A 288,358-nucleotide genomic window follows, 5' to 3' on the forward strand; every position below is an offset into this window, starting at 1 on the left:
ACTTATTCAACATGGATTGTCTAAAAATAAAATGTCATCAGAATTAAATTGTTCTCTGTTAGTTGCAGTTTCCTGCCATAGTAATGACAAAAGAAACATTTTTGCCAAAAAGAGTAGCAGCTGTGTAATCAGGAAGACATAAAACTGCATTAAATCATAGAGTGCACACAAACACACATGCACACATAGTAAAAGATGAAGTAGACAAAAACTTTTAGAGGGAAAAAAATTCACAGCTTTGCCCTAAAATAATTATCACAGTCAGGAAAATATTAGCATCTTCTGACCTTGCTCTCAAACTTTTTCCAGGATGTGCAATTTAAGGAAACATTGTATGAGCCCCAGAAATTGTGTTTAGAACAAATAAATTGAAATGCCTTAATATTCAGTGCATTTGTGTGCATGCTTAGTTCATGGTAACTTTGTGTAATATTAATTGGGAAATATATTGAGAGAGGCTTGGAACTGACTGAACACTTTTCTGTAACTTTGGGCAAGTCACTTAAATCTTTCAGGGCCTCAAAATTTACAATATGACCTTTCTCTAATGTTTTGCTCTTTGGTGTATGCTCTGTAGGACAGGGGTAGTCTCTTGCTATGTGTACAGCATCTAGCACAATGAAGCCCAGTCTCTTTTCCTATCACAATAACATATATATAATAAATCAGTGCAGTACTGAGGTTATGTATTTACACAGGAGGGAGAGGAAATACAAAGTATAGAACTTTCATAGTAGCATTAGCTTTCATGGGACACTGGACCTACTGAATCTTTTTTTAAATCACTTTTACATAACCTCATAGTAACTGGTGTGCTCCACATGGGATGGTGCACCTCTGCTTTGCCACAATTTAGGACTGTACCTACAAAGTTTAGTCTAGACTAAAGTAAATTAGGACTATTTTATTTTTAATCTGCCTTTAACTTTTCAAAATAATTGCTAATAGTTTCTTGTCTCTCAATTTAGATTTTTGTCACTACCTGTGAATACTCATTTAATTCCCACTCTATTTCCTACTTTAGGAATTAATATATTCTACCTTCCCCTGTTCCCATGCAAATAGTACTATGTAAATTCAAATGGATAATTCTATTTTATAATGGTAAGGGGGCACACCAGGCAGTGCATTTCTAGAATACTACTGCACTTCTGGAGTGGTTAATGTCATTGGCATTTAGCTATTAACACTACTTTAAGCATGCAGTTATCTAGAAAAGCTCTACTTGCTGTCTCTTCTATTTTCACTTTACATCTCCTGGTCTCACAGATACCTATCTGCAAGTGCATCTTAACTCACCAAATTTTTAAACAAGTGTCTTTCACCAACCACTGAAAACAGCATAACCAACTTTCAGCTCTAACTTCTGCTATCATGCTGCCTAGCAACGTTCATATTGCCCTCAATCAAGTTGCTATAGTGACACTTGTAGTGCAAGTGTCCCAGGAAAGATGATAAGAAACAATTCAAAAAAGAGCTAGATAGATTCATGGAGGTTAGGTCCATTAATGGCTATTAGCCAGGATGGGTAGGAATGGTGTCCCTAGTCTCTGTTTGTCTGGAAATGGATGACAGGAGATGGATTACATGATGATACCTGCTGTGGTCCATGAGGACCTAGGACACCTGGCATTGGCCACTGTTGACAGTCAGGATACTGAGCTAGATGGACCTTTGGTCTGACCATTCTTATGTTCTTACATTTTTAATTTTGTCTTGAGAAATAAGTACTGGCAATTTTGATCTAATGAAATAAATGTGATTACTGCTGCCACCCGTTGACTATATTTAACAACAACAACAACAACAACAGAAAAGACGAAAAAATCATTGCTGGTTACATGTTCAAAATCAAAATGAGATTTGCACTTCTCCATACTTCACATGATAGAAGACTGCACAAATATTCTGTTCACTATTCTGCTCAGTCAGTACCCTCTTCTCTATTTCGTAAGCTTAGTGACTGATCGTATAGATCCATGGTCCCCAACCCGGTGCCTGTGGGCACCATGGCACCTGCCGGGCCCTTTACATGCGCCCGCGGAGCAATCTGGGCAGGCCCCGCCCCCAGGCGTGCGGCAGGTGCCAGCCCCGAGCGCATGGCCGGCCCCTGCCCCAGGTGCACCGCGTGTGCCGGTGCTGACCCTGACCCCCGCCCCTGAGTGCGTGCCCTTGCCGGCTCTGGCCCTGGCCTTGGCCCCGGCCCCGGGGGCGCCGCACGTGCCCGCGCTGGCCCCGGCCGCGCAGAACCTGGGCAGCCAGTGCCGACCTTGGGCGTGTGGCACATGTTTGGCCCCGCCCCCAGTCACGTGGCCTGTGAGCGGGCCCCGCCCCATATGCGCAGCACATGAGCGGCCCCACTCCCACGCGCCCGGCAGCCCCAAAATGTTGGGGACCACTGCTATAGATGTTCAGTGCTTAGAACTTGGATGGTTCCAGTGTTGACTAATATGTTCTGGCTCTTCAGTTATCCTCAGAATACAGGTTGAACCTCTCTAGTCCAGCACCAATGGGACCTGACCGGTGCCAAACCAGAGAATTTGCTGAACCATAGGAAGTCAATATTGTCTAGCAGCATTAACAACACTTCCACTGCTTACTGGGATTTTAGAAGACATTTGGGGTAAATTAGAGCTAAATAACAACACAGAGCACTGAAAGCCAGAACTGGTGGCTATAAATAAACTTTATGGGACTGCAGAAAACTTGGCCACACTCATAATAAGTGGTATCCAGCTAACTAAAATTATGCCATACCACAAATCTGACCGGACCAGAGAGTGCTGGATTAGTGAGATTCAACCTGTATTACCTATAATAATTTTATATTAACAAAGTAGACTCAGAATATTAGTCAATCTTGGAACATATTAATGCAAGATTATAATATATGTTATTTATATATAAAATCTCTAATCATAACCTAACATATTTATTTTGTTGTGTTCCCTCCCGTAGGGAGTGGAAACTCTGATTTAACCCTGACTCTTACTAACAGGCAAAGCCACTATGGTTCCACTGAGCAAATTAGGGTATGATCTAGTGATAACCATGCCTCCACAGTACAGCATAAATGGCACAGCAGTCAAAATGCTATTAGCCTGTTATGGTACTGTTCCATTCCACTGGCAGCAATGGCGGAAAAGTCTATGATTGTGGACTAAGTCAAACTATTAGTTGAGAATAAGATCTGACAATCAGCTTTGCTCTTGGGAGCAATTATGGGAGAACCTCTTTCATGTATCTTCACTAAAATTCCCAGTGCTACTTTGAGGAACTAAAGAATAAAAGCTAGCAAAAAGAGTAAAATTCATGCAGAAGTCTGAGGGGTGAGTGAGGTAACTAGACGGAATTCTATTGACTTCAGCGTTGTTACACATACTTATGCCATTGCTGATTTTGGCCTTGCCTGTGTTTGCTTAAAGATATGTTACCAAAGCTGAAATTGGGATTTGTTGCTTTCTTTAATGAACAGATACAAAGTTTGGGAACTGGTATGAAACTAGGATTGGTCCTGACAGATGAGCTTGCTTCAGCATTCTATTATTGACAAACTAGATCTACAATTCATAACAAATCAGGTTGCCGATATTTTGTAGGAAAGCATTCACAGTTTGAGTGGAATACTGTCAAGGCTTGGCCTTCTGTTTTCATGAACTGGAGAGCCTTTTCTATCCTGTTTTTTATTAATATTTGCTTCAAATCTTGGTTTGTGTTCAAATACCTCACTCCTACATTTCATTCCTATAGAATATATTTTTGTACCATTTTAGAACAGTGCTATAAACTGAATATGGCACCTCAGAGAGAAAGTCTTAGGAATACACATCTCTTTTTCTTTCTCTTTACAGTGTACTTTCTTGCTTTTTATGACCCCATTCATCATAGTTTGCTCCTGAATTTCAAAGCAACCTACTTTGCTTAAAAAACTGAAATAATTTCCATTTTGAGCCTAAAAGTTTTTACTGCACCTTGAAGTTATCTGTTGTCTGAAGATAGTTTCACAGTCTATACAGTCTCTTTTTAATTCCATATCCTTGCTAATATTTTTTCATCAAGTTATTTTCTTTTAGTTGAGATAGAAGATGATCTTTTTTGGTTGTGTTTCTGGTCGCATGAACCCAGTGGAATATGAAGAAATCTTGGAGCACATTTATGCTTAGCATAATAACAAAATACTGAATGCTTCCATAGCAGTTTACATTTTCACAATTGTTTACATCTTCACACTCTTGTATACAGAGATTCACCAATTAGTAATTTTGATTGCTTATTTTTCTTTTAGTGTTCTACCCGTTAATTTGTTTAGTAGCTTGGTAATTTGCATGCATGCTTTTAAGGATAATGAGTCTAGCTAAGAGTTGACAGAAATTTAAAGCAAATGATTTCTCCATAAAGGGATTTCAGGGATTTTTTTTTTTACTATATCTTTTTCTCTTATAAGAAATTAGAAGACACCAAATACTGGAGTTGCTTCTAATCTAAGGTTAACATTGACTATTTCATGATTGGGGACCCAACTTTTAGCCTTTGTGTCTGGTTTCCAAATTGCTGTTTGATTCTTCTCTGGGGTTGCTGCTGGTGTAGGAGCTCATATAGTTCCTGACGGCTGATCTAACCATTCAGTGTGTCAGTATAAAATTCAGTCATTTTCTGTGATTGAAGTAGATGGGCACTAGTACATTAGAGTATTTCTACATGCTTCTTCTTTGATGTTCCACTCCCCAGTCCTGTGCTTCAAGAAAAGTGCCAGTGACAGAGTCAACCATTGGATTGACTCGCCAAATATGTGAGCTACATTAACAATGCTCCTACCCCAGAAAAGGAAGGATAAGAAAAGAAGGAATGAGAAGAGGGAAGCAGAGAGGACACGGAAGGTGCTGGAAAGAGAATCATGTAGCTGAAGATGAGAATGGAGAGCAAGGACAGGATGGATTGAAGATGGCAATAAGAATGGACAAAATGGACAGACAGAGCAGGAGGCCAGAGAGTAGCAAAGAAAAATGGGAGAAAGATATGGAGGTTAAGATCACAGACTGGCTTCAGAAAAATGGGGACAAACAGCAGGAAATTAGAGGAATACATAGGAGGGGAAGAGAAGAGGTAGATATAGAAGGAAAATGAGACACTAAGACAGAAAGCACAACCACAGAAAGAAGAGAATCTTCTTAGTGAACTGCTGAACTTATTCTTGATTCCATCTTGACAAAATCTTGGCTTATTTTAAGTGTTCCTTGGAAAAATGGGGTAAGAGGTCAGCTTAGTGTAATTTTTGCTTAAATGGAAAATGACAGTTCTTGTCCACCAGCCTTCAGGTCAAATCTATTGTATATGTAGCATTGCTACAAGGGCATGTCTCTTCTGGGGAGTTATTTCAAAACAACTCCCCTTATTTTGAAATAACAAGGTGAGTGTCCACATAGCAAGACCGTTATTTCGAAATTATTTTGAAAAAATTGGCTTGTTATTTCAAAATAATAACCCTCACTCCTCATGAGGAGTAACGCCTATTTTGAAATTGTTATTTCGGGAGTTATTATTTCGAAATAAATTATTTAAAAAAAATCTTGTAATGTAGACATAGGCAAGAGAAATGCTGGATTACAGTTGGTTAAAAAACAACATACAATGTTGCCATTAGAGAGTGTATACTGAAGCTTGGAAGAAATTAACCACTCCTGTTGCATAATCCTCTGCTTCCTAAATAGTTTAATCTGAGGTGTTTTTTTCTTCTAGTCCATTAACATCATTTCCCATTTAGAACGTCAACTAAAAAGAAAAGCTTTTGAACTTCATGGTTAGTAGTGAAAAATTTCAATATAATTCTAGTATATGTATATGTAACAATACTGAAGCATGTCACCCATCATTTTCAAATGTCTATGCCTAAAGATAAAATGACGAGAAGTCCTGTGGCACCTCTCGTCATTTTTGCAAATTCAGACTAACACGGCTACCACTCTGATACTAAGGATAGACCCTTAAATTGTTCAGAGATGCCAAACATCAGCTTCTCTAAGTCATTGGAAACTGTGGAGTCCTCATTCTTTTAAAAATCTAGCTGCTTATTTAGGTACCTAGATACGGATTAAGGTGGTTTATACTAGGAAGTCATGTTTAGACATTTCAAATCAATCTTCAACTTTCAGTAGATATTAAAATGTATTATTTTGAAGGTAAACACTGATCTCTGCTTCCACTTCAGCCAATATTTTACATTGTGGTGTTAACCACAAAAGAAACTGCGTAATGTTACATGTCTATGATAATTAATCAAGTCTTGCTGATGTGTTTCATCTAAGGAATTATTATATGCTTTTCATTCTGTGACATCAGGATAAACCAAGTGTGGAATGACTGGGTTTGGCTGAATATAAAATTAAACCACAGAATGGAAACTTACTGAACCTGGAAACTGACAATGGTATACAGAGCTTTTTATCTCTGTCACTTGGTTGAATCCAGGTAATATAAACAACCCCTCAAAGATATTACTGGCTGATAGCCATTGATGCGAACATGAAATGAATGTGGTAATCTCTAGTCTAGTTCTCAATATGCAGCTCTCCTTGGCTATCTATATGCTCTTATATTCTGCACATTATTATGATTTTTGACTGATGTACAAAATTCTAAAGTGCACGGATAAATGTCCACGCCAACATTTTTTCTCACCATACATGGCATTTTTTTGGTAACTTTACCAGCAGAACAGTAAAAAGACCAATAATTGAATAAGAGAGAAGGCTCAAGATGGCCACTTCCAGGACAGGATACAGACACACTGGTGATGTATCATGGGGAGGTTTGAACTCAGCTATCCATGCTGAACCTGTTGTGGAACCAGAGGTTGAAATGGAAAGAAAAATGCAATGAAACTTTCCCGCACTTAGCCCATTCAAGGCAGTGCTCTCAGCACTTTGTGCAGATGTCAGTGAGCTGCACCCAGAATTTCAGCCCATACAACAGATTAACGTCCTGTAAATTTAAAGACTTTATTTAAATAAACTCTCCACGGTGTCTCACCTATAAAAGATTGAAAATGTTTGTCTTAAGCACTTCACCTTGGAAATTGATTATAATCCTCTTGGAAAAGGATTGAGTGGTGGCTGCTGAGTCACTGGCAACTTGATATCACATCTAGACATAAGAGGCTAGAACCACTATAGGTCTTGGGCATCACAGTGACTAACTTGTGAGTGTCTAGAAATATCACAGGAGCAACGCTGTGATACACAAAGCTGAGTTAGGCACCTAAGCTGTCTATACAATGAACAAGGAGAGAGAGGTACTTTAACACATGTAGCACAAAAGTCAGCAGGCCAGCTAGAACAGTGTTTCTCAACCTTTTTTTATAAAGTACCCCAGTACTTACATTTTTCAGATACAATTTTTTTCTACCATTGCAATACATTTGTTTAAACAACTTAATCGTACCCAGACAGGCAATGAAATTTTTGGGTATAAAAAGTACAAAAATAATAAAGTGCTATAAAACTTAAAACAAAAATTCAGTTTTCTCGAAATTTCAGTTGTGTTGACGTACTCTCCATACTTCTCTCAAGTACTCCTAAGGGTAATAGTACCACTGATTGAGAAACACTGAGGATGTGTCTACACTGCAGGTTTTTTGTGGAAGAGGAAATGAAAGTGGAGCGCTCATTTGCATAGCTCGTGCTCTCATTTGCATATCTTCTTCCAATCCTTTTTGCGGAAGAGGATTTTGCGATAAAAAGCCCTGTGTAGGCGGGGCCATTTGTCAGAAAAAAAGCCTTTTGTGCAAGAGCCTTTATTCCTTCAAAAAATGAGGTTTACAGGATCTTGTGCAAAAGAGTTTTTTTTCCGTCAAGTAGCCCTTTTTACACAGGGCTTTTTATCGCAAAAACCTCTTCCGCAAAAAGGATCAGAAGAAGGTATGCAAACGAGAGTGTGAGATATGTAAATGAGTGCTCAATTTGCATTTCCTCTTGTGCAAAAAACACACAGTGTAGACGCAGCCTGAGCTAGATAACGGGTGATGTCTACTGTCTGTGAGAAGGCTGGGTGCAAAGTTGCTCCCCTCCCCTCACCTGGAGGTAGGTGCCTAGGTCTGTGATGAAAGAAGGCACCTATTTCTTCTTAGTGAACTGTGAATGGAAAGTAATAACGGCTAATTTACCCCCACCTCACTATCATTTTGCTTGTATAGCTGGGGTCATTTTTTCAATGTACACTACTTTGCACTTATTGAATTTCATCTTCATTTTGTTGCCAATTACCCACTTTTGTGAAATCCCTTTGTAACTCTTTACACTCAGCTTTGGACTTAACTAACTTAAGTCATTTCATATTGTCTGGAAAGTTTGCCACCTCACTGTTCACCACTCTTCTCAGATTATTTATTCAGCAGCCAGGTGATCCACAGGGGAAACTTTTCACCCTTAACTTCACAAATATAGCATGTTTATTTAGCAGGCTGCTATGGCTTTGGGAATATTTTCCTCATTTAGGTCTAGCCTGCATAAAGGCAGTACCAGTGCACTTTTAATCTGCCAAAGGCACATTCTACAGTCATTCTGCACCTGCTCCCCCTCTAATTGAAATGCTACTTGCTACTATCCCAGTTTCCCTGTAAGGCTTGATGAGCCACGGGAGCAAAGAGTATGCTGGATCTCCCAGAATCTATGGGCAGTTCAACATCCCTCACTGGAATTTTCTTGTCTGGAAAGAAAGTCCATGCTTGGAACTTTCTGAACAAGCTAGTATTCCATCATACACCTTCCTGGAGCACCTGGAGTTGATGTTGATCAAATGCCCATGATGATCCACAGATAATGACAATACCATAAAGTACCCCATTCTGTTGGTGTACAAAATGGTCTAGGGCGCCAATTCCACAAGCCAAATACACAGTGAAGGATTGGAACTTAACTTTATTTACAGGTTTAATTGTATGCAAATGGTATGAACAGAGACATCGGCTGGCTACCACACTACCTTCCACATCATAATGACGTAACTAACCAAACAAACAATGGAGGTGCTAATTGTTCTTATCAGCCTCTTATAACTACTTGAACCATCTACTCACTGTCTCTCTTCTTTTCTCCCCTCCTTTCTCCCTCACTTCCCTTATTTATTCTTGGATCTGGACTTCTAATACTCCAGTCATCTGAAGAAGTGGGTTGCGCCCATGAAAGCTCATGATACCATCTACATGTTTTGTTAGCCTTTAAGGTGCTATTAGACTATTTGTTGTTTTTTAAGTTTTTCCTGAAATTTATCATTTAGGGAATCCCATTGCTGAAAAGCCATCCAATATTTCATGTGCATTGCCAAGAGTCACAATCCTTTATAGCCAGGATGAATTTAATGTCCCTGTACACTCTCATTACTGCAGCTCCAATGGTTGACTTCCCAACTTCAAATTTATTCATGACCAACTGGTAGCAGCCTGGAGTCACTAGTTTTCACACAGTGATTGCCACATGCTTCTCCACTGAGAGGGCAGCACTCATTTTGGTGTCCTTGCACCACAGTGCTAGAGTGAGTTACACGAAGAATTTCAGGAAAATGACTTTATGCATCTGAAAGTTCTGCAGCTGCTGCTTATCATCCCAGACCTGCATCATAATGCGACTCCGCCACTCTGGGCTTATTTCCTGAGCCCAGAAGCAATGGTGCACTATGTTCAGCTGCTCTGTGAATTTCAAAAATAATCTGGTGTTGTTACTTTCCATGGCGCACACAGCAGGTCAGGCCACTCTGATTTCTGTTCAGATTGAGCACTCATGAAATACTGCATGACCATCTGAAATGTGTTCATAACAATGACCACAATAGAAGAGAGCAGCTCAGGATCCATCCTTTCAGACAGAGATGGCAAGTGTACAATAAACAGGGGCCTTTGAAAAAATGTTATAGAATGCAGTCAGAAGCCCATGGAATGCTGAAACAGAAAGAATTGCATTATGGGATGTTGAGCCTGAACCCATGAAGCACTGTGATCCACTTTTCCTTTCCCCAACTTCTAGTTGCAGAAGGTGGTGAATAGCACAATGGGATAGCTACCCACAGTGTACTTTTCTCTCTGTCAGGCTGGAGAACCAACTGTGGATGCACTTTTATGACTGAAGGAGTGTTGTATGAACATGCACAAATGATGCAATTATTCCAGTTTTTGATGGTTAACTTAACTTGCATCATCAAAACTCTAGTATGGACAGCCCCTTAGTCATACCCCCGAATTATCTCCATTAAGCCTCCAATGATGTTTTCATTGCTGAGTGCTTATATTACCTATGTTCCTTTCTATGGTTGGCTTGTATACCAACACTTGTGAGCTGGAAGACGCTGCTATGCTCTGTATCTCATTCTGTAAGGTAAATTGCTTTCAACACTACTCTAGAAAGTATGATAATAAAAGACTTGAATTGGTCATTCTGGAACTCATCTGGTAATCTTTACCCAAGGGGCTAATCCGACTGAGTTCAACAGGATTACTTACATGAATTAGTGTTGCTAATTACTTACAGGCATCAGGTGCTCTTGTTAGCAACAATTCCTCTGACTAGACTTCCCCTTCCCCATCACTCCTGTAGTCTACAGGATTTATCTGAGCCTCTAAGCAAACACCGAGAATAATTTTATGTGTTAGGTTTGCCTTCCCACGTTCAGATGCCTCCAGCCACCAATCAGTTTTGAAACTCCTTCCTCAAGGTAATATTTTCAGCCCAGTTATATCACCCTCATAAGGTCAGCACACCCTTGTGTACTTTTATACCTTCCTACCTTGATAATGCCATGCATTTTCAAAATATTTATTCTGACCTTCACTAGCTATAAATGTCACATTGTCCCTTAAACATCCACACACTAAGCCAGCTCTCCCTTTCTCTAGCATACTTGGTTGATGACTGCACAGAACTATCCATTATATTGACATGTTAATAAGCCAAAACAAATAAGTTACATTACCTTATGTATTTCTTATGCATATTCATCTTCTCCCACTGCTGACGGTGAGTTAACTGTTGAACTTATAAATGATTTTTCTACAACAGGCATGTCAAACAGGCCTCTGGAGGGCCATATGCAGCCTGATCGAATTTTTTTGCAGCTTGCCACTACATTTTTATAAAAAAATAAAGTGTGGCCTGCTGACTGCTCGGAGCACGTGGCTGAAGGCAGATCACAGCCAGCTGACCAGCACTGCAGTGACTGCTCACGGCCAGCAGGGCCTCTCTGAGCATGGTGCTGCAGCAACTGCTCATGGCTGGCCAAGCCGCTCTGCACAAGCATCAAGTGCCTGCTCACTGTTGGCCACTGTGCTCATGCTGCCCCAGCGCTTAAGGAAGAAATGTGTGGCAGCAGTGGCAGCTCCGGGATCCAGGCATTAGGTTAGGGGAGGCTGGGAGTGCCTGGCTCTGAGGGAGAGGGGAGGCATTAGGTTAGAGCAGGGCGGGGGGGAAGCTCTGATTGGGTTAGGATGGGGGTATGCACGGGGGTTAGTGCCTGGCTCGGGGGCAGAGGAAGGCATTTAGTTTTTAATTTATTTGTTCCCAAATAAAATCACAGAGTATATTCATTTTCTATCAATAAATATGTCAATTTTTTACAATTGCATGAATATGATATGTTTATGCAAAATCTCAATCTTACAAAGGATCTGAAATTTTCACAGAAGCCTATTCTATTTGATTGACCACGGTCTATACTTCTTTTTATTTCAACAAAACAAGTTATGTATCATATAAAAAATTAAAAAGTACCTTAAATTTATATTTAAATTAAAATTATTTTATATGGGCAAATAACAATTTTACACATCAAATTATTGTATTATATTAAAACAAGACCTGAAAAATTATAAAATATACCTAAAACATAATCTATAAAAATAAATAATTATGACTTTCCGATAGAAGTACATTTTCTTTGGTGGCCCTGAAAGCTATCAGTTTTCATTTGTGCAGCCCTCAGTAGGCTTAGAGTTTGACATGCCTGCTCTACAAGACCTTTCAAGAAAGTGGAACCAACCTCAGAAGCATCAAACCTTAGGGTACTTTGCATAAGTGCTTGGAAACTGCAGATCATGCCTGAACCTCTGACGTCTTCAGAGGCGTTGTGAGGAGAATATAACTGTTCATACTGTGTTGCAAGTGCATATGATTTTCATTGATTCGATATTTGGGTGAGGAGAAAAATACTGTGAGAAGAGTCTGACTGTTGTTATTATTTATTAAACATTATGGGCTCGTCTAGACTATGCTAGAGTGTTGAAAGAGGATATGCAAATTCCATGAGAATTTGCATATCTTCTTCCGATCTCACTTTTGAAAGCAGAGTTTAGTTTTTGAGGAAGAGCAGCTTTTTGACAAAGGAGACGGGGTGGGGGAGGGGGAAGACGGGTGTTGCTGAAAAAGCCACATCTAAACTACTTTCACTTTTGACACTCTAGCATGGTTTAGATGAGCCCTAACAGTTTTCTTGCAGCACTACAAGATACAGATTTCAAACAAGTCTCTGTCCCAAAACTGTACAAGCTAAAATAGAAATAGGGAGAAGACAGAACCTATGACTGAGCTGGGACATGTGTGACTGCGTATATGTAATGCCAACAGGCAGAACCGAACCTAGGACCTCTGGTGCTTCATGCATGAGCTAAAAGTTGGCTGGCGCTCAGCTAAGGCTGTAGAGAAAACTCAGTCTGTCTCTCTCTCTCTAAGTGGTCTAAGTGCTGCAACATTAACAGTGAACCACACCTAGTACATGTGTGAGTTACAGATGCATAAATGGCATGCCTTTCCTGCTCCTAACACCCTCTACACCAGTGGTCTCCAACCATTTTATCCACAAGTTCACTTTTTCAATTTAAGTGCAATGTAAGATCTACCTTAAACTCAAATACCCTTGCCCCACTTTCTTCCCACCCCTTCTTTGAGACCCAGCCCCTGCTCCACCTCTGCTCCGAGGCCTCACTCTATCCCCTTTCCTCCACCAACCTCACTCACTTTCAACAGGCTGGGGTAGTGGTTGGGGTGCAGGCTCTGGTCTTGGGCCAAAGGGTTTGGAGTGTGGGAGGGGCTCTAGGCTTAGCCCAAGGTGGGGGATTGGGGTCCGGGAGCAGTTTCCAGGTGAAAACCCTGAGATGGTGTTTGGGTGCAGGTGGACTCATGTCTGAGGCAGGAGGTTGGGAGTAAGAGGATATTCAAGGCTGAGATAAGGGTTCAAGAAGCAGGTTCTGGCTGGGCACTGTTTAACTGAGCTGTGGAGCAGTGGAGTTAAGACAGGCTTACTCCTGCCCTGGCCCTGCACCACTCCTGAAAGCAGCTGGCATGTGCAGCAATGGCTCCATGAAGCCATGTGCTGCCCCTTATCTACAGGCACTGGGCCCACAACTTCTACTGACCACTGTTCCCTGTTATTAATCAATGGGAGCTGCAGCAGTGGTGTCTGCAGGCCAGGACAGCATGTGAAGACCCCCTGCTCTGCCTTTCTCAGGTGGTCTTTTTTTGAAAAAACTTCCCCTGCATCTAGACTGATGCCACATTCTTTCAAAAATAAATTAAAAGAATGCAGCAGTTTTTTTGACCATGGAAAACCTCGTTTTATGAGGAATAATGGCTTTTTTTGAAAGTGCTCTTTCAAAAAAAGGCACTATGTAATGCAAAACTGTGCTTTTTCGAAAGAGAGCATCCAGACTGCCTGGGTGCTCTCTTTCGAAAAAGCAGCTTGCTTTTTCAAAAGTACTGGTTGTAATCTAGATGCTCTTTTTCAAAAGAGGCTTGCAGTCTAGACAGCCACACGCAGTATCTACATCTATACTTTAGCCTTATTGTGCAAAAACATATGCAAATGAGGCTAAGCGTGGAATATCGCCATGCCTCATTTGCATAATTATGAGTGCCCGTTTTTGTGCAAGGGGCTTTTGCAAAAAAAGGAGTCATCTACACAGCTCCTTTTTGCGCAAAACCCCCCTCTTGGTCAAGAGCCGTTCTTCCACGTTTTTTTCCGGAAGAATGGCTCTTGTGCAAGAGGGGGGGGTTTGCGCAAAAACCTCTTGCACAAAAACGGATGCTCATTAATTATGCAAATGAGGCACAGTGATTTTCCACACTGCCTCATTTGCATATGTTTTTGCACAAAAAGGCTACAGTATAGACATCGCCAATGTGTGAGAGTGACAGATTTGGAATGCCAAGCTCCCTCCATCCTCTCTCTCTGTGTGGAGATAGAGTACAAACGTGAGGGGAGGAGGGTCACCCTGACATCAGCACTCCCCCTTCTCCCTCCCAGACCCTGCCCAGAAAGCAGGAGGCTCCCAGGGGGGCAGAGGGCAGGAGCAGCATGAGAATGAGTGGAGGGGCAACTAAAGTGCCAGCACATGATAGCCTCCTGGCCAAACCAGTCAGAGGAACCAAGATCTACTGGTAGATCCTGATCTACTGGTTGGTGACCTCTGCTCTACGCACTCTTCTCTCCTCTCTTAAGTTTTCTTTGTCAATTTAAGCAGCATACAAACTTTATTTCAATATTTTCTTTAGAGAACAGGATACAATGTGTAACCCTATAAACAGAGTCCCTCGGAATCCTGGAAGTTTATTTGAACAACTTGGCCAGGCTGTCAGTTTCAGCAGAGCAGCACAACCTCTTTGTGAATGGACCGGGAATCTTTACTAGGTCCTATGTCCCTTCTAGTACCAGACACTGTGGTACAGTATACACCCTTGGATTACAGTTACATGAGGTCACACTCAGTCCCAGAGTGCTTTTAAATTGCTGCTGGCATTGAAATATATAATCGTGGTTATGCTGTGCCATAGTTCATTGGCTTTCTGTTGTGAAAACAAAAACAATTCCTGTTTGAAAATCATGGAGCTGAGGCATCGCAAATTCTTTACTGTATAGAACTGATGTGAAGAATTATCTGGGGAGAAATTATGCATGTAGAAACTCATCATTATGTTGACTTGTGGAACTAGAAACCAGTCAGAATCATTTGGATGCATCGGGTGCAGGAAGAAGTAATTTCAAACTTTGCTGTGCGGGTAACTAATGCTGCAGAGCAGTTTTTCAAAACTGTGAGATAGCTGGCTCATGTTATGAATGCTCATTCTCCTCCAGGGGAGGCTGAAAGCATGTCTAAAGTGAGAGAAAATGGATATAATATTCCCTTGTTGGCCCAGTTTCATGGAATAGTCTGTAAACACCAGTGCAAGTCCAATGTTTACTGAATTCTGAGATAGAGCGAAACAAGATTACCCAGCTGTGTTTTAAAAAGATACTCAGTATTCAAACACTGCACCTTAAGGCTTGTCTCCATTTCTCCAAGGATTGATGCTTTAGTGATCAATCCACTGGCTGTCAATTTATTGTGTCTACTTGAATGCAATAAATCGATCTCCAAGCCCTCTCCCGTTAATCCTGGTATTCCACCAGGATGAGAAGAGTAACTACTATCAGCAGGAGAGCAGCCCCCACCAACGTTACCATACACAAGATGCTGTAGTAAGTCCACTTCAGCTACACTATTTGCATAGCTGAAGTAACATAGAGTAGATCGACAGCAGGGATTAGTACAGATCTGCCCTTAGAAAGGCACAAATTAGAGAAAGAGATTGACTAGAAATTATGGACATAGTAATAATGTAATATAATGACTCAAACTGATAGGGAAAAGTTGTACCGTCAAATTAACTCTATTTTACCAGCTGTAGAAAAATCTTGGACCCACATCATAGAGTGCACTGAAGATAAAGCCCAAAACCTTGAACTTGTTTTGAAATTCTATGGGAAATTAACACAGAGGGTCAGGGACAGGACTGAAATGTTCATGGTAGGTTGAGTTGCTCAAGATACACACTGCAGTGTTCTATACTAGCTGGAGTTTTCTAATCACATGTCTTCACTACAGGCTGGATCAATGGCAAGCAATCAATCCAGTGGAAGTTGATTTATCAAGTCAATAAAGAGGCCATCAAGTGCTGTCCCATCAACTCTGGTACTCTACCAAAATGAGAAGAGTAAACAGAGTTGACAAGAGAGCACCAGCTATTGAATTACCACTATGAAGATACTGCGGTAAGTAGACCTATGTACATTGACTTCAGCTACGTTATATTCTTAGATAAAGTTGTGTAACTCAGGTCAACACTTCTCTCCCTCCCGCCCGGTAGTGTAGACAAGGCCTAAGTGAAGTATACCTCATGTCCAGCTATACTGCATTGCTGTAGTCCACCCAAAAGATAATGAAGATGTGAATAACTTTGGCAGATCTGGGTCTGCAATGATGGGATGGTGTCTTCTAGTCAAGCAGAGACGGTGGAAAAACATTTCTTGTGGTGATTGCTAGATGTGTGAAACCTGTTTGTAGAAGATCCTTAGTAAATACTGTGGAATGTATAGAGTGAAGCTAGAATTAAAAGGAGGTTTCATTTTTAAGGCATATTTAAATATTGTAATATAATTAAGTAGGCTGAAGGCCGTGGAAAAGCTGGTGTATTAAACCAGGCAGTGGAAGAGATTGTGTCAAATTGATTTAGAATGATTTTAATATCAGCACTATGTAGTTTTCAAAGCACTTTACAAAAGTTATTAAATCCTACAGTAGTTAGTGAATGTACTATTATAAAGGAAACGTATCACTAATGTAGGCCCAAACCTGCTAGCCCTCTGCATGCTCAAATTCTGCTCTAATGAAGGACAGTTTTTCACCAGAGGGCTCCCAGGATCATGGGCTTTATATTGTTTTATTAACAAAGAGCATTTAACATGCTTGGATACATTTGTGGCAAAGCAGAGTTTTGTTGATTATAACTATAAACATGCAATGAAAATTACAACATATTCAAAATGTCTCCATTTGTTAGACATTAAATGCTTATAATTTATCAAGTGTAAGATATTACTGCACAGGAGTGCAAAGATAAATCTAGAGTAACAATGACACTACTCTCAAAATCACAGATTACGTTACTGCCAAAAATAACAAACACTAACTATACACAGTTCATCTAAATAGAAGGGCCAGTCACATTTTAGGCTTTTGGGTCATTTATTTAAACACACCCAAAAAAGTACTTTAAACACTGCTCCATAAACAGTTCATTTACAGCCTAGACTGTATTAGAAGCAGGACAGATTAGGGTTGTAGATAAATCCAATATTATCAACCTTCCCTCCCATTAATTTGTGAAGCTGGGCTGTTCACAAAACCTTCGTCCCAGTGTAATGCTGATATGTTCACTTGCTCTGTATTCATAGAATCATAGAATAATAGGACTGGAAGGGACCTCGAGAGGTCATCGAGTCCAGCCCCCCGCCCTCAAGGCAGGACCAAGCTCCGTCTACACCATCCCTGACAGATGTCTATCTAACCTGTTCTTAAATATCTCCAGAGAGGGAGATTCCACCACCTCCTTGGCAATTTATTCCAATATTTGACCACCCTGACAGTTAAGAATTTTTTCCTAATGTCCAATCTAAACCTCCCCTGCTGCACTTTAAGCCCATTACTCCTTGTCCTGTCCTCAGTAACCAAGAGGAACAAATTTTCTCCTTCCTCCTTGTGACACCCTATTAGATATTTGAAAACCGCTATCATGTCCCCCCTTAATCTTCTTTTTTCCAAACTAAACAAGCCCAGTTCATGAAGCCTGGCTTCATAGGTCATGTTCTCTAAACCTTTACTCATTCTTCTCGCTCTTCTCTGTACCCTTTCCAATTTCTCCACATCTTTCTTGAAATGTGGCGCCCAGAACTGGACACAGTACTCCAGCTGAGGCCTAACAAGTGCAGAGTAGAGCGGCAGAATGACTTCACGAGTTTTGCTTACAACACACCTGTTGATACAACCTAGAATCATATTTGCTTTTTTTGCAACAGCATCACACTGTTGACTCATATTCAACTTGTGGTCCACTATGACCCCTAGATCCCTTTCCGCCATGCTCCTTCCTAGACAGTCGCTTCCCATCTTGTATGTATGGAACAGATTGTTCCTTCCTAAGTGGAGCACTTTGCATTTCTCTTTATTAAACCTCATCCTGTTTACCTCTGACCATTTCTCCAACTTGCTAAGGTCATTTTGAATTATGTCCCTATCCTCCAAAGAAGTTGCAACCCCACCCAGTTTGGTATCACCTGCAAACTTAATAAGTGTACTCTCTATCCCAATATCTACATCATTGATGAAGATATTGAACAGTATGGGTCCCAAAACAGACCCTTGAGGAACTCCACTTGTTATCCCTTTCCAGCAGGATTTAGCACCATTAACAAGTCTCTGACTACGGTTATCCAGCCAATTATGCACCCACCTTATTGTGGCCCTATCTAAGTTATATTTGCCTACTTTATCAATAAGAATATCATGCGAGACTGTATCAAATGCCTTACTAAAGTCTAGGTATATGACATCCACCGCTTCTCCCTTATCCACAAGGCTCGTTATCCTATCAAAGAAAGCTATCAGATTAGTTTGGCATGACTTGTTCTTCACAAACCCATGCTGGCTATTCCCTATCACTTTATTACCTTCCAAGTGTTTGCATATGATTTCCTTAATTACCTGCTCCATTATCTTCCCTGGGACAGACGTTAAACTGACCGGTCTGTAGTTTCCTGGGTTGTTCTTATTCCCCTTTTTATAGATGGGCACAATATTTGCCCTTTTCCACTCTTCTGGAATCTCCCCTGTCTGCCATGATTTTTCAAAGATCATAGCTAAAGGCTCAGATACCTCCTCTATCAGCTCCTTGAGTATCCTGGGATGCATTTCATCAGGACCTGGTGACTTGCTGACATCTAACTTTCCTAAGTGATTTTTAACTTGTTCTTTGTGTATCCTATCTTCTAAACTTACCCTCTCTCTGCTTGTATTCACTACGTTAGGCATACCTCCAGACTTCTTGGTGAAGACCGAAACAAAGAAGTCATTGAGCATCTCTGCCATTTCCAAGTTTCTGTTACTGCTTCTCCCTCCTCACTAAGCAGTGGGCCTACCCTGTCCTTGGTCTTCCTCTTGCTTTTAATGTATTTATAAAAGGTCTTCTTGTTTCCCTTTATGCCTGTAGCTAGTTTGATCTCATTTTGTGCCTTTGCCTTTCTAATCTTGCCCCTGCATTCCCGTGTTGCTTGCCTATATTCATCCTTTGTTATTTGTCCTAGTTTCCATTTTTTATATGACTCCTTTTTTATTTTGAGATCATGCAAGATCTCCTTGTTAAGCCAAGCTGGTCTTTTGCCATATTTTCTATCTTTCCTACACAGCGGAATTGTTTGCTTTTGGGCCCTTAACAACGTCGCTTTGAAATACTTCCAACTCTCCTCAGTTGTTTTTCCTTCAGTCTTGCTTCCCATGGGACCTTACCTACAAGTTCTCTGAGCTTATCAAAATCTGCCTTCCTGAAATCCATAACCTCAATTGTGCTGGTCTCCCTTCTACCTTTCCTTAAGATCATGAACTCTATTATTTCATGATCACTGTCCCCTATACTGTCTACCACTTTCAAGTTCTCAACTAGTTCCTCCCTATTTGTTAAAACCAAATCCAGAACAGCTTCTCTGGTAGCTTTTTCAACCTTCTGAAACAGAAAGTTGTCTCCAATGCAGTCCAGAAACTTATTGGATAGCCTGTGCCCCGCTGTGTTAGTTTCCCAACATATGTCTAGATAGTTGAAGTCCCCCATCACCACCAAATCTTGGGCTTTGGATAGTTTTGTTAATTGTTTAAAAAAGGCCTCATCCACCTCTTCCACCTGGCTAGGTGGCCTGTAGTAGACTCCTAGCATGACATCACCCTCATTTTTTACCCCTTTTAGCTTAACCCAGAGACTCTCTACACAGCTATCTCCTACGTTCATCTCCACTTCAGTCCAAGTGTGTACATTTTTAATATACAAGGCAACCCCTCCTCCCTTTTTTCCCTGTCTGTCCTTCCTGAGCAAGCCGTACCCTTCCATACCAACATTCCAATCGTGCGTCCCATCCCACCAGGTTTCTGTAATGCCAATGATATCATAGTTGTATTTATTGGTTAGCAATTCCAGTTCTTCCTGCTTATTACCCATACTTCTTGCATTTGTATATAGGCATCTAAAATACTGATTTGATCTTGCCTCCCTGTTGTGCCCTGACCCTTCTTTCTCCTTGCCATTATAGGCTGTAGTCCCCCCCATTTCCAACCCGTCTCCCAGTCCCGCACATTCCGCACTTACCTGTGGGCTTTGCTCACCTGTCCCCGTCGAACCTAGTTTAAAGCCCTCCTCACAAGGTTAGCCAGTCTGTGTCCAAACAAGGCCTTCCCGCTCTTGGAAAGGTGAACTCCATCTCTGCCAAGCAGTCCTTCCTGGAAGAGCACCCCGTGATCAAGGAAGCCAAATCCCTCCTGGCGACACCATCTTTGCAACCAGGCATTCACCTCTAGGATGCACCTCTCTCTGCCCGGGCCCCTACCTTTGACAGGAAGGATCGAAGAGAATACCACCTGCACTCCAAACTCCTTCACCCGTACTCCCAAAGCCCTGTAGTCACGCTTGATCCGCTCAGTGTCACACCTGGCAGTATCATTTGTGCCCACGTGGATGAGTAGCATGGGGTAGTAGTCAGAGGGCCGGATAATCCTCGACAATGCCTCCGTAACATCTCAGATATGGGCCCCTGGCAGACAGCATACCTCTCAAGATGAACTGTCAGGGCAACAGATGGGTGCCTCCGTTCCCCTCAGAAGAGAGTCTCCAACCACCACTACCCTACGTTTCTTCCTCGCAGTGGTGGCAGGAGACTGCTCAACCTTGGTGGTGCAACGCCTGGTCTCCTCCACTGTGGGGGGTGACTCCTTGTCTCCTGCAGAAATTAAAGTGTAATGGTTATGTAACAACACAGTGGGAGGGTTAGGAGCAGGGGTGGAACACTGCCTGCTTCCGGAAGTAACCAGCTGCCAGTGCTCACCCTGCACCACCGCCTCCTCCATAAGTGGCTGGTCAACAGTCCCACATCCTAGGACTTGACCTCAGTGGACTCCACAGGAATACTGTCCAGGAATTCCTTATGGCCTCGAATGCTCCTCAGCCTGGCCACCTCCTCCTGTAGCTCTCCCACCTGCTGCCTGAGAGATTCTACCAGCAGGCACCTTTCACAATGGTTGTCTCCCCCAGCCTGGAGATCACTCAGTGGGAATTGCAAGCCACAAATACTGCAAGACCACACCAGGACCTGGGTAGAGGCATCCATGCTCAGGTTCTCTGTCTGGATACAGGCACAGGTGGAGGAGACAGGAGAAGTACTGGCACAAGCGCTTCGGGTCTTCATCACCATCAGTCACTCCCTCTGCTCAACTCCCTCTTTAACTCCCCTGTCTGCAGTCCCCTGTCCACTTCACTCCCTGGTCGCACTGCTCTGGCTTTTTAAGCCTGCTTGCCTAGGTCAGGCCTGCCCCCTTCTGAGTCACACAGGGGAAGGCTGCGCCTGAGGCTAATCAGAGGCAATCAAGGGAACAATGGCAGGCTCTCAGTCCCAACTGCCACAGAAGCTGAAACTGAAACTGCTAGCACTCACCTGGAATCAGACTCTCAATTCACACTTCAACCTGTAAAATTCAAACAATCAGGCACACTGTAGCCAGACAGACTAACCCCCCATATGATCCATTTTATTTGCCTCTCTGAAGCATACAGGGCAGATTAAGAGCAGTAAAATCAGCATAGTCTATGCTGGCTCATCTGATCCTGAGAAGCTGAAAACACAGATATGTGGAGAGAGAGCGATTAAGTCAATAAGCTGGCCTCGAGGCTGTGAGAACTGCCCCCGGCTGGCACCCATGTTGATTCGAACACACACACAGTCCCTGGGAGAGGAATTTCCCACTGAGAAAAGAATCCCCAGTAATTCCAATTTAGTTATCTCTCTTACAAGTGTAAATTAAGTTCACAACTCCCTTGTAAGAACTGGTCTCACAAAAGACAGACCAGCCCCATTTGGCATGACAGACAAGAAAGAGAAATACGTGACCCCATGGGTATAAAAGATGGGTCCAGCACACACTCACTTTGAGTGTCATTCTACCCTCTACCTGCTGGTCGGGTTAGGTGTTTGACCTCCCGAGGTTCTATGGGGACGCCCACCTCTTATTTTCGTCTTTCCTAGGAATTGAGGGACCGGCCCTGGCCTGACATGCTGGAGTCGAGAGGCACAGAAGGGGGTAAAAATTGTACCAGGATGTGGTCCTCTGTCTTAAGTGTACACATAGAAAGAGTAAGCTGTTACTTGGTACCATTATTTCTATTTTTCTATCTTTATCTTCTTTGTAACCATTTTTAAGATCTATATTTTGCTAGTAGTTAAGAAATAGAGCAATAGCCATTGTAACCATATGATTTATAAGCTTCCTCAATAAACCTGTAACTGTTTAAGCTTTAACCTGACTCCTTCAGTTGCTGTAATAGAACCAAGCACAATTTAAAAGAACTTCAGCCGGTCATAAAGGGACAGTTATAGGAAGAGCTTGGACGTTTGGATTTGCGTCACACCCAGGTGGCACAATCCACTGGGGCACCTTTCAGTCTTTCCCCAAGGCTGCCCGCTGTGAAGGAATTACGAATTCTAGCAGCTGAAATCTAAGGTGTAATAAGCTCTTCCTGTACACACTGGGGCGTCTGTTAGCCTGTTTGGCTACCCTCTGCGACGGGACCTCGGTCCTAGCAGTAAAGTCACGGACGTTAAACTATTTTTCGGGGCGCCCTCCAGCCTCCTAGGCTGCCCGCTGCAATGAGACTTTGTGTCTCAGCAGTTGAAGACTTGGGTGTAACACACACGCACACACTGCCCTGACCGTCGGCTGACACACACTCTCACTGGGTAGCCTCTTCGGCGGTGGGGTCGCTTTGCTCTCCCTCTTCAACTCCCCTGTCTGCAGTCCCCTGTCTATTAAGTTACTAGAACTATGCTCTGTACAATACTCTGGACGAGGCACTCAGATCAGGGCGAGGAAGAGGCAGGGACAGTTGGCTGCAGTGTTGAGATGGCAACAAGCATGGCTTGACCTCTCTTAATGACAAGAAGTCAGAGTAATATTTTAAATTCCTGCTCTGTGACACCTGTATGACTAGGGGACTCCTTAGAGGACCCAGGACCCTCCCCCACTCCACCTGTTCCCACCCCTGCTCTGCCCCTGCCCTCTTGCATCTAGGACCAAAGAGTGCAGGATCTTCTTACAGGGATGCTAGCTTTCTAATTACACAAAGCTAAACATCATTGCTTGCCCCCTACCTCAGGCCTGGCCCTACCCTGCCCCTTTTCTGAGGCCCTGTCCTCTGCTTATTCCATACCCCTTATCTCTGACACTTACCTTACCTCACTTTCATTGGGCTGAGACAGAGGTTTGGAATGCACAATGAGGAGAGAAGGATTCCAGTTGGGATGTAAGTTCAGGGTGGAATCAGAAATGAGTGGTTCATGGTGCCGATGAGGGCTCTGAGCTGGGGCAGAGGCTGAAGTGCAAGGGGAGGATGAGGGTTCTGGCTGGGTGGAGATGAAGGTGTTGCACTGCAGACTTTGGGGTGGGGTCAAGGAGGAGGGTTTTAAAGTACAGGAGGGGTGCAAGACTGGTTCAGGGAGTCAGGGTTTGGAGTCTTGGCAGTTTTGGATCCAGGAGGGAGTTTGGGTGTGGGAAAGGACTCTGGGATGGGGCAGAGGGTTGGATATCCAAAGAGGATCTGTCCATGCACTGCCTTTGTACCTGAAGGATCCTCTCTGATTGGTTGTGGTTCCTGGCCAATAGGAGCTGCAGAGACAGCACTCAGGGCAGAGGCACCAAGTGGAACCTCCCTGCCCCTAGGGGCTGTAGAGACCTGACAGCTGCTTCTGGAAGCTAGATGGAGCCAGGGTAGATATGAAGCCTGCCTTAGCCCTGGACCTGCACCACACTGCTGACTAGTTTTAAACAAATGCCAAGGTCCCTTTTCAAATAGGCAAGGACTGGACACCTAACAACTCTAAGGATGAGGGTCTGTCTCCTGGAAAACAGTGATTTTGAAAAAGATATGGAGGAAATGGTGGGTAATCAGCTGAACATGAGCTTCCATGCAATCCTGGATATTTAAACAGGGGATCTCAAGCAGGATTAGAGACATTATTTTACCTCTATATTTGACCCTGGAGTGATGGCTGCTGGAATATTCGGTCCAGTTCTAGTGTTCACTGTCAAGCTGCCTGTGGTGATTGAAGAGCATGAGTACCAACCTCTGGGCTGTTAAGAAGCTGAACTCAAACCCCAAATGGGTTATAAGTTTTATACTTAGATTTCACCAACCAATTATCAAATGTAAACTCCTCAGGCTTACTAACAACCATAACGTGGAGTCACGGACAGTCCCTTTGGATACTCTGATTTTTCTTGCCACTCAGTTAATTGTGCCTTTGTAATTGATGGTGTCTTTCATGAAGATTCACAGTAATACTCAGGTTATTCCAAGTGTCAGATGATGAGTCATTTACCTCATGTCATTTGCATCTTAGATTTCACACCAAAAACAGCACTTGCAGCCAATTTTGTTATAAACTGTAGAAAGATTTATGAAGTAGGAAAAGAAAACAAGAGCGTTATTTACAAGGATAAAGCAGGCAAACATACACACAAAAGAGTTAGAATTTTAAGCTTAAAAAAGTAATAGAAGCATCTACAATAAGCAAGAACTATTTGTCTTTTAGGATCAACCCAGGTTAAGCATAGGGGATCTCTCATTCATACTATTAAACTTTGTCCCACGGAGTCCAAGCAGCCTAGAGATCCAATTCCGTCTTGTTATGGGGGTTTATCCTTCTTCTTCCTTGTGCTCTGAGCTGCAAACTTAGCTGATGGGAAGAATCCACTTCCATGACTCATCCTTCAGGGTTGGGGGAAGGGAAGGGCAAAACAACAAATGTTTTTTATCCACTTTATTTGCCCACAGTAATCTGTTGGGTAGGATGCAACACCTTTTGTGGGCAATGAACACTTTACACTAGTTAACGTCTCTCTCTTGGAGATGGAGATGTACATAGTGACACAGGTGTACAATACTATCCACTCAAATACTGCCTCGAAATAGGAGATACAGATGTTAGAAGTGAGATTCATCCATGCAGCAACTCACAAGCATTCAATAAAGTCTAAACACTAATTAATTCCTATAATTCGAATCCCTCTTTTAACAGCACTAACAAGCAGATGAGCCAGATCAATTTCAGCTATTTGTTAATATTCAGTTGATGCCTGTGGATCTTGGCATGAGCTGGTCTGCCAGTGTCATATCCACAATACAAGAAAAAAGATGAAAACCTGGAGTGGGTTCAGAGAAGGGCCATGCGAATGACAAAAGCATTAGAAATCCTGCCTTGTAGTCATAAACTCAAGGAGCTCAGTCTATTTATCTTAACAAAGAGAAAGTAAGGGTTGGTTTGTACTTATGAGGGAAGCAAATATTTAATGATGGCCCCTTCAATCTATCAAGGAAATGTATAATATGATCCAATGGCTAGATGCTGAAGCTAGATGACTTTAGACTAGAAATAAAGCATAAATTTTGAAAAGCATAGGAAAGGCCATACTGGGTCAGACCAAAGATCCATCAAGCCCAGTCTCCTGTCTTCCAATAACAGCCGATGCCAGGTGCCCCAGAGGGAATGAACAGGACAGGTCATCATCAAGTGATCTTTTAACATATTGTTTGGAATTCTGCGCACTCATTCCCAGCTTCTGACAAACAGAGGACACCATTTCTACCTTTCCTGGCTAATTGCCATTGGTGGATCTATTGTCCATGAATTTATCTAGCTCTTTTTTGACATAATTGTTCCAGTGGTAAATTGTGCACCTGTCTTGGACTTGGTGAACATAATTAACCATTGGAACAATTTACTAAGAGTCATGATGGAGTCTTCATCACTGATCATTTTTAAATGAAGACTGGAGGTTTTTAAATGTTCTGCTCTAGAGATTATTTTGGGTATATTGTAGGGCCCCCTGCTATGTAAGGGTAAGTCTACACAGCAGTATTATTTTGGAACAACTGACATTCCAAAATAACATAGTGTGTGTCTACCCTATAAGCAATTATTTTGACATAATATCAAAATAATGTTAAGTGGGAGGACTTCTTACTTTGACTCCTGTAACCCTCAGTTTACAAGGAATAAAGGAAGCTGAAGGAAAAGTGCTCTGTCAGCCTTCCTGCTGCATAGCTAGCACCAAAAGCTGAAATACGATATTTTGACTTAAGCTATGCAACTATGTAGCTCCAATTGAGTAGCTTATTTTGGCTTTAGCCCTGCTGTGTAGACATACCCTGGGTCAGACTGGGTGACCCCAGTGACCCCTTCTGCCCTCAGAATCTACGATCTATGAATTCACAATGACATCAGGGTGAGTTGGTGTTGTAGGAAAGCTCAGCACCTTGCAGTATCAAATCCTACATGCAAAAAAGTATGAAACCGCTTTTGGCAGCTCTCCCCTCTTCCTGTGAAGAGAGGCATGTAGGGCTAAAAATTATGCAGAGAATGGGTGTGTCTGCAAATGCAAAATTAGACATATGACCTTGAGAATGTAAAATGAAACTATGCTATTTATTATGAATTAGTATCATTAGTCATAATAATAGCAGCCAAGTAGGTTGGGGACCTATTGCTCTAGGCACTGTACAAAAATATAGTAAATTATAATCCCCACACTTAAAGAACTTAGACAATCTAAATCACTTCTCTCTTTAGTGCTACTCTTGCTCCTTAGCAGGAGTAACATTGCAGCCATATTGAACATAGTCTCCTCCTCTTCATTGATTTGTATCATGCACAGTACCTGCAGGGTCAAATCCAAACTGATAGGGTAAACTATTTGTAATACGCGATTATAGACAAGTGATGTCAAAGAGTCTAATGAAGCTATGGGAAAGTAAAATAGCATGGAAAGGTATTAGTATAAATCACAGATATGATTAATTAATGAATTTATACCTATGTAGAAGTACAACATAATGAGAAATTTACAAAATAATAGCATTTAAAAATAAGTAAAAGGCTGACTTTTGTCTTTTTATAGACCATGAAAGTTGCAGAGGAAAAGGAGAGGAGAGAGAGGATGGGAGTTACCTACCCCGAATAAGTTCACAAGATCATAATTTACTAGCCTGCAAATGGCCTTCCTCCCACAAGACAGAATACACTGCTTAACTATTTAAAGATGTGTGACTCAAGATCTGTTAATCTTACAATCCCTTATAGCCATAGAATTCCAAACAATATGTTAAAAGGATGAATAACAACCATGCTTCATTTTTTACAGGCCATATAAATTAATTTCTTCTTCATCTTTCTGTGACCTTGCTTCTGTAAGTAGGTAGGCTGACTGGGATTGAATTTGACATTTAATCTTTGCCAAATTTGCTTCCTGATCATTCCAGTTAGTCAGTTTAATACTTCAGGGTTGGAGTGTGATTTGTAGCCTTACCTTTGTAGGGCAGGAGGAGGATTAAGAGTCCACCTCTCGGAGCTCTGCAGGCTTCCAGCCCACAGGAGCAGAACTGAGTGGGTGAGTGTGTGTGGAGGTGGGAGTGGGGGAGGGGAGTGTGTGGGCATGGGCAGTCATGACTCCAGAGGAACACACTGGTCAGCACAGCTGAGCCCAGACAAGTGGTAGTGTAATGTTCAACAGCAAATCTCCTCACTCCTGGCACCAGTGGAAGGGAAGAACAGTATCTACTCACTGCTCAGGGCTTTCCCTGCCCTCAGAACAAACTGTACCTTTTGTTCCCAGGCATATGCCTGGGAACAAAAGGAGAGGCAATAGCAAGGTTTAATGCAGTACAATAGAAATTGCCAGCAGAGACCACATGGAAACTGTTTAAACCTTTGCAATAATGTGAATGAAAAAGAATGATTTGCATCATTTGAAAGAGAAGCTAACAAGATGTAACTTGTTATTACTAACTCAGGGGAATCCTGCAGCCACTCTTACCTGATGTGTTGCCATGAGGCTGTGTTAGCTGCTAATGCAGGCCTTTTAGGTCACTCTGTTGCTTAAATGATTTTATAAAATCATAATTCTAAGGGCTTGTAAATGAAGAGTCAGAGCTCAACCAGAGCAAGTTTTGTGGTAACATGGGAGACAAGCTGCGCACAAGGATGAAATGGGAGTCATTTCTAATGCTTTGGATAACAGAGTTGAAAAGGAAACAGAGAGGTTCAGACAAAAATAGTACCAAACTGGGGCTAGCCCAGGGCAGTGCACAGGCATTGGGACGTGGATCAAGGAGACTTTCCCACTTTTACCCAATTTGGGGCCTCGTCAGTCAGCACACTCCCACTCCTTGAGAACAGGACAGGCCCTGACGGCGGCACCAGCTTCCTCGCAGGGGGATGAGAAATGAAGCAACGGCTAGCAGACCCCCCTCAAGAAACATCTGTAATCCCCCTCAAGGCATCCTGAGGCTGTGCCCCCCTCCTATCCTGAGCTTGTGTGTCTTTCCCTACTCTCTACTTCTCATGCTCCCCCATACTACATCCCTCCCAACGTCCCCAGGACTTCTTGTGCCCTCCGCCACGTGTCTCCCAGCGCCTTCTACCCTAACCCCAACCTCTTAGCTTCCTTCACTGCTGGGGAAGGGCACTAGAGATGGACTGAGCATGGACCTATTTCCTCTTGGAGCCAGCTCAGCCCCTGCATGCCCAGCTGGGCTCCCACAGCTCTGCATTCTCAGACCTTGGGTGGGACTCCAGAGAGCCACTTATCCCCTCAGGAGGGGCACAAAACAGCCCCTACCTCCAGCATGCTGCAACACAGCTTTCTTCTCCTTGCCCAGCTGACATGTAGGGAGGGTGTCCTGAATGACACTGCGTGGTAGCCTTGGACTGTTCTTTTTTCCACTGCCAAATAGGGGGCTGAAATTTTAGGGAGACAGATGTGTGTGTCCCCACCTCTCCCAGTAAAATTACATTTATAGGAGAAGTGGAAGTAAGGAGAGGGATCCTCCAAGTACTGGGGAGCACTGGGAGCCACTCTGCAACCCTACAAAGGACATAATGGGTACGTTCTGATCCTGCTGCTTCAGGACACATTGCCGGTGACACACAAAGCCTCCAGGACTTCCTGCCAGGGCAACGTTGTGCCTGCCGACTGCTGCTTGGCTGTGGTTCTACAATCCCAGCCTGGCCCCTGGATGCAACAGATACAGGAGTTTCCCAACAGATAGATTTCATCACAGATGCAGAATGCAAAAATAAAAGGATTTGTGCACCGTGAAATGTTTTAAAACATGTCTGACTCCATGTGCACATGTTCTGTTCTGAAATTAAATAAATCAGGATACATTATGTTAGAAGCAGAAGGAGTGAGACCGAATATTGCTTTTTGCCATGGCTCTGCAATACATTTCAAGTACATAAACTAGCCTAAATATAGTTCTGACAAAAAGTCAGCAAAATGTTCCTGCACAAATAATCCCCATTTTGGATTCAGATTCATTATCTTCAGGGTCTTCAGATATATGAGGACATTCAATGATTTTGCAGAAAGAAAAGGCCTGTTTCCTGTAATGTATCTTTATGTGTTTCACATCCAGTCAGAAATAGAATAGTTTTCTGTTTGTTTAGCAATTTAAACTCAAAATCAAGGCAAGCCAGGTTTCTTGTTTTGTTATTAGTTCAAATTCAGAGAAGGCTCATAAATTATAAAAGCAGAAAGGATGATTGTGGCCAATTAATCTGACCTCCTGAGTATCACAGACCACAGAATTTCCCTGATTTCATTTCTGTTTGAACAATATGTATCTTTTTTAAAAATATCCAATCTTGAAAAAGGCACATACAAACCTGACTGGGTCAAACTCATAAACTTCTGATCTGTAGTCAGATGTATTAACTGCCATGCCACTGGTGCCAAAAAACCCCTTTTGATACTAGAAACCCATTCCCCAGTGCCACTTCAGGACCACTTTCCTCAAATCACCACGCAGCCTGGGTACAGTGTCAAACAAACCCAGGCTAATGTACAATTTAGAGTTGAAATAACGCAAAATGTGCAGCTTAAACTGCTCTAAACAAAATGACATGAATCATGGGAATTTCAATATTTTGACTTTCTTTGAACTAATATCTCAAAACAAATTTTGACAAAGGGGAACACTGTAAATGCCTTTGGGGCAATACAGAAGAAAATGCTCCTCCCTGTTTCAGTATGGGTGGTGGTGTTGGAACTCGGTAAGACCCTCAGAAGGATGGTCAGCTCTTGGGAGGATGCAGGGAGAGCTCATGAACAGGGGTCTAGCCACTCCTCATACCTCAAAGTGCACATAGGAGTATTCCTGGGACAAAAGGAGTGGTGTTTCTACCTCTCATTGGCCAATGGGGGAGGGAGGAAATAGGGGACCTAACTCAGTTTCATGCCCCCCATTTCCCAATTTTAGTCTTCCTGGGTATCTGGGGCATATCACAGCTCAGGCAACTACAGAAATGTCTGGAAGAGCTGTGGTTGCACTGCAGTAGCTGGGACCACACACATAGCCAGGAAACACACACACAACCAGGAGAAGCAGAGATGGAGCAGGAAGAACAGCAATGAACAGAACTGCACCTACCTGCCACCACCTTGTGAGAGTTAGGTGACAGACAGAACTGACAGCAGCTAGAAAGAGACTAGCTCTGAAGCAAGAAGTAGGAGAAAAGCAGTATCTGAGGAAAAAGGAAGCTTCCCTGAAAGGGGTCAGGCTACTGACCATCCTGACTCATAAAAGATCTGGAAAAAAGCCCAATCTCCAATTAAATTACACCCTGTCACGGTCTTATCCTAACAAGATAGATGAGTCTTATATTTAGAAGGAAGTGCTGGTACGTTTTCAAAACCCAAATTAGGGATACAGATTGCATGATCATAGAATCGTAGTGTGGGAAGATACTTTAGTAGGTCATCGAGTCCAACCCCCTGCCCAAAGCAGGACTGATCCCAACTAAATCATCCCAGCCAGGGCTTTGTCAAGCCAGGACTTAAAAACCTCTAGGGATGGAGATTCTTCCACCTTGCCATATAACCCATTCCAGTGCTTCACCACCCTCCTAGTGAAATAGTTTTTCCTAATATCCAACCTGGACCTCTCCCATCACAACTTGAGACCATTGCTCCTTGTTCTGCCATCTGTCACTACTGAGAACAGCCTCTCTCCAGCCTCTTTGGAACCTCCCTTCAGGAAGTTGAAGGCTGCTATCAAATCCCCCCTCACTCTTCTCTTCTGCAGACTAAATAAACCCAATTCTATTTCATCTCATAGCTGAAGTATTAAACTCTTTGCTGTTATGACACACTGCTTGTGGCACCATTTAGAAGGGATTTATCTAGGTAGAAGTACAGCATTACCCCCCCCCCCCTCCAGTAGCCCACCAGTATGGTAATAGGGCAGCTTAGAGACAACCTATGACATAACTGTAAAAGGAGAGTTTTGAAATATTGACCTTGAAGCTCTCTCAGAAAGCTAGCTGGATGTACTAGTTTGAGGACTAAGTAGTACATGTGGCTGTGCCAAATTGTTGTCAAATCATTTGTTCTTACAGTGACAGTTTGTCTGGCTTGCCTATGAGACTGAATTTCTGGAATGGCTGGGCTATTGCCTGTGCCCTGAGAGCCAGGTGGAAATGGATACCTCAAGCCAGACATATGGGGAGTATGCAAAAATGTAATCTGTGGAGTTAGACATCCTGTTAAACTTTCCATTGCATGCAACTGATTTGTTCTGCTCGATGTCTGCCATATGATATTATTTACAATTTACTCTGGTTGGTCGAAGTGTTCAGTTATACCCAGGTAAGTTGCCTTTTGAAAGCTATTACACCCCAGAGACAGCATTCTCAGAAGATATATTTTTCTTGTGTCAAATGCAGTTTTCAAGAAAATTCTACGAATTCCCGAAGGGAGGAGGCTATGCTTTAGTATATAGTCACTCTTGCCTCTACTGGGCCACATCCTTAGCAGGTGTACATCAGCACAGCTCAAGTGACTTAGTGGAGCTATGTTAATATACACCAGCAGAGGATCTGGCAGACTGTATTCATGCATGTGCATATAAAGAAAAAGAGGTGAAGGGCTATTTAACAAAATAGAAAAATGTCATTGTTGGCAATTTTCTCAGTATTTTGTTGAAAGGAAAGTTATTTTTGGCTGCAACCTGTAAAGATTATTTGAAGATTTAGGTACTTGGGAGAATGATTCAGATCACCAACAGGTTACATTGGTTATTGAAATCACATTCTGTTCTCTTCCAATCCTTTATCTTACAGAAACTCATGGGTCTCATTCATATAGTACAAGACGTGATGCTTACTACCTGCCTATTGTCACTCTGATTTTGTTGTTTAACTTTGCACCCTCTCTCCATTTACAGAACAAGGCACAGAATGAACTTTCCTAACTAGTCCTGGTCTGTCCTCTTCAGAGGAGCATGGCAACTTGACAGACTTTTGCTTCTGAATAATTTATAATGGGTGAAAATAAGGCAAGGAGTACTGACTGCTAGCCGTGTAATCTTTCAAATGCTGATCTGCATTCCTGTGGTCTGTTCTGTGTCTGGCCAGCATTCTTAAAAATGTTTCATTTCTGTACCCAAGCTGGGTTTTTTGGTCTGTTTTACAGATTGCTGAAAATGCAACTTTAATTTTCTTAGATCCTTACACTGACCAGTGTCTTGCTTCGGTGGGACTCTTTGGGGGGTTAGCTATTGTTTAACATGAGGAAGCATGGCAGAATCCATCCTGTAGATGTTAAAGCTACATTAGACATATTGGGTCATGGTATCAATCACCTTTACCAACTAACACAGGTCTATTTCCCTCTTCCAACTTAGAATATCAACTCCTCCCTGACAAATGTCCGTTTTGTAAGTTTGCAGATTGTTAAGCAGTTCCACTAGTCAATTAGAGGATATTGAAATGTTCTTGTAATTTAGATGACTGAAAATATGTGCTGCTTTTATAAACTAGACCTGAACTGGCTGAACTTTGCTAGAGGTTACAGATCACATGGCATTGGCTCTCAAGGAGGAAGTCTAGTGATTCAGGCACTAGTCTGGGAATCAGAAACCTCTGTTGCCCTCTCACCCTGCCCCCATTTAATTCCCTGATCTACCACAGATTTCTTGGGTGAACTTGTGTGAGTTTCTTGGTGCCTTCATTTCCCATGAAGATAATAACCCTCCTCTACATTATGGTGTGTGTGTGTGTGTAAATACATTAAAGATTGTGAGGTGCTATTGTAATAGGGATGATAAAGGGTAGGTCTCCACAGCAGTTGGAGACATTTTCCAGTTTGTGTAGATGTAGAGGTGGTAGCTCTGATGAACTAGTGTGCCAAATATGCCAGTCAAGCGTGGCAGCATAGTTATCTGCACAAGTAGGTACTTAGGGTTACAGATGGGACTGTACTTGTACATCTACCTGAGCTGCAAATTACACTTCCATCTCCAGTGCAGACATACTCATAGACAGGCTGCCTTGGCATAGTCCATGCATCGAAGAGGGTTAGCAGAAGCCATTCTGACTCCCCTTCTCCGAGAGGAGCTGTTTTCCATGGAACATGGGAAGGAGGGAGGGGGACAGTGCCAGCTGCCTGGCCAGCTTTATGGATGAGCGATGCAAGCGACTGCCTCGGTGCCATGGTTAGGGGGCTCCAGGGTCAAGAGGCAAGGAGCAGTGAGGCCATGATAGGGCGCGTGGGTCAATGTTGGGGAGGGCAGTGGGAGCTTGCCTTTCTGAGTAACAGAAGTTGGTCCCATACAAGATATTATCTCACTTACCTTGTCTCTAGTATCCGAGAAGCAGTTGACTACAACACACTGTGTACAAAATCATCACTAGATAGTGAAGAGCATGTGTCTCTTTCACAACAGAAGATGAGGGCAAGGGTCAGTGCAAGTTGAGTAGAGTGTAACATTTTGGGTGTGCAGGGATGATGTTGATCTCCCGTTGCAATACAGTTAGGAAATAATGAGCAAATTCGTTCTCTCATCCTGAAAAAAGACCTGAAATATAAGAGGAGCATATTGTGCCACTGTGGCGGGCCCCTCCTGCCTGCCCTCTTAAGTCCAAGTCTGCAACACAGTTTAAAGCTGGCCCTTTGAGACAAAGCCAAGACCCTCCGGCCTGAGTCCATAACATTGTTCAGCGTTGTAGCGGGGACGCACCCCAGGTAGGGGGACCCAGGCCAACCCTCCTCTATCGGGTCCCGGCCCAGGGCCCTGTGAGCAACCAGGTAGCGGGTCACTCCCTCGGCAGGGCAATCCGGCCAAAACGCGCCAAGGTTCTCTGGGCAGGAATGGCGGCTCCCGCTCCTGCCCTGGGCCACTTCCTACCTGATTCCCTGGGGTTCCTCCCCCTGTCCTCACCCAGCTTGCAGCGACCTCCGGGCCGGTGTCTCCTCGGCAGGCAGTCCCTGGGTCGCACCAGCTCGCCTCCGTGTCCCCTCTGGCCTCTCCTGGAGTCCCTGGCAGCAGCTGTGCAGGAGCCCCCTTCGCAGGTCCTTCTCCTCCAGCTGTCTCTCCAGACTGAGTCCTTCCCCAGCCTTTTATAGTGGAGCTACAGCCCAGGTATGCTTAGTAGGGTTGTGGGGGAGGGGCCTCTGCAGGCAGGTAACTCTGGCTGGGCCCTGCAGGTTCAGTACAGGGCTGCCTCACCCCGTCACACACCGTCCCCCTTAAGAGGGTTGGCGACGGAGTTTCAGCTGACCCCTCTTACTTGTCCTTGAAAAAAAGTCTGCGTTAGTATGGGCTTTTCCCGGCCAATGCACTACTTGAAAAGCAAATGGGTGTAATGACAAGTACCAGCACGTGACCCGCTGGTCATGAGTCTTTCATGGCATGGAGCTATCTCGGGGGCATGGTCAGTTACTAAAGTGAACGGACTCCGTAGTAGATAATGTCTTAGGGACTCTATGGCCCATTTCGCCACGAGGGCCTCCTGTTCTATAGTAGAGTATCTGGTCTCTCACGGGAAAAGCTTGCTGCTAAGGTACAGGATGGATTGCTCCTCCCCCTCTATCACCTGGGATAATACTGCTCCTAGTCCTACTCGGGAGGCATCTGTCTGCAAAATTAATGGCTTGTCAAAATCTGTCTGAACAAGCACCGGCCCCTGAGCTAGCTGCTTCTTCAAGGTCTGGAAGGCAGCTTTGCACTCCAAGGTCCACTCTATGCGATGCTCTCGGGGATTCTTAGTTAGGTCTGTAAGGGGTGCTGTGATGGTCACAAAGTTGGGTATAAAGCAGCGGTAGTACCCTGCCAGCCCCAGGAACTGCAGTACTTGCCTCTTCGTGGTAGGCGTAGGGCTCTCCTGTCGAGCCTGGACTTTGTCTACCAAGGCTCAGAGCTGCTCCTTCCCCACTGTATAGCCTAGATAGCTCACCTCAGGATATCCCCAGTGGCACTTGGCCGGGTTGGCAGTGAGGCCAGCCTCAGCTAGCGCCTACAGCACTTGGGTCAGATGTCGGAGATGTTCTGTCCAGCTCTGGCTGTATATCAGAGCTGCGTAGTCATTATGTGGACTTAGTACTTTATTCATGAGCCTCTAGAAAGTGACTGCCGCCCCGTGAAGGCCAAAAGGCATTGTTGTAAATTGAAAGAGTCCAAAAGGGGTTGGGAAGGCCGTTTTTTCTTGAGATGCTGGTGTCAGGGGAATTTGCCAGTAGCCCTTAGTTAAGTCAAGAGTGGATATGACTCTGGTGCACCCCAACCATTCCAACAGCTCATCCACCCGTGGCATCGGGTAGGCATAGAAACGGGAGATGGCGCTTACCTTCCTGAAGTCCACACAAAACCAGACCAATCATCTGCTTTTGGCACCAGTACTATGGGGCTCCTCCAGTTACTTCAGGACTCTTTTACCACACCCAGAGCTAGCATTTGGTCCAATTCTCTTTGCACCGTGTCCCACAACTTCCTGGGCAGCAGGCGATGATGGTCGTGCACCTTCTGCCCCGGGGGGGTGGCTATGTGGTGGCTCGCCAGGCTCGTCTGGCCAGGTTGCAATGACAGGACATGGGGAAAGCTGCTCAGCAGCCGGCAGAGATGTTCCTCCTGTCCTGTCTCGAGGTCAGGACTGATGTCCAGGCGTGCGGATGTGGAGTCCTCTGCGGATGGCCCCAACTCCGGTTCCATAGGGTACGGGGTGATCATCAGGGCCTCTCACTCCTTCCATCCCTTGAACAGGTTTACATGATATATCTGCACCTCCTTCCTCCGCCCTGGCAGCTGTACTGCATAGTCCACCAGACCCACCCATCTCACCACCTCAAATGGGCCTTGCCATTTTGCTAGCAGCTTGGATTCTGAGGAAGGGAGCAACAGTAGTACCTGGTCTCCTTGGTGGAAGGTCCGGATCCTGGATCCCCAGTTGTAATGAGCGGTCTGGGTCTCCTGGGCTCGGCGTAGATTCTCTTGGGCCAAACACCCTAGTTCCCGGAGCTGATCCTGCAAGCACAGGATGTAGTGTACGGAGCCTCGAGCTGGGGTCTCTTGTTCTTCCCAGGTCTCTCGGACGAGGTCTAGAATCCCTCTGGATTGTCGTCCATAGAGGAGCTCGAAGAGCGAGAAACCCTGTAGAGGCTTGAGGCACCTCTCGCACCGCAAACATCTTATCCCAGTGACGGGCATCTTCCTCCACAAATTTGCACAGCATTGTCTTCAAGGTGTGGTTGAAGTGCTCTACCAACCCATCTGTCTGTTGGTGGTAGACCGAGGTCCGGAGCTCACAGATATTCAGTAACCGACACAGCTCCGCCATGAGTCACGATGTCAAGTTCGTCCCCTGGTCTGTGAGGCTGTCCTGGGGCAGACCCACCCGGGAGAATATTTCTAGCAACTCCCCAGCAATGACGCGGGCGGTAGTTGTCCTCAATGGGACGGCCTCTGGGTACCGCGTAGCATAGTCCACTACGACTAGGATATATTTACGCCCTGTCTGGCTCCTTTCCAGCGGGCCCACCAAGTCCAGACCAATGCACTCGAAGGGCATTCCCACTATTGGTAGCATCACCGAGGGGCCCAGAGAATGCTGGTGGAGTTAGCCTTCTGGCACTTGGGGCACAAGGCACAGTATTCTTGCACTTTGTTGTGGATTCCTGGCCAGAAGAACTGTCGTGCCACTCGCTGCAGGGTCTTCTCTTGGCCCATATGACCCGCCCAGGGGGTTCCATGGGCCAACTGTAACAGGCCCTGGCGGAAACGACGTAGGACTAACAGCTGGTGCATCTCATCCTGGGTCTGAGGGTTCCATACTAGGCGGTAGAGAAGGTCCTGCCATACCTCAAAGCAGGTCCTTTGGGGCTGACCTGAAGACGGCTCCTCCCCTTCCAGGTGCATAACCACTTGCTCCCAGGCCCGGATTAGTGTGGGGTCATTCCGTTGCTCTTCCAGGAAGTCCCCATCTAGCTCTAGGTCGATAAATGGGGAACCCGTAGGGGCACCGCCCATGCTTGCTGCCGGTGCTCTGGGCGTAGAGTGCTGTGAGGCCCCTTCCCTCACCGCTACCTCAAGGGGCTGGCTTAGCGGGGCCCAGCAAGCTTAGTCGCACCCGAACAATATTTGCCATTAGACCACTCCCTTCGTGTAGTAGTTCATTAAACCCCAGCCAGTCCCGCCCCAGGATCACCGGGTAGGGTGACTTCGGAGCCACCACCACTAACCTGCGTGCCACACGCTGCCCGTCTTCCAACCTCACCCAGGCTGTGTCGTAGGACCGTACATCTCCATGAACACACAGCATTTGTACAGGGGGTCCCAGCTGGTCCATCCCTATGGCCACCCCCATCCGGACAATGGTTTGACTACAGCCAGAGTCCACCAGGGCAGTGGTGGGGGTTCCGTTCACCTGCACGGGCACTATAATTTTGGCCTCGTCCCACCTCTGGGCCTTCTGGCCAGCCATCAACACCTGCCCATAGTTACAGCTCTGGGGGTGATTCCTCTTTCTAAACCGCCCCATCTCTTATCTCTTTTTTTCTCCCCTCCCCAAGTGGGTCTCCCTATGTTCCCCTTGTCGCAGGAAAAGAAAGTGCCCACATTCTCCAACACATGTGGCGGGCCCCTCCCGCCTGCCCTCTTAAGCCCAAGGCCCTCTGGCCTGAGTCTGCAACACAGTTTGAAGCTGGCCCTTTCAGACAAGGCCAAGGCCCTCCGACCTGAGTCCATAACACTGTTCAGCGTTGTAGCGGGGAAGCACCCTAGGTAGGGGGACCCAGGCCCACCCTGCTCCACCAGGTCCCAGCCCAGGGCCCTGTGAGTGACCCGGTAGTGGGTCACTCCCTCGGCGGGGCAATCCAGCCAAAACGCACCAAGGTTCTCTGGGTGGGAGAGGCGGCTCCCGCTCCTGCCCTGGGCCACTTCTTACCTGGTTCCCTGAGGTTCCTTCCCCTGTCTTCACTCAGCTTGCAGCGACCTCCGGGCCGGTGTCTCCTCGGCAGGCAGTCCCTGGGTCGCACCAGCTCGCCTCCGTGTCCCCCCTGGCCTCTCCTGGAGTCTCTGGCAGCAGCTGTGCAGGAGCCCCCTTCGCAGGTCCTTCTCCTCCTGTTGTCTCTCCAGACTGAGTCCTTCCCCAGCCTTTTATAGTGGAGCTACAGCCCGGGTAGGCTCAGTGGGGTTGTGGGGGAAGGGCCTCTGTAGCCAGATAACGCTGGCTGGGCCCTGCAGGTTCAGTGCAGGGCTGCCTCGCCCTGTCACAGCCACCAATACTTTAGCAAAACTTTCTCGTTTTAAAAAGGGAGAGTTTTGCTTTATTTTTCAGATCCCACATCCTCCATGGCTACTGATATCCAAATGACATGGGATCTAATTCAGTAAGCGGTGTACCTGGAATAATGCGACAGATAAAGGATACTGTTTCTGAACACATATTCATGTGTAACCAGTACATAACAAGCCCCCTCTATTGTTTTATTTTAACTCTTTTGAATTAGTCCTCTGTGTATCATCTATTTCTAGATGTAAATCAGCAGAAATAGCCAATTGTGCATTTAGTATTAAGTTTAAAGCTTCTCACATCTATAACTGGGAAGCTGATGGCCCTGACAAAGGTAATGCTTCATAGTCCATGCCTGTTGTTGTGAGTACAATAGTACTGTCTTTGTCAGTGTAAGTTTCTTTTAATATCTTTGTAGTGTCTTTTATTGTAGCTTACTTGTTCTTATTCTCTTCTAGCTTCTGAAAACCATGGCAAGCTGACCTAATCATATATGAAACTGAAAGTTTTGCAGTAGCAATCCTTCTGCTAAGAGCATGCTCTACATTTTTCAACAAATATGTCCTCAACCTCCCCTGCCATCAAGTAAATTAAAATGTTTCTTAACACATAACCAGTGCACATGCAAGGGAACTATCTGCATGTGTCCTTCCAACTGTCTATTTTTATCTCTATTACCACTGTACCAGAGTATCTCACAAGCATTAAAGAATATACTGTCCATCAGAACACTTTGTAGGTATGTTTACATTGCAGTTGGAAGCAAGACTCCTAGCCCAGCTAGACAGACATTTACCACTCCTGGGCAAGCTAACATGCGAAAAGAAGCAGGGGAGATGTTACAGCATGGCTGGTCACCAGAGTACAAGCCTGCCCAACCCCGGATCTGTACTCAGTGGTTAGCCAGTACCGTCATCTATATTGAAAAATAACAAATGGTCTGGTAGCACTGTATAGACTAACAGAACATGTAGATGGTATCTTGAGCTTTTGTGGGCACAGCCCACTTCTTCAGATGACTGGAATTTTGAGTTTAGGATGTGTGCTAACTGAAACAGAGCTAGCACACATCTGTGAACTTGGGCTAGGAGGTTAGCTCCCAGCTGCAGTGTAGACATATACCCTGTGAGGCTTGGAAGTAGTGTCTTTATTTAATCTATAGGAAGTGAGATACAGAATGATTAGTGACTCACTCAAAGACCACAGAGACAGTCTATAGCAGAGCCAACAACAGTTCATGGATCTCCAACAACTTAATATAGTGACTTACCCACAGGACCATCCTCCAGTTCATCAACAGCAGAACCACTGAAAGGGTCAAACAAATCACTAGGCACCAGACAGCATGAAAGGAGAATCAGAACCAAGGCACAGATCACCTTTGAGCTTGGAAAACATTTACATTCTTGCATATGGTGGGTTTAGGGCAACATGATGGGCTGTTGGATGTGTCTTGGTAGCATAGTTTGGTCCATTTCAGAAGCTCAGATTAAGACACGCCCAGGATAGCCATTTTCCTTGAAGGTTTCACCTCCTGGCCGTTATGATGGGTGCTGGCCCAGATTCCTAAGGATTCCAAGTCTTTCAGAGTTTCTCAACAGATTTTAGGCTCTCAAGATGAGTAGGAGAGGAAATATAGCTATAACAACAAGGGCTGTGTACTGGAAGAATACTTCCCAGTCAGAACTGAAATTGGACTTTTTAATTATAGATAATCTCCTACCATGAGAGATATGATAGCACACATGAAGATATTATCAAACCAAAAGCACATCAGATAAACATTGGCCCTCTCGGTCTGCTTTGCTAACATATTCCATCTGTTAGAATGGAAGACAATTAGTTTAGTTAACCCTTTTTTCATCTAAATGAAAGAGATGGGAGTAGAGCTGGGCAAGTTTGTTTGGGTTCTTTTCTACAAATAGTGGTAATTCGTGATAATAAATAGTCACTGTGCCAGAGCTAGTGTTGAAACAACTCTACAACCTTGTCATTAGGAGGCTCAGCTATGACATGGGAGATCCAAGTTCAAGTCTCTGCTCTAACAGCTGTTTAATTATTTGTAAAAAATAGAAGAGCTTCAACAGGACAGACAAATACCCATGAGAATATCAGACAGCACCCCCTCTTAGAGCAATGAGAAAGAGCCAAGTTCAAATTTCTTCTCCATATCAGCCCACCCGAGTGCACTAACTGAAGTTATAAGGAGCTGATTCATTTTGTGACTGTAGCTCCTAAAACATGTTCAGGTTGAATTGTTTGAGCGAAAATAGATTTTTTTAATTGCCAAATTTTTTCATGTTTTGGATTCGGTTCAATTTGAACTGATTTTCATTATTATTATTTTGATTTTTCAGGACTTCCAGGACCCCCAAAATAATTCTTCAAGGTCCAGATGTTGCATAGTGACTAAAGCACAGGACTAGGGCTCAGCAAACAGGGATTCTATTCCCAGCTCTGCCATTGGCCTGCTGGGTGACTTTGGGGAAGTGATGTCACCACTCTGTCCCTCCGCTCCCCTGTTGTGAAAGGGAGATAAAGTATGTACTTTGGAAAGTGCTTTGAAATCTAATGACAATAGCACTTAAAAAGGCCAGTTATTATTAGCAAACTGCAAACCATTGCTAGGACTGACCAGCTTTTGAATTATTTCCCTTCCTGGCTAAAAAGGACAATGCCCCAAGAAGAGCCCATCAGTGCCAAGAAAGGTAGGTGGGGAAATATTCCAGAACACTAAAATCAAAGATCTCACAAAATACCTGAATCTAGATTCTGGGGAGTGACCAGCCTGAAACGGTCCAGCTATAGGGATCTAAGCAGAGCAGGGAACTGGAAACCATGTGATAAAATAGACAAATGAAAGCACCAGAGGGATATTCTCTTGCCTCACATTTTCACAACATACTAGATAATGATGTGCTTGCAGCTAGAAATGTTCTCTTAGCAACACTATACACTTTAATACAGACCCTTTGTGAAGATGAGTTTTTGGTCGACCTGGCATAACAATTTAACTGGGAAGTCAGAGCCGAGTCTGGGTGTGAATTTGGAGGGGTAGTTTAGAACAGTGGTTCCCAACCATCAGTCCACGGATCAGTGCCGGTCCACGAACCACTAGCTGCTGGGCCACAGAGGTTCTGGAGGCCAGGGGTGGAGTACGCTGCCCAGCCAATGTTCCCTCGAAGGCCCTCCCACCTCCTCAGCAGAGCCACACAGTGGCTGTTCTGGGGTGGGGTCACGTGGCAAGTGGCTGCCCCACCCAAGGAGCAGCAGGGCAGTCACCATGTGGCCCTGGGCCTACCTTCAACCCTTCCCCAGGGCCAGAGCTGTGGGCTGCATGGTGGCTGGTGGTGATTCGGCTGGGGCCAGAGCATGAGCTGCATGGAGGGTGGCTTAAGCTCCTCTATTGGCTGGGGCCAGAGCCACGTGGCTGTGGCAGCTGCTCCTCCTTAAGTCACTGGGACCCACAATCAACTTAATGGGAGCTGGGAGATGACCCAAAACTATATTTATGGATTCTAGCATCAATAAAGACTAGAATGCATCCATTATGCACAATGGTGTATTGTTTCACCTGTGAGTTGTTGCACTAATATGCCATTGCCCCCCATGGCAGTGGGGCTCTGGAAACAGGAGGTCTGGTGGTGGGTGGCTCTAAGGGATGGGAGGGGGGACTGATGGGGCTGAAGCCAGCTGTTTGCAGAGGCTCTGAAGGCCAGGGTTTTGGCGTTACTCCTCATTGCAGGAGGAGTAACGGTAGTTTAAATTAGGAGCTTTAATTCGAATTACCTAGTCTGTGCTGTGTGTAGCCACGGGCAGGTAGTTCGAACGACCAGGCATTTAAAAAATGGTGGTGCCCGGGAACATGCAAATGAAGCCTGGGATATTTAAATCCTGGGCTTCATTTGCAAGTTCAAATGACTACATTAGCCACCCTAGTTGGAACTAGGGGGGCAGTGTAGACATACCCACAGTCTATAAAGTGCCACAGGACGCCTCGCCGTTTTTTTTAATTAGACATCTTATAGTTGGCTTTAACAGGATCATTCTTTAACAGTTCTAGCTAGCTGGCATGTTTCTTGGATAAGTAATCTACTGTGACCTCTGCATTGGGAGGGTAGTTATGACTGGAGGAACTGAGAATGAAAGCCCTTAACACAGCTGGTTATTATTTGACAGGAAATACTTGACTCAGAAGTCATCACTGTTATTATTAACTCAAATGTTTACTAGTGAACACATCTGAATGTTTAATCACAAGATTTTTTAAGCCAGTTAAAAGCTGAATTGCATGAAATTTGAAACCCCCAGATATTAAAAATAAATAGGAAGAAAAATGTAGAACATGTGTAGTTAACATTAGTTAGATCAAATTGCATTTTTGTTGTTCCCCTTTTGTTAGTCCCTAATCTGTATAGGCTCAATTAGATTGTAGACTCATTCAAGATATGCATTCATGTATCTAGGGAGTGCTAAGAGTACAGAGGGTTCTAGATAAATAAGCAACATACAAATTAGTGTATAGAGTCCTCTCAGATAGCATATTATTTCTTTCCTCTGTAAAGCACTAGGGAACCAAATCAAAATGTAAACACAAGTCTCCCTATATAGCATTCCTCCCAGGCTTCAACACCATTGACTTTTTGAGCAGCAGAGCAAACAGCTCCATCAGAAGCTAGAAGATATTCAAAACACTGGACAACCCTCACCTCACAATTAAAGTATGAGTCATTGGAGGAACAGAGTCAAAACATCAAGCTGGAGTGCCAAAGGGCCCAGTGCAGAACCTTCAAACAGGACAGCTACATCTCACCACAATGAAAATTGTAAAACTAAAGCAGACTCTCACTCTGTACAGATATCAGAGACAATAAGCCACAGCTCGAAATGGGAACAGACATTAAAATAACACCAGGGAGGAACCCGCGTGCACCCAGAACTGAAAAGGAAACGCTGAAATAGAAGATGATTTCTTAATCCAAATCCAAAACGTGAGGGAATGTGAGAAAAATATTTCTTCCTATGTTCAGAAAAGATAAAAGGCATTCCATTAAAACGAGGAAAATTTGTACATAACCCTGGGAGAAAGGAAAGAGATAGCAGAGACAGTGCTAAGTTATGTAGCAACCTTCTCCCAAATCAGGAATGATCAATGGCAAGTGGCTACAGGTGATTGAACTCCAAATGCATTGCCGGGCACTATCCAAGGCAAACAACTGAAATACTGTATTTATCTCTACTAGAGCCCTCATGGCTCTACTCCCCTCTTTCAACTTTGGCGGTGCTTGTATGGTTTTCCTGCCAATAAAATAATTTGAATAAGACAGAAACAAATCGATCAATCAGAGAGATAATACTTAACACATTTTGTGCAGAGCCTCCAACATGCAGAAGCAACTTATACAACTGATGTAAAGGGAAAGGAAAGAAAGGGGGAAAAGCAAGTTGAGATTTAACAGCAGCTGCTAGTACTACTGAATACAAGCTGCAGTGAAGGCAGAGTGAAATGGTGCAAAAGGTGCTGGAAGAAAGGGAGCCAAGTTTAGTGTCAGTGACTGACAATGAAGAGGATGATTTTTAAATGGATTTGAAGTAAGGCAGTGACTCAGTTGCTTGGTAGGGTGACTAGATAGCAAGTGTGAAAAATCAGGACAGGGGTGGTGTAATAGGTACTTATATATGACAAAGATGCAAATATCAAGATCGTCCCTATAAATTGGGACATCTGGTCACACAAGTTGTTTGGTCACAGACATGGAGATGATACTGCACACATGAAATACTGTCTTTCCCCCAGTTGAGAATTACCCAGGAGGTCAGATTAGGTGAGGGGGAAAGTGGCAGGGTGTATGTCACGGGAGTAGGTAGATACTAGGTCAAAAATGCAATAATTCTGAAGTAGATTCCATAGTGAACAGCAAATGATCAGTGAGGGTAATGAAGGATAAGATAAGAGGAAGCTACATAGTAACCAGTTAACTATCAGAACTTTGCCAAGAGCGGGATTAAGTAAACAATTCCTGGCAGGGGAAATGCTACCCTTATCACGGCTATTACTGAAATGGCCTCTTTTATATCACAACAGATTTTAATGTTGTTGCATGTCATACTATAGCACATTCCTCTGCTAGCCAAAGCAGCACATTATTCAACAACTTGCTGTGCAAAAAAGGGCAGCTTATTATTTTAGTTGCCTCAGCTGTTTCTCCTCTACTTGCCTGACTTAATGTACATTCAGTTCCAAGTTGCCTGAATTTGAGGCATCTCCAGCAGCATCTGTCCTGGTTTAGTTATTTAACCACATGAAGTGGTTTCTACTCTTGATTAAAAAGAAAAAGAAAAAAAAGAGCAATGCACCAGAAATCATGAAACCCTTGAAAACTTTGAGAGCATTTTTGATGAAAAGCTTTTCCTTTTTTATTTTTGTCAACAAAATTTCAAAATTCAAAGTATTGTGACTAGCTGCATTTCTCTGTTCCCTGCCTCCTGTTTGCCCAGGTGTATCTGAAAATAAAATTTGGTCCATTGTCATAAGAGGGTTAATGGGTGGCTTATCCTCCCACTCTCTTTTCCTGCAAGACACTTTCTCAATAAAGTTGGTAATAGGAAACTTTGCATATGAAACTCTGCAAATTTATAAGACTCCTCTTAACACAAAACCAGGCATTTTTAGAAATTGATGGATGTGGATAAAGCCTGAATAGAATTCTCAGTGTTTTTCTCCCCTCTGCTTACTAGTGACAACTATGACTTGTAGAACTGAGCTATGAGAGAAAAGTTCCCTTTTTCTTTCCAGTTTGTTTTCTCGCTGTATTTGGGAGCATTTTCAGCCACTTACTAATGAGCACAGTTATTCACATACTACTGTACCTTAAATTGGGATCACTCATGTAAATAACTACACATCAATGGGAGTAAGGGTTTCAGAATCTAGTCACTGGCGTGTGTGGGTCTTTGGCAGAGCAACAAGGGAGGGAATATTTGTTTACAAATAGAAAAATGTTGTTATAAAACCACAAGTATCCAGGGGAGTCATGGGAAATTGCAGCATCTGAGACTACTTTAATTTTCCATCAAATATTTTATTCATCTCTAATGCTGAAATAAGAGTGTGGCCATCTCCAAATAGTTTGAACCATAGTGGCTTGTCCAACCTTCTAAGGGAAAAGAGAGGTTCCTATGAAACTGAATGGGTGAGTTACACTAGAGTGTCACAGCCCTCTTGTGTGGCGTAGATTACTTCATTCAGTGAATATAAATTGACAACAACCAGACTGAGCTGAATATAAAAGACCAGAAGCCTCCTTTCATATGAGAATTTGAAATAGTGGAATTATTTAAATATGAGATACTCTACTACTTTTCTGGTGACTTGGGGTATGTCTACACTGCATGAAATAGCTACCTCACATTTACACAAGCAGCCCATTATTTCAAAATATTTTTTGAAATAATGGATGCTCTATTTCGCCATCCCAGTAAATCTCGTTGCATGAGAGCTAAGGGATGGATTGAAATGCATATTATTTCGAAATTTGGTGCTGTGCAGTCATGAGCCACATGACTGCATTGATTTTAGTGAGACTCTATGGTTAAAGTGCAGCACCTGGAGCTTTGAGAATTTACAGGTTTAGGTCTTGAGGGTGGTGGAAAACATTTTCCAGGACCCTTTGTGCTAGTTTTTCCTATTGTGATGTATTGCAGCTCTAAAATCCCCTAAAGGCGACACTACGTTTATTTTTGACTCCTTCAGATGGCTTTACAAGCATCAGAAGCAACCACCTCACACAAGAAACTTGATTCTACATCATGCCCACTTCATCTGCACAAAGTATTACTCTTTCCTATGCATAAAGGAGCTTTACTTAAAGTCCTGTATTTCAACCCAGTGAAGGAGGAGATAACAATGGCAAATGGTAAATGATGGCACACAGGCCAGGTATTCCCTTCTAGGCACAGAAGATTTCAACTACTATTTACACACTGAAGTAGCTGCATTTTAAAAAGTGATCTGTACCTATTGCTCTCAGTGGGAGTCACTGAGCACTGTACTTCCAGCAGGATAACTCAACAGTTAATGAAATAGGATTATGCTTTTTAAGAGAGCTTAGAAAGGATTTACTGAACTCTAAGTTACCCTGCTTGGTACAGCATGCATGTAAAGCTGTGATTTTCAGTAAGTTGTATCCACCGTGTACCATATGCCTACACAAGCTAAGCAAATCAAACGATCTGCTTCCTGTTATCTGACAGCTAGTTTGCAGTAGTGCCAAACTCAAGAGATCTAAAATCAGGAGTCAGATCCCTACAAATCAAGAGATTTTTAAAATACCAAGATGTGTTTTTAGTCCATCTTTTGACTTTTTAACTCTCCTCATCACTTGTGACTGGGTGTCAGAGAGGATTTAAGGGTGAAAGGTCAACCATTAATGCATAAAACAGCATGCCTCTTTTTCGCTGCTTAGAGACAACTCTATTAGCCTCACCTTCTCCTGAAGAGAGGGGAACTGCAATCCATTTCCTATTACTAACCTGATTTGCTCCTGCCTCTCTCTGCCCCCGGGCACCTCCCCTTTTTGGGACCCAGCAGCACCTCCTCCCCAAATCACCCCCACTTCCTGCCCCCTTGAGTTCTCCTCTTCCCCCAGACCCAGCACTACCTCATTGCCCCCTGAAGATCTTCTTTTCCCAAAACCTGGCAGCATCTCCTTCCCAAACCACCCCTACCTCACAGGAGACAAATACATTTTGCTTCTGAGTCCAGGATCTCAGAAATGACAGGCAGGGCTCAGAGACAGGGTAGACATATATCCTTAGCCTTCAGGCTCTCACACAGAGCTCTGCCCAGTCCTGAAAATCATGGAAACCTCTCCCTGTCGTGTACACCTTTTACTCTGCAGATTGTATGGCTGCTACCAGCTGGATAGTTTTCGGTACCAGATATGGTCTGGCTAAAAAGCTTCCTACACAGAGAGATACTCTAGAGATATGTTCACCTTAAGACAGGGCTACTCAACTTTGGAAGCCCTGGGGGCCACAATGATACCTACAGCACATGCTGAGGGCTGCAATTTAAGTGTGGTTGCATTGACATGCAAATATATATGCCAATATAGGCAAATAGCTTCTTTCACACTGACGGGCATGAATACACAGATTAAGGCAAGACTGCACAACATGCAGGCCCCATTTAAGTTAGTACTGCTGATATTAATACCATGCAATATTTACATGATTTCCACCCATAGGACTGCACTTTTAGCGAGCAATGAAAGTCCAGGAATTTAACTGCTAAAACACATATCAACAAAAGACCATTCTAGTGACTGCTTTTTTATTTTGGCGCCCACCTGCGGGCTGCGTGTTGAGCCCCGCGTAAATCCAAACTGAACTGCAGGCTGCAAACAAACGGGCTGCGGGCCACATTCGGCCTAGGGGCTGCGTGTTGAGAAGTCCTGCCTTAAGACATTATATACAGCCAGGAATTCCTATTGCGAGCTAAGGTATGTTGCACACAGTGCCACTTATTGGCTGAACATTCACATTAATATTACAGTGGTTATAATGTTAATTACAGGTTAATATTATATCTCCACCTTCCCACCCTTTACAAAATGTATATTATCATTTTTGAAGTTCACTGCAGAGCTCTGAATCATACTGGTTTTCTGACTGCAAAACCTGAATGCCTAAAAACTCAATCTTCTGGCTGTCCATTAGCTGTAATTGAAGAATCATAGGGTTGCAAGAGACCTCAGCAGGTCATCGAATCTAAACCCCTGCTAAAAGCAGGACCAATCCCAACTAATAGAAATGACTGGCTCTGGTTGAGTTGCATTCTTTGCACCCCTGTAGCCACCATCTGCTGAATTTGCTCTGGTGAATGTTCTTGGAACAAAATGGAATATTTTGATAGTTTCTGTTGAACTCTCCTCTGTGGATCTCAATCACAAATCATTTGGGCAATGAATTATTTATTTTGATAACAGCTGGATTTCTCCATCTTTTACTCCATCATATTTGACAAACATTGTTACTATCTAAACCTGGCAGCTCTCTGAGGGTATGTCTAGACTACAGGCTTTTGTTGACAAAGCCTCTGTCAACAAAGAGTGTCTGGACTACAGCCAGTTCTATCGACAAAGCAAGCCGCATTTTCGACAGAGAGTCTAGATGCTCTCTTTCGAAAAAGCACAGTGTGGATGCAATAGCACCTTTTGTCGACAGAACTCTGTTGACAAAAGGCGTTATTCCTCCTAGAATGAGGTTTACCGCCATCAACAAAACTGCCACATTCTGTTGACAGAACTCGGTGGTAGTGTAGACACAGGTATAGTTTTGTTGACAAAACCCTGTAGTCTAGACACACCTGAGAGCCATCTGCTATAAGAATGTTTGTGAACTCCTTTTGCCTTTTTATTCAGTTTGGATACTCTTCATGTCTGAGCATTATGGACAGAGAACTACTGGTCAGAGTACCTAAACTGTCTTCCCATCAGGAGTAAGGGGGACTATAGTCAGTAGAAGCTACTGGTATTGTTCTTCAGAGTTACAGATCAAGGAGTGGATCTTGCTGCCTTAAGATTTTCTTGATGGTATGTACATCTCTCAGCTTCTCTGTTTGCTTGTGGGTAATGTGGGCTGCTAGTAATATGATCAAAATCATATTTAGCTTGGAATTATTTATATTCTTGTGTGGTGAATTCTGGTCCATTGTCCATCACTAGTTGCTCAGGAATACCAAAATGACCAAAAGTGCATTTCAATTTCTCTATAACAGTCTTTCAAGTGCCTTATTTCTATTATTACAGGGTCAGGCCAGGGGGCTAGATTAGAAGGGGAATGTCTGTCTACTAGAGGTGTTTTATTCAGTATGGTTCACAATTATCTCATCAGGTAATCTGTACTGGATCTCCTTTCAGAAGTCCAGTTTAATCAAATAGTTTATTGAGTTCCTCCAGCTTTCTCTCTAAGCCCATAATGGCAGTTGAGAAGACTCTTGCTGTGTGATTCTTTGATCATGTACAAAGACAAAAGCTTTGCATTTGTAAATTAGATGTAAGTTGTTCTATGGTGAACTGGCCCTTGTAGTTCATATAACATCCCAAGTTAGTCAGGTTTGTGTCAGGTGACTTCATCTCCGGAAGACCTTGAAGGCTATTGCAAGTCCATTCTGAAATGATTGTGATACCTGCTCCTGAGAGTCCATTTTAAAGTCAGCAATCTTTCCATGAATATTCAGTTTCATTCTCCAATCAGGCTCTGCTTCATTACACATTATAGATCCCAATAACAATTGCTTTTGGTTGACTGTAATAATAGTAAACTTCCTGACTGCTTTGGTATATCAGTCAGCTGCAAAAATGTCCATATTTTGTATATTTATTATACCTTGCATCTTTGGCAAAAATGCATCTGTTTGGCTATGAATTTTCCATAGCTCTTATATTTATAGTGAAAGACTGCGGTGTTTGACTGGAATTTCTCCCCTTTAGCCTGGGCATTTTCTCTTTTTGCCTCAGAGGTTTTATGATAATCATTTTTAATGCTCATGCAGTTTACATCTCCCAAACTAATTTTGGGGTTTTCAAGTTGCTCTACCTTTTGTTCTGCTATGTGATTACTGCAGATTGCTTTACTATTTGTATAGCTGTGGACAGGGCTGTGGATAAGGTTAAGTTTGTTTTTAATTGTAGCTGCCAGGAAATATTTTATCTATTAAACCCAAAACCAGCCTGTCTCAGATGTTTTCAGGGTTGTCAGTCCCATAATCAGAGTTCTTAGACAATTCTTGCAGAGTTCTTAGAGAAGATTCAGAATTTATTTTGCAGAGCTCTTAGAAAAGATTCAGAAGAGAGGTTAAAGCGACTGGGACTTTTTAGTTTAGAAAGGAGGAGATTAAGGGGGTATATAAAATCATGAGAGGTATATAAAATCATGAGTGGTATGGAGAGGGTGAATAAAGAAAATTTATTTATTAGTTCCCATAATAGAAGGACTAGAGGACACCAAATGAAGTTAATGGGTAGCAGGTTTAAAACTAATAAAAGAAAGTTCTTGTTCACACAGCGCATAGTCAACCTGTGGAACTCCTTACCAGAGGAGGCTGTGAAGGCTAGGACTATAACAGAGTTTAAAGAGAACCTAGATAATTTCATGGATGTTAGGTCCATAAAAAGCTATTAGTCAGGGGATAGAAATGGTGTCCCTGGCCTCTGTTTGTCAGAGGCTGGAGAGGGATGGCAGGAGACAAATCACTTGATCATTGTCACATGATCTTTTGCTGTGTGATTCTTTGATCATGTACTAAGACAAGAGCTTTGCATTTGTAAATTGGATGTAAATTGTTCTATGGTGAACTGGCCCTTGTAGTTCATAAAACCTCCCAGGTTAGTCAGGTTTGTGTCAGGTGACTTCATCTCCGGAAGATGTTTATGGAGGTTAGGTCCATAAAAGGCTATTAGCCAGGGGATAGTAACGGTGTTCCTGGCCTCTGTTTGTCAGAGGCTGGAGAAGGATGGCAGCCTGGTGCTGGCCACTGTCGGCAGACAGGCTACTGGGCTAGACGGACCTTTGGTCTGACCCAGTACGGCCGTTCTTATGTTCTTATGTTCCTGAATTCTCTGATGAAAACATGCTTTTTCATAAATCTCTTTCCTCAGGGGTATAAAGTATGCATCAAACAAAGACAATACTCTTTCATATGACCATTGTGGATGTCTTTAGTAAAACTGAAAGATTTAAATATATATGCAGCTTGCTTCTCCATAGAGATACTAAATTAAAGAAGATACCTGAATATCTCCAGTATCCTCAAAGTGTTTGATTGCAAAGTGACATCTTGCAAAATGCTGCTTCTAAGTGGTTGATTCTGAAGATTTGTCAAAACTCAAGTTCTCCGGGGCATTGGAGGGTATTTCTGATACCATGTCATATATTCTTTATATACGGGACCTTGCTACTAGTGGGTCAGGCGTCTGTAGCAGCCATGGACTGGCTACAGAACTTCCCTCCCAGGGAAATAGACTGGAGATGTGTTCTTTTTAAGCCATTTTAATGTACAGTCAGAAATGCCTGTTAGAGAGACTAAGGGTGTGTCTAGACTCCATGCCTCCGTCGACGGAGGCATGTAGATTAGCCAGATCGGAAGAGGGAAATGAAGCCGCGATTAAAATAATCGCGGCTTCATTTAAATTTAAATGGCTGCCCCGATCTGCCGATCAGCTGTTTGTCGGCAGATCGGGAGAGTCTGGACGCGATGCCCCGACAAAGAAGACTTTCTTCATCGACACAGGTAAGCCTCGTGAAACCAGGTTTACCTGTGTCGATGAAGAAAGGCTTCTTTGTCGGGGCATCGCGTCCAGACTCTCCCGATCTGCCGACAAACAGCTGATCGGTAGATCGGGGCAGCCATTTAAATTTAAATGAAGCCGCGATTATTTTAATCGCGGCTTCATTTCCCTCTTCCGATCTGGCTAATCTACATGCCTCCGTCGAAGGAGGCATGTAGTCTAGACACACCCCATGGGATGAGGTAATATCTTTTTATTGGACTAACTCCTGTTGGAGAGAGAGACTGCTTTTGGGCATGCACACATCTCTACTTCAGGAATAACTATTGTGAGCTAAGCTATATTACATCTGGTGCCACCTAGTGGCTGAATTTTAAAATACAATTTAGCATTATTACATGAACATCATCATGAAGTATTTGAACCCTAGTCACCTGACCATGTAAACTAATATCAAGTTAGAGTCTTCTGGAATAAAAATAAAATGGTTGTGGTTTGTGGTAACTAGAATAAAAGAAAGGGGTGTGTGTGAGGGTGGAGGATCTATCTTGTTTGTTGACATCCCTTTTAATTTCCTTGGGTATTTGTCAAGTATGTTGTGTGTGTGTGAACTGCATCTTCCTACCTGCCTTTTTGGATACATTTCTTGAGAAAAAAGAGCACTAAAATATGTTGTTCACAATGCTTGTGTCATGGATGACCACACAATAGGCAGGAGTCAACTACATTTTAGAAGAGTATGAATGAAAATTTATGTGGACTCAATCCAAAGTTCTGAGGTCACATCCGCAAAGTATGAGCACTGGGACCAAATGTAGCCCTTTTAATTCTGGAATGTGGCTAACAGCTGTCCTCATCTTTAACACAGCATGCCCTGATGAGACTATTGGTCACAGCATGTATCTCCATTTTCATTTGGAGAAACATGGATCAGATCAAGATGCAAAATTACATGCTGGAACTTGTTTCTAGTAGCTGAAATCTCAGGATTTACTCATTGTTTGTCCTTTTTGATCATCGACAATGAACAAAGCATGAGACATAATTCATGCCCTGTTGTGTATGAATTTTATAAAATGCATAGAAAATGGAAGCCTCGTGGAAACCTTTACTGCAGGAGTGGAGAACCTAAGGCCCAGGGGCTGGATGTGGCCCCTGATTTGCCTGGATCTGGCCCTCAAGGCTTAGGACCTCTTCCAGCATTGAGGAGCCTGAACTGGTACTCCCCTCCCGCACCTTGCTGCCTTTGCACAGCCCCTGGCTTCTGACTGATTTTTCTGTGCGCGAACTGTGCCAATTGATAGTGCCAACTGATTTGTTAGAAAGATAGAATATCATCGTTAACAGTTAAAATCTCTCTGCTCTTACATTGGATTTATTAATTGGTGTTTGGCATTTTTCATTAGAGATTTTTTTATCATTATTATTGCCAGACTGAGGACACAAGGACAGCAAAGCTTGATTCCTGTGCGTCATTATGAGCTTTTCAGCTTGTGCTCTCCAAAGAAGGACACCTTCTCTAGCTCTGACTGGAATGACGTTAATTTGATCGTATTACCCGCGGTTTTAAGTTTCTCCTTTGGATGCCACTGCAATACTGGATGGATTTCAAGACTACTCATGCTTGTTTAAAAGCGCTTAACAACCTTAGCCCAGACTATGCATCTTTCTTAATCCTCGACTATCATCAGTTTCTGACTCTGGAGATTTGGTGATTTGTCCAAAATATAAAACTTGGAAATATAAAACTTGCAGTAATTTGGGAATTAGTTTTTAGTCAAACAGAATCAGCTTTCTTGCCGATTGGTTTCTAAAATCAAAACTGAAAGGGTTTAGGCTGCTGCATTTCCTTATAATTGAATAGTGAGCGTTATGCACTGTTGGGTTTTGTTAAAGGAGGTTATATTTCATTATTATAGTTCTTTGCTTAGCTTTCTCATTCCCAGGAGTTTTGCTTCTGAGTTATGTATATTTGTATTCCAAATATTGCTCGGTGAGATCAGATGCAAAGAATACAAAGGCAACATGTAAGGAAGTATGCTGAGGATTAAACAAGAGTGGGAAATTACTGCCCCATTGTGGTGCACTCAGTTCTTGCATGTTTCTTTAAAATGGCAAGAGTTTAATTCACCTCATTTTCCAGTTGCATTTCTTTCTTTTGGAAGCTTTTCATATCAGTGCAGTCACAAGCAGCACCAAGCTTCGGCTTTATTTGTGTTGTGTCACTTACCTAACACTCTGGGGGTATGTCTACACTACCCCGCTAGTTCGAACTAGGAGGGTAATGAAGGCATACCGCACTTGCTAATGAAGCCCAGGATTTGAATTTCCCGGGCTTCATTAGCATAAGCGGGGAGCCGCCATTTTTAAATCCCCGCTGCTTCGAACCCCGTGCAGCGCGGCTACACGGGGCTCGAACTAGGTAGTTCGGACTAGGGTGCCTATTCCGAACTACCGTTACTCCTCATGAAATGAGGTGTACCGGTAGTTCGGAATAGGCACCCTAGTCCGAACTACCTAGTTCGAGCCCCGTGTAGCCGCGCTGCACGGGGTTCGAAGCAGCGGGGATTTAAAAATGGCGGCTCCCCGCTTATGCTAATGAAGCCCGGGAAATTCAAATCCCGGGCTTCATTAGCAAGTGCGGTATGCCTTCATTACCCTCCTAGTTCGAACTAGCGGGGTAGTGTAGACATACCCTGGATCTGTTAACCAGACGCTAGTAAGCAGCTAATAGTAGAGCCGCTGATGTGGGGGCGGAGTGCTGTTGTCCCAGGGTCTGGCTATTTAAAAGGGACCAGGATTCTGGGCTACCAGTGCTGTTAGTGTGGAACAGCGGGGTGGCCAGAGCCCCAAGCTCTTTAAATTGTCCCTGGAGCCCGCACTGTAGTCTGGGTAGCACTACAGGCTGGGTAGGGGAGGCTTGGCATGACGAAATCTAGGTGGTGCTAAGGGCTGGCTGCACTAGTACCACCCCTTCTACTCAAAGCCCTGCTCCTTCGGGGGGGGGGGGGAGCCTGATGCTGAGCCTTCAACCCCCCCCCCACACACACACACATTCCCCAAGGCTCTGAGAAGTCTGTTGCTAGCTCTAGCTTCTACAAAGCCAATGTTTCTGGTTTTTTTTTTTAAATGAACACTATGTAGCTAGAGTGCTGTTTAAATGCATGCACTTCCCCACAGCAAGACTGCGAGATGGTGTGCTGTCTGGCAACTGAAATAAGAACCAGCCATGTTACATTAACACGCCTGGACAAATGTTTTATTAGATGTCACTTTTCAAGAAACCATGGTTCTGTGTGAAATTTCCCACAGGTTTGGTCACTAAAATTTGTTTTCATGGCTGTGAATCCTCAAGAAATAACTCAGTTCACCACTTCATTACATCACAGAGCGCAATGCCACTGATTTCTAGTGGATACGAGTACTTTTTGAAGCTCAATAGCTATTAAAATGATGATTGTCAGAACATGGGCCTGAGATCACACACTTGTATGATCTGCTTACAGAGGAGACCTTGTGTTTCCTTGTATGACCATCTCTCTGTGTGGCTATGTATTGTGTCTTGCATTACTTAGACCGGGGTGGGCAAAAGAGCCTCCACGGGTTAACCCAGCCTGCGGAAGTCCTGCCACTCTCCCACCTCCAAGCCAATTAGGGTGGTTGACTCTAAGCGCCACACGCCAGAGGGCAGGGAGCAAGAGACTTCGCGCTCCCCCTACCCCCAGGCCAATCATGGCCTGGAGCGCAGCACTTAGAATCACCGCATGCTCCTTGCAGGATGGGGGCAGGGCGGGAGGAGACTTTGTGTGCTCCCCTCACCCTCAAGCCCTGATTGGCCTGGGGGCAGGGGATGTGCGTGAATTCTCCTCCCACCCTGCAAGAGGCTTGGCACTTAAAGTCAATTCCGGCTGCTGCTCAGCTGATGGGTGACTCAGTGTGGCACTCCCTTGGCAGGGAGTGAGAGACTTTGTGTGCTCCTCCCACTCCCAGGCTCTGATTGAATTGGGGTGGGGGGAGCTTGTGAAGTCTCCTCCCGCCGCCAGGGGTATGGGCACCTAGAGGTGTTTGAACAGCTGACGGTTCTCTCTGGGGGGGCAAAAATGTCATGCCCTCCCTCACCCACAGACCAATCAGGGTCTGTGGGTGGGGAAGCAGGGAAGTGTTGTGGCCCTGCCCTTTCTGCCTGAGGCTCCACACCATCTGGGGTAGCCCGGGGCCACTTCAAAAATTTCTGAAGTGGCCCCCCAGTCAAAAATTATTGCCCACCCCTGTCTTAGACTGTGTCTAAACTGCCAGTGGAACAACAGAAATTTGTCATTCACAGGTGCTTAAAAAACCCTGATAAACAAAAGTTTTGCCACAGCAAGTGGCAGTGTAAATGGCTCAGTATAGGCAGGCGTGCTCTCCTATTGATAACACAAGCCCTGCTCATGGGGGTGGAAGCGTTCTGTTGGCAAATGTGCTGACAAACAGTTAACAGTGCCAAACTTTTAGCAACACAGCCAGTTGACACGGCCATGTTGCTAAAAGCCATGCAACGCAGACAAAGCCTTCAACAGTAAGTTTTTTGGGACTGGAACTATTTCTATGCTGTGTTTGCACAGCACCTAACACAATGGGGTTCTGGCCCGTGACAGCATCAGGTAATATGTTCTATTAGAAGTTTTTTATTTTTTTTTAGAAATAATATTTCTCAAAAACCTAGGTACTAGGGCGATACAAACAACAAATTCACTCCTTTCTCTCCCCTGTTGCTCAGCCTAGATCACCCCAGGAATGCACTACAGACTCTGGTCAGGATACCCCTTTCATTTAGTGCTGTGATAGCTACCAGTAGCGGAACCTCATGTAGTCTGGGATCCTGGATCTGTGTAGATTCTAGAGGATCTGTGATTCAGCCATATGACCCATTCTGCAGGGCTGATATTCCCCTCACCCACAGGAATGACGCAGGCAGAGTTCTTCAGAGATTTTTAATGTTTCTGCTGCCCCTTCTCCTTCAAAACCCCATGGCAAAGCAACTGTTTCAATGCCTTAGGCTATGCCTACACTACAGTTTATGTTGGCATAACTAATGTCACGCAGGGAGAGTTTCTCCTTCTAATCTAGCTTCTGCCACTCATGGGGACTGGAATTTCTAAGGCGATGGGAGGGCTCTCTTCCATCAGCTAAGAGTGGCTACATTAGAGAGTATTATAGCAGCACAGCTGCATCAGTGCACCACTGTGGGCTCTCTAATGTATGTAGCTGTGCCTTTAACAGCCCGAGTATAACAGCACTAAAGGAATTTCTGTTGGCTCATACCCAAAGGAAGAAAAAAATCAGAACTTCTGGATGGATTCCTGACCTAGAAACTGCCCCAAACACGTCAGAAACCACAACTCATTCCTTGAAAATAACCATATGAGTTTGGACAAATTATTGTCTCCTGACCATTCAGAATCACTGCCAGAGGCAGAAAGGGAAACATGAGGTGAAAGGGTCACGCGATGACAGAGGTCAGGACACCAAGAACAAAGCGATGAGAACAGCAAAATAATAAAGTGGCAAACCCTGATCTGAACCAACATAGGCTGATTTAAATCAGGAGCAATTCCATTGAAATCTGTGGTGTTTCACCCCTGTGAAGCTAGTGCAAGTAAAAACTGAATCAGGCCCTTCAGGCTACATTTTCAAGAGTCTTGCACATAAGAGATGAAATGCTGTTCGTCTGAGAGCTGCAGTGCAGAACTGACAGCACAAGGCCAAGGAGGGTGGTGGTGATGGTAAGCAATGTTCTCTCTATACGTCTAGACTACATGCCTCTGTCGCCAGAGGCATGTAGATTAGGCTACCAGGCATAGGAAAATGAAGCGGCGATTTAAATAATCGCCGCTTCATTTAAATTTACATGGCTGCTGCGCTGAGCCGACAAACAGCTTATTAGCTGTTTGTCGGCTCAGCGCGATAGTCTGGACGCGCGGCTGTCGACATCAAAGGCATTTGTCTACCACCCAGGTATGCCTCATCCCAGCGGCGCTTCATTTTCCTATGCCTGGTAGCCTAATCTACATGCCTCTGGCGACAGAGGCATGTAGTCTAGACGTACCCTAATCTTTTCCAGCCATGTGTGGAATACATTTTATGTGCACAAGGCAAATGTGCGACTATCAGTAGAAAGAAAACCTACCTGTGGGTGCTCAGCTAATCAACTGGGCGGCATCTCTCCTGAGCAGCTGCACAAATGCACAGCTTACAGGGAACACTGGCAGTGAGCCATTTTCGTGCCCTCTGCATCTGAGGCTGTTCCAGGGACTGGAGAATTGTCCAGTGTAATTTATGCAGCCCTGGAGGCCTTTTTAAATTATGGCTGCCTATAGGCTACAGTGCTACCTGGAATCTCTACAGTACCTATGCTATGGTCCTATCCCCATCATGCCAGCTGCACCTCCATTATGTCCCCTGAATGAGGCCTTGCAAGGAGGTCTTTGGGAAGCATCTTACAGATCTTTCTGATGTCCTGTGCTGGGCAAATCTTTACACAGCAAGGAATGGACTATCAGAGTCACCTCAAACACTCCAGCAGCCCTTTTCAATTGTAAGAGAGATGAATTGAGGGTGAAGATCTCATCTGAATGCTCAGCATTCAGTTTGCTCAGGGAAAGAGCTCTTTATGCTTTTTGCATAGCAAAGATTGTGGATATTAGCCGTAACTAATCTATTTAATGGTGCCCTTGATAAATGTACTGAACAAAGATAATCAGCTTATAAAGTAACCATTTCTCAATCACTATCTTCCTATCAATTGGAGTTAGTAATTCTGGGTATGGCAGTAACAGGTTATATGGATAGTGACAGGGCATTGTTGCAGGAAATTGTTATTGCAATCAAGTTGTGTATGGAGATGTAAAGACGGTTTTGCTTTTATCTCTCTAAGATAATAAAGTATTTGATTTATTCACAAGAAACTATATTTCTTATATTTACATAACTAAATTTCCATTAAATGTAGGCTCTTTGGAGGGAGGAATGAGCAGAGAGCATACATATATTCTACTGAAGAGTGGAAGTTTTTACAGAACAGCAAAGTAGCATAGAATAATTGTATAGCCATATTGAATGAACTGGAGAATAATTTGTGATTATATGGTCATAGAATAGTAGAACTGGAAAGGGCCTTGAGAGGCCATCTAGTTCAATCCCCTGCAGCTAAGGCAGGACTAGGTCTTATCTAGACAATCCCTGACAGGTATTTGTCTAACCTGCTCTTAAAAATCTCCAGTGCCACAGTAATTTGCTGAGGCAATTTATTCAAGTGCTTAGCTACCCTGACAGAAATTTTTGTCCTAGTGTCCAACCTTAACCTTCCTTGCTGCAATTTAAGCCCATTGCTTCTTGTACTATCATTAGAAGTTAAAGAAAAAGATGTACCTTCCCCTCCTTTTAATAACTTTTTATGTACTTGGAAAGTGTTATGCTCCCTTTCAGTGTTCTCTTTCCCAGACAAACCCATTTTTCCAAATCTTCCCTCATAGGTCATGTTTTCTAGACAGTTCATCTTTTTTGTTACTTTTCTCTATGTCTTCTTTGTCCATTTAGAGTGGAGAAGGAGAATTATTTCTCATGCCTTGCTTACAACCCTCAGAATGAAATTTGCTTTTTAAAAAAAATACAATAACCCTTTTCACAGTATTCCTTCCTAAGCATTCACTTCACATTTTATATATGTATAACTGATTGGTCCTTTGTAAATGAAGTACTTTGTATTTGGCTTTTTGGTGAAAACTGAAACAAGAGTCATTTAGCACTTCTGCCATTTCTTTATTTTCTGTTATTGTTTCCTCCCACACATTGGCTATGTCTAGACTGGCATGATTTTGCGGAAATATTTTAATGGAAAAGTGTTTCCGTTAAAAGTATTTGCGCAAAAGAGTGTCTAGATTGGCATGGAGTTATTGTTATAACGATGCGCTTTTGCGCAAAAGCGTGTCTACATTGGTGGCGCGCTTTTGCACAAAAGCAGAAGCCTGGAAACATTTTGCAGAGGGCAAAAGGGCACCAGCCCTTTCCGTGGGCTGGAGCTCCTTTGAGACACGTGCTTAAAGGGATCTCCCTGGACAGCCGTTTCTCTCCTGCTCCATGCTTTAGTACCTCTTGTAGGGACTGACAGCCGTAGCAGTTTTGGTGGTTGCCCTCTGCCTTTTGGACACCACTGCCTTTTGCCACCTAGTGCTTTTGCCTTGTTTTGTCTGCCATGGAGCCAAGGGTGGCCATGTGCCTGCTCTGGCCCCTGCTGGCCATTTTGGAGTGCCTGCAGCTGGTGCTCCAGGCTGGTGCCCTCCTGTTCCAGGACCAGGAGGCGCAGATCGCTTTGGACTCCCTCAGCAGGGAGGCCAGGGCGTCCCTACGGCATCCCCACCCCAGGGTGGAGAGGCCACTGTGGAGACTGGACACCAGCACCGACTGGTGGGACCGGCTGGTTCTGGGGCAGTAGGGTGACCAGCAATGGCTCTAGAATTTCCACATGCAAAATTCCTAGGTGCCTGGCTCACCCCTGCGCTCGAGAGAGCCACCGCCCGGCTGCGTGCACCCATCCCAGTCGAGAAGAGGGTCGCCATCGCACTTTGGAAGCTGACCACCCCGGACAGCTACCGATTGGTGGCACCCCAGTTTGGGGTGGGCAGATCCACAGTCAGTGTCATCGTTATGGAGGTAAGTCCCAGGGGAGTGGGATGGGGGGAGGGTGCTGCACTCCATGCCCAGGGGCAGCCAAGACTCCAGGCTGTGTCACCCAGGGGTTTGGGCTGTCCCTCCCTTGCACAGGCCTGCTGGTGGGGGAGGGGTGCATGGGGCGAGGGGACCCTGGTATCTGTGTGCGTGTGTGCGCGTGAGGACAGAGGGAATCACGGGGGGGGGGGGGGGGGCAAGGGAGCGCACCCTCACCCCTGCCTTATGTGATGTGTTCCCCTGTGTTTCTCTGCACCCTTCTGCAGGTCATCCATGCCATCAACGATGTCCTGCTCCCGAGAGTGATCCGCCTGCGCGATGTGGACGCTACACTGTCCGGTGTTGCTGCCCTCGGATTCCCCAACTGCAGGGGAGCCCTGGATGCAACCCACATCCCCATCTGGGCCCCGGAGCATCGAGCAGCCCATTTCACGAACAGGAAGGGGTACTGCTTGATTGTTCTCCAGGCCCTCGTGGACCACCGGGGTCGCTTCCTGGACGTGTATGCAGGCTGATCTGGCAGGGCACACGACGTCCGCATCCTCTGCAACTCCAGACTGTTTCGCAGGCTGGAGGCGGGCACCTACTTCCCCTGGCAGGAGTTGACTGTCGGGGATGTGCCTATGCCCATCTGCGTCATCAGGGACGCAGCCTACCCCCTGCTTACCTGGCTAATGCGGCCCTACACGGGGTGGCCAGACCAAAACCAGGTCCGGTTCAACGACCGCCTCAACTGGGCCCGAAATCAAGTGGAGTGCGCCTCTGGCCACTTAAAAGCCCACTTCCGTTGTTTGCTCACCCGTCTTGAGATGGGTGAGCGGAATGCAATGGTGGTGCTGGCCACGTGCTGCATGCTCCACAATGTTGTAGAGCGGAGTGGCAGCCGAGGCCCAGACTTATGAACAGCCCCACACCGCTGCCATCCGCCAGGCGCACCAGGATGGGTGCACATCCGAGAGGCCCTGGCAGGCATGTTCACACAGGCCCCATAGTAGGGTCGTCTCAGTCTCCTCATACAAATCCCTCCCATCCCCTACCCTTCCCCCTCCCCTCTCCTTACCTTCCAATAAACAACACAGTTTGGTTTTCAACAGAAAAACTTGTATCTTTTTATTTACAAGAAGAGGGGGAGGAGACCTTGAACTGGAGGGGAGGAGACCTTGAACTGGGAGGAGGAGGAGCTACTCCTGGGAGGGGTGGCCCCTGTGACTGCTCCTGCAGGGGTGGACCTGGACATGGGGGGCAGGCCGCATCGGGGCAGGCTGCACGGGGAGGTGGGCAGGAGGGGCAGCAGCAGGAGGGGCAGGAGAGGCAAGGACAGGAGCAGGAGGGGCAAGGACAGGAGCAGGAGGGGCCTAATGGTTAAAGCATTCATCTGTGATATGAGGGAGCATCTACACAGAGGCACTAGCTTGAAATAAGTTATGCAATTTGAGCTATGCAAAAGATAGTGCCAAATTTCAAAATAGACCACTATTCTGACAAGTCCCTTAATCCTCATGAAATGAGGTTTACTGGGATGGCAGAATAGCATACCCAATATTTTGATTGAATTTCGAAATAATGGGCATACTGTTAAGACACAGAAAATGCTATTTTGGGATACCGGACATATCCCAAAATAGTTCCGCTGTCTAGACGTACCCTAAGAGACCTAGGCTGGAGAGGGAGAAAAGATTTTAACTTCTTCCAACCCACTGAACTAGGGCATATTTTGATGGAGAGCTTTGTGTTTCCTAGTGACTTTTAGAGAAAGGTTGAAATCTAGCTTAGTGGTCAGGGCACCTCATCCAAGAGGTATCAAAGTACCATTCACATATTTTCTCCTCAGAAAAAGGGAGAATTTGAACTAGTGCTCACCAATATCCTAGCTGTGTTCGCTAACCATTGAGCTACAGGTTATGCAGACCTGAGTCTCCTCCTCTATGTGGATCAAGGTATCCTCTGAGCATGCCTCCTAGCTTAGGTCCTGCATGCGAAGCTATGTCTAGACTACAGGCTTCTTTCGGAAGAAGCTTTTTTCGGAAGAGATCTTCTGAAAAAACTTCCTCCGAAAGAGAGCGTCCACACTGCAAAAGTGCATCAAAAAAGCAATCTGCTTTTTTGAAAGATAGCATCCAGACTGAATGGATGCTCTCTCACATGTAAGCTGTGATTGCTATGGACAGAATGACCACTAGGGCACCTGCGCTTTTTCCTCTTCTTCCGAAAAAACTCCCTCGTCCCCATCCACACATGTCTTTTTGCAAAAGAGCTTTTATGTCTAGGGACATAAAGTTCGGGATTGCAATGCTGAGCTTCTCACTACATAAGTCCATTAATGAGTCTAGGCCCCCAGCTCTCAGACTAATTTCAAAATCTTTCATTTTTTTTCTATGAATTATTGAGAAGGTCAGAAATGTACACTGAATGCAGTTGGGTCCAACTTCAGACATTTTAAAATAGCACCTTTGAATGGTACGAATTGTCCTATGCATTTCAATTGAGAAAATTAACTTTAAAATCTGCTGCTTTGGGATTCTTTTCCACCACCATTCCATAAAAGGATTGGGGTGAAGGAGAGCCGGAAAAGATGACCATGGTCACCAGTGATGAATTAAGGTCAATAGTCTTGACAAAACATTTCTATGAAAAATCTCAAAGTCCTCCAAATTTTATATGTATGTACTGTTACGCAATAAGAAACAAGAATGAAGAGTAACAAGAAACCATTCTACAAATACATTGGAAGCAAGAGGAAAATAAAGGACAGGGTAGGTCTGTTACTCAATGGCTGCGTCTAGACTGGCAAAAACTTGCCAGCTGTCTACACTGGCCGCTTGATTTTGCGCAAAAGCACTGACGTTCTACTGTCCAAAATCAGTGCTTCTTGCACAAATGCTTTGATGTTCCCATTCGGGTAAAAGCCCTTTTCTGGAAATGTTTTTGCGCAAAAGGGCCAGTGTAGACAGGCAGCTAAGATGTTTTGCGCAAAAGCAGGCTAAACGGAAAAAAGCCCTATGGACGCTCGGAGGCTCCGTAGCCACAAACAGCTCTCGGACTTCCTGGTAATCTGATCCCTTTTAAAGCAGAGGCAGGCTACTGAGGTCACCAGGCAGGAGCTCTCTGGCCACAGCTCTGCCACGTGGTCCCTGCCCTCCAGCAGACACCCCCCCAAGCACGATGGCAGCTCCAGGTGAGGATCAGCCACCTGCCACCCCCAGCATAGGAGGCCCCCAGGGCCAGAAAGAGACGGGCCCCTTCCTGATCCCAGGGAGAGCTGGAAGCCCTCCTGGACCTGTGGCAGGAGGAGGAGGCCCTGCACGAGACCCGCTACCGGCGCCACAATGCCAAGATCTTTTCTCGCATCACCCAGGCGCTCGCCCAGCAGGGACATCCAGCCCAGACCCTCGAACAAGTCCGGGCTAAAGTCAAGGAGCTGCGCCTGGGCTACGTGCAGGCCAACAAGGGCCAGGGGGCAGGAGCAGACACCTGTCCCCACTATGACCAGCTCCACGCCATCCTGGGTGAGCCAGCCCCGCAAGCCCCGGAGGTCCCCGTCGATAGCAGCATGTGCTCCCCCCCCCCCCCATCACCAGGACCACTGAGACGGGGGAAGGAGACAGCAGTGCATCGGAGAATGAGGCCAGCACTGCCGCTCAGCAGGGCCCTTCCCCCCCCCCCCCCCCCCCGGCAGGTCCGATGTCTCCCGTGCATCCTTGGAGGCCGGGGAAGGATCCACCGGTGAGTGTTGCACTTTGCACTCACAAGGGCGGGAGGGAAGGGGGAGACAGGAACCCAGAGGGGAGAGGGGGACAGCATGTCACTTAGGCCACTGTGTAGCTGTGGGCAGTAAGCAGTAGCATTAGGCAGTAAGCACGCTGTGTAGCATTAGGCAGTACGCTGTGTAGCATTAGGCAGTACGCTGTGTAGCATTAGGCAGTAAGCACACTGTGTAGCATTAGGCAGTACGCTGTGTAGCATTAGGCAGTAAGCACGCTGTGTAGCATTAGGCAGTACGCTGTGTAGCATTAGGCAGTACGCTGTGTAGCATTAGGCAGTAAGCACGCTGTATAGCATTAGGCAGTACGCTGTGTAGCATTAGGCAGTACGCTGTGTAGCATTAGGCAGTACGCTGTGTAGCATTAGGCAGTAAGCACACTGTGTAGCATTAGGCAGTACGCTGTGTAGCATTAGGCAGTAAGCACGCTGTGTAGCATTAGGCAGTACGCTGTGTAGCATTAGGCAGTACGCTGTGTAGCATTAGGCAGTAAGCACGCTGTATAGCATTAGGCAGTACGCTGTGTAGCATTAGGCAGTAAGCAGCACGTGCAACCACGTGCAGCCTGGTGACCGAGCGGGATGTGGCCACACACATCCGGCAGGACCAGGGGGAAGGGTGGATGCCGACTGGAACCAGTCAGGGCCCCAGGTACTCAGGCCAGAGCCTGCATCTCCGCAAGGGTGCAGCACAGAGAATGGCACACTGTCCCATGCCTGGCGGTGAGGCACAGCCAGCTGCTCCTGGGAAAACCACAGTGTCACAGCCCTGTGAACGTGGCCCCCACTGAGCCCCTCGCCTGGTCCCGGTGCCTTGGCTGGCTCCCCGAGGGAAGTCCCCACTGTGGCCACACATGTCTCTGGGCTACGTGTGTGAAGGATAGTGGGAATAAGAAGGGGGGGGGGGAGCGCTTGGGCCGGCCTTAGGGCCGCCTGAGTTTTGCTGCAAGGATGGGACACTCCCCAGTCACTCTCCTCGTTCCGTTCAGGTGATATCCCACGTGATGGGGATCTGAGAGCCCAGACCATGTCTGCCAGATGTGCTCCCAGGCACTGTGTGGGGATTCATCTCGCTCCCTGTCAAACGCCATTGATTAGCCCAAAGCCTCACAGCCTCCCCCCGGCAGGGAGTTCCACAGGTGAACACAACACAAGTGCCCTCCCATCCTCCACAGGGCCAGGACACAGACTGGTGGTTACAATACATGGAAGAGGACCCTACTGCAGGGGTGGTCTTCCATGCAAACATACAACATGGGGGGGCAGAGGGGTAACCGAGTGGGCCCAAGCCACACTACTGTAGTGTCACCTGGGCTCAGGGGTGGAGGGCATGAGGTGTGGGGACAGTGGCTGGGCTGCCTGTCTGACCCATCCTTTCTTCTCTTCCCTGCAGCAGGACCAACCACAAGCTGGGGACCCTCCAGTTCGGCAGCAGCAGCACCCCCAGCCGCCCAACCACCGAGGCAGAGGCTCCGCCACCAGGACCAGCTCCTTCGGTGCCATGTGCAGGCCGTCGAGCACATCGAGGCTGCCATCACTTGGCATGTGGAGGCGGTCCTGCAGTGGCGCCAGGAGGCCTGGGGCGCCTTCCAAGCCCAGTGCACGAGGACGGCCGACTCCATCGCCACCTTCACCGCCCACATTGGCCATGCCATACATTACGGCATGGCCTTGCCCCACGTCCCCACACATTCAGGTTACCTAGGCTAACCAGGTAACCTGAAAACCCTTATCCAGTGACTTTATGAACACATCTTACTCAGTGGCTCCTATAGGAATCTGCAAGTCTTGAGAATATTTTTCCCCTTTAGTTTCCAACGCAGAGTCTTTCTACTGGAGGCAGTGATGCCTTTTGACCCATCCAAGACTTGGCTTTGCCCTTAAGTACTTGTTACACTCTAGGGGGCTTGTCGAATCAGAGAGTAGCCAAACAGTCTTCTAGACCAGGGGTTCCCAACCTGTGGTCCACGGACCCCTGAGAGTCCTTGAGGGCACAGCAGAGGATCTGTGGAAAGTACCCTTTGGCCATGAAAGTACCCTCTCTCCATGTATGGGCAGGGGACGGAGGGGCAGGAGCTGAGGAAGCAGCACAGGTGAACAGCAGCCAGTGGGACCCATGCTAAGCAGTTTGCACATTCCTCAGCCCATGCGGAAACTGACAAGCTGTGCCTGGACTCTGGAATCAGCTTATAAGCAGGTCGGTCACTTTTTTACCATTTTACCTTTTTTCTCTCTTTTTTGAAGACATCACCCTCTCTAACCATTCAAAAGCTATTAGAGTGGCAGGAAGGGTTTGGTTGGGCTAGAAAAAATGGATTGTTTGGAGGGTCTGTGAAATTTTAATAGATTGAAAAGTATGCTCGAAAACTTCCCAATTAGTCAGTTGTTTTTCATAGGCCAAATTAAAAATTAAGCAGGAAAGGGGCCATTTATGAGCAAGAAATATTATTCATTTTGATATTTTCTAGTGAATTAAAAAGCCCTTAATTATTTAAACGAATAATGAGCAATTTTACACAGACGGAAGATTTTGCTTGTGCTGTGTGTCAGCACAGCATATTGGCACATTATATGGTCAGTGATGCCTTAATTACTACATCCAGCTACAAATTTTAAGCTTCAGGGAAATCTGTGAAATGTAAATGAAAAATTTCATTGAGCTAAACTGTCCTCTGGGACCATGCATAAAGATACAAGAATACATGCTTAGTGAAATTATATGATACAGCTGCTCTAGTTAAAGTTCTACAAGGATCTCCCTGTGTACTGTAAATGCTGGTTGACAGGGTTTAATACGGAAGATGTTTTAAGGTGCAATGAACTAAAACTCAGTATGCAAATTATGAGAGCTAATTCATACTTTTTTACATTGAAAATGCTACATCACTTAAAGGTTAGATAGGTGGGGGAATGCCTACTCTGAGTATCTCCTTGGGACTTCACTGTGAGCTTGGTAATGCCAGCTCTTAGGCAGTTTTGTGCATGCCCACTGCTAGAAATCTAGGCTCTAACAGTGTCAAGCAGTGCCAACTGAGTAGGTGTTTTGAAGTTCTTGTTTGTGCATACATTTTAGATTTAGGCACCTGAAGTGGCAGTTATGCACCTAAGTACCTTTGTGGATCTAATCCACGAAGCTTGTTGATCCCACTGATTTACAATGGCAAACCCAAAATGGAGTGTAGTGTAGAAAGCACAGACTGATTTTAGAGCATAAAACTGAGCTTAACCCAGCAGTCCTTAATCAGGATTTGACATTCCATTCCTTAAGTCCCAAGGCTGCTATTACAATATTATTATTTAGCATTATACAATGACCAGCATTACATTAATTGACCGCACACATTCTCCTGTGCCAGTAGGCATAAGGGGCTGATGCACTAGAGGCTTCAACCTGAATGGACACATTGTCTCCATTGCTTTCCTTTTCATTTACTTTGGAATTCCTAAAATGTTTCTACATCTTTTATCAAGATAGTGTTTTAAGCAAACTAATTATAAGGAAAGATTTTAAAAAAAGAATGGTATGGATGTAGAAGAAGACTGGAAACCTCATATCTCCTTGTGTCATAACTCAGGAACAAGGTGACTTCAATGAAAATAAAAGGTGGGAAATTAAAAACTGGTAAAAACAAATACTTTTTCATATCTGACTGAACTAACTGAAATAACTTTTATAGTGATACTACACTAACTATTTTGTTTCCTTGCCTCCAATTAAGCAAGTACCTCACTAAGGGTATGTTTACACTACAAGCTAAGAATTAAGATACTCAACTTCAGCTACATTAATTGTGTATCTGAGGTCAAAGTACCTTAACTTGACTTTTGGTGCTGTCCACACTGCAGGAAGACAAAGGGAGAACACTCTTCTTCTGACTTCCCTTACTGTTCGTGGAAGCAGGACTACCGGCATTGACCAGAGTGCCCCTCAGTTCAAATTAGCTTCACTAGACCTGCTAATTCCAATCATGGGAGATCAACAGTGGCAGCTTCGATCTTCTCTGTTGTGTAGACATACCCTTTGATAGCATTCCATCATTAGCTAAAAGCAAGTTGGCTACAAACCATTGAGGCTAATTGTTCAGTATGACGTGAGGTACATAAAAAACAACACTGTGGTGCGGTATACTCTCTGCAGAATGCTGACAGGAACATATCTGCAAAAGTAAGCAAAACAACTGTCAAGCAAGCCTGTGAGCAGAATATGTGAAGCGAGACACAGAGCATGAGTGGCCATCTCACATTTGTTCACTTCGTCCATTCAGTCACCTCATTTAGTGCAGCATGAAAAAGAAGATCAAGAGAAGAAGAAACCAGGGGGAGAGCATCTAAGAACTGCTACCAACAGCTGTCAGCAGCCTGGGATTAAAGTGGTGCATCACCACTTAGCATCACTCCAGATGAGAGGCAATGTGGTTTGGGGCGCTCAGCTTGCTATGAGGGATTTGTGTTTTATAGCCCCATCAATAAGGGCTGCTGTTGTGTTAGGGATTTGTGTTTGCACTAATAAAGGGTGCTTTGCTTTGGAAAGAATACTGCTTATGTCAATCATTTATTGGAAGGCTGCACTGATGTACTATAATTTCTTAGCTATCCTGGAGAGCCATACCTGAGGAGAACAGATTGGGTATAACAAGTGAGCTACTTTGAGGGAAAATCTTTGGGGGATATTTAAATTGCTTTTGGTAGATGATTGTTTGCTAGCAAATTGTACTCTCCAACCATCTTTGATTTCTCACTGACTTCAAAGTAAAAGTAGCCAAAGTTATCAACATGTTCAGACAATGTGTCACACAGGTATTTTGAGTCTGGTACATTTTAATTTCTCTCATAATGTATTTGGTATAGTGTTCATTTGAATTATTACACTGTCTGTCACATTACATTTGGCATTGTTCTGCTTCAAAATATTCTTCCATCAGTAATAACCACATATAAAATATCTTCATTGAATAAAAAAATCCGTATGCATATGTTCATGAAATACAGTATGTACATTACAGTCCTTCAGTTTTAAGGAAAGTTAAAATTCGGGATGAAACATTTACAGTGTCCACTTGCCCTCTGTAATAAAAATATTTAATAATGCCTGCTTTTGTCTTTTTGTGAATCTGTTTTCTAAACATTTCCCTCATGTTAGATTTATGCAGTTTCAAGGTTTAATCATGATTTAATATTACATGTTATATATCCAAATTGTAAATTAGACAGAACATCATCAAGAAGTTTCTAACATTGAAAGGAGAATTCTGTTTCAATTGTTATCTAAAGATTCTACCGGACATATTTTCAAAAGCACGTGTGAATTTTGGAGGACCTGATTTGGACAAGTTAGGCCTGATTTTTAGAGGAACTTAGCACGTTGAGCTGAAACTGGAGTAGGAAATGCTAATAATTATCTCTGGAATTCAGGCCCAAAGTGTTTGAAGTTGGACACTCAAAATCAAAGTCTAATTTTGGCCTAAATATAGGCCAGGATTTTCAAAGGGCGTGAAGGATTTATGTGCCCAACTCCCATTGACTTCCAATGGGAGTCAAAACCTTAACTGCTTTAGGTTCACTGGTCAATATAAAATCTAGGCCGTAAAGCCTGAGACAAATAGACAAGGGCATTCTCAATGTTTGCAGTACCCCCTATCCTCACAATAGGGTATACTGCAGATGAGATCATGCTTTTTAATTATCTAAGGCAAGTGATTAAGGATAGGGGTGGCTATTGTGTGTCCCACAATTTTCCCCAGCCTTAGCCACAATGGTTTCATGCATAATTATAACAACACTGTTCTGACACCTCTGAAAACCCTTTTCCTTCTCCTCCCTGAGAGAGGCCCTTTAATGTTTCTAAACCCTGAGTTCACTGAATCTGAGGCCTGCAGTACAGAGTTTGTCCCACACTTTCCATTACTAGCTGAGTTGGTAAAGCTAAAAAGTTTGACAGAATCACAGAAATGTTATGTATCGAAGCTGATATACTCTTGGAAGGGTAACCTTAGTAACAGCTAGGATTGCCCTGCACAAAAGACTGAAACTGCACTCCTGCCATGTACTTATTCCAAAATAATTATGACTTGGCCAACAAGATTATCTTTCAGCCACTCAACAAGAAACTAAACCCTATAATCTGTAATACATTTTGTGAGCATTAAAGATAGGTTATGATACTTTCTACAAAAAAAGTGAGGGGGAGTGTCTCAAAGTTTAATTTAAAAACTATTACTGTCGAATGGTGATTTTTCTTTTCATTAGAAATGGGCCCAAATTAAACACATTATTTAAACTTTGAAGATGTTCGTATCTGCATTCAATATCTTCCCAAATCTTAAAGAGTTATCATCTAGAGCAGGGGTCTCAAATTCATGGCCCACAGGCCACTTATGACCTGGGTAGTTCCACAATCTGTCCCATGCATGGTAGCTGACACGTGAGTCCCTGTGGCTCTGGGGGAAAGGGAATCCATACTCTGTTCTCAAGTTCAGCCTCTGCTCTGCCCTTTCCCCCACCATTATATCCATTCCCTCAAGCACCTCACCTGAGGAATGCAGCCTCAGGAATTACCAGTACGCCTGGTGTAGGATGGCAGCAGGGGTCATCCCCACGTCCCTATACTCACAGCAGTGGCAGGAGCTGAAGGGAAGCAGAGTGATGCAGCAGCATTGGAGCAGAGTAGAGAAGATGCTATCTCCCAGGCTAGCTCGGTTGCTCTGCTTCACCGTGGGCCCAGCTCAGGCTGGCTTGGGAGATGGTGGCAAAACTGAATAGCCTTCTGTGTATCTCCAATTCACCACAGCTCCCATCAAGTGAGCATGGGGGAGGCCCAACTGCTGCTGCTGGCCTCAGCCAGTCCAGGGCCCTGCAGGCTAACCTGAATATGAGGGACCATCCTGTCCATAGGACAGTTGAGGCGGCCATCGTGGAGCCTCCCAAAGGCACAGGGCCTGAGGCAGCCATGCTGACCTGTCCTATGGACAGAATGGCTCTGCACACACCTCTCCTGGGGCTACATAGACATGGCAGCAGCAGTGCAGAGATAGCAACTGGAAGCTGCTTTAGTTTTGCTGCACTACTGTTTATGGTGCCGGGAGAGGGTGGTGGTTGCGGGAGGTTTAAATCATCGTGCAATGGCCATCAGGGCTGCAAGATGTGTGGGGATGGGAAACGCACATAGACACATACATCCTACTTGTCCCCTGGAGTCCTGTCCGGAAGGGGTGCCTATTGGCCCACAGGGGTACGTCTACACAGCAATATTATTTCAAAATAACTAGCATTATTTCAAAATAACTTAGTCCATGTCTACACAGCAGGCAGTTATTTCAAAATAATGTTGAAATTCTGTTAACCTGGGGGACTTCTTACTCCAACTCCTGTAATCCTCATTGTACAAGGAGTAAGGGAAGTTGGAGGAAGAGTGCTCTATTTCAAAATCAGTGCTGTGTAGATGCTCCCAATGTCAAAATAAGGTATTCCTAAATAAGATACATAACTGAGGTAGCTCAATTTGCGTAGCTTATTTTGAGTTAAGCCCTGCAGTGTAGACGCACCTGCAATTTGAGGATTGGCACTGTCCTTAAGGTAAATTGAGTTTGAGACCCCTGACCCTAGAGTAGGATTTGGTCCTTCTTAGATGGAAGTGACAGCAACATGGATGTAAACTCCTCTGAAACTGGGGAATGTTCAGAACTGTGTATTAAGACATTACAGAAATTTGGGGAAGTTCAGAATATAGAAACAGATTAGAACTTCTTCAAGATTCAGATGGATTGAAGGTTTTGCTTTGGGCCTCCTCAATAGCTTTTCAATAAAACTTTGTGAAAGGAGTTCTTCCTGGCAGGATAGCTCAGTACTGATTTGTTGAAAAAAATAGAGGGATGAGTGGTAAGGAGGCAGCTCACATGATGTCATGACTAGAAAACATTTCAAAATAAATTACATTCATTGCTTTGAATTTCATTTCCAAATTGAGCAGAAAGGGATTTTTGTACTTGGGAACTTTTGAAAAATAAATGGATTTTGATATGGGTGTGTGTGTGTGGGGGGGGGGGGGGTAAATTAGGCATTATATGCCTTCTTCTCTTCTATTTCATTCAATTATACTTATGCATGTTTTTTAAAGTAAGGAAACAGAAAATATGATGAGTGGTACATGAGGAATTCTGATTTATAGAACTAACTGTTTAAATCATTAATGGATGATCATCTTGAGCTTTGATGCGTATATTTGGAAAGAGGTAAACTGCATACTGAATCACGTATGATTATTTTTCCAAAAGGGAGTAAAATAAATATATTTTTCTCAAATGACTCTTTTGTCAATCAGCTATGTAAAGGTTTAGCCAATTGCAGGTTTTAGAACTGGAATAATTTCATTTCTTGATCTATTATAAAAATGTGAATTTAGCTTGAGAAATTAAGGGAGAATAAATATGGCTTGAAGTGAAGGGGTGACTTTTTGCTTCGTTGCTTGAATGTTTAGGTTAACTCCTGCTTTCTTCCTCTCTGGGCTCCATTGAAAGTTTCTCCGCAAGCTTTCTAATGAGTTCTGCCAGGTCTTCTGTGTTCTGAGATTTTTCCTCAAGAAGTTCGTAACGGAGACTTGAGATGTCCTGTTTTATTTCCTTCAGCTCACCTAGGAGAGAGAAGATTAAAAGTTATGAAGCAAAAGAAAAGCAGAGTATAATCAAAGTTTTTATGGTAACTGTAATTTAGTGCTAGACCATCACGTGCATGGATTTCCTCTGTCTAATTAGAAAGGGTAGGAAGTTCAGCTGCCTCCATGGCCTTGTGCTCTCTCTGAGGTCAGGATCCACATGAGGAGATGGGACAGTCTGGGATGAGGAATATGGGAGTGATAGGGGACACATCATATGTCCAAAGAAGGAACCTGCTCCATGCATATGAATCCTGCTCCATGTAGCCAAGGAGCTTGGTATGTTAGTGCCAAGAATGTCAGAGCCAGCTGACAGGGAGCAGGGGATCCCAGAAGTATCAGATGTCTATTTCTTTCCACAGATTCCCTTGATTCTGCACAATTTGTGGGCAGAACAGCAGCTTTTTCACATAGGGTGGGGGGTGGGGGTACAACCACAGAATGATTGGGGGCAATGTCACAAAGAAAACCTATGGAGTTCACTCTCTCCAGAGGCAATTCTTTGGGAAGTGTTGTACTTTTGTGGAAAAGGGCGATATTAACTCAGTTTGAAATATTTTATTTTATAAAAGAGATACATCAACTAATGTTGATGTAACATGCCTGATTTAACACCACTGTAACAAATTCCATGAATGAATGTCTGTGAATAAACTACCAGTGTCATCTTATCAGAAAACTGATTCATTTAAGAACAGTTTTGAACCAGGCTTGTGCATAAGAAAATGAACCCCATTTATTAGAAGATAGATGTTTCCTGCTTAAAGAAAGAGAACCTGGCTCTGAACTGAAATAGTATACTAGATTTCCATTAAAATATCACTAGTTTAAAAACAATGGCTGGCTGTGATAGCCAGCTTTTTCCTTCTCCCTTCTGCGGTGCACCCAAACAGATGACAAGCTTTCATGTTTTTGATCATTGGCAAATAGGCAGAGGCACCTGAAGAGCTAAATACTGCTGAGCTGCATTTCTCCATAGCTATGGCTACATCAGAGAGTTTACAGTGACACAGCTGAACCAATATTGATGTGCAGTTTTAAGCTCTCTCATATAGCCACTGTAAGGCCTTGTCTCCATTTATCAGAGGATTGACACTCCATTGATCAATCTTCTGTGGTTCAATTTAGTGAGTCTAGTAAAGACCTGATAAACTGAATGCTGAGGATGCCCCCCTCGAAAGTGGTACTCCTTTCTGTCATGAGGAGTAAGGGAAGTTAACAGGAGTGTTTCTTCCATTGACCTCCCGCTATGGGGCCACCCCAGAAAATTGATGCAAGGTATGTTGACTCCAGATATGCAATTCAAGTAACTGGAGTTGGGTATCTTGCATCAATTTATCTCTGCCAGTGTAGACCTGACCTAAGATGACAGGAAAGAGCTCTCCTCTCAGCTTAATTACTTCAACACCCACAAGCATCAGTAGCTGTGTCAGCAGGAGAAGCTGTTCTGACTCCACAATGCTGTGCACATTGGCACTTAAGTGGAGGTGGCTAATTCATGACCCGAATGAAATAACATACATTGATAAAATTTGTAGAGGAGCCATAATCTTTATCTGCATCATCTCCTGAACCACAGATAAAGAACTTTAGTACAGAGGCATAGCTCTACATTAACTTTCCAGGTACAAAGGAGGCAATATTCTGCCCAAAAAGGCAGGGCCAATGCATATCTATGGATGGAGAAAGGTGAGAGAAGAAGTGCAGCAGTTCTGTGTGGTGGTCTGCAGAACCATTTGCTAGTACAGGCAGTCCCCGAGTTATGCGGATCCGACTTATGTCGGATCCGCAGTTATGAACGGGGCTTTTCTCGCCCCGGAGGATGGGAGTGGCGGGACGCCCAGATGCGCCACGGTCCGCCGCCCCCATCCTCCGGGGCGAGAAAAGCTGCTCCCCTTCTCCCTGGTCTGCAGGGAGACGGGGAGCAAAGCCTTGGAGCACGCCCACAGCGGGACAGCCCGGGTGCACTTGAGCTGTCCCCCTGCGGGCGTGCTCCACGGCTTTGCTCCCCGTCTCCCGACCAGCAGACCAGGGAGATGGGGAGCAAAGCCTGGGAGCATGCCAACAGTGGGACAGCCACGGAGCGCCTGGACTGTCCCGCTGCTCGCGTGCTCTGCAGCTTTGCTCCACGTCTCCCAGGTCAGCAGACCAGGGAGACGGAGCAAAGCCGTGGAGGACTTGGGCGGTCCCTCCACCCCCGTCTCCCTGGTCTGCTGGGGGGGGGGGTGCGGCTAGTGCTCCCCCCCAGCAGACCAGGCTTTTCTTGCCTACCCCTGGGGTAGAGCAGCTGTGGTCAGTTTCAGCAGTGGCTGAATCAGGACGCCTGGGGCAAAGCAGCTGGGGTGCTGCTGGGTTGCTCCAGTAGTGCCGAGGAGCCGCACTACTGGAGCAACCCAGCAGCACCCCAGCTGCTCTGCCCCAAGCGTCCCCAAGTCAGCCGCTGCTGAAACTGACCAGCGGCTGACTACAGGAAGCCCAAGGCAGAGTTGCTCTGCCCCGGGCTTCCTGGAATCAGCCGCTGATCAGTTTCAGCAGCAGCTGACTTGGGGATGCCTGGGTTTCCTAAGTTGAATCTGTATGTAAGTCAGAACTGGCGTCCAGATTCAGCCGCTGTTGAAACTGATCAGTTTCAGCAGCGGCTGATGCCAGTTCCGACTTACATACAGATTCAACTTAAGAACAAACCTACAGTCCCTATCTTGTACGTAACCCGGGGACTGCCTGTATATGCAGAGAGCTGGCTAGAGTCTTTAAATCACATTAAAAGAAGCTACAATCTATTAAATATGTTCCCAGTAATACTTTTTCATGTACAGGATTGCTATCATTGCCACAAGCATACATGTGATCCACACCATGAAGAATGCAAGGGACACCCATCCCTACTGCCTTCCCAGGCCCTCCCTGGAATTGCCAGCCCATCTTAAGTTGGGGGCCACCCAAATATCCCATGCTGGCTAAGCCACTGTTTTATAATAATTTACTATTCTGATCACTTTTATTTTGCCATGGTTGCAAGGCCTTTGAGATGTGATTGTCCTAAAAACTTTTGGAAATGCTCTTCCAAGTCAAAAACCTCATAATCTTTTTTGAGTTGCTTCTTTTGATTTTGTGATTAACTTTGAAATGGTGATCAATATGCTAAACTCACCTTCATTGACTTCATCATTCTCTTTGTCAATCTGAGCTTTCAATACATATCTTTTAATGAGACGCTTCATTATCTTCTAGGTCGAGGAAGGAGAAAAGAGTTAGAGTATTCAGAGCTAGACCTGTTTTGCTTTGATTCTGAAATTCCAAGACACGTGCTTTGCCAATATTTTGCTGCTGTAAAGCTAGTCTTGCATTTAACTCCTTTAGTCCATGACATTTGCCAGGATTAAAGGCCTACTATGTATAAAAGAAACACGACAGTTTCTACTTTTATTTAGACTATTAATCTGAAAATTAATTATCCAGTACATGTGTATATATACAAGATGACAAAAGTGGAAACATCTTACTAATGATTACATTTTCAATTAAAATAAAATACACCAAAACCAGACTCTATGGGACCAGTTTATGCCAGCTGAGGATCTGATCCTTAATCAGCACTAATTCCTAAAGAACTTTGCAATAAATATATTGTTTCCACACAATATTTCATTATACTACATTATTTATGCTTTCAAACGCCAGACTGAGAAAATTTCCTGAAGTGCTTGGTTCTAACATTTAATGTGATGTAACTGTACTTCCATGTGAATCCAGTATGATTTCGGTCTCTTTCTAGTAACTAGACCATATTGACAGATGCATGAGTCTGATGAAACCTCAATTCTAACAGACCTTAGGGCTACGTCTACATTGGCTGCCTATTACAGAATAGGCATGCTAATGTAGCACTTGGGAAAAGGCAAATACGCGGGGGATTTAAATATCCCCCACGGCATTTGCATTTTCATGGCCGCCGCTTTTTTCCGGCTTGTTGTAGATAAGCCGGAGAAAAGCGTCCAGACTGGCACGATCCTCTGGAATAAAGCCCTATTCCGGAGGATCTCTTATTCCTACTTTCAAGGGCTTTATTCCGGAGGATCGCGCCAGTCTGGACGCTTTTCTCCGGCTTATCTGCAAGCCGGAAAAAAGCGGCGGCCATGAAAATGCAAATGCCGTGGGGGATATTTAAAGAGATCTTCCAAAAAAACTTGCCTTTTCCCAAGTGCTACATTAGCATGCCTATTCCGTATTAGGCGGCCAATGTAGACGTAGCCATTGTGCTTTAGGAAGTAGAGGCTCATATTTTAAATCAAGTAGACTAAATTCAATCCACATAGATGATTGTACCAGTGGCATCATTACATAACCATGTTTGCAATGTAGCTGACACCGTGGTATATTTTAATAATACAGAAATTCCAAATAAAAAACCACATAGCCTAATATTCATGGAGAAAGTTCTTAATAGCCATCAGCCCATCATAACTTGATTGGCCATTCCAAAGGCATCACATTCTGGGCTAGACTGTATCCTCTGGTATAACCTACAATCGGGGGGGAGTCACACTACTCCAACAAGAGTACCAGCAGGCTTTCTCTCTCAGGGTATATCTACACTACCACCCTAATTCTAACTAGGGTGGTTAATGAAGGCAACCGAAGTTGCAAATGAAGCCTGGGATTTGAATTTCCCGGGCTTCATTTGCATCTTGCTGGGCGCCGCCATTTTTAAATGTCTGCTAGTTCGGACTCTGTGCCCGCGGTTACACACGGCACAACTAGGTAGTTCGGATTAGGCTTCCTATTCCGAACGACCGTTACTCCTCGTGGAAATTCAAATCCCGGGCTTCATTTGCAACTTCGGTTGCCTACATTAACCACCCTAGTTCGAACTAGGGTGGTAGTGTAGACATACCCTCAGAGATTTAGAGGGGTAGCCAAGTTAATCTGTAACTAGAAAAACTTAAAAACAATGAATTCATTGTTTTCAAGTTTTGCTGTCTCAGAGATGAAAGAGATCCTGAATAGTCCATCTTCATACTTGCTACTATACACTTTTGTAGGAGGTAGCTATGCCTAGCCTATGTCTATGCCACACACCATTAGCACTGAGGTGTAGCAGAATGTGTAACTGCATGCCAGAGTGCGATGCAGGCTGTATCCACTCTGAGGCTAAGTCTAGCCTGCAGGCTTCTTTTGGAAGAAACTTTTCCGGAAGAGATCTTCCAAAAAAACTTCTTCCGAAGAGAGCGTCCACACTGCCAAAGCACATGGAAAAAGTGATCTGCTTTTTTGAAAGATAGTGTCCACACTGAATGGATGCTATCTTGCATTTAAGCTGTGATTATTATTGATGGCATGGCCACGAGGGCACTTGTGCTTTTTCCTCTTTCCTCTTCTTCCAAAAGAACTCCTTCCCCGTCCATACATGGGTTTTTCCGAAAGAGCTCTTTCCTCATAGAAAGAGGATAACCAATGTCAGAAAAATCCCTCTGTTCTTTTGATTTTTTTTTGAAAGAATGCAATTGCCGTGTGGATATCATTGAAGTTTTTTCGGAAAAACAGCCATTTTTCCAAAAAAACTCTGTAGTATAGACATACTCTGAGTGAACTGGTATGTAGTTATGTGGAGCTATTTGTCAGGGAAAGATGCTGACAGGGGCTAGGTAGTTGGGAAAGTATCTATGTCTTTCCTCCCTGTGGGAGCCTCTCTCTGCCTCATGGAAAAGTGTCATAGCAGGGATGTGTCCAATCCTTTTCCACTGCCAGACCCTTTCCACACTGCTGGAGCCTTTACCCTTGACAGGAAAACACTCCCCTAGCAGGCAAGCAGCAGGACACTACACTTCTAAAATAGCAGCATAGACAGGGAGGTACAGTTTGTTTGAGTAGAGAGCCTGGAGGATACATATCCACATCTTTACACACTTAAGACAGGCCTCTCTAGCTACACTGCTATTCAGATCTGTGTTAAGTGGGCTTTGCAGGCACTACCCTAAGGCTAAGAAAAGCCAGAAAAAGATATGCAAATTGTGTACTGCAATGTGCGTATTTTTTTCCGCTTTTCCTCCGAAAGAAGCTTTTCCAACATTTGGCCCATCTACTCGGGGCCAAATGTCAGGAAAAATAACCTTCTTTTGGAACATCCCTTCTTCCTCATAGACCAAGTTTTACAGGAATGCTGAAAAAACGTGTCTACTTTTCCAAAAAAAAAATTAGAAAAGCAGACGTGTTCCTTGGTCGTAGCAGAGCTTTTCTGGAATACCTTCGGTATCCTGGAAAAGCTCTGCAGTGTAGACATAGCCTAAATGTTGCCAAATAAGTGTGCTGTGAGGACATATCACTTCTTATTTGGCAGCCAGTTCTACTTGTCCCTTTCCCACCCCTTGTGGGAAATGACTATATGAAGGAAATGACTCTGAACTTCTCCAAGTGCAGGAGTTGTAGTGATTTCTGGAGCTTATGTGGACTGGCCTAAGACTCCTAACATACTCCTTCTCCACTGTGCACTCTTAAAGACAGACTGAGGACCTCTTGAGAAGCAAAGAATACATACAATGTACCATAAGAATATGGAATTAAGCTGATAGAGATTTGTAATTCTTGAGGGATAAGAAAGAAAAAATGTGTCACATAAAATTAATCTGGATTAGTTTACGACCTGGATTTTTTTTCCAAAAGGAATGCTGCTGATTTGCATGGTATCACTGAGACATCAGTCTTTTCCTTTGACTAAAATTGTTTTTCATATTAGCCTTTAAAACATTCCACTCAGAATGTAGCGTATATGAAGCATTCTACCATAATCATGCACCCAACGCAATTATTCTGGATTTACATCTACTAGATTTACTTTGGAGTCACACTATAACTAATACCACAATTTGTATTTAAATATTTAATCTGATGGTTTTACTCCTTTTTCAATGCAAGTTGTATTAAACTATCTTTTACCTGGTATTGTCGTGGAGGATTACTTAAGCTATTTAAATGGAGATCATCTGTGCTTCTTATACTTGATTGCTTACTTTGTCCAATCTAAAATAAAAAAAGATTGATGAGCATTAGCAATAAATTTAAGGATTATTTGGTTATATTTTCTCGTGTTCAAGCATTCTGCAGCAGAACATTCACTTTTAGAATTAATGGTAGGGGTGAAGGTTAAATTTCAGGGGTGAAATCCTAGCATTATTGACATCAATGGCAACACTGCTATTACAGTCAATGGAGACAGCATTTCACCATGCCAAGTCACTTTAACTCATCTAGATCTCACATGTAACACTCAGAATTATAATGCTAAACTTTTAGGCTTAAGAACTGGAATCCACAAAGCCTGAATTAGGAATCCAGGCCCTCCATACAAACCATGATAAGATATAACACATTTAAGAATGGGCTCCACCAAAGCCAGCACACCAGGCAGCTCTTTGTCTAAGCTAGCCAATAGCCGATGCTGATATAATGGATGTGTTCTAAGCCCCACTGTTCACATGGAGTTAGGTGCCTATCTCTATTTGGGAACCACACTCCTTACACACCTAACTAATCTACACAAAATAGCTGAGAGATGGTGGAGGAGAACCTCCCTTATAACCTTTAACCCAGTTAGCATAGTAACCCCAGTATGTGAGAGACCCTGGTTTAAGTTCCCACCATGTCTTAACCGCTGTCCTTTGGGATACTCTGATGATGGGCTCTCTCAGTCTCTCTTCTTGAAGCTTTTCCACTTTGTTTTCAAATAATGAAAATTAATTCAGCTCATGAAAGAATGAGAATTTCTCTAAATCCAGTGATTAGGACATTCATCTGGAAGGTAAAGAAACCCTGTTCAAATTCTGTCTCCCTGTCAGATGCAGTTTGTGGGGGAATATACTACCTATTGGGTTAAAGGTTATAAAGGAAACCTGGTTCTTTTGTGTGGGAGTTAGGCATTCTGAGTGCATATCTGCCAGATTGGGCCCCACAGACAAGGTAGGCAGGGCAGCATTTATGTTTACCTGGTTTAAAGCTCAAACTTGGGCTTAGGTGTGAGATAGGCACCCAGAGCCTATTGAGTCAGCAGTGTGCATGCTCAGCAACAGAAACACAGGTGGCTAGGAGACTTTTATAGCAGAAATCAAGGTAGTAAGTGAGTGTAGCTGCTTACAGGGCAAGAGAGCATCTAAGCAGGGTGAGATTTTGGTGGCCCATTGTAGCACCTAAACCTGATGTGCAGACAACTAAGTCTTTAATTGTTTTCCTGAACCAATGTCCCAATGAGTAGGTAACAACCAAATTAGCAAAGCACAAAAATGACATCCAACTAAAAAAAAAAGGAACATAAAAGAAAATTTCAGAATGGAATACAGGCAGCCCCCGGGTTACGTACAAGATAGGGCCTGTAGGTTTGTTCTTAAGTTGAATCTGTATGTAAGTGGGAACTGGCGTCCAGATTCAGCCACTGCTGAAACTGATCAGTTTCAACAGCGGCTGAATCTGGATGCCAGTTCTGACTTACATACAGATTCAACTTAAGAACCCCAGGCATCCCCAAGTCAGCTGCTGCTGAAACTGATCAGCAGCTGATTCCAGGAAGCCCGGGGCAGAGCAACTCTGCCTCAGGCTTCCTGTAGTCAGCCCCTGGTCAGTTTCCTGGTTAATTTCCTCCAATTAACCTTGTTATGAAATGATATCAGCTTTTTGTCATGGATTATTTAATATAGCTTGCTTCCTAGAATTCAAAAGCAAACTTTCCTTTCACATCCACTGTAAATCCAAAATAATGCCAGTAAAATAATGAAGTTACCCTAGTGTAAATAAAGCAGAATTTTCCTGTTGTTTTTATGCATCAAAATATTTCTTAGTTTAACTTTGTGTGTATCTGTGAGATGGGGGGATTAACAGATGAATTATATAAGCAATATTTTTGTGTAAATAATTTCATGGTCTTGTTAAAATATGACTATTGGGTTATATAATATGATTATCTATTAGCAGTCTAAAAGAACTAAACATTGTTATAAATGTAAAATTATCTCTCTCGATATATACAGGCAGTCCCCGGGTTACATGGATCTGACTTACATCGGATCCCTACTTACAAACGGGGTGAGGCAACCCTGCACTAGCTGCTTCCCCCCAGCAGACCAGGGAGATGCGAAGCTAGCGCCCTCGCTCCCCCAAGAAGACCAGGGAGCGGCTTTTCTCAGCAGACACCTCAGCTTGAGAATAAAGGACTGAGGGAAGTGAGATGTGGGAGAATAAAACTGAGGTCTGGAGAAATGTTTGGCTAGAGTTTCCCCTACAATATGTACCAGTTCCGACTTACATACAAATTCAACTTAAGAACAAACCTACAGTCCCTATCTTGTACGTAACCCGGGGACTGCCTGTATATAAAAAAATTTCTGTGGGATGACAAAGTGATGTAATCACTTCAGTGTCCACAGGCTAGGGGGATAGGCATGGTCAAGAAAAGTCCCCCCCGCCCCGGTACTGTTCCTTCTGTCCCTGGAGCCAAGCCCCACTCACTGCCAGCCCAGACCTCTTCAGGCACATTGTAGCCCAGCCGCCAGGGACGGAGCCGGGCCTAGTGTGCTGCAGCCATGACCTGGCCTTCCCCAGCTGGGCCTGGTGCATCACAGCCTAGATTTCCGGTGCCACCAGGAGCAGAACCAGGCCTGACACACTGTGGACTGGTCTTTCTTGGCTGCTGAAGGCAGAACTGAACCTGGTGCATGCTGGCCCAGCATTCCTAGCTGTAGGCAGAGCTGGGAATGGCGTGCCATGGCCCAGCCTTACCCGACCTCCAGGAGCACAGCTGGGCCTGGCACAGCCTTAGCTGGGAGAAGGAGTGTTAGGTTTAGGCCATGGCCGGGGTTGTGGAGGGAGGAGAGAAAGGCCATGGGCTGGAGTGGCTGGGGGTGGAGGAAAAGAAGAAAGGGCCCAGACTGGCATGGCTTGGGGGGCAGAGAGGAGAAAGGGCCCAGGCTGGCGTGGCCAGAAGAGCAGGGAGGAAAGGAGAAGGGATTTGGGCTGATGTGGCAGGGAGGCGGGGGAGGGACAAGGGGCCCGGAATGGCGCGGTTGCAGTCTAGCCTTCCCTTGGTGGCCTGTGGCAGAGCCAGGGTTGCCTACCCCCTGCGAGAGGGGTGGTGGTGAACATAGCAAGCAGGGGGCACAGCCCCCAATTATAGTTTTAAAAACAAATAGTAGATATAATTGAATAATACATACTATAAATGTAGGGTAAACACAAGGGAAAAATTCAAACAGTAATCTCATTTATATTGTGCAATATTTTTTCCAGAGAAGTGGTAAAATTCTGGACTAGACAAAGTCCTTGAAAATGTGCTATCCAGCTGAAAAAATAACAGTTTTTTTCCTTGGCATTTATGACTGTGAAATACCCATGATGACAGTAAAATTCATAGTTCAATTCCACTCTTCCTCGTTGTACATATGGTAATACTGGTCAACAACTCACAATTAAAACTAGTTTTTTATAAATGTCTGTTCAGCAGAACTGAAACCAGTCCTAGTTTTGATCAAACTTTCATTGGGAAGGTAACTTGGGTCCAGGATATAATTTCCATTCAAAACCTCTGAGGGTATGTCTACACTGCAGAGGTTTTTTTTGGAAAAACAGCTGTTTTTCCCAAAAAAATTTCACTTACATCCACACAGCAATTGCATTCTTTCGAAAAAAAAATCAAAAGAACAGAGGGGTTTTTCCAACACCAGTAAACCTTTTTCTATTAGGAAGAAGCTTTTTTACGAAAGAGCTATCTCAGAAAAAGGCATGTGTGGGCGGGGAAGAGGGAGTTCTTTCGAATGAAGAGGAAAGAAGAAAAAGCACAAGTGCACTAGTGGCCACTCCGTCCATAGTAATCCCAGCTTAAATGTGTGAAAGAGTCCATTCAGTGTGGACACTATCTTTCGAAAAAGCAGATCGCTTTTTCAATGCTGTGTAGCTGCTCTCTCTCTTTTTTTTTTTTTTTTTGCTGTGTAGATGCTCTCTTTCGGAAGAAGTTTTTTCGGAAGATCTCTTCTGGAAAAGCTTCTTCCAAAAGAAGCCTGCAGTCTAGACATAGCCTAAGAAAAATGAAAATAACACAGTAACTTGAACCAGAGCCTATGTTATTCATGATTGACGTAATGACAGGCCATTGGCTATTCTACTAGTGGAGCTATTCCACTTTGTAAAATAATTAAATATTCACTGAAGCAGGAACTATAACCAGTGCCATAAATACTGTCTATTTCAAATTGAGTAAATCTTTTCCCTCAGTTTGTGCAAATAATTTTAAAGGTTTGCCCCAGTGAGTAATAGGAAAACGTATTAAAATACTGAAAATAGTCAGAGAGTGAGAAGGTGTTAATGATGAAAGCTAAAATTTAGCAAATAATTAGACCAGAATTGGTTTTGATCAAAACCAGTAGGTACTTCTTTCTACTTCAGAGTTTTATATGATGAATATTATGTTTCTGCATTTGTTTGTAATAAGTCTTCAAGGAAACCTCATTTAGTTGGGAAATCAAATAAAAAAATTTTGAGCTACAAGATATTGATTGCTTTTTGTTGGTATCTCTTATATATGTATTTATATACCGTATGTAATTATAAATGTCACCATTGTTATTATGGCAATTCTTGAAGGGTTTTTAAAGACAGTTTTAAATTAGAAAATAAAGCTGTGATGGATAGGAGGCATGCTGGCCAGCAACCAGTGACTAAGGGTACGTCAACACTGCATGCTTATTTCAGAATAAGCTATTCCAGAAGATATATCCAAAATATCTTATTTCAAAATATCATGGCTATACTACAGGGAAGCCTCAAAATTAGTCTGAGGCAAGCTCCCCTAATGTGGATGTACTACCTTGATTTAAAGCCCCAGGAAACACTGGAGAGAAATTACTTAAAATGCAGAGGAGCGTCCACACACAAGCCCTATTTTGAAATAGCTATTTTGGAAGAGGAGGTATTCCTCATGGAATGAGATTTACAGAAGTTGGAATAAGCCATCGGTTATTTCAAATTTATTTTAGAATAACAGAATTGCTATGTAGATGCTTGCATTGTTCTTTTGGAATAATGTCTGTTATTCCGAAATAACGGTGCAGTGTAAATGCACCCTAAAGGGTAAAACTCAGGTAGCTAGCAGGGGGTATTGGCAAAAAACCAGGAAAGCCAATGGAAAAGACTGTTGAAATTTGAACTGTTTCTCTTTGTATGAGTTCTAAGTTAAGGGCTGGAGGAAGCAACATGTAGTAATCAGAATTACCATGCTACAAGGAATATTAGGCATGGGAGTTAAATGGGCCTTAAAGTACAGATCTGCATGGATGGTGAATAGAGAGAAAATGTGTATTTAGTCACAAACAGGTTATTTTTCTTTAGTTTGTTGTTTGGTAAGATCTTCGCTGTGTAAAATCCATGTGCTCCCCTCCATTCATTATTTAAGCCAAGCCCAGAGATATCATTTTTCTCTCTGTGTTTTCATCTTCTCTTTTCTTAGTTGCTCAGTAACACCTAGCAACCAAGTATGCTTTACCAAGTATATCTTTTGGTTTTGTTATTAAAATCACCTTTTTTAGGCGATGATTTGATTCTTCAGTCCTGAAAGAAAACAGGAGGTCTGTATATGCATGCCTAAGACTGAGAATTCAGTTATCAGAGATTGCAGTCGGTTTTCTTCTTTTTCTGAGCTCTCTTGTGGTAAAAGATCTTGGGGATACCCCCTCTGTAAGAAGACCATGTGGTTCCTTCTTGGGTTCAAGAAGAAAGGGATCTCTTGTTTCACTTGGTGGTGGCAGCTACCTCTCAAGGCTAGGCAATCTATGACTCTGGGGAGTTTTTGTAAGCAAAGCCTATAGAGGCAACAGGGCCGCCCTTAGGCATAGGCAGAATAGGCAGATGCCTAGGGACCCAGTATTTCTGGGGCACCACTCTCCCAGGATGGACGGAAGCAGTGGAGCGTGTGTAAGCAGGGGCTAAACTACTGCCTGCTATCAGCCAGCTAAAAGGAGAGCTGCCCTGGGGGGTGGGTATGCTCACTCCAAGGCTGTGTCTACACTGAGGGTGTGTCTAGACTGCAGGCTTCTTTCGAAAGAGCCTCTTTCGAAAGATCGCGTCTAGACTGCAGGCGGATCTTTCGATAGCGGAAATCCGCTTTTTCGAAAGAGAGCACCCAGCGAGTCTGGATGCTCTCTTTCGAAGACAGCCTCTTTACATTGAAGAACGCCTTCCTTCGAAAGAAGAACTTTCGAAGGAAGGCGTTCTTCCTCGTGAAACGAGGTTTACCGCCATCGAAAGAAAAGCCGCGTTCTTTCGAAATAATTTCGAAAGAACGCGGCTTGAGTCTGGATGCAGGGGAAGTTCTTTCGAAAAAAGGCTACTTTTTTCGAAAGAACCCCTGAGTGTGGACACAGCCTGAGTGATCTTGCGCAAAAGCAGCCGCTCTTGCACAAAAACTTGCTGCCTGTCTACACTGGCTGCGTGCTCTTGCGCAAGTAAACTGACGTTCTAATGTATGAAATCAGGGCTTCTCGCGCCAGAACTCTGATGCTCCCACTCAGGAATAAGCCCTTTTGCACAACTGTTCTTGCACAAGAGGCCAGTCTAGACAGGCAAAATGAATTTCTTGCACAAGAAAGCCCTATGGTTAAAATGGCCATCAGAGCTTTCTTGCACAAGGGAGCATTTACACTGCCATGGATGCTCTTGTGCAAAAGCACATCTCTTGCGCAAAAGCACATGCCAGTGTATATGCTCTCTTCTGGAAGAGTTTTTGCAGAAGAACTCTTCCACAAAAGAGTTTTTGTGCAAGGTCACGCCAGTGCAGACGTAGCCCAATTGTTTAGCTCTGCAAGATAATTAACTGTTAACTGTTGATATGTAAATATTGCTCATGCCAGGAAGGGGAAGGAATCCGAGATGTGGTTATGTAAATCCACTTCAGCTAGGGCTGATGGAGGATTAATGTTGGAATGGAATGTGGTGTATTGAAAATAATTTGGGGCTGTTGTGGAGGTCACAAATCATGCTACCCCTAAATGTGGGAACTGTAAATATGACACCAGTGCTTGCAGGAGAGATACCATCATTGTAAGAGGTCTCAGAGGAACAAGCCTCCCCCCCGCCAGAGTTGAGTGAACTGAGTTGGGGTGGAAAGGGCTTGAGGGCTGAGTCAGCCTGCTTCATGCCTGCCAGGTGGGAGAGCTGAAAGACTGGCTCAGCCTGCCCCTTTCCCCGTGGTTAATGGACAGACCGAAAGCAGACTCCATGGCTATGTCTACACTGGGCCACTTATTCTGGAATAACTTGCCGCTTTTCTGGCATAACTTGCCAGCTGTCTACACTGGCCGCTTGCTTTTCCGGAAAAGCAATTACGATCTACTGTAAAATTGTCAGTGTTTTTCCGGAAAAACTATGCTGCTCCCGTTCGGGCAAAAGTCCTTTTCTGGAAAAACTGTTCCGGAAAAGGGCCAGTGTAGACAGCACAGTAGTCTTTTCCACAAAAAAGCTCCGATCGGAAAAATGACGATCGGGGCTTTTTTCCGGAAAAGCTCATATACATTGGCCATGGACGCTTTTCCGGAAAAAGTGCTTTTCTGGAAAATCATCCTGCCAATGTAGACATGCTTTTTCCAGAAATACTTATAACGGAAAACTGTCCACATTGCCTGCCCGCTCTTGCACAAGGAAATTTACAGTACAGCATGGTAAGAGAGGGTTCCTTGCGCAAGAGTTACTCTCTTTTTTATCAGGTGTAAGCCCTCTTGCGCAGGAGCTCTTGTGCAAGAGGGCAATGTGAAAGCTCGGCAGGGATTTCTTGCGCAAGAAAGCCCTATGGCTAAAATGGCCATTAGAGCTTTCTTGCGCAAGAGTGTGTCCACACTGCCATGGGAGCTCTTGCACAAAAGCACAGCTCGCACATGGCAGTGTGGACGTTTTCTTGCACAAGACTTCTTGTACAAGAACCCTTGCGCAAGATGTTCTTGCGCAGGAAGCTGCCAGTGTAGACGTAGCCCAGGGCTACGTCTACACTGGCAGCTTCTTGCGCAAGAACAGCTGTTCTTCCATAAAGACTTGCCGGCTGTCTACACTGCATGAGCATTCTTCCAGAAGTAAATTTACAGTACAGTGTGGGAAAACAGGGCTTCTTCCGGAAGAGTTATTCCTACCCACAAGGAATAATCCCTCTTGTGCAAAAGCTCTTCCAGAAGAGGCCAGTGTAGACAGCAACATGAATTTCTTGCACAAGAAGCCCCTATGATTAAAATGGCCATTAGAGCTTTCTTGCACAGGAGAGCGTCTATACTGCCATGGATGCTCTTGCGCAAAAGCACATGTCTTGCGCAAAAGCACATGGCAGTGTAGACACTCTCTTGTGGAAGAGTTTTTGCACAAGAACTCTTCCACAAAAGAGTTCTTGCGCAAGAAGCTGCCAGTGTAGACGTAGACCAGGAGTAGCACAAAGGTGGCCTTGCCACAGGCTCAAGGAGGGGAGTCATCTGGATAATGTGTCAGGGTCTGCACTGACTGGAAAGAGCTGTAAGTGGGGCATCTGAAGTTGGGTACAGAGAAAGTTTGGGTAATTGAACTCTGTTGTGGTATTTTCCCAAGATAATGCCATGTGACTTCTCTCTCTTTCATTAAAAGTTTCTTTTCTTCACTCTGTGCTTGCAAGTGGGGAAGCATTGCCTCTCAGAGGCGCCCAGGGGTATGTGAATTTCCCAGGCTACTGGGTGGGGGCTCAAGCCGGTTCTGTGTGAGATGGACCCCTAGGCTATGTCTACACTGGTGGCTTCTTGTGCAAGAACATTTTGTGCAAGAAAACGTCCACACTGCCGTGTGCGAACTGTGCTTTTGTGCAAGAGCATCCATTGCCGTGTGGATGTTCTCTTGCACAAGAAAACTCTGATGGCTATTTTAGCCATAGGGTTTCTTGCGCAAGAAATCCCTGCTGAGCTTCCACACTGCCCTCTTGTGCAAGAGCTCCTGAACAAGAGGGCTTACACCTGTTAAAATAGAGCGTAGCTCTTATACAAGAAGCCCTCTCTTACCACGCTATCTTGTACATCTTCTTGCACAAGAGCAGGTGTGCACTGTGGATGCTTTCCGGAAGAACAGCTGTTCTTGTGCAATAACCTGCCAGTGTAGACATAGCTCTAGATATTGAACCCGGCCCTAGTTGCTGCCAGGCCTACCCGGTGGAAGGATTACACATGTAACAGCAGGGCTGGGTCCTAGAGAGGGCTGAATGTGCTGCCTGCAGCACAGTCTGAGGGAGGGGATTGGATGCTGGGGTCTCTGGAAAGGGAAAGGAAGGGGATACGGATGGAATTGCAAGTCAGGCATGGGGCTCCAGTTTAATAATCCTGCTTAGGACACCATAAATCCTAAGGACGGCCCTGAGAGGCAAGGTATTTAAGGTCTCTTACGGGCCCCCATCTTCTGCACTTAGGGTATGTCTACACTAACCACCCTAGTTTAGACTAGGGTCGCTAATGTAGTCATATGAACTTGCAAATGAAGCCCAGGATTTAAATATCCCGGGCTTCATCTGCATATTCCCGGGCACCGCCATTTTTAAATACATGGTAGTTTGAACTACCTGCCCACGGCTACACGCGGCACAGGCTAGGTATTTCAAACTAAAGCTCCTCATTCGAACTACTGTTACTTCTCCTGCAATGATACAGTCTCGCATGATATTCTTATCAATAAACTAGGCAAATACAACTTAGATGGGGCTAATATTAAGTGGGTGCAAAACTGGGTGGATAACCATACTTAGAGAGTAGTTATTAATGATTCACAATCCTGCTGGAAAGGTATAACAAGTGGGGTTCCGCTGGGGTCTGTTTCGGGACCGTCTCTCTTCAATATCTTCATCAATGATTTAGATATTGGCATAGAAAGTACGCTTATTAAGTTTGCAGATGATAACAAGCTGGGAGGGGTTGCGACTGCTCTGGAGGATAGGGTCATAATTCAAAATGATCTGGAAAAATTGGAGAAATGGTCTGAGGTAAACAGGATGAAGTTTAATAAAGACAAATGCAAAGTGCTCCACTTAGGAAGGAACAATCAGTTTCACACATACAGAATCGGAAGTGACTATCTAGGAAGGAGTACATCAGAAAGGGATCTAGGGGTTATAGTGGACCACAAGCTGAATATGAGTCAGCAGCGTGATGCTGTTGCAAAAAAAAAGCAAACATGATTCTAGGATGCATTAACAGGTGTGTTGTGAGCAAGACACGAGAAGTCATTCATCCGCTCTACTCTGTGCTAGTTAGGCCTCAGTTTGAGTATTGTGTCCAGTTCTGGGCACCGCATTTCAAGACAGATGTGGAGAATTTGGAGAGGGTCCAGAGAAGAGCAGAGAATGATGAAAGGTCTAGAGAACATGACCTATGAAAGAAGACTGAAAGAATTGGGTCTGTTTAGTTTAGAAAAGAGAAGATTGAAGGGGGACATGATATCAGTTTTCAGGTATCTAAAAGGGTGTCATAAGTAGGAGGGAGAAAACTTGTTCATCTTGGCCTCTGAGGATAGAACAAGAAGCAATGGGCTTACACTGCAGCAAGGGAGGTTTAGGTTGGACATTAGGAAAAAGTTCGTAACTGTCAGAGTAGTCAAACACTGGAATAAATTGCCCAGGGAGGTTGTGGAATCTCCATCTCTGGAGATATTTAAGAGTAGGGTAGATAAATGTCTATCAGGGATGGTCTAGACAGTATTTGGTCCTGCTATGAGCACAGGGGGCTGGACTCGATGACCTCTCGAGGTCCCTTCCAGTGCTAGTATTCTATGATTCTATGTAGTCTTCTGTGTTACAGGTGCTGACTTTTTTTTGTGCTGGTGCTCCTCACTGCCCCATGACCACCCCGTGCAAGTAGTGGGAAGGGCATCCGAGACAGGGCAAGGTTAGGGCCTTAGGGGGGAAAGGATAAGTGGGGATGAGGTCTCAGGGATGAGTGCAGGTGGAGCAGGGGGAGGGGAACTATGGTCTGGACACTAGAGTCCACAAAAGATTAATCTGGCTCTGCAGGTGCTGAGCACTCCCTATTTTTGTAGTGGTTGCTTGAGTTCCAGAGATATGGAGTTAGTTCCCCATGGAGTTAGTGTCTATGTCCTGTACAATGTTCATAACACCTGGTGAAGAAGGATAGAAATAAATGGCATACTGCACTACCTTTATTCTATCATTAACACTCTACTACACATTCCCCTCTGTTAGCAGGATATAATCTGCAATATATAATATATAATATATAATATAATCTGCAATAGACTTTGTATTAACTGAGTCCAAAGTTGACAGAGCACAGAAAAAGGGACATGCATTTAATTTAGGCTGGTAAATCAAATGCCATATAAAGGTGTGTAAGTTTGTTAAATCAGTCCACAATGAGCAATACAGGCAGTCCCCGAGTTACGCAGATTCGACTTACGTCGGATCCACAGTTACGAACGGGGTTTTTCTCGCCCTGGAGGACGGGAGCAGTGGGACGCCCAGATGCACCGCGGTCCCGCCGCCCGCGTCCTCCGGGGCGAGAAAAGCTGCTCCGCGTCTCCCTGGTCTGCTGGGGGGGGAAGGGAGCCCCCCCAGCAGACCAGGGAGATGCTGAGCAAAGCCACGGAGAACGCGGGCAGCAGGACAGCCGCGGCGCGTCTGGAGATCAGCAGACCAGGGAGACGGGGAGTAAAGCCCCAGATGCACCGCGGTCCCGCCGCCCGCGTCCTCCGGGGCAAGAAAAGCTGCTCCGCGTCTCCCTAGTCTGCTGGGGGGGAAGGGAGCCCCCCCAGCAGACCATGGAGATGGGGAGCAAAGCCTCAGAGGATGCCGGCAGCGGGACAGCCACGGCGCGTCTGGAGACCAGCAGACCAGGGAGACGGGGAGCAAAGCCTCAGAGGACACCGGCAGCGGAACAGCCGCAGCGCGTCTGGGCTGTCCCGCTGACCGCGTGCTCCGCAGCGTTGCTCCCTGTCTCCCTGGTCTGCTGGTCTCCAGCAGACCAGCAGACCAGGGAGATGCAGAGCAAAGCCTTGAGGGCGGGGGTCTGGACTCGATGACCTCTTGAGGTCCCTTCCAGTCCTATTATTCTATGATTCTATGAAAGCCGCGGAGGACCCGGGCGGCGGGACCACGGTGAGTCTCAGTCCGCCGCCCGCGTCTCCCTGGTCTGCTGGGGGGGGGGGGGGAAGTGGTGCAGCTAGTGCGCCCCCCCCACCAGCAGACCAGGCTTTTCTCCGGACGCCTGTGGTAGAGCAGCTGGGGCGCTGCTGGTTGGTCCCGCAGCACCGCTCTGGGCGCTACTGGACCAACCCGGCGGCACCCCAGCTGCTCTGCCCCAGGCGTCCTGATTCAGCCGCTGCTGGTCAGTTTCAGCAGCGGCTGAATCAGGACGCCTGGGGCAGAGCAGCTTGGGTGCTTCTGGGTTGGTCTAGTAGCGCCGAGGGGTGGCGCTACTGGAGCAACCCAGCAGCACCCCAGCTGCTCTGCCCCAGGCGTCCCCAACTCAGCAGCTGCTGAAACTGACCAGCGCTGACTACAGGAAGCCCGAGGCAGAGTTGCTCTGCCCCGGGCTTCCTGGAATCAGCCGCTGATCAGTTTCAGCAGCAGCTGACTTGGGGACGCCTGGGGAAATGCAAGATAGGGACTGTAGGTTTGTTCTTAAGTTGAATCTGTATGTAAGTCAGAACTGGCGTCCAGATTCAGCCTGATGAAACTGATCAGAGGCTGATTCCAGGAAGCTCGGGGCAGAGCAACTCTGCCTCGGGCTTCCTGTTGTCAGCCGCTGGTCAGTTTCAGCAGCGGCTGAATCTGGACGCCAGTTCCGACTTACATACAGATTCAACTTAAGAACAAACCTACAGTCCCTATCTTGTACGTAACCCGGGGACTGCCTGTAGAGATGAGATATATAACGCATTGCATAACTTTGTTAAACCACTTGGTGGCAGGGAATGCTAGGATTACAACTGCATTTTACTCTTATATCAGGTTTGGAAACAGTTTTCCGTTATAAGTATTTCCGGGAAAAGAGCGTCTACATTGGCAGGATGCTTTTCCGGAAAAGTGCTTTTTCCGGAAAAGCGTCCGTGGCCAATGTAGACGCGCTTTTCCGGAAAAAAGCCCCGATCGTCATTTTCGCGATCGGGGCTTTTTTGCGGAAAAGACTACTGTGCTGTCTACACTGGCCCTTTTCCGGAATAGTTTTTCCGGAAAAGGACTTTTTCCCGAATGGGAGCAGCATAGTTTTTCCAGAAAAGCACTGACAATTTTACAGTAGATCGTCATTGCTTTTCCGGAAAAGCAAGCAGCCAGTGTAGACAGCTTTCAAGTTATTCCGGAAAAGCGGCTGCTTTTCTGGAATAAGTGGCCCAGTGTAGACACAGCCATTGAGTTTTGGGTCAGATCCTGCATACCCTTAAACTGTTCAGTCAGCCCACTGAAACTACTTTTTTGAGTATCTTCAGCTCAACTGGTTAACAGTTTGCAAAGCTTATTAGGAGGCAGATTGTGGATGACATTCTGAGGATAATAAAGAATCTTTCATACCTGGTCTAGATGGGAGAGAAGATGATTCATTACTATGTCCAGAAAGGGAAAGTGATAAATAATGTACTAATAATAGTCATTCTAAACAATGTCTTTAGAAACAAAAATTATTGTTGTTTCTTTTAAAGTAGGGAGAGATGACATGTCATAGATGCAGGTAGGGCCAGCTCCCAACCACAGGGATCTCCAAAAGCAAAACTGACTGGTTAGCAGTTTCAGACGGTGGTGGGAACCCTAAATATTCAGGTGATGTGAGCTCAGAGAATTTATGGCTTTTTTAGTGGAAGAGTCTTTATTTCTTTTTTTTTTAATTTAGTCAAATGTTTATAGCTGTCTTAATAGGAGAGAATGTACACTTGTTCAGCATTTGATATTCTAGAATAACTCTGCTATGGAAAACAACAGGTTATATTCCACATGGCTTTTTGTCAGAGATGGTACTTTAATCTACACAAACAGGACTGGAGTTCTAAGGGCTTGCCCATAATAGCCAAGGATATGATAATTAGTATCATAGTATCACCTGTGATTGAATATGGTTTCAGTTAAAGGTGAAACTTGGTTTCCTTGGCCAATACTGATAGGGTGCAAGACAAGATTTGGAAGACGTGACTTGGAAGCACAAGTGCCAATTACTTTTAATGACTCCTAAGTCCCTTATGTGCTTTTGAAAATTGTACCTGAAATTGAAAACAAAACTCCTTGTTGTTATTGTTTCTTGTTATCGGCCCATTTTGAGCAGCACAGATATCTGCTGCAATTTAGTGCATTTCAGTGACATCCTTCTCACCCAAGGATGCTGTAAAATCACTTTGCACTTAGTAACTTGACAAGAGGTTTGCAAATGCTGAAGTCATTAGAAACCAGGCCAAAGCAAAATGTGGCATTTTATTGTGGGTATTATATATGTATTTAGTTTAATTTTGCAAGTAACTGTTGTGTATTGGGTTGTTGTAGATCTTGTTGTTATATTAACTGAGTTAAGGCCATTAGGGGTCAGCCCAGCCAGTTTGGATGGATTCTAGTTAGTTCTGTTATGGAATAAATGGACACTTGTAGCTGCTTACAGCTCTCTGTGTTTCAAGTGATTTCTTTCTAAACTCTGTAACTCCAAATGATATAACAAGTGGTGACAAGGATGGGATAATTGTGCTGCCTCCAGCAACAGAAGAAGTAGAAGTCAGTGTAAGAAAACAATCTTTTTGGCTGTTCTGGAAGATGGGGATGAGAATTAACTGTTACACTGACAGTGCAAACGGAAACTAAGATCAGTGAAGCACAGTCCGTGGCTATATCTACACAGCAGAGCTTTTCCGGGATACCTCTGGTATCCCGGAAAAGCTATGCCATATCCAAGGAATGCATCCACTTTTTGGGAACAGTTTTCGAAAAAACTGACATATTCTTTCAGCATCCCTGTATTCCTCGTTGTATGAGAAATAAGGGATGTTCCAAAAGAGGAAGTTTTTCCAAAATTTGGCCCTGTGTAGATGGGCCAAATTTCAGACAAGCCTCTTTAAAAAAAGCAGAAAAAGATATGCAAATTGCATTTCGCAATTCGCGTATCTTTTTCCGAAAGAAGGTGCAGCAGCGTGGCTACACTTGCAGGACCACTGGGACCTTTTGAGGAGCAATGGCACATATATACTGGCTACATCTAGATTGCATTCATTTTTCGTAAAAGTGATGCAAATTAGACATATCGCAATTGCTAATGAAGCAGGGATTTAAATCTCCCCCACTTCATTAGCATAAAAATGGCTGCCGCTTTTTTTTGGCATGGAGCTTTGCCAGAAAAAAGCGCCAGTCTAGACGTGGATCTTGTGGAAAATAAAGCCTTTTCTTAAAGATCCCTTTTCCCTCTTTGGAAAAGGCTTTATTTTCTGCAAGCTCCGCATCTAGACTGGTGCTTTTTTCCGGCAGTTTTTAGCTGTCTACACTGGCATTTGCATTTGCGCAAGAGGGCTTTTTCCCGAGCAGGAGCAGCATAGTATTTGCGCAAGAACACTGACAATCTTACATTAGATCGTCAGTGTTCTTGCGCAAATTCAAGCGGCCAGTGTGGACAGCTGGCAAGTTTTTCCGCAAAAGCAACTGCTTTTGGGGAAAAACTTGCCAGTCTAGACGCAGACTGAGTGATTCTATTAGATAAGGCAGTAGATCAGCTCAGTTGCACTTTAGTGTCCTAAATACATCAGAGAACAGAAGTTTTTTTCAGATAAAAGCATGTCACATAAAATGAGAACAGGGAAAAGGTACAGACTTAGAATGAGGTCCACACTTTGAAACTTTAAAGCTAGATCCACTAGGGGGACTTGGGTTCAGTATTCCAAAGCATAATTCAAGAGGCTCTGCCTCACAGTGGAATCTGCAGCCCAGAGTCGGGCAGCCAGGCTCCCTTATCCAATGCACAGGGAGTGTAAGGTGCCTACAAAAAGGGGTTGACAGCAGTGAAAGAGTAAAATTATTATTAACTTTTAAAATTAATCCATGGTGTATTATATTGAAAAGTTACCTCATTCATCTCTGCATCTTCCTGAAAACCTTTCTTATGGCATAGGAACACTTTGGAGATCCATTTTTTAATTCTGAGTAAGAGATAAAGCAAAGATTTTGGAGTAGGCACTAGGTTGAAGGGTACCGGAAGAGTTCTCCCTTCCTCAAAGTAGGAAAACCAGAGTTTAGCTCTAGCAAATTTCCATTCCACATCAGCATCATCCTGTAAGACAGAAATATTACTGTCAAAACAATGCTAACAATGTCTTTATTCCCGAAAAAAACTTAAAAAAACCACAATAGTCCTGTAGCACCTTAGGGTATGGCTACACTAGCCACCCTAGTTCGAACTAGGGTGGCTAATGTAGTCATTCGAACTTGCAAATGAAGCCCGTAATTTAAATATCCTGGGCTTCATTTGCATGTTCTCAGGCGCCGCCATTTTTAAATGGCCGGTAGCTCGAACTACCTGCCCGCGGCTACACGCGGCACGGGCTAGGTAGGTCGAATTAACACTCTTAATTTGAACTGCCATTACTCCTCCTGCAATTAGGAGTAACGGTAGTTTGAATTAAGAGTGTTAATTCGACCTACCTAGCCCGTGCTGCATGTAGCCGCAGGCAGGTAGTTCGAGCTACAGGGCATTTAAAAATGGCGGTGCCCGGAAACATGCAAATGAAGCCCGGGATATTTAAATCCTAGGCTTCATTTGCAAGTTCGAATGACTGAATTAGCCACCCTAGTTCGAACTAGGGTGGCTAGTGTAGCCATAACCTTAGAGATTAACAAAAATATATAAATAGTATCATGAGTTTTTGTGGGCCCAACCCACTTCTTCAGATGACAGGAAAACTCATGATAGTATTTATATATATTTGTTAGTCTCTAAGGTGCTACAGGGCCATTGTTGTTTTTTTAAGTTTTTTTTAGTTACAGACTAACACAGCTATCTCTGAGACATTCATTTCTGAAATTACCCTAGCCAATGGTATTTGTGTTTTGAACAAGAATTGTTGACATGAACCCCAAGCAGATCCAATTAAATAATACATTAATTGTGCAAATTATCTGTTAATCTGAGGAAGGTAAAAGGACCAAACTAGGAAAATGTAAATTTAATTTGACTATCAGCTCCTTTGCAGGAAAAATGTAAAAAACAGCAAATATTTAGCAGCACCTTAAAGACTAACAAAACATGTAGATGGTATCATGAGCTTTCGTGGGCGCAACCCACTTCTTCAGATGACCGGAGTGTTGGAAGTCCAGAGTGAGTGCTATCAGTCTGTAAAAGTGTCTCAAGGGAGGCAAAATCCTTTGACACTTCAAAAATTAGACCGAAGGAAAGGAAAGGCCCCACATCAATCATATGCTTAACTTTTCATGATAATTTTTTACCACATGCAAAAATGTTTTGTTGAATAGAGATGGATTTAAGTACATGCTTAAAATAGAGCATGAGGCACAAAACTGACCACAAAACTATAGCAATTAAAGATTCCATGGCATTTTTTCTAAGATTAACCACTTTCCTGCTCAATTACAATTTGCTGTTAGTACATTATAATGCATATCTAAATCTCAATTGCAGTTGCAGTTGAATACAGCCCTCTTTCTTACTTTCTGTCCTATAAACAGCTGCTGAGTTCTGTCCCAGAGATGAGCACATGTCAGTAGTCAGTGAAATGGCTACTCTCTACCGCTTAACTATATTTTGTAGGCATGTGGTTTAAACCTAAGTGAATATCTGTAACATGCTATGGAATCTCTGAATAAAAAGCATTACACATGGGATTCCATTAAAAAATTTAAATATTTATTGCAGTACGATGTCTGTTTCTCAGAGTCAAAAAGGGTGAAGCAACTTGTAGGCAAAATGATCCAGATTCAACCTTTAAAGACATAGTAGATAGTGTTTCTGATTTTGTGTGTTTACATATATATTGTTGAAGGCTAACAATGTAGTTAATCAGTTCCTGCCTATTGTTGTATTCTGTTAATTCACGAGGAGTACAGATAGTTCGGAATGGTTATGTAGTTTGAACTATCTAGCCCGTGCCGCGTGTAGCCGCGCGGCACGGGGTTCGCACTAGCCGGCTTTTAAAAATGGCGGCGCCGGCTTTATGCTAATGAAGCCTGGGAAATTCAAATCCCGGGCTTCATTAGAAAGTTCGGTATGCATACATTACCCCGCTAGTTTGCACTAGCGGGGTAGTGTAGACATACCCAGAGAGACAAAAGGGAGCAAGAAAAAAAAAACCCAAATTCCTTTGTCCCAGTTGGAAAAGTCCCACCTACATTCCTATTGGTCACTCCACCTGGCTAGGTGTAGTTAATCCCTTAATCCCCAGGCTGCTGGCTAACCCTCATAATCATGACAGTCCTCACCCACAACTATTTCCAATTTGGGGACAATTTATGTCTTCACTTCAGCAGCACAGCTTTGGGTGCACACATGGTCCCACAATATTCCAACATCTCTATGGCTGACCTCGAACAGCGTTTCCTCTGCTGGTGCTTCCTAGCACCCTTACTCTACTTACACTACATTGATGACATCTTCATCATATGGACCCATGGGAAGGAGACTCATGAACAGTTCCACAGTATTTCAACAACTTCCACCCCACCATCAGCCTTAGCTTGGACCAGTCCATACGAGAGATCCACTTCCTTGATACTACAGTACAATTAGACAGCAGCCACATTTCCATTACTTATACTGGAAACCTACTGACTGCTATACTTACCTACGTGGCTCTAGCTTCCATCCAAGACATATTTCTCAATCAATTGTTTATATCCAGGTCATAAGATACAATCAGAGTTGCTCCAATACCACAGACAGAGACAAACACCTACAGGATTTCTATAAAAAATTCTTAAAACTGAAATACCCATCTGGGGAAGTCAAAAAACATATTAACAGAGCCAGGTCAGTACCCAGGCATCAGCTTCTTCAAGATAGGACCAACAAACAAAATAATGGAGCACCATAGGTCATCACCTAGAGCCCCCCAACTTAAACTCCTCCAGTGCATCATTAATAGTCTACAACCAATCCTGGAAAATGATCACTCACTCTCACAGGCTTTGGGAGACAGGCCAGTCCTCACCTACAGATAACCCCCTAACCTCAAATTCTTTCCAGCAACCATGCAGCACATCTCCATCATATTCACCCAGGAACCCACCGCTGCAATAAACTCTGGTGCCAGCTCTACCCACACATCTATACAAGTGACATCATCACAGGACCTAACCACATAAGCTACCACATTAGAGGGCTAATACAACGACACATCCACCAATGTGATCTATGCTATCAAGTGCCAGCAATGCACCTCTACCATGTATATTGGCCAAACTGGACAGTCTCTACAACAAATAATTAATCAACACAAATCAGATATTTGATATTCTGTGTAACACACAGAAATATGTTGGGGAACATTTTAACTTTCAGGGGCACTCACTAATGGATCTAAAAGTGACTATACCATTACAAAGCAATTTCAAAAACCAGTTGGAGAGAGAAGCTGAGGAACTTTCCTTCATTTGCAAATTTGACACTTTTAATCAAGGTTTGAACAAAGACATGAACTGGATGGGCTGCTACAATCAACACCGTAATGACATCAAAGGCAAAGTATCATGCACTTACAGACCACTCTATGGGTATGTCTAGACTACATGGCTCCGCATAGTCAAAGAAGCGGGGATTTAAATAATCCCTGCTTCATTAAAATGAAAATGGCCGCCGCGCTGTGCCGACGATCAGCTGATCTGTTTCACGAGGCATACCGGAGTGGTTGACAAAGGCTTCCCTTGTCAACCGCGCCATGTCTAGACTGACATGCTGTGCCGGATCAGCTGATCATCGGCACAGCGCAGAGGCCATTTTTATTTTAACGAAGCGGGGATTATTTAAATTCCTGCTTCTTTGACTATGCCAAGTAAACTATTTTACATGGCTCCGTCGATGGAGTCATGTAGTCTAGACGTACCCTATTAGTCTAATTTAGCACGGACACTCTAACTGACAAAAAAAATTCCTTCTCTTTCTCTCCCCATCTCCTTTTTCTGCTATTTATTTGAACCTCTTGGCACTTTGCTCCATTCATCTGAAGAAGTGGGTTGTGTCCACAGAAGCTCATGATACGATCTACATTTTTTTGTCAGTCTCTAAGTGTGTGTCTACTCAGCAGGCCTTAACTCAAAATAAACTATGCAAATTGAGCTACGTCAATTGCGTAGCTTATTTCAAAATAGCTTATTTCAAAATTGGGAGCGTCTACACAGCACTTATTTCGAAACACAGCACTCTTCTTCCGGCTTTCCTTACTCCTCATACAATGAGGGTTACAGGAGTTGGAGTAAGAAGTCCAAGTATTTCGACATTATTTCTGAAGTTATTTTGAAATAATGTTGCTGTGTAGACATACCCAATGGATCTACAGGATCTTTTTTTTTTTTAAGTCTCCATTGCCATTCCTGATCACCCTGATTTTGGACACTGGATTACAAACTGTGGTCTAATTCTAAAATAACTCTTTGCAACTCTAACACTCATCATCTCTACTTTGAAATTGACCTACGAATTATTGATACTTGTGAGTATAATGATCTTGTAACATATACTCTCTCTCTTCATTTTTAATACATTTTGGTTCAGTTAATAAGAATTGGTTATAAGTGTGTATTCAGATAAGATTGAAATATTTATTAACCTGAAGTGTAATGTGTCTAATCTTTGGGATTGGTTGAACTTTTTCAGTGATGAACAAGAATTTTATTAATTCTTATTATGTCTGAGTTGGTTGTCTGGGTGGAAGCTCAAGACTGTATTCTTTTAAAAATAGTAATAGATATGTAGCCGTGTTAGTCTGGTCTAGCTGAAACAAAAAAACAGGACTATCCATCAATCCATCGTCTATAGCCAAGCCCTTCAATACAATTGCATCTGCTCTAATCCCACTAACAGAGACCAGAAACTTCAGGATCTCTACCAAGCATTTATAAACCTCGACTACCCACCTGGAGAAATAAAAAAACAAATTGAAAGAGCCAGATGAATACCCAGAAACCATCTACTTCAAGACAGACCCAAGAAAACCAACAATAGAACACTACTTGTCATCACCAACAGCCCCCAACTTAAACCCGTCCTACGCATTATCAATAAACTACAGCCTATACTGGAACAGGATACTAAACTCTGAGAGGCTCTGGGAGACAGACCCATAGTCTCCTAGGGTATGTCTACACTACCCCCCTAGTTCGAACTGGGGTGGGTAATGTAGTCATACGGAGTTGAAAATGAAGCCCGGGAATTTGAATTTCCCGGGCTTCATTTGCATGAAGCCGGATGGTGCCATTTTTAAATGCCGGCTAGTTCAGACTCCGTGCCACGCGGCTACACGTGGCATGGACTAGCTAGTTCGGATTAGGCTTCCTAATCCGAACTAGCTGTACACCACGAGGCGTACAGCTAGTTCAGATTAGGAAGCCTAATCCGAACTAGCTAGTCCGTGCCGCGTGTAGCAGCGTGGTACGGAGTCCGAACTAGCCAGCATTTAAAAATGGCGCCGGCCGGCTTCATGCAAATGAAGCCCGGGAAATTCAAATCCCGGGCTTCATTTGCAACTCCATATGACTACATTACTCCCCCTAGTTCGAACTAGGGGGGTAGTGTAGACATACCCCTATAGACAACCACCTAACCTCAAGATGATTCTTACCAACAACCACCGGACATACCCCACTAACACCAACCCTGGAACTTTCCCTTGCAACAAACCCCATTGCCAGCTTTGTCCACATATTCACTCTGCTGATACCATTATTGGACCAATTGAGTTATAAGATCAAGAACACATATTCCTGCTAATCCAGAAATATAATTTATGCTATCATGTGCCAACAATGTCCGTCTGCTATGTACATTGGACAAACATCTCAGACACTTCGCCAAAGAATCAATGCACACAAAGCAGATATTAGACAGGATCACAAAGAAAAAACAGTTTCTTGCCATTTCAACTAGAAAGGGAATTGTCTCAATGACCTGATTACCTGCATCCTGCTTCAAAGACCTTTTAACACCAGACTTGAAAGAGAATCCTCTGAGCTGTCATTCATGCTTAAATTTGACACTTTACAACTAGGTCTTAACAACGACACTAATAACCTTACCCATTACAAAGATAGCTTCCCCCATTATCACCTCTAATATCATTCTCACAGACATTTACCTCCCCCCCCCATCCCCCTTCTGTTCTGAAATTTGATTTGTCCTTTTCATATGTGTTCATTTTTTAAAATTGTATCCTTTGGTATATATGGTCGTGCCAATTTTCTTCCACAATTTGATCTGAGGAAGTGGGTCTGGCCCACGAAAGCTCATCACCTAATAAACCATCTTGTTAGACTTTAAAGTGCTACATAGTCCTGTTTTTTATTATTTTAAGCAAACTGTATTGCTGGGTCTGGGTAACGAATAAATAATTTTATTACAGGCAGTCCCCGGGTTACGTACAAGATAGGGACTGTAGGTTTGTTCTTAAGTTGAATTTGTATGTAAGTCGGAACTGGTACATATTGTAGGGGAAACTCTAGCCAAACATTTTTTTTAGTTTTGGATAGCATAGGGAAAGGTTAACTCCCCTCTAATGTTTGTTTTGCTGTCTGTTCCCCTGTTCAGAAGATTTCACATCTATTTCTGTCCCTGTGACAAACTCAGGACTAAAGGAGTAACTCATCAAATACCAAACAGCTCTGCACCATGCTTTGAGCTAATAGCTTTATTTCCACACACCACCCAGGGTTCTAGGAGGAGGGTCCTTTTTTTGCTAACACAATGAGGCCAGCACTTTGTTTGTTTTGGTGGAGTCTTTGTTTGCCCAGGGAGCCCAGCATGTATAGGGGGAGGAGGGGCGGAGAGGCTGCTTTTGTCTGCTGTTCCGCAGCCTGTTGCTCAGGGGAGGGGGCAGCCTGTTGCTGGCAGGGGGGGGGGAGCAGCGGGTGTGGGGAGGCACTTTTCCTCTGCCCAGCAGCTCTGCGGGACCCCAGTCGGAGCCGGCCCGAGGAGGAGGAGGATCCTAGGACCCAGGTGAGCGAGCCCCGGGAATGCTGCTGCGCATGTGCGGGAGTTGCCTCACCCCGTTCGTATCTAGGGAGCCGACGTAAGTCGGATCCACGTAAGTCGGGGACTGCCTGTATATTAAAGAATTATAGAAGCTGTTTTATTGAAGACTTGGTGACTCTAGGTATTCAAATAGCCATCTGTTCTGGGGATGGTCTGTTCCATTCTTTGCAGTTGCCCTAACTGAGTAACCTCTGCATGACCCTTTCGGAAACTCAGTCCCCAGTATAAGAAACTCTATGGGAAAGTCAGTTGTGAGATACACTTTTTGTTGATTTCTACATGACATACACTATTATGTAAAGGAGTAACGGTTAAAAAAACCCTGTTACACAATAATACAATGTAAGTTAAATACTACAGTTCCACAGACTACTCCCACTAGCTGGAATACCATTGAATACAAAGTGAGTTTTGCTTGTGCAAGGACTCAAGGAATTGATGTTTTTCTCCTCTCGAATGCAGCAGATGAACAATGCCAATGGTCACACACAAAGATTTTGGCACTGGGCTAAGTTATTTTAAGGCACATGTATCTGCCCCTATCTTCATCATTTTATATGCATGGCAATTTTTAAGACTTAAAATAACTAAGGGTCTCATTACCTGTAATTTTTTATAAAATTAAATTGCTCCATTTTTTATCCTTTCCTTTCATTTTACTCTTATCGTTTAGTTTGTCTTACTTGTTCATTGTAAAAAATGAACAAGTAATGTGTCTAAAAGTTTAATTGTTCTAGTTGCTGTAGACTGTAGATGGGCATAAAGTCCTCCCAAGTGCTTTCAATATGATGCATAAGGAAAGAGATCTATTTCCCAGAATGCAACTGAATTTTCAATTTATTTTAACTGTATTTACAGAAGAAAATGTTTTCAGTAATTCTAATTTATGTTCACTGCACATGAGCCCGCATTAGTTTTTATGTATACAGGCAGTCCCCGGGTTACGTACAAGATAGGGACTGTAGGTTTGTTCTTAAGTTGAATTTGTATGTAAGTCAGAACTGGTACATATTGTAGGGGAAACTCTAGCCAAACATTTCTCCAGAGCTCAGTTTTATTCTCCCACACCTCACTTCCCTCAGTCCTTTATTCTCAAGCTGAGGTGTCTGCTGAGAAGAGCCGCTCCGCATCTCCTTGGTCTGCTGGGGGTGGCGCTAGCTTCACATCTCCCTGGTCTGCTGGGGGGAAGCAGCTAGTGCGGGGTTGTCTCACCCCGTTTGTAAGTAGGGATCCGATGTAAGTCGGATCCATGTAACCCGGGGACTGCCTGTATATATATATTCACAAACCAATTATTTCATATTTGTCATTGATCAAATGGCCTCATTCTAGGCACCTGAATGCCTCTCTCATGCCTAAGCCTCAGTGATACACAAACTGGGGGAAGATAGGCAATGAAAGTCTATCTTGCCTGCAGGACTTGATTGGAGCACACCTAACTCTGCATCAGATGGCCATGATGGAAAAGCATTGGGCATAGGGTATGCTGAGCGGGGGAAGGCATTGCCTTCCCAAACCACCAGCCTGGCCTCACCCATACTCTTCTCTCAGGACCCCTATTGGAGGTGGAGAGGCTGGAGCTGTGCGCCACCTGTCTTTCCCATGCTCCAGGGCTGTGGAGGCTGGAGCTGCACACTGCCCACCTTCTACACGCTCTGTGGCTGTGGAGGCTGGAGCCACGTGCCTTCCTCCTTTCCCATGCTTTGGGGCAGTGAAGGTGGGGTCAGAAGTGGCGGAGCTAGGGGTGGGGTTGGAGGCTTGTCTCCCTCAGCCCTACCTTCACCCACTGCCCATGTGGAAAAGGACTGCCTCTTTTGTAAGCTTTAGTCCCACATGAAGGTACTCACTCAGGATATGAAACACCCTAGTTCAATTCTCCTCTGTGACTGATGGGGCAAAAAGATTTGGACAGGGGTTCCCCAATTCTCAGCGGCGTGCTCTAATTACTGGACTATAGGATGCTTTGATGCTGGTCTGTCTCAGTCTCTCCAAATGAAGTTGTTCCACTTTAATTAAATAATGATTGTGTCAAAGAAAGAGTAAAAATCACTTTCTTATAAGAAGTTGTATTTAAAAATTGACAATGTGATCTGGCCCTTTTTTCCCCACAGCACTCAAAAGTTTGTGTGAATTTGTACATGTTTATTACATTTAAAATTGTTTAAGTTCTGTGAAATAGGGAAAAAAAGCTGAGTTGTTTATGTGAAAACAGGCTCCTTTCTGGCCAGGCCTCGTGCGCATAGCCTTCCTAGCCCAAGACTACTTTCCCCTCAAACCAAAAACCCTGCACTATGTGACTTAAAATCAGTAAAAACCAGGAGTAAGACACCAGGCAGGTTTGTGCCACTCAAGGGCCATCTCACCCCCTCCCATTCCCCCTCAGCCTGTCACTAGGCAGACTAAATCTGTCAAGCCTATCACAACTAGGCGCGGGAAAGCTCTTGCTCTCTCTATAAAACAGCTACCCCTTCTGCATGCAGTTGAGGGTTCCCGAACATTTGGAAGGCAGAACACGAGCCAGGTTCTGAGGGCTGATCACCCGAGGACCCCCTCACGCTCACCGAATCTACCGAATCTTTTGCAGAGCGTGACAAATAACGAATATGCTGTTGTCTCTGTTGTCTCTTGTATGTCTGATAAATGTGAGTATTGCTGTGTAAAGTTAGTTAAAGGTTTGATAAATAATAGTGTTAAGAGTAAGTTAGTTAGAAATTGTTAAATAGTACAGTTAAGAGTTAAATAGATGTTAGACCTTATGAATAAAATTAATGTAAATATAACTGATAAAAATCCCTGGGCTGTTATTGATAATTACTTAGACTTAGAGAAACCCCAGGGCATTTTCCTCTATTGTATTGCAGTTTGTCTGTTGTTACTGTTAATAGTTATCTGGCGCCCACGCATGTAAAAAGTTGATAAATAAAAAGTTATAGTTAAAAGCATTTTAATAAAAGTTAAAAAATATTCAATACAAGGCTGCCTGTTTCTGCACCTCTCTGGGGCTGGCCACATTCTCGAACCTTCCATTTTACCTTTCCACAGTTTACAATTTGAAACTATGTACTAGATTTGCCTATGAGTTGGATGCATATGAATGAGGATTCTGTTCTAACAGAAAGAATAGAGAAACCACGTGAATAATAATTTGAAATTAGAGAGAGAAGAGACTTGCAAGATCAGCTAACATATCCTTCTGTGGCACTGTTCTATAGTACAGGTTGGACTACCTGGTATGGCTGAACAAGGAAGTTTTTCAGACCAGGGAAGATCTGGATGGAGGGGCCATACCAGCCTCCCTACTGGGCTCCTCTCTCCAGCTACATGGCATCACTGTCCTTGGCCACCTCGCTGCGGCAGCCCTGAAAGCTCCAGCAGCCCCATGAGCTCCAGGCATTGGAACTATTTTCAATTTCACTACCAACAATTTGGAAGGAATTTATGGTGCTTATTTAAGCAAAAATAGCACCAGGTTGTTTTTCTGTAATAAAAGATATCTATATGAAGAAACAAGAAACAACTTGTCATAATGTGTGTTTCTTTGTACACTAAACCACAAGGAGATATAACCAGTCACATATAATCATAAAATAAAGTTTTACCTCAATCTCCTGGAAGGAGCTGTTGATCATTGCAATGAGCATGTTCAATAAAACAATGACCATAGTAACATTGTAGACTCCATAAAGGACGTAACCAATATTCTCAATAAATTTGTGTTTATAATTGATGACAACTGATTTCACTTCTGAAAGTCCAAATATAGCCCAGAACAATGTCTTAAAACTTTCTTCAACTCTAAAAGGAAAAAACAGAACATGTAAATATTATACTCTAAAAATATTTATGAAAGCTGATTTAATTATCAAGTTACTACTATTTACCTATTAAAGGGTATGTCTACACTACAGCATTATTTCAAAATATCTAATTTCAAAATAGTTATTTTGAAATAGCTTATTTCAAAATAACGCATCTACACACAAAATGCATTTCAAAATAGCGTTTTGCTATTTTGAAATACTGTGTCCACACTGATTGGACGTTGAATCGCATTTAAGATCGGCCAGAACTGGTTCCGGCAGGGCACCAGGTCAGGAGTTACCTTGTGTGGCTGCTGCCTGAGGCTATCTGAGGCTTGTGCTTAAAGGGACCCCCATGAACAGCCGGTTCTCAGGTTTCACTGCTTGCTTGCCTACCTCGCTGAGGGACAGCAAAGCATTTTTTTTCTCTGCATGCTCTGATTACCCTCACTCAGGACACCACAGCACTGTAGCATGGAGCCGGAGCTGCCCCTGGGCACTCTTGTGCTTCTTGTGGACATGTTGCTGCAAGCCTGGCTGCACTTTCTGCAGGCTGCCTCCCAGCATCTGCTGCAGCCCAACCCCCAGGCCATCATCCAAACTCTCCTGGGATATGTGGGGGAGCAGCTGCAGCTCATGGATGCCAGTGTGCCCTGCTGCATCTGGCATCTGGGCACTAGAATTGACAGGTGGAACCACATTGTCCTGGAGCGCTGGGAAGACCTACAGTGGACCCAGAACTTCAGGATGAAGAAGGACACCTTCCTGGAGCTCTGTGAGTGGCTCGTCCCTGCCCTATAGCAATGGGACATGCACATGAGGCCCACCATTCCCCTCCAGAAGCATGTGGCCATTGCCTTTGGGAAGCTCTCCACACCAGATAGCTACTGATCTGTGGCAAACCAGTTTGGTGTGGGGAGATCCAACGTCAGAGTGGTGCCTATGCAAGTATGGCAGTCTCCGGCCATTGTGCCTGGAGGGGGTGTGCAAGGAGGGAATGGGCTGCCCGAGGGAAAAGGAGTGGGGGGAGTGAAAGTCCCCTCCCTGGGAGGGTTTGTTCTGTCTCGCCCGCACTAAGGACTGCCTGTGGTGGCCAGGATTGCAGAGGGGGTTGTTCCTGGAGAGTGGGGGCACAAGGCAATGGAGGGGAGGGAGCACTCTCAGCCACCCTGGCACCCCAGTGACTCTCACTTTGGTGTGTCCCTGTGCAGGTGGTCAAGGCTATCAACAGAGTGCTGCTCCGCAGAGTCATCCGCCTTGCCGATGTGGATGCAGTCATCAAGGGGTTTGGTGCCATGGCCTTCCCCAGGGAGGTGGGCAATCGATGGGGGACACATCCCCATCTGTGCCCCGGAACACCAGGCCTCCCTCTACATCAACCATAAGGGATACTTCTTGGTCATCCTGCAGGCTGTGTCTGACCAACAGGGCCACTTCGTGGACATTAATGTGGGCTGGTCCAGCAGAGCGCACGACACGCGTGTGTACCGCAACTCCTCCATGTGCCAAAGGCTGCATGCCGGGACTTTCTTCCCCGACCGCCACATTGGGGTCGGGGACGTGGACATGCCTGTGTGCCTGGTGGGGGATGCGGCCTAGCCCCTACAAACCTGGCTCATGAAGCCCCTTCCTGATGCACAATAAAGACACGTGTTCAAGAAAAGAAACTCTCTTTATTGAACAAAACTGGTGTGGGAGGAGGGAATGAAACTCAGGTGAGACTGGGGAAAGAATGCAGGAGAGGGGAGGTGAGAGGGTGGGAGAGTAGAGGGGTAAACCTGGGAGGAGGGAGCTGGAAGGGGGAGGCAAGGGGAGGAGAAGCTCAGGGCTCAAGGTCTTGCCGGCCCACCTATCTCCCAGCACTGCAGGGTGGAGGGCATAGAGGGTGGGAAGGATGGGGTGGAAGAAGCGGGAGGGGGAGCAGGAGTGGGAGGAGGAACTGTAGCTGGGGAGGCAGCAGAGGCTGGAGCGGCAGGAGGCAGCAATCTCTGCAGTAGGGTCTGCAGGTGGTCACAGATGGCACAGCCATGAGCAAAGAGCTCCCGCCAGCTCTTCCAACGGAGCTGCAGGTCTTCGTGCACCCAGTGGTCGAGGGTGCGGTCCAGGCCTCGCAGTATCCCCAGGTGCTACCGCTGGGAGTACTCTTGGGCATGGGTCAGCCTGCAGAGTTCTCGGGTGCAGAAGGATGTCCCAGGCAGGGTGGTGCACCCTGCACTCGCAGCTGGTGTGGCTGTGGACAAAAAAGAGAAATGGTCAGTTATCCCTGGGGACTCAGTAAGTGAAGCTCAGTCCCCCTCTGCAAAGCAAAGACAACAAGTCTCCGCACCATCAGAGCTGATGTGCTAGCACAGAAGCTAAGTTTGGGATGTCCTGCTATCCCTGGGAGTGGGAGCTGGCCCGAGAGTGCATCCATGCCCGTGCTGTATGTGGTGTGGGTCTGTGTGTGAGGCGGGGGAGATGTCCCCTGCCTCTGTGTAGAAGAGGCTTGTGGAGGGAGGGTGTCCTGTTATGTCCCACCCCCGGGTCAGAAGCACGTCATGTGCCTTCATACATACACATGTGTGGATAACAGGCCAAGGCCCCTGTGTGGCAGCCAGCTGGAGCCACGTGCCCAGGGGTGGCACGGCACATGAACAGGTTGCTTCGTGATCCGTAGTCAGCAAATCCCATGCGCACAGTCCCTGGTCTCCCTCTCCTCCCGCCCCCACATAAGGGAACAATGATGGCACTCACATGTTGCTGCCTCCCTGGCCTCGGACGACACCAGCAACAGGCTCACCGGGATGGCTTGGGGGTCCTGGCTGCGTGGCATGCTCCCTCCAGGCTCCTGTGGCTCCTGGCCCTCCTCTTCCTCTGTGTCCTGATCAGGGTTCTCTGCCCCAGGGTCGATGACCACTTGGGGGGCACAGACTGTCCCACCCCTAGGATGTAGTCAAGGGCATCAAAATAGGGGCAGATGTCTGGGTCTGCCCCTGTTTGGAAGCTGCCTCCTGTGGCCCTGGCATACGCTTGCCGCAGCTTCTTGATTTTCATCCGAACCTGCTCCTGGGTTTGGATGTGGCCTTTGGTGGCCAGGCTGGCAGCTATACGGCTGTAAACAGGTGCATTCCTCCATCTAGTGCAGAGACCATGGACGTTGGAGGCATCCCCCCAAACCTCGGCTCCTGGGAGCTGGTAGTCTGGTCCTGGGGAGCAGTGGAGGGCTGGCTGGCAGTGGCTTGCTGGCTCATGTTGGGGCCACTGGGTCAGGGGCAGCAAATACTAGCTCTGAGTTGGCAGGCCTGGAGCTGGCACAGGCTCTGTGGCCAGACCCTACCCCTTTATGGGCTCTGCGGATGGGGGGAAGAGAGTTTTCTTGGTTGGGGCCAGAGTGGCCAGCAGGAAATCCTGGGAAGGGCTGGAGGCCCCCCTATTTCGAAATAGTCCCTATTCCGCGTCTACACAGCACTTATTTCAAAATAGCAATTTAGAAATAGGCGCTATTCCTAGTGGAATGAGGTTTACCAAGTTCGAAATAAGCCCTCTGCTATTTTGATTTAATTTCGAAATAGCGGTTGGCTTGTGTAGATGCTAGTAAAGTTATCTTGAAATAACTTTGCTGTGTAGACATACCCATATAAACTTCTCCTCAATGAAATGGCAGAAGTCTGATCTTACTGATACTACTCATACACTTAGGCTACGTCTACATTGGCATGATCTTGCGCAAATACTCTTTAACGCACAAGTTCTTGCGTTAAAGTATTTGTGCAAGAGAGCGTCTACATTGGCATGTGCATTTGCGCAAGAGATGTGCTTTTGTGCAAGAGCATCCATGCCAGTGTAGACGCTCTCTTGCGCAAGAAAGCTCCAATGGCCATTTTAGCCATCGGGCTTTCTTGCACAAGAAATTCATGTTGCCTGTCTACACTGGCATCTTGCGCAAGAACAGTTGCACAGGAGGGCTTATTCCTGAGCGGGAGCATCATAGTTCTTGCACAAGAAGCACTGATTTCACACATTAGAACGTCAGTGTTCTTGCACAAGAACTCCCCGCCAGTGTGGACAGGCGGCATGTTTTTGTGCAAAAGCGGCTCCTTTGGCTCAAGATCGCACAAATGTACACATATCCTCGATGTAAAAAGCACTGCCATTTAAGACCACTCCGTAATAACAGTTTAAATTTTATGGCATAAAAGATAAAATCACTGTATTTAGTTAATTACACTTGTAAAATCAAGGTCTGAATATACCCTGGAGGCATGAAAGAGGAGGAAAGCAAAGAACTAGAAGTTGAAGTGCACAGGAGGACAGATGATCATGCAAAGGATCTACCTTAGGGTATGTCTACACTACCACCCTAGTTCGAACTAGGGTGGTTAATGTAGGCAACCGAAGTTGCAAATGAAGCCCGGGATTTAAATATCCCAGGCTTCATTTGCATCTTACCGGGTGCCGCCATTTTTAAAGCCCCGGTAGTTCGGACTCCGTGCCCGCGGCTACACGCGGCATGGAGTAGGTAGTTCGGATTAGGCTCTCTAATCCGAACTACCGTTACTCCTCGTGGAACGAGGTGTACCGGTAGTTCGGATTAGAGAGCCTAATCCGAACTACCTACTCCGTGCCATGTGTAGCCGAGGGCATGGAGTCCGAACTACCGGGGTTTTAAAAATGGCGGCACCCGGTAAGATGCAAATGAAGCCCGGGATATTTAAATCCCGGGCTTCATTTGCAACTTCGGTTGCCTACATTAACCACCCTAGTTCGAACTAGGGTGGTAGTGTAGACATACCCTTAGAAAGGAGATTAATATAAACTGATCAGAGAAAAGTATATAATAATAATGAATGGTGCAGAGAAGGTAGAATGGGAACTTCTGCTCTCCCCAGCTTCTAAATCAAGAACCAGGGAACTATTAATGAAATTAAAAACCAAGGAAATAATTTTCACACAAACTCACTGACCCAGGAAGATTTTTGGTCAAGAATTTAAGATTAAAAATGGGATTGATATTTTATATGGAGATCAAGATATCCAGAGTGTTGCGAGGGTGGGGGGAGTGTTAAATAAGGAGTCTGAGCACTTGCTATCATGGTGATGGGGGTACAGCATGGGCAGACATCACTTCTACTGATTTATAGACTTACTCTGATTCCTCCTTTCCTGCTTGCTTAGGATAGATGTAACTTCTAATAAATGCTCTATGTGTTAACAATGCTATCTTCCTTATCCACTTATCTGTTCTCATTCTCTCTGAAGTATACATTCAGGGGTACATCTCCTTTCTCCATTGTAAGTTGCTGATTTAAGGAGTTTTGTGATATGAGCACTGCTTACATCAACTAAAATGCTCTACACAGTAAACAGAGGCAGGTATAATTCTATTCATCACATGGTTATGATTATGCATTATATAAGTGTTCACATTACTAAATTAGGGCTTAAAGGGTGATGTAATTGATAAATGTATTTACATACTAACTAAAATTAAAAGGTGAACCTGTGGTTAATTTATTGCTCACTTGCATCCCAGGTTGTGGGAGGAGTCCAAAACGGAATGAGTATCTGCAAGAAAGGTGCCCTTCTCCTCTATCCACCTCAGGGACACCTGTTCTTGTCTAACACAGAATTGTTATAACTAAACATTACTTTTAGAAAGGATATTAAACCTCACTTTTGGGGGTTTAAGCCAATCTCTAATATTATCTATCAGAATCAGACTTCTTTGGATGATGAGGGAGCGAGGAAGGTATGATTATCCCACATCCATCTACAGAACAATTCTTACTCTGAAATGCTCCTTCTTAAGCAGTTGGTTTTAGTCACTGCTCAAGACAGAATACTGGACTGAATGGAACTTGAGTCTGATCCAATCTGGCAATCACTATGTTGCTATATTCTCCTCAGCTGTGGGCAATGTATCTCTTTTGCACTCTACTGAAATTTCCTTTGAAAAATGTGAAAATGTTGCATAGCTGGTATATGCAGCCTTCTAGGGGCACATGTGATGTGATGGCCCAAATTCAGTCTGTTAGTTTAATCAGCTGCAACTCACGGAGAAGCCTCTGGGCCAATTCCGTGGTGACATAAGTAGTACTGTATGTAAATTGGAATCAAATACAAAGCAGCATAACTTGCCCTGTTTTAGCATTCACTGGGTTTGCAAAATGAGAGTAACTAATAGGCAGAAGTAAAGAAAGATAAATATTAAAAACAGCAACTAACATTGGCATGGCAAAGGAAACCTCTACCTTAATTTACATCATTCCTAGTCCAACTCTCCTGGGGTCATCTTTAAACCTGGTGTAAACATGTCACCTCTTATGCTAACCCCACCTATTTTATTCAGACAAGATCATTATTTATATAGTGGTAGCACTGACCATCCACAATCATGGATCAGGCTTGGATTATTGTTCTAGATGCCCTTTGTAAGGGATGGCCCTTGCCCTAGAAAATGTACAATTTAAGTCCCATTAATGTTCAATAAAGTCAGTGCAGATTTACTCCAGTGTAATTGGGCTAAAAACTTTATCCTTAACTTCAATTATATCTTAAAGGTACCTGCACTACAGAGAAAGTTACCACTCATTATAAAAGCAAACGATTGAATAAAAGATGGGAATCTTGGACTATACATTATGACACTTTGTACATTAATGTACAAATACAAGTAACACTCCTTTTACAAAACAATGTGCAATTGTTAACATTTACACAGAATACTTACGTTGTGAATGCTTCATTCTGTTTGGCCCCACGGTAGTAGGAATAGAGATTAAACATTCCTATCATGAAGGCCACAAACACCATGATAAATATTACCATGAACTTGAAGATGTCTTTCACAGTTCTGCCAAGTGATATCTGTAGTGGTCCAAAGCTTTCATTGGCTGGGAGAATGTAGGCTATTCTGGAGAAACTTAAAACAACAGCAATTGCATACAGGCCTTCAGATATGATTTGTGGATCAGTTGGATCCCACTTTATTCTGGCTAGAAATAAAAAATGAGAGTTTCTGATCACTGAGCAAAAGTATGTTTAGGCTATTCATGGCAACCATCTTCTTTTGGTTAGTAAAGAGTGTCCCAGATCCTCAAGTATTGTTTTTTCTTTTACCATACTTTGAAAACAAAATGCAACACAGCCACCTCATTTCAAAATGTCCTTACATATAACACAGAAAATGACATTCCCATCCCAGGAATTCAGTAGAGCACTATAATTTACGTAACACACACACACACACACACACACACACACACACACACACACACACACACAATGAATGAGTCACTGTGTGACCTTAGACATGGCATGGACTCAATTAGATTATGTATATTTGCCTGTGAACAGGGCCTTTTTAGATGCAGTTCATTTCTCGTAATTACATATCTGTTCAGCAAATTTCTGAACTCCTCCCTTGGGAATCCATTGCTTGCTCCATTCAAAACCCAAGAAGTTTTAGTGCAAAATGGAATTCAACCTTAACTATGAAGTCATAACCAGAACTTCCATAATATTGGTATCAATTAAAGCTCCATTGATACAGTTATACAGCGTAGATTAGAGAGAAGAATTTTGCTTGGCAACTTTAGAAATCCAGAGCAATTTAGATGCTGTGTTCTGTTTGTAAAGACAATATTTTGCTGTAATTTATAATTGCATTGATGTTTATCGAGCTGTTTTTAATAATTTCTCACGGCTTGCATTTTAACCTATGGTTGTATTTCAAAAAAATATTTTTAGTATTTTATAGCATATTTATTCATCATACTGCTTTAATATATTATGAAGTAAAGCAACCCCCTATGTACTACCAGAAGTGTATTTAAGGTAATGGTATAAACAAATATAACACCTAATGCAATTAAGAGAATAAAAAATAAAGTTAGGTGAAAAATTAATCCATGCTGACTGGGAGACTACATAAAGAATTAGAATCTTATTGATATAGAAACTTAAATTGTATTTAAGTCTATTGTAGGAATTCAACTCACCCAAAGTGTAGTATTTTATGTTGTAATCTAATGTTGCAGTTTCTATGTCTGTCCCATCTGCCTTTGAGTCAACAATGTCCTGGGCTCTGGAAGCATGCCAAAATGCCATAAACCTTGCAATGAATGATGCTGCAAAAATGGCTAACATACCAAAATCAAGCATATTCCATAATTCAAACAGATATTCTTTGGGCCCTTGAGACCAAATTTCTTTACATTCAGACCATATCATGCCTGCGTAAGACAGAAGAGAGAATATACTTCATTAATTTTTAACTTATTCATTTTCTTTAATATTATATTCTGAATAGAATGTGCTCTTGAAGGCAGTCAAACTGGAAAGCATTTCTGTTTATATATTCTGACTTCCTTTTTGATGTGCAAATCATACCCTTAAACAGAGAATGAAGGAAAAGTAATTGTGCCTCTTCCATTCCGAGAGGCGGTCTAATTCTTCAGTCATGGTATTTTGGTTTTATACTGATGTCTTTCCACTGATTTCCTTTGACTATATCCCAGAGAAAGGAACATAAGATTTATATGAGTACTCTGTTGATTTCAGTTGATAATGGGACTTCTCACAGGTAAAATTCACCTCTTTACAGAGAATAAGCACAAAGCCCTTACTTCAGTTAAAAACACAAAAGCCCCATTTAGCTTGAGGGCTTAAGTGATGCATGGACCTTGTGCTTGCAATATGAATTTTCTCTCATGTGAGTAAATCATTGCCACTTTAAGAAACTTCTCCATGCAAAAATGGTTCACACTAAATATAATTTAAGTAAATTCTATGTATTGTGTTTTGCAGGAGAGTCACATTATAGGACCCTATATTGCAGTCATTGGAAATATTTTAAAATTCTAATTAGTATTGATTTCCCATTATTCTTCCCAGTATGAGAAACAACATCTGATCAACAAACATTTTGCTGGTCATCATAAATAGTAGAGGCCCAATGACATACAGTAGCACTTAAAATTATAGTGACATGATAGCAATTCTCTCTGCTCCACAATCTGAAAAATAATGGAAGGAAGCCTTGGATATAGTAAAATGAAAGATACGCTGACATTTATATCTTTATCAAGAGCTGTGTGCATTGTTCAGCAAAATCTCCTTTTTCTAGCTGTCTGAAAAGTAAATTTAAAAATTATTAATAAAGACATGTTACTTTAAAATCTATCTTTCACATTAGTGTGTGATGATCTAGTAGAAGAAGGGGCCTGATCCTGAGTTCTTAACGTGATTTGCATTGTGATATGGGCCAATTCAACAAATTCTTATTAGTGCGAGTAGCCCTTTCTTATGTAGTAATATTACTCTTACGTAGTGATTTTTATCTGTATATCTCAAAGTGCTGTACAAAGGATAGTATCATTAGCCCCATTTTACAGACAGGGAAAATGGAGGAACAGAGCAATTAAATGCTTTGTCCAAGGTTAAACAGAAGATCAGCTGCAGAACTAGGAATAGAAACTGTGTTCTCATGAACAGTCCACTGGACACTGCCTATCTTCCACGAGACTTCTCGTATAAGTAATGACTAGTCACACAAGTAAGGAGTAGGCTTAATATAGCTGAAATAAAATAAGGCAAAGTTCTTATTTGTTCATTTACAAAATGGCCAACAAATAATGTTCAGATATCATAGGTCTGCAATGTATTAACATACCCATCCTTTTTCATTGCCTTATTATTTTAAAGGTAAGAAGAAAATACACTTTGTTATTGTAGGTTTCTGGAGAGTTGATAATAACATGTGGTACAATCATTTTACCAGTGACTTACTAGAGCTAGCAAATTATATGAAATTGTGTGTAGGATCTTTTCATTATTTTTCAGTTAGTGTCAATTAAAACCTCACCCAGAGTAACTGTTTAAAATACTTTAAAAACTAACAAGATGGTTTATTAGATGATGAGCTTTCGTGGGCCAGACCCACTTCCTCAGATCAAATAATGGAAGAAAATAGTCACAACCATATATACCAAAGGATACAATTTAAAAAAATGAACACACATGAAAAGGACAAATCACATTACAGAACAGAAGGGGGATGTAGGAAGGAGGGGAAGGAGGTGAATGCCAGTGAGTTAATGATATTAGAGGTGGGGAAGGGGAGATGTCAGACATCTCCCCTTCCCCACCTGGCATTCACCTCCTTCCCCCCCCCCACACTTCCCCCTTCTGTTCTGTAATGTGATTTGTCCTTTTCATGTGTGTTCATTTTTTTAAATTGTATCCTTTGGTATATATGGTTGTGACTATTTTCTTCCATTATTTGATCTGAGGAAGTGGGTCTGGCCCACGAAAGCTCATCATCTAATAAACCATCTTGTTAGTCTTTAAAGTGCTACATAGACCTGTATTTTGTTTCAGCTACACCAGACTAACACGGCTACATTTCTACCACTGTTTAAAATACAATATTGTAGCATGGACACACTTAGAGATTGACACCCACAGACCAAGTCTCAGAGAAGTTTCTGGAACTGCCTCTGGCATGCTACCTAGATGACCCAGAGGAACTCCTATGGACCTAAGTACTCTCCCTCCACAGGCCAGAGGGCCTGCTTCTGCTTACAGCCCACTAGGGGTACTTCTACACAGCAACTTTACTTCAAAATAACAAGTGTTATTTTGAAATAACTTAGTCCGCCGATTCACAGCAGGCAGTTATTTTGAAATAATGTTGAAAAATGGCAAGCTGGAGGACTTCTTATTCCGACTTCTGTAACGCTCATTGTATGAGGACTAAGGGAAGTCGGAGGACGAGTGCTCTATTTCAAAATAAGAGCTGTGTAGACACTCCCAATTTTGAAATAAGCTCTTTCAAAATAAGCTATGCAATTGACATAGCTCAATTTGCGTTGCTTATTTTGAGTTAAGCCCTGCAGTGTAGATGCACCCTAAGTGAGGACACTAGGCTCTAAACCTGCCTGACCCAACCCCCTCATAGACTGTTTTTGGATGCTATTAAGCCTTTGACAGAACCACTACAAACTGTGTTGTGGTGCTCTAACTCTGCCTGAGCTCCCCATAGACTGTATTTGGCTGCTCTAACTCTGCTGGAATTTCCACAGATTGTGTAGGGCTGCTCATCATGTGTAGCTCAGTTCATCTTCAAGTAGCTCAATTCATATTCAAGTTTGACACAATCAACTCTGGATTAAACAGACTGTGAATGGCTAGCTAACTACAAAAGCAGCTTCTCCTCTCTTGGAATTCACACCTCCAGATCAGCTACTAGAAGTGGGCCTCATCCTCCCTGATTGGATCCACCTTGTCATCTCCAGCCTGATTCTGGCCTGCATATTTATACCTGCCTCTGGGAATTTCCACTACTTGCATCTGACGAAGTGGGTCTTTGCCCACGAAAGCTTATGCTACAACACTTCAGTTAGTCTATAAGGTGCCACAGGACTCCTCGCCACTTTTGCAGATTCAGAATAACACGGCTACCCCTCTGATACTTGACACCATAAATATATGTGACTTTCAAATAACACCTTGCCAGTAACTCATTTTTGATTAACATTTACATGTATTATATTTTAATTACCAAAATGATGTATTTATTATACAATCATGTCATTTTGCTCCTAAATCAGATTACAATATATAGCTTTATTAAGTTCTTAGACTGAATAGTTTATATTTATTCATTTATTATCAGATGAATTATGTTTATATAATGTTTGAAATATAAGAGCTATATGAGTTATATGCTATATTCGTATATTCATTTTTTGGTTAAATATGATAAAGCAGAGAGGCTGTTAGTGCTTTTTAAGACTATAGAAATGACTTTCCTTGATTTCATTCACAGAAAAGCAATAAAATGCTTCCAAATTCTCTAATGGAAAAAGATTTATTAGTCACACAACTTCAGTTAAGGATAGGGGCTTTAAAAGAAAGTCAGTTCAATGGGATTTAGGCTAAACCTGTAAGAGATCACTCTAAACACTTGGGACTTGAAAGAGAGCCATTGTAAGTTACATCTTATTTATGCATTACCCCGACACATCTTTAGGGGAAAGAAGTATTAGTTCATTATGCTTTACACTGAATGCTTGGCATACTTCAAAACCTAGGGCTTGAATATTTAAACACAGCTCTGCATTGTGTGTGATGTATGAATCTGCATATCCTGGGAGGCATATGTCTGATTCAGGCATAATGCCTCCAGAAGCGTGAAAGGGTATTGTAGGCAAAGGCATTCAGCTGATGCACCACCTCCTTTGCAAGTCGTGGGCTTCAGCATCACACATATATACATGCAGGGGAACAGTAAAAAGTCTGTCAAGTGTGACTTTTGGTAACAAGACACATTTTATAAGTTACCAAAATGCATGTTATTCCCTGGTATCTTAAAAAAATATGATTGGTATCTATACCAATGCCAGTAAGGAATTCCCCATGCAAATGTAGAGCAGAATATGACCTCAGTATAATCCTTCTTAGGCAACACTCAAACTTACAGTGATTTCAGTAGGAATTTGCTTGAATAAAAATTGCAGGATCACTGAACTATGTAGCTTGACTTCAAGTTTCTTTTATTATTGACTTTGATGAGTCCTGGCATCCTTACTCACACTGACTAATATTTTACTCCCTTGAACTCAATGGGTCATTCAAAGTGCTTTTCAACATATGTGATGATGGCAGAATTTGCCCTTTAATATTTAGGAGGCTAGATTTCTACTCCTCTTAGATTGAACGGTAGCTTATTTCACAAGAAGTCCTATTCATTTCAATGGGATTGTCTGCAGAATTATTACTCAATATAGAGGCAGAAGTGGATGAAAAATCAGGTCCTTAATATGGTAAGATCATTTGATGGTATAGGAATATGGAATTAATTATATGTATCCTATAGAGGGTTTGACAGCAAAGAAAATGGAAGACATGATATGTTCCTCTTGAGCTGTGCACTTTTTCTATGTGAGACTGGAAATAATGTGTATAACTGGAATTCAGCTCTAATGACAACACTGCATGACAGAATTCTAAGAGAAAAATATTTTTTACCTATTACCCAAGAGATAATTAGCATCTCCATCCATGAGAAGCAGGACGTTTTCATTCTAAACAGCTGTTTTTTATGATCAGCTGTTTTGTATGTTTCATTAGGTAGGAGTTTGGTGCCTTCAAATCTGTCAGATGCATTCATGACTAGCAGACCTAGAAAAATGGTGAAAGAGGCTGCATGTGCTACAAACTTCATAAATGGACCACGCATTATTCTCCCCAGCTGCAACACAAAACAAAACATTCAATCAACTTTTTAAAATACATTTATGTCAAAAGCACAGTAAATAATTACAATGAAAATATATACACTCTGTGATGTCATAACGAGATACCATAATTACCTTGCAAAAATGGACACCAGTTTTGGATTTGATATAGTATTCAGCTTAGCAGGAAGGTTCAGGTTAGCAAGAGCAGTTTTTCTGTTTTTAACATTTTAATGGGCCACAAAAAGTTGTGTATACACTTCTATAGCTTCTTACATTCTTTCTTGATTCTCTTAATAGAAATTTCCTTAAACACCCACCAAGAGAGATGACTAAACCTTGAATAGACTAGAAGGGGAGCTGTATAAGTCGTAGCTGCAAAAACAACAAGGAGTCTTGTGGCACCTTACTGACTTTGGATATGTCTACACTGCAATACTATTTTGAAATAACTAATGCTATTCCGAAATAACTTAATCCGTGTCTACACAGCAGGCAGTTATTTCAAAATAATGTTGAAATACTGTCAAGCTGAAGGACTTCTTACTCCAACTGCTGTAACCCTCATTGTACAAAGAATAAGGGAAGTCAGAGGAAGAGTGCTATATTTTGAAATAAGCTATTTTGAAATAAAATACACAATTGATGTAGCTCAATTTGTGTAGTTTATTTCAAATTAAGCCCTGCAGTATAGATGCACCCTTACAGATTTATTAGAGCATAAGCTCTAATGGATAGGTTAAGCATGACACTAAGCAAAACTGAAAAGTCACGTAAGCCTACACCAATCTAGGCTACCAAAATATCTATTTTAAAGGGATTGGCAATTTCTTAAATTCTTTTCATCAGTCCTAATGAATTAATTTGGTTGCAAGCTGGGCACAAAATGCCTACATGTTATTTTGGGTAATGGCAGCTACTGCATGTATTAAAATAGATGAAAAATTCAAAGCAAGTCTCAAGGGTTCATAAGAAACAGTTAATCTTGGTGGCCACTGAAAAAGGTAAGGAGAGGAAGCAAGCATTAGTTACGATAAATAGTTATTATTTAGAATGATTTTTAAAAGGTCAAAGTCAAACTTCAGCTAACACCAAACTGAAGTTTAAGTAAACAAGGAATAAGAAGTCAGTGAAAGATACAGTCGTAGGGGTAATAAACACAGATAACTTATTGAAAAAAAATAGTCATATGTAAAAATATTATTAAAGGAACACTGTCAAGGTTAGTTGGCTCAAAATTTGACCTTTTGACTTTTCTACATTGCCTTTTGCAAATCCATGCAATTCATTATGCATTTCCAATCCTCCCCACTAAACAATTTCTTTGTCCTTTTCCTAAAAATATTCAATTCTCTCAGCCTCAAGAGGTGCCCTATAACAACAGATCATTCTGTATGCAGTGCAAAGTGAAAGGATACTTGTTACAGGTTTCATATTCAAACTTCCCCTAGATGTGTTATAAACAATAGTGAGTAAAACAGATTCTGAGAATGATAAACAAAATACCTTGACAGTGTCTTTTAAAATGTATTATCTGCCTGTGTTCACAAACGAGGATGGGACTGGGACACAGATGCCAGAAAGAGACATGCCCAGGGAAGAAGCAGAAATATTTAAGGAAATCAGGTTAATGCCGGAATAGTTGTTCAAGCAATTTAAAAAAAAATCTAAAAGATTGAGAAAGTCCCCAACCCCCAAAACACAGAAAAATCTTTACTAAATGTAATTAAAAGCTCACTGGAGATAAAATATGTTACAAATAGTGTGAGAGTTATTTTTGATACTTATATTTTAGACGTGACCAGGGATGATTTAGAAATAAAAATTTTCTAACTTTGATTCTACCTATGAAGAAGAGACAGAAAAGAAAATATTAATTATGGACAGAATGGTTCAACAGAAAGACAGGGTTTGATACTAGAGCTTTCTGCACTTAATATGCACTGGATTTAATAAAGTTGTGAGCCTGCAGTATCACATAAATTGGGCCATAAATCTTGGTAGATGACATTAATATAAAAAAAGGAAATTAACACTTTCCAATGGTGAGAAAGGAATGAAAAAGTTGGTTGCAAAGAGGTTGTGGAGATGCTTTTTAGGGGGATCCCTCCAAACTTACAGATCTAGGCATGCCATCATTTTCACATGCACTTTCTTTGACACATGGAAAGCCCATGTTTCAGAGGAGGACCATATATACCTGTCATATCACTGCTTCAGGAAGCATATCCTCCCCCCAGGGACTGAGAATATTTCCTCTATAGAACTCTCACCCATAGTGACCTGGGAGCGAGGAGCCAATATTGTCTTCAAATTCAGATCCCCATTATTTTTCCAGTAATTCATCGGACTGACTCAATTACTTAGTCTTAAAAAGCCAAACTCTGTCCTTAGTTACATCTGTGCAACCCTAGAGTTGCTTGGATGTAATAGAGGGTAGAATTTGATTCATACAAAACTTCATGAAATAAAATACTATCCTACAAAGATAGTGTTAAAATCTTCTCTCAGTTTTGCTGATGCCAAGAGAGTGAATGAATCTGCACTTGTGTAAATGAAAAAAAAATCCACATTTTAGTAAGTACGGTCTAAGGATTGTTACTATGTGACTGTATGGAAATGGCAGGAAAATTGTTGCTGAATAAACATTATAGTAAGCAAATGATATTTACTTATGATATAGAATTGACAGATGCACTTAAATATAGTGAAATGTAAGAATCATATTTTAACATTCAGAGAGCTGGACATACAATTCTCATTATAGAAAGAAACAATCAGATGCACACATACAAAATTAAAAATGAATGCCTAGAAAGGTGTACTTTAGAAGGGGATCCGGTCACAAGCTAAATATGAGTTAACAGTGTAACACTTGCAAAAAAAAGCAAACATAATTCTGGGATGTATCAGCAAAAATGTTGCAAGACTGGAGAAACACTACTTCTGCTCTACTCTGCACTGGTAAGGTCTCAGCTGAAATCTTGTGTCCAGTTCAGGATGTCTTATTTCAGGAAAGATGAGAACAAATTGAGAAAAGTCCAGGGGAAAACAATAAAAATTATCAAAGGTCTAGGAAACAGGACCTATGAGGAAAGATTGAAAAACATGTTTTGTTCGGTGAAGAGAAAACTTGAGATGGGAACATAAACATTTTTCAAGTACATAAAAGATTGGGTCTTGCTCACATGGTCACAGTCTGATCACCATATTTGGGGTCAGGAAGGAATTTCTCTCTGGGTCAAATTATCAGAGACCTTGGAGCGAGGGGGGTTCACTGTCCTCTGCAACATGGGGAATGGGTTTAAACTAATATAAATGGTTAATTTTTTTGTAACTTGAAGTCTTTCAGTCATGATTTGAAGATTTCAGTAACTCAGTCAGAGGTTAGGGGTCTATTACAAGAGGGGGTGGGTGATGTTCTGTGGATTGTAATGTGCAGGAGCTTAGACTAGAATGATGATCATAATGGTCCATTCTGACCTTAAAGGCTATGAATCTGTGTTACAAGGAGGGTGAAAAATTGTTCTTAACCTCTGACTAAATGACAAGAAGCAATGAGCTTAAATGTAGCAAGGGCATTTGGAAAAAAATCCTTTTAGGGTAGTTAAGTAATGAAAAAAAATTGCCAAATTTCCATCACTGAAGATTTTCAAGAACATGTTAGACAAACTCTTATCGGGAATGGCCTAGTTGTTAGTCTTGCCTTGAGTGCAGGGAATTGTACTAGATAGCCTATTAAGGTCCCTCCCAGTTCTATACTTTTACGAGTCTATTATTATCAGAGCCAGCAATGGAATGCTGATTTCTCTAGTCTCTCGGATGTATATTCATTGCACTGAATCCAAGGATAAAACAATGCAAAAAGAATCCAGTCTCATAATGGCTGCATGACATTAAGCATGACAGGAGAAAAATCTATGTTTATAAGGGAAGAAACTATAAAGCTTTTAGTACAAAATTCTAGAAGTCATATATAAACATTTTGAACCAAATCACTAACATCATCATGCATTTTTATTACAACAGTGCCTTCTGGTACCAAACACATCAAAACTCATTGTCCCTATCCCCAAAGAGCTTAACATCTAGCTCTGATTGCTGTTCTGTACTGACTCCATGGGTGTGTCTAGACTACAGCCTTCTGCTGGCAGAGGGATGTAAATGAAGCACTTTGAAAGTGCAAATGAAGCTGGGATTTAAATATCCCATGCTTCATTTGCATAATCACGTAATGGCACTCTTTTGAAAAAGTGCTATTTCGAAACTGAAACTGCAGTCTAGACATGGTTCTTTTGAAAACGGGGCGCTTGAGGTTTATTTGAAGTTTACAGGCTCTTTAAAAAAAGCACCCTGTTTTCAAAAGAACCTCATTTAGACTGCAGTTTCAATTTCAAAAAGGGCTTTTTCAAAAGAGCGCCATTATGTGATTATGCAAATGAAGCATGGGATATTTAAATTCCGGCTTCATTTGAAGTGCTTCATTTACATCCCTCTGCCAATATAGGGATGTAGTCTAGACGTAGCCCATATGTAAGGAGAAGTATTCCCATGCCTCCAGCACAAGATAGGTGGGAACTTCCATAACTCTCAGCGGTTTTGGTAATCTAGTAAAATCAGATCATCTGAGCACAAGAAATACAGACAGGGTGGGCACACTTGCAAGGTGCAATTTGGTTATGGAGATATTTTTGCTAGGTCTCTTTTTTAATATAAAAAATAACACAGGAACCAGTAATATATCAGAAAGCAGAAAGGACTTTCAACTGCTCATCAGTAAGTAACATTTTTTTCCAAAGATGCCATAGTCAATAGACCACCACTTATTTACTGACTTACATTTCTTCTAACTACAAAAAAGAGCACCTATCCCAAGCCCTTGACAAACTTTTGAAAATACAATTAATACATTATTAGACACACATTTACTCATGGATGGCAAAACCTGAGAAATAGTATGAACAAAACCATATAATAAACCACTAACAAAGTCAGCACCAGAATTTCCAACATGAGATAGCCCTGAGTTCCTTACAGCCAAGTGTGATCAGAAGGTTATCAAATTCAGGTTGTTACATACAGACTAGATGGAGAAATGGGTTTTAATGGTACTGGGCCCTACCAAAGAATTTCCCAAACATTTAAAGTACTTATGTGGCTTTCATTACTGAAGTATCTGAATGCCACAATAAGAACATAAGAAAGGCCATATTGGGTCAGACCAACAGTTCATCTAGCCCAGTATCCTGTCATGCTGACAATGGCCAATACCAGATGCCCCAGAGCGAGAGAACACAACAGGTAATCATCACGTGATCCCTCCCCTGTTACCCACCTCAAGAGAAACAGAGGCTAGGGACACCATTCCTACCCATCCTAATAGCCATTGATGGACTTAACTTCCATAAATCTATCTAGCTCTTTTTTGAACCCTGTTAAAGTCCTAGCCTTTGCCACAATAAGAAACCTAAGAAAAATGCCTCAAAATCTTTTTCATGAGGTAAGGAAGTTCTATTTATCCCTATTTTAGAAATGGGAAACTGAGGTTCAGGAAGGACAAAGCCCAGATTTTTAAAGTTATTTTGGCACTGCTTCACTCATCATTGCATTTCCTAACTGATTTAGTAGTCTAAATCCTATTCTCAAAGGGAGTTAGGCACTTTGGAGCCTAAACCCCATCTATTGACAATAAAATTTTGATTCTGTAGTGTCTAAATGCCTTTTGAAAATTAGGTTTAGGTTCCTAAATTAGTTATACATTGCAATGCTGAGTATTACAACTCCTAAATATTTTTTATAAATCTGGGCCTAAGTGACTTGCCACTATTTGACAGGAAGTTTAAGGAAAGCAGAGATGTGAACCTCTATTTCTCTAACTTGGTCAATACTCTACCTATGGGCCAGCCTTCCTTTCCTATGCCATAGAACTTCTTTTATGCCTCTCCTGACTGCAGCTGTGGGACTTATGTCACAGGGAGAGAGACTGCCACTGTCATAAGTAGGTGTCAGAGAGTTTCATGGGAAAAAAAAAAGAATGTTAAAAATCAACATGGAAACCAACAAACAGCCAGTGGAGATCAGAGTGCACTAGTTCAATATGCTCACAAAAGGACATACCATTTAAAAGCAAGCTGCCAAAATCTGCACCAGCTGCATTCCATGGATGGATTCCAATTGTAGCCTCATAAAAAGTATATAGACACTGAGAAATGTAAATGGCCACTCCATCTGGATTAGTTGAGATGGAGGTATGAAGTTGTGATTTATAAGCAACATAGAAAAATGTCCTTACAACAGAACGTATTCAATTCAACAACTGAGTGGAGGTGATTTAATTAATTAAAGCATCTCCCCCCCTGAAATGGATCAAGTGATTGAAGAAACTACTCCCTTGCCTCTCTCACAGACATGGAATAAAAATTTCAAAAATTCCCCTGTCACAATTAATCAGATTCAAGCAGGAATTTTCACCTGAGAGGCTATGGTCATTTTCTTTCTCTCTTCAGCTATTATGGGACATCTATAAACCAAGGTGAGATAATTCATGAGATAAAAGCAACAAAAAATTATGTCTTAGAGGTCACTTCATAGATAGTTGAGGACAAAAGTTGTGTTAAATTCCATCACCCCATCCATAGATTGGTCTGTCAGAAGAACAGTATTCGCTCAGAATCCCCTGGAATTGCTCTGATATGTTTAATTTTCAAGGGTAAATCCCCTGGTAGGAGAGGAAATCTCCAACCTGGTCTCAAATGAAGTAATTTTCATTTTAGCATTTAAAAACTAAGAGGCATGTATCTAAAATAAAAAAGAAGTACAGCAACAAATGTAACAGAAAAGAGAGAGCCAACTTGCCAATTAACAGCGTTAAATGTAAGAAAATCTTTAAACAGTTATATCAGAAGGGGAGTCAGCTACAAAACAGAAGAGGAAGGTAAGTTTTAAAGGGGTGCTGTGGATTGAAACTGGACAAAAATGCAATGGAGAAATATATTTTCTAAAATGAAAGACCAATCAAAATGATTTTACAATCCAGTAAAAAGGTCTTAACAACAAAATCAACAAACACATAGACACTTCCCTGCAATGTTGGAAACCCAAATGCTGAAGCACTATGAAAGTGAAGACATGCTTAAAGACAAAAGAAGTTTTAAAATCAGTAGAGACTATAAAAAAAAGGAACTGACTGAATTGATTTTTATATTTCAGGCTGAGAATAAAGGAAATAAATAAATAAATCTAAGGAGACTAGATATACTTTTAAAAATCTAAGTTGATAATCATAATACATTCATTTATTTACAGTGTATAATTTTAATTTTATAGTATCTCTTTTACCTCTTATGACAACAGGGGAAGTAAATGCTTTAGGGAGGAAACTTTGAATCGGTGCCCAGATAGATATTCCAAACAAATGCAAAATTCTATGGATGGGAGATTTTGGGCATATCTATATTGGATATAGATTCTGCAACATGAAACTGGCATTCAGCTCTAGAAGCCACATTGAAATAACAGTGTTTTGTAAATGCACACAGAAAAGACCATGTGGCTGCTTTGAAAAAACTCATGAAATGAAATGAGCCTAAAAATTATCTTGACAAGCCCATAGGTAGTAGCAGTGAGCAGGACTGGCCTTACCATGAGGCGAACTGAGGCAGCTGCCTCAGATGCCAGAATGTGGGAGGGTGCCACTAGGACCCAGAGAATTGAGACCTTTCAAAGTTTTGGCCCAAGCAAGGAGGCATGGGGGAATCATTTGAGCTCCCCGCCCCAGGTGCCAAAATGTTGTGGGCCGGCCCCTGGCAATGAGAGATGAAATCAGATGGTCATTTAAGAAAAGGTTTCTTAGTAACAACAGAATGTATTTGTATCAGTGTTAAAAAGCAGTTTGAATTTTCTAAGGTCTTTCATCAGCTCATCCCAGGGATCTTTTCATGATAAGGTCCTGGAGAAGGCCCTTACTGTGGGGTAAAATCCTGACCTAGTTGATGCCAATGGAGCCATGATTTCATCCCTTGCATATAACTTTCTTATACAAACCTCAAATCCATTCAAAACGTATCATGCTAAATTCAGTTCAGTTACACCAGTGTGCCAAAAATAGTTTAATTCACTTCAACGTATTTACACCACACTACTTCGATGGCACACATGGAATCATTAATTTTAGACACTTGCAAATCTATGTTGAGCAGTTAGTTGGACAATTTTGTATTGGTGGTTTGTGGGCAGTAAATATAAATAAAGGTGACATTTTATCCTATGTGAAATCATAAGATGGATAGCTAGCTAAGTGGTCTTAATTCTCAATTTGATGGTTGTGTTCACTTGGTGTGAATTTAAGAAGCTTATTTTATTTAGACATGCATTTATGATTTTTTCCTATCTTTATTTTATTTTGAATAGTATCTGTCTTCAGCATCAGCTTAGTTTACCCTTCTGTCTGAAGGCCCACAGTATCTCTCAGGATCAGGGCTACAAATTTTTCTATGAAAAATAAACATTTTCCCATTTGTAGATGGCTAACAACTTGGATATCACTAGGGAGGAGGAAGAAAACCTGCTAATTGCAGTGCTTCCTATTGCTCTCTCAATACTCTGATGGGCAATTTCTCACTAAATGAGTATTTAATTTCTTTGCAATGTTCTTTCCTCAATCCCCATAAATGTATTAATTAGCTTTTGTTAAATCATTTAGCTACTATATGTTTATTTAACCACATAGCAACAAAATGGAGAGTACTTTGATTCGTTATTCCTGTATTATTGTCTCTACATGGCAATAATTCCTTCTCTCCCTGATCATATTTTTTTTTTTGCATTTAGTATTCATTACTTTCCACATGATGCATTTACTTGTTTTTATTGTGAATGTCTGAGTGTGTATTCCTGAAGCTATTCCATTACAATCTGTCATTAAATGACATTCCACTGAAGCTTTGCTAAGGGCATCAGTAATTTATACATAGGTTTCATCTTTGCCAAATTAGAGACTTGCATGCAGATGCTCTAACAAGACTATACAGACTAACCTTGCTGCATGGAGCAATCCAGTAAACCACTGACAGGAATGGCAGCCCTACTGCAACTGCAAGAACAACTAGAAACTTCACTGCCATAGTCTGCTGACGTAAACCTGAGAGATTCTCATACCAGATTGAGAGAAGTTGTTGCTGGCAGTTTGGATGTGCTACGAACTATGACAAAGAAAAGGAACACCACAAAACATTAAACAAAATGTTAACAAACAAAATGTTAGTCATCTGAAATGACTGTAGAATGCAAAATAACAACTCAGTAAACATTCAGATCACCATCAGAGTGTACAGTACAATAAGGAGGCAGTCTGCTTTTTTGTTAAGCATAATTTCTTTAGAATCCAGGCACACTGCTATTAATGGCAGGAAATTTGGCTACTGGTCCAAAAATCAAATTAGATTATGTATAGGTAGTTACAACTTTAAGAAAATTCCAATTCATTTTTCAAATTAAGGGAAATTTCATTTTAGACAATCACCTGTTCAATTTCAACAGGAGCAAATCAAAATTGGCATGTCTCAGGATGCAAATCTGCTGTGAACAGGGCATTAAAGTTCAACAAAAACATGTCTTTATATTATTAGAGGGCCACTATACTGCATTGTACATTTTAATTCACTATGTCCAATGATTTTGTTTTAGAAGATGGATTAATAATCTCTCATCAGTTAAATAAATAAATGCAAAACTAGCAAATACTGTATACAATTACTTCAAGTAACCATACATTGCTCTAACTGTTACCTCCTTGTGTGCTGCATACATCTTTACCTCTGATTTTTTTATTAAGGGAGTAAGTACTTTGGGGAAGGGACTCTCTTTTACACTATGAGTGCACAGCATCTAGTACAATGGGACCCAGCTCCTGTTCAGAGTATCTGGGTGCTGCCGTAATACAAATCATGAATGGTAGTATGAGTTAATGAGATTGCCACTAATTTAAGCTACTATTTTATTAATATCAAGGCTTACTTTTTTGACTTCATACTTAATGGCAAGTTTTAAACGACTAAGGCTAGGCCGACCAAGCTCTCCACTATTATGTCTCGTCTCCACATCTCCATTCAAAATAGCTTCCACTTCTTCAGTATTTCTGCATAAATCAAGAAGCCCAACTACAAAATCCTTGCATTGTATAGACAGTTTTTTGTAATCATTCTGGAGAGGGAAAAGAAAAATAAAATTAATACTTGTTTGTACATAACACATGAGATACCATTTTTACTCCTTCACTTGTGATAAGATGATTTTCTGAGTGACTATTCCTCAACTAGCCACAGAAGAGGGAAGAGATGAGAAGAGCACTGGGCATGTATATACTCCTTTTATTTGTAATTTTCAAAGTTTTTTACAAACTTTCTAAGTGAAGGCCCAGAATATCCCTCTGAAATAGGTATTATTTTCCCCCAGTTTTTGTGATGTGAAACCAAAAAGTATATGTTGCCAAATTCTCCCTTCTAAATCAGTCTTTGCACTGGTTTGTCCATGGAGTATTCAGTCTATAGATTATAAGGCCAACATGGGACATTATTACTACATAGGCCATGGGTGGGCAATAATTTTTGAAGGGGAGCACTTCACAAATTTCTGAAGTGGTCATTGGACACCCTGGAAAGGGCAGGGCCAAGTATCTTGCCCATCCCTCTGGTAAGAGATTCAGGTGCAGGAGGGCCCATGAGGTCTGGGAGGGAGTTTGGGTGAAGGAAGCAATTGTGACCTGGGACATAGGATTGGGGTGCAGGAGCTTGAGTTGTGACATAGGGCAAGAGATTGGGGTGCAGAAAGGGTACCAGGGTTTGGGCTATGATCTATAGCAGGAGGGGATTGTGATCTGGGACAGGGGATTGGGGTGCAGGGTCTGGGAGGGTGTTTGGGCTCAGGAGGGGAGCAGAGGATTTGGCTTATGTGGGAAAAGGGGGTAGGAGTGAAGCTACAGAGGAAGGAGGGGCTAGGGTGCCAGAAGCAGGCTTGGCTGGGAGACTTACCTGTGAGACTTCTGGCCAGCAGCCCAGCACATTTGTCAGGCAGAAGCCTGTCTCACCCCTGCACAGGCTGCAGGGCCATGTGCCCTGTGAATAAGAGCTTGAGAGAAGGGGGAAGAGTGCTTCACGTGCTGCCTATTTCCCAAACAGGCAGCTTCTATCAGCCAGAAATCAGCCAATGGGATTGTGCAGGGGATGGGAGCAACCATGAAGAACCTTAAATCACATTTTGGCACTGTCCACGCAGCGGAAGGTCGATGCGAGCACAGGCTCCCGTCGACTTCCCTTAATCCTCGTGAGGAGCAGGACCACTGGTGCTGATGGGAGCACCCTCTCAGTTCAAATTAGCATATCTTCATTAGATCCACTAATTTTGAACCCTTGAAAATTGACTGTGGTAGTATTGATCTTCTCTGTAGTGCAGGCAAGCCCACAGTGAGCTAGTGGCAGAAACAGAGTAGAATTTTGGAATACTGTTCCTGTTTTTGCAATATCCAATTTATATAATTTGAAGGTATAGTCAAGGATAACGGGTATCAGAATAGAGATGTAAAATATAAATATTAATTAAGATTGTAACAAAGGATCTACAGGCCTCAGGCAGGTAACATATTTATTTTAACCAAATTAATCTTTAGGATTCAGAATAAATTAGAATAAGTAAATTAATAATAATCCCACTGAATGTGTCTGTAATAGGGTGTTGTTTTTAAAACAACTAATGAGTTTGCTTAATAAGGGCTATACATAGACAGACACCACAAGATGACCATATGTAGCCAGGGTGAAATCCCTGTCAATGAGTTTGAATTCTTCTTATCACATCAAGCTAATTCTGTGTTTTCTTTCTTTTCCCTATTACACTATCCTGATGTGCTCTGATGAAGTTAACATTTAAACTATGCACTCAGGCTCTTCCCGGACCAGACTACCCAGGTACAGACCTTGTGCTTTTGAGATGTGTGAAGGAGTGAAGAAAAGATGGCCCAGCACCTCAAGCATTAAACAAAGCCTCTGGGCCCAGATAGCCCTGCCCTGCTTTACCTACAGTCAATACCAAAGCTATGCCTACACTGCATTTGTTTTCCGGAAAAAGATATGCAAATTGAGAACTGCAATTTGCATACCTTTTTCCTCTTGTTTTTTCAGAAGAGGCTTTTCCAACATTTGGCCTGTCTACATGGGGCCAAATGTGGAAAAACCTCCTCTTTCAGAAGATCCCTTATTCCTCATAAAATGAGGAATACAGGGACGCCGAAAGAACACGCCAGCTTTTTCGGAAACTGTTCTGAAAAAGCAAACGCGTTCCCTGGATGTGGCAGAGTTTTTCCAGGATACCTCTGGTATTCCAGGAAAACTCTTCAGTCTAGATATACCCCAAGTCTGGAGGGGGAGGAAAAGGAAGGAGCCTGATTCAGTTTGGGGCTGACTAGAGAGGAAGCAGGAGCTTGGTCCGGTGGTTTGAGGGACTGAACTGGAGCCTGCCAGCCCAGCAGCCATGGGAGCAAGTAAGTCCATATTCCCCCACCCCTCTCAGCAAAAGAGAAACACCAACTAAGGGAAATCTGCACTCCTGGGGCTATGCCCCATACTTAAGGACTTGGGTAAGGAGCAGTCTGGAGCCCCTGGGCCAGGAACAAGGAGGGGAAAGGAGGCCAGCTTCTCCCCTTTCCATCCTACATATTGAATAATCTAGCCACTAGGCCAGTGGTCACCAACCAGTAGATCTTAGAACCTTTGACGGGTGATCCTGACAGGTTTGACCAGGAGGCTGTCAAGTACCGACATTTCATTTGCCCCTCTCAGCACTGTCATGCTTCTCTGTCCTTTGGGTTGCCAGGTGTCTGATTTTTTACTGGACAGTCCAGTATTTGCACCATCTGTTCGGTAGAAAAAATCCCGGCTGGGTGCCTGGTGGGGAAGCCTGGTGGAGGCGGGGGCCACAATTGGCACTAGGAGCCTGTGGTCACGTGCAAAAGCTGGGGGGGGGGGCAGGGGCAGGGGCAGGGACTGGGACTCCCAGCCACTCCTCCCACCCGGCTTCTGCACGTGCCCAGTGGCAAATTGCGGCCCTGCCTCTCAGCTGGGAGCCTCTGGTTGCCTGCAGAAGCTGGGTGGGAGGAGTGGCTTCCAGCCCCTCCCTTCACCCCCACCTGGCTTCTACTAGAAATTCGAGGGAGTGCCTGCCAGGGGCGTGGCCCCTTGGACTCCGGCTGCAGTCAATGGCTGCACCCCTCCACCTGCTGCCAACTCTGCTTCCCACTCTCCTTCCTCTGGGCTCCCCCTCCTCCCGTCCAGCCCCGCAGCCCCCCAAGCTCTGCTTCCTGTCCCCTGCTTCCTCCCGGCTAGCCCTGCAGCCTCCAGACCCCCTCCAGACACCTCTGCTTCCTGCCCCACCCCCCTCCTGGCCTGTCCCTCCCCTGCCCATGATCAAGTGTGTCCGGGTTTTTGGCAGGGTCTACCTGGTAACCCTACCTGCCCTCTGCCTTGGAGGTGCCCCTCACCCCTGGGAGCCTCCTGCTTGCTTTGCAGGGCATGGGATGCTGGTATCAGGGTGTCACTCCCTCCACCCTGTACCCCATCTTCACAGAGCAGAGGGGGACAGGGATAGAGAGAGTTTACTGGCTGCTTCTGGGAGTGGTATAGGGCCAGGGTAGGGGTGAGCCTGCCTTAGCCTCCTACACCACCAAGCAGGAGCCACCTGTGGTAAGCGGTTCTCAGCTGGAGCCCACATTCTCAACCCCAGTCCCAGTCCTGAACCTTTCCTGCACATCAAGCTCCTGCCCCCAGCCTGATAAAAGTGAGTGAGAATGGGGGAGGGAGGATGGAATGAGAATGGGTGGGAAAGAAAGGGGGTCAAGGATGTTTGGGTTTCAGGTAGATCCTGGATTGCACTTAAATTCAAAGGTGATCTCATGTTTAAAAAAGGTTGGAGACCACTGCACTAGGCCATCTGGCCTCTCGGGACCCAGTCACAAGATGTTTACTGAGAAACACCATCCATCAACTTTGATGTCTTTAGTGATTTTTCTAATCATTCATAAAAGGATTAAATAAACTTTGTATTGTCTCCAGTTAAAACAATACTCCATGCCTTTTTACTATGTTAAATTTTCCTTTATGTGGTACTTTTATTAACACTCATTCCACCCATTACAAGTATTCATCATGCTCCCACTTTTTATTTTTCTCTATTCACTTCTTCTCCTTTTAATCCTTCCTACTCTAATACCTGACATCTGGGAGTACTCTGGCAGGCATGTGACTAATTATCACTGCTGTAAATTCAGGGGTCTGTATTCTCTAAACTCTGTCATTCCCCAAACCTATAGGCCCAATCTGAGCCATCCTTGTCTACAGTATGGTTTGAGACAACCACCCTGGACCCTGTGCTAGTGAGGGGCCTAGTGCCAGAAGCAGGAATTGGGGGTAAGGAGCAGGAAACAAAGCAACCTGGTCCCAACTGACTCCACTCCCCCAACACCCAGTGCCATTGCTCAAGGGAAGGGTTTTGGGAAAAGGGGTGGGTGTGCCCCCGGCACTCACCAGCAGCGTAGTGACATGCCTGGTAACCAGTGAAGTGGGCTGCAGCTGGGTTGCTCTGCTTCCCACTGCTGCTGGTGAGTGCAGGGGAGGACCTGACCCCTACTGCCACTGCCAGACCCCCTGCTAATGCCCCAGGCCGTATCACTCATGCTAGGGGATTTGGGGGAAGATGTGGACTTTAACAGGCTTCAACAAAAAACTAGATACATTCATGGAGGTTAGGTCCATCAATACTTATTACCTAGAATGGGTAGGAATGGTGTGCCTAGCCTCTGTTTATAAGCGTTTGGAAATGGATGACAGGAGAGGGATCACTTGATGATTACCTGTTCTGTTAATTCCTTCTGGTGCATCTGGCATTGGCCACTGTTGGAAAACAGGATACTGGGCTAGATGGATCTTTGGTCTGACTCAGTATGGCCTTCCTTATGTTCTCATATGGATTGGGGGCAGAACATCCACAGGAAGAGGTGGGACAGGAGTGGGGCCTGAGCAAGGGGGGGTTGTCCTGGGCCCTGTTCCTCCTCCCCTCCCCCGGGTTGTCCTGGGCTCAATGCTTGATATTCCTTTATAATACCAGAACAACAGTTTGTTACTTGGGTAGATTAGCCTGATGAGTGTATCCCCGTTTCACATTTAATTTAAATCAGGTATTTGTTCCAATAGTGCAAAAAAAAAAAAGGCTAAACACAAACATTTTAAAATAACGAGTAGTTCTGTAGCACCTTAGAGACTAGCAAAAAACATATATACTGTATAGTATCTGAAGATGAGGAAGTGGATTTTGGTCACAAAAGCTCATGATACTATATATATATATTCGTTAGTCTCCTAAAGTGCTACAGGACCACTCATTTTTTTAAAGTTACAGATTGACACGGCAACCCCTTTGAGATTTTTAAATAATGTCATCTAAGTCTAGGCATCTGAAATCTGTCATAAAGTGGCAAAGAAAGTGTATACTTAATCTGGATGTGGAAAGCAGATTAACCCATTTTATGAAGCTTCACGGGGTAGCCAAGTTAGTCTGTTACAGAAAAAAAACAACAAATGATCTGGTAGCCCATTATAGACTTAACAAAACATATAGATAGTATCATGAGCTTTCATGGGCACAGCCCACTTCTTCAGATGACCGGATGAGTTTGGGATATGTACACCCAAAATAAATAAGAGAGGGGAAGGGGAGGAGGAGGAAAGAAAAAGAGAGGGAAGTGGGAGACAGAACATCAGTAAGTATCTGAAAATTGGATAGTTAAACTGAAGCAGATAAAAATCAAAGTCAATAAATAGACTCCCATGTCAGGAAGGATACAATACAGAGAGCTGTTTACACCTATTGCACAGAGAGCCTCCACTATGCTATGCACTGGCTATAGATGAAACCCTCAGGTAAGTGCAGAAGCAGCACAAGCGTGCTGATGGCCTGTATCCTTTAAAAAAAAAAAAAAAAAAGCTACCGTGTTTAGCCCTAGTGCATAGCAGCTCTCTTACTGGCGGCAGGTTTTCCCTCCAAATAATGGTTTGAAATAGCACACCTTCGCCAGGATAAATATTCATGAATGTTCAAAGATTTTTAGTCTATTGTTTATTTAGAGGACGATAATTGTAAATCAACTGCCTGTATGTGTAAGGCTGACAGAAATTGCTTGCAAATTTAGCATAGACTTAACCTCTCTGTACAATTCCCAATCTGGAAAAGGGAGATAATAGTATTTCTCTATCTCTGAGGAGTGGTGAGAGAATAAATGCGCTGAAAATTGTGAGATGTTCAGAACTGTAATTATGGAGGTCATATGAAAATCAAAGTTAGACAGAAATTCAGATTTAAGATTGATACTCTGTGCTTGTTTTCTTCATGCAACAAAGGGACTGTATCTACACTGGCATGAATTTCCGGAAATGCTTAAAATGGAATACTATTCCGTTTTCAGTTTTTCCGGAAAGGAGCGTCTACATTGGCAGGCTGCTTTTCCGGAAAAGCCCTTTTTCCGGAAAAGCGTGCGTGGCCAAAGTAGACGCGCTTTTCTGGAAAAGAGCCCCGATCGCCATTTTCGTGATCGGGGCTTTTTTCCGGAAAAGACTACTGGGCTGTCTACACTGGCCCTTTTCTGGAACAGTGTTCCGGAATAAGGACTTATGCCCGAGCAGGAGCAGAATAGTTTTTCCGGAATAGCGGCTGATTTTGTACAGTAGAGCGTCGTTGCTTTTCCGGAAATTCAAGGGCCAGTGTAGACAGCTCGCAGCTTATTCCGGAAAAGCGGCTGATTTTCCGGAATAAGTGGCCCAGTGTAGACACAGCCTGAGTGAAAATGGAAACATGAGAGACAAACTTCACATTCTATAGCAATTAACTATTTGTGCCAAATAGTAACACACCTACATTTGTTTAAAATATTCCACTACTACCTCATCAAGTATAAAACAGAATCCTGCTCTGTCTTTTTTGGCTAAAGAGGATTTTGGTATTAAAGAGGAATCCTGTTAATGTCGTAATAGCACTGACTCACAAATGTCTCTGTCAAGACTGCAGAATATATTTATTTTGGACAATGTTCATCACATATAATTTATAACTCTATGAACACTCAGGTAACAGTTTGGTGGTAGAGCATATGATTTAGAAGAAAGGAAAGGCTGGCTAACACTCATTTTAAAAGAGCCAAACTGTGGAATGTTGCTCATCTAGCCACATGTTGAAGAGTGCCTTTCAGCAAATTTTGAAAAGTTCTGAACTACTTAAACTAAGCCAGAACTGGCTGCTCAGCCTGGAACACAAACTTTTCCATATTGACTTCCTCTAAATCCAGTCACATTGGTCTTAATGTAGCAGTGAATTTAACAGGATGAGTTTATGATGAATAAGGAAGGATTTTTCTATTCATTGACTTCATTGAGACCAGAATTAGATATAGTGTGTGTTGTTGACACATACCCACTTGTTTGACCTTACTGACAACAAAAACAGGAGCAAAACTTACAAACTCAATATGCTTCCTCACAAGACATGCTGTTCCTAAGCTTTCTGTGCAGAACCTCCTCTATTCCAATCTCTAGTTCCCTCTCCCCCAGAGATGTCGAACTTTCTTATAACCCAGCTGGAGCTCAGGAGAATCACTTACCAGCATTCATGAGGAGTAATTAATATAATTGAGATGTAACCCCTCTCTACCCTATATATATGGGCTGTGTCTACATTGGCAAGATTTAGTGGCCACTTTTGCGCAAAATCTTGCCGCCTGTATACACTGGCCACGAGTATTTGCGCAAGAACACTGATGTTCGACTGTATGAAATCAGTGCTTCTTGCGCAAATACTCTGACTCTCCCACTCAGGAATAAGCCCTCTTGCACAAGTATTCTTGTGCAAGAGGCCAGTGTAGACAGGTAACATCAATTTCTTGCTCAAGAAAGCCCAAGGGCTAAAATGCGCAAATCTTTTGCGCAAAGGCACATGCCAGTATAGACGCTCTCTTACTCAAATACTCTAATGCAAAAACTCTTGCGTTTAGAGTATTTGCACTAAATCTTGTCAGTCTAGCCGTAGCCATGGAGTTTGCCAGGGCCTGGAGCAGCACACTAGGCCTCTAAGGAAACCTTTTCAGAACAACTCCAAATATAATGGCTATCAGAATCCCCTGATCTCAATTCTAAACATTCTTGGTCTCCGGGATGGAGACAGAAGGACATAGAAACCATTACTGAGGCCCAGTGAGAGGGCAGCTTGACTCAGATAGACAGAGATAGTTTAGTTTCAGTTTTTGGTTTGAAAGCAGGGAGACAGGGAGCTCAGCACAGGGAAACCCTAGCAAACTCCCAGTGGCATCAAAGGAAATTCTTGCATAGCTGTGAGGTCTAGATGCTTGGGCCACACCAATCCATCCCTGCAATGACCAGCCTCCCGCAAAGAGAGATCTGACCCAGAGCCTGCTACTGAAAATCAGAAGTGACCGCAGTAGGATTCTAGAGCAGGAAACAATGAAGTTGGTGGGAGTCATTAGAGGACCTACAAAGGGGTGAAGATAAAGTAAGAGAATATTTTTGCATAAGCCAGACAATACTTCAATGCTGCACTACACTGTCTAGATGATCAGTTTCCTAACACTGAAGCAACTTACTTTCCCTTCTGTGCAGGCTCAGTGGGCCAGAGTATAGTGGGGTAAAGCCAAGGCTGTGCTCATTTCCCACCTTTGCTTGACTAGCTCCCACACACCTGAACAGGAAGGGGAATAGCAGTTCAATGCAATCATTTCACTCCCTACCCTATCAATTGCAATACTGGTAACCCACAAAGGGCAATAAGCTGACTCCTAGGTATTGAAGATATCAGTCCACAAAACAGGTATAAGTTACTTCACTTTGCCCTACCAATGCATGATGATAGCCCTGTCCCTGAATGACCACTTCTAGAGGTCAGAAGGTAGCTGAATCTCCATGTTCCTTCGATATCAGTCAACTGTCAAAGAGAATGTGAGTGACACATCAAGTTCTGGTGGTCTGCACCATCCATTCTTACCATTAGCATTCCACATTGTTTCTCATTATTATTCTGGAAGAAGCAGGGATGGGGACAGCACATTAACTGACTTCTCTAATTCTGTACAAATCAGAACCTGTTGACCATACACTTACCTTGAATTCTTTTTCAATGTTTGCAAGCACAGCCAGCTCATTGCTAAGTTCTAAGGCAGTCAATACTGGGTCTTCACTGGACAAGGAAAGGTAGGCAGGGCTTGCCAGACCTTTGTAGGCATTGATTCTGGACCTAGAATGGCTGAAAGAGTCATGCTTTTGCTTTTGATTGCACTCACTGCATTTGCAGAAATAGTCATGCGGCCTTTCTATGCGAGCACCTTTTCTCAGAAGTGTGTGGACAATTTCATACTCATGACAATGAGCAGCCAGAATGATTGGAGTAACATCATGAGAGAACCGGGTTCCATCCTCATCGTATGCATAGAAGTCATCATGCTGGAATTCTGATTGGCTGGGACTTAATGCAAGTCTCTTGCCTTCAGCAAAGGCAGGATGATTTAGGATGGCTTCCACTATCCGAACATAACCTTTACTAATAGCCAAGAGCAAAGCATCCCCAACCCGGGACAGGTTCAACTTCTTTAGTAAAAGTTCTGTAATCTCCAAATGCTCATTGGCAACTGCGAGCTGCAAAGCATTCTGTCCCATGTAGTCCACACAGTTCACATTTAGTGATGTACATTCTTCTAACATTTTACGAATCACAGGAATATTCCCATATTCTGCTGCATCCAAAAAACGCTCCTCATCAAGAGAAAGGCTAGTAGAACGATCATTAAACATGTACGCTGGTCCTCGATTGGCCAGCCTTCTGCCCTTTTCCCGGAGTATGGTCTGTCGACGAAGTGCTAGTCTATTCTCAGTACCTCGACTGCATAGAAAGAGAGAGATCGTTAATGCTTTCATATGTAAAAAGATGTGTATTTTAACTTACCTACTAAGAGGACACAAAAGCACTCATACAAAAAGAAATTCTGATCAGTTATCCACTGTGCACTTTTTAATACAGAAGTGATACATTTATTACTCTCTACTTCAGTGAAGGGGCTGTAGTTTACTAGTATCTCAAGACCAAGCATATTTTCCTGACATCACCCACGGTTATCAGATCTGAAGTTAGAAAGAGAAACTGAGCCAAACTCTACTCTCAGCTACACCAGTGTAAATATGGAGTAATGACTGTAAAGAAAGTGTATTTTCTCCAGGTTGGGAACCATGGTCTTTCTTTCCAGGACTTTCCATTATTTGCTTTTATACTGCAGATATCAGGCACACATCTCATCGTTTTACAAGACTGAGACTCATCATTCCCTGTCCCATATTTTTCTCATATATTGGTTGGTCAGCAAAGTGGGTAACATCAAAATATCTTGGGCATGCTGAGACCTCACATCCCTGCTGCCAACTTGTAGACAAGAAGTGGTGGTTCAGAAGCCAGAGGAGGTACATGAGGAATGATGGTGGTCTCTTACCAGGACAGGTGACAACTTGTGTGTGTGTGAATCCTTGCACTTATCACCCTAAGCAGGGCTTAGGCACAAGGGTCCCATGTTAATATGTAGATAGTATACTGCTTCTACCCAGTGCTAACTGATTTCATCTGCTCTCATTCTTTTGGTTACTACTTACTACATTAATAATTCCCTAATCTCTTTGCTCTGATTTCTTCCCCTCCATTCATTCTTGCTTTGATTTCTACTGATTCAAAACACTATATAAGAGTTCAGTATATATTATTATTTTTACTATCTGATGCTCTTTCTTTAACATCTATTCTGGAATCTCCAATTGCCAATTCAACCTGAACCTGGTAGAAACTGAATCTTTCTGTTAAGTCTTGACACTTCCCTCCTTCACCATCCTCTCAATTATTTTGGCTCAAATTGCTGATGTCATATTAATCTCTCCAACACTCAGGTTGCCATGAAATCATGCCACCTTCTCCTTCTTCTATTCCCACTGTTAAAATCTTAGTCCCTTGCTTGGCACTTTCTCTTGTCTTGACTACTGAAATGTGAAGTGAAACATTTTGAACACTTGGGGTTGGCAATACTACATTTGTTGAGAACAACTCTATTTTTGCAGTGATTGCTCACTATAAAATACGTCCCATTTTCATTAACAAGAAAATTAAAAAATGCAATCTGGAAAAATTAAGCTTTTAACCCCCTACAGAAATTTATTTTCAAATTGACTTCTTCTTCTAGATTACACTGCTAGTATGCAACATCCACTAACATTTTATGCTTCTTTTGTTTTCTTTTTCTGTTGTTGATCAATGGCACTGTGATGGCTTTTTAAATATTTTATTTCTTCCTTACACATTTTCATAAAATATTTCAGGTTGCAACAAAGCAATATAGACAGTATTCCTGAGCAGTGTTTCCTCTAAGTTGGGTGGCAGCACAGCTTCATAGGTGATTAATCAACCCCACCCAGTTGAAGGCTCAGGACTCCACGCACAGAGCTGAGAACTGGGTGGCACTGAATAATCACCTGTGAAGCTGTGCAACCATTGTGCTCAGAGGGAACACTGGGCTCATCTAGATAATGCTAGAGTGTCGAAAGAGGATATACAAATTCCATGGGAGCTTTCGAAAGTGAAAGTAGTTTAGACGCGGCTTTTTTGGTGACCCCTCCGCCCCTGTTTTTCGAAAAGCCACATAAACCTCATTTTTTGAGGAAGAGCGGCTTCTCAAAAAAGGGGGACCTCACCAAAAAAGACACAAACTACTTTCACTTTTGAAAGCTTTGCTTTAGAAAGTGAGATCGGAAGAAGATATGCAAATTCCCGTGGAATTTGCATATCCTCTTTCGACTCTCTAGCATAGTCTAGATGGGCCCACTGTTCCTTAGATATTGTTTACTCATGCTGGACATAAACTCGGATGCTAAGCAAGACATGACAAATACAAATCCTACCTCTTAAACTAGAAATAAAAACATTATCATAAAAGGGGAGGAAAAAACTTAGACCATTTATGTAACTACAGTTCCTATACAGCTTCTCTTCTGATCTGTCTTATCCAGAAATACAAATCTTTTCCAGCATTGTATTTCTTCCAATTTACCCACCAGTCTATAGATAGAACAGTTTCCCAAAACATGTCATGCCTAGAGACCACAACACAGGCTATTAACCAAAGAATACAAACAAAGGGGTCCAATTATAATATTATTGATGACATTTAAGGATATGAATATGTGTTCATACAAGGGAAAAAGAGAGTTACAATTCCCTCTATGACTTTACATGGACTACATGACAATGGGCTCAGACACAATAGAGAAAACAGGGCAAATTATCTTAGAGTTAAAATAAAGCATAACCAAAATTACTGGCTGAAAAATTTCTGTTGAAATTTTGTTTGACAGAAAAAGGACTTATTAATCTAAATAGCAATTTTGGTGAGAAACATAATTTTTAACTAACTTTTTAACTTTTCTTAAATCCACAACTTGCCAGTGAAAATGTTGTGGATTGGAGGCAATGTTTTTCATTTCTTCAAAAGCTTCCTTCTCCCTCCACCTCCCACCAAAAACAATCAAAGAAAAAATCCATGCAAACAATTTATTATTTATGTAGAATTTTTCACAGGCAAAAACTAAGCTAAGGGTACATCTACACTGCACAGCTATCCCGCGTCTACATGAGCAGCCTGTGATTTCAAAATATTTTTTGAAATAATGGGCACTCTATTTCACCATCCCAGTAAACCTCATTGCACAAGGGTTAAGAGACATCTCGAAATAGCACATTGTCAAAATTTGGTGCTTTATAGATGCACCAAATTTCAAAAGAAGCTATTTTGAAATAGATTTGAAATAAGATACACAATTTGCATAGCACCAATTGCATATCTTATTTCGAGTTTAAGGTGTTGTGTAGGGTTCTTTTCTTAGGGTGTACCCTAGGAAAAGAAAGATGTTTGAAAAATAATAGAATCAGGAAGAAGTTTCAGGATTTGGCAAGAACATACATATTGTGAAGGAGGAAAAGAGGAGGCAATAGAAATAAGAATACAGTAATAAGAAGAAAAACACAAGTAACATTTAACTTCTGTAGCCCTTGAGACTGTTAGCCTAAGGAGAAGAAGGATAATGGAATTGCCAACTATAGTAAAGAATGTTGAAACAGGACAAGGGGAGAGATGAAAGATTTAATTTTAGAAATGCCATGTACAGCAGTACAGCCAAAGAGATTTCTGAGAGAAAATAGTATGTCACATGTGTAAGCCTAGGCAAAAAGGGTGAGGAGTCAAGAGCATAAAGGTAGAATTGTGAATGATGCAGACAGGACTGGTAGCTGAAACAATGTGAATGGATGAGATTGTCCTGCGAAAGAACAGCAAGACAAGAAGCAAATGTTGAGAGGATTCAGACTACCAAGGGACAATGAGAGAGAAGAGAGGTGCCACTTAGAATGATAAAAAAGATCAGAGAAGCCAGGAGAGCAAGGTGTAAGATGAAACCACAACATAGCCCATGGATTTGCTTGGTGTACTTTTGTGACCTTGGAAATAGCAGGAGCTGGAGCAGAAAGTGCCAAAGAAAATGATAGAAAGGAGAAAATCTAGACAAGACTCCAGAATTTTAAGAGACAAGGAGAGGAAACAGACATGGTGGTGGTTGGAGGACAGTAAATGAGGTCTTCCTCCATTGCCACACTGCCTAGCAGAAAAAACACTGAAAGTATAGGAGATGGTCTCTCAGCTCAAAGTATAGGAGATGGTCTCCCAGCTCACAGTTCCTGGGCCATTATTAATGGCTCAGCCCCAGCAACTCCAGGGCAGGAATGTGCTCATTTCAGATGAAATCTTTGAAGAATTTAACTGCAATACTGTAAAATGTCTCCCCTGAGCATGTGCAAACTGAGATTTTAAAGAGATTTATATCTGAGCCAAATCTAAACAAATTTTCAGGAATTTTATTCCTAGGATGTCCCACTGCAAAATTTCATATCTCTAAGTCAGAAGGATGGAAATATTAGTGATTTGGTTGTAAGAATTTTTAAACATCTAAAAATGAACCTATTTTCCCTTAAACCAATTCTCAAAAATGGTGGACCTTGTTGAGCTTAGATTTTCCAAAACCAATTCAGTCTGAGGCAGACATCTGGCATGCAAGATTTCAGATCAAATAGTTAAGTTTGGCAAGCGTATAAATACTTGAAAACAGGCTCTTATCATGGAAAATGTGGGTGAATCTGAACTATAGGTGGCACTACCAGCTCATTTGATAATAATGTTATAGTTAATAATTGGGATAAAGGGGCAATGACAGGGTTAGGGCGAGACAGTAGTCGGGGTTATTATAATTCAGATTAAATAGATGGTAGCATTAAGAAGGAGGAAAATTCCAGTCATCTAGTATCAATTTCATTTGTAAATGTATTATTTTAAACCTTGAGTTTATAAACACATCACTGATTAAGTAATATTTTATTTTTGTAAAGTAAGAATCATAGACATGTACGGCTGGAAGGGACATCAAGAAATCACATAATTATAGAACACTAGAACTGGAAGGGACCTCAAGAGGTCATCGGGTCCAGTCCCCTACCCTCATGGCAGGACCAAGTATCATTTTTGATCATCCCTCATCCAACCTGCTCTTAAACATCTCCAGCAATGGAGATTCCACAACCTCCCCAAGCAATTTATTCCAGTGTTTAACCACCCTGACAGCTAGAAAGTTTTTCCTAATGTTCAACCTAAACCTTCCTTATTGCAGTTCAAGCCCATTGCTTCTTCTCCCTATCCCCAGAGGCCAAGGAGAACAATTTTTCTCCCTCCTACTTGTGACACCCTTTTAGATACTTGAAAACCGCTATCATGTCCCCTCTCAGTCTTCTCCTTTCCAAACTAAACAAGCTCAAATCTTTCAGTCTTCCCTCATAGATCATGTTTTCTAGACCTGTAATCATTCTTGCTGCTCATCATCAAGTCTAGCCTGCTATGCAGAGGCAGGACCACATAAACCAAAATAGTCTCTGACAGGTGGTTGTCCAACCTGTTATTACTTGTAGAAGTTTATTCCTGTGGAAGTTTATTCCAAGAGCTTACTTACCCCTTATAGTTAGAACACTTCTTGTATCTAGCCTAAATACCCTTTGCTATAGATTATTTTTTCTCCTACCTTCAGTGTGGAGAACAAATTCTTATTGTCCTCTTTATAACAGACTTTAACATATTTGAAGACTTATTTGAAGTTTGGTAGCCAGAGCTAGACACCACACTTCAGCTGAGGCCTCAACAGTGCTAAGTGGAAAGGAGCAATCACATTCTGTCTCTCAGACACCCCAGAATCATGACAACCATTTTCACAATTGCTTTACATTGTTGACTCATATTCAATTTATGGTCCACTACATCCCCCACAGGTCCTTTTTTAGCAGTATTACCACCAAGTCAGTTTTCTCCTAATCATTATCATTAACAGAACTGTGACTGATATGAAAATATCCTGCAATATCATGAACTCTCATTGAATTAAGTTAAACCTTAGAGAATTAAGTTTAAATATTTTAAGAGTTCATTGTATTAAAAATGCAAATGTTTATGTATTCTTTAGTGGTTGTGTGTATTTCTGTGGGGGAGGGGAATCACAGCCTTCTCGGAATTAAGTGGTGTGTAATTAGGCACATTCACCTAGTTGTAACAGCTCCAAAGAGCTATTACCATCTGGGGAAAGGCTTATATTTACAAGTTCAGACTGGATTATCCAAGGATCTACAGTTTAAATTAACTGTAGTTAAATATCTTGAGGTAAAACTGATTCAGGATCTTCTTTCCAATCCAACAAATGGACTGGACCTCTGGTCCAAGGGGACTTGAATCCTTGGGAAGGGTTGAAAGGTTTTGGCCCATCAAGATTTGGGAGATAGTTCTGAGCAAAAGCAGTTATTAACAGTTGACCACAGGAAAACCCCTATATTGGTGTTAGACAAACCATTAACCAGAACCCTTGTTGGAGTTAAGGGATTATCTCCATTAAGTTTATTAACATATACATAAGTTCTTTTGTGGTTTTCAATATATTTTCTCTGTCATGCTTTCACCTTAAGAATAAATGTACTTGCTTAGAAAGGACCATGTGGTAACTCAAACTGTGGCAATTACACTGTGTTCTGTCTCCGAGGAAAGAAACAAAACATGTGGTTTTAGTAGTCTGCCTTTTGCTGAGGAGATTGCAGTGTAATCAGGGAAGTGTTCACCTTGGAAATACCCTGATAAGAAGGGGCAGGGGGAAATTCAGGTCTCTCACCAAAAGAAGTAATGGCTGAAAAGTCTGGAGTCTAAAATATGTGCTCTTGCAGTACCACAGACTGGAAATATAAGTGCACTTGCCCTGTACTGTGAGACATTTTATTAGGAAGGCCTGCATTCACAATTTTACTGAAGTGCAAAAATTTGAAATTTTGAAAAATAAATTTTCAAGAGAAGATTTGAAAATTTTGCAATGATGAAAAAATATGTACCTGATCATATGTGTCTTTTCAGGTTCCCAAGCCCATGTTCAACAGTGATATTTAATACGTGCAATTAAAGATGTGCTTTAAAAGACCTGCCTGCTGTGAAAGTGAAGACATTTCTGTCATCCTTTGCCTACTTATTTTTCTACAAAATATCTAAAGCAGTTGCCTTCTGTGGCTGTATAATAAACAACTGCATCTTCAGCTCTGAATTAAGTTCCTTAGTAAGGTTTTTTTTCTAAACTAATCTTATGCTGACTATTCAGAAAATATATTTATCATTGTTAATGAGACAGATTAATTTTTTCATGGTTCATATTTAGAATTAAATAAAGTATCAAAGGTGAAATTAATTCTGTTGTGCTCAGTCTTCTGTTCTACTGCCAAAGGAAGGTCATAGATGGAACATACACAATATTTTGAAAGAATACTAGCAGGCTGCACCCCCTGCTCACTACGTTCGCCAACCCCCCTCTCAGCCTGGGAAGACCCCAGGGCAAGGCCACCCCGACCTAGATCTTCCCCTGCCCTCACTGCTGGGAGGGTCCAAGGTCACCCCAGCCCCACCTTTTGGGCCCTCCCAGCCATTTGCTCCCCTGCGTACCAAGGGGGTGAGGGCGGGTAGGCCCAGGCCATGCTGGGCCCAGCTCTCCCCCGGGCCACCAGGAGGGGGGCCAGGCCGAGGCCATACCAGGGCCAGCTGTCCCCGCAGCTGCCGGGAAGGGCTGGACTGGAGCTGGGGCTGGGCCAAGGCTGGGTCATGCCCAGCTCTTTCCCTGGCTGCTGGGAAGGGTCTGGGAAGGGCTGAGGTTGTGTCGGGCCCAGCTGTCCCCCCAGACACCTACCCCTCACCACTGGGGAGGGCTGGACCGAGGCCAGGGTAGCTATGGCTCTCCCCTGGCCGCTGGGAGGGGAGGGGTAGGTTTGACAGGTGTCCGGTATTGACCCGGACAGTCCAGTATTTTCACCTCCTGTTCAGTAAAAAAATTCAGAAAATACCGGAAACCTAAAATGTCCGGTATTTTCTTATTTTTTTCCGCGGCCAGGAGGCGAAAATACCGGACACCTGGCCACCCTAGCGCCCGGACCCAGACCCTGACCTCCCCCCTGCCCTGCCCCCGACACCCCCAGCGCCCCGCCCCAGACCCCATGCTTACTTGGTTCCACAGGGAAGCTAAGTTCTGGCTTGAACAAGAACACAAAATGGCCACCAGCAAAAAGCCTAACAACTTTGGTCTCCCTCCCTTTTTTTCCTCAACAGAATTTTTTCCCTGGTGTTTTTTTTTTTGGGGAGAAGGAAGGTGTTTGGTATTTTTGGTTCAGCCATCTAGCAACCCTGAAGGCCAGGGCCGGAGGCGACCCCAGCTCTCCACGTGGGCTTTGGGGAGGGCCAGGCAGGGAGTGGATGAGGCTTGGCTCCTGTGGATGAAGCGTGACATGATGACATCACTTTGGCATCCAGGGGACATTTTTTTTTATAGAGATGGATTTTCAAACAACTGTACCCACATCCGCATAAATATTTTTCTACAAAGTCAATTTAGTGATGCATTGTTCTGGGAGCAAGTGGAAAATGTCTTCTCTTCCTTTATTGGTAAATATTGCTATTTTGCACACTCCGGTAGGATCGAATGTTCTTGAATCTGAATATTTTGTAATGCTCAAAGGAAATACATCTTTTTATAATTGAAGGCGTTAGAGTTGTAATGTAATCCTAATAGTGTATTCACATCTTGTATACATGTCTATGAACTTACTTGGATGTGATCAGTGGTTTTAGAGTTTGATATTGGTGCAACTTTAACTGCCTCTAAAATGCAGTAATAAATCTTCATGTCAATCCAGAGAAAATAAATGTATAAACTTATATATCAAAATATGAGTAATGACTGTACTGTATTATTTGTAAGTCTATTTACAAGTATAATGATATGCAAATTAATGAAATGATTAATTAATGCCAGGGTGTAAGAGACACTCAGAGAAATGAATTAATCTGTACTAGATTTTTGGCTTGACGTAAAGAGGACCTTCTCTGTCCTCATTTTGCTACAGCATTTCAAAACCATTACAAATTTATAATTAAAAAACCATTTGATTAACTTGGGGTGGTGATGAAAATTTGAGGAAAAAAACCAGAATTTTTATGAGATTGTAGTCTTTCTTCCATCCTATTTTCTCTTCTGTTTCTCCATCCTAAAGTATAGTTCAGGTGTGCAAATACAAGTTAAAAGCATGACACTTTAAATAAGTAGTAATATTAGGAAATGCATTTTATTTAAAATAGCATTTTTACTGAAGGGTTGTAAAGTAAAGAAGACTTTTTCATTGGCAATTTTTAATGCAGTACATTATTTTAAAAATCTATTTTTGTAGAAAAAAGTCAGCTATCCAAAATATTTTTCTGCTAAATAGTTTTATAAGGCAAAGTTTCTTTTATGGAATATTAATGCCAGTTTTAAAATATATATATATATAAAATTACAATGCATTACAAATGCACAAAAATTCAGATTTACACATTACTAATAAATGTGTAATTTATTGCTTTCAATGGGTTTACATTTAGAAGTAATATCACTCTGGCTGCATTAATTTTTTTTGCATCATGCTTTACAGCAGAAGAAATGTTTCTATATAAGCAACTTGAAAAATTTTTCCACTAGAAAATTCCAAACAAATACAATTCTCAGGGTATATTATAGTTAGAAGCAGCCTTCACTGTGCCCTTCATCCTTTTGATTTTGTTCAGATGCAATATTCCACAACATATTTTATCTACTTCATTTTCCTACTTCTTTCACTATGGAAAAATAGTGCAGTTCTCATTCCATACAATGAAATATGCTGAAGTAAAAAGAAAGGAAATCATCCATCCCCATTTGAAATATCAAAAATGCAATTTAGTTGCTGAGGAACAAATTGTGTGCTCTATTTTATGCAGCCAAAGAATATCAGTTGCTCTCCTTCTCTTTAATAAATGGTTTTGTGTCAAATGTAAGCATTGTGACAAAAATTAACAAAAGGTTTAATACCAGATTAAAGGTATTTCCTTTTAGCTTTGATAAAAAAACTCATAGTACTTTCAATTAAAATATGATAGCTACAGTAAGCTGTAATGTGGACTAATGCAGAATAACATAAATTTAATGTTTGGAATATAATTTAATGTAATTAAAGTAAAAGCTCTATTATATTCTGGTCAGGTTCTTAAATATGCTGTAGTATATGAATCTCTTCCAAAAGCACATTATGGGACTGATCCTGCTCCACTGAAGCCAACCATTTACACAATCAAAGTTTTGCAATCGACTTCAATGACAGCAGGGTGAAGCCCTGAACAATGTGACTACCATCTCTTTTGAATGGATCTTAATCCATTTCTTACTTTTGGCAAAGGACAGATTTGAGAAGACAGTAATCAAAATAAGCATGTCTGCATTTCCCATAGCCATGAATCTACCTCTTTTGAAATCCTTGCAAACACCTTCAACTCCTCTCACTTTGATTATTGCAAGCCTCTTGGACTCTAGGATGTGTTTCATTGACTTCTAGCCAGTACAAACTAATCAGAATCCAGCATTAACTTCAGACTTCAGTTCAAAGTTCTCCTTGATTTTGAAACCTCATTGTTTTGTCTCAGCCAATGTTATGGATTAGTTTCTCTCTACTCCCTTTCCTCGTTTCTTCCTCTTCTCTGAGGGTATGTCTACACTACGAGTAAGTTTGAATTAAGATACGCAACTTCAGCTACATTAATTGTGTGGCTGAAGTTGAAGTTCCTTAGCTTGACTTTGCTGTCCACATTGCAGGAAGTCAAAGGAAGAACACTCTCCCTTCAACTTCCCTTACTCCTCATGGAAGCAGGACTACTGGCATTGACCAGGAATGCCCCTCTCAGTTCAAATTAGCATGTCTTCACTAGACCTGCTAATTCAAACTCTAGAAGATTGACAGCAGGGCTAGGGGCTGAATATATATGATCCAAAGCCTAATGAAGACAAGGAACGAAACCCTATTGACTTCAATGAAATTTGGATCAGTGCCATGGTCCCTGTCTCAGAGATAAGATTAAGTTCACCAGTTGAAAGACTACAGTTGATCAAAAGTTCTTCATTTTATTTTTCTACTTGAAGTTACACAAACGAACTCAATTCATTGCTATGCCACCAATGTACTCAGTATGATTTACAAATATAAAGTATATATATTTCCAGTAAAGAGCACTTAAAATAAGTTTGTTTGCCCAATGGTGCTTCCTTCCTTCTTGGTTGTGATTAGCTTAAAGGGATATGCTTAAATGGGAAATAAAAAACATAGGTTATCTTTGTGATAGCTTTTCCTCTGGATCAGAGAGCTCATCACAGACTGTAATGAAACAGTTATGAGAGACTACCTCCTTCATTACAATATTGGCAGTGCATATTGCTATGGTGGGATCCTGGGACTCTAGGGTAATCTATTTCCAGTGGATTTATCCCTCTCCCATACGCTTCATCCATATGAAATAAATCCCTATTTTACCAATTTTCCATAATTAATAGCTATTATAGTGTGAAGTCTTTTTGTAATTAAATCTGGTACTTGAAGTAGAACAAAATAAACAGTGATTATTTCTACTTATGTACCTGTTTACTTGGTAAGAAATGTCTACCTCAGCATTATTTAGGGCCTTATTTTGCAGTTTTTAAGAAGCCAAAAGTCCACATGAGAGTCAGAGTCACAGGATCTGATTATAATGCAAAAGTCTGACAAAAAATATGTATACATTATACTTGAGCAGCAAACAAAACAGTGCCACCCATATTCTAGCATCTGCCAGAAAGACTATGAAAGTGGCAAACCTTTGATCTTAGATTAACTTGCATTTAGTTTACTTACAGGCCTGGTCTACACTAGGACCTTAATCCGAAATAACCTCCCAAGTTCGAATTTAAAAGCAGTTCATCCACACTATGAAGCCCATTATTTTGGAATAAGGGGCCCTGGAACTTGAACCCTGTAGTCCTGCTTTTTATGAGGAATAACATTAGTTCTGAACTTGTAAGTCTGGAATAACATTAGTGTGGATGCTACAGTGCCACTAATTAAAACTAATTGGCCTCCAGGAGGCCTGCCACAGCTCCCCAGAGTGCTTTCTCAGGTTCTGAGTCCGAGGTAGTGCGACCACATTAATGGAGACTGCCTTGGACTACATTCAACACTTCCCCATAGTGTGGACATGGAAGTTTGAATTTCTTAAGTCGGGAGTTCAGCAGTTGAACTTAGTTAATTCAAAATAATCTTGCAGTATAAACAAAGCCATAGTGAAGACTAGGGACCTAAAACAGAAGCACTATTACATTTATACTATTAATAATTGCAATGTTCTCTCATAAAAAAATTCATGATCTGCTGAATGACCGTGAGTGGTGAAAATAACTTAACATTTCTTACAGGTACTGTCCTATTGCAATCCAAGTCCCCACCAGCTCTTTAAATAGCTCCCTGCTGGCTTTTGCCACAGCTCAGCCAGCTCTTGCTGGAGCTGTGCAGCAGGGTGCACCCGCTTACTTTCACCTCTGCTGATACCGCGGTGTCTAACAATATTAGAGCTCAAGCTGACTTGGTAGTGTGATAGAGTATACTACCAAATAGGAATTAAAATCTGATTGTCTCAGGCTACGTCTACACTTCAGCACTATATCGGGATACCTCTGGTATCCCAAAATAGCTATTCTGTGTCTTTTGAGCACACGTGTTATTTCAAAACACAATGGGCTTGTTATTCCGACATCCCTGTAAACCTCATTTCATGAGGAGTAAGGGACGTTTCAGAAAAGTGATTTATTTCAAAATAAGTGCTATGTAGACAGAACCAAATTTTGAAATAAGCTGTTTCAAAATTAACTCGAAATAAGCTACGCAATTATTTCCAGCTCCGGGTGCAGTTTAGACACACCTACACCAACAGATGAGGCTGCAGATCTGAATCCTTTCACATTGCTAGAGTTTGGGAGCTCTGCAGAAGGTCTGAGTTTAGCTCCCAAAAGGAGGAAATGCATCATTTCACTCGCCAACAAACCCTCTCTCTACCTTACTAAAAAAATGCTATTGACAGACTCTAGAGTAAAGCTCATAGATAGACAGGGTTACTGCAATGCAGCACCTTGAAGAAGGGGAAAAGTGAGTAACATGTTGGAACAGCAGAGCCTCAGGATTCCACAAAGTATTTGGAGAACCCAAAGACTGCTGGTGATGGAAAATGAGAATGACCAAGCCACCAAAAATATATGGACAAGTTTATCCTACTAATGATTAGATACTTGTCAGAATTGTTATTAAAGAAAGTGCTTCTGAAAACAGCATATATACACTAGTTTAGTGAGTACATTAGACTAAATAGAACATATCAACAGATTTATTCATTTTGGTACAGGTCTATGGAGAAGTCATGCTCTTTGTTCAGTAAGTACACTTATTTTTACATTAGTGTTCATGCTGGAATTTTTTTTTCTCATTCCATGTTGCAAATTATGACCATCAGAGCTTCTAAATATAATGTAAAAAGATATGTGAAAACCACACAATTACATATGATTAATTGATGTAACATCCAATCAAAAGAACACTCATGCCCCAAGCAACCAGATGAAACTTTAAATTTATTATTAATTCATTTTTGTGAACACAAGCTAGAATCATCATAATGGCATATTGCAAAGCATTGGTAAGATCACACCTGGAATAGTATGTGTGGTTGTGGGTGCCTTATTACAGGAGAGAGTTTAAAGAATCAGAAATGGTACAGGAGAGCACAGCTTGAGCTATATAGTCTCCAATGTTATGACTAGGAGACACAGATTAGGAAAATAGATTTAGGGTTTTCCATTGGAGTACTTTAAAAAAGCAGATAATTTGAGCACATGAATAGTACAATTGTTTTCATAGGGGCTACTTGTGTGTTTAAAGTTGGCATATTCTTAACTATTATGCTGAATCAAGGCCCAAGGTATTACCTGACTGAAATGTAATTGATAGATGACCTCCATTCAAGTGAGCTCCTTATGCTTTTGGTGAAAGTAAAACTAATGTAAAGCAATTTACAATTACATTACCATTTCAGCTTGTTCAGTTTAGTACATAGTAGCCTGGCACTTAAACTTGTTATGGAACTAAAATCTTCCAGATCTGGGTGTGTCAAATCCATATAACAATCTTAAGCATACTGTTTACATTAGAACCCTGAGCAACCAGATTTGTGTTAAAAAGCACATCTCTAGCTATCTCCCCAGTGGTCCCAACTTCTGGATATTAATGTTTCCACTGAAAAGCTGGGATAACTTTTTTGCCTGAGTTAACCTTCCTTTCAGTTGGTGTCAAGAGGGAAGAATCTAATTTAATAATGTGCTGTGCTAAAAGCACCCCATTTGGGCCAAGTTGTCCTCTTTCTTTAGGGGATCTCATATTCCCAATGCAGAGGCAATGCACATTTGGCACCAAACACTATTTAGAGTGTGAAATGATCCTGTGCATCCCCCCTTTACATGTGTCAGTCTCAAGAGCTTTTTAGCAAAATCTCTCAGCTAATAATCTCAAACTTGGATCCCAGATTCCCCTACCACTCTTTTTTCTTTCTATAACCTCATCTGAAATTATTTGTGATGATCTAAACATTGATCTAAATTGAATATTGTATTAAAGGAGTTCTACTAAAGTCGGTTAGGCCTGATGTTTGACCTACTTTCAAATATTTATAATCTGAGAAGGAAATGTCAGCCAGCCTTTAAGCATGTCAAAAATATACAAACACAAAAGGTCAAGTTATGACATCATCTTTATGAGTGTAAGGTAAAGAGAGATCTTTCATTAAGTACACTCTCAGAGAAAAGATTCATAAAGCCTGTGCTTCTTGAATGCAAAGAGACAGTATGTTTGTCTGTGTGCTGACAACAATACTGCAAGCCACAAAAGTGACATGCCTAGGCTCAGGATGAAACCATAGCACTCAGAGTACCTGAGCTAGTGCCAAGTCCTCAAGACTGCAGCATATCTTTTACATAAATCTACTAAGAGTACTAACTCAAGGCTCCTGCCCTACCAAGGCACAATATATCCCAGAACCATCCATCAGATCCACAGCCCATTATTATATAAAGGAGAAATTGACACTTGAGGCTATGTCTACATTAAGAGTTTTGCACAAGAGCCTACGCAAATGAAGCGTGGATTAGTATTTTCTCGTGTTTCATTTTCATACTCTCTTCCGATCCATTTTTGCGCTAGGGTGGATGTTTCCTTTTTGTGTACAAGTCCCTTTTTGCACAAGATTAGTACAGTATACCTCCTTTTTTGAGGCATAAGGATCTTGTGCAAAAAGGGGGTTTTGTGCAAAAAGTCCACACTGTTTGTTTTTGCGCAAGACCCCCAATGCAAAAACAGATCGGGAGAGAGTATGCAAATGAAGCACGAGAAAATGCTAATCCGTGCTTCATTTGCATTGGCTCTTGCAGCAAAACTCAGAGGGTAGACATAGCCTAAAACATAAATGGGTCTGGCACTGCTCCTGTGACTCTCAGACCCCAACTAGCTGTAGATATTTACAGAAATCTTTCAAATGAGTCAACATCATCTCATGATTGTATGTAAAGTGATGATACCCAAAATATGCAATTCCCCTAAATGTCTCATACAATAGTGTTTGCGCGGTACAAAAGCGTATTTTTCCACTCACATACTCAGGTGTATTGGACAGTGACTTTTAAATAAAAGAAAAAAATCTGACATCAAATACAAGATATTCCATCTCTGTGCTTGCTAAATTTATGGCTCTTTTCTTCTAATCAATTATTTTTGCGGGGGACCCTGCAAAGACTCCCTGTGCAGACTCACTTTTCTCATATCAGAGTTGTTCTTCAGATCTGATTTTGTAGCTACACCTCTAGGCTTTCCAATTTATTTTTCCTATTCCTGTGCTTCAGAGCTCACTGTGGCATTCTGTATCTCAAAGCAGCACCCAGGGATCCTCATACTCATTCTTCATATAATTATGATATATTTCATACAAAACATATCATATGAAAAGTCATGATCTACTGAAATCCATTGTTCTGTCAAAATACGTATATTGTTAATATGCATAAAGCTAAGAGATGTGGTTTTCCTGTCCTGCAAGGAACATTCTCTGGCCTAGGGTATTCAACACCTGCACCAGAAAGCAGATATTGCAGTTCAAACAAGAAGGATAAGTAAGTTAGGATACACAAGCTGGGTGGAGTTTTTCCTTGTATATTTACTTATTTCTTGAGCCAGAGTGAGTTAATGATTTATTAACTGTCTTTTTTGCATCTTGAGTTCTAATTCAGCTAAATACACATATACTTAAATCCCAGTGTCCACAGTGGGAGCTGTTGGCTGCTTAGCACTTTTGAAAATCAGGCTACTAATGTAGGTGCTTAGATGTAGGAGACAAAGTTTAGGCTCTCATTTAAAGTCTGGGCTCTTGTTTTCAAGTGTTAGTAGGGATGTTTGTAATATATGCAAGAAGACCTTTACCCAGCACAGTTGTCTGTTTAACATGTGATGAGCCAGAGTCCATTATTTCTTCACATTTCTGAAGAAATCTCCTTTCCCATACTGTAAAAAACATGCAGATTGGGTCCACACTGCCACATCCATATGTAACCACCACCAGGTGGATTTGAACCTGGGATTTCTGAAGCTTAGTGTAGCAGCCTCTACCCTTTGAGCTAAAAGCCAGCTGTCTCCCACCGGGGGTGGCCCGTGAGCCTACGCGAGCTAGGCAGCTGCCTAGGGCGCCACTGGCCCGGGCACCCGATGATGACGTCATGGGGTGCCCCGTGATGACGTCATGGCCATTGACGGCTGTTCAGGCAGGGGCGCCAATTGTGCCACCCCACCTAGGGCTCCAGCTGCTGCAGTCGGCCTCGGGCCACTCCTGTTCCCAACCCATGCTGTAGATGCCTCGTTCTTATCTGTTGCTGTGGTCCAAGTGCCCCTGCATGGGACAGTGAACCACATGAGATATTAACATATAAAACTCATATTTAACACAAAGGCAATTGCCTTGATTCAGTACCTGTCTGATCACCAGACTTCTACAGCCACAGAACAGAAAATGTAAGGTCTGATGCACAATTCTGACAGTTTAATCTGAGGTGATAAATTGCGGTTCAGCTACTCATTAGGCATGGACTGACGTAGCAGTGCGCATATTGCTCATGTCAGATCTGAGATTGCAATCCCCAAGATTTTTCTTAATGCCACTTTCTAAGTCATGGTGAGGATGGCATTAAAATCATGTTGACTTTAAAGGCATGCATTTTACTGCAATGAATCTGAAGTCCTGTCCAATCATACAAGATACAGCACATACAGGCTTGGTTGTATCTTACAAATATGTTGGTAAAAATAGAACTTTATTAAATTACTAATAAATCTGTAAACACAAACAAGATGGCCCTTATTATCTTACTACATATTAGAAATAAAATGATCCAGAAGCTTAAAAATAGCTCAGAAAATATTCCTTCGATTTTAAAAATATTATGCTATTTCTTAATATGTCTTAGCACTGGTTAGACAAAATAAGCACTTAAAATAAAATCTTGGATTTTGTACTAAAATTAATTCCCGATAAAACACAAATAACTTATAGGATCTACAAATGACATACTATCTCTGGAAACTTTTAATTTATTAAAGAAAATCTGTAAAATAGGAATCATGAGTCAAATTCTGTTCTCCATTTCTCAACGTAGAAAGCTCAGCTTAGAAGGATGGAGGGGCAAATGTGGCTTTCAGCTACAAAACGGATAAAATTAATATCTGTACAATTCTTGAGTATCAAAAAGGATTATCAACATATCCTTGTGTAGCCTATAAGGCTAACCAGATTGCTTACCTAATATATATAAATACATACATATCATAGAATACTAGAACTGGAAGGAACCTCAAGAGATCATCAAGTCCAGTCCCCTGCCCTCACAGCAGGACCAAGCACCATATAGATCAACCCTGACAGATGTCTGTCTAACCTGCTCTTAAATATCTCCAGTGATGGAGATGCCACAACCTCCTTAGACATATATATTTTTTAGTTTTAATTATATATTTATTATAATAGGTTGCAGAATGTTTATATTAAAGGGCAGTGTCTAGACTGGCAAGTTTTTCCGCAAAATCATCTGCTTTTGCGGAAAAACTTGCCAGCTGTCTACACTGACCGCTTGAATTTCCGCAAAAGCACTGACGATCTCATGTAAGATTGTCAGTGCTTTTCCGGAAATACTATGCTGCTCCCGTTCGGGCAAAAGTCTTTTTCCGAAAGACTTTTGCGCAAAAGGACCAGTGTAGACAGCAGAGATTTCTTTTCCGCAAAAAAGCCCCGATCGCGAAAATGGCGATCAGGGCTTTTTTGCGGAAAAGCGCGTCTAGATTGGCCATGGACGCTTTTCCGCAAAAAGTGCTTTTCTGTTAAAAGCATTTCCGGAAAATCATGCCAGTGTAGACGTAGCCAAGGAGTTTGGCTGTAACACAAGGGACCAACAGGCCGCATCCTGTATGTTGAGCTAAGGCATAGCTAGCAGACCTATGTCTGGGAACTTTCACCTACATAGCAAAGGCAATGTGCATACATTTGGGAACTTTCACAAAGGTAAATCAACCTTCAATGCCATAGATCTTTCAAAAACACCTTCAAACTTAACAGGTACACCACAACTTAAAAAACTTAAAATAACCAGTTAAGACAAAACCAAATAACTGAGTTGGACAGAAATAACAAATGTGATACATAACCACAAAAGGGCCATGGTAACAAATTGATGTATATGATACTAAGTTGAGATCAATTATATACTGACCTATAGGAAAAAGAACTGGACCATTACTAATGGGAAGAAATAGGAAAAAGGGAAATATCCCCTACTGAATATGCATCAAACATTATAACATCAGCGTAACATATTATTCCAATGACATCCCAGCCTAGGGGTGGGATAAGAAGGAGATGTAGTCTTTGGGAGGTTCCTGATGATTGCCTCTGGTGACAATGGGGAAAATGATGGTGAAGAGGAAGACAATGGATAACACTTCAGGTTGTTCTGGAAGGAATTGCTGTGAATATATGAAAATATAGATGTACATTACCTATCTATCAGACAACAATTGTAAGCTATATGAACCAGCAGTCTTTGACTTAGTAAAGGGGATCTTTTCTTAGTAAAGATCAGATACTTTTCTAAAAACTATTCTCTAGGAATTATTTTGAGAAATCCTATGGCCTATGTATCACAGAAAGTCAGACTAGATGATTTTTTATAGTCCCTTCTGGCCTTAGAATCTATGTTTCTATGAAACTGTGAACTCTCTTTCTCTCTCTCTCTCTCTCTGACACACACACACACAAACATGAGGGGCTGATGGATTTTCCAGGCCCTTGGGCAAGTTGCAGGGGGCTGGCTTCACATTCTCCAAACAGGGTAGGGCTTCAATCAGTAGAGGTGGGGCTGAGGCTCCTGCAGGCCTCTCATTTCCACAAATTATCCATGTCTCCCCAAAGTTGTTCCTAGATAGTACCATTTTCAACTGAAAGGTCACAGTGCAGGGATAGAGATATGCAGGGCCTAGGGCAACCTCCCCTGCATATCCCAAATCCACCTCATCTTTGCCCACCCCCACTGCATCCATTTCCCCAAGCCCCTCCTGTGCTCTGCCTTCATACTACCTCTCCTCACACAACATAAACCAGGGGATTAACAGGGATCAGAGGACCATGGTGGGGGTCAAAGTGGCCCCACCCCACCCCAATGCCTCCTTCTGGCCCACTGCACTCCCCTTCTTCATGGTGGCAGGAAATGGAGTGCCCTGGGGCCAGGACACTCTGCTTCCTGATGCTGAAGAGAAGCCATGCACAGTGGGCTGTCACTGTTTCCTCAGTGAGATGGTATGTTTGCTCTAGCCATCTCTATTGCTGTTTAGCATCCAACATACTGATGCAGATTGCCGGCGCTGCCACCACTGTGTCCTGTCATAGTCATTGGTTGGCTGTGGACTAAGCGTACATACAATTTTCAGTAGGCCATCACTCCTAACACAATGTTCCTCTTTATACTATCCCACCCTACCTGTGACCTCTGTGTCTCACTTCTAGAAAGGACATGCTGCAGCATAGGGAGAACAGTGTATTTAAAATTGTCTGGCACCCTGAAGTTACAGTCTCATAATGTGCTGCTTCCTTTAGTCATGCCTTCTTGTAGTTTAACCACACACTCAATTTTAAACAGTGTCTGGAGCAAGAGCTGCTGCTAAGTTGTGCTACTTGTCGTTCATTTTTCAGGGCAGCAAGTGCAAGAATGCCTATGGTTTGGAGCACCGAGGTCCAACTTTTACTACAAAGAGATGTGACTTACACTTTTTAATTCCCTTGCATGGTGGCCCATTACATACAATGGACTGGATACTTAGATATCTGAATCCAAGGGCAGTCAAGAAACCTTGATGTAACACCAGTACACCTTCTCGTCCATCTGTATTTTGGTGGCACAAAGGTTCAGTAAACAAGCCATAAGTGAGTGGCAGAGGATTCCACTTCACTGTTCTAGAGGCAGCATAGAAGGCTCTAGGATACCTTCTCTAGATCCTCCCTCAACCCACCTCCGATGTAAGAAACATACTGGAAACATAGCTCGGAGGGACCTGAAACCCAAAGGAACTCCTGGGAAAACCAGCAAGAGGACAATGCATCAGTGGACTTCAGACAGTCTTTGCCCCTTTTCTCTACATCTGTGAAAAGCAGGACTCCAGTGCAGCAGGGCCCAGAATGAACATGAAAGATAATTCTCCTATAGTGTTTTTTAACAAGAGGCACAAACTGCACATAATAGTGTAAACTAATAAAAATTCATTTTTGTGTAAGTATTTTGTTTTTATTTGTAACATAAACTTGGTTTTTGATAATGAAAATTACATTACTTATGTGACAGGACAGCAATGCAGACAGACTATATACTGGAGAAGGAACTACATTCTCCAAATAAAGCCATGGTCAGTCAGTTTCTGGTTTCTTTTCATAGAAGCATGGAATCTAATTAATACCACAATAATTTATATGAATAGTTAGCAGATGTCTGATTATGAAATCACTTTATCTGTAAGAAGGAAAATGGGCCAAAGAGGCTAATGTAACCAAGCAGCAGAAACTGCTCTGAGTTGAAAAATGTTTTTTTAGATTTTGATTGTTGCAGTTCTGGAGTGTTCAGATACAGGGTTTTGATTCAGATCGATATAGAATAAAGACTGATGTATGAAATTAAACACAACTCTTAACTACATAAACCTGGTTCTGTAAAATGAAGGTTAGGGAGATATGTCATTATTAGCTACGTAGCAGCATAGGCAGAGCCCAATGTACTCTGTGGAATAATATAACCAAATTCCAAAGGCACTAAGGATGGCATCTCCCAAATTCTGCAGCATCTACTACTAAATTCTGTGGCAACATGAGTTTACTCTGTCACTTATTAGGCCCCTCATTTCCATCAGCCCCAGGGCCTCCTCAGAAACACACATAGAACAATGAGCCACAACTTGGAAAAAAACTCACTGACAAAAAATTAAATTATTATTTTCAGAGTATGATTTTTGAGGAATGCTTTTCACTGTGCTTTCCAGGTGGCTGTATACTCTGAGCCTCATCTGTGCTGGTATTGTCCAAGTGGCCTAGCTGAAGTCCTCTTTCCCCTCACACAGACTAGGGAAAGCAACGGCTAATAAGAGCTTCAGCGGTTCGTTCTTCCTGGCTACCCAAAGCTCAGTTGCTGCACTGTTCTCCATGCTGCCCAACTCACTACCCTTCACTTCTTCTACACACTCCACAGCTGCCAGATAGACTCTGAAGTAGGCCCTCTGCTGCCTAGCTCTGTGGAACAATGTGGGAGCATGCACGATGTTGTCTCTTTTGCTTTTAGACAACAAACATAACAGAAAACAACCAGTCAGTCACAAGGGGGCCAAAATACCCAGTTTTATAAAGAATATACAGTATGCAAGGGCCAGCTACATATGTATGCCACAGCAGCAGATGTTGCATATGGGGCAATGAGTAATTAGCTATGCTTCTCTATTCAACGGGTGCACTAATTCTCTTCCACCACTCCTCCTCCTCCACTCTGCAGAAGTACTCTTTACTTCCTAGTAAGAAAGGGAACTCCTAACACTAGAGGGAGCAGGGGCTGTACAGCAAGTTACTCCATTCTCACAGGGCAGCAACTATTACTATCCTATAGGGCTAGGCCTTGCTTACCACTCCAGCATTGCGACATGGTACACAGGGATCACAGAACCATTTAGATCTGTCTCTCTGTCATGATTGAGAAGTAGTAAGGCCAAATTTGAGAGAATGGCCTTGAAACAATGTGCATGGATCAAAGCACCACATGATCCCGTGCTCCAGGTCACAATGCTCAGAGTGGGAGTGGGCCCAGTCCTGCAGGAGCCATTTCGGCCACATGAATGCAAGGTGGGCTCACACTCTAGCCCCATGTGAAAATTCATGATGTGCATATACATGTACCCAAGAGACCTCAGGGGAGGCAACACCCCCCACAGCTCTCTATTAGTTTTACCACTGTTGGAAGACAGCAAAGTCTGCTAAAGGGCTCGCAAACTACTGGATGTGTTACAACACAGATCCTATACACCACTTACTTTACACTGTCAGAGGTTAAGAGATATTAAAATATATCTAGGCTTGTCGAATTTGATTTTTCCCAGTGTCCATGATTTTTATTGGCTTTTATTTTTAAGAGTTTGTTCTGTTTTTATCTATTCTGATGTCTACAATTGAGGGGGGTAGGATTGGGGTTATAGTTAGGGCAGCGCTCAGAGTAGCCAGCAGGGTAGTCCCTGTGCAGCTGAGAGGCCCAAAACACCAGGGTACTACGTGTTGTGGAGACTGAAGTTATCCTGGCCTGATGGAACAGAAACCCTGGGCCAGTACTGTAAGGAGGAGGAAGAGCCACAATAGTGGTGGGGAGAGAGTGTCATCCAGCTTCTGAACAGTTCTTGCCAGGGGACAGTGCCCACACAGGATGCCCAACATGGCTATTGGGCTGGTGACACCGGATCCGTGCAGGCACAAGCTGGCAAGGCAGATCAGAGACCCCCGTGCTGGGATGATAATGAAGATGAGTCCCTAAGGGTATGTCTACACTACAAAGTTAGTTCGAACTAACTTTCATAGGCGCTACACTAGCGCTCCGTTAGTTCGAATTTAATTCAAACTAACGGAGTGCTTAGTTCGAACTAGGTAATCCTCATTCCACGAGGATTAAGCCTAGTTCGAACTAGCTAGTTCGAATTAAGGGCTGTGTAGCCCCTTAATTCGAACTAGTGGGAGGCTAGCCCTCCCCAGGTTTCCCTGGTGGCCACTCTGGCCAACACCAGGGAAAATCTATTGCCCCCCTCCCGGCCCCGGACCCCTTAAAGGTGCATGGGCTGGCGACGGTGCCCGTGCCAGGTGCAAGCCTGCCAGCACCCAGCCAGCAGACCCTGCACTTGGCACGGATCAAGCCACCCACCCGATGCCCCCCAGCCCTCCCCCTCTTCCCAGGACCAGGCTGGCGGCTCCCGGGAGTTTGCCCGGGACCGCAAGATGCGGGCACCTGCGTGAGCTAGTGCGGACATAGTGGACCTCGTCCACGATCTCCGCACTAGGCACAGGAAAGTGGCCGGCTTGGGCAGGATAGCTGCCAGCCTGGCCACCCAGGAGCAGGTGTGCAAGAGAATCAAGGGGGTCCACTGAGACCCCCAACCCTGAGCCCTGAGGGTATGTCTATTCTACCCCCCTAGTTCGAACTAGGGGGGTAATGTATGCATACCGAACTTGCTAATGAAGCCCGGGATTTGAATTTCCCGGGCTTCATTAGCATAAAGCCGGCTCCGCCATTTTTAAAAGCCGGCTTGTTCGAACCCCGTGCCGCGCGGCTACATGCGGCACGGGCTAGATAGTTCGAACTATGTAGTTATTCCGAACTATCTGTACGCCTCGTGGAATGAGATGTACAGATAGATCGGAATGGCTACATAGTTCGAACTATCTAGCCCGTGCCGCGTGTAGCCGCGCGGCACGGGGTTCGAACAAGCCGGCTTTTAAAAATGGCAGAGCCGGCTTTATGCTAATGAAGCCCGGGAAATTCAAATCCCGGGCTTCATTAGCAAGTTCGGTATGCATACATTACCCCCCTAGTTCGAACTAGGGGGGTAGTGTAGACATACCCTGAGCTTACAGTGGCCATCCTGGGTCAGACCAAAGGTCCATCTAGCCCAGTAGCCTGTCTGCCGACAGCGGCCAACCCTAAGGACCCTGGAGGGGATGGACCGAAGACAGTGACCAAAACATTTGTCTCGTGCCATCCCTCTCCAGCCTTCCACAAACCTTGGGCAGGGACACCACTCCTACCCCCTGGCTAAGACTACTCCATGGACCCAACCTCCATGACTTGATCTCACTTCCCTTTAAACTCTGTTCCAGTTCTAGTCTTCACAGCCTCCTGCAGCAAGGAGTTCCACAGGTTGACTCTTTGCTTTGTGAAGAACAACTTTCTGTTACTACTTTGAAGCCTGCTACCCATTCTTTCCTTTGGTGTCCTCTAGTCCTTCTTTATGGGAACTAATGAAGAACTTTTCTGTATGCACCCTTTCCACCCCACTCATGCTTTTAGAGACCTCTATCCTGTCCCCCCTCCGTCTCCTCTTTTCTAAGCTGAAAAGTCCCAGTCTCTTTAGCCTCTCTTCATATGGGACCTGTTCCGAACCCCTGATCATTTTAGTTGCCCTCCCCTCTCCCACCCTCTCTCTTCCCCTTTCCCACCTCCTTTTCCCAGTCTCCCCCAGTTTTGTTCAATAAAGACAGATTCCATTTTGGAAGACACGTTACCTTTATTTTGTACATCAAGAAGAGGGGCTAGGGAAGGGTAAGTGGAAGGAGGTGAGGGAGGAATGGGGCACGAGCCCCCGATGGAGAGGACTGGTCTGGCTCTGCGGGCTTCTGGGAGTGGAAGCTCTCCTGCAGCCCCCCAATTGCCCCCTCTCCCCAGATGGCAGCCTGCGGCAAGTGCAGCCGGGCTGATGGCCGAGTGCTGTGATGTGCTCAGTGTGGGCACTCAGGGCACTCCAAGCCAGGACTGCTTTGCAAACGGGGAACCCTAAGAACTGTCTGTCCGGGGTGGGGGTCAGGACCCTTTAAGCACAGCCTTCAGGTAGCCTGACACAGCATCTCCACAGTCTAAGTCCTCCTCGGATGCTCTGCCGGCACTGCTTCCGGCCATCCTTAAGCCTGGTTCAGGGTCCACTTAATGTGGACGCGCTAGTTCAAATTAGCAAAACGCTAATTCAAACTAGTTTTTAGTTCTAGATGCATTAGTTCGAATTAGCTTAGTTCGAATTAACTAAGTTAGTTCAAATTAACATTGTAGTGTAGACGTACCCTAAGAGGTCACCCTGCTGTTGAATGGTTCCTGCCTGGAAATGAAGCTATTCAGGAGCAGGGTGGCATCCTCTTCAGCCAGGCATCCTGACTGTTACTGATTTATGTCCTTGTTTCATTTATTTCATTGTATCCACTGAAACTGGCAATTGCTGTCATTTATTGATCAAAATAGGATCTTGCCACACCCTTTTAGTTATGTTCCGGGGATCAAAACCTTGTGATCTGACCATGTTATAATTGGCCAGTTGTCTTCTCCTGCTTGGATAGTCAACAGAGAGCCTGATAACTATTCTAACCTCTGCTCCTTTGAGCATATGTCAAAATTGGTATCACCACACGGAAACATAACTCTGGGTATGTCTACACTACAGTGCTATTTCAAATTAACTTAATTCGACATAGTTAATTTGAATTAAGCTAATTTGAAATAATGCATCTATACACAAATACTATTTTGAAATAGCACTTCCACACTGAGTGGACCCTGAATCGAAGTTAAGACTGGCCAGAACTAGTGCCGGCAGGGCCTCAGGTTAGGAATTAGTGTGTGAGGCTGGTGCCACAGCTGAGCTCTGGCCTTAAAGAGACCGTACTCCCACTCCGGACAGACAGTTCTCAGGGTTCCCCGCTTGCTTGTCTACCTCAATGAGGGACAGCAAAGCAGTCCTGTCTTGGAGTGCCCTGAGTGCCTGCACTCGGGACACCACAGCACTTGGCCACATGGATCCAGAGCTGCCCCTAGGCATCTCATGGGGTCGTTGCTGCAGGCTGCCATCCAGGGGGTCCATCAGGGGACTGTCAGGATCCCAGAGGCCCTGAGGGAGAGCATCCACCCCAAGAAGCTCTCAGAGCCTCCCCGGTCCTCTCCACTGGGGGCTCGTGCCCCATTCTTCCCTCACGTCCTTCCACTTACCCCTCCCTAACCTCCTTTCCTGATGTCAAATAAAAGACATGTATGTTCAAAAATAGAAACTGGGTTTATTGAACAAAATGGGGGGGGGGATGAACCTCTGGGAAGACTGGGAAAAGGAGGTGGTAGAGGGGAAGAGAGACATTGGAAGAGGGGAGGGGGAAACCTGGGAGGAAGGAGCTTGAAGGGGGAAGCAAGGGGAAGAAGGAGGAGGGGAAGCTCAGGGCTCAGGGTTGGGGGTCTCTCCAGACCAACCTGACTTTCATGCTAACCTGCTCCTGGGTTCGCATGTGGCTTTTGGTGGCCAGGCTAGCAGCTATGCTGCCATAGACGTCTGCATTCCTCCATCTAGTGCGGAGATCATGGATGTTGTGGGCATCCCCCCCAAATCTGAATAAGGTCCATGATCTCCACCCTGGAACAGGAAGGCTCCCGCCTTCTCCAGCCCGTCAGGCTCCTGGGAGCTGGCAGACTTCTCCTGGGGAGCGGTGGAGGGCTGGCTGCCAGTGGCTTGCTGGATCATGTTTTGGGGCCACTGGGTCAGGGGCCCCGTGCCCACTGCTGGCTCTGGCCTGGCAGGCTTGGAGCTGGCACAGTCACTGTGGCCAGGGTCTACCCCTTTAATGTCTCCGGGCTGGGGGAGAAGAGAGTAAGCTTTCCTGGTTGTGCCCAGAGTGGCCACCAGGGCTCCCTGGGAATGGCTGGAGGCCCCCTATTTCGAATTAAGTGTCAACACAGCACTTAATTCGAAATAGCTATTTCAAATTTGGCATTACTCCTCGTAGAATTTGAAATTCGAAATAAGGGCTCCACCATTTCTAATTTATTTCGAAATAGCAGTTTGCCTGTGTAGACGCTATTAAAGACATATTAAAGTTAATTCAAAATAACTACTGTTATTTTGAATTAACTTTGTAGTGTAGACATACTCATTGGCTACGTCTACACTGGCCCCTTTTCCGAAAGGGGCATGCTAATTTTACAGGTCGTAATAGGGAAATCCGCGGGGGATTTAAATATCCCCCGCGGCATTTAAATAAAAATGACCGCCGCTTTTTTCCGGCTTTTAGAAAAGCTGGAAAAGAGCGTCTACACTGGCCCCGATCCTCCGGAAAAAAGCCCTTTTCCGGAGGATCTCTTATTCCTTCAAAGTAGGAATAAGAGATCCTCCGGAAAAGGGCTTTTTTCCGGAGGATCGGAGCCAGTGTAGACGCTCTTTTCCGGCTTTTCTAAAAGCCGGAAAAAAGCGGCGGACATTTTTATTGAAATGCCGCGGGGGATATTTAAATCCCCCGCGGATTTCCCTATTACGACCTGTAAAATTAGCATGCCCCTTTCAGAAAAGGGGCCAGTGTAGACGTAGCCTCTGTGTTTGAGCTTAGGCTCAAGCCTAACTCCCTTAGTCTACACTACAAATTGTGCTAATGCAGAGCTCAGTCCCATGACATGGCAGGGTCTGAGCACAAGTAAGTCAGAACCGAAGGTTTGAGCACTAATACTTTGCATTGTAGATACAACCTTGACAGACTTGTGTCCCAGATATCTGCCAGAAGTATTCCACAATTCCATAGAACAACTTCCTTAGTCCTCTCTATTCCAACAATCTCCAATCCACTCTATTAAAATAGAAACCACCCACCCTACCTCCCCTGGTGAATGGCTGCAGCTCAGGTCAGAATTAACCCATTCTATTCTGATCACTGATTTGCAAGCACATAGTCAGAGGGTCTCTTTGGTTTGCAATGGAGAGTCTTTTCCAAAGCAAGCTGCTTCATGTTCACAGAAGCATAGTCAAACTTCGGTGAATCTCTGTGGCTTGTGGCTCTGCACCAGAAGCTATTGTCTGTGTCAGAGGCATCAGCAGCTATGGCTGTTATACAGAACAGCTTCTGCCAGTGTGACTCTCTGATGCCTGGGTACTACTCATTTCTAGCAGCTCCATTAGGATATCCCTCCTTTGCTGGGACAGAAAATGCTGCCAAAATATTCACCAGCAACCTCACAGTTAATCTGCCATTTACCTTACACAGGAATGAAAGCAAAGCAAAGCAAACTGATGAATTTCAAAGCAAGAGAAGTTAATAAAAAGGCACAACCTCCATGTTGCTGGCTTCAGTAGCTGAGAGTACACCGACCTAAATGACTGCTGGGCAGAGTGTGTTTGTGATGGATAGAAGGAGTGCTGGCCAGCACTCGGTGACTAAAGGGTTAAACTCAGGTAACTAAGGCTCTGTCTACATTGGTGCAATCTTGCCTGTCTACACTGGCTGCAAGTTCTTGCGCAAGAACACTGACGTTCTAATGTATGAAATCAGTGCTTCTTGCGCAAGAACTCTGATGATCCCGCTCAGGAATAAGCCCTCTTGCACAACTGTTCTTGTGCAAGAGGCCAGTGTAGACAGCAACATGAATTTCTTGCGCAAGAAAGTCCTATGGTTAAAATGGCCATCGGAGATTTCTTGCGCAAGAGAGCATCTACACTGGTATGGATGGTCTTGCGCAAAAGCACATGCCAGTGTAGATGTTCTCTTCTGGAAGAGTTTTTGCACAAGAATTCTTCCACAAAAGAGTTCCTGTGCAAGATCATGCCAGTGTACACGTAGCCTTAGGGTGTTGGCAGGGGACCAGAAGAACCAATGGGATACAGTGCTGAAATTTAAATCCTACTACCCTTTCTCTTTATGTGAGTACTAAGTTAGCAGCTGGAGGAATAAGATGAAATAATCAACTAAAATTATCATTCCTACAAGAAATATTGGCATGGGAACGGACTGGGCCTTCAGGTATGGATCAGTACAGATTGTGAATGGAGATAAAATGTATATTTAGTCACAATCAGGTTATTTTTCTTTATTTTGCTGTTTGGTAAAACTTCTCCGTGAAATCCATGTGCTTCCTTCTCCCCATGCACTATACCCCAAGCTGTGCCCAGATATATTTTATTCTCTGTGTTTTAATCTACTCTTTTCTTAATTGTTCTGTAACACCTGCCAACCAAGTATGCTTTATCAAGTATATCTTTTTGTTTTGTTAATAAAATCACCTTTTTTAAGGCAATGATTTTATTCTTATGCCCTGGAAGGTAACAAGAGGTCTTCGTGGGTGCCTGCCTAGACTGAAGAGCCAGCTATTTGAACTGCAGTTTGTTTCTTGTGGGGGTTTGTTTGTTTGTTTGTTTGTTTGTTTGTTTGTTTGTTTGTTTGTTTTTTCAAGCTCTCTTATGGCAAAAGAGCTTGGAGTACCCTTTAGGAAGAAATTCAAGAGGGACTAAACCACTTGATGGTGGCAGCTACCTCTCAAGCCCAGGAAATCTGTGACCTTATGGAGCTTTTAAGCAAAAGCCTGTAGAGGCAAGGCATTTTTAAGGTCTCTTGCAGGCACCCACCTTCTGCACTCGGAGTGGCAGAGTAGGAAACAGCCTACTGTGTCAGAGGCCTGCTCAAATTCTCCAACAGTGCATCTGTCCTAGGGCTACCGTGGCCACATTTTGGTATGGGGGGATGCTAAGGACTCTGGGATATGGTTACTTTGATTTGGGTGTGCACACTTTAGTGTGGAAACAAGAATCCAAAGTTCAAGCATGGGTTAGAAGAATCTTAACATAGGGTTAAAACCAATATTAGATGCCCAAGCCCAGGGCTCCCTAACACTGGTCAGCTGACTTGAGTCTGTCTACTCTTAACTTATCTTGCACTGTAGATAAACCCAGGAAGCTTTTGGCTGTAACAGATTGCCTGATTCCCCTCCCTGTCCTCTGACTGATGCTCCCTGTCTTTCTTTTGAGACTGAGAGAAGACAAATAATATACTGGACTTAATGAAATCCCCATTCAGACATTAACAGATGGCTGGGTTACACCAATCTTAGAAAATTTCCATCTATGGTTGTACTTTGTTTCGTGGGCTTCAGCCAGTTTTCTGTCCAATATCCTCTTTCTTCTTTTGTTCAATGACACTTTACAACAGCTGTTAATCTCTGATGTGGAAATGCTTTCAGAAAATCGAAGTGTACCACATCCAATGCATTTTTCTTATCTGACATGACATTTATACAGCATCTTAAAAGAACTTCAGGGGATTAACTAAGCATGAGTTATTGCTTTCAAATTTAAGTTGGCTATCAATAATTAAATTATTATTTTGGGGGGATTCTCCTACACTATCTATTATAGGAATTTCCAGGATTTGAGGTTAACACACAAACTATCAGACTGAAATATTTCCTCTTTTCAGAACTTCAGGACAAAACATGATCACTAATGGCAAGTATATACTACACAGCTTTTAGCAACATCATGGCTGTGTTGACACAGTGTGTTGCCAAAAAGCAGTGTAAACACTGTTTGTCCCCACTTTTGTCCACGAAAAAACTTCCACTCCTTAGAGCCACATTTGCTTTGTCCCCAGAAAAGCACTCCTGCCCAAAAAGCACTGTTCACAAAGCTTTTGTCACTGGAGCGTGGAAATTAAGCACCCACGTACAAGCTTTGTCACTCAATTGCTAGTGTAGACAAAGCTGAAAGGGGAGCAGAGAGAACCCATCTCTATGTCTTTCAAGTTTTGTCCTACCATACCAACACATTAGTACCAAAATAAGAGTCTCTACATAGCTTTTTGCATGGCTTAAATATGTTGGTTTAAATCAGGGGTGGGGAACCGAAGGCCCAGGGCCTGTATGCAGCTCCAGCTTGCTTAGATCTGGCTCCTGAAGCTCAGGGCTCCCCCCTCAGCACTGGGGAGACTGCACTGGTGTTCCAGCACCTCCATGAGGCTGGAGCACACAAAATCTATTAGCCTGAGACCCCCACAGCTCTGGTGTGCGAGGGAAATGTGGGGAGTATCTTCCTCCTTGGTTGAGGTCCATCTCAGTGAGGGTTTTGGGTTTTTTGCTTTTCACTGGTGTGCAGCCCCCGACTGATTTTTCTCTGGGTCAGTGGCTTCTGACCCAAAAAAGGTTCCCCACTCTCGGTTTAAGTTCTTACTTTTACTTGTACTTGGGCAACATTCCAGGCCACAGCTGGGAATAAACTGAACATGATTCATGATTCAAAATAATGTTGAAATCAGCTGGAAGGAACAAATTGCTTTTTAGTTCTGGTGTTTTGTGCAGTGCTAAATACCAGAGTGCAAAAGAGATTAGACAGATAATAACAGGCTGGCTTGGCAACCCATTAAACTGACTAGCTCATCTGGCATTAGCACAATTCTCCACCAACCCAGACTGTGCTTGTATTTGTTCTGTTCACTCCAAGCAAAGTGTATAAACATGGTCAGATTTACAGTGAAACATAGCATGCCCTGGCATGGTTCCCCCAATGACAGGGGACCCCAGGGTCAGAAAGTCCAGCACTGGGTCTGGCACCCTTCACGCAGGGGGCGGCCACTCTGTGGGGGGTGAGGCAGTCACTCTGCAGTGGGACAGGGCAGGAGAGCAGACAGACTCTCCTGCGGGCTGCAGCCTCAGGAGTGATGGCAGGAGGCAGCAAGCAGTGTGAACAGTCTGGAAGGCTTCAGGGAAGTACGGGGCAGCCCTATAGCTGGATGGAGAAAAGCAGCACTTTGAAGCAGGAAAGTGTTGCTTCTCTCTGTCTGCAAGCTGTGCAGCTACCCAGTGTTCCTCTGAAGCCTTCCAGCCTGTGTTTGTGCTGCTGGCCACCACCTGGTGAGTGGCAGCTGCCTGCAGCGGGGCAGGGAGGCATCCAGGGGAATGTAGAGCCTGGAAGCTGCACAGCCGGCAGGAAAAAGCCGCACTTTGAAGCAGGAAAGTGTCCCTTCTCTCCAGCAGTTGGCTGTGTGGCTGCGCTACCCCCTCCCAAATCTTCCAGCCCCTGTAATGTTGCGCTGCTGTTGGCTGCCACTTAGTTAGTGCTGCTTCCCACGGGCAGCAGGGGAGGCGCTCAGGCGGCTGATGGAACTGTGCCTCCCTCCCTCACATTCAGGTGAAACACATGTAGGCCTCTGGCCACTTCTCTAGGCCAGCCAGTGCAGGACCACTGGGGCACCTGAAGCTGTTCTCTGTAGCCATGGAGATCTTCGTATCTCCTCTGTCAGTCTTCTTCTCCAGCCTCACCATGGCGTCTGTGATCCTACGCTGGGCCCCCAGCTTTGTCCCTTCGACCTGAGACCCCACCCTTCTGGGGGCCCAGAACCACCCACTCACCTTGCCTGGGGGCCTGGTTATTCTGTCAGCAGCTCTGCCTGAACCCTTAGTTCCTGTGCCTGTGTTCCGCACCCAGGTCTGGACCTTTCTTAGGAGAGGCAAGAACTAGCTTTCAGCACCCCACTATTAAAAATGTTCCAGTGCCACTGGTGTTAAACCTAACTGGAGAATGGGTGGTCTAGACCATGGCCCACCCAGGTCCACCCTTAGCTACAACCCTGCTCTTTCAGACATTTTTAATCTGGCTAAAAATCAAGGCCAGTTTTTAAGCAATACTGAATCAATACCATGAATTTGGCAGTCAAAAACACCAAAAAATGAAGGTGAATCACAAAGATGAAGCTAAGTAAAAAGACAGTTTGTCATCTTATTTTAAAAATCTTGAAATGTTGAATAGAGGACATTCATCAAAAAGTATGAGCGAGGAAACTTCTCAATTATCTGATCACTTGCCGAGTTGTGGGGATATCATGATGACTATAAAAGTTGAACAAGTGGACTCTGAAGTGCCAATGGAACTACAAAATATTGTTAATTTTGTCAAAGAAAGGGAATAATCCTACCTGAAGACACTGCATTATGGTCAAAATCTATTTCATTGGATATGATAGAATATTTCTTAGTAAATAAACCAAAAACCATAGGTAATATGGAAAATTTGAGAAAAAAAAGTACGGGGTTGGAGGATGAAAGTAATTTAGAGGTCTTCTTGAGTCCCATTTTCTGAAGATGAAGAGAATTAGGACCACAGAAATTGGTTGATCTTTTTTTTCCCCCAGAAACCACCAAGGCAGTCTACTGTTACATTTGGAAATTATTCTCTAACCATAGTAAAGGCAAACATTTGTTGACAGACACTCTAATTCTAGAAATGTTGCAAGAGATACTGCTGATCATGAAACTTCCAAAGCTCATATTAATGCTATGTGTAATTGATTCCATAATAATTGATTCCACACCAAATGTCAGTCATGTAGACCAGTTAGCATTAATTTTGAGATATGTGACAGGCAATGGTGAACTTGTAGAGTGATCTCTTTGTTTTGTCCCACTAACATGCCATACTTCTGAATGTCTAAAGACAGCGGTTTATGGAAATAATTGCAAATGTAGGTTTGGACATCAAAAATTGTTGTGGGCAGAGCTTTGATAATGCTGCAAATATGTCCAGAAAATATTCATATTCAGGTCTACAGGCAAGACTGAACAATGCAAATCCTTCTACTTTATTCATACTAGGTTTCAGACATTCCTTAAATTTAATCTGCAATGGTGCAGCCACACCTTGTGAGGGAGTTACACATTTTTTTGACTTTGTTCAAAACGTATATGCTTTTTTTTTCAGTTTCCACTCATCAGTGGAGTATGCTACAATAACACTTGGAGCAGACAAATGTAAAACATTTGACAGTCAAAAGAATTTGTGACATCAGGTGGTCTGCTCATGCAGCTGATGTTTTGGCTTTGAAAATGAGCTATGTTGCTATGTAGAGAACCTTATTAGACATAACCACATAAAATTCTGAAAAACCATGTGCAAAAACTGAATCAAAATCCTTAGCAGAAAAGTTTGAAAAGTACGATATTGCTGTTTTTGCTATTTTGTGGAACTGTTTACTTCAAAGAATTAATGCCACCAGCAAATCGCTGCAAAATTTGATGATACTAGAGACATTGAAATCAATTTAAAAGGAAAAGAGAAGATCATCGCTAAGATCATCAATGTTATTTGTGACACAATAATAGAGCAATTGCAGAGTAGAGATGAATCTCTAAAGAAAACTGCTGATTTATTCTGCCTGTTTTCTTAAGAAGTATATGAAGATGCTAAAAGCCACTACAGTAAAAAATTAAGTGAATTCTACCGAAAGCACATAGACACAAATCTTTTTGAAGATGAAATGAAACATTTCATTCATTTTATCAAAAATGGTGAGGTCTGCGCTTCAAGATCACCAGTTGATTTGTATAGACTTGGACATGACAATTTGCAGGTAACATTTCCAAATGTAAAAACCATTTTGAAAATATTTTTAACAAATGTGACAAATGCTTCTGGTGAATGTTCTTTTTCTGTGTTAAAGCAAGTTAAAAATTATTTGAGAAATATGATGAATCAGGAACATTTGACAAGTTCAGCAATATTAACAGTTGGAAGTGCCTCTTTACAAAATATTACTTATGATGACTTAATTGATGATTTTGAGTATTCCAGCTACCATATAGCAAGTAAACTGGGAACAGTTTGCTAGTACGATACACCAAGTTCGATTGATGGCCACAAAACTTGGGCTTTGAGAGACTAAGGGAAGCAGGTGGGAAGGATCTGAGCACACCAGGCTGCAAATAGCCCATGGTTTAATACAAAGAACAACACAAGTGCCCCCAAATGATCTCAGCTGTGGCAGTGTACATAGATAATTGATTATATTGGCTCAAGGGGACTTAGCTCCACCAATGTTCTGGAAAGCAGGCCTAGACCCACTAGTGTTTCAGCCAGCGGCACAACCTGAATTTTGCCAGGATGGGTGCTCATGTTACTTGCCCAGTCACCACAAATTTGAGTAGCATTACAAACAGGTGCACATGCTGGAAAAGCAGCTGGGCCAAATTTGAGTGTTGTGTGACCTAGCACGTGGGATCACAATGCCTTTCAAATTTGGCCCAACTATCCCTCCATCATTCTATGAGTGCCCATGAGGGAGAGAGAGTTTCACTCCCCAGCCTATGGGGCACTATCAAGCAAGTTACAAATCCAGCCACTATGGGTACGTCTAGACTACATGCTTCTGCCGACAGAGGCATGTAGATTAGACTACCCGGCATAGGAAAATGAAGCGGCGATTTAAATAATTGCCGCTTCATTTAAATTTAAATGGCTACCATGCTAAGCCGATCAGCTGTTTGTCAGCTCAGCGTGGAAGTCTGGATGCTCTGTGGTCGACATCAAAGGCATTTGTTGATCTCCCAAGTATGCCTGTGAGGTTGACAAATGCCTTTGATGTTGACCGCGGAGCGTCCAGACTACTGCACTGAGCCGACAAACAGCTGAATTTAAATTTAAATGAAGCGGCAATTATTTAAATCGCCGCTTCATTTTCCTATGCGGATAGTCTAATCTACATGCCTCTCTCGCCAGAGGCATGTAGTCTAGATGTATCCTATGGCAGTAGAATGTTGGGGAAAACCAGGTCTCAGACAACTAAACTGCACCTAAAAATGAATCAGAAACCAACATTGACTAAGGGTCTATTCTCTTCACAATCAAGTTCCTCCTGTACACTTATCTGCTGTAATGACCAAAGGGAAAAAACACAGTATAGATGGCTTATATTGGAAATATTGTGAAACAACTGTCATTTGTTGGATCACTTTTCATATATATTGTAACTTGTATCCATTTTCGTTTGCCAGCTATTCATCTGCCAAGTCTGCAAGCTCTTCAGGGCTAGCATTGTACCTTCTTTATTTATTTTTTGAAAGCCCTATGCATAATTTTGGGCACAACTATAAATAATAATTAAATGTGTTATGTTCAAGGCATCACATCCCACTGTGAAGGTAAGTGGGCTCACTTTGCACTTGCGGTAGGTTCATATTGGATGATTTGTAAAAGGTCTCATTATACAGGCATATTGAAAAGCTTTTCATGTTCCCATTAAACTGTGAGCTTCTTGGCATTAACAAACATTAAGTTATGATATTACAAATGAACTTTGATCTCTTTTCTTGGCTGTATTAGCATTTGCAAACTGTGATTAAAAAAAGAAAAACAACAACATACATAAAAGATTATTGGGGTGGGAGGAAAGAGACTTTGTGGGAGGCTTTTGTGGGAAAAAAACAAACAAACACATGATTAAGTCTGTCTGTAGAAACAGTGTGACTGCCCTTTTGGGCTATGTCTAGACTACAGGCTTCTTTCGAAAGAGGCGCTTTCGAAAGATACTTTTGAAAGAGCCTCTTTCGAAAGAGCGCGTCTAGACTACAATACGCGGATCGGAAAATCGATCCGCTTTTTCGAAAAAAGCGTCCTGACTGCTGGACGCTCTTTCGAAATTCAAAGCCACCCGGAACTGCTTCTGCCAGGGCATGGGGGCAGCATTTCCTTCCGGGTGCTGCCTGCCTGCCCTTTGCAGAGACGCGTGGTGAAAGGGACACTCCTGAACACCCGTTGCTCTGCTCCTGCAGCTGCCTTTGCTGTACCTCGAGGAAGTAAGCAAGGCATTGCAGTGCTGGTTTGGAGTGCTCAGCTTCCTGGGACAACCCAGCAGCTTTTTTCTCTGGAGGTTTTTCGGTTTGAGACCCATTTTTGTGGCATGGAGCCAGAGCTGCCCCTGGGCTGGCGATGGCCCCACACCACCATACTGCAGCTGTTGCTGCATCTGCATGACACAGTCATGAGGCTACTTCCCCAGCTGGACCCAGACCAGAGGTACGAAGGGCTCCTCCATCAAGCAGCCGCACTGCCCTTGCCTCCAAACTTCTTCGTGGACAGGCGTGTTTGGAGGTTTGACACCAGCTCTGACTGGTGGGACCGGCTCGTGATGGAGATCTGGCATGACCAAGAGTGGCTACGCAACTTCAGGATGCGAAAGACCACTTTCCAGGAGCTGTGTACCTGGCTCGCCCCTGCTCTGCAACGGCAAGACACCCACCTGCGGCCCGCCGTCCCCCTGGAAAAGAGGGTCACCATTGCCCTCTGGAAGCTGGCATCCCCCGACAGCTACCGCTCCGTGGGACACCAATTTGGAGTGGGCAGGTCTACCGTTGGAGCCATCCTGATGGAGGTAAGTCATTGTCTGGGGACAGTCACAGATAGGGGTGGGGGGAAAGGAGACTGTCAGGAAGGGCCAAGTGGAGTGGGAGTGGAAGGGAGCTCCTCCACTCACCCTGAATTGTTGGGGGGGGGTTCTGAGGAGGGGATTCCCAGGGTGTTTGAGAGGGAAGGTGGGCGGTGGGTTCTCCTCCTAAGAGATAAGGCACCCCTTCTAACATTTTGTTGTCTGTCTCGTTCTGCAGGTGGTGAGGGCCATCAATTCGGAGCTGCTCAACAGGCTTATCTGTCTACCAGATCTGGACAGCGTCATGGCCGGCTTTGCTGCCCTTGGCTTCCCGAATTGTGGAGGAGCACTCGATGGGACACACATTGCAATCCGTGCACCGCCCCATCGAGCAGCCCAATTCATCAACAGAAAGGGCTACTTTTCTATGGTCCTCCAGGCCCTGGTCGACCATCGTGGCCAGTTTTCGGACATTTGTGTTGGGTGTTCAGGGTGGGCACATGATGCCCGCATCTTCAGGAACTCGTACCTCTACCGGAGGCTTCAGGCAGGAACATTTTTCCCGCATCGCGAGTTTGCGGTTGGGGATGTGCACATGCCGGTGTGCATAGTGGCTGATGCCGCCTATCCCCTGATGCCGTGGCTGATGAAGCCCTACACCGGCCACCTGGATGCGAGCAAGGAGCAGTTTAATGCTCACCTTAACCGGGCTCACAACCAGGTGGAATGTGCGTTCGGACATTTAAAAGGCAGATTCCGGTGCTTGCTCACACGCCTAGACATGGGGGAGAGCAACATCCCTGAGGTGATGGCCGCGTATTGCGTTCTCCATAACCTGGTGGAGAGGAAAGGGGAGGCCTTCCTACCAGGGTGGGGTAGAGGTGCTGATGGCCAGGAGAAGCACTTTGCCCAGCCCCGGACAGCTGCCATCCGCCAGGCTCACCGGTCTGCTGTTGGCATACGGGAGGCCCTCCGGGAGCAATTCTCAAGTGGAGGCCACTGACTGTACTGAGGGGCTTCTGCCTGGGGACTGGGCCCTGGCCCAATAGAAGCTTCCCTCCACAACCCATCTCCTGACCCTGTTTGGACAAATCATTAACACCAGGGTGTGTTGCAAAATAAAATGTTCTGTTTAATTTTTTTACATATTCTCAAAAAATAGTATACCTGTAGCAAACATAAAAAAACATGTTTTCATTTTTGTTGTTGAAAAAACTATTTACAATAATCAAACATATTGTTGAACCCTTTCTTTGTGCTTTAACTGGGGTGATGGGGGTGCTTGAAACCTGGAGGGGGGAAGGGGACTTGAAACCTGGAGGGGGAAAGGGGATCAGGTTGCATGGTGCTTGCCTGATTTCCCTCTCCTGCCTGGGCCTCGTGTTCGGGGTGCTCCATGGCTACGGGATCGGGTGGTGCACCTGTCGGTTGGCTGGCTGGGGTGCTCTTGGGACGTGGAAGCCTGGGGGAGAGGAGGGCCAGGGGGAGAGAGGGGCTGGGGAACTGGGGGGGCTGGGGGAGAGGGAGGTCCAAGGGGGGAAAGGGATGCTGTTGTGGAAGGGGGGTTTGGTGGGGTGGGGTCATGGGGTGCTGGAGGAGCAGGACCAGGCACAGGAGCAGGCAAGCCGCAGACCTCCCTGAGAGTGGCACACAGGGACGTGCGCTGCAGGACCAGCTCCTCCATGAGCCGGTCACGCCAGCGATCCTCTGCCTCCGCCCTCTCTCTGAGGATGGAGTTCAGCTCCTGCACGGCCTCCACGTGCTGCCTGAGGATGTCCGCATAGACATGCCTGTGTCTGCGGCTCCCATGTCCCCGAGATGGAGATGGAGGTGGGGCTGGGGTGCTGCGGCCCTCTTCCACGGCTGGTCCGGCTGTGGAGGAACAGAAGAAGACACAATCAGTCCTAAAAACTGGACTCTGTAGCACTTAAAATACTAACAGGATGGTTTATTAGGGGATGAGCTTTCCTGGGCCAGACCCACTTCCTCAGATCAGAGTAACACGGCTACATTTCTATCACAATCAGTCATGTGTGCAACAGCTGTCCAAAAGGGCATGCCCTCTCCCTTGAGACAGGGGAATCAGACTTCTGAAGGTAACACTGTGTGTGTGTGACCTGGGCATCAGCCTGAGCATGACAGGTTTCCCTTGTGCATCACCCACTGTGCACCCACCTACCTCCCCCCCCCCCGGGTATTACACAACCTCACTGTACTCACCTGCTGCTTCCTCTCCTGCGCCAGATGATGCCTGGGAGGCCTCTGGGGTCTGGGTGACTGGCTCCAGGGTGAGGGTCGCCGTCTCCTCACTGTCCTCCTCCTCTGGCACCATGTCCCCGTCTCCAGACTGCTCTGGGTCCTGCTCGGGAGTGTCCACCACAGGGTCTGCCAATCCAGACTGGATGAACCGCCGTGGTGTGCGTGCTTCGCCACTGCCACCCAGGATCTGGTCCAGCTCCGTGTAGTAAGGGCAGTAGTAGGGGGCTGCCCCAGAACGGGAGCTCTCCTCCCTGGCCTTGACGTAGCCCTGGCGCAGCTCCTTCACTTTGGAGCGCACCTGGTCCTGGGTGCGGGGGTAGTGGCCCTTCTGGGCCAGGGCTTCAGCCATGCGGCCATAAATATCGGCATTTCGCCGCCGGCTTTTGAGGGCCTGTAAGGCCTCCTCCTCTCCCCAGAGCTCCAGCAGGCTCTTGAGCTCTGGGCCAGACCAGGATGGTGCCCGGCGTTTGGAGCCTTTGGCTGGGTCCCCAGAAGGCTCTGTGGAAGGGCCAGGACGGTCTTGGGGCTGGGACATGCTGCAGCAAAGTAGCCGTGTGCTCTGGCTCCTTCTCTGCAACAAGTGGCTGGGAGGGTGCCTGTCCCTTTAAGGAATGGCTGCAGACAGGAACCACAGACATGCAACCCATGCCCCAGATTGTCCACCAGGGCTTCTTCCTAGAGGCCAATATTTTCGAAAAAAAGGGCTCCCCCTCCACACTCACTTACTTTCGACGGATCTCCCTCGAAAAAGGCGTTCTTCCTCGTAGAATTAGGTGTACCGCCATTGAAAGAAAAGCCGCGTTCTTTCGATTTAATTTAGAAAGAACGCGGCTTGAGTCTGGATGCAGGTAAAGTTTTTTTGAAAAAAGAACAGGTTAGATAGACATCTGTCAGGGATGGTGTAGACGGAGCTTGGTCCTGCCTTGTGGGCGGGGGGCTGGACTCGATGACCTCTCGAGGTCCCTTCCAGTCCTATGATTCTATGATTCCTGTCCCTAGCCAGGTATCTGGTCAGCCAATAGCAATGCAGGTAGGGATTTCAAACTGGGATAAAGGAATTTTTATCTTTTTCCTCCTTTGTCTGCCTCAGACAAAGTAGGGCAAAGTTTAGACAGTCTGTCAGGTTTTATTGTTTTCCTGGTTTGGGAAATTTGGAACTGATGTCTGAGCTTAAGTGGGCTTTTTTCTTTTGTAATTAAAATCTTAAACCCAGGGAATTCCCCTAAGTATATCAATTGGTGGCCCTTTCCATCTAACCACTTTATTATGCTTGCAACTGTAGTTTTGTTTTGATAATAAAAGTTTGTTTTCTTTTTCTATTTAACTGATGCTCGTTAATTATTGTGTCCTGTGACTCAGTGCCTAGTTTTAAGTTCAGAGGCCATTACTGTCTGTGAATCCCCTCTGGTTTTTCCCAACTCCAAGTAAAACAGAGGTTGGGGCAGGGGGAGACTTTTACCTTAGGGAGGAGGTTTCCCAAGTTCTCTCTTCCCTGGTTTTTGTGGAAATAACTTGGGTGGTGGCAGTGGAATTCTCCAATATCTGGGTATTAGGATTTTGGGGGCAGGGAAGTTTTTATACCAAAGCCTGTAGAGACCAGGTTTTGGGGCGCTTTTGTGGGCCTCCACTTCTGCATTTGTCATGACAGACTGGGGAATAGCCTTGGCACCAGGTCATTTTCCATGGACGGGGAAAATGTAAACCAGAGAATTCCTGCCTGAAAGGAAGGCTATTTAAGATGCAAAGTTTTTCAGTTCTTTGTCTTTGGCTGGCACGGCACACCCAAGAAAATATACCTGAGACCCCAGGGAGAGGGATCTTGCCTGGCTGGGAGGTTTAGTTGAAATAAGAATAGTTTTAGGGTAAGTTTGTACTGATGTTTTAGTGTTAAAATTAGCTATGCATTTTTAGTTATTTAAAATTTGTAATTCACTTTGCTCTGCCTGTTTTCACTTGCAACCACTTAAATCGTACTTCTTGTACTTAATAGAATCATAGAATCATAGCACTGGAAGAGACCTCGAGAGGTCATCGAGTCCAGCCCCCCGCTCTCAAGGCAGGACCAAGCTCCGTCTACACCATCCCTGACAGATGTCTATCTAACCTGTTCTTAGAATGTCTCCAGAGAGGGAGATTCCACCACCTCCCTTGGCAATTTATTCCAATAAATTTGTATTTACTATCAATTCACTTGTATTTACTATCAAGCCCAGTGTAAATAATTGTTACTTGGGGGAGCAATCAGTGTATCCCTCCTCCTTTCATTTTTAAAGGGGACTTACCTAAATAGCTTATTGGGATTCTGATCCCATTTTGGGAGTGGTTTCCCTGGAAGATGGATTTTCCTGAGACCTGAAGAGTTTTGGTATCTCTATTACTCCTCAGGTGGGGGGAAGGGGCGGTGATCTCAGCTCCTCCGTGCTTTGGCTGGGGCAGACCAGGGGAGCTGGTCCAGCAGGACAGAGTGGTGAAAAGCCCCAGAGAGCAAAGAGGTGAGTGTAGGTGTTTTATCAGCACTACGAGAAGCACCACAAAGGGGTCTTCTGTGACTGCACCCTGTCACACAGGGGTCAACATACAATTGTATAAAAATGCATACAATTGTACCCTTGGGCAGTGGGTGAAGGTAGGGCCGGGGGAGGCAAGCCCTCAGCCCTACCCCTTCTGCCAAGGTCCCACTCCCCTTGTACCACTTACAGTAGGCATTCTGGGGGCAGGGCCAGGGCAGTTTGAAGGCAATGTCTTCCCCCATCTAGCATACCAGCTGCCCATGATTGTACCTTTTTGCTTGATAAACATGTATATCTGTGGTCATAGCTCAGAGTCCAAGGCCAGAAAGAACCACTGTAATCATCTAGTATAATAGAGGATATAGTACTTCCCCAAAATAGTTCCTAGAGCATATATTTCTGAAAAATAATACAATCTTGATTTTAAAATTGCTATTGCTGGAGAATGCAACATTTATAAATTATTCCAATCATTACTTGCCCTTGCTCAGACACAGAGAAGGCATATGATCATGTACTAAGATAATTAGTGTGGTGGAGTTTGCAACAACGAGGTGTGCCAAAAGAACATATCCACCTTACCCAGGATATGTATGAGGGAGTGACTACTATCATCACAACCAATGAGGCTACAGCAAAAAGTTTTCAGTAAACATTGGCCTGCTCCAGAGGTTAATGGTCAGCCCTTTTGTATCTGTAGTTGTCATAGGTGTAATAAATGAGACTATACAAAGGGAGCCACCTTCAATATGCTATTCACTAATAACTTAGTGATATATGCATAAGATTGTGAGACTGCACACCAGCTCTGAATAACAGTTTTGCATAGTTTGGACTTCCAAATGAATGTTGAAAAGACTGATAATGGATAGAAACTCACATAAGAATGGATATAATGAGTCAGACCAAAGGTCCATCTAACCCATTAACCTATCTTCTGGTAGTGACCTATGCCAGGTGCTCCAGATGAAATCAACAGAACAGGCAGTCATCAAGTGATTCCTCTCCTGTCACCCATTCCCAGCTGCTGACAGAGAGTAGAGACATCATTCCTATCCATCTTGGCTAATAAGCACTGATGGACCTATCCTTCAAGAATTTATCTATTTTTTTTAACCCTGTTAAAGTCTTGGTCTTCACAATATTCTATGGCAAGGAGTTCCACAGGCTGACTGTGTGTTGCATGAAATAATAGTTCGTTTTGTTTGTTTTAAACCTGCTACCTATTAATTTCATTTGGAGGCCCCTAGTTTGTATGTTATGGGAACAAGTAAATAACTTTTCTTTATTCAATTTTTCCACAACAGTCATGATTTTATAGACCTCTGTCATATGTCCCCTTAGTCTCCTCTTTTCTAAGATGAAAAGCCCTAATTTTATTAATCTCTCCTCATGTGACACCACGAAGGATGTTAGAGGTTGAGAGCTTCACAGAGAAATAATTGAAATGTCTAGGAGGGGTGGTTGCCCTCTTGAATCATGATTGCTATAAGTTCTGGGAGTTGACTCCACTTTCCCATGATAAAAGGATGCCAAAAAAGTAAAAGGTGGAAACTGTTTAAAACTGTAATTTGATCTATCTTAATGCAGAGAATAGAGACTTGGCCAGCCAGAAAAAAGAAATCAGCATGTGCATTGTTCTGAACAAGTGGCTGGACATACTCTGTTGGAAAATGAAATGAAGTTCAGTCTGTTCTCCTGAACCTGTTCCACTGTGGATTAAATAATTACAGCATAACTGCGGGAAGTGGAGGAACGAGAGAAGGCCACTGGCTCTTCCCTTCACTGCCCTCCACCAACCAGTGCCCACCCACACATCCCCAGATTTAGTCAAGGGTATTTATAAATTATGGACAGGCGATAGTTAATTTTTCTTTATTGTCCATGATCTGTTGGTGACTTTTACTAAAAATACCCATTACTAAATCATATTCTTACTCATACACACATGCATGCACCCAATCATGTTCTTAGACAGTAAAAATAGAGAATAAGGGTACGTCTAGACTACATGCCTCTGTCGTCAGAGGCATGTAGATTAGGCTACCAGGCATAGGAAAATGAAGCGGCGATTTAAATAATCGCCGCTTCATTTAAATTTACATGGCTGCCGAGCTGAGCCAACAAACAGCTGATCAGCTGTTTGTCGGCTCAGCTCGGTAGTCTGGACATGCGGGGGTCGACATCAAAGGCATTAGTTGACCACCCAGGTATGCCTCCTGGGATGAGGTTTACCTGGGTGGTCGACAAATGCCTTTGATGTCGACCCCCGCGCATCCAGACTACCGCGCTGAGCCGACAAACAGCTGATCAGCTGTTTGTCGGCTCAATGCAGCAGCCATGTAAATTTAAATGAAGCGGCGATTATTTAAATCGCCGCTTCATTTTCCTATGCCTGGTAGCCTAATCTACATGCCTCTGACGACAGAGGCATGTAGTCTAGACGTACCCTAAGACATCTGGAACATATCTCAGCTAATAAAAGACAAATTTAAAAATAAGGTATTCAAGGTAACAGAGTTCATGAACTCTTCAGCTCTGGTAGTCTCCTGGACTCATGGAATGGGAGCTAACCTGCAATCAAGGTGTCCGATAATGAAGTTGTTGGCACAGCACTACTCACTAGCATATTTCCCCTGGGTGCAGAGAGAGACTGGGTGAATGTTGGAGTGGCCCATCCATTGATGTCTTAATTTCCTCTCCCTGAGGTGATCAGTCTCAGAGATTCTGGATTGTTAATCTCCCCTCAAGCAGCTCAGTGAACCAAAAGACAGGGCTTCTCAACCTTATTGTTGCTTCTTATGGTTTGTGAACTTAATTTACTCCCTCCAAGCAAGGTAAATCAAATATGAATTAGATTAATCTTAGCTAATGTCCATTTTAGGGAAAGTCCCACCGAAGCCAGCAATTTTTTAAAAATCGTTGGAGATTGCTTGCTATACAAAGTGAGTTTATCCCCCGAAACTTGAAAATACAAGCATAATGTCACTTTTAGGGAAACTATTGTGGCCTTGTCCTGCAGCAAAGGTACTTAAGATGGTATTAAGTCAACAGACTATGGAAAGTTTGATACAAAATCCTGTAAAAATCACAGATTGAAAAGCCCTAGCAACAGCCAGACACTCACCATTCGTCTATCAGCAAAATCAGAAATAAATTTGAACATGTTATGATCAGATCATTCTTCTCAAATAAGATCGTTATAGTAAATTGAAAATTGTTATAGTAAATTGAAACGTGATTTATGAAAATTAGGGTGTCTCTGATATTGTTCAAGCAAAGCTCCCAGAGTACCTCCATCTAGAAACAGCTGAACATGCATCTGAACAGATTCTGAAATGGTTATTTTCCCCCTGGTGATTTTACCATATTAATTATGCTGCCTGTGATAGTTTTACAATTGCAAATGAGGGACAAATATTTGATAATAAGCTCTTCCATCTAGAAGAGAAAGGTTTAACATGGTCCAGTGGCAGGAAGTTGAAGCGAGACAAATTCAGACTGGAAATAAGGCATACGTTGTTTATAGTGAAGATAATTAAACTCTTCCTCTTCTTCTAATCCTAATTCTTCTATTTTATTTTGTTTTCTACTTCCCTATTTGGTGTCTACCATTTGTATAGCCCTCTTCCAAAATGTATGATTATATGCCTATCATGCAAATTGGTCTCTCTAAGGGTATGTCTACACTGCCACCCTAGTTCAAGTTAGGTTGGCTAATGTAGGCATTCGAACTTGCAAATGAAGCCCGGAATTTAAATATCCCGGGCTTCATTTGCATGTTCCCGGGCATCGCTATTTTTAAATGCCCTGTAGTTCGAACTACCTGCCCACAGCTACACGTGGCACGGACTAGGTAGTTCGAATTAAAGCTCCTAATTCGAACTACCATTAAACCTCCTTGCAGAAGGAATAACGGTAGTTCGAATTAGGAGCTTTATTCGAACTACCTAGTCTGTGCCGCATGTAGCCGCGGGAAGGTAGTTCGAACTACGGGGCATTTAAAAATGGCGGCGCCCGGAAACATGCAAATAAAGCCCAGGATATTTAAATCCCAGGCTTCATTTGCAAGTTTGAATGTCTACATTAGCCACCCTAGTTCGAACTAAGGTACATTGACATCTGATTCAGCTACCATATCTTTAATCTCCTCTCACAGTTGTTTTCTACCCATGAGCAGTGCAAGAGACATCCTTATAAAACCCAGATTATCCAGTATCCTTGTAGTTTAGCCTCCTTCAAAGTGTCTTCAATTGGGCAATATGCACTTGTCCCTTCAAAGTGGGTGGGGAGAGTACAAGCTTTCCAGGGATGAGGAATGAGATGCACCACCCTCCCAGCTAGCCACCCACCTAGCTCTCCAAGGCTGTGGTGGGGATGCCATCCAGCACTCCAGGCCTGGGGGAGAGAGGCTATGACACCCACTAGGCACAATGTGGGGGGTGGCCTGGACTGAAGGGTGGCCTGAACTGGAGGGAGGGGTTGGCAGTCATGCAGAGGGAGTCTTTTGGGCCTTGGCAGGATAAGTCCTGCTGACGAGTACGGGTAAATAGAGAAGTACCTCAGGCCCCAGCGATTCAATGAAGCCCGGGGCTCTCAGATGCCGTCACTACTAATCACCACCAGAACTCCACGCTATGCACTTCTGCATGGCTCTGAGGGCTGGGGAGTGCTAAGGGCTGGCTACCCCAGTGCCCTTCCATCCAAGTCCCTGCCTCTTCTAGAGAAGTGGATCTGGGCCCCCACACACCTTGGGGCCTGTAGCAGTTGTTGGTGTTATCTTGTTTGTAGTTACAAAGTTTAGAAAGAAATCACTTGAATAACAGAGCGCTTGAGGCAGTTGCAAGCTTCCATTTATTCTATAACACAGAACAAACTAAAACCAGCCCAAACCAGTTAGGCTGACCCCTAATGATCTAACTCAGTTACTATAACAACAACAAGAACTATAACTACAACAACCCAATACACAACATATTTCTCCCCCTGAATAAGAATGTCCCTTTAAAAAAATGAACACTAACCTAGGAAATGAGGATAGACTGCCTCAATTCCTGGCTAACCCCAGGGATTATTTTGCCCCATAACTGTGAGTTAACTTTAACTAAAGTTCCAGCCATTGAGGAGGCCTTCTTTCTCTAGGTGGATTACAGCAGACGTCTGGTGTTCCTGCACCCAAAGGTGTTATGGGTCTGGGCCTGACAATGGGTTCGGGACTCAAAGCTTGAACAGGTAAGGCTGTCGGATCAGCCTGCTCAGGGAGGGGGTTTGTGTTTGCCTCTGGCTGTGATGGAGGAGGAGAGTCAGGAATAGGTGATTTGTGACTCAATAGCTTGCCTGTGAGGTCTGGCAACTCAACTGCAGATGTGTCCTGGGGGCAGCTATAACCTGACAACAACTGATCTACATGCTGCTGCCAGATGAAATCCTCTGCAGTCCGGACAGTTTGAGTGAGGACAGTGGCAAGGACTGTTGTCACTCACAAGTTATTCTGGAAGACTGAAACGAATAAAGATTCCATGTAGTTTTTGAATAGTACAGTAGACTTCCGATAATCCGGAACCTATGGGACCTAGGTGGTGCCAGATTATCAGATATGCCGGACTATCAGGAGGTACTATAAGATGGTTATATATACACTGTATACATAATATACTGTATATAAAGTGTTCTTAACCCATTTTATTGTACATACTGTATACAGCATACTGTAATGTTTTAGTTTTTTTAAACCTTTTTTACCCTTTTTGCTCAGTTCAGCTGCTGCCGCTGTTACCTTGTGACTCATTCTTTGCCAAAGCTCACTCACTAGGCTCTTGCCATTTTGATGCCGGACTATCAGGAGTGCCGGACTATTGGATGCCGGACTATTGGAGTTTTACTGTACTCTCAGCAGTAGTGGACAGCATTATAGATACTTCTGGCCATTTGGAATAGACGTTTGTCAAGGCTTCTTCCCCACTCTGGCATGATAAATGCAGAAGTGGGGGCCCGCAAAAGTACCCCAAAACCTTATCTTTCCAGGCTCTGGTATAAAGCTTCCCCCCAAAATCTTAAAACCCTAGATTTTGGGGATAAAAAATCCGCTGCCACCACCCAAGTTCAGTAAAACTCCAATAGTCGGACATCCAGTTGTCCGGCACTCCTGATACTCCAGCATCAACTGGAGCCCAAAACTGCTCAGGTCAGCCACTCTCATGGGCGGATCGCTGTGAACTGCATGTGCACTCACGGCCCGTGCGGTTCCGCTCACAGTCCCCAGCACAGGGAGCATCCAGCCTGCACATGCTAGTAGCCGGCCACTGAGCACAGGCAGCTGCTTCAGGACCCAGACATAAGGTTGGGGGAGAAGGGAGATTGGGTGACAGCAGGGAAGGGAGGTGTTTGGCTCTGGGGAAGGGAAGGGGAGAAGAAGGGAATTGGGTTGTGCACGGTGTCCCGGCCAGCTCATTGAAAAGCCGGCCGCTCACTGCACGTGCCCCAGAGCCTAGAGGGAGATGTGCAGCTATACCGGCAGCTCTGGGACCCAAGCATAAGGTGGGGGAGGGAAATTGGGTTGGGAGTATGCCCCCTTATAGTAGCTACTGGTACTCCGGCATATCTGATAATCTGGCACCACCTAGGTCCTAAAGATTCCAGATTGTTGGAAGTCTACTGTAATAATAAAGTAACCAGGGAGAGACTGCTTGGGAAATCACAGCCCCAAAAGTAAAACCAGGACACAAAAATTAACCAATATCAGGTTAATAAAAAGAAAAGAGAAAGAACCTTAATTATCACCACAAAATTCTTGTTGCAAGCATAATGACTAGATGGAAAAGTCACAAATTAATACACTCATGGGGGAATTCCACCATGGGCCAAAACTTAGTTACAAAGTAGAGGAAAACCCATTTTTAAATGCACAGACATCAGATTCCCATTCCCAAACCATAAAACAATAAAACCTAACAGATTTGCCTCAACTTTACCCTACTTACAGATAGTGAAGAGTCTTTTCTTGGAGGGAGACATAGTATCTGTCCCCTTCAGTAGCCGGAGAGAAACTGGCCAGGGACAAAGGAGGGTAAAACCAAAAATTCCTTTGTCCCAGTTTGAAATTCCTACCTATATTCCTATTGGCCAACTTTATCTGGCCTAATCCCAGGCTGCTGGCCATCTCTCATAATCATGACAGCGTCTATCACCACCAAGAATATGCTATCTTCAAATGGGCCAGCAAAATCAATGTGAATACATTGCCACAGTTTTTCAGGCCAGTCCGATGGCTGGAGAGGTACCAACTGACGTGCAGTTTTCACATCCTGGCATGAAATAGAAGCTCTTGCCTTCTCTTCAATGGTACCATCCAAGCCAGGACACCAAAAATAGTTTTGTGCAATTTCTTTCATGCGCACCATTCCACAGTGACCTAAATATAGCTGTTCTAACATCTGTTGTCTCAGTAGTGTTGGAATAATGACACACATTCCCCATGACAAGCACCCAGAATGGTCCATAACTTGGGACAGTGCTGGGTCAACACAAGTCGCTCTCTTTACTTGCTCAGCAGTGATGGGTGTGTTCTCCACCTGTTCAAAATAGAAGATTTACTTTTGGCCATTATCTTGACAATTGAATGGCAAAGGCAGCCTCGAGAAACCATCTACATTGCCATGAAAAGTGGATTTCTGATGTCTGATCTCATATGTATGTCCAGAAAGCCACAATGCCCATTGTTGCATACGACTAGCAGCCAATGGCCGAGTGCCTGTATGTGGACCAAAAACTGCAGTCAGATGTTGATGGTCAGTGAGGAGTGTAAAATTCTATCCAAACTGATACTGATGAAATTTCTTAAACCCGAAAATTATTCCCAATGCTTCATGCTCGATTTGGGCATACTTAGTTTCTACCTTGCATAAGGTGTGTAAAGCAAAAGCGATTCGTTTCTTTACTCCTGAAGGCATAATGTGTAACAAGACTGCTCCCACTCTATACGGGGAGGCATCACAGGCCAACTGTAAACGTAAGGATGGATCAAAATGCGTCAGAGACCTCCAAGTTTAGAAATGCACATTTAGCTTTGTTAAATGCAACATCACAGGCTTCAGTCAACTTCCAGGGCTGCAAGGAGGTTTAACAGGTAGTTTGATTTATTGGCTTTAATTCGAAATACCGGGTCCCTGCCACGAGTAGACGCGGGCAGTTAGTCTAGACTTGTAAATTTCAAAAATGGCGACCAGGAAGACGCAAATCAAGCATGGGATATTTAAATCCCGGGCTTGATTTGCAACTTTGAATGCCTACATTAGCCTCCCTCAGTTGAACTAGGGGGCTAGTGTAGACATACCCAAAGTTCTTAAGGTGATCCTCCTCATTCCAACCAGTGACCAGAATGTTGTCAAGATAGCACTGGACTCCTAGCAAGCCACCAAGATCTTGCTAGGAGATGGTCAATAGCCCTCTGGAACAAAGTTGAGACAGACATTATTCTGAAGGGTAAGTGACAGTACAATAAAACCCTTAAGCATTAAAGCACTCAACAGCTCTTGGGACTTCTCATCAATGTGCATCTGTAAATATGCTTGACTCAGATCAATCTTGCTGAACTCTGTCCCCCAGCCAGGCCCACAAAGAGGTCATCAATGTGAGAAAGAGGGTATTGCTCTGCACAAAATACTGGGTTAACTGTGACCTTAAAATCTCCACAAATCCAAATGGAATGGTCTTTTTTCAATATGGGAACAATTGGAGTTGCCCATGTCGTATGGGTAACTGGTATTAGGACTCCATTTTTGACTAGGTACTCCAGGCCCACTTAACTTTTGGTCTGATGGCATATAGCACAGTTCTGGCCTTCAGATATTTTGGTTAGCTGACAGATTTAATGTTCAGTTTCACAGTGATTCCCTTCCTACTTCCCAGATCCTCTCTAAAAACTGCAGCATGGTTATGTGAGACCTGTTTCTTCTTTAGTCAACTGGTGCAATTCTGCCCAGTTCACCTGGATCTTCCTAAACCATGATTAAGCCATTAAGGCTGGGTAATGACCTTTCACCACAAACAGTGGCAATTCAGCAGTCTGCCCATTGAGCTCCACCTTAACATCAATAGTGGCCAACAGGGGTACTGCTTCTCCTGTATGTGTCTCCAGAATGATCTTTGTTGCTTTACGTATTCCTTATATACAGAGGCTGTGTCTAGATTGGCATGATTTTCCGGAAATGCTTTTAACGGAAAAGTTTTCCGTTAAAAGCATTTTCGGAAAAGAGCGTCTAGATTGGTACAGACGCTTTTCCGCAAAAGCACTTTTTGCAGAAAAGCATCCGTGCCAATCTAGACACGCTTTTCCGCAAAAAAGCCCCGATTGCCATTTTCATGATCGGGGCTTTTTTGCAGAAAACAAATCTGAGCTGTCTACACTGGCCCTTTCACACAAAAGCTTTGCGCAAAAGGGACTTTTGCCTGAACGGGAGCAGAATAGTATTTCCACAAGAAGCACTGATTTCTTACAGTAGGAAGTCAGTGCTTTTGTGGAAATTCAAGTGGCCAGTGTAGACAGCTGGCAAGTTTTTCCAGAAAAGTGGCTGATTTCCCAGAAAAACTGGCCAGTATAGACACAGCCAGAGTCTGAGAACAAAGAAACTGTGGCACCGGTGTCCACTTCCATGTGTACAGGTTTGCTGTCCAACAGTAGGGGTACCCAGTATTCATGGGAGCCCTGTGCCAAAGAAAAAACGTAACAGTGCACTTTTTCTTCAGACGGGGTGTCTTCTTGATCGTTATGAGTTTGCTCAATGGTATGCAGATTCTTCTTTTTGGTTCACCAGACTGCAGGTCTTTTTTTCTTTTGTTTGCACGCTTAATGTGTCATTTTTTCCCAAATAGTCAACACACTAAGTACTTCCACCAGCATTGTGATGCATGGTGACCTGACTTACCACAGCAGTAACATTCGTAGCTCCCCACAGTTTTGAGGGTAGCTTCTTGGGATACTTTATGCACCCTAGGGGATGAACTGAGATATTGTACCTTTCGTGTGGCCAGTTCCATGGAGACTACAATATCAAAAGCCTTCTGTAGGGTGAGCTGAGCCTCTGTTAATAGGTGCTTCCATATAGCTTCACTGTATAGGCCACACACTATCCTGTCACATATGCATCATTTAACATCTCCTTAAATTCATGGTATTCCACAAGCTTTTCAAATTTACTACAAATTGTACAACTGTTTCACTTTCTTTTTGGTCTCTGTTGTGGAATCTATACCTTTCTGCAATTACCAATGTTTTTGGAGCATAATGTGACCCGAGGATTACCACTATGTCACTGTAAGATTTGGTCTTTGGCTTAACAGGGTGCAGCAAACTGCATAACCCTACAACACTTAAGAATATTGGCATCTTCTTCTCTTCCTTAATGTCATTTGCAATAACAAAAAGCTCAAAATGTTCAGTATATACATGCCATTGCTCTATAGTCGCCTCAGAAGGTCCCAGCAGCCCTTTAAGTGTAGCCATGCTGCTGCACTAAGGATGTTAATAACGATTAAATTAGTAGTTGAGCAGTTGATGCAGTTTCCATCGACTACTTGACTAGTTGATAGACACTTCCACATTCCTCCTTTGAAATCTACAAGAGCCCCAGAAAGAATTTTTGTGCATTTCAAAATTGGAACTCCGCATGCAGCCCGGGATCAGCAGGAAGTCCACTGACTTTGGGCTCCACATGGGCACTTCTGCTTTGAAAACACTCCCAGGGGCTCTTGTGCATTTGAAAGCGGAAGTGCCCATGTGAAGCCCAGAGTCAGTGGGACTCTGGCGTGGCATGCCAGCTTTGAAATGTATAAGAGTCCCCAGCTTTGAAATACCACATGGAGCGGGGGTCAGCTGGCCTTGGTTTCTCTGCGGCATTTCTGTGGAACCCAGTGTCAGCTGGCGAATCCCCAGCTGATCCCAGGCTCTTCTTGACATTTCAAAGCAGCAGTGTCACACAGAGCCTGGGATCAGCTGGGGAGTCCCCAGCTGACCCTGGGCTCCACGCTTCAGTGGCATTTTAAAGGGGCAGTGCCACACGGAGCCCAGGCCCTGTGTGGCACTGCCCCCTTTGAAATGCTGCCTCAGTGTTTCAAAGTGGCAGCGCTGCATGGAGCCTGGGGTCAGCTCTTTGTGGCACTGCCTCTTTGAAACGCTGCCAAGGCATTTCAAAGCAGCAGCGCCACACACAGCCCAAGGTACGGGTCCCATGCCATGCTGCCACTTTGAAGTATCTCCCTTGCCCCCCCACTTGCTGCCTCTATCTGTTAGAGGTCACAAGAGGTGGGGAATCGACTAGTCGACTTGCCTATCTGATAAGCATTTGCTCCAGATTAGTCCTTAACATCCCTATACTGCATCTCCTTTCTTCCTTTTCTTTTTTATTCCCCTCGCAGCCTCTGGGCTTCACTGATTTTAGTTTCGGTTTGCACTGTCAGTGTAACAATCAGTTCTCACCTCCACCTTCCAGAACAGCAAAAAGGTTTGATTTCTTACATTGACTTCTATTTCTTCTGTTTCTGGAGGCAGCATGAGTATCTTATCTTTGTTCCCACTTTGTGATATTGTTTGGAGTTAGAGAATTTAGAAAGAAATCACTTGAAACACAGAGAGCTTGAAGTAGTTGCAAGCTTCCATTTATTCCATTACTCAGAACTAACTAGAACCAGCCCAGACTGGCTGGGCTGACCCCTACTGACCTAACTCAGTTACTGTAACAACAACAAGCTCTATATCTACAACAACCCAATATACAACAGTCACCCCCTTGGCAGGAGGTGTGGCTCTTGGACATAAGGGGTGGGCTGGGCCAGTGGCTAGCCTCCCTGAGCCCAGGAGTCACCTGTTTTCCATGGGCTGCAATGTGCAAGCGTAAATAGGAAACATAGGTGCCCAGGGAACTTTTAGAACAAAACTTTAGTCACAGAATAAGTTTATGTGTCTAAAAAGTGTTTGGTAGCAGCTGGGTGGGAGGTTATGAATCCCAGTGGAGCCTGATTCTCAGGTTTAGGCACATAACATGCCAGTTATCTAAATACTTTTGTGAATCTCGTCCTATGGTAATAATATATTTCTCTTCTGTTTTCTTTTTAATTCATAAAGCTTCTCAAGTTAGATCTTAGCCATGTTCCATTGCTTCTATTTTCTGTTCTGAACTTGACATTCTTTAACATCTGTAACCCTGTAACCACCTCTTGTTATCTTATGACTGCAGACGTGTTAATGGGCCACTGTACCTTGAATGATTCCTTATATAATAATTGCTTAAGCTAAACAATGTTTCACCTTCCATTATACTGTGGGGCTGGGAATTCCTTTCCCATACCTAAGAAAAAGCTCTGTGTGGCTTGAAAGCATGTCTCTTTCACAAGTGGAAGTTGGTAAATAAAAAATATTGCCTCACCCACCTTGTTTCTCAAATATCCTGAGATTGACACAGACACAGCTATAGGGTATGTCTAGACTGCATCCCTCTGTCGGCAGAGGGATGCAGATTAGGCAGGTCGACATTGCAAATGAGGCAGGGATTTAAATATCCCGTGCCTCATTTGCATTAAAATGGCCAGCGCATTTTGCCAACTCAGCACTTTGTCGGCAAAAAGCGGCAGTCTAGCGGGGGATCTGTCGAGAAAGAAAGCCTTTTTCAACAGATCCCTTACGCGTTCTGCAAGGAGGTTTGCAGGATCTGTCAAAAAAGGCTTTCTTTCTCAACAGATTCCCCTCTCGACGGCCGCTTTTTGCCGACAAAGTGCTGAGTCGTCAAAACGTGGTGGCCATTTTAATGCAAATTAGGCACGGGATATTTAAATTATGTTGACAGAGGGATGCAGTCTAAACATACCCATACTGCTTACATCTTTTTTCTGTCTGAGTTGAGAATTCCCCTCATTTATTACATCACAGCCCTATAACTCAATGACAGCTCTCATTCCTTTAATTTGTATATTTAAAACTATTTCTTTGCTGTTCATCTTATTAAATACCTGTACTTCTTTTCTTATCTTTTAGTTGCCATTCCAAATTTATTGCACAAGATCTTAAAATGAGCCTACATACTCTTCTCTTTTTATGGGTTCCATTGGATATGTGAATCTTATCTGAGAGTGATGCAGGCCACTGATTGCTTTGGTTTCTGCAGTTAGTTTCTGATTAGAATAACAGCAATGGGCACTGTGCCATATTAAAAAAAATTAATGAATATTGTGTTTTAGTTGGTTTAATTTGGTGTTTCAGAAAAGCTGAAGCAGGTGTTCTGACATGTCATCCTTACTGTTCAGCAACTCTGGCAAGCTTTTATATCCTCCAAGGTCAATTAAACTTTAGACAAGCATGCCTGGTTTCTGTCATCATTTGCAGACTGGCAGTGGCTATGACCTGTCTTTGCATCTCCTTTTAAAATCTTTTTCAATTTTATTCTGGGTTTTATTAAGGGGAATAAAATTGTAATCACTGTGGGTGGGGGTCCAACAAGCAAGGATTCTCTTAAGGAGCCTTGTTCAAAGCACACAGAAACAGACATCATATCAGATACATTACACTACGCTCAGAAACTCTCTACTGTGGATGAAATTGATCAAAGTTCATAGTGGCAATTCAAGACCTAACCTGAGTTCCAAGGTGGTCTTATGTTGAGACCCTCTGCACTGAAATGAATTTTATCTTCTACAAGATTTTAAAATCACGTAGAGTTGCATTTCACTGATTTTCACTGAATGAGCTTGATCTAGCTTTCATTAAGGGGCCAGGAGTCTTTCCAGTGATTTTAGTGGGCATTTGATTAGGCCCCAAAGTCAAAGTTCAGCAGTTGTATTATACTGGTTGTGCTGTGCTTTGCTCTGAAAATGTGTGTAAGAGAAGATTTGGCTTTAGGTTTTAATTTAAATTCACTATTCTCTTTCTCTCTCTCTCCGCTCTCCCTCCCCATATTAGCAGCTGGAATAAATTGTTAAAGCTAAATTCTACATTTCCTTTAAAAAACAAACAGCTCTTAACACTTCATTCAGCCACACACAAACTATTTGCAATCCTGTATATTTGGTTAGGGATGTGAAGGACTAGTCAACTATCCGATAAGCATCAACATGCTAGTTGACTAGTTGCTTCCCCCTCCCCTCCCACACACTTGCTGCCTCTATCAGAAAGAGGCAACAAGGGAGGCGGGAAGAGAAAAGGGTACTTCAAAGCGGCAGTGCTGCTTGAAGCCCGGGGACAGACCCCAGGCTCCACGCAGCTCTGCCACTTTGAAACACCACGGGAAGCCCAGCATCAGGTACTAGCGTCATGGGAGCTGATCCCAGGCTCCACACAGAGTTTTTGCCTTAGAAGTGTAACAACAGTCTGGGCTTCAAAGGAGGAATTGCCCTATTGACTAATCAAATAGCTGATGCAAAAAAACCCTAGTCAATTAGTTAATATTTACCATCCTTAATATTTGACAGTAAACTCTTAAGGAAATAAAGCCAAATGATTTAACATTATGAAATCTAGTTACAATTTCCATTACAGATTATATCTATTTGGTCTGGAATTCTTGGGACCTGACTGGTCCCAAACCAGAAAATTTGCTGTACCAGCAGAGGTCAGTGTTGGCCCACTACTGACCTGGGCTATGGAGCTCTGCTCCAGCAGTAGCAGAGGGACTGGTTGGGGGTGGAGCATTTGGGAAAAGAGGCAGGGTGGCTGCAGAGCTCTGCAGCTGAGCTGTGCTCCTGGTCCCTGACCACATAGATCTGCAGTCACCCTGTCTCTTCCCCTGAGTTCCTCCCCCCAATCCCTGCTGCTCTCCTTCCCTTCCTAAGCCTGAACACTGAACATTAGCTATTTGTAGCTCTCCAGAAATTCTGGGAGGGAAAAAGAGGATTTGCTGAGTGCCAAACCTCCAGCTTTTCCCAGTAAGTGTACCAGCCTGGGAGCATACATGAGGATGGCAGACCACAGATGTCACCAGATGAAGGAAGTCTATATTACATATTACAGAGGTCCAACCTGCATGTGAAATATGCATCCAAAGCCCTCTAACTAGTATACACATAATATCTAAAAGACTACATTACATATCCATCTACCTGGAGAGGAAAAGGGGGGATTAAACCTAAATGGAAGTGACAAAGCAAAAATTGGTTCTTGGAATTTAAGGCTTCCAATAACCTTGAATAAAATTACATGGGATATCTGTCCACATTTCTTTTATGATGATATATTTTTGAATCAACTGTAACAATGTCAAAACTAATTAAAAGAGCCATTTTAATCATTTCTGTGTTCCACTTATATCTAATTGAAATGTTGCTCATCTTTGCAGCTGGCATTTCATAAGGCAGCTTATTCAGGAATCTGCTTTTCTTCTTCCAAATAATTGAAAACAAACAGGAAAGCAGTTTCAAATACTTTCAGATTAAATGTTCAATCTATATTTTTCTGGAGTATTATCTGTTTTCTAAATACCACCCTGATGGCAATTAAACTGCACCACTTAGAAGAAAGAAGTGGGAGCCATGGCAGTGTAAAAGATCATTGGGTGCTGTGTAGTGCTGGGGAGGAGCCGGTGGTCGTGGTACATGTAGGTACCAATGACGTAGGGAAGGGTAGGAGAGATGTCCTGGAGGCCAAATTTAGGCTGCTAGGAAAGAGACAGAAATCCAGGACCTCTATGGTGGCATTCTCAGAAATGCTTCCAGTTCCACGCGCAGGGTCAGGTAGGCAGGCAGAGCTTCAGAATCTCAATGCATGGATGAGACGATGGTGTAGGGAAGAGGGGTTTGGATTTATTAGGAACTGGGGACACTTTTGGGAGAGGGGGAGCCTATACAGGAAGGATGGGCTCCACCTAAACCAGGGTGGAATCAGACTGCTGGCACTAAACATTAAAAAGGCCGTAGAGCAGTTTTTAAACTAAGAGATGGCGGAAAGCCGATTGGTGCGGAGATGCACGTAAATCGGAAGGAGACTTCTCTTAGAGGAGAATCCATTGATAGAGATTCTCTAAGCTGTAGTCAGAAAGAGAGGAGGGGAGAGGGCAAACCATGGGCCAGAGCAGACAAACAACCGCATACAAAGAAATCCAATGCATCAGGAAAGGGCAGACAAATAACCAGTGGCAAATTTCTAAAGTGATTGTACACAAATGCTAGGAGTCTGACTAATAAGATGGGTGAACTAGAGTACCTCGTATTAAATGAGGAGATTGACATAATAGGCATCACTGAAACCTGGTGGAATGACGAAAATCTGTGAGACACAAGCATACCGGGATATAAAATATATAGAAAGGATAGAGCAGGCCGGTTGGGTGGCGGAGTGGCACTGTATGTGAAAGATAATATAGAATCAAATGAAATAAAAATATTAAGTGAATCAACATGTTCAATAGAATCGCTATGGATAGTAATTCCATGTTCCAATAATAAGAAATTAGCAGTAGGGATATATTACTGACCACCTGACCAGGACAGCGATACTGACATTGAAATGCTGAGGGAGATTAGAGAGGCTACCAAAATAAAGAACTCTATAATAATGGGGGATTTTAATTACCCCCATATTGACTGGATACATGTCACCTCAGGAAAAGAAGCGGAGATAAAATTTCTCAATGGCTTAAATGACTGCTTCTTGGAGCAGCTAGTGCAGGAACCCACAAGGGGAGAGGCAATTCTTCATTTAGTCCTGAGTGGAGTTCAGGATCAGGTCCAGGATATAACCGTTACTGGACCGCTTGGGAATAGTGACCATAATATAATAACATTCAACATTCCTGTGGTGGGAAGAACACCTCAGCAGTCCAGCACCCTGGAATTTAATTTCAAAAAGGGGAATTACACAAAAATGAGGAGGTTAGTTAAACAGAAATTAAAAGGCACAGTGACTAGAGCTAAATCCCTGAAAGCTGCATGGAAACTTTTTAAAGACATCATAATAGAGGCCCAACTTAAATGTATACCCTAAATTAAAAAAACATAGCAAGAAACCTAAAAAGAGTCACCCTGGCTTAACCACCATGTAAAAGAAGCAGTGAGGGACAAAAAGGAATCTTTGAAGAAGTGGAAGTCCAATCCTAGTGAGATAAATAGAAAGGAACATAAACACTGTAAAATCAAGTGTAAAAATGTAATAAGAAAAGCGAAAAAAGATTTTGAGGAACAGCTAGCCAAAAACTCAAAAAGAAATGACAAAATGTTTTTAAGTACATTAGAAGCAGAAAGCCTGCTAAAAAACCTGTGGGTCCCCTAGATGATCGAGCTATAAAAGGAGCAATCAAGGACAATAAAGCCATTGCGGAAAAACTAAATTATTTCTTTCCTTCAGTCTTCACGGCTGAGGATGTTGGGGAGATTCCTGAATCTGCACCATCCTTTGTGGGTGATGAATCAGAGGACCTGTCCCGGATTGAAGTGTCATTAGAGGAGGTTTTGGAACAAATAGAAAAACTTAATGTTAACAAATCTCCGGGACCGGATGGCATTCATCCAAGGGTTCTGAAAGAACTCAAATGGGAATTGCTGAGCTATTATCTGTGGTTTGTAACCTATCCTTTAAATCGGCTTCCATACCTGATGACTGGAAGGTAGCCAACGTGACACCAATATTTAAAAAGGCGATCCTGGCAATTACAGACCGGTAAGTCTAACTTCAGTACTGGGCAAATTTGTCGAAACAATAGTAAAGAATAAAATTGTGAAGCATGTAGAAGAACATAATTTATTGGACAAAAGTCAACATGGTTTCTGTAAAGGGAAATCCTGTCTTACTAATCTGTTAGAGTTCTTTGAAGGGGTTAACAAACATGCGGACAAGGGGGATCCAGTAGATATAGTATACTTGGATTTTCAGAAAGCCTTTGACAAGGTCCCTCACCAAAGGCTCTTGTGTAAATTACATGGCCATGGGATAAGAGGGAAGGTCCTTTCTTGGATTGAGAACTTGTTAAAAGACAGGAAACAAAGGGTAGGAATAAATGGTAAATTTTCAGATTGGAGAGGGGTAACTAGTGGTGTACCCCAAGGGTCAGTCCTGGGACCAATCCTTTTCAACTTATTCATAAATGATCTGGAGAAAGGGGTAAGGAGTGAGGTAGTAAAGTTTGCAGATGATACAAAACTGCTTAGGATAGTCAAGACAGAAGTAGACTGTGAGGGACTCCAAGAAGATCTCACCAAACTGAGTGATTGGGCAACAAAATGGCAAATGAAATTTAATGTGGATAAGTGTAAAGTAATGCACATTGGGAAAAATAACCACAACTATACGTACAGTACGATGGGGGCTAATTTGGCTACGACAAATCAGGAAAGAGATCTTGGAGTTCCACATTTCCAGTACAGATGGCCAAAGCAACCACAGTCACACAGGTGTAGCTGAGGTGAAAAATTCAACCAAAGTCAGAACTGGGGGAGGGAGAGAAAGAAGAGAAGCAAATTTAAAACCTGTCCCAGATACCCTAAAACCATCGCTAGGACTTTCTCCTAAAACGTCCTTGTATAAAAATCCTCATGGGAGCTCACAGCTTGCATTTGTACCATATATCTAGGCCAAAGAAATGGCATCCTTGAGTTGACATGATGAGAATTCAAAATCTATAATCTCCCATAATTTTGCCTTCCAATCTGAAGGATCATGGAGAGTTTTTGTTTAATTTTGCTCTCAATTACTAAGGTGTATTTATTTATTACTAAAAAACCTGGTTAGTTAATTGGTAAAGACTGATAAATAGGAAAATAACCGAGAAATCATTACACTGTTCAGATGTGTTATCAAAATGGCAGAGTGCATATAAATATAAAATAATGAGCAAAGAGGGGAAAGCAATAACCAAATTCTGATATTTTCTTTCTAAGAATATCAAATGTGGTTTTCAAATTTTGAAATGTTCTTCATAAGTCAATTTTCACCAGACAAAAATAAACAAACATGAGCTCCTGATTTCCATGACAGTTAAGGATCTTTCCTCACAATTAGTGTGATGTTGCAAAATGAATACCTGCAAGTAAATGAAGAAACTGTCTCTTACAAATTTAAACTAAAAACTAGGGTGTGTATATATGTATTTATTTCCATGAAAAGTATGTTATGTTACTAGCACAGAAACTATGAAAAATAAGACAAATGAAATTTCATTTTAAATGCTGCTATGGCAAATGAAGCCACAGATTTTTATTCTCTCTTCTTAATGTCAATAACAGGAAAAAGGGTCCATTGAATTCAATGCTGATATGACAACACAAGTGTAGGACCTAATCGGGGTGAATGATGAGGGAGAACTTCAGGGGCCATTAGCCAAACCCTCCACCAGGGGAAAATGCTGGGACAACCCCCCCTCTAGCCCAGGTCCTACTTCTTCCTACCCCTGCTCCCCCCTCTCCCTGCCCCAGTTCTTCCTCCAACCCAACCAAGGTAGCTTGGGAGAATAGTGGGGCTGCTGCTGGAAGCAAGGTTCTGCTCCTCCTCCATTGTCTGCACTCACCAGTAGTGATGGGGAAAATGGAGCAATGTGACCCCAGGTTGCTCTGCTCTTCTGGCTGTGTCACTCCAGTTCCCATTGGTGAGTGCGGAGATGGCCCTGCCCCTCCTCCATGCGACATGGCTAGAGAAGCACAGTGACCTAGGGCCACGTTAATCTACTTTCTGTGCTGCTGCTGTTGAATGCATAGCTCTTCTTCCCTGACCTGTCATCCCCCAAGTTGCTGTCTGACTTCTTCACCCCTCACTTTGCCCCTGGCCCTGATCTATTACCACATCCATATTACATCTGTCAACACTGTCCCCTTTGTCAGTTATTGAGTATATTTGCTATTCCTTAGTCCTGGGGGAATTGTTCCTGAAAATGGCTTTGAAGGTATTAAAGGTAACTGGATGAAAATAAAGTACTGATTTGTAGTCCAGATACATATTAACACTCTTAACAGAAAGTTCATTTCTACAAGAAATTGCAGAAGTCACAAAAAGTTTCACCTTAAGAAAGAATCAGTAAATGATTGTCCACTTCTCTGGTATATATTTAAATTATCCACGCATATAATAAGGAATGTGTTGCTTAAATATCTGGAAAAGTGTCTTCCATTACAGAAACATACAATGGTTTTACTGTTGGAAAAGAAATGGTGTGAGATAAGCACAGAATGTTGCAACTTTGGCTACGTCTAGACTACATGCCTCTGTCGCCAGAGGCATGTAGATGAGGCTACCAGGCATAGGAAAATGAAGCGGCGATTTAAATAATCGCCGCTTCATTTAAATTTACATGGCTGCCGTGCTGAACCGATCAGCTGTTTGTCGGCTCAGAGCGGTAGTCTGGACGCGCGGGTGTCGACATCAAAGGCATTTGTCGACCACCCTGGTATGCCTCCTGGAATGAGGTTTACCTAGGTGGTCGACAAATGCCTTTGATGTCGACACCCACGCGTCCAGACCACCGTGCTGAGCCGACAAACAGCTGATCGGCTCAGCGCGGCAGCCATGTAAATTTAAATGAAGTGGCGATTATTTAAATTGCCGCTTCATTTTCCTATGCCTGGTAGCCTCATCTACATGCCTCTGGCGACAGAGGCATGTCGTCTAGACGTAGCCTTTGTCTCATTTCTGTGCAGTAAGTAGACTCAAGTACAGATGTTATATAGAGAAAGCAAACCGCAGCTTAGCTCTCCCCAATGTAAAACATAAAACTTTCTTACTAACTGCACTAAGACACTGTGGGTAAAACTGGTTTCAGAGAAGTCAGTAGCAAAACTATCAGTGATATCCATGGGACCAGGACTTTCTATGTGCTTAAATTCCTCCTCAAACACATTTCAGGATAGATTTTTCAGCATTAGCAGCTCCCATTTAGGCACCTAAATTAAGTAGCCAGATTTTCTAAAGTGCTTCTCAAGTATTATTTCTGTTTCATTGCTACAAAAAGCATCTGAGCTGTCACGCAGAACCACTTCATACACCCAGGCAAAACTAGCTTGGTGTGAGTCAGAACCAGCCCTTATATAGCCCTTCCCAGTTAAACCAAAATAAAGTAAAATAAAATGAAAAGCCACCATATGGAAAGAATTATAATTCTAGCCCATTGTATTTCACAGAAATGTCTGTCTTTAAAACATTAAGTGCTGTCAATCCCTGTCATTAAGGTAAGGTCCAACTATCTTCTTACAGTTCTGTGTTGCAAAAATGTACACATTAGCATGAGCACACACACAATGATGCAAGCAATTTTCTATTCAGCTGACTAAATGTTCCTAAAGCCCCCATCACAATGATATCTGGCCATCACAAATACCCGTTCATATAGTTCTCTGAGTGCAAAAGTGGAGGCAAGAGCAGAAAATATGGCTCATAAATTGTTATCACTAGGCACAAAGTGAGAGCTATCTCGAAGAAGAAAAACTGAGAAAAATACTAAGAATGATAGATTACAAATTAAATATGGGGCTCAAAGTGTGATGTAGTGCTATGTAAGGACAATGTTATTCAGATACATATATGGGGAATCAGATGTAAAATTGTAAAGGTAATAGTGTTTCTGTGCATAACTCTGATGGAACAGTAGGTGGAATATTGCACAAAGTTTATGTCCATATATTTAAAATGTCTATTGAAAACCTAGAGAAAATACAAACGAGAATTACAAAAATGATGCATGGATGAGAGGATAAGATATTCATAGAGATCAGGAGAAGTACTTTTATGTTAATCTAGAAAAGAGTAGGCTCGAGGAAGACATGATCACAGACCATAAATATGTTCAAGGTAAAAACATAGATGAAAGGCAGAAATAATTCACAACCTTTGAAGAGGGTAGAAAAGAAAACAGTAATAGCCAGAAACTGGGGGAAGGAAAGTTCATGCAACTGATCAGTGAAAGTACAGATTAGGAAAACTGACTCAGGCATCCTCAACACAAATATGCAAGAGCTGGTTAAAGAAAAGCTACTGGCAATCGTGTAGATAGTACTTTTGAAAATGCAGAGCTCCACAATGGGACATGCAACTGCTCTCTTCTTTACATAGAATCAGTAATGATCATTTGTAGTTATTTTTACTGTTACTGGAGGGGAAACCATATTTGGAATCAAGATAATATATAGTCAATAAAGATTAGTAAATATATCAAAGCTGAAAACAAATCAAACAGAGTTAACAATACATTGTTATGTTAGAAATTCATGCTAGATTCTCAGCACTACTTTACTTCCAGCTCTCTGATTTGGAGGGAAATCTTTTACAAATGTGATGAAGCTGAACTATACATGCATCTTTTTATTTTAGTATTCACTGTAAATGGAAAACTCATGAAACACAGGTTCTAAGAGCAAAAAGAAATAAATAGGGGGGAAATCACTATTAATAATTGCCCAAACTCTTTCTGTTAGATGACAGATTCAGGTTTGAGGTATTATAGTATGATCTGTGTCATTATTCTTTATATTATAATAGTGTCTAGACCAGTGGTCCCCAACGTTTTGGGGCTGCCGGGCACCTGGGGGCGGGGCCGCTCACGCGCTGTGTGTACGGGGGCGGGGCTGCTCACAGGCCACGTGCCTGGGGGCAGGGCCAAGCATGCGCCGCACGCCCGAGGTCGGCTGCCCAGGTTCCGCGCAGCGCCGCAGGGGCTGGGGCCAAGGCCAGGGCCAGGGCCAGGGCCAGGGCCAGGGCCAGGGCCAGGGCCAGGGCCAGGGCCAGGGCCAGGGCCAGGGCACGCGCGGTGCCCCCGGGGGCGGGGCCAAGGCCAGCGCCAGGGCCGGCAAGAGCACATGCGGCGCACCTTGGGGCGGGGGTCAGGGTCAGCACCGGCACACGCAGCACACCCGGGGCTGGGGCCGGCCATGCGCCCGGGGCTGGCACCTGCCGCACGCCCGGGGGCAGGGCCAGCCCAGATTGCTCCGCGGGCGCACGTAAAGGGCCCGGTGGGCGCCATGGCGCCCACGGGCACTGGGTTGGGGACCACGGGTCTAGACTAATATCCACTGGACTGTTTGGTGTTCATGCATATAGTAAGATATGGTGCCCAAAGTACTATAGAAAACGTGTGACAAAGCCAGGTTCTCAAAACCCTGTTGAGTACTTTAACCACAAGATCACATTCCCTCTCCAAGTTTGGAGGGCTAATTTCCACACTCAACAATGGAATGAGGGTCATTCCTCATACTGTAAATTAACTGTTTTCTTGTGCTCATATCTTTTTAATTTAAAGCATCACTGACTTTATGTGACAAAGGAGAATGACAAAGGAAGTGCAATTCATTTCTTACAGTTACTTAATGCACTACAAAACTATGTCTTAACTTTTGCAACATTTGTATGCCATTTCTTGGCAATTGAATTATTAAAATAGAAACAGAATTAGATTAAAAAATATTGAATCTCTAATCTGTGCAGAAGGCATGATACTCTAGCTATCTGACCATCTTACTCAGTCATGCACTTTTGGGGTGTGAAGCTAGCTTGGCAACAGTATCAGTTCCTTGGACCTTGACCTTAAGGATCCAAATATAATTGCATGATAAAATGTAAACTGACTAGTGCCTTACATCTTTTCTGCTCCTTTTCACAGCTCCATCAAGTTTTATCTCAAGATGCTGATGATGTGAGACAGAAAAATTACCATTAACACTTTTGTGTCTCTCCCCATTTTTTGCATCTTTGACATCTTTAAAACATTCATTCAAATTATACTGTCTTTATTTCCTAAGAATGTAAGTACTTGAAATTAATTATTCCAAAACAAGTTTAAATGGGAATACATTAGTTTACCCAGTCAAAGTTAGCACAATCCAGACTATTCAATGGTAATGTAGACAATACTCTAACAAATAAAATACTCCTAATATAGTTAAAGGAAATACTAAATAACAGCTGAGAAATATGATAATTCACTCAAAGAAAGACAGTTTACAGCTATCTCTCTTCATTCAATGTGAGTCTCCAAAATAGACTATATGTCCCTAAATGAGACTTCAATACACAATGCCTTTCAGACTTGAAAAGAAAATAGTTTGCTACTATATGATCACTGTCAGGCTGCATCATTCCATAAATGTCCCAATTCTAACATGTATGTTTAAGTGGTCTCAGAGGGGCAATTGTGTTAGTCTGTAACTCTAAAAACAATTAGTAGTCCTGTGGCACCTTAGGACTGACAACATTTTATATATAGTATCATGAGTAAAACCCACTATTGCTCATGAAAGCTCAGGATACCATATATATTTTATTAGTCTCTATGGCCATGTCAACACTAGGAAATGATTTTGAAATAACTTATTTAAAAATAAAAACTCCCGAAATAACTATTTCAAAATAGCACATCCACACTAGAAGGCACCATTGAAAAAGTGCAGAATTATTTTAAAATAGCACATCCATAGTGATTGGAGCCTGCATTGCATTTAAAGCCCCTGGAAGCATCCTGAAGAGGACATCAGGAGAGTGGAAACTTCCTGTAGCTACTTGCTGAGGCTAGCTGAGACACATGCTTAAAGGGCCTCCTCTCTGCAGCCGCATCTCACACACCACTTCTCCACTGCCTACCCCCTCATGAGACACCAAACTTGCACCATGTGCTCTGGTTGCCCTTGAGGATGCCACAGCACTTCCAACATGGAACCAGAGCTGCTGCAAGTCAGTGCCAGGCTCACAGGCCTCATGCTGCACCTCATGGCGCAGTTTATCTACACTGCCCACGTGCTGCTTCAGTATGACGACGACCAGCCTAGGTGCTCCTGATGTAACAAATTTTCCTTAATCCCACTACACGCTATGGAATGCCGCTTCTGGCAAAGAGAGACCAGTTCTGACTGTTGGGACAACATCGTCCTGCATCAATGGGACTGCCAGCAGTGGCTCCAGAACTTCCACGTTTGGAATGCCACCTTCCTGGAGCTCAGCAAGTGGCTCGCCCCTGCCATACAGTGACAGAATCCCTGCAGAAGTGCATCGCCATTGTCCTATGGAAGCTTGTCATGCTGTATAGCTCCTGGATAGCGGAGCTTACTAAACCTCTGTGGGAGTTTTTGGTTCGCCAGCTCCCAGTATCAAAAGGGGAAGGGTCCATGAGAAATCAGGGCCCTGAGACTGACAGACCCCACAGACAATGGAAAACAGCCAACACTCCAGCTCGGCCTGATTGACAGGTTGTACAGGCCAGTGAGGAAAATAAGAGGCCAGGCCCCATCCTCCCTGTGAGCTGGGATTTTTCTGGGTCTCTCTGAGCAAGGAAAGAGCTGAGAGACAGCTAAGAGGAGCAAGTTGTGTGGAGAAGCAGTCCTGCAGCAACAGAGCCAGGCACATATAGCCCAAGGAGCGTAGACCCTGTGTTGAGCAGCAGACTGGCAGTGCTCAGAGAGCCAAAAGGGACAGAGAAGCAACACAAAGAGCTAAAGACTGGCAAAGCAGCACAGCCTGCAGCTGGGTGTGGTGAGCAGCTGGGACCGGCAAAGTGCGGGGAGAAGCCCTGGGCAGGGAGATATCACCAGCCAAGAGGCCCAGCAGGCCAGACTGGGAGAGGGGTCTGGCCACTTAGAGCTTGAGGATGTGTGGTCACTGCCAGAACAAGCATGTCCAGCCTGCAGCCCCCCTGCAGCACATCCAGGGCCTCTAAGGGGCCTATAAGGAAGAGACTGTGAACTGTCCTTACACTCTGCAGACTGCTGTTTTGATATCCCCGTGCTACAGAGCAGGGCTGTGTGTTCTCATTTAACCTTTCTCATTTTTTCTTATTCTTTTCTCTTTAATCAGTTGATGTTTAATAAATTGTATTTGCTTAGAACCTTATGAAATGATCACTGGGCCAAGAAAGCCTGCAGTGTGAAGAGAGCACCTCGGAGTGGGGACCCCCTAACTCCTGCCCCTCTGGACTACAAGTGATTACAAGGTCAGGGATTAAGCCCCAGGAAACCTGGGCCCAGCCTTGTTGGGGTTTCGAGGACTCTGCTACTCAGGAGAGTGGAGGGGGAGCCCTCAGGATCAGGGAAGCTGTGGGGTAAAGGAAGTGGGAGTGGGGACTCAGATTCTTTCGCTGGTCCATTTCACCGGGGTGGTATAGAAGCCAGGAAAGTTCCCCACAAAAGCGGGACCATTCCCCCGCTTACATATAGTGTCCTGGTTGGCCTGCTCCTCCTCTTCCTCTTCCTCCTTCTCTACCTCCTCCCACCCCCCCATGAGGCTGACACTGGGTGCATCCCTAGCCAGAGCTGATGACAGGAGAGGGGGGAGGTGACTGGCTCCTCTCCAGGATGGCATCCAGCTGTTCTTAGAAACAGAAGGTGTGCGGTGCCACCCCAAAGCATGCATTTTTCTCTCTGGCCTTTGTGTAGGACTGCCAGAGTTCTTTAATTTTCATCCGGACCTGGTGCTAGGTCCTGGAGTGCCCTTTCTCCGCCACGCTGGTGGCTACCCAACCGCACACATTGGGTATGTCTAGACTATAGACTTCTGCCGACATAGGCATGTAAAATAGGCTACCCGACATAGTCAATGAAGCGGGAATTTAAATATCCCTGGCTTCATTAAAATAAAAATGGCCACCGCGCTGTAACAGCTCAGCTGAGCCGGCACAGCGCAGTGGCCATTTTTATTTTAATGAATCCAGGGATATTTAAATTCCCGCTTCATTGACTATGTCGGGTAGCCTATTTTACATGGCTCTGTCGGCAGAGGCATGTAGTCTAGACATACCCATTGCTATTGCATGTTTAGGTGCGGAGATCCAGGATGTAGGTCTTCTCCCACACAGACCTCTATGAGATCGAGGATCTGCACACCAGTCTAGGCTGGTGCCCTCTTTCACCCTAGGCCAGGGACATCAGATGGTGCTGCAGAAGTGCTGGCAGCAAGTGGGGTGCAGAGGGATTGATGGGGTCTCATAGTGCCACAAGCCATTTCCCTTCTGCCTGCAGTTTTAAACTCTGCAGGAGAAGGGGAGCATTGAAGTTGTCAGGTATGGGGCCAGAGTAGCTACAAGTGCAGCTATGAGAGGCCTCTGGAAGCCAATTATTTCAAAATAGAGGCAACTGAGCATCCATACCTACGCTATTTCAAAATAACAATTTTGAAATAAGTGTTATTTCTCATGGAAAGCAGAAGCTATTATTTCAAAATAACCAGCCCATTATTTTGAAATGACGAGCTTGGTAGTGTGGATGCTCTCCTTGTTATTTTGAAATAATGGGTCCAGATTTACCGTATCTCAGGACTATTCATGCCTCTTCACCTGTTGAATGCAATACAGTATTTTAAAGCTACGAATGGCTAAACTGGAAAATGCCTTCCTCTCTTCCCCACATAAAAGCCATTTAGTGAACATTAAAGTGTCATCATTTAATACTCAAAAATCAATAAATGTACATGTGCATTACAATGTAGTCAAAGGATAACATTTTTCAGTTAATACAATATATCAGGAAAATCCCAAACATCCCGTCATCTCAGGCATTATATCGTCAAGTCAGCAGCACTGCTATGGGTACCCACATGGCCCCACAATATCCCAACATTTTTATGGCTGACTTAGAACAACATTTCCTTAGCCCCCATCCCCTAGCACTCCTCCTCTACTTGCACTTCATGACATCATCATATGGACCAATGGGAAGGAAACCCTTAAGGAATTCCACAGGGATTTCAACAATTTCTACCCCACTATCAACCTCAACCAGTTCACACAAGTGATCTACTTCCTGGACACTACAGTACAAATAAATGATAGTCACATAAATACCGTCTCATACTGGAAACCAACTGACTGCTTCTCTTACCTACATGCCTCTAGCTTCCATCCAGGACACATCACTCCATCCATTGTCTACAGCCTAGCCCTGAGATACAACTGAATCTGCTGCAATTGCACAGAGACAAACACCTATAAGATCTTTATCGAGCATTCTTAACACTTAAATACCCACTTGGGGAAGTGAGGAAACAGATTGACGGGAGCCAGACAAGTGCTCAGAAGTCACCTACTTCAAGACAGGCCTAATAAGGAAAATAACAGAACACCACTGGTCATCACCTACAGCTCCTTCAGCTTAAACTCCTCCAGTACATCATTGACAATCTACAACTATCCTGGAAAATGAACACTCACTCTCACAGACCTGGGAGACAGGCCAGTCCTTGCCTACAGACAACCCCTCAACCTGAAGCAAATACTTACCAGCAGTTATATACCATACAACAGATACACTTACCCAGGAACTTACCTGTATAATAAACCTCATTGCCAACTCATATCTATACAAGTGACACCATAACAGGACCTAAACACATAAACCACACCATTAGGGGCATGTGATATATTCCATCAAGTGCTAGCAATGCCTCTCTGCCATTTATATTGGCCAAACCAGACAGTATCTACACCAAAGGATGAATGGACACAAATTAGACATCAGGGATGACAACACACATAAAGCTGTAGGGGAACATTTTACCCTCCCTTGACATTCAATAATGGATTTAAAGTAACTGTTCTTCTACAAAACAAATTTATCATCAGATTACAGAGGGAGACAGCTGAACTGGAGCTTATTTAGAAGTTCAACACTCTCAATTTAGGCTTGAATAAAGATCTTAACTGGTTAATGCACTACAAAGGCAACTTCCCACCTGGAGATATTCGTATCTCCACATAATGCTATGAATGAGACAAATCCACCTTAATTAACTTAATTAACACTGGTCCTACAATTGACAGGTAACTTTGTTGTTGTTATATATACCTGGATTCTATAATTTCCACTTCAACTCACCTAATGAAATGGGTTTTATCCACAAAAGCTCCATGACCTAATAAATTTGTTAGGTGACATAGGACTGCTCAGCTAAACTTGGCACGCTACATTCTTTTCAATCAGCTGCACAGATGTCCTTCGTACACTTCAGAGATAACAAGGTTTACTAAGGTTATGTCTCCATGAGCACTTACTATGGCATAATTCATGTTGCTCAGGACTGTGAAGAAGCCCCGCTTCTCAGGGTATGTCTACACTACAAAGTTAATTCGAACTAACAGACGTTAGTTCGAATTAACTTTAATAGCTTCTACACAGGCAAACCGCTAGTTCGAACTTAATTCGAACTAGCGGAGCGCTTAATTCGAACTAGGTAAACCTCATTCTACGAGGACTAACGCCTAGTTCGAATTAAGTAGTTCGAATTAAGGGCTGTGTAGCCATTTAATTGGAACTAGTGGGAGGCTAGCCCTCCCCAGCTTGCCCTGGTGGCCACTCTGGGCACCACCAGGGAAACTCGTCTGCCCCCCACCTGGTCCCGGAACCCTTAAAGGGGCACGGTCTGGCTACGGTGCCCATGCCAGGTGCAAGCCTGCCAGCACCCAGCCAGCAGATTCTGCACCTGGCACGGCACGAGCCAGCCACCCACTGCCACCCAGCCCTCTGCCTTTTCCCGGGACCAGGCTGGCGGCTCCCAGGAGCCTGCCTGGGGCCACAAGAGGCGGGCACCCGCCCGGTCTAGTGCGGAGATAGTGGCCCTCATCCACAACCTCCGCACTAGGCACAGGAAAGTGGCCGTCTAGGGCAGGAGAGCTGCCAGCCTGGCCACCCAGGAGCAGGTTTGCATGAAAATCAAGGGGGTCCAGGGAGACCCCGACCCTGAGCCCTGAGCTTAGAATGGCCATACTGGGTCAGACCAAAGGTCCATCTAGCCCAGTAGGCTGTCTGCCGACAGTGGCTAACAGTAGGTACCCTGGAGGCGATGGACCGAAGACAATGACCAAGCCATTTGTCTCGTGCCATCCATCTCCAGCCTTCCACAAACAGAGGCCAGGGACACCATTTCTACCCCCTGGCTAATACCACCCCATGGACCCAACCTCCATGACTTTATCTCACTTCTCTTTAAACTCTGTTATAGTTCTAGCCTTCACAGCCTCCTGCAGCAAGGAGTTCCACAGGTTGACTATTTGCTTTGTGAAGAAGAACTTTCTGTTATTAGTTTGAAGCCTGCTACCCATTCATTTTATTTGGTGTCCTCTAGTCCTTCTATTATGGGAACTAATGAAGAACTTTTCTTTATGCACCCTCTCTACACCACTCATGCTTTTATAGACCTCTATTATATCCCCCCTCAGTCTCCTCTTTTCTAAGCTGAGAAGTCCCAGTCTCTTTAGCCTCTCTTCATATGGGACTTGTTTCAAACCCCTGATCATTTTAGTTGCCCTTTTCTGAACCTTTTCCAAGGCTAAAATATCTTCTGGGGTGAGGAGATCACATCTGTACACAATACTGAAGATATGGTGTACCATAGTTTGATACTTCCCCTCCTCCTTCTTCCCCTGGCTTCCCCCTTCCAGCTCCCTCCTCCCAGGTTTCCTCCTCCCCTCTCCCACCCTCTCTCTTCCCATCTCCCACCTCCTTTTCCCAGTATCCCCGAGTTTTGTTCAATAAAGAGAGTTTCTATTTTGAACACACGTGTCCTTTATTTTGTACATCAGGAAGGGGGGCTAGGGAGGGGTAAGTGGAAGGAGGTGAGGGAGGAATGGGGTACGAGCCCCTGATGGGGAGGACTGGGGTGGCTCTGTGGGCTCCTCGGGGTGGAAGCTCTTCTGCAGCCCCCCGATTGACCCCCTTCCTCCCGGACGGCAACCTGCGGCAAGTGCAGCCGGGCTGATGGCCGAGTGCTGTGATGTACCGAGTGTGGGCATGCGGGGCACTCCAAGCCAGGACTGCTTTGCTGTCCCTCATCAAGTTAGACAAGCGAGTAGAGAACCCCTGAGAACTGTCTGTCGGGGTGGGGGTTGGGTCCCTTTAAGCATAGCCCTCGGCTAGCCTGAGACAGCAGCTCCATGCTCTAAGTCCTAATCTGATGCCCTGCCGGCACTGCTTCCGGCCATCCTTAACCCCGGTTCAGGGTCCACTTAATGTGGACATGCTAGTTCGAATTAGCAAAATGCTAATTCGAACTAGTTTTTAGGTCTAGATGCACTAGTTTGAATTAGCTTAGTTTGAATTAACTAATTCGAATTAAGTTAGTTTGAATTAGTGCTGTAGTGTAGACATACCCTCCGTGACATAAGCTACGCTGACCTAAGCACTGGCAAAGACAGTGCTATGGTGGTGGGGCAGTACTCCCACCAACACAACTACAATTGCTCTCAGGGCTGGAGCAATTAAGCCTATGCCACGGTAAACTTGCTAATGTAACCGCTCCAAGCTGTCAGTTTAACTACTCCAGCCACACAAGCAGCAGTAGCTACCTTGATCAATATAATTTATGTTGCTCTCAGAAGGAGGGCTTTTTCCCACCCCTCAGCAACAAAAGTAATACTGCAGTAAGTGCTAGAGGAGATGTAGCCTAAATTAGACAACTAATTTAGCTGAAAATAAAGGGTGATATATATTTGCCCTCACATCATCACTACCCTTTCATTCTGTTATACCAAGGCCCTAGTTCTGCAATCTGACTCATTGTGATGGACCGGGCCGTGTCTGGGCACAGCTGAGGGCGTCCACTCAGGGTGAATTGCTCTACTTCGGGGCTCCTTACAGTCCCCAGACTGGTGACCTCTCCAAACAGGCCACAAACCAGTCCCACAGAGCGCTCCAGCAGCCTGCCTGAAGCCTCCCGAGCAAAACCCCTCCGACACCCCAGCAATATCCGTGCCTCAGATGGCCCCGGGCCTCATACACAGGTGGGGGGGTCCTAGCACCCAATTCCACCTACGCCGAACAAGTTCTGTCCGGTTCCAAGAAACCAGCCACAGATCCCTGGTCAATTTACCCTTTGGACCTTACCCACAAATCACGCTGGGCCAATCCTTTAGCATCTAACAACTAACGGTTTATTATGAGAGTAAGGTTGCTAAAGAATCATACATTACATGCATCGAAACTCCCAGTCCTCGATGCAGGCTCTAGCAGAGATGTTGCAGCTGCTGGTTTAAAAGTTCTTGTTGCACATCCTAGCATCAGGATGCGTGCACAGGTCTTCCGGGCTCTTCGATCCCTGCAATGCTTCAATCCCTGGGATGAAGTGCTGAGCTGAGAACCAAGATGGCGTCAACCACATGGCCTCTTTATACCTCCTTCCTGGCCTCTTCTTGGCTGCAGGAGATCACCTGGTCCTCAGCCTCTCTCTGCTGGCCGCTCTTAGGTCCCGCCCTCATGCTTTAGGTGTGTCCTTGGCCCATTGAGTGCCATTGTCCCACAGGGCCTCGCTAATTAGCATGTCCACAGGCCTGGGCTCTGCCCACTGCTCAACCACATGCAGAGAAATATTCAGTATCCACACTGTGAAAACAGGCTCTTTTCTGGCCAGGCCTCGTGCACATAGCCTTCCTAGCCCAAGTTTACCTTCCTCTCAAACCAAAAATCCTGCACTATGTGACTTAAAATCAGTAAAAACCAGGAGTAAGACACCAGGCAGGTAAAGGTCATACAAAGTTCGCGCCACTCAAGGGCCATCTCACCCCCTCCCCTTCCCCCTCAGCCTGTCAATAGGCAGACTGAATCTGTCAAGCCTATCACAACTAGGCGCGGGAAAGCTCTTGCTCTCTCTATAAAACAGCTACCCCTCCTGCATGCAGTTGAGGGTTCCCGAACACTTGGAAGGCAGAACACGAGCCAGGTTCTGAGGGCTGATCACCCGAGGACCCCCTCCCGCTCACCGAATCTACCGAATATTTTGCAGAGCGTAACGAATAACGAATATGCTATTGTCTATGTTGTCCCTTGTATGTCTGATAAATGTGAGTATTGCTGTGTAAAGTTAGTTAAAGGTTTGATAAATAATAGTGTTAAGAGTAAGTTAGTTAGAAGTTTGTTAAATAGTATAGTTAGGAGTTTAAATAGATGTTAAACCTCATGAGTGAAATTAATGTAAATATAACTGATAAAAATCCCTGGGCTGTTATTGATAATTACTTAGACTTAGAGAAACCCCAGGGCATTTTCCTCTATTGTATTGCAGTTTGTTTGTTGTTACTGTTAATAATTATCTGGCGCCCACACATGTAAAATGTTGATAAATAAAAAGTTATAGTTAAAAGCATTTTAATAAAAGTTAAAAATATTCAATACAAGGCTGCCTGTTTCTGCAGCTCTCTGGGGCTGGCCACATTCTCGAACCTTCCATTTTACCTCAACACACACAGACTACAGATTCCTAACTACACACACAGACATTATACAACCACATAAATAGCTTACATAGGATTATCAGATAATAAGCTTCTATTCAGCACCTCACATGGCCCCCTTCTATACCATTCTTGGGGCCAACACCCCCACCTATGGGTGCATCAGTGATCTGGCTGCTCCCCTCAAGATCCAGTAACGTGACACTCATATCGATGGATCCTTATGCCTCTGCAGAGCCCCACTGACTCCAACAGGGGCCCATACCGGCTAAGAATCCTCCTGCATCGATTAGATTGTGGGAATAAGACTTTATATAGTAGCATGTTTTGTAAGAACATTAAGCTATCTACTTGCCAAATAAGTTGATTTGTGTCCCACTCATTCATTTATCACATTTGTAGTTATATGAAAAAATCAGTGGCACATTTAATCTCTGCTGAGATCAGATGAGTTTTAAGAATATACACTGGCAGATGTAGCAGTTCTTTACAATTCATTCCCTCCCCCTTAATTTCAACAGAAGAAGACACAGAAGATTATTTATTCTGCTCTTCAAAAAAGCAAGAAACTTTAGGTTTCTTTTGATAAACAATGTGACATTGTGACAGGTAAAGAAGTTTTTGGCACCTCTGGAGGATCTAAAGAAATGCTGATACTACTCCCAGTGATCTTCCCTAAGATGAGGAAGTCCTGTGAGCCAAATCTCAGCTTGGGTTTCTGGAATTAATTCCCAAACAAGGTTCAGAGCACAAGCAGTTGCTGAACTCTGCAAACATCTTAGCTCATTTAGAAGGAATACCTTGAACAAAGGTGTTTCTTTCAAATGGGAGAGAATTGGAAACCAGACTAGAAACAAACTGGTATTTCTGGGACTCATAATGGCTACCTCATGTGGTGTGTTTATATTTCACTGTTTTATTTTATGAATTCACTGTTTTTAAAACTGTGTGGAAAGAAATGCAGTTACTGATTTTTTGCCAGATTTGTGCCACTCCAGGTTAATTCAAAGCCAGTGCAACAAAACTCTACCCAGAGAGAGTGGTGTTGAATGATTAATCCCATACCTTAGGGCTGTGTCTACAATGGGCCACTTATTCCGGAAAATCAGCCGCTTTTCCGGAATAAGCTGCGAGCTGTCTACACTGGCCCTTTAATTTCCGGAAAAGCAACGATGCTCTACTGTACAAAATCAGCCGCTATTCCAGAAAAACTATTCTGCTCCCGCTCGGGCATAAGTCCTTATTCCGAAACACTGTTCCGGAAAAGGGCCAGTGTAGACAGCCCAGTAGTCTTTTCTGGAAAAAAGCCCCGATCGCGAAAATGGTGATCGGGGCTCTTTTCCAGAAAAGCGCATCTACATTGGCCACAGACGCTTTTCCGGAAAAAGGGCTTTTCCGGAAAAAAGGCTTTTCCGGAAAAGCAGCCTGCCAATGTAGACGCTCCTTTTCCGGAAAAACTGAAAACGGAATAGTATTCCATTTTAAGCATTTCCGGAAATTCATGCCAGTGTAGACACAGCCTAGGTGAATTTTCTCATTCAATAATGTCCCAGATCCAACTTTAAACAAAAAATAATCATAATAAATACAGCCCTATCCACTAGGACTGTGTTTCACACAACTGCTGAAGTTTAATTTATTGTGGATGTACATAATAAATCTATCAATTTTATACTATGCTCTCCTTAATATATTTTTTTAATCTGTGATGGATTGTAGGTTACAATTTTCCAAATAATGTCATGTCTTTGTGTTTTGAAGAAGTAAAGAATACTCTGCTATCCATCAACTAGAACTATTTAAATTATCTATTGTGCTTTTGCTACACAATTATCATCTAGAGTTACATGATCCATAAAATAATTCAAGCATTGATATTTAACATGATGGATCTGTCCACTCCCAAGAACAAGGCAAGGAGTTCTGTACATATTTATAGATATTTCATGCTTAAAATGTATTTCTCAATATCTTCACTACCAAGTCAGACATTTAAGTTTCTGCCACTATGACTTTCAAAATGTTAATGTATCCTGAATGATTCAAAAGAGTGACACCAATCAGTATATCAAAAGTGAACAAGCCATACCAACTGATTTGTGATGGACTCTCACCCTCCACCGCATGCTTTATTAAATGGATTTATAGACGCAAACATACATAATTCAAAGATGCTTTGGACAAATTGTTTCATGTAATCTTTCAATCTTAATGTCTTAATCCGCTCAATCTGTTTATTTTATTTTGGTGTAGGTATAATTTGTGTGTGTAAAATTAGACATATGGAGTATAGAATGCTTTATGGTTTTTAAATGTGTAAATGAAAGCCATCGTGGGTGTTACCCTCAATGTCTTGATGACCAACTGCTAAGCAATCTCTTTTGTCCTTTAAGTCTTAGCAGTGGTTGGTCTGGGGAAGTCACATGTCCACCCCAACTGGCCAGGTGACTTCCCATGCAAGAAGGGGAATCTTTAAAAACAACAGGACACTAGCAGATGGAGTCTTTTGATTGGCTGGTGTGTCACAACCAAAGGAGGGAACCAGATTCCCCCCTGGGAAAAGGAGGCTTCCCTGGTTTAGAAGGCTTGGCCAGGAAAGAAACAGTTTTAAGGTGAGTTTGTAGTAAGTCTGTAATAAGTTTGTACTGAAATTTCAGTGTTAGAGCTAAGCATTTTCTGATATTTTGAGTTTGTAATCTACTTTGCTCTGCCTGTTCTCACCTACTACCACTTAAATCTGACTGCTTGTTCTTAATAAAATCACTTTTATTTTCTATCAAGCCCAGTGTAAATAATTGTCACCTGAGGGGGGCAATCAGTGTATACATTCCCCTTCCTTTGCTAAAGGGGGCTTACCTACATAATTCCTTTAGAGTTCTGATCCCATTTGGAGAGTGGTATCCCATGAAGCTGTGCCCTAAACTGGACTTTCCTTGGAGCTGAAGAGATGCAGTGTCTGCAGTGCTTCTCGGGAGTAGGGGGAGGAAGGGTATGAGGAAGGGGAATGATCTCAGCTTGGTGTCTTGGCTGGGGAAGTCCAGTAGATCTGGTCTAGCAGGACTGGGTGGTAAGAAGCTCCAGAGAGCTGGAAGGTGAGTGACAGTGGCCTTGACAGCCCTCTGGGAGACACCCCCAAGGGGTCTACTGTGACCTCGCCCTGTCACACCATTATTTTCCACTCCTTATGAGATTATCAAATCTGAAAAGTAAAAAAGAACATAAAAATGCACAAGGATTCAAAGATGGATTAAAAATGGGTTTTAGGGGCTGTAGCCAAGGATCCCGGGAGAAGCTGAAGCCACTAAAGCTCCTGTATTCTGGGCCAGCCCTTTCTGGCCAGGGAGTAGGGAAGGAAGAAACAGCCAAAGGTGGAATTTCAGTAGGGTACTGGGGGCAGCAGCTGTGCACTCTGGGACATGGCTTGATTTTGATTCTGTTACCTGGATGCTAAGGGAGTGAGGGGAAAGTGCTTGCATTCCATGCATGCCTCTCACTCCTGGCTGTGAAGGGAGCTCACCCTTTCCTGCATCTACCCTACTGCTTCAACCTGCAGCCCCTTACCGTAAAGTTAACCCCTCATTTTGACCGCATCCTGGAGCCTAAGGGGCCCCACAAAATCTAAAAGTTCTGGGTCCCCAGAAGAGTTATTTCAGCCTCATTTGAGTCAGACAGTAACAAAACTGTTTTAAGATACATTCTATATTTTTAAAAAATATATTTTCAGTTAATTTAAAGTCTCGGGGTAACATTTTCAAAAATGCCTAAATGACTTAATGATTCTGCTTTCAAAAGTGATTTTAGGACCAGATTGTCAAAGGTATTTAGGGTTATGGGTAAAGTTAGGATCTGGGGGGGATTTTCAAAAGCATCTAACTCCCACTGATTTTACTGTGAGTTAGGCATCTAACCTACATATGAAGTACTTTTGAAAATCCTCTCTGCATGTTTAGACCCCTCAATACCCTTGTAAGTCTGTCCCTAATGAGTTCACATCAGTTGTAGAGCCACATCTCCTTCTAAATACATGCTAGCACCAACCCCACTTCCAAGAGTGGGGAGGATTCCCATACTCCTCAAAGCTACATATTCTCTTAGGTAAGACCTTTTTTTCCTGTGATGTTTAATCCCATATTATTTATGGAAATATGCTTATGAATGAGAATATGACATAACTTGAATATGTTTTATGTAAAATACTTTGTGCAACATATCACTTAAAAAGTTATAATCTGCTGAATGTGTATATTCTATTTGTGTATAGGTACCATTCCTGTATTTGAAGTTAGAAATGTGATGTATAAACCTGTTTTACTAATCTAGACATGCTGCGTCCATTAATAGTACTCAATGAACTTAGTAGCCCAATATTTAGGCAACGATCTGTGAACAGCCTTGTTTTTCCTGTAATCCTGAGCTATGATTGGTCTTGCCAAGACATGTGGCCAGGTCACCTGATGCTGGAACCAATTTTGAATGCTGAAATGTGAAAAAGTTTAAACTGAATACAAAGGATTCCCACCTTTTGCAAAAGAAATATAAAGGTTGGAAACCAAACAGTAGGGGCTGCTCCCAGATACCAAAACACCCCTGCTTATCATCCAAGATGACTGCTGGAAACATCTAAGACTGAATAGGGGCAGGATCAAGACTAGGCTGGGAGGCATCCCAGCCTGTGAAAATGGATGATTAAAGCTACTGTTAGGGTAACAAACTGCACATAACAAATTTCTTAGGATATGTCTACACTAGCCACCCTAGTTCAGACTAGGGTGACTAATGTAGTCATTGGAACTTGCAAATGAAGCCCGGGATTTAAATATCCTGGGCTTCATTTGCATGTTCCCAGGCACTGCCATTTTTAAATGCCCCGTAGTTCGAACTACAGGCAGTCCCCGGGTTACATGGATCCGACTTACATCGGATCCCTACTTACAAACGGGGTGAGGCAACCCCGCACTAGCTGCTTCCCCCCAGCAGACCAGGGAGACGCGAAGCTAGCGGCCCCTCCAGCAGACCAGGGAGACGCGAAGCTAGCGCCCCTTCCCCCCTCCCTCCAGCAGACCAGGGAGACTCAGAGCGGCTTTTCTCAGCAGACACCTCAGCTTGAGAATAAAGGACTGAGGGAAGTGAGGTGTGGGAGAATAAAACTGAGCTCTGGAGAAATGTTTCGCTAGAGTTTCCCCTACAATATGTACCAGTTCTGACTTACATACAAATTCAACTTAAGAACAAACCTACAGTCCCTATCTTGTATGTAACCCGGGGACTGCCTGTACCTGCCTGCGGCTACACGCGGCACAGGCTAGGTAGCTCGAACTAAAGTTCCTAATTTGAACTACCGTTACTCCTCCTGCAATGAGGAGTAATGGTAGTTCAAATTAGGAGCTTTAGTTCAAACTACTTAGCCCGTGCCGCGTGTAGCCGCGGGCAGGTAGTTCGAACTACGGGGCATTTAAAAATGGCAGCGCCCAGGAACATGCAAATGAAGCCCAGGATATTTGCAAGTTCCAATGACTACATAAATGTTGGAATCTTCCTAATAGCCTAAGACACATCACTTAATTTTTCTCTCTCTTTCTCAGTTTCCTCATAAAATGGAAATAACAGTATATATTAGCCTTCCTCTCAGAACTATGGTAAGAATTAAATAATGTCTGCATAGTAAACTGCTACATACATATTAAATATGTTTATGAATTTAACTAAATGAGAGAAAGCAGACACTAATTCATTAGTCCTACTATCCTTGACAACTCACTCTCAACTGATCACTCTGATTATTCTGGCTATCTATATTCCTCTTGAAATTTCACTTTTTGTCTAGTATTTATAAATTGTACTCTATAGTTGCAGTATTTCAGACCAGAAGTGCCTGTGGATTAAGAAACACCTATGTGTATTTTATATATCAACTTGTTAGGTAAAATCATTATTATTTTTTATCATACAAAGTTGTGCTGAAGAGTCATTCATGCATTAGTTGCAGTTTAGCTACTGACATGTTCACATCTATATGCAACTCACGATTAAGCAGTTTTCTCCTCAACACATTCTGAAGGCCTTCGATGGAGAAATCTAAAAATTCTAGGATGTGTTTATTGTGCATCTCTGGTTCTGAGGAACTTCTGTTATTCTTAATTTTTCATGTTGGACTTGCACTCACACACATTATCTATACAGGCCACAGAGCCAAGAGAATTACCTGAGCCATTGCCTGACCACTTTTTGGACAAATCAAATACGAGTTTGCACCAGCACCCTATGCACCAGCTCACAACACCACTCGCTGAAGAGCAATGTCAAGTAGGGGCAAATCTATCCCCACCCCTCACACACACAAAAACACACACATTTTAGATGACACTTAGCAACTGATAATAAAAGGTTTGCTTCAGATATTGAAGTTTTTCCATTATGGAGTTCTTCATCTTTCAGCAGCTAGTACTACCAGGGCTTTTGCTATCCTTCCTCCACCATAATTTCGTGGAATGTTTTGGGCAGATGCCCTGCTGATGTAAATTGTTACTGCTCCACTGATTTTAAATGTGTTTCATTAAACATAGAATCTGGCCTAAATTTTCCAAAAGAGTGAAGGATTTAGTCAGCTTTTGGGTGCCCAATATGAGACACTTTGTTATTTAGATAGAGGTGCATTTTCCAAACAGCAACAAAGTTTAGCTGGTTGACTTCTAAGTGTGTCACCATACTCCAACTTTACTTTTATTAACTTCAGTAGCTATTTAAAATCAAAATTTTACAATCAAGGTCAGAAAAATATCAAGATTAAGATTTTGCTTCTCTTCAGTGGAGAACAGAAACAAATATCCTTCATATAGGGTATGCCTACACGGAAGAGTTTTTTCAGAAAACCAGCAGTTTTTCCCAAAAAAATTCACTTACGTCCACACTGTAATCGCATTCTTTTGAAAAAAATTGAAACAGAGGGGTTTTTCTGAAATAGGTAAACCCCTTTCTACAAGGAAGTCTTTTTCTGAAATAGCTCTTTCAAAATAAGGAGTAGGTGGATGGGGAAGAGGGAATTCTTTCAAAAGTAGAGGAAAGAAGAAAAAGCACAAGTGCCCGGGTGGCCACTCAGTCCATAGTAATCACAGCTTAAATAAGAGATAGCATCCACACTGAATGGACACTATCTTTCAAAAAAGTAGATCACTTTTTCAATGCGCTTTGGCTGTGTGGACGCTCTCTTTTGGAAGAAGTTTTTTCAGATGTCTTCCAGAAAAGCTTCTTCCGAAAGAAGCCTGCAGTCTAGACATAGCCATAATGTCTTAGATAATTTACAAGATCATGCTGAGAAACTATCGGAAAAAAAGAAGATAAATTGCTGCAATATAAACTTAGGCCTTTTAAATCAGAATTGTTAGATGTTTTAATCAGAACTGGAACACAAATGTCTCAGGGCTTTTATTGTTAAGTATTAATTATTATATTTAATTCGAAATACCTCTGTGATATTTTTTATTAAAGTGCTCTAACAAATCCTGCCCTGTCACATTATTTCCCTGTGACCCAGGCTATATTGAAATCAGTTCATTTCCATCTCATTCATAATGTGGGGGCATAATACTTTGATTTCATGCAGCTGTGTGAAACTCCTATGCCATGCATAGCATAACTCCATGACAATTCTATGCACCTTAATACAAAGATAATTTATGGAGGTGAACAGGTAAATTCATGACCAGGGCTCGACAAATAATGCAATCTACTCACCTGTGGCTCTTCCGGGTTGCAATCTACTCGCCACAGGCGAGATCGCCAGACAGCGCGGCATGCGCAGATCGCCGGACAGTGCAGCTGGCAAGCGGGGCTTGCCACTGTTTGGCAAGCCCCGTTCATGACCATGTATATCCAACGGAAATTTCCATTTTACATTGTAGGATCAGTCAGGCCATAGGATTAGTTCTCATCTGGAGTATTATGACCAATTCTGGGGTGACACATTTCAGGAAAGATGTGGACAAATTGGAGAAGGTCCAGAGAAGAGCAACAGAAATTATTAAAGGTCTAGAAAACATGACTGATGATGGAAGATTGAAAGAATTGGGTTTGTTTAGTCTGGAAAAGAGAAGGGGACATGATAACAGCTTTCAAGTACCTAAAAGGTTGTTACAAAGAAGGAGAAAAAATATTCTGTTTACCCTCTGATGGTAGGACAAGAAGCAATGGACTTACATTGTTGGAAAATAGGAAAAACTTCCTAACTGTCAGGGTTGCTAAACACTGCACTAAACCGCCTAACGAGGGTGGGAATCTCCATCATTGGAAATTTTTAAAAGCAGTTTAGACAAACACTTCTTAGGGATGGTCTAGGTCAGTGGAATTAGGGTTGCCAGATGGTTTCAAAAAAATACCAGACACACTTGACATTACATCACAATCTACATTACATCTTATTTACAAAATACCGGACATTTATATTTTTTCATTTATATTTTCTCAATATGTTTCCTGAACAGAAAGCTCAAATACTGTACTGGACTGTCTGGTTTAAAACCGGACACCTGGCAGCCCTACATGGAATTGAAAATATTCTAAGGGAGCACATGGGGATAATTTTTTACCCTCTTCTACTGTTTTATTGTGTCTCATTTACATAGTGTAGCTATAGTGCTGCTACAAAGGGGGACATGTTTAAGTGCTCTCAACTATTTTCCCTTACTCTTGGGGTGTGTCTAGACTACATGCCTCCTTCGACGGAGGCATGTAGATTAGCCAGATCGGAAGAGGGAAATGAAGCCGCGATTAAAATAATCGCGGCTTCATTTAAATTTAAATGGCTGCCCCGATCTGCCGATCAGCTGTTTGTCGGCAGATCGGGGGAGTCTGGACGCGATGCCCCGACAAAGAAGCCTTTCTTCATCGACACAGGTAAACCTGGTTTCACGAGGCTTACCTGTGTCGATGAAGAAAGGCTTCTTTGTCGGGGCATCGCGTCCAGACTCCCCCGATCTGCCGACAAACAGCTGATCGGCAGATCGGGGCAGCCATTTAAATTTAAATGAAGCCGCGATTATTTTAATCGCGGCTTCATTTCCCTCTTCCGATCTCGCTAATCTACATGCCTCCGTCGAAGGAGGCATGTAGTCTAGACACACCCTTGGAGAGCAATGTAGGCCTGAATGACTTGTTGGTCATGAATTTTGCTTCTTTTCTCTTGCAATTATGTAGTGGTACTAGAACTTTAGGGTGAAAATTTCAAAAGCGCTTAGATCAGATGGAGTTGGGTGCCTAACTCCTTTAGGCACTTATGGAAATCCCTCACTAAATTTCTATTTCTGGGAACAGTAAGCTACAGAATCACCTTTTAGCTGTCAAAAATTTACCCCTCCCCCAGTAGTAGCTGGAATCACAATGTTTGGAAATAATCTTGTCTCACTTTCTCACTCTGTTTATCCTTTTATAAGGGCTCTCACTTTCATTGACCAGTGATTGATCATCTCTACAGTTCCAAGTAATGATCTATTTTCATTCATTTTTTATTCCATACTGTTATTTCCCCTCTGGTGAAATTCCTTCCTTCTCTGTCCTATGCATAAGCCAAGGTTCCATAAAAATATTTGATATGACTTACAAGTAAGGTAGTAGCTGACTCGAATATGGTAAATCCATTCTCAAGACAGATGCTTCATGTAGGATTCTCAGTATTATAGAATACAGTGTGGCAAATACAAAGCATCACCTATATTCCCTTTACTAGCTAGCAGTACTAAAGCTTGTTTAGTCTCAAATCCACCAGTAAGTATGATATATGATTTTTTTTTCTAGCCATAGCACTGGTTGTAGTACTGAACCAGTGTGTTCCACTTTAATATTTTCAGTTATTTTACAGTTCACATGAGCTTTCTTAATAAAGCACAATAGATCTAATTCAGCTAAAATTTAAGCAGGCACAATTCCCTGAAATCAATGCAGCTGCATCCATTTATGCTGACACTGAATTTAGCCCAGTATGTCAGAATTAAAAAAAAATGATCAGATTTACAGGATTTTATAAAAACTATGTCCTTGCCAAGCTATCACCACCAAACTCTGATATTTATTATGCCCCAAAAAGGAATTTGTTTTGTACTTTAAAAATATTATCAGTAAATAGAGCTTATCAAGCAATCTAATCAAAACCAAAACTGACCAATACAAGGGAGTTTGTTCCCAGAAAATACAAACTCCTTTATAATATATAAACCAAGTTTGGTTTAGTTACTGAACCATTTATCTAGCTCTGTTATGGAATAAGGGGTAGTAAATGATGAGACTGAATATATTCTGATCAGCAAAAATGTCTCTTTTTGTTAAGGAAAGAATCAGATACTGTTAAAGATGCTGTATACAAATGCTTCCAAATCCTGCAAATATTTACATGTATAAGTAACTGTACAACTGTGTGTAGATTATTGATTCAAAGTATTTAATGTGACATTTGGAGGACTGGGGCCTTAAATTGTTAATATAATAAACAGTTTTCTTTAAATGGTTATTTCAGAAATCTGTAAAAAGTCTAATTATCAGAGGAGCTTGAGATTTACAATGCACATTCTTAAAGCAATACAAACTCTGTGAAGAGGCTTGACATGCAAAGAATGATAACTAGAGGAAAACTTTTTCCTTAAGGTTAGCACATTTTCTTCACACTTTCAAAAAGTGCTAATCATGTTACACTTTGTTATGCCATTAATTGTGTTATTCTACAGTTATGATGAGAAAGGAATTTTTTTTCCATTCTTACAGAAGCACAACTTCTATGGACTTCAGTAAGAGACAGACAATCATAAAAGTGTAAGACGGGAAGAGACTCAGGAGATCAACTAGTCCAGTCTCTTGCACTCAAGGAAGGACTATGTAATAACTAGACCATCTCTGATAGGTGTTTGTCTAATCTGTTCTTAAAAATCCCCAGTGACAGAGATTCCACAGCTCCCCTAAGCCTTAGCCCAATATGTCATAACTAAAAAAAAAAAGAAAAAGAAAAAGAAAGATCAGATTTTTATAGAAATATGTCATTACCACGCTACTACCACCAAACACTGTGATGTTCATTATGGCCCAAAAAGGAACTTGTTTTGTACTTTAAAAGATATTACTGTGAATAAAGCTTATCAGGCAGTCTAATCAAAAGCAAATCTGACCAATATAAGGAGTTTGTTCCCAGATAATACAAACTCCTTTGTATTGTATAAACGAAGTAACTGAACCATTTACCTAGCTCTGTTATGTGCTTAATGACTAAGGATTTACTGAAGATTATGGTAGAAATGCCACATCCCAGCTGAGTGCCCTAAACAATGAGCTATAGTCTCTCTCTCTCTCTTACATGTACACACATCCAATAGATATTTAGTTATTTGTACAAAAGCACAGCAGCTCCAAGACAAGAGATTGTGCTCTGATGGAGAATAAAGACAAAACCTTGAAATGTGTCACAAAATGAAATTCTTCTTTTCCAGCCAGCTCATCTTACAGAAGTTTGTTTATTGAATTTAGTAAAAGTTGCAAATGCTTCATATTGCTGAGGAACAGGCCCTCAGTATAAATTTCTACCTCTGAAATAAATGAATTATATCAGCAAAAGACTGCTGATCAAGATTCATAATGACATTATAAGACTAAATACCCATTTTACTTCATTCATATTGTCATCATTGTAGTCTGAAATACCCATAAAGTACCATTTCTTCATTTAAGACATTAAGACTATGACTACATTGTGGAGCTATTTCAGGATACTTCCGGTATCTTGAAATAGCTATTCCATGTCTTTAAATCAGCCCATTATTTCTAAATAGATTTCAAAATAATGGGTGCACTATTCTGGCATCCTTGTAACCCTCATTCCACAAGGGTTAAGGGACATTTCTGAGTAGTGTTTTATTTCAAAATAAGCTATTTTGAGGTAAGGGTGCAGTGTAGATGCACCCTAAGTGTCCTCTTTCATTCCACAACTCAAGTTATTTCTCTTTCTGAAATGCAATTGAGATGAAGGCAATTTAGATTTATACATTTTATTCAGATATTAAAGAGAGCCTGAAAATGAAACAAATTATTGCCTTTCTTCTTTTAATCTCCAACACCCATGCTCTTAATTTCACAACCTTGCATGTTAGCAAACCTAAAGCAAATCTTATACACAAAGTTTGATATCTTGACTCTGTTCCACAACAATCACAAGCCTTGTTTCATCTAACTCTGAAGGATATACAATTCAGAAAACTCATTTTCCTAAGGCCCAATCTCATGACTTCCACTCTTTCAGAAGTCAATGGGAAATACCACTTGGGAGGCACTCAGCTTGTTGGACTGTCTCTAAATCGTTATTTGTCTTGTTAGTCTTTAAGGTGCTACTAGTCATTTTGTTGTTTTAAAGTTTTTTCTTAATTGTTGATATGATAAAATGCTGCAGCTAACTCTCTAGCTGCTTATGTATATTTTTATGTATATCACGACTGGAAGATGAAAAAATACTTTGTCACACTGTCTCTTGAGATAAGCATGCAGTGCCCGATAATTTATTACATGGTATAATTTCAGGCATAATTGGAACTCATCTGATAATAAATTCAAGAATAATAGTGAACTCTGAAGAAATATTTTTTACAAACTTACCATATAGCACTCTCTATAGTCTATATATTTAGCAAGAATATATCTTTGGCATTGGCTTTACTTATCTTGTTAAATACGAATGCAAAGAAACTGCCAATAATGAACAAATAAATGCAGAGGTCTTGATCCTGCCAAGATTTACACAGAGAATATATTTTATGCTGTGGAGTAGGCCCTCTGACTTCAGACAGGCTGGTCACATTGTAAGGCTAAGCAGATTCTTATTTTTGGAGGATTGGAACCTTAACTTGTAATAGAGCTAATTTAAAACATAAAAGTAACTGTTTACTTTAGTAGTTTCTGTGCTCTTTTGAAGGTGATGATGATATAATGTGAACAGTACAGATAACATTAGGAATATGTCGACACTAGAAACCCAGTACTACAGTGGTTCATGCCCATACTACCATCCTTCTGTTGGTGGCGTCTGTCCTTACCAGGAGCATTTCCACCAATTTAAGAGGTGCTAGGAGGAAGGGGGAAGATGAGAGCTGCTGAATAGACAGCAGCTGATCAGGGAGCCAGGAGTGGGAAGCTGAGGTCCAGCTGGGCTCTGAGCAAAATGAGTGCAGCCCAGCTGGGAGGGAAGACAGTCAGACTCTGTACAGAGCTCTCCCACTAGCTCCAGTGAACTCCTGGATTTCTTGTCAATTTTACTGCTCTAGCATGAAGCTGTGAAATTGACAAAAATGACAGCCAACTGCCTATGTAAATAACACAGTGTCTACACAAACTGTGTTGCCCTCACTACACCATCATTAGCTCATCATATCTTGTGGAGGTGGAGTCATATCAGTGTAATAGGGCGGTTATAGGGGTAGGAGCAAGGGTATAGTGTGTACACTGACATAATTAGGTCAATGTAAGCTGCCTTCTGTCAACCTAACTAGTGTAGAGCAAGCCTAGGTTACAGTGTGTTTGGTAATGCAGCTTACTCTGAACATCTCTCTCAACTATATGACAAGTTCTCATTTATACTAAGATTTATTCATTTGCTTAGGAAGGAGGAGTGGTGGAAGAAGTGGCAGGAATCTTTTGCAGGTGAAATACAAAAGTGGATACTTTGTAACAGCACCTTTAACTTATCTTTCTTAAAATATTGTGCTGTTTTGCTGCGCATTTCAACCTTATCTCAACAAGTTTATAAGTCCTTTTTGTATGTGCATGTGACAGTAAGATTTCTCATCCTCTTCCATTACTGTTTGACAAAAAAGTCCTTAATAATTGACTATTCTAGGAAACATAATAGAGGAGAGCTTAGTAATTTGAATATAAAATATTTTATTTAGTACAATAGTTGATGCTAGTTACTTAAATCAAATTCACTTACAAACTGTTATACTTTCTCGTAGATATGCACATTTCTTAAACACGAGGGCTGTGTCTAGACTGGCAAGTTTTTCCGCAAAATCATCTGCTTTTGTGGAAAAACTTGCCAGCTGTCTACACTGACCGCTTGAATTTCCGCAAGAACACTGACGATCTCATGTAAGATCGTCAGTGTGCTTGCGGAAATACTATGCTGCTCCCATTCGGGCAAAAGCCCTCTTGTGCAAATAATTTGCACAAGAGGACCAGTGTAGACAGCACAGTACTGTGTTGCACAAAAAAGCCCCAATGGCTAAAATGGCGATCGGGGCTTTTTTCCTCAAAAGCGCGTCTAGATTGGCAAGGACACTTTTCCGCAAATAGTGCTTTTGTGGAAAAGCGTCTGTGCCAATCTAGACACTCTTTTCCGAAAATGCTTTTAACGGAAAATTTTTCTGTTAAAATTCCGGAAAATCATGCCAGTGTAGAAGTAGCCAAGATGAGACTGTGATCGTATTACTTTCCGGAATAGCAACATAAAATGTTAGCTTGTACAGCCAGTCCCCAACTTACAAACGAGTTACGTACCAAACACTAGGTCATAACTCTGTCTGTTCGTAAATTGGATTACATTCACTTACGTACAGCCACGCTGTTCATAAGTGCAGATTTTGTTTGTAACTCGGGGAAAGGCTGTATAGGAGGTTGGTCATAAATACGAATGGTCATAAGTCGATGTGTTCATAACTCAGGGACCGGCTGTATGTGATTCACAGAGGATGGGGAAAAAGGTATTTTAACTATTGAGCTCCTGATATCAAGTGTATCAATGTAAATATCTAATCTCATTGCTGTCTGAGAGTTTTTCTTACTATTTTATTCCCTTTCTACACCAGTCTGGTTATTAAATGTGGTCTAGAGGTATATATCATATGTCAGAGGAAGTTGATAACCAGAAAATGAGTTAAGTATCAGGATACATAAAGGAGTACATTAGTAAGAAAGAAAGTTTGTCTTGTAATTCCCTAAAATTGTATGATTATTGTCATGTCAACTAATATATAATAATCACCCCACTCTTTGTATTGCATTTTCCCTTAGAAATACTAACAAATGCTAGCTATACCAGTCATACTGATAATACATTGAGTTATTGTGGTCAACATATGTAGTGCCCTGATAGATAGATAGATAGATAGATAGATAGATAGATAGATAGATAGATAGATAGATAGATAGATAGATAGATAGATAGATAGATAGATAGTCCAGAAATCTTAGACTTTTAAAAATAGAAAAATTAAAGTATTATCTTCTTACACATTGCTAGTTTAAAATTGATAACAAACCTGAGTAGCACTTAAAAATCAAATTGTCAAGCCTGTATGATTTGGACTGTAGATATAGATAGGTACAATAGAGAAATTGTGGCTTTATGAATTAGAATGTAACGTGTACCCAATAGGGACCACTGACCATAGAAGTTATTGCTATAACTATAGAGAACCCATTTAAGGATATAAATTTTAAACAGACCAGTGTAGTCCATAACATATTCCATATATAGTTAAATCTATTCTATTCAGAATAAAAGCTTCAGAGGGGTAGCCGAGTTAGTCTGTAACAGGAAAAACTGAAAAAACAAAACAAAAAACCAAATAGTGTAGTAGCACCTTAAAGACTAACAAAACTTGTAGATGGTATCATGAGCTTTCAAGGGCGCCCAGGAACGCTTATGGTACTATCTATATGTTTTGTTAGTCTTTAAAGTGCTACTAGACTATTTGTTGTTTTTTAAAGTTTTTCCTATTCAGATTAGTTAGACTTTATTTCAGCGCCATTACAACAGGGCATAATATTACTTTCCTTGTCTTTTGGTGTCCCTCTCTTCCATTAGCTTATATTCAAATACTTTCCTGCCCCCTTCTTTTTCAAAAAAAAAAAAAAATTGCAATACACAGTTCTACTGCAGGGAAGATGACCACTGTGTTCATTTCACTTGCCAAAGACCTGGTTGCAATAAATTGTCTGTATATATATTAGGAGCAAAAACAAACAAACAAAAACCCACACACCACACCTGCCTGATAGCTTTTCTAGAGATATGACATGAGACAAACAAAACTAAATGACATGTTCATTAGGAAAGGGTAAATGAAAATGAATAGCACGTTTGTGCTTTTGCTTTTAGAGAAGGACAAAGGAAAGCAAACGCCAGTTAGAGGCCACATCTCTTAAGAACTTGAGAAAATGTGTGTAACTTTCCTTTCAAAACTGAAATAAAGATTTCCTGGTAGAGTGGTACCATCAGAGTGAGACTTTATTGTAGCCTCCTCTCCCAAGCATTTGAGCACCCAACCATTCTCCGCCTAGAAGGATCAGATGTCACCTGTTGACATGAGGGCGCATCCTAGTGCACCACGCTGCTGCTTGCCAGAGGGAAAAGCAGTGTCCGCTCGGGTAGCGCTGGAGAGCCGGACGCGGATTTTTCACAAGCGTGTTGTTTTTGTTAATAGGCCGCTTATTTCCGATTATCCGCTCTCCCGCTCCGCGATGCAAACACAGAAATCAACTACGGACTCCCGGGGATTGGTCTTGTGACCAGTCCCAGCGAAAGGGTGAAGCCGGCCGGGCCGTGCGATTCCGGGCTACCAGCTTTCGCTGAGCCCCACCCCATGCATCTCAAGCGGGCTTCGTAATGCTCCTGCACCCGAGCAGGGAGCGCCCGCGCTTGGACAGGAGCTCAGGGCTGCAGGGGCTCGGTCTCCCCGCCCCGCGGCGCACCTGTGCCTGCGCTGCGCGGGGTGGGGCACCCTGCCGCACTGTGGCGCTGCTGCCGGAGGCTCCTGCTGCCGCCAGCCCCAGCTCACCCGCGTGCCAGGGGGCGCCGCAGCCCACCCCAGCCCCACTCCTGCCGCCCTTCTGGAGGTCCGCTCCGCCTCCGCCCCCCGGCGGGGCCGGTTCCCGCGCGATGCTCACAGCGGGTAGTAGGCGTAGGGCGGCAGGGTGCTCTCCTCGCACGCCCCCGGGGCCACGAGCAGGTAGTCCTGGCTGTCGGTCCTGCGACCCGGCCCGGCCGGGGGGGTGCTCGGCCGCGGCGCGTAGGGGTGGCCGCGGCTCATGCTGCTACCGAAGGTCTCTCCGCCTCTCGCCGGGTGCGGGACCCTGGGTTGGAGCCGCGATCCGGGTGTCGCTCAGGGCCGCTCCCGGAGCGCCATGGAGCCCGCTCTTTGCCGCCCGGCGTCTCCAGACAGCTGCGGCAGAGCAGGAGAGCCCCCGGCTCGCTCCGCGCCCCAGCCCCGGCACGGCTCCAGCAGCCACCGCCGCCAGCCGCTCCCCGCCACACTGGCTGAGGAGCGCGCGAGCGGAGTTGCTATGTCAGTCGGCAGCATCCTCCCCCCAGGCGTCACTGCCCAGCCTCCGGAGCGCTCAGACGTGAGGGAAAGTTTGGGCCGCGCCAGAGCAACAGGGGATCCGCTGCCCGACCATGGGCAAGTGCCGCAGCGGCGCTGGAAAGGCACCTCACCCTCCCCGCGAAATGTACCTGCTCCCGAGGCCAGCTGCTGTAGCCCCAGGTTGCGAGAGGAGGCGTCTCTCTTCCTGGGAGGTGTTTGCCAGCATATAACACTGGGAAGTGATTTGCATATAAAACTAATATTCTGCTAGGGGCAGCGCGCAGGAGTGTGAGTTGGCCGCTTTTGGAGGCGCAAGTTAAACACACTTCAAACCGTATCAGCACGTGCACATAGGTGAGAGGCAGGCAGCGCAAATCTGTGCCATGGAGCCAGCTGAGTAACGGTATCCACAAGCACTTCGCTGCAAGGTGGGGGTGGGGGGTCGCTGAGCTCCTCCAGCCCTGAGGCTGTGTGGGGGAGAGCCATCTTCCTTCTAGTCCCAAGGCCCTGGTCCCCTGGCAGGAGCACAGAATTACTGGGGCCAGGTGTCCTTTGCTCTATGCCCTCTCCTCACCATGGCCCATGGGCCAGAGGTGTTCAGTCTCTCTTCCTGCCTTGGCCCTGACCTGAGGTGCTTGCCCTACCCACATACTTGTGGATACAGTTTACTCAGCTTTATTATATATTGATATGTGGGTGTAACATATTCTCTCCAAAGGAGGAGATATTTAAATTCCTGGGCCCTGGATTTTAGGAGCTTGCTCTCCCTGCCATGCCCTGGGGCAGCAGGAGCTCTATGACTCTGCTACAGTCCTGGGTCAGTAATCTGGGCTCTTGTTGAGTAGTGGGGAGGACTTGTATCCCACCTTGCCCCACCTTGTGCACATCACTGCAGTATACTAATTACACTGCCTTCCAGCCTTAGCATTAGCATTCTTGTGAGGTTCTCTACCTCATAAATAAGTCACTGAGGTCAATTGTTTACTACCAATCTGTAAAGTAGTAAACAAACCCACTTGGCCACCAGTATGAGTGTCAAGAACTGGATAAAGGAACAAGGGTAATTAATATACCTTTTAAAATGTAACTGAAAGTTCATTTAGTTAACTGTTTTACAAAAGATGGTGAATGGAGGTTTTTTTAAATATATATATATATATATATATATACCGTACGGGTCAGCAGTTCACACATGTAAATCTACATTGAAGAAACCAATGAGGCCTGCATTATGCAAACAAAACAAAAGCGCTCAGTATGAAAACAGATTTCAGTTTTAAACATTTACATCAACTACGAAGTAAGATTATCTAAATATATACTAAACTTTCTCATTTTAGCATTATGGTCATTGACTAGCATCCATTCCTGATTTCTTTGAAATCATTATCACAATTAGTTCCACTGATTTACATGGAAAGGGAAGCAAACTTTACTCTTTGACCTAGAAATGAAGTAATGACACACATTCTCCTACAAACTCTGTCCCTTGGTTTCACCATAAGATTTTTTTTCTATTCCTTTAATTTACCATTCCTGACACTAGGGCTGTGTCTAGACTGCATCCCTTTTCTGTAAAAGGGATGCAAATTAGACACATCGCAATTGCAAATGAAGCGGGGATTTAAATCCTCCCCGCTTCATTTGCACAAACATGGCTGCTGCTTTTTTCTGGCTCGGAGCTTTGCCGGAAAAAAGTGCCAGTCTAGACGCGGATCTTTCGGAAAATAAAGCCTTTTCCAAAAAATCCCTTCTTCCTTATTTTAAGAGGAATAAGGGATCTTTTGGAAAAGGCTTTATTTTCTGAAAGATCCGCGTCTAGACTGGCGCTTTTTTCCGGCAAAGCTCCAAGCTGGAAAAAAGCGGCAGCCATGTTTATGCAAATGAAGCGGGGGGGATTTAAATCCCCGCTTCATTTGCAATTGCGATGTGTCTAATTTGCATCCCTTTTACGGAAAAGGGATGCAGTCTAGACACAGCCTAGGAGAAAAAAAGATACTGTAATTATTTATGCTGTCATGGTTCTGCAGTTTCGCAAAATAATTGTAGCAATTCAGGATGCAAACTATACCAGAACATTTAGTGAGACCTAGTCACAATATGTTTTTATTCCATTTCCATGAGGAGACTAACATAATCTTTTCCTGCAGTAATTTGTACATTTAAATTAATACCAAATTATCCTGCAAAATTCTGCAGTGTATTTAAGAAAGAGTACACTCAGATATACAGCACCTTTCAAGTGTTCTTGAAGTACCTTTTAGAAAGGAAAATTCATAACCAGATTTGAAAATGTGTGGGTCTATAAAATGAGTATATTTTAATAAATCCCCATAGAATCCCTCCAACAGTCACATCAGAGTTATTAACAGCATTTCTTATGTTGAAAAGGTGATTGATTCGTAGCTTAATGTCTCTTTCCATAATAATATGTTATGTAACTTTTTTTAGTCCTGCCTATCCACCTTTACCTCTTTTGAAAAATAGATCTTTATTAGGTGGGTGAAGAAATCTTGTACAATTACTTTCAAAATGAAGAATGAATGCAGCTGCCCCTGCTATCTACTGGTTACATACTTACATGTGCCTCATTGTGGCAATATTGGAAATCTGAGCCACTGAGACTGGTCTTCTCGCAGCTGCTTACCTACCAGACAGGAAAGGATATAAAGAACCTGATCCAAAGTTCATTGACCTCAATGGTAGTACTTCAATGAATTTAAATGGACTTTGGATCAGGTGCTAAACACACTGCTGCTGTGGTTGCCTAGGCAAATGTCCTGAGGCGAGTCAGCCACTCTCTTCAACTTAGCTGCCAATTGCTGGTGAAGGAGAGAACATATCTTGCCACTTATTTAAATCCATGGTAAACCCACATCCAATTAAATGAATAGGCATCAGGTTTAAATCAAACATAAGGAACTGCTTCACACACAATGTACATTGTATGTGTGAAACTCGTTGCCAGCAGACATTGTGAAGACCAAAACTAAAAGGGTTTTAAAAGAACTAGATAATTTCATGCAGTGTAGGTCCATCAGTGGCTATTAGCCAACATGGTCAGGGATGCAACTCCATGCTCTGGTTGTCCCTAGGTTCTGTCTGCCAGAAGCTAGGAGCAGATGATAGGAATGAATCATTCAATGATTGTTCTGTTCATGCCTTCTGAAGCACCCACTATTGGCCATTGTCAGAAAACAAGGTATTGGGCTAGATGGACAATTGGTTTGATCCTGTCATGCCATTCTTATGCTGAGCCTCTTAATTTGCCCACCTGTATGAAGGCCTCAGTTGCGAGGAGGGGAAAATAGGGAAATAGCCTCCTGGATCTACCACTATTGCCTTTGGTGCTAATGAGCCTCATGGATGATTTGTAAAGCCTTTCCTCTTTATTTTTCTTCCTTCCCTCCTTCACCCCACATTTGCTATTTTTTTTGACAGCAGCATAACCCTTCTGCCATGTGTTGATGGCAACAAAAACAGCCAGGTTCAGTGTTATAGAAGTTCCCTTAAAGATTTAACTAATGTCAGTTTGAGCATTGATTACTGTATTTGTATGCATAAGCAATACATTTGTAAACTAATTTATATATTGCTTGTGCATTCACAAATGCAGTAATTATACATACCAACATAAAACTCACTGAGCAAATTGTCTGAAACTATAGTAAAGAACAGAATTGTCAGACACAGATGTACTCAGTTTGTTGGGGGAAAGTCAGCATGGTTTCTGTAAAGGGAAATCATACCTCACTAAACTACTAGAATTCTTTGAAGGCCTTAACAAGTATGTGGACAAGGGGGATCCAGCAGATATAGCATAATTTCCAGAAAGCCTATGACAAGGTCCTTCACCAAATACTTTTAAGCAACATAAACTGTCATGTGATAAGAGGGAAGATCATCTCATGGATTGATAACTGGTTAAAAAGATAGGTAACAAAGAGTAAGAATAAATTTATCAGTTTTCAGAATGGAGAGAGATAATTAGTGGTGTCCCTCAGGGGTCTGGACTGGGACCAATCTTATTCAACATATTCATAAATGATCAGGAGAAAGGGGTAAACAGGCAGCAAAATTTGCAGAGGATACTAAACTGTTCAAGACGGTTAAGTGAAGCAGACTGTGAAGAGCTTAAAAAGGATCTCAGGGTATGTCTACATTACAGCACTAATTCGAACTAACTTAGTTAATTCGAACTAAGCTAATTCGAATTAGCGCATCTAGACTTAAAAACTAGTTCGAATTAGCGTTTTGCTAATTCGAACTAGCATGTACACACTGAGTGGACCCTGAACCGAGGTTAAGGATGGCCGGAAGCAGTGCCGGCAGGGCATCAGATTAGGACTTAGAGTGTGGAGCTGCTGCCTCAGGCTAGCCGAGGGCTGTGCTTAAAGGGACCCGACCCCCACCCCAGACAGACAGTTCTCAGGGGTTCCTCACATGCAAAGCAGTCCTGGCATGGAGTGCCCTGAGTGCCCACACTCGGCACATCACAGCACTCGGCCATCAGCCCGGCTGCACTTGCCGCAGGCTGCCACCTGGAGGGGGGGGGTCAATCAAGGGGCTTCAGGAGAGTTTCCACCCCGAGGAGCCCGCAGAGCCAGCCCAGTCCTCCCCATGGGGGGCTCGTACCCCATTCCTCCCTCACCTCCTTCCACTTACCCTTCCTAGCCCCCCTTCCTGATGTACAAAATAAAGGACATGTGTGTTCAAAAATAGAAACTCACTTTATTGAACAAAACTCGGGGAGACTGGGAAAAGGAGGTGGGAGAGCGGAAGAGAGAGAGTGGAAGAGGGGAGGGCAACTAAAATGATCAGGGGTTTGGAACAGGTCCCATATGAAGAGAGGCTAAAGAGACTGGGACTTCTCAGCTTAGAAAAGAGGAGACGGAGGGGGGATATGATAGAGGTCTATAAAAGCATGAGTGGGGTAGAGAGGGTGCATAAAGAAAAGTTCTTCATTAGTTCCCATAATATAAGGACTAAAGGACACCAAATGAAATGAATGGGTAGCAGGCTTCAAACTAACAACAGAAAGTTCTTCTTCACAAAGCAAATAGTCAGCCTGTGGAACTCCTTGCTGCAGGAGGCTGTGAAGGCTAGAACTAGAACAGAGTTTAAAGAGAAGTTAGATAACGTCATGGAGGTTGGGTCCATGGAGTGGTATTAGCCAGGGGGTAGGAATGGTGTCCCTGGCCTCTGTTTGTGGAAGGCTGGAGATGGATGGCATGAGACAAATGGCTTGGTCATTATCTTCGGTCCATCCCCTCCAGGGTACCTAGGGTTGGCCGCTGTCGGCAGACAGGCTACTGGGCTAGATGGACCTTTGGTTGACCCAGTATGGCCATTCTAAGTCCAGGGCTCAGAGTCGGGGGTCTCAGTGGACCACCTTGATTTTCATGCCAACCTGCTCCTGGGTGGCCAGGCTGGCAGCTCTCCTGCCCTAGCCGGCCACTTTCCTGTGCCTAGTGCAGAGGTCTTGGATGAGGTCCACGATGTGCGCACTAGACCAGGCAGGTGCCCACCTCTTGCAGCCCTGGGCAGGCTCCTGGGAGCTGCCAGCCTGGTCCCGGGAAGAGGCGGAGGGCTGGGTGGCAGCAGATGGCTGGCTCGAGCCGGCTGGGTGCTGGCTGGGTGCTGGCAGGCTTGCACGGGCACCGTAGCCAGCCTGTGCCCCTTTAAGGGCTCCAGGGCCGGGAGGGGGGCAGACGAGTTTCCCTGGTGGTGCCCAGAGTGGCCACCAGGGAAAGCTGGGGAGGGCTAGCCTCCCACTAGTTCGAATTAAGTGGCTACACAGCCCTTAATTCGAACTACTTAATTTGAACTAGGCTTTAGTCCTCGTAGAATGAGGTTTACCTAGTTCAAATTAAGCGCACCGCTAGTTCGAATTAAGTTCGAACTAGCGGTTTGCATGTGTAGCGCCTATCAAAGTTAATTCGAATTAACGTCTGTTAGTTCAAATTAACTTTGTAGTGTAGACATACCCTCAGAAAACTCTGTGACTTAGCAACAAAATGGCAGATGAATTTTAATGTGGACAAATGCAAAGTAATGCATATTGGAAAATATAATCCCAAATATACATACAAAATGATCACTAAATTAGCTATTACCACTCGAGAGAGATCTTTGAGTCATTGTATTCTCTGAAAACATCCACTCAAGGTTTAGCAGCAGTCAAAAAAGTGAATTTAATGTTAGGAATCATTAAGAGAGGAATAGAGAATATCTTACTTCCTCTATATTAACCCATAATACTCCCACATATTAAATACGACATGCAGATGTGGTCACCTCATCTCAAAAAATGTATTTTGACATTGGAAACAGTTCAGAAAAGGACAACAAACATTATTTGAAATGGCTGACATGTGAGGAGAGATTAATAAAACGACTTTTCATCTTAGAAAAGAGGAGACTAAGGGGGGATATTATAGATGTCTATAAAATCATGTCTGGTCATGTGCCTAAAGTGCCCGTCTGCTATGTATATTGGACAAACTTCTCAGACACTTCACCAAAGAATCAATGCACATAAAACAGACATCAGGCTCTCTCACAGAGAGAAAACTGTTGCTTGCCATTTTAACCCGACTGACCATTCTCTGAATGACCTTAAAACATGCATATTGCTTCAAAGAGATTTTAACTCCAGACTTCAAAGAGAAACCTCAGAACTGTCATTCATGCTTAAATGTGACACTTTATGTATGGATCTTAACAAAAATGCTAATTATCTCATCCATTACAAAGATAGCTTCCCCAATTATCACCCTAACGTAATTACCTCACAGACACTAACCTTCCCTCCTCACCCCTCCTCTGTTCTAAAATCTGATTCGTCAATTTTATATGTGTTCACTTTTTTTTGATTGTATCACTTTGGTATATATGATCGTGCCAATTTTCTTCCACATATTGATCTGAGGAAGTGGGTCTGGCCCACGAAAGCTCATCACCTAATAAACCATCTTGTTAGTCTTTAAAGTGCTACATAGTCCTGTCTTTTGTTTCAACAAGAACTGGGGGTCATCAAATGAAAGTAATAGATAACAGATTTAAAACAAACAAGACAAAGTATTTCTTCACACAATTCACAGTCAACCTGTGGAACTCCTTGCCTGAGGATGTTTGAAGGCCAGGATTTTAACAGGCTTCAAAAAAGAGCTAGATAAATTCATAGAGGATAAGTCCATCAATGGCCATTAGCCAGAATGGGCAGGAATGGTGTCCCTAGCCTCTGTTTGTCAGAAACTGGGAATGGGCACAGGGGATGGATCACTTGATGATTATATGTTCTGTTCATTCTCTCTGGGGCACCTGCCATTGGCCACGGTCAGATGATGGGATAGATGGACCTTTGGTCTGACCCAATATGTCCGTTTTTATGTTCTAATATAGATACACATAGATTTAGGCATGGACAGGATCAGATTAATCCCCTGTCAGCCTGGAGCTATTAGATATTGTGGGGCCCCTATATACAAGTCTATTTCCTAATTTAAAATAAATTCATCACAACTGTGGTATTGTATACTAACACTATACTAAACTTGCCTTTTAATTGAAATAAGCCATTCTGTGTTTACATTTCAATCTTAAAACATGTAGAATATAGTTAATTCAAAATAGCCTATTTCTTACCTTAGATCACCTGTTATATTAGTTTCTTTCTGGGAGGGAGTCTTGATGCATGAGGGGATTCTGACTTGGGACGGAGGGAGGGTGCAGGAGACATGTGAGGTACAGGCTCCAGCCAGGAGATACTTACCACAGGTAGCTCCCAGTTGGTGGTGCAGCAGGGCTCAGGCAGGATGCCATCATGCCGTATACCCATACCACTCCCAGAAGTGCCTCTACAGCTCCTGACAGGGGGCAGTTCTGTGTGCTGTCCAGCCTCCAGGACTGTCCCTGGTCAGCTTCCAGACAATCAGAGCTGCAGGGTGGCATTTGCGGGCATGGACATCACTTCGAAACACACTGTCCTTCTCCTGCCAGGGGCATGTAGCAGCTGGCTGCTTCTGGGAGCAGCATGGAACCATATCATGCACACAGCCTGCCTGAGACCTGCTATGCCAATGGACTTTTAGTGGCATGGAGATTTATTTTTGTGGAGACCCCTACTTAGCTTGGGGCTAGAGCTTCTCAAGTCCCTTTGTTAATCTGTCCTTGGGCATGGACACATGTCTGCATATTTTCCAAAGTTACTAGTGTAAAATCTGTGGCTTAAAAACATAGGGTATGTCTACACTTGCCCCCTAGTTCAGACTAGGGAGGCAAATGAAGCATACTGATGTTGCTAATTAAGCATGAGATTTAAATATCCCATGCTTGATTAGCATATTCGTGGCCGGTCGCCATTTTAGAATGCCGGTCGCCCGATTTAACTTGCCGCGTGTAGATGCGATAGTCCAATCCAAAACCCTTCCCTCGAATTAACTGTTATTCCTCATTGCATGGAGTAACAGTTTATTTCCATTGCATGAGGAGTAACAGTTAATTCGAGGGAAGGATTTTGGATCAGACTACCGCGTCTACACGTGGCAAGTTAAATCAGGCGAGCGGCATTTTAAAATGGCGACCAGCCGTGAATATGCTAATCAAGAGCGGGATATTTAAATCCCACGCTTCATTAGCAACTTCAGTATGCTTCATTTGCCTCCCTAGTCCGAACTAGGGGGCAAGTGTAGACATACCCCTAGAGAGTAAAGAGTTCTTTACTGAGTTCCATTGGGGAAAAAAATGGGAGAAAAGTGTCTCAGAGCTGCTTTGACCCATAGGCATTTACAACTTTTTCCTGTTTTGAACATCTAATTATGTTAATTCTTATTAGCTCAAGGAAGCATGTTCCCCATTCTTGTAATTCTTATAAAGCTTCCAAAGTCAGGAGAGAAGGACAAGAATCAGGATTCTTCAGATAAATCCTTAAAATCTCCCCTGGCATCAGCAGGCTTTATAGAATGAACAAGCAGATCATCTGTATAATCCCTTCCACACACTCAAGGCATCACTCAATGAGCAGAGAGGATTTCTGCAACTGCACAACCAGCTGTTATGCCTACATTTTCATTAGTGAATATAGTTTTAAGCAATTCAAGGTCTAAAAGCAAGATTCAGTCTTTCAGGCTAAATTGGACATTGCTAGAAATAAAATCTCATTTTCTGTGAATTAAGGATAAAAAATGGTTTTTTAAAATGGTAAATAAAGTTTCAGTTTTGGAATTTGAAGAACAGACCAATAGATTTTCACTGGAGTCTTAATAAAATATATTTCTTAGATAGAAAACTGGTGGTCTAAAAAACATTTGCAGCTTCTCCATGGAGGGCTGGATTCTCCAGTTTATTTCCAGCTACTGTACTGCTTTAAAAGACAACTAAAACATGTTCAATATTATTTTTCCATGTCAGCAATTGCTATCATTACCATAGGGATAGCATGCTTTTGAACATGGAATGAGAGGGCCCATTTGATAATGGAGAGAAGAGAAACAATCCATGAAAATCTATTAAAAAGCAATTCACACTATGAAAATGTCTGAGAACAGTATTATTTTGGGCAGACCAATAGACATCACCGAACATCTCACTAGCCTACACGCTTTACCATACACTTAGGCCTGGTCTACACTACATTGGAAGGTCGAAGTAAGACACACAACTCCAGCTACGTACATTACGTAGCTGGAGTCGACGTATCTTACATTGGGTATCTACACCGTCCACACAGTGGGAGGTCGATGAGAGCAAGCGCTCCTATCGGTATCCCTTTCTCCACATGAGGAGCACGAGTACTGGCACCAATGGGGGCATCCTTTGAGTTCAATCTAGCGGGTCTATACTAAACACGCTAAAACGAACCCCAGAAGACTGACAGCAGCAGCATTGATCTTCTGTTTAGTGTAGACATGCCTTTAGGGAGGAACTAATGCTGGTAGCATGACCTATCCCAATTCCAACTCACTTGTAGGAATTTTTTTGAAAAAAGTAAGTCAGCCTATGGCTTACTAGGACTAGGTATCATTTTTTATCTTGCTACCACTGTTAAAATAAGACATTTTTACCTGGTTTTTTTTGTAAACTTCACTTCCTCAGCAAAAGTGTGCATGAGTGTCCTGCCACCTCCCAGACTTTTAGTTGTTTTTCATTGTTTTCAGAAGTTTTGTTAGCCTTTTGGTTTTTACAGCTCTCATGGTAAACACTGTTATTAGCATTCGTATTGTAAAAGAAAGACTCCAGAGCTTCTGCCTATGAGAAACATGTTGATTAGAATCTCACATTTTATTATTGTAATAAAACCATTGGCCAGTAACACAATAGGTCTGTGATATTTATTTCTTTGATTTTTAAGCTGCTCTGATTCTTTCTGCTTTATCCTGGTCACTCTGAACCCATCTCTTCATTCCCTTGGTTTCTCCAGACTTGGCTCCTAAATTGTTTGGCTATTTTTTTCTTGTTTCTGCTCTACTGTCCTTCCCCCACACAGTGATAGGGTACTCCATCTCTCAACCTCTGTCATCTCTCTCTGGGCTATTTGTGGATTTTCTATTTTCCCTTTAAACCCTTCTTTTATTTCCACAGTTGGCTGCTATTTCTCACTCCTCTTATTTCGAGCTACCTTTTTCAATGTCCAGAATGATATACAAATTCTCCCACAGTTCACTGAAAAAGAATCTTACAGCTAAATGGATGAGGTTCTGTGGCCTTCAAGATGACCATGATGGTCTCTTGTGACCTTAAAACAGGGGCGACATGTGTGGGGCACGAGATTTCACATCCCCTCCAAATGCATTGGGGGAGAAGCCATTCAGCAGCCAGCAGGGGGACTAGTAGGACTGCGGGGCGGTGCCAGCAGCAGGAATCCAGCCTCCTGCACTCATCGACAGCAATTGGGGAAGCTGAGGAAGGCGGCCCCAGGTCACTCTGCTCTCCTGGCCAGGATACTCCAATCCAAACTGCCCTGGCTGCAATTTAAACCCATTGCTTTTGTCCTGTCCTCAGAGATTAAGGAGAATATTTTTTCTCTTTCCTCCTTGTGACAACCTTTTATGTATTCGAAAGCTGTTATGCTCACTCTCAATCTTCTCTTCTGCAGAATAAACAAACCCAATTTTTACAATTTTCCCTCATAGATCATGTTTTCAAGGTCTTAGCATTTTTATTACTCTTCTCTGGACTTTCTCCAATTTCTCCATATCTTTTCATATCATAGCCCTTTTCTGGAGGATCTTATTCCTACTTCAAAGTATTTAAATATCCCCGCGGCATTTAAATAAAAATGTCCGCCGCTTTTTTAGAAAAGCCGGAAAAGAGCATCTACACTGGCCCCGATCCTCCGGAAAAAAAGCCCTTTTCCGGAGGATCTTATTCCTACTTTGAAGTAGGAATAAGATCCTCCGGAAAAGGGCTTTTTTTCCGGAGGATCGGGGCCAGTGTAGACGCTCTTTTCCGGCTTTTCTAAAAGCCGGAAAAAAGCGGCGGACATTTTTATTTAAATGCCGCGGGGGATATTTAAATCCCCCGCGGATTTCCCTATTACAACCTGTGAAATTAACATGCCCCTTCCGGAAAAGGGGCCAGTGTAGACGAGCCCATGCTGTTGGGTAGGAGTGGTCCTAAGTGATGGTGGAGAGGAGAAACACTCTTAACAAAGGTATGGGGTTGAAACCCAAACTGTTGTTATAATTTGCTCCCTAGCACTTGTTTGGGTATAGAAAATTGAACTAGAGAGGTAAATGGATAGGAAATCTAGCAAGGAGGTGGGATGAGGGAGTAGGAGGTCTTCTGACCGTTCAATGAGTGATAAGCCAAAAATGCCTGCTACAGAGTATGACATTTACTGATTGTTATACATCTTACAAATCTCCCAAGAGATATAAATTTCATGTTATTACTTTGGGCTTGGAAAAGACTGTTAACATTAATAAACAACACATGCTATTAATCAACGAATTTCCTATTGGTAGTTTTGTAATGTTTCCCTTGACATTTAAAATGCATATCAAATTAAAATTGAATCCTTGTGTATGTTCCAGAGAAAGGTTTCCAAACTACGTTTCCAGTCCAAATACATTTTTAAATCATGGAAAATACAGCATTATGAGAACAATTTATTCTGATTCTTACCTATATCTTATATAAACATTAATTTTCATTTTTAACAGCAAAATATGTTAAACTGTATTAATGTTCCTAGAGATTACACTATTTGACTACTTTGGGAATTGTTTCATTTGCACATTCCAGAGCGCACTGTCTGAAAGTGTCGCTGTGTTCTCTGCTATTGACAGATCAGAGATGTAAATAAACATTTTTGTTTTGCCCTAAATACACCTTCTAAGAAGTTTAATTTATTTAATTACAAATTAAAATCACGTTAAACCATAATAAAGAAGACCAAATAGCTTCATCAATCATCAGCCATTGGCTACTCCCCTGTCATCTTCCAATTAATGAAATACTGGTGTTGAGATCTGAAACACACAAAAGTGAAGAAACTGAAAATTTGTGTTCCTACCCCAGCTTCGAGGGAGAGAATGAGAGAGCATGAACCACACATGATGGTGATAGTTACCTCACTTAATGCACTGCTAATGTCACTCTTATACTATGGTGATAAGAGTGGTATAAAAACTGTTGTGTAATAGACTAGTACTGTAAGTCAGTGGCACTGAATAATTCAAACAAAGCTGTCATAACATAGTTCTGTTTGGCATCAGAAAATCAGCACAGACAGCTCCTAAACTTTTGATCTTGTTTTTAATCTATTTTATACTACTTTTTTTGTTACAAAGATAAGGAAAAATAACTGTATGCAGAATGTCAATTTTTCATGTTGTTAACTGGTCACACTGTTGTTGTTGTTTTATGTTTCAAGAGGAATACAAATGGTTACATTCTACGTAAGATTAGCCACATAAATCATGGCTCTGAAACTACTGAAAATACTTGATACCTTTGGGGAAATGCTAGCCAATGAATACCATGACTGCTGGAAGACAGGATAGTCAGTTTCTGCTGCAGAAAGGCAGTGCTTGCATGGAAGTGAACCAAATCATTTTTGCATTGGTGTACCTACAGAGCTACTTGTGCAAGACAGGAGTTTCCCCTCTTCCCCTCTTCCCTCCCCCATCTTCCATTCTCTACAGTTCCCAATCCTTTGGAATGACATGATTTATTTTACGCCGTGTAATTAATTGACGCTGAGTAGTTTTGCATCTCTTGAATCACACACCAAAACCTACCTGCATTGTATATATGTTATCAAAGTCAATACAACTGAAACATTGTAATTAAATACACTGCAATTCTATTATAAATTATTCATCAGTTTTAAAATAAATATTGTGTTCCCAATGCCAGAGAGTGGAGCTTGCTACTTGGAGAAAAACAACACTTCTATTTACCAACCCCCCTTTCCCATTACTGCTAATGAGAAATGTCCTTTATACTATAAGTGAGTAGGAGTATTTTTAAAATCAAAACTAGAAAGACATTCTCTACCTAAATCTAGTTTCCAAGGCGCTCACACTATTATTCTTCCAAGAAGAGAGAAGACATAAAAAGATATTGGACTCTTCTCATGAACACAAGTGGAAATTTGGAGTAATTCCATTGAAGTCTGTGAAGCTATACCATTGTATGGCTAGCATAAGTGAGATCAGAATCAGGTCTATGAATTTTTACTGTATCCATCTTTCAGTATTTTACATATATAGAGAAACAAAGTAATAAAATCTCAGTATCCCTAGGTCCTATTACCAACTTATTCACCTGATATACAAGACGACATCTTTCTTATATGATTTCTCTTGGCACTCAAACCAGTGCATTAGCTTTTCTGTATCTAGCACAAGAAGTTCAATGCACTTCAATTTGTAATCTCATTCTGTCACACAAGCAAAAAATAGGATACTTCTGATCTGAATTTTTTTTCGCTATTATAACTCAGACACAATATGTGGCACTTCTCTTGCCAAATCAGAATTAACCCAAATCAATGCCAAAGTTAAGCAAGGAGTTCATATATTGATAATTAGAAAGTTAAAAATGAGAGAATAGTAACATTGATATTGGTACAGAAATGTGTATATATGTGTACAACATATATAATTTTCAGTTTGATATTGTCCTTTTAAGTACTTCCATAATAAACATCTTATGCATAGCAATTGAGGAAATAGGAATAATTTTCTTTTTAATCACACTCCCCTCCATAGATAATACATTTCTTATCTGCAGAAGATAACTTCTCTCTTTTGCCTTTCATACTTTGAAAATTGGCCCACAGGCCTGGAAGAGTGCCTTTTGGTCTTCATCCTTAAATTATATTAACCTTCTTGTATGATATCACTAGGCTGGAAGATGGCAGCAGCTAAGGTGATAGGAGATTTGCAGGAAGGTGACCAACTTGCTTTAGTGAATAGTTAGTAGCTGAAGCAAACTGGCAGAATGAAATTTGTTAATTCTTGCAAGTGATAAAATGATTTGCAGAAAATGTAATAGATTTCTGAACAGAACAGAGTGCTACGTATGTAGATTGACCACCTCTGTCCAGGATCCTGGACAAATTCTAGTTTGTCATGACATTCTGTTTATATAATATCCTCCTATGATTTCAGGGGCAGTGCCATTCATCAGTATGTCTTTTTCAGCTTTTCTAATGTCTGGTAGACACTGGGTATTTAATGGTGGCCACGTGGTGGACATTCCATCTCAAAAGCCTGATGCTGGTAGGGTAGGGGGGGAAAACTAGAGGATATGGCAGAGGACAGATCTAAGTTTTCAATTTAATCTATTGATGAAAAGACACTATAAATCCAAGATCAATTATTGTTGCTTTGCATCAGAACAATGTGATGATGAAAAATCTGGGAGTAGTTTCATTGTCTGGACCCTTTGAATGTGTACTTGGATTAGTGTGATCTCAATCTCATAACAAATCTGTTTCAATGGGACTGCACAAACATCATTTACTCCTAGGTTCAGAATACCTGCTGTATATGGTGCAGAACCACAGATTTATAATGCCATCTGACTTGCCCTTCAACCTTCCAAGGTAAATAGATTAATTACTATGCAGTTTACTAAACGTAAGGGTATTTAATAATGGCACCGATGTCACTTTTCATAAGAGACGTGTGTTCCTGCAGATATGTATCCAAGATTTTCTTCCCTTTCCTGTTGTGCAGCGTGTCTTTTGGCAGCTACCCTCTATTTCAAGCAATTACATTTAAGTAATGGGGAAATCAGTAGTTCAGATTGCAAAGAACACTAGAATATAGGTTGAAAGGTTTTATTTAAAAACTAAGTAATGTGTTAAACTGCCCTATGAAATAGAATCAAAATGGTTCAACTGTGTCTCAACTGTGTGTCATGTGTGTCATTGTAATACTACTAGAGAGCCTCTTTTAGATAAAGTGGTAGGAGTATCTGAATCTCTCTTTCTCCCTTACTTTGTTGTCTCAGAGCTCCAAATAACGGCAGGTGAATATAATGGGAATTAAAAAGTCTAACTGGACATGGATTTCATACAATGTTGTTATAACAAACATAGGTCATCGGAGCTCTCTGCCTTAACATGGAATTTATGCTTATCCATCAGCACAAAAAGCTTCTTTCAGTGTATAGTGGGCAACATCACTGTAATTTAGGAGTGGGAATGTTTGTCTCAGCACAGTCTGCTCCTGCTGCTGTTCATTTTGTGGGCAATTCTGATACCCTAATAGGGTTTAGATGCCAAAGTAACCAGTGACAAACTTAAGGCAGATGAAAGGCTGCAACTTCTCAAACTCTGGGACAAAAAACATACTCGGGTCATTAAGTCCTGTGTAAAATCAATTTAAATCTAGAAAAACATTTAAAATATTAAACAAATCAGCGGTAAATGAAATTAATTGATGTTTCAAAGCTCATTTAGAACTGTTCCTTTTATGGACTCCATACAAATACACCATATTATTGTCTCCAGTCCCAGTCCAAACCACCTACAGTGTCACTGAAAACAGACTCTGTTCTGGCAGGTGTGGGAGACCACATGCATTTCTTAGGTTTCAAGCAGATATCATATAGCACAATTCAATATACTGACAACACCATGTGTTTTAGGCCACCCCTCTGTAATGAACTGATGAAACATAGATCAGTAGTCAATAAAGTATACCTAAGTACTCTGTCAAATTGCCCAGGAGGGGCAGGGTCAACTTTTTCAAGCCGCACACTGATGAGAAACAATATGGTGTCTCATTGTTATACCAAATAAAAGCAAGCAGGATCTTATGAGGGGGATAAGGCAAAAAGCCACATTTATTGTAAAGATAATAAAGAAAAGATAGAAGCAAACAACGTTGTTTAACTACTTAACCCTTATACATATAAACATTCATTCATCCATTCATTCAGGTTCTGTGTATTTGTTATAGTTACCAGCCTGGAAGTTGCTTGTGACAGAATACTGGCCAGGTATTCTGTACACAAGTGATGGTAGTGGGGAGCGAAGTCCTGATCAGATGCGCATCTGAAGCTCCTGGTAGGCTGGCAGCAGAACCTTGGACTCTGATTCCATAGTTTTTTAGTCCAGTTCTTATAGGAATTTTTTCCTATGCCAGTCTATGGAAATTGCTGCATCATGCTGATGTCTCCAGGGTGGCTGCCAGGTGCTCATCAGTGATCTCATCGGGTGGACTTCCAGTACTTGGTTTTCTCCACTTGACACCTTTTGGTTGCACTGGCACCTGACGCCTTCTTCAGCCCTTTGTTGCTGTATTCTCAGGCTGGCACCTCTCAGAACCATTCATTCATCGTCCAAGCACTCTCTCTCTCTTACATACATTCCCTAATTAATGTTTCCCATACAGTATTTTGTATAATAATAAAAGTTGTAGTTACAAAAGTTTCTGGGTGGTATTGCTTAAAACATTGTCTGAGTGCTAAGTAAAGTTACAATGTTTTAAAGAGAACAGGCATCAATTATGTAACAATGCCTATAGCAGAGTTAGTGGCTTGACAATGCATTGTTACAATGTATCTCTGCAATGTCAATTTCAAGCAGCCCCTTGCACAAGCTTGAGCATGCCCTGGGACACAAGGGGGGGGGGGCTGTTTCTGGCCACATAGGATTATATTCTTAACAGTTCTAAGTTACATGACCTAATACATTATATTCTAAAGGGGCAATAATAATAGTAAATCTAAACATTTAACAATCTTAAATAATAATAATAAGAAAAATTAATAATAAATCTAAACACTTTAAGTTGTGGGGAACAAATTATGGGGAGTCACTTCCATTTGGGGGAATCATTTTCAATACATTGATATGTTATCCCTACATCATCACATCCCATTCATCCACAGTTCTGTATCAAAAAGGAAATTAACACCACGATTTGCTGGAGTCTTTTGATAAATTAGACCCCGAACCCTGGGTTGGGGAAGGTTCAAGCAGTAGGTCTGTGGTAAAACAGTATCTTTGAGTATTTTACTGTTTTCTTCATTCTAATAAAAATCCTTGAGTAAAAATTTTTACTATTATAATAAGCCAATTATAAAGCCAATAAAGAAAGTTTAAAAAAATAGATCTCATTCATATTCTCATTTGGAAACAAGAGTTAGCAAAGCTGAAATATAAATCCAGTTCAGCACAATTTGTTTTATGTTTTGCGGTGAGTGTTTACATGCTATTCTAATGTGCTTGCAAACAGTGCTGAACAAAGAAATAAAAGGAACTAAAAGTGAATCAATACAGTAAATAGTAAATCTCATTTTATTTTCAATAAAAATGTGTGCCGAGGGGCCACCTTTGATTTCCCTACAACAGAAATGTGGGTGCATAACAGGAATTTTGCAGAGCATCTGTATCCAGGGATAATGCAAAAGGGATCTGGTGTAGTCAGTTAATTACTGGATAGTGGGATTAATGAGGAGTGGATAAACATGCATATTAAACACAACAATAGTGAAATGAAAGTTAAGTATTCTAGCATGACCAATATAAAAATAAAAATATATTTGTGCACAATACTTTGTAAAGTAATAATAATAAGCATAATAAAATCACAGTAGTGCTGCTAAGGTCCTTATTTGCCTGCTTTATCTGGGCTAGTTTTGTTTGTGTGTTTGTTTCAGTCAATTACATCTGCCTAGAGGATGAATGAATTTGCACAGAGAGCATTTCAGGAAAAAATTAGAGATTTTTGATTCATCAGTCAGATTTTTTGCCATTCCATTTTCCATGTTGCTTCTTATCCCATACTGCGTAGTGCACAGGTTTTTTATCATTTACTGGAAAATCAGCTGAACACAAATTGTATGAAAAATGCAAACTAGAGGCATGTTTCACACAGTAGCGTGTACTTCTGTTGCATGGAGCATCATTTGTTCTGTGCAGTTCCAGAGGCCTTTCACTTAGTTTCGCTTGTGCCTGATTCAGATAAATGCTTTCTAAAGTCAAAAGGACACAAGCTTGGAATGCAAGCTTCAAGGGGCCTCCGAGCTTGGCCCTGCATGAATATTATATAGATCTAACATAGTACATTATATTTTAATCCTATGTGGATCCTATGTGAATTCTCTCATGGCTTAATCTCCTCTAAAAGATTAGAAAAAAATCCTATTTATTTGTCATAAATATATGAACAATCATATTTCAATTCTATATGATGTGTTTAAAAATAGCACTACCAGACTATTCCATGCACGTCAGCATGGTTTCCATTTATTGAACATTCATTTTGGCAGATACTTGTAGCTGAAAAATCAACTCCTCACCCCCCTCCTCCACATTTCTTCAATAATACAAAAACTTAATATAAATCCACAAGACTACCCGAAATTGTGCATACTGAGTCATGTAGGCAACTCCTTTCATGCAGCTTCTGTAATTGCTCATTGTTTGTTCCCTGGATATATATTCAGATCTATCAATGTTGATGGGTAAAAATCTCTAATGACAGAAAACACTGTTTGCCAGAAGCTGGGAATGGGCAACAGGGCATGGATCACTTGATGATTATCTGTTCTGTTATTCTCTCTGAAGCACCTGGCACTGGCCACTGTCAGAAGACAGGATAGTGGGCTAGATGGATCTTTGATCCGAGTTAAGCTCAGAATTGTTGGCAGGGATTGGAGCTTTATTAGAAATTGCCTCCACTGCCCATAATGCATAAGGCCTTTCTTATGTTAATTGACTCTTCAGTATAGGGTATCACTACCAACCTTGATATTCTTGTTAATAAGCTACCCTCATAGGCTGTGTCTACACTGGCACCCTTTTCTGGAAATGCTTAAAACGGAACAGTTTTCCATTATAAGTATTTCCGGAAAAAGCGTGTCTACATTGGCAGGATGCTTTTCCGGAAAAGCGCTTTTTCCGGAAAAGCGTCCATGGCCAATGTAGACACGCTTTTCTGGAAAAAAGCCCCGATCGTCATTTCCGCGATCGGGGCTTTTTTGCGGAAAAGGCTACTGTGCTGTCTACACTGGCCCTTTTCCGGAATAGTTTTTCTGGAAAAGGACTTTTGCCCGAACGGGAGCAGCATAGTTTTTCCGGAAAAGCACTGACAATTTTACAGTAGATCGTCATTGCTTTAATCAATATTTTTATTAATTACTTAGTGGAGAGTCTGGCTATGTCTAGACTGCTGTATCCAGGGAATGCATCCCCTTTTTTGGAACAGTTTCCATAAGGGCCATATTTTGGAAAAGCCTCTTCCAAAAAAATGGAAAAAGATACTCAAATTGTAGTTCACAATTTGCATATCTTTTTCTGAAAAAATCCACAGTCTAGACATAGCCTCTGTGTATGAAATCAACTGCAGAACTATAAAATGGGGAATAACAGTCTAGGTGGTAGTATTGATAAAAAGGATCTGAAGTTTATAGGGGGAATCACAAATTGAATATGAGCCAAAAATTTGATGCAGTTGCAAAACAGGCTAATATCTTTTCTGGGTGCATTAATAGCAGTACTGTATTTAAGACCTGGGAGTTAATTGTCCCTCTCTACTAAGCACTGGTGAAGCCTCAGCTAGCATTGTGTATCCAGTTCAGGATGTGACACTCAAAAGCAGAAAGCAAATAAAGGACCTCATATTTATTAAATCCATCCCATGGGTTTGGGATGTTGAGACAATCTTTGACTGCTTCAGTTTGGCAATACTGAAACTGTAAATACTGTTTGTAAATACTGTTAGTGTCTTGTTCGTGCTCCTTATTGAAATCAGTGTCAAACAGACACTACTTTCAAAGGAATTTGGAGCAGGTTCTTATGGGGGAAAATGAAAGTTTACAGTATGAAAAAAGAGATAACATCTCAGTTTATTTACAGTCAGCATTCTTTTTGAAGGTTCTTTATCCCTGTAACCTCAGTCAGTCCTACCCCAATTATGTAGCAGTACCCGTCCTTCTGAGCACATTGTACCCATGCTCTATATACAAGACTGGTTTCCTAAAAGCCTAATTTAGTCTTCATTTTAGCAAAAGTAAATCCTTCAGGGCTTCAACAAAAGGTATCTTTTGCATGTTGAAAACAGCCAGTTCTAGAATTCCAATACAGGTAGTTTATTATCAAGCTATGATGGATAAGAGGAATGCTGTCCTTTTCCAAACATCCCAGCATTCAGTAATCAAATATTTAAACAAGGTAGCTAAAACAATGTTGGCAGGAAGCCAGGAGAACCAATGAGAAAAAGTGTTGAGATTTGAACTGAAAGGGGAACCTGCCTGCTGGTTTTCTTTGTGTGAATTTAAGCCAGGAGCTGGGGGAACAAGGTGAATTTAACCAGGAATGACTACCATGCCTACAAAGAATACCAGGCATGGAAATAGACAGGACCTTGAAGCACAGATGTGTGTGTAGATAGAGAATGGCTATTCAGATGAGATCAGGTTATTTTCTTTGTTTTGTTATTTGGTTAAACTCTGTACTAAATCGATCTGCTCCTCCCCTGTGCGCTGTAATTTAAAACTGTATCCCGGGAATGAAATTCTCTGTCTTTTAACTTAGTTTTTTTTTCAGTCGCTTTAAAATACCTAGTAACTCAAGTATGCTTTACCAAGTATATCTTTTTGTTTTGTTAATAAAATCATCTTTTTTAAGGCTATGATTTGATTCTTGTGTCCTGGAAGGTAATAGGAGGTCCATGTATGCATGCTTAAGACTGAGAGGTCATCAATCAGAGATTACAGTTTGCTTTCTTTTTTTAAAGCTCTCTTGTGGTAATAGCGCTTGGGGTACCCCTCTGGAAGATGTTCCAAATGCTTTCTTCTTGGATTCAAGATGATTTTTTTTTTGTTATTTGTTGGTGGCAGCCTATCCCCAAGGTCACAGATTCCCTGGCCCTGGGAAAGATTTTAAGCAAAGGCCTATAGAGGCAAGAGTACTTTTTAAAGTCTCTTGCGGGCCCCCACTTCTGAACTTGGAGTGCCACAGTGAGGAACAGCCTTGACAGAAGCCCAGTGTAAATAATTGTTATCTGGATGGGGAGTCACCACTGTGAATCTCTCTTTTATTGATGAAGGGGTCAGACTTTTGAGTTTTCAGTTTGTAAAACTTTTACAAAGATGGATTTATTTGGGGGTTTTGGTCCCATTTGAGGATTCATTTCCTGGGTGCTGAGCCCTTAGAACTGAGCTGAGCCCTCTTAGAACTGAACTGGTTCAGCGTTTGTGGTGCTTTGGCAGGGGTGGTAACCACATCTCTGTGTCATGATTGGAGTAGACCAAAAGATCTGGCCCAGCTGGACAGTGGTGGTAAGCCCCAGACTATGTCTACTGCATGCTTATTTCAAAATAACGTGAGTTATTTTGAGTTAACACAGTGCATGTCTACACAGCAAGCTCATCATTTCAAAATAAGGGGCTTCTTACTCTGACTTCGGTAGCCCTCATTTCATGAAGACTAAGGGAAGTCAAAGAAAGAGTATTCTTCCTTTGACTTCCTGCTGTGTAGACAGCGCCTAAAGCCAAGTTAAGGTACTTCGACTTCAACTATGCAATTAACATAGCTGAAGTTGTATATCTTAACCCGACTTTAGCCCCCAGCACAGATGTAACCCCAGACAGCAGGAAAGTGGGTGTCAGTGTCATGGTCAGCACACCAGGGGACAACCCAAGTAGACTCCTGTGCCTACTTACCTCACACGATTCTTTAATGTTTGCATAGGGGATTTTTTTTCCTTGGATGGAAGATGCTATAGCAATTCAAATAGTATGGTAATCACCACATTTCTCCTCTTTTCTCACTGACTCATAACTTGCCATAAATGTTTAACAATGTGAGTGCTTCATGGAGCCTCTCAGTTGTTACAGTGACACTAATATATAAACTAGACATTTTCTATCACAGCCAGAGGATCCCTGGGGATTTAGCTTTCCATTCTCAATAATGAGTTTATGCCAGGCTATCTGGCTGTAAATAAATGAAATAATCCTAAAGCAAACACAAAACAAAAAGGTTAAAAAAATTAAAAATAGATCTGAGCCCCGATGACCAAAGATCAGCAGCCACTTCTCCAAAAAAGGCAGTGAGCAATAACCAAGAAAGTGAAACAAGGTGGGGGGAAATGAAGTGACACAGACAGGGAAGTCTCACATCAAGCCTTATGGTTAACTATTGAGTGCCTCTCACATAGCCAGAGCTGCATAGATGTAAAAAACAGACTACATCTATGGAGCGCCATTTCTACAACTGCCACTCTCTCAGTGATATTCATTGGGGTTGTCCTGGGTAGCTGAGATCAGAACTTGGTCATCTCAAAGAGGTTTCAGAAAGATTGTGGGTCCTCCTGTGAGCAACCCAGTTAGAGAAAGGTGAAAGACAAAAGTTTGCATTGCAAGGCCAGAGGGACCAGCAGAAATGGTACAGTTCTAACGTATTAAAACTTATTTTGTGTACCCACCATACAAAAAGGAAGGAACTGGTTGAGAATTTGAATGTGGAAGGCAGCTTAGGTGAAAGTGATAATGAAAGATAGAATTCATGATTCTTAGGAAAGGTAGGTGGGAGAACAGCAAAATAAATGCAATAGATTTCAAGAAGACAGACTTTAGCAAACAGGTAGTTGGTAGGTAAGGTCACATGGGAAGCAAATCTAAGCGGAAAAACAATTGAGGACAATGGCAGTTTTTGAAAGAGGCATTATTAAAGGCACAAGAGCAAGCTATTCCACTGCACAGGAAAGATGGGAAGTGTGGCAAGAGACTGCTATGGCTTAACAAGGAGATCTTACATGATCTAAAAATGAAAAAACAATCCTACAAAAAGTGGGATCAATTTAGAAAGGATGAATAACAAAAGTATGTAGGGACAAAATTAGAAAGGCCAAGGCACAAAACAAAAGTCAAATTAGCTTGAGAGATAAAGGATAACAAGAAACAATATAAATACACATTAGAAGCAAGAGGAAGACCAATGACAGGATAGGTCCATTACCTAATGAAGAGGGAAAAATAACAGAGTTGCTTAATGATGTCTTTGGTTGTTGGTGCTTGGCTGCCTAGCATAGTGAACGCTGGTGAAAATGAGGTAGTTTCAGAAGGTAAAATAGAAAAATGAACAAGGCTTAAATTACTTAAACAGGTTAGAGGTCTTAAAGTCTAGGGGCCATGAAATGCATCCAGGAATACTCAGAACATTAGTCAAGGAGATATCTGAGCCATTAGCTATTATCTTTTGAAAAGTCATGGAATACAGGAGAGAGTCCAGAATATGGAATAACTTTAAGTCAAGTCTCCTATATAATTGCAGTAAAAGGAAATGAAAATATTGAAGTACTGTGAGTCAAATTTACCCTCACATTCCACTGGCTCAAAACAGTGGAACTCAGATTACAAGTCCATCTCCAATATGTTCACAAAACAGTGCAAGCTATTGGAATCTCAAATGTTCTGGGGCCTAGTAGGTGTTTAAGCCAGGCTGCCGGAGAGATACATCTTCCAAGCACACCACACCATAGGGGCTCATAGGCATCAGAATCTCCAGCAGGAGCAAGTGAGCACTAGGAACTCCAATCAACATTACTACCTTCCCCCTGAATGGCACAAACATAATTGTTTTGGGGCATTGGGTTCCATCCACATTTGCCTTTCCCATCACATCCCATGACTCTTCTAGGCCCTATACCTAGCAACACACGTTCTAGCAACATTCATGGCTATTTGTTAATAGTTAAAGTTTTCCATAATCATTTTGTGTGAAACATGCTGAGCCGATTAAATAAAATTCAGTGACAGGGAGATAATTTATCAATTGTAAGTTGAGAATGGAGCTGCTAAAGCCCCAGGACAATTTAAGATAATTCTTGCATATTAAATGTATTAATCCTGTGAAAAAGCACAGAAGAGTAAACACTCTCCATTTAATGGAACAGGGACACTGGCAAAAAAAAGTTTGAGAGGAGTTATATAATAACTGAATATAAAATTTATTTTGGGAACTGAATGCTAAAACTTCAGAAATAAAACCTTCCAGGCAACACATGTAACCATAATATTTTTTGCTGAAAGGGTGCAAGGCAGAGAGAAAAAAAGTTGTAAAAGTAAATAGTCTCTAAGGATTTAATATTAGGATTTGGTTTGTTCCTTATCAAAGGGTTGTTTTTTAGTTGTATACTAAAGAGGTGATATGCTGCCAATGAGAGTAAAATGACTGCAGATATGGTGGTTTGGGGACAAGAAAAGGGGAGGAGGGTTAAATATCCTGGTCAAGCTAGTGATAATTTCAGTTTTAAAAGACTTCTAAAATTTTCTGATGCTAATTACCAGGAAAGTTGCAACTAATTAAAATCACCTAAAGTTCAAATTGCTGTCCACTTTTACCCCCCTGATTGCATCCGTCTAACTCAGTATCCTGTCTTCCAACAGTGGTCAGTGCCAAGTGTGCAAGAGGGCATGAACAGAACAGGCAATCATCAAGTGATCCATCCCTGTTGTCTATCCCCAGCTTCTGATAAACAGAAGCTAGGGACACTGTTCCTGCCAATGGACATTGATGAATCTATCCTCCATGAATTCATCTGGTTCTTTTTTCAGTCTTGATAGCTATCCCTCCCCCCTGTTAGTCCTGGATTTTACAACATTCTCTGGCAAGGAGTTCTCTAGGTTGACTGTGCATTGTGTGAAGACGTACTTTGTTTTAAACCTGCTTCCTATTAATTTTATTTGGTGACTCCATAGTTCTTGTGTTATGGAATGGATTACAGAATTCTTCTTTTTTCACTTTTTGCACACCAGATGTGATTTTAGAGACCTCTATAGTATTCACCTTTATCATCTCTTTTCAAATCTGAAAAGTCCTAGTCTTATTATCTAACCCAGTGGTCTCCAATGCAGTGCCCGTGGGCGCCATGGTGCCTGCCAGGCCATTTCTGTGCGCCAGCCAAGTGATCAGGGCCAGCCCATCCCCAGGCACATGGTGCATGGGCTGTGCCAGCCCCGGGCACATGGCATGTGAACGTCCCCGCCCGTGGGCATGTGGCACAGGAGCGGCGCCGGCCCCAAGCATGCAGTGCATGGGCACAGCTGGTTCCTGGGCGTGTGGCACAGGAGTGGCATCGGCACTGTGCACGCAGCGTATGGGCATCCCCCCCCGGGCATACAGTGCAGGAGTGGCGCCAGCCCCAGGCGTGCAGCGTGTGGGTGATGCCGGCTCCTGGGCGTGTGGCACAGGAGTGGCGCCGGCCCCGGGAGTGCAGTACATGGGTCGCACCGGCACTGGGCATGCAGCGTATGGGTGGCCCTGCCCTGGGGTGTGTGCGCAGCCATGGCCCCGCCCCCGGGCGTGTGTGCAGCCCCACCCCCAGGAGCGTGTGCAGCCCCGCCCTCAGGTGCCTGGCGCGTGAGTGTTTTCCAATATGTATTACTTTGCATTCCTTTTCATTTATCAACATAAAATTCACCTGCCATTTTGTGGGCCACTTACCCAGCTTTGTGAGATCCTTTTATAGCTCTATACAGTCTTGTCTGAACTTAACTATTTCAAGCATCTTAAAACAACTCTTTTGATGTCTGTTTAGCTTTCAATTTGCTACATTACAGTGCAGTAAGTAAAAGGACCACATGCTTCTCAATTATTCTCATTAAACTCTGTAAGACAACTGAGTTTCATAACTCACTGAGGACTGCATTTGGCTCGAGGATATGCTTGCATTCTTCTCAGATTTTTCTTGTTTGTATAAATGTAACTGTGAGAATTAGAGTCAAATCCTGACTTCAATTATATCAGTGTAAATCCAGAGTAATTAAAATAATTTCAATTGATTTATTCTAGAATAAAATCTGGATCTGGACTGTCACCTGAAAATCATCTTGACCTGGTTGCTACATTGACCCTATATGGTCAAGAAAAAAGGAATCTTTTTGCTTGCATTTGCATTCCATACAATTTTTTCATGTGCTGCTATTTTCCCCATAATCGCATATGTTTCTGAGTCTCATGCAGAATATTATTTTTGCCATGTGGAATAGTGCACTCTAGGTCACACATATTCATCCTTCATGAAGCAACTTGTTCTTTTCTGTAGTTTTGTGAGTTATTTTTACACTAATATTATGTCATTTTACAAACATTCTTCAAATTTCTCCTTTGGGGGAGGTGGGTGGCAGAATACATTCTACTTTAGAATTAAAATAAACATCCCCTTAAGAGGACGGAGGCACAAAGCAAAAAAAGTGAGGGAAAACACAGTTTTTACTTTGCTTCCTTAAATCTCATACATTCAGCCACACTTGTCCAAGTGAATGTAAAATGTTACCATTCTGATTTGCTGTTGATGAATTCATCTCTCTACTTATAGAGTTCCAAGTCTTTTAGGGTATGTCTACACTGCCACCCTAGTTTGAACTAGGGTGGCTAATATAGGCATTCGTACTTCCAAATGAAGGCTGGGATTTAAATATCCCGGGCTTCATTTGCATGTTCCCAGGTGGGCGCCATTTTTAAATGCCCGTAGTTTGAACTACCTGCCCGCGGCTACACGTGGCATGGACTAGGTAGTTCGAATTAAAGCTCCTCATTCGATCTACTGATATTCTTCCTGCAAGGAGGTTTAACAGTAGTTCATAATCATTTGGGCCCATTAGTTTGACCTCAATTGTATGCCACGTCTTAGATCAAATTTTGAAAAATAGAGTGCTAAAGGACATAGCAGTTAATGATAATTAGGATGAAATACAGGATAGTTTTGCAAAACAGATCATGCCACACCAACATGAGCTCCTTTAATAACCAGGGCAACTGATTTTTGAGTCAAAGGAAATGCAGTTGATATCTTGCTATATTTAAGTAAAGCATTTGATACAGTTCTACCTAAAAATTATTAGTTAAATTGGAGATGTGTGAATGGAAAGGTGGGCAAGGAACAGGTGAAAAGGTAGACCACAATGGGTCACCCTGCATTGCCACAAACTAATTCTGTTTGTCACTTTCCTATGGATGAGTATGATTCACAACCATGAAAGTGGTAATTTCATTCATGTTCATGTGCTATTTGTCACCAGGGTTATCTCAGTTCTGTGTTTGACACAACAGCATTTAAGCAGTTTGAGATCACACATGTACTACTGAAAAAGTAATCAGACTTCTTCAGAACTTATTCTGTTTTGTCAAATGTTTGAGGGTTGTTCATTTCTAAAACCACTTAATTACAAAGATTGAACATGTGGATTTATCCATCAAGGATTAAACAATTAGTTTTCTGATTAACCTGGTGATTTACTTGTTATGGTGACTTAACTTCATTTCCTAGTATATACTGATTAAAAATGTCACATCACATACATTAACAATGACAGGTTTCTAGGGTCCCTTTCATTCTTATAACATTGCTATAAGGCGGGTAGGTATCTGAAGGGGAGTAATTTGCAGGCCCATGTATGACAAGTATTGCTTATAGTGAGGGAGGATGAGTACTAATAAAGGAGGACATGTGACTAACTCAAACCAGGCTAGGGAATATAAGGGAGGAAGCTCCTGTAAGAGCTTGACTGAGAAGCTTTGCTGGCCTGGGGAAACAACTTCAGGAAGTAGACTCATGGACTTCACAGCCAGAAGAGACCATCGTGATCATTTGTCTTATTTCCTGAATATTGTAGGCCACAGTCTCAGTCATCCATTCCTGCAATTGGCCCCTAACCTCTGGCTGAGTTATTGAAGCCCTCAAATTTTGATATAAAGACTTCAAGTTGAAGAGAATTCACCATTACCTCTACTTCAGAGCAGCAATTGACCGATGACCCACCCTGCAGAGGGAGCGGGAAATCCTTTCTGCCAATCTCTCTGCAAGTTTCCTTTCTGGTTGGAAAAATACGGCATTCAGTTAGATCAGGATGGGCAAATATCAGGCCATGGGCCAGATCTGGTCTGCTAGGGTTAGCCCTTGGGGTGCTGCCCTACCGCTGTATTTACCTGCACCTCCTCAATATGGGGATCACAGCTCCTGTTGGCTGCGATTGCTGTTCCTGGCCAGTGGAAGCTGTGATTGCTGCAGAGGAGTAGGTAAATATAGTGGCAGTGAACCCACTGGGGCTAACTCTGGTGAACCGCTGTCATTTTATTGCCACCTTTGCGTTAGACCCTGAACATACAAGCAAGATTTACCATACACAGATCTGGGAAAGAATGCTCCAGCTGGTGTCCCATCTCTGCCAATTGGAGCTATTTGGTAATAGCAGTTACAGATAGACCATATGCCCCCCATAAACTTGTTAAGCTTCTTTTAAAATAAATTAGGTTCTTTGACTCTGCTGCTCCCCTTGAAAGGCTGCTCCTGAACTTCCATGCTCTCATAGTTAAATCCTTCATTTAATTTCAAACCTAAACTTGTGGGCGACCACATTGTATCCATTTGTTCTCATGCCAGCACCGGGTCTTAGTTTTAAATAACTAGTCTCACTCCCTAGTGTTTATCCCTCTGATATGAATGCTTTCTCAAATACATTTCCCGTCAGCCTTCATTTTTTTAGGTTAAACAAGCCAAGCTCTTGAATTCCCTCTTCCAAGATAAATTGCCGATTCCTCTAGTCACCTTAATAGCTCTTCTCTGTACCTGTACCTGTTTCAGGGTATGTCTACACTACAGAGTTTTGCCAGAAAAACGTCTGTTTTTCCGACAAAACCTGAGTTACGACCACACTACAATCGCGTTCTTCTGAAAGTAAATTGAAAGAACAGAGGGGGTTTTCTGGCATTGGTAATCCTCTTTCTACAAGGAAGAAGCCTTTTCCAAAAGAGCTCTTTTGGAAAAAGGCATGTGTGGACGGGAAGAGGGAGTTCTTTCAAAAGAAGAGGAAAGAAGAAAAAGCACAAGTGCCCCGGTGTCCGCTCATCCACAGTAGTCACAGCTTCAATGCAAGATAGCGTCCATTCAGTATGGACAGATATCTTTGAAAAAGTGATCTGCTTTTTTGAATGTGCTTTTGTGTGTGGACGCTTTCTTTCGGAAGAAGTTTTTTCGGAAGATCTCTTCCAAAAAAAAGGTTCTTCTGAAAGAAGCCTGCAGTCTAGACATAGGCTTAGTTTGAAGGCAGTCTTTGTTAAATATGGGAGACCAGAAGTATTTCAGACATGGCTTCAACAGAGCCTTTGCAAAAGATAAGAGCTCATCCCTATGTCTAATGGAAATCCTTTGCCAGATGCATTTTAGAATCACATTAGTCTTTTTCACTACTGCATCATAGTGGCAGCTCATAATCAGGTCTTACTCGGCTTCCCACTGTTAGATATCTATCTTATACCAAAAATTGTAATTAATCCTCAAGTACATGAGTTTGCACTATTACATTTTATTCCACTTCTATTATTTCAGTTTTCAAGATCATTCAAATCTTCTATCACAGTCCAGTCCTCCTCAATACTGGAAATACTTCCCAACTTTGCAAGAATCACAGATTTCATTAGCATACACCCTTGTGCCAAGGTCAGTAAAGAAAATTTTAACATTGTTCCCAAGACCAATCCTTGTACTTCACTAGTAACCTTTCTGCAGCCTGATTGCACTTTGATCAAGCCCATTTCAAAGCAGGGTGAATCAAAACATACTAAGGAATTGATAGTTTATTTCAGCAGGGTCCACATTGGGTCCTGTGCTTCTGGGAAGCAGTAGGCTGAATATTCTCCCCATCTAGAGGGAGAGCACAACAGCCAGTCTAATTGCTCACCTGATTGGCTAAATCAGACTATGGGTTGCCCTGGAAGTCAAGGAGTTAGACTGAAAGCTGTAGTGAGCCATTCTCCTCAACCTAACAGGAGGAATGGAAGGGGAAACAAAAATCTTAGTCTCGGATGACCTCTCTGGACAAGAAGGCAACCAGACTTAATTTCCTAACTCAGTCTGTTCTTCCCTTTCTATCAAGGGTTTACTTCCTTCTGGCTTCAGGGTCCCAACAGGACTGCTCCCCAGACAGGACCTCCCTCTGCCCCTCATCTCTCTACCTGTAGGATTCCCTTCTGGTGCCTGACCACATTTCTACAGTTTCTGCTCCCTAGCAGCATATCCTCTTCCCAGAGCTTCTGGAACACTACTGAACGGAGTGAAGGGGAAGCTTTTAACCAGTCCTTGATTGGCTCAAGATATACCAATCAACCAGTCTCCACTGATTACTGCTGTTTGATTGACATCAGGTACCTTAATTAACCAGGGGTAGACCTTGTTTGAGAAACAGGGCCTTGTTTAATCTGGAGCTAATAAACCTGCATTCTATTACTTTCCTGTAGCCATCAACTATTGTGACCCTGTCACAGTAGTTATTGTGGATTCACATACCAGCTTGCAATAAGCTAAATGTCCATGTAGACAAACCCAGTGTTTGATGCTAAATAATTCCTAGCACTCCATTGACTTTACACCCTTCAATATCTTGCAGATTGTAAAACTCTCTGTACTTTAATAGGGGTGTTTGCCCTTTTACAATTTTTCATTTTTCTTCAGCCCCTTGAAAACCTTGCTCATTTTTGTGGTTTTTCCTCTGAACTCCCTCCATTTTGTCTATGTCATTATGGTAATGTGATTTTCAGAACCAAACCCAATGCACTAGGTGTACTCACATGAATGTTTTAAAGTCTTATTGTGCCTGAGCCAAACCCTACTGGATTCAATGGAAATACAGTACTCTCATTTGTTTAAATGGAAACTGGATCAGATTCTTAAAGAATAAATCTTTGTGGATCAGGACATTTTTGTTCTCTAGTCTCTTGTCCTAAAGGTTGAGAAAAGGCCAACAAAATGATTAGGGGTTAGGAAGGAGAGTCCCATATAAAAGAGATTAAGAATAATTAGATTTTTCAGTTTGGAAAAGAGGAGACTAAGGGTATGTCTACACTACCCTCCTAGTTCGAACTAGCCGGGTAATGTAGGCATACCACACTTGCAAATGAAGCCCAGGATTTGAATTTCCCGGGCTTCATTTGCATAAGCGGGGAGCTGCCATTTTTAAAACCCCGCTGGTTCGAACCCCGTGCAGCGCGGCTACACGGGGCACAAACTAGGTAGTTCGAACTAGGCTTCCTAGTTCGAACTACCGTTACTCCTCGTGAAATGATAGAGGAGGGATATGATAGAGGTCTATAAAATCATGACTGGCATGGAAAAAGTGAATAATGAAAATTATTTATTTATTCCCACAATATAAGAACTAGGGGTCACCTAATTAAATAGGCAGCAAGTTTAAAACAAACAAAAGGAAGTTTTTCTTCACCAGTGCACCAGTCAACCTGTGAAACTTCTTGCCAGAGGATGCTGTGAAGACTAGGACTTTCACAGGGATCAAAAAAAAAAAGATAGATTCATGGAAGTTAGGTCCATCAATGGCTATTAGCCAGGGTAGGTAAAAATGGTGTCCCTAGCCTCTGTTTCTCTGGAAATGGATGATAGGAGAGAGATCATGTGATGACTGCCTGTTATGTTTCCTCCTTCTGGAGCATATGGTATTGACCACTGTCAGCAGACAGGATACTGGGTTAGACGGACCTTTGGTCTGACCAGTATGACTGTTCTTATTTTCTTAACCATTGACTCATTGGTTGTGTCTAGACTGGCCAGTTTTTCCAGAAAATCAGCCGCTTTTCCGGAAAAACTTGCCAGCTGTCTACACTGGCTGCTTGAATTTCCGCAAAAGCACTGACGAGCTCATGTAAGATTGTCAGTCTTCTTGCGGAAATGCTATGCTGCTCCCGTTCGGGCAAAAGTCCTTTTGCACAAAAGGGCCAGTGTAGACAGCTCAGATTTGTTTTCCACAAAAAACCCCCAATCGCAAAAATGTGGAAAAGGGCGTCTAGATTGGCATGGACGCTTTTCTGCAAAATGTGCTTTTGCGGAAAAGCGTTCGTGCCAATCTAGACACTCTGTTCCGAAAATGCTTTTAACGGAAAAATTTTCTGTTAAAAGCATTTCCGGAAAATCATGCCAGTCTAGACGTAGCCATTATTCAGAAACAAATATGGAAGGGCCAATGCATAGCAGTTAAACAGGTTACTTTTAGGCAACCAGTGAACTTTAATTTTGTAAATATAAAATAGCCTTGTTTATATGGATATCAGAATTGTGCTTGAATACATAATTGTGAACAAAAGCATGAGTACAATCACTACTTGATTAATTCCTGTAATAATGCATTACATAGAAAATAATCTTTAAAATAAAGCACACAAGTATGCAGCTCATAAAACAGAAAGAAAAAATAAATCCATAGACCATTAAATATATGTATCATCAAAGCTGTGGCATTTTGCGGTATTGTGGATTTTACTTTGTTTGCTACAATTAGGGTATGTCTATTCTACAAAGTTAATTCGAACTAACTGCCGTTAGTTCGAATTAACTTTGATAGTGGCTATACATGCAAACCGCTATTTTGAATTTAATTCGAAATAGCGGAGCACTTAATTTGAACTAGGTAAACCTCATTCTATGAGGAGTAACGCCTAGTTCGAATTAAGCAGTTTGAATTAAGGGTTGTGTAGCCACTTAATTCGAACTAGCTGGAGGCTAGCCCTTCCCAGGTTGCCCTGCCCTCCTCCCAGCCCCGGAGCCCTTAAAAGGCCACAGTCTGGCTACAGTGCTTGTGCCAGTTGCAAGCCTGCCACCACCCAGCCAGCAGACTCTGAACCTGGCACAGCATGAGCCAGCCACCTGCTGCCACCCAGCCCTCCACCTCTTCCCAGGACCAGGCTGGTGGCTCCCTGGAGCCTACCTGGGGCCGCAAAAGGCGGGTACTTGCCTGGTCTAGTGCAGAGATCGTGGACCTCATTGAGGTATGCGGGGAGGCCTCCAATGTCCACAATCTCTGCACTAGGCACAGTAACATGGCCGTCTACAGCCGCATGGCTGCCAGCCTGGCCATCAGAGGCCACATGCGGACCCAGGAGCAGGTCCGTTGCAAAATAAAGGACCTGCGGCAGGCCTACTCCAGGACCTCCCAGCCAGGGGCCGACCCAGAGGCCTGCCCTCATTATGAGACCCCGGAACGCATCCTGGGGGCTCACGCAGTCCATACCCCTCGGGTGTTGATCAGCCCTGGGGCAGAGGGCCCTGTCTCTGACATGGAAGAGGACGCCGAGAGCCAGGAGCCTTCTGGGAACCTGCCCAGGGCCCAGGACCCCTGAGTCATTCCACAGAGCACATCTGCTGTGTCGTCTGAGGCCAAGGAGGGCTCCACATGTGAGTGCCATCATGCTCCCCTTATGTGTATGGGGGGGCGTGGAGAGGGAGCCCAGGGACCATGTGCCTGGGCCTTGCCCACCATGGAGCAGCAGCTGGGTGTCATGCAGGGTCCCTGGCCCGTTCCCCTCATGCCGACCTTGCCTTGTAGAGGGAGGCTGGGTTTCACCCACCGTGTCCCCAGGGAGAACTGAACACTGCTCTTGTTTCACCACAGCCACAGCACCTGGGACTGCAGGGCGCACCACCCGGGACTGCAGGGCACACCACCCCGCCTGTAACAGCCACCCGCACCCGGACCAGCAGGTGCACCCGCAGCCAGGAGTTCGAATTAACTTTAATAGGCGCTACACATGCAAACCGCTAGTTAGAACTTAATTCAAACTGAGACAAAAGGCGGAGCTCTTAATTCGAACTAGGTAAACCTCATTCTACGAGGACTAATGCCTAGTTCGAATTAAGTGGTTCGAATTAAGGGCTGTGTAGCCACTTAATTTGAACTAGTGGGAGGCTAGCCCTCCCAAGCTTGCCCTGTTGGCCACTCTGGGCACCACTAGAGAAACTCGTCTGCCCCCCTCCCGACCCCGGAGCCCTTAAAGGGACATGGTCTGACTACGGTGCCCATGCCAAGCTCAAGCCTTCCAGCACCCAGCCAGCAGACCCTGCACCTGGCACGGCACGAGCCAGCCACCCGCTGCCACCCAGCCCTCCGGCTCTTCACAGGACCAGGCTGGCAACTCCCAGGAGCCTGCCCGGGGCTGCAAGAGGCGGGTGCCCGCCTGGTCTAGTGCGGACATCGTGGACCTCGTCAAGGTTTGGGGGGAAGCCTCCAACGTCCATGACCTCCGCACTAGGCACAGGAAAGTGGCCGTCTAGGGCAGGAGAGCTGCCAGCCTGGCCACCCAGGAGCAGGTTTGCATGAAAATCAAGCTGGTCCAGTGAGACCCCGACCCTGAGCCCTGAGCTTAGAACATAAAAACATAAGAATGGCCATACTGGGTCAGACCAAAGGTCCATCTAGCCCAGTAGCCTGTCTGCCGACAATGGCCAACAGTAAGTACCCTGAAGGGGATGGACCGAAGACAATGACCAAGCCATTTGTCTCGTGCCATCCATCTCCAGCCTTCCACAAACAGAGGCCAGGGACACCGTTTCTACCCCCTGGAGAATACCACTCCATGGACCCAACCTCCATGAATTTATCTCACTTCTCTTTAAACTCTGTTCTAGTTCTAGCCTTCACAGCCTCCTGCAGCAAGGAGTTCCACAGGTTGACTATTTGCTTTGTGAAGAAGAACTTTCTGTTACTAGTTTGAAGTCTGCTACCCATTCATTTCATTTGGTGTCCTCTAGTTCTTCTATTATGGGAACTAATGAAGAACTGTTCTTTATGCACCCTCTCCACACCACTCATGCTTTTAGAGACCTCTATCATATCCCCCCTCCATCTCCTCTTTTCTAAGCTGAAAAGCCCCAGTCTCTTTAGCCTCTTTTCATATGGGACGTGTTCCAAACCCCTGATCATGTTAGTTGCCCTTTTCTGAACCTTTTCCAAGGCCCAAATATCTTTTCTGGGGTGAGGAGATCACATCTGTACACAGTACTGAAGATATGGCATACCATAGTTTGATACTTCCCCTCCTCCTTCTTCCCCTGGCTTTCCCCTTCCAGCTCCCTCCCCCAGGTTTCCTCCTCCCCTCTGCCACCCTCTCTCTTCCCCTCTCCCACCTCCTTTTCCCAGTCTCCCCAAGTTTTGTTCAATAAAGAGAGTTTCTATTTTTGAACACGTGTCCTTTATTTTGTACATCAGGAAGGCGGGCTAGGAAGGGGTAAGTGGAAGGAGGTGAGGGAGGAATGGGGTACGAGCCCCCGATGGGGAGGACTGGGGTGGCTCTGTGGGCTCCTCAGGATGGAAGCTCTCCTGCAGCCCCCCGATTGACTCCCCCCGGATGGCAGCCTGCAGCAAGTGCAGCCGGGCTGATGGCCGAGTGCTGTGATGTTCCGAGTGTGGGCATTCAGGGCACTCCAAGCCAGGACTGCTTTGCTGTCCCTCATCGAGTTAGACAAGCGAGCGGGGAACCCCTGAGAACTGTCTGTCTGGGGTGAGGATCAGGTCCCTTTAAGCACAGCCCTCGGCTAGCTTGAGACAGCAGCTCCACACTCTAAGTCCTAACCTGATGCCCTGCCAGCACTGCTTCCGGCCAGCCGTAACCTTGGTTCAGGGTCCACTCAATGTGGACATGCTAGTTCGAATTAGCAAAATGCTAATTCGAACTAGTTTTTAGGTCTAGATGTACTAATTCAAATTATCTTAGTTTGAATTAACTAATTTGAATTAAGTTAGTTTGAATTAGTGCTGTAGTGTAGACATACCCAGAGAGAAGAGCAAATGAACCTTATTCAGTGGCCCAAAACTCTAGCAACACTTATCTGGTTAATAAATCAGTTGATGATGCACACACCACACTAGAGTCTAGTTCAGTTTCACAGTTGTATGAGTGTTAGTGACCAAGATATGGGCTGACAGGGTATGTGTCGACGGAACCATGTAAACTAGTTTAACCGGCATAGTCAATGAAGCGGGGATTTAAATAATTCCTGCTTCATTAAAATAAAAATGGCCACCGTGCTGTGCCGATGATCAGCTGATCCGTCACAGCGCAGCAGTCTAGACACTGCGCGATCAACAAGGGACTCCTTTGCTGACCACTCCTATATGCATCGTGAAACGAGGTTTACCAGAGCGGTCGACAAAGGCTTCTCTTGTCAACCGTGCCATGTCTAGACTGTTGCACTGTGCCGAATCAGCTGATCATCAGTACAGCGTGGAAGCCATTTTTATTTTAATGAGGCGGGGATTATTTAAATCCCCGCTTCATTGACTATGCCAGGTAAACTAGTTTACATAGCTCCGTTGACAAAGCCATGTAGTCTAGACGTACCCTCAGAGTAAAAGTCAGTAGCCAGGAATTGGAGCTCAGGGTCAGAATGGGAATCAGAGGATAGGGAACCGGTGTCAGAGCCAAAGTCAGATATCATGAATTGAAGCCTGCAGTCAGAATCAGATTACTTGGAGTGAGGCAAGACTGGGATCAAGGCAGACACGGGAGCTATCAGAGCTGTAGATGAGTGCTGCGAGCAGCTGTACTTAAAACCTGGTCCATTGATGCCTCTAATCAGGCAGTATCCTACTAACCAGCTGTGTTCCCTTGGTTGCCCGGAAACTGGCTCTCTGGTTCAATTATTATAGTAATCAAGGGAAAGATAAAGAGAGCAAAAACTTCTGTGAAGACTAGAAGAAATAGATATGACTCAGCACATAAACACCATCTGAGTAAGAAAGTGTCATCTTACAGTTACTTGTCAGAACCACATTTTACGTAGTCCTTCATTCTTCCCTGATACATACAGCAGTGCATGCTGCAGATCATATACATTCATTTTTGGTGTGTAAGTGAAGAAGCTGATTTTCAAATTAATCTGTAAACTGATGTGCAGTGTAGAATCATAGAATCATACAACCATAGATCTGGAAGAGACCTTAGAAGGCCATCAAGTCCAGCCCCCTGCCTAAGGCAGGACCAATCCCAATTAAATCAACCCAGCCAGGGTTTGTCAAGCCACGACTTAAACACCTCTAGGGATGGAGACTCCACTACTTCCCTAGGTAACCCATTCCAGTGCTTTACCACCCTCCTAGTGAAATAGTTTATCCTAATATCCAACCTGGACCTTTTCCACCGCAACTTGAGACCATTGCTCCTTGTTCTGCCATCTGTCACTACTGAGAACAGCCTCTCTCCAGCCTCTTTGGAACCTCACTTCAGGAAGTTGAAGGCTGCTTTCAAATCCCCCCTCACTCTTCTCTTCTGCAGACTAAATAGACCCATTTCCCCCAGCCTCTCCTCGTAGGTCATATGCTCCAGTCCCCTAATCATTTTGGTTTCCCTCTGCTGGACCCTCTCCAATGCATCCACATCCTTCCTGTAACTGGGGGCCCAGAACTGGACACAATACTCCTGATGTGGCCTCATCAGAGCCGAGTAAAGAGGAATAATCACATCTCTGGACTGACTGGCAATGCTCCTCTTAATGCAACCTAATATGCCTTGTAGTTTCTTGGCTACAAGGGCACACTGTTGGTGTATGCAAGTATTGTTGGTCAGAATCAAATAATAGGAATAAATATTTATGTTGTGGTAGTACTCAAAATCTCTGATGGAGATTGGAAACCCACAATGCTGGGCACTGCACAATCACAGAAAAGAAGCAATTCATGCCCAAGGATATTCTTTTTAAATGGTTACTAAATTATTAAGAGATGTTTAAGATATCTCACATGCTCTGTGCAAAACTAACACCATAGTTTTTTTTTCTCACAGGTTTTGTTTCTCTCTTCAGCTCTCTCCTGATATTTTACAAAGTCTGTTTCAATTTACTACTTTTTGTTGGATTTTTGTGTGTGTGTTCTTTTTTTGTGTAAACTGCAAATGTGCTCAGCCCTTTAGGCTAATTTTCAACAGCTGTCTCAAAACAATTTCAGTTGCTGGATTTTTTTGCCAGATATGTTACTGCCCCTAAAATTTTTACAATCCTCCATGAAGCTGTTGAAATTGATGAGCAGTTCTGTTGCACATTTTGTAGAGGGTTGCAAGCTCTTCAATTTGAAACTACCGGTGAAGCCAAAGATACAGGAAATGACTGTTCACAATCTTATGTTTGCTGATGACTGTTCTCTGAATAACAAATCTGAGTGTGTTATGCACTGCAGTATAAATTATTTGTGTTCAGCTTGTGACAACTTTAGTCTCACAAGCAACATCAAGATCCCAAAAGTACCAGCCTGCATTAGGAAAGCTATATATAGAGCCTACTATCACACAGAATGGATAAACCCTCCAGGCAGTGTACAAGTTCATCTACCTTGGCAGTACACATCAAGGACAAAATCAATGCTAGAAATGCCAAAGCAAGTGTGGCTTTTAGCATATTACAAATGTAAGGGAGCACAGTCAGCAAACAAAACTGAATGTCTACAAAGCCATGATCCTATCAACTCCAATGTATGCCTGTGAAACCTTGATGGTGTACAGAAGTCATGCTATGAAGCTGAATCACTTTCAAATGCTTGTGGAGACTGGTGAGGATAAGATGATAAAACAGGTTTCCAGATACTGAGGTTCTCAGACAGGAGGGCATTCCAATCATCCATGCTCTGTTGATGAAATCACAGATGAGACAGCCCTGCCTTGACACCAAAATGTCAATGGATGACTGCTAAAGAAGATATTTTACAATGAGCTAAAGTAGGAAAAATGTGGTATTGCAACATTAACCCAGAGTTTTGGGAAGATCTTATTCATTATAATGCTACCTGGCAAAGCATCATCCACATTGGAACAACAACCTATGAGCAGAGAACTGATGAAGCAGAGCAGAAGAGCCAGCAGCATAAACCTCATAACAGCAGCACATCCACTAGTAATCAAGGGAACCTGTCATGGCATCTCCTGATCAGTGTGCCACAGACTGTTTAAAGCTCAAATTGTCCTGACCAGTTACTCACATGTTCACAGAAACCAAACCACCCCTTCATGTCATAATCATCTTTGAACCTAATGAATAAACAACAAAAAGAGGGTGAAAAGCCCTAAGAGGTTTCATCACTATGATATTTATTCTTCTCCGTGTTGCTGTAGGCAAATGAACATCCTTTAAAATCAGCTGAAATGTAAAGACTTATGTATTATTTGTCAAGTGTCAAATAGAATCTATTGAAATCTGATTTTGTTCCTTGACTTTTGTCAAGAGCATAAAATTAATGTGAAAAATTTCAATCAGTTCTCGTTTGGATTTATTCTATATTTCACTTTCTGTTCAAGGATAACAAAGTGCTTTCTCATCATCCACTAAGATTCACTTCCAAGGCAGAAATTATTTCTGTTTTATAAGTGGAGACTGAGTCCAAAGGACATCAAGTGAGTTGCCCAAGGTTATACAGGAAAATCTCTGTCAGAGCGAGGAGTCTAACTCCAGTCCCATTACTCAGTTCTATGCTTTTACCTTGATAGTACCTTCCCTCTGCATGCAGGTGGTGGAGCTTTTACAGACAAGCTGAGTACACTTATGTTTGATTTACATTTATAGCACTTTTGGAAATCTTAAACACACCATTTCATGTTTATATCAAACAGACATAGTGCAGGTTGTCACAGATCTCATTGAATCAGAAATAGTTTCTCTATCGTCTTCATGAAGCACTTTTAAATGTAACAATTTAAAATGCATCCTTTGGATTGAATTAAGTATGTTACAATAGAAATACATGATCTGGAAATCAACAATTTTTTTGGTTGAAAGGTAGAACAAGCAAGATAGAAATCAAGTTGTTAATCAGGTAAATGTTACAAGTGATAATTAAAACTAATAAGAAGAAAGATTATGTGTAAGAAATATAGCAACTCAAAAAGTTCCTTCCATGTGCTATTCAGCAACATTTTTGTTTGTAAACCAGAGAATAAATGAGGTTTATATAAAGATGAAAAGATTATTTATGTATGTCCTGTTGTGAGCCAAACTACTCATAATCTGAGCCTTATATCAAAATTATAAAGAAGCAGATACCCATAATCTAAACTAATTTAGAGTTCTTGGGAGTAGGCATTAGTTGTCATAATTAAGTAAACTCCTCTCTGATGTTTTCTTTGAACAGGACTCAGAAATGATAATTAAGAAGAAGAAGAAAGATTTTTGGTAAAATTTGTTTAAAGATTTACCACCTAATCTTTTTGAAATTGTGTGCTTTGACACAAGTCATAGCACCCCTTCGCTGCGTCTAGACTGGCATGATTTTGCAGAAATACTTTTAACAGAAAAGTTTTTCCGTTAAAAGTATTTCCGCAAAAGCGTGTCTAGATTGGCATGGATGCTTTTGCGCAAAAAAATGCATTTGCGCAAAAGCATCCATGGCCAATCTAGACGCGATTTCGTGCAAGAAGGCCCCGATCGCCATTTTAGCCATCGGGGCTTTTTTGCTCAAAACAGTTCTTCCCTGTCTACACTGGCCCTCTTCCGCAAGTATTCTTGTGCAATAGGGCTTTTTCCTGAATGGGAACGTGAAAGTATTTGCGCAAGAAGCACTGATTTTGTACATTACAAAGTCAGTGCTCTTGCGTAAATTCAAGCGTCCAGTGTAGACAGCTGGCAAGTTTTTGCTCAAAAGTGGCCTCTTTTGTGCAAAATCTTGCCAGTCTAGATGCACCCCCTGTGTTTCAGTATCTCCATTTGCACAACACTGATACTTCTACTACTACTCCTCACTTTTTCCTAGAAGGGTTTAGATTGAGTATTAAAATCACAGCTGGATAGAACATTCTCAAGGGATACAAATAATAATTTACATCCATGAATGGTGGCATGTGTGTTATAACATTTGAAATGGCTTTAAATCACAGCACTTCACAACATAATCTGCATGTATTCAGATACCCCTGAAGTGCATTAAGCAAGCAATAAGTTCAGGTCTTCCATCATGGATCCAACCTTCTGAGAGTCATCTAAGAGTAGAATGTAGGGCCAACTGCAGTTAGTGCTTCCTCTTCCATCACAGATCAGAGGTCCAAAAAGCAGTTAGGCTATGTCTACATTGCCATTTTGGGGAAGATGGGGTTTCAGAAAAAGATATGCAAATTGTGATCCGCATGGAGCCAAATGTTGGAAAAACCTTCTCTTTCAGAACATCCTTTATTCCTCATAAAATGAGGAATACAGGGATGCCGAAAGAACACTCCCACTTTTCCGGAAACTGTTCTGAAAAAGCGGATATGTTCCCTGGATTCAGCAGAATTTTTCCAGGATACCTTTGGTCTCCCAGAAAAACTCTGCAGTCTAGAAATAGCCTTGGAGTCATAAGGATACTCTGCATTGCTGCAGTGTATGGTGAAGGAGTTCCATGTAGTCATTTTAGCTAATGTCAGATGCCATAATCAGGCCTATTTTATGTCATTGCAATGACTTTGTGTTGGTGTGAAACATTAACATTGCTCACATGATTTTGATTTAAGAAGCTAATGCATCACGCATAAGTAAAAATTTTCCCTGTTGCAATAAAAACTACTAAGGAAAGTATACACAACAGTTTCTCTCTTCAGAACATGTAAGGAATGTCTAGGAAAGACTGTGATCTTCATCACAAGCTTGTGTAGGCCTGTAGACAGATTCTGAGATTTTAGTCATCTAGGTAGATAAGCTGAAGCTTCTTTAAATGAGGAATCAGACAAGTCAATTTACAGAGTCCGAGAATGTAATAAAGTTTGAAAAGTGAACAGGATTAAACTCATAGGGGCAAATTCACTGATCTAAATACATTAACTTTCAAAGTCTGCTAAACTTAGTCTGACACTTTCTGAATACAGAGGCCAGAAAACAGAGTGGATAGGTTTAAAACTATTGTGTTATGGAAAAGAAGATTCTGAAGAATTAAAGAAAGTAATAAATAAGTCCAGAAAAGAGATTTTGGAGGTGGGTTTTTTTTTGCAAGAATATTAACAGAGGTCTCGAATTATTTCTAGACTATGACTAATACTACATAGCACTTCTCTGTAATCAGGCCTGTCAAACAAATGAACCACATACCTGAAAATATTTTAGTGCTACATCTGCTGACACTTTTAATATTCTCACATACAAGTTCTGTAAACAAAGTGTTTTTTGCAGAGTAGATGGACTCTGGGGATATGGCTACACTACCCACCCTAGTTCGAACTAGGGTGGCTAATGTAGTCATTTGAACTTGCAAATGAAGCCCGGGATTTAAATATCCTGGGCTTCATTTGCATGTTCCTGGGCGCCACCATTTTTAAATGCCCAGTAGCTCGAACTACCTGCCTGCGGCTACACGCAGCACGGGCTAGGTAGTTTGAATTAACACTCTTAATTTGAATTACCGTTACTCCTCCTGCAATGAGGTGGCTAGACCCTAACTTACAACAAAAATGGCTGATTCCAGAAGGAATTAGATGTTTTAAAAGGTGAAACAGAAAAGGCACTTATCCAGTACAAAAATCATAGATTCATTCACGGAATGCACCTACTCAAACCCTGGCATAAGCAGGCTCGATCCCTACTGAAATCAGTGGAGGTTGCATTCCATTTATACCAAGAATTAATTTAATTAAACATGGATCTTTTTTCTTTCCCTTTAAGGCAAATGTGAGCAAAACAATTTAATATTAGAGTTGTGATTTCTGTAGCACAAACAAACTCCTGATATCAGAGCTACAGATATCCCCTGAAAAGATTTTACTGTGAAGCGTTCATGAATTCACAGAAGATAGAAGAGAAAAATGCCTATTAGATCTAGGTAGGGTATGTCTACACTGCAGCTGGAAGCAGTGAAAGCCCCACTATGTGGCACTTTTAGTAGATGAGAAAGTGCTAGCAAATGGAACATTAGGCACTGGTTGGGAGATGAGAATCCATTATATAGTCTCTGGCAGGATTTTTTTCTGCTATCTTGGAAGTATATTGTCAAATGATGTTATTATACACAGTGAGCTGACAAGTCATATTTACACACGCCTGTTCAGCATTTGGCAGGTGATCAGGCAGACTGGCAGCAACATGGCATCAAGCTTCAAACCAATTTAAAAGTCAATAAAGCCACTGTGCTGTCCAATTTGTCGCATGGGTGGGAGACCTGGATCTACTACAAGCATCACTTTAAGCTTCTACATAACTTCTGTTTATGACATCTTCAGACCATGCTCTTTGTGAAAGGCAGGATAAAGTTACCAATAACAAGGTTCTGGAACATAGTCAATTCAGAACAATTGAAGCCACGATGACCACATCACAGGTACATAGGGCTGGTTATATGTTGAGGCTAAATGAAACCAGAATGCCAGCTGTAGCACAGCAAATTGAAAGTGGGCAACTGTACATGAAGCAGCCAGAAGAAATGCTTCAAGAGCACACTGAAACATAATGTGAAACAGCGCAATCTTGACATTGATAGCTGAGACTTGTAGACTTGATAGCATTGCTCAGTGTGAGATTAACCACTGACTGGATCCTGAGGCACAGAAGTGGAGTACTAGACACGACAGACTCAGCAGGCATAGATTAAAATTCTTCCCTCGGAATCAAATTGCCTATGCTCTTTGTGCCAAAAGGACTGACACTCATGCATCAGCCTTTTTATTCACAGCCATATTCAGAAGACATAATACAATTGTTAGTGTCATCTTCAGTCATGAAGGACAACAATAAAAAGTCCCTTTCCAAATTTAATCTCTTTAGCCTAATGAAGCCCCTTTCTAGAACCTTAAATAATTCCTCAGTTTTCTTAGGTTTAAAATTCTATAAGTTTAGAGACTTATATCAAGGTTCAATGAAGACAAGTGCAAAGTCCTGCACTTGGGACGGAAGAATCCTAAGCATTTTACAGGCTGTGGACCGACTGGCTAAGTAGCAGTTCAGCAGAAAAGCACCTGGGGATTAAAGTAGATGAAAAGCTGGATGTGAGTGAACAGTGTGACCTTGTAGCCAAGAAAGCTAATGGCATTTTAGGGTGCATTAGGAGGAGCATTGCCAGCAGATTTAGAGAAGTGATTATTCCCCTTTATTTGGCTCTGGTGAGGTCACGTCTGGAGTACTGTGTTCAGTTCTGGGCCCCCCACTATAGAAAGCATATGGACACAATGAAGAGGGTCCAGCGGAGGGCAACCAAAATGATTAGGGGTCTGGAGCACATGACCTACCAGGAGAGGTCGAGGGATTTGAGTTTATTTAGTTTGCAGAAGCGAAGAGGGAGGGGGGATTTGAAAGCAGCCTTCAACTTCCTGAAGGGAGGTTCCAAAGAATCATAGAGTCATAGAATCCTAGAGAGGGAAGAGACCTCAGGAGATCATCGAGTCCATCCCCCTGAACAAAGCAGGACCAACCGTGACTAAATCATCCCAGCAAGGGCTTTGTCAAGCCAGGACTTTAAAACCTCTAGGGATGAATATTCCACCACCTTCCTAGGTAACCCATTCCAGTATTTCACCACCCTCCTAGTGAAATAGTTTTTCCTAATATCCAACCTAGACCTCCCTGTCAGCCGACGGTCAGGGCAGTGAGTCCCTTATGACCGGCTGGAGTTCTTTTAAATTGTGCTTGGTTCTGTTACAGCAACTGAAGGAGTCAGGTTAAAGCTTAAACAGTTACTATTTATTGTTACAGGGTAAACTTAGTTGTTAAATGCTACTACTGTGTTACAGATAACACAGACACTACAAAGGACAGGACAGAAATTACACTAATAAGTCACTTACAGGTACCATGAAACCCTTTGGTTCTCTGAGCTCTTATTAAATGCATGCAAAATAGACACATAGCAGGTATATATTCTCACCCCTGCGTTCCAGACTTGGCGTGGCCAGCGTCTTTCTCTCAATCCCTCGGGAAGAAGTAGGGCGAGGTTGGGCGTCCCACAGACCTCGGGAGACAATCAATACCTGCCAGCAGGTATAGATGATTGGAGCTCAAATGGGGTGGGCTGCTGAACCTCTTTTATACCCCTTGGGTCATGTAGGCTTCTTCCTGGGCTCAAGTGGCCAATTAGGAAAAATGGCTTTGAACACCAAGTTTCCCACGAAGGGTGCAAAGCATAATTTACACCTGGGAAAATGCAGACAATGGGCACCTCTGGTATGTGATGGGCGAAGATTCCTCTCCTGGGGCAGTGCAGGCGTGTCAATTACTGGTACTAGCCATCAGGGCGACGGGAGGCCCTGGGTCGTCAGCTAGCCCATTTACTGTCTGGTTTCTGTTTATGGTAGAGTCAGGGCTAGGCAGCACACCTGCGTTCCCAGGGCATCAAAGGCTGACTGCCTTTCTCTTGCTCTCTGGGGGGGGAAACCAAGATGCAGTTCGTGGAAAACCAAGATGGGGTTTGTGTCTGGCTACATTCCCTCACTGTAACTTGAGACCATTGCTCCTTGTTCTGCCTCCGTCACTTCTAAGAACAGCCTCTCTCCATCCTCTTTGGAACCTCCCTTCAGGCTGTGCATTTATTTCTATGTCCTGTTTGAGTTTATTATCCTTTTTGAAGTTTATTATTACCCTTTATTTCAGTCGTTCATCTATTTTCTATCTATATGACAGTTTTCATAACCAGCTGATTTCCAGCAGGCTATTCAAAAGGCTACTTCTTTAATTTAAAACTGCCCAGTCCCAAAGAATTATATCTTTACACCATGTTGTTTCATCAGCAAATTATAGTCTTAGGAGAAAAAGTCAATAAACTGACTTTGTTATATATCTAAGTTATCAGAACCATGGTTAATCATGGACCACACTGTTAGCTTGTTTTACAGGAAGTCTGTCCAGTCTCAAGCCAGTAGTTAAGGAGTCACAAGAAAATAATATTTATATTTTGCATTCTGTGTATGATTTAGTTTCAGTAATAAGAGTAGTAGCTCTCAGTGGCAAAATCACCACTACTTCTTGTCTCACTAGCCACTTTATAAAAAGAGAAAGAAATAATCCTCTCAAAATAAATGATGGCTCCTAAAATAGTATCAGCCAAATGCAAAAAAGTTATTTGTTACATGCAGGATATTGAATAGTTATCCTGTTTGAATGAAAAGAAACAGCCACTTCCATAGTTTTTATGTGCATCATCTTCTTTGCCTTCACTTAGTACTGTTCGGATTGTTAGCAACTCTACCACTATGAAGTTCCCCCTGTGTGCTCCACCAAGGGCTGGGCCACCCTTCGGACAGGGCTGGCTGGATGATGGCCCAGGGTGTGTCTTGTTGAAGGAGTGCATCCAGTGGGGATGTCCTGACCCTCCCTTCCTGCTCCCAGCTGCTCTGCTGTTGTCTGCAGCCAACTCTGCTCCTGGCCAGAAGCAAAAGAAACTCCTTACAAGGAGTGACAAACGCTCTTGAAACATGACCCTGCCACCCTTTCCCTCTTTGCTGTGCAGAGTGGGGGGCTGATGCTTGTGTATCTCCATCCTCCTTGTTTGTGTACCAGTCTCCATTGAGCTAGGTTGAGGGGACAAGAATCTGGTTGTTCTGCCTCTTAGTTAGGAGTGGGAGCTGCTGTCTGTGGGTGTGAGACTGAACAAACCTTCAGGCTAGTGAGCACTATGCTTAAAGTGACAACTCACTGTCTCTCTCTCTCACACATACACACACACACACACTCTCTCTCTCTCTCTCTCTGTCTCTCTCACTTCCCAAAACACCTTTGTATTATTATTATTGTTGTCCTTATTCTTGGTATTTCTTCTTGGAATGCACAAGTCTCTGTAATTTTATTCTTTCAAAGTTAATTAAGGATTATAGCTCTGTTATTTTAGTTCTTTGACTTGACTGTGCATTTCAGAATTTTATTTTTTCCATGACGAAATTTAATTATTGAGCAGGAAATTCTAACATGCCCTTGGTGGAGCACACAGGGGGAACTTCCTGGTGGGAGTAATTATCATTATTATATTGTGCTTTGCATTCATTATTTAAAGTGGTATAATCAAATAATAGTATCCTCTCAGAGCCAGTGGGGGCCAGATGTGATGGGGAGTGCCAAAATACAAGCTCTCCCAGGGCATCATTTTCCCTAAGGTGAGCCCTGGTCAAGGGCATTCACTTAAACGTTTCCAGCTCCCAATCATCACTTCTCTCTGGTCAAGACCGGAGTCTTTATCCCTCCTGAGCAGGATTTTTCTGGCTGTACATCTTCCTGATTTAAACTGTGATATTCCCAGCAATTCAGACTGTCTAAACAGTCCAGTGTCTGTACTTTGCTCACTCTTCAGAGGTTATGGACAGTGTATTACCCACAATTATAAGTCATCAAGCAGTCCTTTCTAAGCAAGCATAAAAACAGCCACACTGGGTCAGACCTAAGGTCCAGCTAGCCCAGTATCCTGTTTTCTGACAATGGCCAGTACTAAGTGCCCCAGGGGGAGTGAACAGAACAGGGAATCAAGTGATCCCTTTCCTGTCATCCATTCCCAGTCTCTGAGGGTATGTCTACACTACCACCCTAGTTCAAACTAGGGTGCTTAATGTAGGCAACTGAAGTTGCAAATGAAGCCCGGGATTTAAATATCCCGGGCTTCATCTGCGTCTTGCCGGGCGCCGCCATTTTTAAAACCCCGGTAGTTCGGACTCCGTGCCCGCGGCTACACGCAGCATGGAGTAGGTAGTTCGGATTAGGCTCTCTAATTTGAACTACCGGTACACCTCGTTCGACGAGGAGTACCGGTAGTTCGGATTAGAGAGCCTAATCCGAACTACCTACTCCGTGCCGCGTACAGCCACGGGCACGGAGTCCGAACTAGCGGACATTTAAAAATGGCGGCGCCCGGAAAGATGCAAATGAAGCCCGGGAAATTTAAATCCCGGGCTTCATTTGCAACTTCGGTTGCCTACATTAACCACCCTAGTTTGAAGTAGGGTGGTAGTGTAGACATACCCTGATATACATTAGCTGTTTTTTAAGTTTTTTCAGTTACAGACTAACTCGGCTACCCCCTCTGAGACTTTCAACCTCTTCAGCCCTTGTGTAAGGTGGACATCCCCTCAAAAAAGGCATTGGTATTCTTGATCCAGCCTTAGTGCAGGGAGCTGGAGTAGATGACTACTTGAGGTGTCTTCCAGTCCTGCGTTTCTGTGGTCCTATGAACTTGTCATATGCCTTAGTTGTAATAAGACTGCACATTTGTGAAGGATTTAGGCACCTAAGAATAGGATGACTCATAATATCATCCCTATAGAGGGTACGTTTTGAAGGAAATTGTTATAGAAGTGCTAATTATTCTTACACTGGACTATGGTCATGGACAAATTTTAGATCACCATGGGTGATCGCTCTTCTGATACTATTCTTTATCTACTAACCTCATTTATGCAAAGTGCTCACAAAAGGACGCTATCTGCTGCACAGAACTAAGACAAAAATTGTTCTATAATTAGTATTTTTTTATCGTGGTTGAAAATCCAGTTGCAGATATACCTAGAGACTAAAATACATGGCTACGTCTAGACTGGCATGAATTTCCAAAAATGCTTTTAACGGAAAAGTTTTCCGTTAAAAGCATTTTCGGAAAAGTGCGTCTAGATTGGCAGGATGCTTTTCCGCAAAAGCACTTTTTGCGGAAAAGCGCCCGTGGCCAATTTAGATGCGCTTTTGCAGAAAAAAGCCCCGATCACCATTTTCGCGATTGGGGCTTTTTTGCGCAAAACAAATCTCAGCTGTCTACACTGGCCGTTTTGCGCAAAAGTTTTGCGCATAAGGGACTTTTGCCCAAACGGGAGCAGCATAGTATTTCCGCAAAAAGCAATGATTTCTTACAGTAGGAAGTCAGTGCTTTTCCAGAAATTCAAGCGGCCAGTATAGACATCTGGCAAGTTTTTCCAGAAAAGCGGCTGATTTTCCAGAAAAACTTGCCAGTCTAGACACAGCCCATATGATTTGGCTAATTTTGTCAGCATGTATTCTGTAAAAAAAATTAGGTGCACCTTAAAGACTAATTGATGTATTTGGTCATAAGATTTCATGAGTAAAAAACACTTTGTCAAATGCATGGAGTTTTTTCTGAGTTATTTTTAAAGAGACGGGCTGAAAATAAAACTTCATCAAAACCACAAAGTGATCAGAATCAGATAATTTTTACAGCTTTTCAGTATTTGATTTCTATCAATGAAGCATTTTCAGCTGCGAATTAAAGCTGTTTCAATCATTCATCTTGAAAACACTCAGCTTTGGTTTGACTTCATCCTCCATTCATGAACCTACATTGATTTGATGGAATTGCTTAGTTAATATAAGAATTATAAATTAGAAAAGCGCTGATTTGAAGCAATCAGGAGCCATTAAGTTGTAGAGCAGCTAACTTACATAGCTTTTGGATCAGGCCCACCAATCTGGGAGAGCAAAAGGGACAATTACTCTAGGCCCGGTGATTCAAAAGGGCCTGGGGCTTCCAGCCACTGCAGCAGTGTGGCACACTCTAGAAGCTTTGAGGCCTGGCTGCCCCTGGCCCCACCCCTTCCCGGACCTTGAAGTTGCCCTTCGCCTTCCCTAGGGGCCCCATGAGGCTATCAGCTCTCCAACCCATGATCCTAGGGTACGTCTAGACTACAGAGTTTTGTCGACAGAAGTTTTGTCAACAGATACTGTCGACAAAGCTTCTGTCGACAAAGAGCTTCTCCACTACATTCAGTTCTATCAACAAAGCAAGCTGCTTTGTCGACATGGCAGTGTAGACGCAAGGACAGTTTACATGCAATAACGCCTTCTGTCGACAGAACTCTGTTGACAGAAGGCGTTATGCCTCGTAAAATGAGGTTTACCAACGTCGACAAAACTGCTGAGTTCTGTCGACGTTATGTCGACAGAACTCAGCAGTAGTGTAGATGCAGGTATAGTTTTGTCGACAAAAGTCCACTTTTGTCGACAAAACTCTGTAGTCTAGACACACCCTTAGTCTCCATAACTTCTTTTTCCCATAAGCAGGTCTACCTTTGTTATCACACTCATTTGTGTATCCTGTCTCAAAGTAGATTTCACACTCTTTGGTACAAGGGCTGTGCTTAAATGGTTCCTGGCATAATTGATCCCTGATCACGCCCAGGGCCTCTAATTTAAAGAGTGAAAAATAATGACTTTTTAAATAATGTGGACAATTCATTTCACTATAATTCTCATATCCCCAGTCTTTAAGGAATCCCATTTACCCATAAGGGTATTTCCATGTCCATCCCCTTGGAGAACATTGGCCTGGGCTTGTACAAAAGTCCTAGTAAATGTATCAAAGGTATATTTTACACCCATTTCCACAATGCCATGTTTAAGAAAGAAAATAGGATTCATAGGTCACAGTATAGTAATTTATATTAAAGTTGTTAGTTATGAGAAATATTATTACTTTTATCTAACAATAAAAAAGTTTTAAACTATTATCTTGCCAGATTTTGCCAGCCTTATTCACATTTCATAATACTTTATTCAGTGAGTAGTTCCATTTATTTCGATGGGGCTTCAGAGAGTAAGATATCACTCAAATGTGAGTAAGAATGGCTGAATCTGGCTCTTAACTGAAATTAATATTCATACTTTTGTAGAGAGAATACAAAGAGAACAAAATTTATAATAACTCATGAACGAGTATTGCTCAGAAACAAGCTTTCCAGAGCTATAGAGAACATTTAATATTGTATTTGCAAATTGCTAGAAATGAAAGTTACATTGTAAATAATAAAAAATGGGGAAAATAACTATTTTATTAGAAACAGAATTATGTGTTTGCTTTTCTCTTCAATTTATTTATAGTGAATAAAATGTTAAAAGTTTGAATTATATTGCTGAGAGAAACTTTATTTTATGTTGTAAATATCTAGTTTCCAATCTGACTCAGTGTGCTTTTATGCCTGATTAATGTTAATGTTTATAACTTCATTTTTCCTCAGAAAAGGTGACGGTAGGCTTCACTCATGGTCAGTTTTCCCCCTTCACCCAACCCACTATGATTACGTCCAACAGTATAAAGCAACACCAACCACTTATACTTTCCTGAAATCTCAACAAAGTCTATATTCATTAGTATATCTTTAACAGGGTATTTGAAATATACAATGTGTATTTAATTAGGTAAATTAGTTGAAAATGGTTGAAACAATCTGTCAAAAGCCACACTAACCAACCTTTAACATTGTGCACAACAAAATAAAGGAGCTGAGGATGGAGTCTGCTTTACTGAGGATGAAGTCACAACATTCAGAGGGCCAAATACTTAACTCTTGAATGTTCACAATCATCGAACTATTGGGGTACAATGGACCACAAGGGTCAGCTGATTTAACCCTCAGCCAAGCAGTATTTGTTGGATCTAAGTCATCCAAGACAGGTGGCTATAAGCCTCCTTTGAAAAATCTCCAGTGAAGGAGCTTCCACAGTCTCCCTAGGCAATCTGTGCCCATCGTCCTTACAGTTAGGAAGTTTTTCCTGAGATTCAATATAAATCTGCTATATCAGTGGTTCCCAAACTTTTTGGCATCATGCCCTCTTTTTGATTTTTGAGAAACCATCACACCCCTCTTCCCCCCCAAAATTAGAAGCAAAACTTGGGGGGGAGGAATTAACAGGGGGCTGGGTCACCTCGTGCCCCCCTGCAATTTCTTCATGCCCCCCAGGGTGGCACGCCCCCCCCCAGTTTGCAAACCCATGTGCTATATGGTAGTTTGAACCCAGAACCTATAGTCATCCTCTCTCTGTCAAGGGAGAACAACTTTTCTTCATCTTTTTAATGGCAACCTTTCAAGTATCTGCAGACTGCTATCATGAGCTCCCTTAATCTTTTCTTTTTCAAACTAAACATACTCAGTTCTTTCAGCCTTTGCTCATATGGCTAGCATTCCATCCTCTGATTATATTTATTGCTTGCTTCTCGACTCTTTCCATGCATTGGTGACTAAAATTGGACATAGTCCTTCAACTGAGGTTTAACCAGCACTATGACTTGCATGCTATGCTTTTGTTAATACAACCAAAAATTTCATTTGCTTTTTTTAAAACATAGCACGTTGAAGCTGTGATCCACTACAAACCAAAACTCCCATATTTTTCTTCGCAATGCTGCTGCCCAGTGAGATTTCACCCATTCTGTATTTGTATGTTTAGTTTTTCTTCCCTAAGTATAGCATCTTACATTTTTCTTTGTTGAATTTCATTTTGTTGTCTATAGACCAGGTCTCCAATTCATCAAGATCTCTCCTGAATTTTAGCTCTATCCTCCAAAATATTGGCAATCCTCCCCCCAGTTGTGATTCATCTGCAAATGTGATCACATAAAATCATAGAATAATGGAATTGTAAGGAACCTCGAGAGGTCATCAAGTCCAGTCTCCTGCCCTCATGGCAAGACCAAGCACATCTTGGCCATTTCTAACAAGTGGTTGTCAAAATTGGTCTTCAAAATATCCAGTGCTGGAAATTTCACAACCTCCCTAGGCAATTTATTCCAGTGCTTAATCATCCTGACAGTTAGAAAGGTTTTTTTTTAATAGTCAACCTAAATCTCCTTTTGCTGCAACTTAAGCCCATTGTTTCTTATCCAGTCATGAGAGAGTAAGGAGAATAATTTTTCTCTTTTGTCCTTGTAACAACTTTTTAGGAACTTGAAAGCTTTTGTTATGTCCCCTCTCAGTCTTCTCTTTTCCAAACTAAACAAATCAAATTATTTGAATTTCACGGGTGATGTTTTCTAGACCTTTAATCATTTTTGTTGCCCTTCTCTGGACCTTCTCCAATTTGTCCACATCTTTCCTGAAATGTGATGCCTAGAACTGGACACAGTTCTCCAACTGAGGCCTAATCGGCACAGAGTAAAGCAGAGAATTACTTCTTGTGTCTTGCTTACAATGCTCCTTTTTGTTTGTTTATTTGTTTTTGTTTTGCACCAGTGTCACATTGTTGACTCATATTTAGCTTGTTGTCCACTATGCTTCTAGGTACCTTTCTGCCGTACTCCATCCTAAATGGTCATTGCCCATTTTGTATGTGTGAAATTGTCCGTTTCTTTCTAAGTGGAGTACTTTGCATAAGTCCTTATTGAATTCTGTCCTATTTACCTCAGACCATTTCTCTAGTATGTCCAGATCATTTTGAATTATCACCCTATCCTCCAAAGCATTTGCAACCCCTCCAAGCTTGGTATCATCTACAAACTTTGTAAGTGTACTCTCTATGCTATCATCTAAATTGTTGATGAAGATATTGAACAGAATTAGTCTCCAAATTGATTCCTGTGGAACCCCACTTATTATGTACTTCAAGCAGGGCTGTGAAACCTTGATAACTACTCTCTGGGAATGATTATTCAACCAATTATATACACTTCTTATAGTAGCCCGATCTAGGATGTATTTCCCTAGTTTATTAATGAGAAGGTTATGTGAAACTGCATCAAATGCTCTATTAAAATCTTGATATTCCAAATTGACTGCTTCACCTTTAACCAGAATGCTTGTCATCCTATCAAAGAAAGCGATCATGATTTGTTCTTGACAAATCCATGCTGATGGTTACTTATCACTTTATTATCTTCTAGGCATTTGTAAATGGATCCTTTACTTGCTCCATTATCTTTCCTGGTATAGAAGTTAAGCTAACTAGTCTGACTACTCCTCCAACCAGTCTGTTAATAAAGATGTCATATAACCAAGGGCTCAGAACAGATCCTTGTGAAATCCCACTTGATATTCCTTCCAGTATGACATCATTCCTTTAATAGTTTGTTTATAGCTGTTTATCAATCATGTATCACTTAGTGTTCACTAGGTATTCAAGATGAGAAGCACAATTACACAAACTGTGAATACAAACTGAGTCTGCTCCAGCTTCTGAAACCAAGGGTACGTCTAGACTACATGCCTCTGTCGCCAGAGGCATGTAGTCTAGACGTACCCACATAGTTCACATTTGGCATGCTCATAGACTTTACAAAGGGCTTAACTAGTCTTTTCCTACTTTCCATTAAACCTTCCTTAGTATAGTTACTACCATACAAGAAACATGATACCTCTTGTAACCAAGTATCCTTTTCACACTGCTTCAAGGGATATTTTAACAGCTCCTTCAGGAGTTTAACAAGTCATCAGAGCTCAAATATGGGACAGTCCAGGATGATTATCATCATCATCATTATAATTACTGTTGTCATTGTCGTTATCATTACTTCATTAGAAAATGTTAAATTCTTGGTGCTGAACCCTTTTGCAAGCAAATGTTAATTTCAATGAATATTTCTACTAAAATGTTGAAGATGACATATTAATGCTTCATTTTGACATGTTAAAGTTTACACAATTGAAATTACTTCATTTTGAAATGTAATCTTATAGTACAAATATTTTTTTTAAAATGGCTCAAAGCAAAATAAAATGTTCAAAAATTATCAAAACAAAATCCATTTTCCCCAATATTTTGAAAATTTTCAGGGGACAGGAATATCATGTATTATCCAACTCCAGCCTTAATATTCTTTCTGCCAAGTGTTAACAATTGTGAAAGGATAGGGCTCAATTTAACTTAATATCTACAGTGATGGAATCATAGAATCATAGAATACTAGGACTTGAAGGGACCTTGAGAGGTCATCGAGTCCAGTTCCCTGCCCTCATGCTAGGACCCAGTACTGTCTAGACCATCCCTAATAGACATTTATCTACTCTTATATATTTCCAGAGATGGAGATTCCACAACCTCCCTAGGCAATTTATTCCAGTGTTTTTAACCATCCTGACAGTTAGGAACTTTTTCCTAATGTCCAACCTAAGCCTCTCTTGCTGCAGTTTAAGCCCATTGCTTCTTGTTCTATTCTCAGAGGCCAGGAAGAACAAGTTTTCTCCCTCCTCCTTGACACACCCTTTTAGATACCTGAAAACCACTATCATGTCCCCCCTCAGTCATCTCTTTCCCAAACTAAACAAGCCCAATTCTTTCAGTCTTCCTTCATAGATCATGTTCTCTAGACCTTTAATCATTCTTGTTGCTCTTCTCTGGACCTTCTCCAGTTTCTCCACATCTTTCCTAAATTGTGGTGCCCAGATCTGGACACAATACTCCAACTCCAAAAAATATTTTTTTTCAAAATAAAACTATTGTTTCTTCTCCACCCTCTGCAAACCTAACTTGATTGCAAGTTTAAAGAAGTGAAAAGCTCTGTTTATGCTTAACACTGTTCCTTCCCTGCTTGGTGATTATTTGGGAACACAGAATCATACTTTTCTATTTGGGGAAAAGACAAACACTTAATACAATGAAATAAAAGCCACTAGACATACAGGCAGTCTGGTGAGCTGCACCATCTGTTACTTCCTCTTTACTGCTACATTGTGGCCCACAGATCTTAAGCAAAATACCCATTTACCAACTTCTCTCTAGTATACTTCAGAAAGCAACAGTGTGTTCTGGAAAGAGTCCCCAATAAGTACAAGATTCTTGCCGAGGTGCTATTGCTGAATTGGGAGACCAAAACCCTCAAATAATCCCTTTGCTCTGTTATACCCATTTCAGACTCAAATGTTCGATCAGGCCCATGATCTCTAGGGTGACCCTTACAATCTATACATCATTCATATGCCCTGTCACATGACCCAGAAAACCATCCCTAGAACAGAACATTAAAACTCTAAACAGTACAACTTTAAACACTGCATGAGAACAAATGGTAAAAATGTAAATTAAATCTGCCAACAAGTCAAAATCCCTTTTCTTTTCCCTTTTA

At 43.0% G+C, this 288,358-nt stretch overlaps 1 protein-coding gene across 2 annotated transcripts; it reads right to left on the reverse strand.

Moving 5' to 3' along the window:
• Window positions 1-69,125: 69,125 nt before the first annotated feature.
• TRPC6 (transient receptor potential cation channel subfamily C member 6) lies at window positions 69,126-232,391 on the reverse strand. Of its 2 annotated transcripts, none has more exons than XM_075919281.1 (12): window positions 232,011-232,391; window positions 139,524-140,298; window positions 130,336-130,521; window positions 129,357-129,521; window positions 120,113-120,335; window positions 115,081-115,314; window positions 113,811-114,075; window positions 106,901-107,096; window positions 96,177-96,380; window positions 80,056-80,139; window positions 76,274-76,346; window positions 69,126-73,101 (listed from the first exon to the last, which is right to left on the reverse strand). In XM_075919281.1, exons 1-12 carry the CDS (start codon window positions 232,151-232,153, stop codon window positions 72,950-72,952), a joined length of 2,700 nt encoding a protein of 899 aa, XP_075775396.1. In that variant the 5' UTR covers window positions 232,154-232,391; the 3' UTR covers window positions 69,126-72,949. The 2 variants fall into 2 exon arrangements, with proteins under 2 accessions (XP_075775396.1, XP_075775395.1); XM_075919280.1 differs by having other exon boundaries at window positions 69,127-73,101; window positions 76,274-76,349.
• Between the last annotated feature and the right edge of the window lie 55,967 nt (window positions 232,392-288,358).

The sequence above is a fragment of the Pelodiscus sinensis genome, chromosome 1, assembly GCF_049634645.1.
Source record: "Pelodiscus sinensis isolate JC-2024 chromosome 1, ASM4963464v1, whole genome shotgun sequence".
Taxonomy (NCBI): Eukaryota; Metazoa; Chordata; order Testudines; family Trionychidae; genus Pelodiscus; species Pelodiscus sinensis.

Bases quoted from the DNA above. Each gene is read 5' to 3' on its own strand.
- TRPC6 (XM_075919280.1), bottom strand. From the start codon at position 232,153: ATGAGCCGCGGCCACCCCTACGCGCCGCGGCCGAGCACCCCCCCGGCC. The intron at 129,522-130,335 runs GTAAGCCTTGAT...TCTTTGTCATAG, and splicing joins TTAAGTATGAAGTCAAAAAA to TTCGTAGCACATCCAAACTG. The intron at 107,097-113,810 runs GTAAGTATTCTG...TTTTCCTTTTAG, and splicing joins CAGAATGAAGCATTCACAAC to AGTTGAAGAAAGTTTTAAGA.